Source organism: Heteronotia binoei, chromosome 10, assembly GCF_032191835.1.
Source record: "Heteronotia binoei isolate CCM8104 ecotype False Entrance Well chromosome 10, APGP_CSIRO_Hbin_v1, whole genome shotgun sequence".
NCBI lineage: Eukaryota > Metazoa > Chordata > Lepidosauria > Squamata > Gekkonidae > Heteronotia > Heteronotia binoei.
In genome coordinates, this window is record NC_083232.1 from 58228990 (window position 1) to 58478612 (window position 249623).

General features: G+C 41.7%; 1 protein-coding gene across 1 annotated transcript; it reads left to right on the forward strand.

Moving 5' to 3' along the window:
* The first annotated feature begins 8171 nt into the window (after window positions 1-8171).
* Window positions 8172-221601, forward strand: CHN2 (chimerin 2). The gene is made up of 13 exons (XM_060248726.1): window positions 8172-8565; window positions 98936-98974; window positions 105955-106010; window positions 121540-121571; window positions 123795-123908; window positions 126125-126413; window positions 184723-184800; window positions 199877-199961; window positions 205936-206109; window positions 209897-209974; window positions 217026-217163; window positions 219438-219543; window positions 221124-221601. Exons 1-13 carry the CDS (start codon window positions 8517-8519, stop codon window positions 221293-221295), a joined length of 1410 nt encoding a protein of 469 aa, XP_060104709.1. The 5' UTR covers window positions 8172-8516; the 3' UTR covers window positions 221296-221601.
* The last annotated feature ends 28022 nt before the right edge of the window (window positions 221602-249623 follow it).

The window sequence follows — 249623 nt, forward strand, 5'->3', positions numbered from 1 at the left end:
GGGACCCGCTTGCAAGGTCTTACCTTGCCACACTATTTCCCCCCTCCAGCACAAACAAAGTAAGAGTCTCACATTAAGCATGCATATATTTTTAATACTTATACATATACAGCATTTGTGAGCAACAAGTACATATCTCCCTTCTAGTCTCCCACAGATATCTTCTCTAGCTTATGTTGTTTCTCTTCACCCCTCCTGATTTTGTGACCACCTGTAGGAGAGTCTGGGCCTCCCTAAAAGTCTCTTTGAACACACCATTTAGTCTGCCTTTCAGTGCACAGTTCAAGAATCCCTCCTAAGTGTGTACACCTTGTATCTTCAGTGTAAAGTTGTCTTGAGATCTACTAGCATGGTTTACCCAGTTTTGTTTAATAACAACATACCAAGCTAACAGCTCACCACAAGGATCTTTTATTATTCCACATTCTGGGTCAGCCATTTGAATGACACACAAGGGTAGAATGACGCATGTAGAGCCCACCATGAATATCATAAGCCAGGGTTAAGCCAGAGAGTTCAAGGCTAAAACTGAGGGTTCCGCTATATCCTTTCTACAATCCAGGATGATGAAGTGGAGTGAGCAAGGATTTCCCCTATTGTATGACATTCTTGCAACTGTACTTGTGTCTTATATACCAAAATGATAAATGTGGTACTAGTGGGGAATAATGCATGTGTATTTGTGTTGCTGGAACTTATGCTGTCATCTTCCATTTGAAGAGGCATGACTGTTGCTTTGCTATGACTTTTTAATAAGCTGCCATGGTGGAGGTTACTTTTAAGTCTAACTGCCTTCGGAATGGTTTGTACATCTTTGTGGTTTAGAGCAGTGGACCTCTGATATCTCTGCATCCTGATCTATGTGCTCAAGAATGATAGAAATAAGCCTATTTTCTAAAAAACAAAAATCAATCAACCTTTAAAGAACTTGGGAGTACATTTAAATTAACATAGTATTTAAGGAAAACCTGGCTCCTGATCACTCTTCAGCAGTGTTCCCTGTAAGCTGAGTTAGCGTGAGCTAGCTCACAGATTTTTAGCCTCCAGCTCACACATTTTTTCTTAGCTCAGGAAGGAGGACCCCAGAGCACACTAATTTATGCAATAGCTCACAACTTTAATGCCAGTAGATCACAAAGTAGAATTTTTGCTCAAAAGACTTTGCAGTTTAGAGGGAACATTGCTCTTCAGCAGAACTTTTTTTGAGCAGGAATGAACAGGAACGCAGTTCTGGATGGCTTGGCATCAGGAGGAGTGGCCTAATATGCAAATGAGTTCCTCCTGATTTTTTTCTACAAAAAAAGCCCTGTGTAAAACAATGGTGAAGTCAGGGGGTGTGGGCCAATATACAAATAAGTTCCTGCTGGGCTTTTTCTTCAAAAAAAAAGTCCTTCTCTTCAGCATGTCCAAGCAATGACAGTGTTTTGAAGGACAGCTTTGGCAGCCATGGCCAGTACTTGGATGGGAGACCACCAAAGAAAATTGGGGTTGCCATTTGGAGGAAGGCAAACCACCTCTGCTCATCTGTTGCCATGGCTGGGGTTGCCATAAGTCAGCTGCAACTAGACAACACATTCTAAAAAAAAAAAGTGGGGCTAAGGGGTAGTAAGCTGGTAGGCTCTCTCCCAAGATCCTATCCAGCCATGTATCTATGTCACCAGCCCAGTTGCTAGCACTGCAAGTGAGAGGAAGAAGCAGGCTTATTGCTCTTAACACTTTATTACTTGAGTTGTAGCAATGGAAGTGTGATCCCTGGTCTTGTTGATGTGCATCATTCCGATATCTTCATTCACTATAGTATAAATAATGTCTGTACAACAAAACATAAACTATAAATGCCGCACAATAAAACCACAAAGAACTGATTCCTGCACATCAGTATGAGTCAAGAAATTGTGGTCAACAAAATGGATTCTGATGGACCAAGGAAAATGAATGATGAAGAACCTCATCTCCCATTCAGAATTAGGATTCAGTTAACTATAGTAAAACAGCATGTTGAGAATTAGGATGGATATTGTATGAGGGACCTGAATGCACTGAATTGCTGCAGACTATTGATTTTGGAGCAACTGTAGGGAGGGATGTGTGCAATATGGAGGAAAACCTCTTCAGAGCTTTGTAAGATGCACATCTGTTATGCATACCTGACTTTCTTGTATGATTTTCCTATCCTTTCTGCAGAATCTTTATTTTGCGTGGTGAATAAATGCCTGTTTGTTTCTAACTGTATGCTATGCTTCTCTTCTCTTAAGGCTGTAGTTCTGTTCCAAGGAGATCACATTCTCTCTGTGTTTAAAAAGCATAATATGAACTTTATGAACCTACCTTCTCTCTTGGTCATCCTTGGAGGCCTGCTTCAGCTGCACACATAATCTGCCAATAAGTAGATAGCAACCTGAGAACAAGTTTTTTTGGTCATGGCACCAAATTTTGTAATTCCTTCCCCAGGTATTGTTACGTTTTTATTGAACTATTTTATAATTTACTGGTCATAATTGTTCAAATGTTTTAATGGTTTATGTGTATCACCTTGGGCCCCTGATCAGGTAGAAAGGCAGCATCAAAAATTGTTAAATAAATGCTGGTACATACTCTGTAAATCCCCAAATGCTGAGAAGTTTGATGGGCAGTTGCTAACTGGTTTGCTTTCCTTTAGATGAGAGATCACTGGAGGTCTATGACACTGTTGTAATATTTGGTCTATTTACAATTATGCAAATAGAGCCCAGACAGAAGTAATGAGGTGACATAACTGATATCTGACATCAGATCCCCAGAGAAGCCCCATATCCCAGATTGTTTTAGTCAACTCATGGCTTCTCTTGCTCTGATTTCTATGTTGCAGACTTGAACCTGTGCTTTTCTACAGCTGCTCATAAAATCAGCCCCTCTTTTTGGCTGGGAGGCATCTCCAAGCTCTCATTTAAGAACAAAGGAGACTATCTCATAACAATTAGTTCCCATTGATGACAGAGATGATCTTTGTAAGGAATAAATAAATAAATAGGGAGGACTGTTTTGCTTCTGTTCTTTTATCATCTTTAAACCTTTAAGTTAAAGCTGACTGTATTATGAAACAACTTTTGATAGTTATTTTTATTTGTTTCAATCTAGCAATAGAAACATCTCAGGGTTGGTAGCTTTGGCCCAATGGATCCTTCATCCAAAATTCCAAAAAGATAAAAGAAAAAGCTCCCATTTTTATCAGCAATGATATTCCTCAAATGCAGTGTGGACAAAGGAAAGTGTGAATTGGCAAGTGAGTAATCTTTCTACTCACTCTCAGATTCTTCGATGTGTGAGAGAGGTTATAAAGTCTGTTTTTTAAAATATATATATATAGTGTGAGGGAGAGGAATTAAATCCTTTGTCCCCTTCCCTCCTCCCTTCGCTGTTATCAGTTAGTTTTTTGCAGCATTTTTCTTCCAGCCTTTCTGGTTGGGGTGGGGGAGAAAACCCTCACTTCTTACCATGAAGCACAGTAACATAAGGTGTGACAGGGTTGGCTCACCCATTGCCTCCTCCTACAGATTTACAGCCAGGTAACCATCATAGCCACTGAAGGGTCTGATCCAAATGGCACCTGTGCAACTGCTGGGTTTAGGTGTGATTTCTATAGTCCACAGCAGCTCTCAGAGGCAACAGCCCACCAAGACATTTCTGTTGGATAACCTGTTTGTCTATGCTAATTGGTAGATAGGTTGAGCCTATGGAGCATTGAGTAGAAGTTCCCACCTTAGAAGGGCATAATGAACTGACCTTTAGCCTGGTCAAGTCAGAATTGGGACATATTACTTGAGTTTTGTCAGGTAGACATTTTGGGTTTTCTTCTCCCTTTTTTGTTTAGACTTTTGAATGTGTGTGTGTGTGTGTGTGTAGCCAAATGTCTCCATCTTGGACTAACCAGAAAGATGTAGCTTAGTCAAGTAGACTGTTTTTGTTTTATTTCTCCATGTAACCCTCCCTAATACTTTTTTTTAAAGCTAATTCACATGCATGTGTTGCAGAGCTTTTTTTGAGCAGGAATGCACAGGAATGCAGTTCTAACTGGCTTGGCATCAGGGGCCCTAATATGCAAATGAGTTCCTGCTGGGGGGGGTTCCAGAAAAAAAGCCCTGTGTGGCATTAGGGGTGTGTGGCCTAATATGCCAATGAGTTTGTGCTAGGCTTTTTCTACTAAAAAAGTTATGTAGTTTTATTTTTATGTGTCAACAGTTTCCCTGTAAGGTCAATGGCCAGTCTGCCCCTGCCCAGTTTGTAGGCCAGGTAGACCATCTTCACAAGGCAGCAGCCTGTGTCAAAGCTCATGCCAAGATCCACAGTTAACTAGGAAAGAATCCCGAGACCCCCTTGGGGATTTTAGAGTGCTTTGTGTTGTAAGGAAACAATGAGTAAGGAGCCTCTCTGAGTCTCCTTACAAGCACCTGCAACTGGATCCCATTTTTAGCCTCAGTTATTTGCCACATGGGGCAGCAGAGTTCCAAGTTCAAATCCTAGCAGTTCCTGACAGTCTGGCCATCTGTTCTGGCATCCTTGCCTGCCTGTCAGCATATTCAGGCAAAGCCTTAGCCTCTTCTCTTTGTAGGGCTGGTGGGCAGGCTGCTAACTGTACGGAGGTTAACCCTTCCTTCTGTTTCCTCAATCTGCCCATCTCAAGTGACAAGCCATGCCATCCCCTAAACACGTTTGCAAATTTGCACAACAGGCCTTCCCCTCCCTCTACCTAGCAGGCACCACTCCCAAAGAACAAAACTGCAAATGCAAAATCAGAAGCAGCACTTATGAAGAATCACTTTCCCCAAATCACTGACATAATGTACTAATTGGTGGAGAGTAAGAATACTGTACAAAGCAACTCCTACAAGGATGATCTTGTTTTGTAGGGACACTGGCAAATTGTTATGGCTGGATGACATCACTGTCAGGCTAATTCATTCTCTCACGTCACTGCCTCTCCCACCCCCTGGGAAAATTAAACCACGCAGTGAAGCACAAGAATGGCTGTCAAACACTCCTGAATGCTGGAAATAATTCTATTCCGATTCAGAGCATTTGTACATCCCTGTTCTTCTCCCATCATGGGCAAAAAGTTTATCTCTTTCTGTTCAAGTAAAAACATTATTTTAAAAATATTTTAGATGCTATACACTCCACCTGTTCTGCCATGGAAACTCTTATAGACCAGTGTTTGCTTTGCTATTGCCTTACATGCTGTGTGCATACAAGATATCATGTAGCTGGTCCTGTTGTGTGGACTTCACAGTGCACAGGTGCCAGCCCTTCAAATAAGATGTTGTAACAAATATCTGAAATAAATAATATATAACTAGAAAATGTTTAATAAATTGAAGTGTTTCATTTATCATTAATCGCCTGCAGAACTTGACTCAGTTTGAAGGTTTCTGGTAACTGTTGCATGATCTACAGAGCAACCACTAGAGGGATTATTGGCATATTGTTTGCCAGCAAATTAGGCTACATCTTTTCACCAGTATTCAGCTACCAGGGAGGGCTATCAACAGTAAGTGGTCAAATCTCTTTTGCAACTGGGCTTCTCTTTTCTTGGAAGTCTTGCCAAAGTTGTTTCAGTGAAAAAAAATGACACTCTGCTTGTACTTAAGAGAGAACTTTTCCAGCCTCATGAATACATTGGAAACCAGAGTTTTGTTTTTTCAAGAAAAGATTCCAAGGTTTGACTCCAGCAACTGATTCCAATTAAGCACTAAACTAATCCTTCTGGTCCGTGAGATATACTAGTGTGACCCTGGATAATAGTGTGTATATATGCAAGTGCTTTGATACCTTGCTTTATATTTGATTTCCTGTCTGTTCAAATAATTATTCAACAAATAAACTTCTGTTTTGTGAGAGCGAGTTTGGAGAGATTTAATTACAGTCTAATGTAATTCATACATGTTAAGTTTGAATGTGAAAAAACACACAATGCTCTGAACTATTTAACTTGTATATTTCATATTTGCTCAATATTACTGTGGATCCTTTGTTTTCACAAGATTATGTATTACACACTATGCCTACATATACAGCTATTTCCCCTGGGCATAGTCTTCGCAGCTGAAATAGCAAGACAAGCGAATTTGCAGCCTCTGGTTTACAGTGCTGGTATGGAACTTTTTCTGTCCATTTTGCACATACATTTTTTGATGAACATTCCCTTTGCTTTCAAATTACAGAGTTTACTTCTTTTTTTGCTCACTATTCCTGTGCCTTAAGGAGTCGGGAGGTGGAAATTTTCATTGATGGATTTCTATAGAAAGATTAATCTGCATAGTTAAGAAAAATAAATTATGGAAGTTTTGTATATAACCTTCCTGAGAAAACAATTCACCCTCAAACAGACACACATTTAGGCACTGTTGATCTATATACCTTTCAGGGTTATGTGCAAATCTAATTTTCAAATTGTAACTTTAATAATAATCAAAACATGAAGGCAAGCATTCTGTCAACCAGTCTGGTAAAGCTGGATAATACCATGTTGTGTGAGAGAGAATGGATAAAATATATGACTTTTTATGTCAGCCACACACATGCTCCTAAAACTGCATTAGACTGAGGCAACATGCAGAGGAGGGGCAGAGTCCATAGTGAAGATGACAGACGAAACAACCATGCTGGATTAGACCAAAGGTTCATCTCTTCCACTATTCCACTTCCCAAAATGGCCAACGATATGCCCTAGAAGTTCACAAGCAGAGGCACGAAAGGCAGTTTCCCCAAATTGCTGTTCCTCCTGGCAATTGCCAAAGTTATACTGCCTCCAAATATGGAACTTTTCTTTAGTCATGACTAGTACTCACTGTGGGACCTATACTTTAAAAATCTAGTGTCTAATCCCTCCTGAAACTATCTAACCCTCTTTTAAACAGCTATTGTTTCATCCTGTGGCAAATGTGTTCATTCCACAAGATAACAATGCATTGTGTGTAGCACTTGACTGTGCAATAATCTCGGATAATTGATTAATCTTCCAGAGGTCCTGAGACTCCTGCTTATTTTTGTCTGTACAAGATCTACTGTCCATCAGTTTCACTGGGTATGTTCTCTTACTGAGACAGGCAGGTCTGACCCTAGACTATCTCGCAGGCACCCTAGGCAAGGCTAACTTCTGGCACCTCACACCTGCACTGATAACCAATTTTCAGAAACAGATGAATTGTGGGGGAAATGTGCATCCAATGCAAGCCCTCGAAGGTCAGCGCCCTAGGCAATTGCCTATTTTGCCTAGTGGCAGGGCCATCCCTGGAGGCAGGGAGATAAAGTTCTCTCTACCTTTTTCTCCAGGCTAGCCCAGCCCAAGAAGACCTTTGTGTGGAGGTGGCATAAAAGCTCTAAGCAGTACATTTCTTTTCAGGCCCTTGACTAACAATCCATTGCAAAGGTTGCCTTTTTCAAGGGTGCAACAAAGAGGAGGGGGGGGGTTGTTGGTTTCCTCCCCCCCCCCCCCCCGCTTCCTCACAAGCCCAAGCTCCCGATTCAGTCACCATCGGTTGTGCCACCCAATCAATGTGTCCTCCAAATACCTAGACTTAGCTCGACCCATCACCCCCCTCCCCCCCACACACACACACTCTAGACACACCTGTCCTCTTCCCTCCCTTCCCAGACGTGCCGCCTGTGGTGACCAGTGTGGCTACTGACAGAAGGTGTTACAGACAAGGGGAAAACGCCAGGCGCTTCAGCTCCTCTCCCCCTTCCCATTGCCCCCCAGGTAAGGCGAGAAGTTCAACAGGCCCCAGCGAAGCTCCTCAAGCAGCCGCGCGGGAAACGCCTCCCCGGCTTCGCCTGGCTGGCCCTCCCCTTCCCGCCCGCCCGCCCGCGGGAGGCGGCGCGAGCAGCCTGGGCACATGGAAGGAGCCGCGCTCGCTGGGCCAGCCCCGCCGAGGCCAGCCAGCCAGCCAGCCGAGGGAGCAGCCGCTGTGCAGGGGCAGGCTCGGGCCAGTCGTTCGCCTTCGTGCCCCTCCGCCGCCTGGGGCTGCCGGCTCAGTAGTGAGGCGCGGCAAGTGGCGCTGCTCTCCTTCTGCTCGGCGGCTTCCTTTGTGTGCGTGAGGGGAGCCGAGGCGGAGGAGGAGGTGGAGCCGCGAAGGCGCTGGTGAAGGGAGCGAAGGGCTGGGGGCGGCAGCGAAGGCAGGCGCTGGCGGGGTGGCTCGACTCGACTCCCCGGGAAGCCTCCCTTCCTCAGGCGCGAGGGCAAGGAACTGGAAGCAGCGCGGGCTCCGGCTCTGGACAGCCAGAGCGCCTGCTCTCCCCCGCGGAGGCTGAACGGGGCGCCAGCAAGCCGGCCGCAGGAGCGCGTTCTTTGGCTTGCCAGCCGGCGGAGCCCGGGCGGCGGCGGCGGCAGCGGCTGGTGGTGGTGGTGGTGCTGCTGCTGCTTCGCTCAGCGCCGCTCCCGCACTTTGCCATGGGGTGCGGGCAGCAGCGGCGGCAGCCGGACAGCAGCAGCAGCAGCAGCAGCACCTGGGTTAGTCACTGAGGAAGCAGCAGGAAGGAGGATGGCCACGTCCAGCAACTCCAGCCTGTCTGGCTCATCGGTTTCCTCTGGTAAGTTTACAAGTCTCCTTCCTCCCCTTATCACCCGCTCCTTCCTTTGGCAGCATCCTCGCAGCGCCAGCCTCAGCGGAGCTGCAGCCTCTCAAGGCATTTGGAAGGGGGGAAACTTTGCTTCGGATCTCTCCTTGCACAGGAGGACAGTTGATTTGCTGACCTTTTTTACTTTGCTGGTTGCTGCACGCACAGGTGGGAATCTTAATCTCGAAGCAAAATGCTTGCATTCCCCTTGGCAGCTCAGAGGGGAGGAGTAGAACGAAAAAGTGGGATGTGTGGGGACAGCTGAGGTTAAAAGCAAGCAAATTGCCTCCTTGGTGTGCGTTGAGGGGGAAACATCACATCCTCAGTCTGGTGCCTTTTCCCTCCATTAGCAGTTGGACCCTACGTAGGCAAGAAGTTCTTAAACCCAAATCCTTGCAGTGATATTTGATTTCTGTCAAGGGATGGGAAACATGGCAAAATGTCACTGAGTCACTCCAACACCTTGCAGATCTGGGTGTCAGGTGTAACGCTTGCTAAATTGCAGTTGCTCTTCTTTATTTCTGGGGAAAGAATTTATAAAATAGGAGCACCTAAAGTCTCTAAAATATCTGTGCTTTGCTGAGCAGTTTGTTCCAAGTGCGATGACACCTGTGCAACTGCCAAACCAGATGTAGCAAGGAGTGCAACGTCTGCGAGACCCAATATCACCTTCTGTATTCTCTCTCTGTGTGTGTGCGCGTGAGAGGGATATGATACTTTGGCGTGGGGCAGAGTCAGCTGCTTTGTGGCAATGACTTATCTATATTGTCTTGTGACAATTAGTAGCAATAAGCATAAGAAGCAGCACTTCCTATGAATATTCATACAATGAGAGCAATTCTAATTCCAGTCTTCTCAGAATCCGAATCAGGTCTATTCAGCTGGGTTTCTTCCACCCCCACTGAAACTACTCTTGAGATTATACTGAGTGCCTACCTCATACAATGTTTATGATTCCAGTAGCTTTTTTTTTTTTTGCTGTAACTTCTGAATATCACGAAGAGCACCCAGGAAAAAGTGTAACCACAGTCTCCTTGGCATCAAAAAGCTTGTAAACCTTTTTTCAAAGGTGAACAAAGATTAAGAAACTGATCTTGTACTTATTTATTTTATCCAAGACAAGTAAGTGGAAGGGCTTAGTCAAAAGATGCTTGTTGTAAGGGCTCCATTCTCCTGTCAGTGTGCTGTCACTTATGTTTTTGTATGCTGTTTTTGTATGCTATTTTATAAAAATAGACATAAGCTGCTATTCTATTTACAATGGTTAGTGCTAATCAGAAACCATAATATATATGCAAACTGGTATTTATTCCATTTACTTTAAAATAAGGACTAAAATTAGAACTTGTGGGAGGGGGAAAGATGGAAAATGTAGGAATTATTACCTGAACACAACCTCTATAAAAACAATCTCTTGGGTAGTTTAAAGTTGGGATTTTTTAAAAAAGAACCCCCAATTGTGATGAATCTTGTACATTCAAAATTGTCAGCTGGAAGCTGTGAAATGGGTAATGTGAAATAAACAGAAACTCAGATTCCAGTGGTGAATCCAAAATGCCAGTATCCCAGTCTGGGATACTGAAGGTCATGTGTCACATTTCGGAATGGAAAGTTGTGAGCTGGATACAGGCAACTTTTGCGCCCAGCCTCATTGTAGCACCTGTCCCACATGGCTTTTGTCCATGCAGAAGTCATAATCCCCAGTATAGCCTTTTGGGAAGGGGTCAAAGGAACCAACCTCCTTATTCCTTTTTCCACCAGTGGGAAAAATGTTGGATCCAATCTGGAATCTTGTGCTAGAGGGCAAGGCTTTAAAATCTGACAGTCAAACTTCTTTCTTTTTGATGTGTTACATCATTTGCATTTCAGAATAAAACCCAAACTTTACATGTAGTTCTCACATTCTTAAATATGATAGTGATGGATGCAGTCATTAAAGCATTCCCCCATGCAATTTCTATTCCCTTCCGTAGATGTTGTTCTAGAACAGAGTAAAGAGCCACCACACAGTCATGTCAATGGACACTCATCAGGAACAGAGGCATTTCCGAGTCTTGCTACATTTGATCCTGGCATTTAATTATGGGGAGCGGAGCATGCAAAATATATCCCCCTCAGCCTGAGGAGGAGTTTTATTTATACATCGTTATATCAATAAACAGATACAGACAGTTAATTCACCAGGGGGAAAAAAAGGTGGTGTTCTGGAATTGGTAATAGGATACAATTTTAAGGCCAGTTACAGCATTCCAAGCCAGTGGAGTTAGAAGGATGTGTAACTCCTTTTAAGATTGCATTGTGATTTTGTACATATTTGGCATAAAAAATTAAAGGATATTAGCAATGGAAGATTTGATGAACTCAAAATTTTATGGTGGCAATAGATTTGGGAGATAATAGTCAATGTGAAATATGGGTGGGGGTGAGAAGAGAGAAATCAGAAGTTTGATGTATTTTTAATGTAAAAATAATCTTTGTGTGACATTTACAGAGAAATAGCTCCTATGGAAGCCATTTAATTATAGGCTCAAAGGTTCATACTTGTGTATACTTACACAACTACTGAGTAAAGTTTCAGGTTCAGTAAGGCCACAAGCCATTTTTAAAACAAATACTAAGAAATTGGAAATGTATTTTAAAACATTTGCAAATGGAAAATATTTGTGTTTTTTCTTGTGTTTTTACATGTCAACATCTATGTTATTCCACATTTGTTTGGTTTCCTCATTTGGAGTTTCAAATTGTAATTATTTGTATATCCCTGACTCCGTCAGAAACTGGTCCAAGAAAAGATAGACCCACTGTAATTATTTTGTATTATTTTTCAGTAAAATGCTAGTGTTCTCCCTGTGCAGAGAAGTTTCCACTTTCAGTGGGTCCACTATATCTGACTTAATGCAGCCACATTTTGGCTGTTTGTGGTTTTATTCTCAGCTCAGCGAGTTTTTGAGCTCCTTCTAATGACATCTAACCATACAGTTCAACTGTTTGAATGTACAGCCATAGCATATTTAATGATTAACATATAGAGAAGATGTTTTGCAGATGATATATAATTATTTCTATTTATTTGACTTTTCATCATCATATGATCCACTGCTTACTGAAGGAAAACTGATATTTTGGCAGATGAATGCAGGTTGACCTGTGTATATATGCATAACACTGTCTTATTGCTGCTTTGCTAGATGTGATATTCAGGATGGAGAGAGTTAAGAATCAGTAGTGTAATAATGCAAAATCAAATTATGGTTTATTTTCTGTTTGGAATCATTAGGTATGATTTTAGTGTGGTAGAAAAAAAGCCAGATTTACTGGACATCTTCAGGAAACACAGAATGATACCTGTGAAGTTTTTAATTCACCACATTCCTTTGGGGAAGGAGAAAATCAGAGACTTGTAATTCTGACCAGTTATTGCTGATTGGGCAGAAGCAGCCATCAGGTTCTTCTTCTTTTGCTCTGACTCATGGTAAAGAAGCAAGAACTAGGATCAGTCTCTCTAAGCATGAAGAACTTGGAATTTCAGCAGCACTGCTTTTAAAGTTGCACTCCTGTTTTTGACATAACCCAGCAGAGATCTATGAAGCTGGCATGTATAACTCTCTTCACATATTTGTATATAGGTTGTACCAGGCCCAGTTCCCTTTGAATTTAGTGTAGGCCATACAAGTGTGGGAGCAAGCTGTAGCAGAATGCGAAACAATCCATGATTAACAAATCCATTTCTCATCCTTACAAGCAAATTTGACTTGGAAGGCTTACCTGCTGACCTGTAAAGAGGTCAACTGATGTAGCTGGTTTCCATGGAGTTTCCTTCTTTGACCAGATCTAGAAGGTGGTGCATAGACAGAATGTTTGCCTGATATTCCTCAAGTTGTCAGTTCCATACCTGCTGTGGACCAAGGTAAAGAGGAAGGGGTTGTTGGCCATTTGGATGTTTGTCTGGGATATGTATGGTTCTCTGGCAAGTAGGCTAGTGGCAAAGTACAAGGATGTAATTGACTTTGAGTTTAATTATATTGTTTGGAAAGCATGGTACAGTAGCTACAAAGGTTATCTACAGCTCCATATGTTTAGCAGTGACTTTTTGAAAATGACATTTTATTTAATTTCATTTTTAAAAATGAAAATGACATTTTAGTGGCACCAAAAATAACAATTCTGAATTGGTGTCCCTTGAAGAATCTGATCACAAGAAAGTAATGTTGAGAGACTGCAAACAGTTCAGGGAAGGAGCTGATATCTACCCGGTCTTGTCATTTATATACCAGTTATCATTTTGAGTCTTTCTTCTTTTGTCATTCCAAGAGGCATGAAATTATCTTGTCTTCCACTTGATGTATTTATAGCTACCTGGCATGGTGAAAATGAAAAATCAAAGCAATCAGGTGAAAAATTGTGTGCTGCTTGATATGGTTTGGTTTAGGGTTTTTTTGCTCTGGTAGTGATAGGACAAGCAGTTTGATTTGTAGCCTTATTCTGTAAGCCACAGCACTGAGACACAATGCCTTATGTCAGTGATGTGAGTTGCAATGCAGGGACACAACCTGGCTCCTTTTGTTGGCCACTGGACCCAACTTTACTACACTGCAGTTGCTAGTATCTTTGCTGTTGCACTGGATCTTTGCTCTAGATCTGGGCCAGCCCAGCTGTGTCATGGGGGAAGTTGATGTGGCTCCACACATTTGTTTGGAGGTTAAAAGGTTCACTACACAGTGGGGTTTTTTTACTAGCCATTGTAAAAAGCCATTTGCCTGGCTCCTCAAAATCACCTCCATGACAGCAAAAGGTTCAGGTCACAGTTAATGAGGGTTGTACATGAGCATATTTTTGGTGACTGATATCTTTAGTGACAAAAGACTTTTTATGGCTCAGAGACAGAGCTTGATTTTTCTGCTCTTTTTTTTTGGCCAGGTACAGATGCTATTTTAGCTGTGTTCACATATAGCACCATTTTGTGTAGCCTCGGGAAAATACAAATGAAAGCTGTTAGCTAATTTAGTTGAACAGCACAGTGTAACAGATTGCTACAAGCATATTTGGGTGGAATATGGGGAACAGTTACTAAAATAGCATGATTCCTATGGGGTGTGTAGTACTTCCCATGTACCTATAGACTAATAAACAATTATGTCCGTTATCAATTTTTCCCCTGCCATCAGATATATTTCTTCAGCTAATCCATATACAACATGATAACAGAATGGAATGCAACCACTGTTTAAACCAATGGCCTCCCACCCATAGGTTAGGGCCATCAAGAAATTTCACATGAAACTCCTCTGGCTGCATCATGAACCCTCACAGAAGAGGCTTTATTTGGAAGAACCTCCAGATTGTGCTGCCCCTGCGGTGCAATGCCAGTGCGCTCAGGAGGCCACTTCCAGATTGGCTGTGGTGGCAGCGCAGCACTGGAGAGTTGACTTGGAAGTGGACTGAGTCATCTTCTGGGTCCCCACAGACCTCATGAACCATGAACTGGTTTGTAAACAAGAAAAGTCTGTGGAAGTCAGATTTTGTTGGTTTGTACCTATTCTTAATAAAGACCATACTATACTAGTGGAGGCCTAGAGCTTGTGCTTCAGGGTGCTTGAGGTCAGAGTGGTCTGTTATTCAGGAATGGGCAAGCAGAAACTATTTGGTATCCGTGTGAGTTGCAGCTCTTGACTCCTTGGATTTAGCATTGTGATTGATGAACACACAGCATTTATACAGAGCCTTTGATTGGTAATACATCATTATGGTCCCCTACAGTAACTAGGCAGTGGCAATGGAAGTACGGGAAATAACAGCCTACTGAGTTTATATAATAAGTAGCAATTGAGAGTTTCTGGAAGTTAAATGTGCTTCGTCAACAACATTTCACTTGGATAGTTACTTTTTCTCCAAACTCTTCTGCTTTCTCCTCCAGTAGGTGCCAAACCCTAGTGGTTATATATATTTTCAGTGTTGGAATACTTCTGTGTTATGGAAAATAGAACCAGGTGAAACACTGGTTAAATGTTTTTATAGTTTAATATGTGTACAACTCTGGGAAAAGTATTTCTGTGCATCTATTTCTGTATTGCCTTCTGCATTGTAGACATCCCCCACACCTGTGGTTTCTGTAAAAGATGAGACTTAGAAAGTAATTATTCATGTATTTTGTGCATTAACAATTACCAAAGGAATGTTAATGCTAGATTTTTCAGACACATTCTTATATTTTAAAAGGAAAAGGATGTACTTGGCTTCTGTTGACTTCAGCAGGCACAGTGGGTGACTATGAAAAAATCTGGCACTTCTGTTTGAACAGATTCATTTGCCTAGCTAAACAAACAATGCCGTTTAACTGGGATTAATTTAATTAAGATTATTTTAATAATGTCAACACATAGCATTTCCATAGTCTTTATTTCTAAAAAGCTTTGACAGTATTAAGGAATTAGCTTTCAAATGGCTGTATTAGAAGGCAAATCCATGAAAACAGATCCATACTGATTCCCCACTAGCCTTGTTGCGGTCTTTTCTCTGCAGCGCTTCTGTCCAATTTTGCACAAGCTGCCACGGGGCTGTAGCTTGCCCTGCCTTTTTCCTGTGGCAAGCAGAAACCAATTTTCATAGGATCTTGCTTGTTGTGGGAAAGAGGCGGGGCAAGTCACAACCCCATGGCAGCTTGTGTGAAATCGGGCAGAAGCCTCACGGAAAAGAGAAACATGAGACCAGGACAAGGCTAGTGGTGAATTGGTTCCAGTCTGGACACTGTTAACCAAAGGATGCATATACAAGTAGTGAGTCCACAATGGAAGAGTGAGTGAGTCCACAATGGAAGAATACTCACCACATATTTGACATGTTTACTTGCCTCCTGATAATCCAGCTCGAGGTATTCCAGATAATCCAGCTGTTCTAGTTTAGTGGAGATCTCAGATTTTGCAGTATTGATTGGATGACTTTTGTCTGTTGCAAAGCAACCCACCCAGTTCCTTCTTGGTAGGGTTGTCAGCTCTGGTTGGGAAATACCTGGAGATGGAGGGGGGTCCTCAGCATGGTAAAATGCCATAAAGCCCACCCTCCAAAGCAGCTATTTTCTCCAGGGGAGCTAATCTCTATGGTCTGGAAATCAGTTATAATAGTGGGAGATGGCCAGGCCCTACCTAGTGGTTAGCAACCCTGTTTCCTGGGCTGGTTCATCACCTAAGCAATCCTAGCAGCTTCTTGAGATGATGAGGGCAGCAGGTCATGATGAGTCAACCAACTTGAGAAGTCCTAACAGTACCACTGAGGCTTATTGTCTCTCGGCTAGTGGCAGGAAAGTATGGGAGGTGCCTCTTAGAACTTCCCACTGCCACCTAGCTGCAAGGCAGATTCCAGAGGATTGTAGCAGCATTTGGACTTGCCTTGGCTGGTTAGTTGGGCTGTCGATTCTGGGCTGGGAAATACCTGGAAATTTGGGGTGGAGCTTGAGAAAGGTGGGGTTCAGGAGGGGGTGGGACTTCAGTGGGATATAATTCCAAAGCAGATGTTCTTCTCTGGGGAACTGATCTCTGACACCTGGAGAAGAGTTCTAATTCTGGGAGATCTCCAGACCCTATCTGGATGTTGGCAACCCTACTTGTTATTACTATGGGAGGAAGCAGTGGGCTGGGTTTGTGCTTGTTGTCCCTTCCTAAATTGTACTGCCACAATTCTGCTTGGGATGATATAAAGCAGCAGTCCCCAACCTTTTTGGCACCAGGGACCGTTTTTTTGGAAGACAGTTTTTCCATGGATCTGGTGTGTGTGTGATGGTTTCAGGATGATATGATTGTGCACTTTATTTTGGTGTAGTTAAGTGTGCGGACTCTTTTCTGGGAGAACCGGGTTTGATTTCTCACTCCTCCACTTGCACCTGCTGGAATGGCCTTGGATCAGCCATGGCTCTCGCAAAAGCTGTCCTTGAAAGGGCAGCTTCGGGGAGAGCTCTCTCAGCCCCACCCACCTCACAGGGTGTCTGTTGTGGGGGAGGAAGATAAAGGAGATTGTGAGCCACTCTGAGATTTTGAGTGCAGGGCAGGATATAAATCCAATGTTGCCATTATTATTATTATTATTACATTGTAATATATAATGAAATAATTATACAACTCATGGCCGGTTGCTAACAGGCCACGAACCGGTACTGGTTCACAGACCAGGGGTTGGGGACCCCTGATATAGAGGCTTGAGTGTTGAACAAGGACCTAGGAGAGCCAGATTCAAATCCCCACTTGGCTATAAAAAGTGACCTTAGGCCTGTCACTTTCTCATAGTCTGTATTTGTCTTCTAGAGGATGGGGGGTGGGTGGGAGAGAGAACCATGTATGGCAGCCTGATCTCTTTGAAGGAGGATCAGGATAAAAATGCAGCAGAAATACATTCTAGAAGCCAGTCTTGCATTTTGTTTATATTAGTGTTTCACACGCTTACAAGCCAAAGTGTGGCTAGAGGAAAGTAGTCTTGGTCTGAGTCTACACTGCCTACATTTGTCTTCCAAACAACGTCCTGAAGCCTGGTAGAGAATTCAGCAGCTGAGATTTGTGTGTGGAAGCACTCCATTATTTATTTTGCAATTGCTCCTGCTTATGGGATTGGACAGTTTTCACTTTCAAATCACTGGGAGCTGGAGAGTAAAACATATAGTCCTTTCTGCTTCCTTTAGCAGGGGATAGAAGACACTGGAGTGAGATGTCTTCTAGAAAAACTTGGATTCTAATGGCTTAATGAATTTTGTATTATCCCCATGGAAGCATTCCAGCTCACTCAAGGAACAATGGTGATGGCTCTGAGCCACACTATTATCTTTGTTGGGGTTTTCTTCCTGGGAATCATTAACCAGGCCATTCTTGTTGCACAATAGTTTTATTAAAGTGCAGACTCTGCATTTTTTCTTGCTAGTTTTAGGTAGATAGGATAATAATAGACTTAATTTTTGCTACTGCATTAATGTCATGATGCTACTGCAATCATGTTGTAATAGAATACCTTCCATATTAAAATATGTTCTGTCCAAAGTTAAGATGTTTGCAATGACATCTTAAGCAAAGTTATACCTCTTTAAGCTCATTGGGATCAGTGGACCTCAAAGGGTATAACTGCGTAGGATTGCACTGTGTTTGTTGATTTCAGTGGGTGAGTTAGCCACATGCTTTAGTCTTTCCATTAAGATTAGAGTTAAAATACTTGACTTATATTCTGTTGAAATGGAGAAGGGCTATGGAAGAAGATATATATGTTGTTGTACTGTTCAATTACAACATTCATGGTTATTTATGTCTATTTCTTTTCTAAGGAATATCACCCTGTAGTCCCTTGAAGGAAAATATTTTTAGGAAGTCATTTGCTGTCTTCAATATATTTGTAATATGGATAGCAGTATGTATGTGTATTTGTGAATCTAATGTATCAGAAATTCAGTCTGACTATAAACCTGCAAGTCCAGAGAATGAATGATACATTAATACATTGTTATGTGCATGTCATATTAAGAGTAGTCAAACAGACTCTTTGACTTGCTTCTCATGTAATGACTGGTGATCAGGACCATGCCACCTGCTTGTTCCTTCATCTCCCCCATCTCTCTTCCCTTTGAAGGTTCTAGTTTTCTGTCCGACTTTCTCTCACAGCTCAGTGCATTTTGCCATGTCAAGTGTCCTGGTGTTGATGGCAGGAGAGGGGATAAGTGCACACTTCCTCACATGCCATTCATGTGGACTCCACCTTAGATTATGGCATAGAGTTGCCAACTTCCAGGTGGGGCCTGGAGATGCCCTGATATTACAACTACTGTCTACATGTCCGGACAGTAGAGATCAGTTCCCCTAGAGAACATGGTCGCTTTGGAAGATGGACTCTGTGGCATTGTATCCCTACCCTCCCAAACCCTGCCCCCCAGGCTTCATTCCCCCAAATCTACAGGTATTTCCCAAACTAGAGCTGGCAACCCCTAGTATGGCAGCAGTTTGAAGTATGTATGCATGTGTGTGGGTTAACACTTCGCACTTTGCCTTTGCCAGCTTCAAGGGTGCAGTGAGTGTTAAGCCTAGTTTACACCCAGGTGGTATCAGCACAGATCTGGTGGAAGACAACATCTGGTGCAAGTCACACCAGTCACCTCATTTCACACCATGCCTCCTACCAATTTGACACCAAGCAGTCACTTGGGTTCCTTGAACACTGAACCATCCCTGTATCTAATGGAGAATTTGGATCTATAATGGAGGGGGGAGCAAGCATTTGGAGGGCAAACATTTACTCTAGTTTGTTGATCTGAATGTGACAGCACACTGTAGTTGATTATGAACCAAAGGATTAGGCAGGGAATCTGCAAGGGAAAAATGGAAGAGAATAAGAGGAGTAAAACCTGTGGGCCAGAAGTGTGGCTCTGTTGATTGAACCATGATTTAGTTGTGCATGTGAATCGGGCAATCAGCAGTAGTAGACAATAGTTGGCTTGGTGGGCTAGCTGGCATTCCACCTCAAGAACACAAGAAGAGCCCTATTGGATCAGGAAAGTGGACCATCTACCCCAGCACCCTGTTTCATGCAGTGGCCAACCAGTTTCCTGGAAGACCAACAAATAGGGCATAGAAACCAAGGCATTCCTTTGATGTTGCTTACCTGACAATTAGAGGTTTGCTACCTCTGACTATGGAAGTTCCTTTAGGCACCATGACTTATAGCCGTTGCTGGATTTATCCTTAATAGATCTGTCTAATCTTCTTTTAAAGCTATCTATGCAGGCTGAAGCTGTGAAGGAAGCTGTTGCTTCTTTGTTTCATTCTGAACATAGCAACCAGCAGAATTATATGTCCAATAGGATTATAGTGAGCATTAATTTTAGTAAAGCTTTTTGTTGGTGAAATGTAAAAAGTTTTGTATTAACAAGTATAAATCTGTTCTTCTACATAAATCAGTTTAGATGGATGTATCCTCAACAATGCCTGTGGGAGTTATGTACTGTGTCCTCTATAATGCATAATATTAGTTGCTATGAATCACCATTCTCTACTCCTGGTCTTGTTCCTGATGTTTAATTATGAGTGTAAATTAGAGGTAGTTATTAGTGCATATGAACAAACGGTATCCAAGATCCAAGGTGAATGGTTGAGATATCACCAGTTTTAGCTATTTCGAGGGATGTGTAGCACTAAGTCTAATGCATATGGTAAAGGATTTTCAAATATTATGCCGCTTTATAGAAGTACTTCTCAGCTTTTCCCAAAAGGGGCCGTAATGCTTAAATTGGACTTGAATCGCTTATTTACTTAAGAAGCAAAATTTTCTAGGGACTGTTTCATATGTTATTGGGAAAAAAGGAAAGCACCAGTCATTTCCGACTCTGGGGTGAGGGTGGGATACAAAAATAATTTTTTTTATTATTATTATTATTATTATTATTATTATTATTATTATTATTATTATTATTGCTTTCACGTTTTCACGGCAGACGTTTTACGGGGTGGTTTGCCATTGCCTTCCCCAGTTATCTACACTTTCCCCCCAGCAAGCTGGATACTCATTTTACCGACCTCGGGCATCACTTTCTGGAAGGTACTCCACCACTGTAGGCATTGCCTCAAATCTCTATGGCAAGAGTCATAGAGATTAGAGAAATTCCTGGAACATCACAAAGTTGGTACCCAGAAATTATGTTGCTGTGTTCATGTCTCTCCCCCCTTCCCCGGCCTGTTTTCTCCTGCTGCTCAGTGGGCCAGGGCAAGGGAAACCTATTACCACAGGGCACACCAAGGGAAACCTATCACCACAGGGGAAATTTTGGGAGTAGTTTAGGGCTGTTGTTCAGATGAACACAGCATATGTACCTGAACACTGTATCAGTATAAACTGTATTTGTATAAATAAAGTGAATGTAAGGCCATGATTGTACTACTGATATGCTGATGCCATTTTAGCAATGCATTCTTAAGTTCCTCTAGCTATCAGGATTTGCATTTTTCCAAACATGTCTCATATCTCTCCCTACAGTCATGAATAAGAATTGTATTGATATGATCAGGAGCATTTTGGCTAAGGATGATTACATGCTATATCTTTTTGTTTTAAAACAAGCTGTTTGCCTTGCCTTGTTTCTGCTGAAATGAAAATGGTACAGCTCTGTCATGCCTAACACAGCTTCATAGAACTAGTATGTGACATTTTCTAGTCAAGGAAATAGGTTACTTATCTAAGTTAAAGTGGTCTACTTTTAGACTTTAGCTGCAGTCTGGTGTTCTTTGAGTACCTGTTGTTTGTTATCAGCTATGACAGATGGTGCACTGTGAGTATGTTGCTTCTTTTAGAATCATGACTAGCAATAGTTACAGATTTCAGGCCCAAGGGCAAGCAGGCAGGTATTTTGAAATGGGAAGGCAGGAAATCAGGTGATTGCCTTCAGTGATAGGTTGCCCTGAGTGAGAGTGGGCAGCAAACTGATGAGCTTTTTTTCTGAACTGACATTGAATTGCCATTTTAGTGCCACCTGATTTCCCTGACTAGACTGTTGTGTGTGAATGCGAAGCTGCTTGGAGTACCTTCTGTGTTCAGCAGCTCTGGCAACCCAAAGAAATAATGTCTGACTCACAGGCAGAGCCTTTGGGGAGGGGTTCTACGGAGTTAGAAGTCACCTTGGGGCCCATGGAGCTGGGCAAATCATATGGTTTGTCTTGTATGGTGTTTGAATGGTGTGAAGAAAAGCCCAGAGGGAGCTGTAGTGTAGGTACAATTGGTAGTTCTCAGCAGCCTTGCACATAGGTTCCAAACTTCCCAGGTAGTAGGGTGTATAACAGGTCATTTGTGATGTGATGTGTGTAAATACTGTGTGATGCAACTTCTGCATCAACTAACTACTCTGCCATTGTTTATTAAATGTTTTGATGGTTATTTATATGTTTAACAAATTATGGTTTGGAGTTCTATGTGCCACTTTTGGTGAAATTTTGGCAGAGAATTCATTTTAAAATACTTATTTAAAAATAAATAAGAGAACAATTATGTTGTTAATGGAGTATCAAAAGTGTTAGAAGGGAAATATAGAAAAGTTCTGTACGAAGATTGACGCTGTTCTTGTGCTACGGGAGAGGTGGAGTCGATGACTCATATGTTTTTTCGATGCCCATTCCACCAAGCATATAGGGACAGGTTTGTTTCCCCGTTTGTAGTCAAACCAATAGCAGATGCGGACAGGGCGTGTTTGGAGAAACTTTTGGTGGATGCAAGTCCATCTGTCTCTAGACAGATAGCTAAATTCTTCCATTACCTTGTGAAGTTCCATATTAAGAAACAAGAAATTGTAGGTTTTGTATGATCTGTTTGAATTTTAGGTTATAAATGATTTTATATATTCTGATTTAAAGGATTTTATATTAATTTGAACTGATTCTGGATTTTAAAATTGGTTAAATTATATTTTAGTTATCCCCGACCTGTACAGGTGCGGAATAGTTTTATGTATTTTATTGTATTTTATGTAGTTTAGGAGGGTTTTTACATGATGTGTTATAGTTTTTATATTGGTCTATGACTGTAATAAAAAGTTCATTCATTCAAATGGAGTATCCTATTCAGGTTTATGTTGATGTTTACATTAGCACATTTGTCTGCATAGCCTTTCTAATATTGGGTTGTGTTTTACTATTCTATTCTGCTAAGTGTGGAGCCTTCCCACAAATATAAGGAAACAAAGAAGAAGCTTTTCCATCAAGAGAAGGTCCTGTACTTGGCTGAGTAGAATGCAAGGATATAATCCATTCTGGTTGATGATATGGCTTCCTAAACTCTAGTTTGCTTATGCCATTATTAACAAGAAACACTGGTGTTTTGTAAAATGTACCAAAGTGAATGTAGCTGAGATCCACAAACCAGCTGAACTGGACTTCTTGGCTTTAATAATACATAGGTTTTAATTCTACACAATCAAACAGTTGATAAATAGCCTGACAAATGGAAAGTTCAACTCACATAAATAAATGTTAGGATAACACAAGAAATAATGCCGAAAAGAAAAGTGAAAATTTTAGCAGCATAATGTAGACTGCAGAATACATGAAGTTCCAAAATTTCTTTCCTGATGAGATTTGCCTGCAGTGCAATAACATCAAGTGGCATTAGTTTTCAATAGCAGCTGAATGTGGGTGATGTAAAGGAGATGCAGGTCATGTTTTTGAAATGCGTGTCACAGGAGGTTGCTTAAATGCTAGGACCTTTTGCCCCTGTACTGTCAGATCTTTTGAGTACTTGGCTCTTAAGAATAAAGAAAATGTTAAGGTCAAAAGTCTTCTCCCTTTTTAGCTTGTTCATTATAACCATTTTGATGTGCAAAGTATTGTGCTGTTAGTTTATGATGAAACCCTTGAATGTAATTTTAAAACTATGTTTGTCCTTTGGAGATTGTACAGAAATTTCTATATGTACATCTTCCCCAAGTTTTGGCACTTGTGCAAAGAAGTGGTGAGATTCATGCCTACACTGAGTGCCATACCAGAATTCCTAAAGTTGTGGAAACATAACCAGGCACTAGATACCCACATCATGCCAGTCTGATTAATCAAATTATGGATACCCATAAATGTTCCCACCCAGTTATGTTGAGAGGAATTTAATGGGGGCAAGTATTGGTAACTGTTTAGGTAAGGGCAGGAGACACATATGAAGATTATTTTAGGATGGGAAGAAAGGGAAAGACCTTGTGTCAACAGAACAAGTGAACCTCAGTGAATGTTACCCCCAGAAGCCAATACTTTCCCTTTTTCCTCTTCATGTTGGTTACGCTTCAGACTGTAGCCTCAACTAGGGTTGCCAATCCCCAGTTGGAGCAGGGTAAAGGTGCAAAAACCTCTGCAAGAACCAGCCTCAACAATAAAGAAATTTAAGTATAATGTACAAAAATTCTTATAACAAAAATAAACATATCAAAAGTGAAATAAATCACATTTTAAAGTGACAGAACACTGACCACGCCCGTACCCATAGTACTTAAGTCTCTGAACGTGAAATTTCTTGAACTGAAGATCTGGACTGTGGTGAAAAAGGTTGATATTCAAACGGAGTACAACGCTCCAGTCTTTTTTGGTGAACAGATGAGTAGAATGATGTAATTCAGCAAGGCATCAGAACATGACAGAGTTGTGCTGTTCTCTCTGTTTCACATAGTGCTTCAACAAGAAACCTTCAAGAATACACTAATAAAATTCTTTCCTAGAAGAGCAACGCTTCAATATTCTTAGAGATAAAATTGGAGGTTTTTGTACCTTTACCCTGCTCCATATATCTGCGTTTCTCTGTTGTGTTGCAAAATCCCTAGTTGGAAGCAGCGAATCCCCCCGTTTGGAGCCCCTCCCCATACTTTAGGGTCATCAGAAAGCGGGGAGTGGGGTTTAAATGTATGCTGGGCACTCCATTATACTCCCGCCCCCCAAATCTCCAGATATTTCCAGATTCAGACCTGGCAACCCTAGCCTCAACAGATGCATTTTCTTTTTTAAATTGTCCCTTTAAGGCATCACAGAATTACACATAATTTAATTCTGCTTTCAGAATCAAATAGCACTACAGTATGAATCTGCCAACTAGCCTGGAAAAAAATGTCCTGTCTCTTTAGTAGAGGTTTAGTGAAATGTTATTTACAAGGTGATTTTATCTGTTTACATGTATGAAATTTTTCCACTACTCATTTAACACATTGATCCTCTATCAAATGGATAGGATGTTTTTCTTCAGACATTGGCAACCCTGGTATGTTTTTTTTTTGTCATAGATTCCTCTGTATCCATGGATACAGTGGACCATGTGTTCTTCTTATCCACCTGAATGTATCAGAAGAACACATTTCTTTACTTTCTAGTAAATATGTGTAGGATCATGGTTTAAATAAATGAAGCAATATTAACACAAGCACCTAGCAAGAATGCAGTAAAATCAGAAATAAATTCAAGAGCAAGATTATATTCATAGATAAAGCTTGCTCAATAACTTTTTAATTTTTAACCCAAAGAACTCAGAGTCTGTTTAGCCTAACAACCCTGCAAGGTTGATCTTGCCTTGGCAGTTGAGCCTAACAACCCTGTACGGCTGACAAACTGGTTTGCCCAAAAATACTTAGTGAGCAGACATTTGAATCTGAGTTTCTTAAATCAAAGCACAATAGTCTAGACTCCCTCTCTGCCCCTACAGCGCCTCCAACATGGAAGACACTCAACTGGAACCCTAGAGGGGAACAAATGGTAGGGGGAGGGGTTGCAAGAGGGAAGTGATGGATGGGGGAAAAGTTAAGACATATTTATCTGGGTTGTCATTTATTACTTTTATTAAGAGACTGTTCGTTATTCAGTATTAAACATCCACTGGAGAGATAAAATGAAGAGATAAAAGCAGCTTGATATAATGAAAAAGTGATATTCTAATGAAGTACTGGTAATGAACATATGAACATATGAAGCTGCCTTATACTGAATCAGACCCTTGGTCCATCAAAGTCAGTATTGTCTTCTCAGACTGGCAGCAGCTCTCCAGGGTCTCAAGCTGAGGTTTTTCACACCTATTTGCCTGGACCCTTTTTTGGAGATGCCAGGGATTGAACCTGGGACCTTCTGCTTCCCAAGCAGATGATCTACCACTGAGCCACTGTCCCTCCCCAATGTTCTAATAGTTCCCACTGATTCCCCCCCACGCACACACAGCAGACACACACTGTACTGTTATAGAATCATAATCATACAGTTGGAGGGATCTCCAGGGTTATTTAGTCCACCCCCCTGCACAATGCAAGAAATTCACAAATACCTTCCCGCTACACACACACATAGTGACCCTTGCTCTTGCTCCAAGCCCAGAAGATATTAAAAAAAAAAAAAGCTCTCCAGGTTCCATGTCCAAACTGGCTTAGAGAAAAATTCCTGTCTGGCCCCAAAGTGGTGAACAGCATTCCCTGGGTGTATAAGAAAGGGCCTTGCAAACTAAGCACAAATGCAACCCATCATGCCCTCCTTTTCATGACCTGCCTGAGTTTACAGAATCAGTATTGCTGTCAAATGGCCATCTAGCCTCTGTTTAAAAACCTCCAAAGAATGAGAGCCCACCACCTTCTGAGGAAGCCTATCATGGTAGATAACTCATTGAAAATGTTGAGACAGTATGCAACTACAATAAAAAAGACCAACACTATGCTGGGGATTATTAGGAAGGGAATTGAAAACAAATCAACCAGTATCATAATGCCTCTGTATAAATCGATGGTGTGGCCTCATTTGGAATACTGTGTATAATTCTGATCACCACACCTCAAAAAAGATATTATAGCATTGGGAAAAGTGCAGAAAAAGGCAACTAGAATGATTAAAGGGTTGGAACACTTTCCCTATGAAGAAACGTTAAAGTACTTGGGCCTCTTTAGCTTGGAGAAATGAAGACTCAGGGGTGACATGACAGAGGTTTACAAGATTATGCATGGGATGGAGAAGACAGAGAAAGTACTTTTTTTCCTTTCTCACAATACACAAACTCATGGCCACTCAATGAAATTGCTGAGCAGTCGGGTTAGAATGGATAAAAGGAAGTATTTCTTCACCCCAAGAGTGATTAGCACATGGAATTCTCTGCCACAGGAAGTGATGGCAGCTACAAGCATAGATGGCTTCAAGAGGGGATTGGATAAACATATGGAGCAGAGGTCTATCAGTGGCTATTAGCCACAAGGTATAGATGGAACTCTCTGTCTGCGGCAAGTGATGCTCTGTATTCTTGGTGCTGGGGGAGGAACAGTGGGAGGGCTTCTAGTGTCCTGGCCCCACAGATGGATCTCCTGATGGCACCTGGTTTCTGGCCTCTGTGTGACAGAGTGTTGGAATGGATAAGAACATAAGAGAAGCCATGTTGAATCAGGCCAATGGCCCATCCAGTCCAACACTCTGTGTCACACAGTGGCCCCAAAAAAATTATACACACACACACACACACACACACACACACATATATATATACACACACACTGTGGCTAATAGCCGCTGATGGACCTCTGCTCCATATTTTTATCTAACCCCCTCTTGAAGCTGTCTATACTTGTAGCCGCTGCCACCTCCTATGGCAGTGAATTCCACATGTTAATCACCCTTTGGGTGAAGAAGTACTTCCTTTTATCCGTTTTAACCTGACTGCTCAGCAATTTCATTGAATGCCAATGAGTTCTTGTATTGTGAGAAAGGGAGAAAAGTACTTCTTTCTCTACTTTCTCCATCCCATGCATTATCTTGTAAACCTCTATCATGTCACCCCACAGTCGACGTTTCTCCAAGCTAAAGAGCCCCAAGCCATTGGCTTGATCCAACATAGCTTCTCTTATGTTCTTAAGCCTGTTCCACTGAGGAATCGCTCTGTCAGGAAGTTTAGATAAAAACTAATGTTTAGTCAAAAACTCTTCTGATTTAATTTCAACCCATTGGTTCTTGTCCAATCTTCTGAGAACATAGAAAACAACTCTGCTCCATCCTCTATATGGGAGCCTTTCAAGTAATTGAAGATGGTTATCATATCACCTCTCAGTTGTCTCCTCTCCAGTCTGAATATGCCCATCACCTTCCACCTTTCCTTGTAGGACTTGATTTCCAGACTCCTCACCATCTTTGTTGCCCTCCTTTGGACATGTTCCAGCTTGTCTGTATTCTTACAAAACTGTGGTACCCAAAACTGAACACAATAGTCTAGGTGAGATGTAACCAGAGCAGAGTGAAGTGATACAATCACTATGTGTGATCTGGATCTAGGGAACAAAATTGCAGGGGACTCCTTGAGGGAAAGAATTGCTGGATATTACTGCCTCCACTTAAAAAAATAATTTAAATTTTCATGACTTTGTGGCTGGATACAATTTTGGTAATTATTAATAACAATAATTAGTAAGTTATTAATAATTTTGTTTGTAAATTTTAAATTAAGTTCTGTGTTAGAGTTTTGCAAACTGTAACAAATTAACATGTGCTGAAGCCACTTTATTGTACACAATACACTTTTTTTGCAACGGTACACAGTGGAACCTGAAGTTTGTACAGTAGTTTAAAGGACACAAAGAAGCAAAGTCTAATTCATTGCATCGCCTGTGGGAAAAATCAGGTACTGGGTGTGCCTCAGGTCTATTGTGCTTGCGCCAGAGAAACATGCTGATTGTGTTCGGAGAAGTAGCTCAAAGACGCTGGTTCATAAATGTTTCTAAACGCTTGCTGGTCCATTCTTTTCTGCCTGGGCCTCTTTCAGCACATATGAGATTCAGCTCACATTAGGAGATATGTAGTGAAACACATTTCTTTTAAAGTATTCCATAACCTCTCTTCTGCTGTGCATGTGTGAAAGGCAATGAAGATCCAGTTTCTGAATCAGTTTAGAAGCACACTGAATTTACAGCTGTATTTCAACCTTCTTTCAAGGGATATGTGACTTTGTTCATAATTGACTGATGTTTGACATGCTTTCCTCTTAGTGAAATGCTTGTGAGAAGATGCTTCAATACAGATATCAGGCACTCACTTCTGAAACATGTGACATGACTTGTCTAGGGCCAGGACAATAACTATTCTTTGTTTATAAGCAGTACCATATTGTTTTCACATTCAGCAAGTAACTCAATTGGAACTTGTCTGTAAACCCTGCTGACTATTATTTGCCACGTGCACTATTTTCCCATTGTTATGTGGTGACATTGCTGTAAGCTGTTTTCTGTAAAAAGGGTCCAAGATCTCATTGGCTTAATAACCACTTCACTTTTGGAAGGTATTATATTAAATATAAACATTGCTTTAAGTGTATTATGCATTTCTTTTGCTGCTTCATTTTTCAAATGAGAGGCTGGTGAGCTTTAAAGCCACCTCTAGGATTTATGCCACATTCATTTGAGTAAAGGAGTACACTGGTTACATTTTTTTAAATGTGTAAACTAACTTACATCTAATTCTTTTTTAAAAAAAACTGAAGAAACGCTCCTATGGATACTTTTGAATTCTTTTCTTTCAGTTTAGATCTAAAGAACATTAATTTGTCTGTGTTTTGCCCAACTAAATGATATATTGCATAGCATCCACCAAGAAAGACAGAAGATTTGGATTGCTGTCTTTATGAGCTGGCCACTGAAACATTGTGATAGGAATAAATAGTTGGAAAATTCTTCTCTCCTGTCCAGAATCTTAAGGTCTTCAGCTGGCCAGTTTCTCCATTTCTCTCTGTTGTCCTCTTTGCTTCAACTGACACTCAACTGACATAATTATGAGGATGTGAAGGCACGCTCAACCATAATCAGACCATTGGGGGGCATTTTTTTACATTATGAAGTGGTGGTTTTTTCATAAATGAGCCACCCTTACCCTAGTATGTAGACACTCCTTTCTTGTTTGTGGCTTGTACCATTTCACTGCTCAACTGACTGGCATTCAGCTATGAAGTTTGCATAAAGATGGATGATACTATAAATATGCAATATCTCCATGAGTATTATTAGATATCAGTGACATGTTTTCCATGCTTCATACACTGTGGTTAAAACTTATATTGGCTCATTTACCCACAGAACAGAATACTCAAAGAGTGCAGATCTTCAGCAACTGAAACTGGAAGAGCATCTAGTATCAATTTACTGGTCTTCTTTCATTCCACTACATTGCTTAGTAGGCATTTTACAATAGCTGATTGTGCTAATTTCTGACACACTGAAATACCTTGTGGAGTGACAGCTGTTATGGTAAATGACTTTGGCACTTCTTTCTTCCAAGACAAGCAAAATATCTTACTTATTGCTAATGGTCAATGACACATGAAGGGCATATGTTATCCATGTTCTTTGAAGCATTTATGGCATCAGACTTTCTTTAATTAGGAGTATGTGTCCATGTGCTGTGCTGTAAACTCCAAACACTATCTGTCCTAGCCCTATCCAAACTGAATTTTATATATGGCTGTGGATGCCAAAATCAGCTTCATCATTGTCTCAAGGCCACTGTGCATATGGCCACTAAACACCCTGATGGTGTGTTAAAAGTTCCTGAAAACTGGGTTGCTTTTCATCTGAAATTTGAATTGCATCTCTATAATATTATGGGTAATGTTGCTTAAAGGTAAAGGTAGTCTCCTGTGCAAGGACCAGTCGTTTCCGTTGCTTACAGTAACTCTAATGGTCCTGTATTATCTGAACAAACCTTATGATTGTTTTGGGGCAACTTCACTATCCCTAGGGGGATGCAGATGTAAGAGGTTTCCCCCCCACACCTCAAATTCACGGCTCCTAAAATCTATTATTGTTTATGATATAGCTGGAACTGTTTTGTTTTCTGCAGTTCATTTTAATTTTCTTATGCTGGAATTCTTTTGTATTTTTATTGATATGTGTGGGCAGCTAAATCCCAAGCCTCAAGATTCTAGAGTACTGAAGCCAGTATAGCTAGTCAGTAATTATATGCTTTCCCAACAGACAGAAGAAATCCAAAAAAAACACCTGACCACAAGGAGCTTGCAACATTGCAAATGCATGGAATCCATTTGTGACACTGCCAAACCCACCAGTCTCAAAGCAGCATGCCAAGGATGCACCATGTCAATCTTATACAGAAGCAGCCAGCCAACATGGCAGTGCAATATCTGTAACCCTGCCCCAGAACAGGTCATGAGAAAGAATAAAAGAAACACAGCATCTTCCACTGTTTGGAGGACTGTAAATGCTCAGAAGAAGCTCTGTACAGACCACATTTTTGGGAATTGAACTTTCAAACATGCACATTTTGACAGACTGATACAAAGGACAGAAGCATAGCCATTCCAACAATTTTATCTAGACATCTCCATGGCAGTAAAATACCATGAAAAGGCCATGGCATCTATTATCTAAGCATGCTGGTTTCATGCAGGGGGAATAGAAGCAGCTTTTTGCGAGGCAAAGAAAGACAAATGGAAATAGACCATAAGGCAAGCAATAAGAGAACACACAACTACACATTCACAGAAGGTATTATTTTCATTTCTCAAGAAGTTGCTGAAATAAAACACTCATGTAGTAAACAGGAATGAGGGGTTCAAATCCCACTTAGGGGAAAGCTAGGAATAAGGCAAAGCTTAACGAAGGAGGAAGTGGCAGACCTAGAACTCAGATAATCCCAAATAAATAATAATCACACAAACTATTCTTCTTTCCACACACCGAGTCCACAGGAAAAAGACATTGAGGGGTATTTAGAACTCTCCATTGGCCTGGTGCTAAAACCAGCTGTGTATACAGGCAGAAAATACTGAAAGACTGCAGAGAACGGTGTGGTAAGGTAAGCATTTATGAGTTCTTCAGTTCAAGTCTTATATCTGACTAACACCAAACATCCTTGGAAGAATCCAGGCACAGTTGAAGCTTTGCATTATTAACCCCAATCCTTGAGTTTAGTTGACTGACTGTTCAACATTCAAATATTTTGCTAAGCACCTTCCTGTGTAGCCATCCCTCCGCTGAATTTATTAGACTTACTGCTTCTACCTGCTACTATTTATATCAGCAACCCTTATTATACATACATAAGCCTGTGTAGTTGATCACATCTGCAGTGATCAGAGGAATTCTTGGAGGAGTCTGCCTCTCCCCTTTGCTAGAACAGAATATTGCAAACTGTGAAGGATTCCTCACCCTTCCCAATTGAAGACAGCTGTTAGTAACACACTGAGCATGAGAATTGATTCCTGTGTACCAGACCTCATTAAAACAGAGGCATAGCTGTGAAGCAATCCAAACATTTATTGAACAGCATCAGGAATGGAGTTCTGAATTGAAAGTCAGATTAATAGGGATGACAACTCTCTTGTTCTAGCAAGACTTCTGTGTTTTTGAAAGTTGTAATTTATGGTAGCATTACAAATACTGTTGTCCTGTCACTGCATGCCCATTATAACTGCACCTGTAGAGGCCCAACAGCTGTCTGTTAAATAGCTTGCAGTGGTGTAAGAGCAGGGCTAGAACAAGAGACATGGCAGTCACACAGCAGAACAGATTTATGCACAGTGGCCACTGAAGCTTTTGAGTACTTTAGACATGGCAGGTAATTGGCACTGCAGTGTGAATGAAGTTGATCCTGGCCTCCATCCCCTGTTGGAGAACTGCCTGGAAAGAGGAAAAATAACCCACAGAACACTATGAAGTAATGTTCTGTAGTAGTAAAAAAACAGCAAGTGGACTCGAGTAATCTGCACATGGTACAAGCTACAGATTTGAGGGTGTGGTGCTACCTAGGTATTCTTATATGTCCCATGTTCCCTTTTGGAATCAAACACTTTAGGATTGATCTGATGGTTCCAATGCTTCCATATCCTTTCTATCATTTCATTGGAACACTGAAATTTCTAGGTGGGCAGCCATGTTGGTCTGAAGCAGTAAAACAAATTTTGAGTCCAGTGGAACCTTTAAGACCAACAAAAGTTCATTCAAGGTATGACCAACATCTGCCTATATATATGAAATGTTAACTTCCATTTCTGTGTATCTGAGGAACTGTGCTCCTACATGAAAGCTCATATCTTGAATAAACTTTTATTGGTCTCAAAGGTGCCACTGGACTCAAAATTTGTTCCACTGAAATTTCTGTTAAGGCTGCTCCAAGGCAAAAGATGTTACAAGTATTTGGTTATAAGCAGCAGTGGTTAGAATGGAGTGGCTAGTAGTCCCTGAGAAGTACTCCCTGTTTCCCCTCACTTATGAATAAAGTTGCATTGGCATGGCATTGTGTTGGCATCACAGTGAAATTATGCAAGCACATCTCCAAAGTGTATGTTTATTCTGTGCCCTTTTGTAACTGCTTAGCTAATACACAATAGGTAAATATTCAGTGTGGTTGGGAGTGATTTCCCCAGGTTTTGGGGCTAAAAGTGAAAATAGGTGACTGCAAAATTGTTAGTCATTTTGATGAGATATACATTGTATCCATGGTGAAGTCCTTTATTAGCCCAAGTCTTTGACTCCTGTCAGGTTATGTTTAATTGAAGTTACTTGTGCTTTCTGAATTTGTTATTTGCTGCTCACTAATATTAATGCTAATAAATATTCCCCCTTGCTACTAACCCAGGTACTCTGCATAGTAAAGGAGGGGGGGTGGGAATAGCCGGGGATGAAAGTTGCCAAGGATCTAAAGGCCAGCACGGCCTTTGAAGTGCAAAGTGTTCTGCTAACCAGTCTGACGCCTCCCAAGCAGAGCAAGGACACTACCAGGAGGGAAAGATAAACGGGCGTGTGAAAGTGTTACTTGCAGACACCAACTGTAGTTTTATTATGGGAAATAGTTTAAAGCCCAAATCCTTTGAAGTGTATTCATAAATGCCTATGGTTCAAGCTATCTGTTATCAGTTCCAATGAATCTGTAGACGGAGTAACATTGTAGTTATCAATAAATCAAACTTAGTTTTTAACAAAGACAAGTCTGATCATTTTGAAACTTCAATGAACCCTTTGCTAACATTTGACTCCTATTTTCCTTGAAATCAGATTCTCATTCTACTATTTGTACTTATTACAGATTCCCATTCTACTTTTTGTACTTCATACTTTTTGTTGTCGTCGTTAACCATTCAGCTGTGTCCAACTGTTGACAATTCTGTGGGCCAGCTCTTTCCATTTTTCTGATCTTGTACTGTTTCTTTGAGTTGTTCTGTGTTCAGACTGGTGTTGACTTTTATGGTGTCTAGCCACCATGTTCTTTGGCAACCTGGGTTCCTTTTGCCAGTAACCAATCCAAGCATAATTGCTTTATCTAGTGAGTTGTTCTGCATGACATGATTAAATTAAGTCAGTCGCAGTCTTGTGATTTTTCCTTTCAGTGGCATGTCTGGTTTTATGCACTCCAATATTTGCTTGTTTGTTACCTTTGCTGCCCAAGGAATGCACACGAGCCTTCTCCAGCACCACAGCTCAAATGAGTCAATTTTCCTCCTGTCTTGCTTCTTCGTGGTCCAACTTTTCAGCCATAGGTTGCTATGGGGAACAAAATAGCACAGACTAATCTGTATTTGGTTGCTAGAATGATCTCCTTGCTCTTCCATATTCAGTTCATGCTCATCATTGCTGTCTGACCCAGCGTGATTCAATGTTTTATTTCTGGACTGCATTCGCCACTTTGGTTGATCAGTGATCCTAAGAAAGTGAATTCTTCCACACATTCAGTCTCTTCATTTTGATGTTTCTTTTCTTCTCTGTGATCATAATCTTGGTCTTTTGATATTTAGGAAGAGGCTAAGCTTCTTGGTTTCTTCTTTGATTTTCTTGATCAGATATTCCAGGCCTTTAGTTTCTGAGAGGAGGGTTATGCTCAGCATATCGAAGATTTGTTGATATTTGTTCCTCCAATTTTTATATAAATTTTTGACTCTCCCAATTTTAATATCCTCATGATTGTTTCAGCATACATGTTTAATAGGAAAGGTGAGAGAATGCAACCTTGTTGTAATTCTTTCTCTGTCTTTAACCGATCAGTATCTCCATACAGTGTTTGCACCATGGCTTCTTGGTTTGTATATAATGATTGTATCAACTTGACCAGATGTGCTGGCACCTCCAGATCTTGTAGGGTTCTCCACAGCTTGTCATGATTGACACATTCAAAGGCTTTCTTGTAATCAATGAAGTATAAGTAGATAATCTTTCGACATTCATTAGATTTCTCCATTGGCCTTGGAGGAGAATTAAAATGAGGAGGGAACTTTTGTTCCTAAACTTTGTTCAGGAGAATGTTTCCTGAATAAATTCTACAGTTTCCCAGCAGCATTAAGCCCAGGTTAAATAACCCACGAGGAAAGGGCTTAGTTCCAGAGTTAGAATTGGTTTGATCTCAGGACCAAAGTAGAAGCTATGCAAGTTTAGAGCTGAATTTGGCCGTTTAAAAATTCTTGCAGAGCTCACTTCTGATTGAGCCTACAATGTAGGGAGACTAAGGGACCTTATCCCCACCCTGTGCTGTTTCAGCACTTTAAAAAAATGTGTGTGTATATGTGTGACTGTGTGCGAGAGAGAGAGGAAGGGGGGACAAGATCACAGATCCCCTGTGTTGCAGGCCCTCATGGCATTTTTAAGTGGCCAAGTTCAGGGCTAAAATAGTGTTGGCATCCATTGGGCAAGTAGCGCAAGCTAGACTGATCACATGTGGATGTCATTAAAAAAACCCACCTTCAAGCACTGGTAGAATAACTTAAAGGGCAAGCAGACATCTGGAACTTGTTGCCGAAATTTTTTGCAATCAGAAAAAAACAGATGAAAGCTTGATCAGATTTTTCGTTCTATAAATTGGGTGATATAACTGATGGATATTTTTTTCCAGTTATAGTATATCACCCCCCTAACCATTGGCCTCCCCCCGTGGGGCTCTGGTCAGTTGCTCAGGCTGCCCCTTAGTTCCCTCTTCTGTAGATAAATGACTGCTTAAAGAGCAAGAAACACTAGGTTATGAGTAAATAGGCAGTTTTTGTTACAGTGGGGAAAGAAAGGGACACTTCAAAACATCTGTATTGATCTGGAGCTGTTTAAGTTGCTTATAAATGAATCATGGGTGCACAATGAGGTAGCCAAGTTTGCAGATAACATCAAATTATTTTGGATGGCGAAACCCAGCGTTTCTTTCCCCTCTTCAGAGCTCCTTGGATCAATAGATCTTGAGCAATGATTAAAAGAGTACTCAGTTTCTGAGGTAAAATATGATAGACAAGAATTTAGCAACCAGTAAGATTATATTCAGATTGCTGTCTAGCACCAGATAGGAAATAACATCTGTTTGAGAATTACTGAATGATAAATGTGATAAAAGTTCAGCTCTGAGAGACATATCTGAAACACACTGAGAGATGCCCATTATCCTATGTAATAATGGACAAAGGGGAAGATTACCAAGATCCAGATAGTAACACCATAGAGTAACTGTGAAATTATTTTTAATTAAACATCTGAATTGCACCAGGGAAATTTCTTCCTCCTCTAGAGAAAAAAGAAACTTTAAGATCACTCCGGTAATAGGCTTAAACTTATTCACTGTGAATTTAAACTGAGGAAACCCAGAAAGGTTTGAAGACAAAACAAGAAACAAAACTTCCTAATTTGTTCAATATGAAAGTTTTAAATTGCTATTTTTGAAGAAAACCAGTATTTTAGATTTATTGTAATTTATTTGCAACTCTGTTTCTAAACAGTAATTTGAGAAATGTCTCAGAAGTCACTTCAGACCAATCAGTGCAAAAAATAAGAACAGAATCAGCATAAAGCAGCAGTGTTAATTCTTATGAAGCAAATCTGGGGCATGAAACTCTGGGAATATGACATTCAACATGAGATCATTTAAATATAAATTAAAAAAAAGAGGAGCAATCCCTAATGTATATTTACTTACTTTATTTATACCCGTGTATTTTTCCTGAATGGGGACCTAGAACAGCTTTCATCATTCTCCTCTCTATTTTATCCTCAAAACAACTCTGTGAGCTGAGGTAAGTTAGCTGTCAGACAATAGCTATTAGTAGATCTTAGACTAAGTGACTAGCCCAAGGTCTCCCTGGATCTCCCAAATCCTAGTCTGCACTCCAGCCACTACACTACATTACACCACAATGTTGCCTGTTACACTCCAAAAGGATATTTCCAGCCTGGGAAAATGGCCAATAAGACTGCAAATGAATTTTGCTGGCGCACGGAATATACACACACACAGTACTGCAGTTTGTCAGTGGAATGTGATGATGTTTGTGGATCCATTCTATGTTCTCATCGCAAACAATTTTATTGGTGATCTAATATTGCAGGGTTGTGATTGTGAAGGGAAGAAAAACAGAAATCCACTTTCTCTATAGCACTTAGCATTTTTACAGTCCATTGTCATGTTTCACTTATCTTTTTTCTATATCAGAAAGAAACCAAAAACATTAGCTTTACTTCATAAGAAACCATCTCTGACTATAGCATAAAGTTACCCACAAGAATTGATTGGATGTAGACTCAGAATGAGGCTTTCTGCCTCTTCCTACTACAGACTAAAATGCCATATTGTCCAGCCTGCAAGTTAAAAGATCTGCTTCACAAGCCTTGTTCTCTGTGCCTTCATCTTCAGAGGTGGAGTGGGTAGCAACCACAGACAGGGCTTTTTCAGTAGCAGTACCTTGCTTATGGAATGCCCTTCCTCTTCAGGCTTGCAGGACACCTTTATTTGCTTTATTTTAGGCACGAAGCCAAAATGTTTCTGTTCACTCAGGCTTTTAATTAAGGGATTGTTTTTTAAAAACAATATTTTAGCCTGGGAACTGTTATTTTAAGTTACTGGGCTGGAGCCTTTTAATGCTGTATTTTAATCAATATCTTTTAATGTTTTGTTTTTGTTCATTTTATTTGTTGGGTCACCTTGGGTTGGTCCCTGCAGAGGTGGCATAAAAATGTTCTAAATAAAATGCTGCTCCTGGGATGCAAAGAGCACTCAAGAACAGCATGAGGGAGGAACCAGAGATCTCTTGTGGAAGGAATGTTCTGTACATAAGTGCTATCAAGTCGCAACTGACTAATGGGACCTTCAACAAGGGGCCTTCAATACAAGTGAGAAGCACAGGTGCTTTGCAAGTGCCTTTCTCTGCAGCATCTTCCTTGCCAGGTCCTACCTTGCTGCTGGTGGAGGGATCCTGGAGCTGCTCCAGGAGCTTTCTGCTGCACACGCTTGGAAGTGATGTCATCGTATCAATGATGTTGCACCTGGTGCTCTAGGTTTGGGGCAAAACCTCTGTTTTTTTGGCTACAAAACTATGGCGTTCGCCCCAGAAACAGCATTGTTATGTGACTTCAGCAACATGATAATATCCCTGTTTGGCGGTTGGAGTTATCTCCCGATGACCAGCTGACTGGTGGCAGATTGGAGCCCAGAAGACTGGAGGATCCCCTGACTGGACTGGGGGTCTGGCAGCCCTATCCAAATACCAGCCCTGCTTAGCTCCCAAGATCGGACAAGATTGGGCTATATAACATTCTGCCTTCCCACCCATTCTTTATTGAATGTATGAAAATGATTGGCAGGATCTATCCCAACATATAAATGGTATTCATTGGCACATGATATAGTAATAAACAAAGGTGTTAGACAACTTTAATGAGGATTAGACGAGGGCATGGAGATTAGATCTACTAGTGGCTATTGGCTATGACAGCTAAATAAACTAAAGACCGCACATCTCTAAATACCAGTTTCTAGAAGCCATCCAGGTACGTAGTACTATTAGAAATGGAGTGCTAGACTAAATGGCCCTTGGATTGGTTCAGCAGAGCTGTTCTTTTATTCTTTAGCTAAGAATCCATAGTTGGCACTAGAAGGACATGCTCATTCTTGCTTTGATCTGGCTACTTGATTTTGTACCTTCTATTCATTTATTCCTGTGAAAAAATAATGTCAGCTAATTCTAGCTGGTGGGTGCCAGTCCGAAGCAAAAGGAAAATCTCACATGAGCTTTATGACCTTATAGGGCTGAGAACAAAGCTTGCGAAATACATAAGTTAAATTCAAATGTTTCTTTGCTTTGATTCATTCCCGAACATTACTTAATGTTTGTGTTTAAATGCTTTTTCTTGGCCAACATTTTACTGTAGCAGCAACATAAACTGTCCTATGCTTATTTTCCAGAAGGACAAGAAGGAGAAGCTTTTGATATCTTTTTATATTAAAGTAACTTCTCTTCCATATGGTTTTTGTTACAGACTCAGTTGTCAGATTATTTATTAGCCAGGTGCTATGTACTTATAATGTCATGTTTAAAGCAGACTATTGGAGACAAAACCCAGAAATAAAGCCCAAACATAAATACACTTCACTTGTTTGCACATGCACAACTCTCTTGAACAAGCAGCCATGGTCAGTACCAATCATTTTACCCTTTCTAAGGTCATGACACCTTCTCAGCGGTTCTGCAGGTAGTGAGCTTTAAATAGGTACTTAAATCATACCTCGATGACCACAGCAGGTGCTCAATAAACCATATCCACATGAAAACTACAAGCTCTTATTAACTACTTATAAACACCTTTGTAGGTCTCTTAGGTGAAGGAGAATGAAATCTTTATTTGGGGGCAAAATGAAGAGAGAAGAATTCTGTTTGTGTCTGCACTGAACTTTGCATCACTTGTCTGATTTTACCAATTTTAAATGTGTCTCCTAATACCTGAATTGACATGAAATGATACAAGGCTGCAGGTGCTTTCTGACGTAAGGGCTACGTAGCACTCCTTTCATAATCACCACCTTGCTCAGATTCTGTGAAACATAAGGGTTTTATTTTGGTTTAACTTTGGTTCATTTTGTTTAAAGTTCTGCTTTAGTACTGAGTGTGGATGATGCTACTGTTGGTTTCAATAGAAACTCTTCTGCCTTGATTCACAATCAACTGGAATGAAATTTTCAGTGACTCTACTGTTCACCTAAGTGGTCCCCTCTTTCTTCCAGATACTCTCCTAGTTTAGAGGCAGTGAAAGTCATAACATGATTCTTCCATAATCTACCCCCAATTAAGATGAAATTACCAGAGAGTATTGCCTTGGTGGCTGAATTGGTCTGCTCTGGCCTGCAGGCTATATTCTGCCCTGCTCTCCTAGGGTGCTTCTCCACACCTTGATGGGCTTTTCTTCTACTCTCAGGGTAGCCCACCACCACTGTCTGACCTTTTGATGTAATTACCCACTGGGAAGGTCAGGAGCCCCAGCTTCCCTTCTGTGTTCAGAGGCCTTGTCTCTGTGTCACCCACTGCCCAGTGCCTGCTCACCATGGGGCCAATTTACTGCCTTGCATGCTCCTTGCCATTTGCCAACTGCCTGCCTTCCCCCTGGCATACCTTTTAAAAAAGTGTGTCCAAGATGGTGGAGGTCTATGTGGTCAGAGAACCACAGCCAGCATCAAAATTATGAAGTATTTATTAAAAAGAAAATGTTTCCAAGCATACTTTAGCACCACACCAGATTGAGCAAGGATACAAGGGATACAAAAGAAATAGGTAAAACTGCAAATCCTCATCCCTTTCTCTATACATGCCCTATCATATGTTAAAATAGGACAGGCCCCTTTAGTTTAGGTAGTTACCAATCCCTATGAAGTCACTATTACCTTGAAGCTTGTTCCAGCTCTTGAAGTGAGCACATGGTCAATGGTTGCCATGCCAAAGGACTGGAATTGGACAAAGGTCTGTGTGCGCTCAGGGATGCAGTACCCAAATGGAAAGATGGCTCCTTCCTATGCCAAGGAATTTTTTATCATCTCATTTTTCCTGCCCACAGACCCAGGTCAAATAAGCTTTTCCTGGATGTCTCTAGAATTCTCTTTCCTGAAGACTTTCTAACCTTAATCCCTCCAAGTGTCTGTTCCCTGCTTGGAGAAGGGGAGGGAAGAAAAGGGAAGCTTGACTATCCCACTGTGTAGACCAGGGGTCCCCAACCCCCAGTCTGTGGACTGGTACCGATCCATGGCCTGTTAGCAACCGGGCCGCAGAGTGAGGCAGAGACCTTTGCCTACTCCTCATTGAAAGACCCCCATGGGGGACAGGGTGTGGGCATGGGGACAGCCTGGGGCAACAAAAAAACCAGTACCCAACCCCTACCAGTCCCTGGAAAAATTGTCTTCCACAAAATCAGTCCCTGGTTCCAAAAAGGTTGGGGGCCACTGGACTAGACCTATTAGCATTTGTATGAAGGTAGGTTGAGGTAAGTCTGGAGGCTTCCTTCTCTTCTTGCCTGTTCTCTGCCCAGAGGGGGAGTGGGGGAACTGTTAAAGTACAAAGTGGAGGTTTGGGCTCCTTCTAAACCTCCCAGGCTTCTTAGCTCCTTCCATAGGCATTTCTTTGCACCCTCACTCAAGGAAACTTATCTGCAGTGTTGCAAACAGAGAGGAGGAAGGGTTCTTTTTTTTAAAAAAATCAGCTTAAAATCATCCACCCAATTTGGAGTTCCCAAGGCAGCAAATAATCAAAAGCATTAAAACAAAGCTTTAAAATACATATTATGAAAACAACAAAACACATGCACAATTCAAATGCATACACATGAAGGATGATAAGTAAGGGGCTGCCAGATAAAATAGATTACCGTAAGTCTTCACCTGCTGTCTGAGGACAATGACAGAGGCAGACAGGTGTTATTTCCTGGGGTGGGGGTTCTATAATTTTGTGATAGCCGTTTCTTGGCTAGCTGTTTCTCAGCTAGCTTCTGATGGTGAGGGCATACAAAGAAGGGCCCGTGAAGGATCATATGGTAGGCAGTCCTTAAGGTATATTGGTCCCAAGTCATATGAGGGTTTAGAGGTAAATACCAGCATATTGAATTGGGCCTGGAAGCTAATTGGGAGCCAGTGTAGGAGGAACAAGACCAAAGTGATTACACTATAACCTGTACTAAGAGCCCTGTAAACTCCAGAAGGATTGGCTACATCAGGGGTGTGTGGCCTAATATGCAAAGGAGTTCCTGCTACAAAAAAGCCCTGATTTATAACACACTGCAGTCAGCATTCCCGCTGCAACATTCTGTAACTACTGTAGCTTCTGGTCACTGTTCAAGCACATCCCCACATACTGCACATTATGAAATTATTTCTTGCACAGTAGGCAGACATATGGTGATGAGGTTTTCTCCATCCTTTTTCACACCAGGATCCCAATGAGGGTGGGGAGTGAAGCTGGGGAGCTTGTTTTAAGTTGAGTTGGTGGGCTTGTTTGGCAAAATTAAATGCTTCAAACAGCAGAATGCACCAGGAAACTGAAAGCAGAGTGAAGCCGCAGATAACACATCACTGCCAGAACAACAGACGATTCTGGTAAGCTTGGTTTGGGTCCATCATCCAAAAGCTAGAGGAGATTTTTGAAAGATGTAAGATAATTACAATGGACATCTAATGCATTACTATGTGTTCAAATATGGAACATTAGAATCATCCCTTGAATCTCCCATATTTAGAAATGTAACATAGAAGATAAAGGTGTTTCAATAATTAAAAATATGCACTTTATAAAAATGCAGAAAACCCTATGTGTAACTAGTAAGTTGTGACATTGACCATGTCAGTAATGCTTGGAGGCTAATTAAGTAGAACTGTATTGTCAGGTCATTATTGAAAAAAACTAATTAGTGCTAGGTTGTACTGGCAAATAAATGTGTGAAATTAGTAGTGCATTTTTAATAAAATTTCTTAGAATGTATATAGCTAGTAATGGTCACAGTTCTTTGGATATTTGTTCAAATTATTAATGAGGCTATATACTATGGTTGCCAGCTCTGGGTTGGGAAATACCTGAAGATTTGGGGTGGGTGGAGTTTGAGGTGTGTGGGGTTGGGGGAGGGGAAGGGCTTCAACCAAGTATACTGCCAAAGAGTCCATCTTCCAAAGTGGCCTTTTCCTCCTGGTGCATAGATCTGTGTTGTCTGGAGATCATTTGTAATTGCAGGAAATCTCCAACCACCACTTGGAGGTTGGTAACACTACTGCATATGTATGTGTATATAAGAGAGGAATTGTTTGCATAGTGCTAGAAAATTTCAGAATTTCTTGTTGAAGTGATTCAGGTTTATTTTGGTTTACTGCTAGCAGTGTAGGACCCTAGAACAAAGTACTTGGCCAGCTTTTCAAGGCACTTTTTTTTTTTTTTTGCTATTATGGCACTTCTCTCTTTTAAAAATTGCTGTTATATAATATGAACATATGAAGCTGCCTTATACTGAATCAGACCTTTGGTCCATCAAAGTCAGTATTGTCTTCTCAGACTGGCAGCGGCTCTCCAGGGTCTCAAGCTGAGGTTTTTCACACCTATTTGCCTGGACCCTTTTTTTGGAGATGCCAGGGATTGAACCTGGGACCTTCTGCTTCCCAAGCAGATGCTCTACCACTGAGCCACCGTGGTAATCATGCACCATAGAAGCTGAGGAGCTCTGAGAACTGTTGTAAAAAAACTACTTTTCTCTGGCAGTGTCTGGTGGGTATTGATGATTATTTGCAGTAGAAGAGCAAGATTCAAGTCCAGTAGCACCTTAAAGACCAACAGGATTTCTAGGATATAAACTTCCAAGACTCAAAACATCCTTGTCAGCTACAAGTAGTATCTGGTAAATGGAGCTTTGAATCTTGGAAATTTCCAGGCTCATGTCTTGGAAATCTTGTTGGTTTTTAAGGTACTGGACTCAAATCTTGTCTCTGGCAGGTTCTACGTACACTTAACAATCAAGTCTCTATGTTAGTGTGTCTTCCATTTGAGAGATACCAGATTTTCAGTATTCTGGCTGCCTGCAGAGATACCCGTTTGTTGAATAAACTGGGAAGTTTTTACTAGGTAATCTGAGAATAAAGGAAATAGCTGTTCTCAGTGTTCAGAAAGACACTTCCGCTTGTACCAATTTTATTCAAGTGCCCTTCTACCTGCATTACTGATATTCAATTATATTTCCATTACTAAAATTGGAGGAGAGATTCACTAGATTAAAAGTAGTTTTTTTCCCTGATCCTTGAATGAAGTACTTTGTTTGAATAAATCTGTAATAGAATTAAGTATTTTGCATCTCATTTCCTGAAACATTATAAAGGAAATGATTTTCACTCTAAGAACATATTAAAAGATAATGCATAACCTAGGGAGTATCTGGATTACAAGTAGGATAAGGCTATGTAAGAGCCTCCATGTAATTTAAGCATTATGAACTTACACCTAAATCTTTAATTTATAAGAAATTGATTGAAGTATTAGGCCACAAATAATAGACAAGGTAGCTATGTTGTTCTGTTGCTGCAAAAGCAACAGAGTTTGTAGTTAACAGGCAAATTGCTTATGAAGGAATTGAAGCGTTGACAATGGGACAGTGACACAGACTTAAAACAATGCTGCAGATGTTAGGACATTATTTTAACACTGAAGATAGATATGCTGAGGCAGATATTTATGATGAAGACAAATTGATTAATGGATTTCAGGCATTTGAGATCTACTTTGTTTTTTTTAAATAGAAGCCTAGTGATCTACCAGTCAAAACCAGACATGACATGATAGTTCATTGAATGGAGCTGGACGCAAGATGGTAGATTAAGGAGGCTCATACTTCTGTTCCTTAGTCTTCCAGGAGATCTTTGCAATAATCTACCTTTTTGTAATAGTTCTGATCTTCATACATATGTCTTTTCTTGTGTTATATACATTTAATGGGCAGAATGTTTCTGAGCGCAGGAAATTGCCCAAGACTAGCCACAATATTTATTGTACAAAATTATTTTTTCAGTTTTTTGAGGAAAAGTAAACTCTGTCACCATTTTAAAGCACAGAATCCCAATTCGAGGCAGGGGAACACTGAGGCACACGTAGCTTGTCCATGGATCACTCAAGTCAGTGTTCAGATATGCCAGTTTATGTATGAATACTAGGCTTCCCAATCCCCAGGTCCCAGCGGGGGATCCCCTGGTTTTACAGGCTTCCCCCCTCCCCCAGCCAGCTGGCCGGCGGGGGAAGCTCCACCCCCACAGCCATTATACACCTCCAGGAACAATTCCCATAGGGAATGATGGGGAATTGATCTGCGGGTGTCAGGGGCTCTGGGAACGTTGTTTTTTGAGGTAGAGGTACCAAATTTTCCATATAGCATCTAGTGCCTCTCCCCAAAATACCTCCCAAGTTTCAAAAGGATTGGCCCAGCGGGTCCAATTCTATGAACCCCAAAAGAAGATGCCCCCATCCTTCATTATTTTCTATGGAAGGAAGGCATTCTAAAAGGTGTGCTGTCCCTTTAAATGTGATGGCCAGCACTCCCTTGGAGTTCAATTATGCTAGTCACACCCTTGCTCCTGGCTCCGCCCCAATGTCTCCTGGCTCCACCCCCAAAGTCTCCTGGCTCCACCCCCAAAGTCCCCAGATATTTCTTGAATTGGACTTGGCAACCCTAATGAATACTGAGCATCTTAACCTGCTGCTTCACTAGGAAAATTAGATTAACAGCTAGATTCTATGCATATTTTGTTATAAGTGACTGAGTGTGGCTGATTTCAGTAGGCTTCATGCTCAAGTAAATGTACACAGAAGAACAGTGATGCTTATTAGATCCCAGTAGGCAGCCGTGTTGGTCTGAAGCAATAGAACAAAGCAGTAGACAAGTGTACCTTTAAGACCAACTAAGTTTTATTTAGAATGTAAGCTTTCGTATGCACTTAAGCAGACTTCATCAGACAAAATGCTTAAGAGCATACGAAAGCTTACATTCTAAATAAAATTTAGTTGGTCTTAATGATGCTTATTGTTAATATATTGCTACCAGTGCTGCCCATCATAATGATATTACTTAGCTGAAGTTTGAATGTATTTTGTTTATACTTATTTTTCCTTCCAAGTGGGGACCCAAAATGACTTACAACGCCATTTTCGTCTCCATTTTCTCACACCCAAACCCCTGTGCAGTAGATTAGATTGAGAGTGACTGACTCAAGATCAGGCAATGAGCTTCCATAGGAGAATAGGGACTCAAACCTGGCTCTCCTAGTCTGGCACTCTTCCAGGACATAATCTGGCACTCTGTCCACTGAAGATTTCATAGGAGATCTGACAGAATATGGCAGATTTTTGTTCTTTAGCTAGTAGTAAAACTCTGGTCAGAGCAGTCAGAACAAAAAGTAAACTAAAACCAAAACAATGCCCTAACTGGTGGACAATAGTGTGAGCAGTGTCAGGAAACTGCAGAAGATGGAACAGGAGATTTCCAGAGATGAAAGTACACTTGGAGAGAGTGGAGATGAGAAGTGATGGACAAGGACAGAAACTTGAACTAGCAAAGATACCAGATCCTCCAACGTACACAAATGAAAATGGAATGCCCCCTTACTTGTGTGGGACCAAGCAAGCCAGGCCTAGGATCAGAAATGGATCTGACGAAGGAAAACCAAACTAAAGAGATACACAGACAGCTGAGGGAAAAAGAGGCTGAGCATCTACAACAGAGTGTATTTCCTCATTTTTATTTATTTTATTTTATTTATATCCCGCCCTACCCCACCGAAGCGGGCTCAGGGCGGCTCACAGCATAAGAGTTCTAACAATAAAATTCAGAATTAAAATACAATAATAAATTACATAGTTAAACCATTAGTTAAATGGTTAAACCATTACATAGTTAAACCATTCGTTAAATGGTTTAACCATAGTTAAACCATTTGGAAAAGGCAATCTGTTTTCTCCACACATTGTTAAGGAGCAATGCAGAATTGCTCCACACATTGTTAAGGAGTCTATGCAGAATGCTTTCCATGCAGAATATTAATGGACAACTGTAGTCTGCCCTTTCCACCAAACACTTAGGGGTTTTTTTCCTTTCTGCACACTTAAAATTAAGAAGCAGAACCAAAAGGGTTTCTTCACTCATAACTCTGCCCCAAACACATGTTCTGTACTTTAAACTCCATGAAAAAGATCCCCTCCTTGATTACCCCATAACTCTTCCAGCTTTTCAAACAAAGAACCTTTTTTCACAACTTTCCCTCCCTACGTTTTAGGTTGCAATTAGATCATAATTAAGGAACACTGATGCTTTTGAATAAGTATTAAGAGCAGGAATATTAGTTTTTGGCACCAGAGCTTAGCCTCTGTGGAAGGCTTTTTGTTGTTAAGCAACAAAATTTATCACCTTTGAGGGAGGAGGGAGAGAGAGGGGAAGGGATTGTAGCAAGAGGAGGTGAAGAGGGAAGTATCTACATTTATTGCAGAGGCTGGGCTCCAAGGACAAGGGTGGAGGAGATGAGTAGGGGAGCAAAAGGGACTGCCTGGGGTAAGCAGCTTTGCACATGGGAAAGATAAAGTAAATACAAAACTGAGAACCTGTGTAGGTTGAAAATGGCATTTCCACTCTAAACCCTTTCAGTCAAGTGTACAGCAGTAGTTGAGGGAGAAGGCTGGGATGTTTAGAAAATCTTCCCAATCTACACAAAGCAGGCTCTCATCCACTATTAGATTGCAGTTGATATTCCACCTGCTCTTGATCTAAACATGATGGTTGAGAACCTTTGGTTGAGAAACTTTGCCCTTGCAATTGTGGAGAGGTAGAGATGATGGTGCATGCATTTCTCCCATGTCCTTTTTATAATGAGATTTGTGTTTTATATATTCTTCTGCTACTTGAACACGGCTCAGATACTTCTGATTTATGTATTTTAAATTTGCTTCTGTCTGACGAAGATGCGGAGATTACATGGGAAATAGGTAGGTTCTGTTCTCAAGTGATGAAACTTCATACTGTTTGAATTTCTCAGGGGATCAAAGCTGCAGGTAGAGGGGGATTTACCTCTCAATAGGGTAATTTTTTATATTCCAGTTGGAGTAGTCTATGTTTTACTTATATCCATCTGAGGTTAAAAGGGAGTAGTTTTTTAAATTAATATTAATATTAACATTATAAACCCTGATCAGTTTGGGGGGCTTTTCCCTTGGATAGTATTTGCTGATCTGCAGGACTTTTTTTGAGCAGGAATGCACAAAAAGCCCTATATGAAACAATGGTGATATCAGGGGATTTGACCTAATATAAAAATAAGGATTTTTTTGTAAAAAAAGCCCTGATGATCTGTATTAATGTATATATGTTTATATATTCTTTGTTTTTTAGGATCTGTGTTTTTATCCGTTTTGTATTCTGGTCATGGACTGTAATAAACTATTAGATTTAATGTTTCTGGAAAGGGAACTAAACATAGTAGCTTTGCTGTTTGTATCTACAAAGAAACCCAAAATGGCTGTGTTTGTATATCTTGCAGGAGCAAGATGTTTTATAATGGTCAGTTTATTCCTTGCAAAAATTCTTGAATGTAGTGGGTTTTTTCAATGGCTGAGGCTCAGGAATGATTTGATAGTCTATTTTGTCCATGATTATGTTGAGATTTTAGCCTTGTTTTTTCCCAATCCAAATGACTAACTTTATTCTTTATCTGTACCAAGGAGGCTTTTCCCCCCATTACATTTTGTAGTTTACTAATTATGTTAGGAATGGTGCAGGATGACAGGCTCCTGTGTCACAAGCAAGGTTTCACTGCATTTTTAATTGTTTGTTTCCCTTTAAAACTAATAGAAAACAAAGGAGAAGTTAAATTGTTTATGAATTCTAGGGTTGCCAGCCTCCAGGTTTTGTAAAAAGGTTTTTGAATTTTGGTTATATTATTTTTGTTATTGCATCACGGTTTTTGCCTGCTTTCAACCTTTCTGTGATTCTCCTTTCTGTGATTCTCCTTTCAACCTTTCTGTGATTCTCCTTATTGGAGGCCCCTTATTGGAGCCTCCAAGTGGGGCCTGGAGATCTCCCACTTTTACAACTGATCTCCAGCTGGTAGAGATCAGCTCCCCTGGAAAAAATAAAGTCAAAAAACATTGGACTAACAATAACACTTTTACACAATATAGTGTATATGCAACCTACATGGCATGTATACATACAGCAGACGGTGTGGGGGAGTGAAAAGAACTCTTTTTCTAGCTGTGTTTGTATTATGAGCATTTGTGAATTTAGTATCAGGAGTGGTTCATAAGTTACTAATGATGACTATTGCTGTGCATGTATTTTGATAAATGTAAGTTGCATATACACTATATTGTGTAAAAGTGTTATTGTTATTCCGGTGTTTTTTGACTTTATTATTCACTTACATCGGAACCTGTTAATATTTACCCCTGGGAAAAAATGGCTGCTTTGAAGGGTGGACTCTATAGCATTGTACCTTGCTGAGGCCCCTCCCCTCCCCAAACTCTGCCCTCTCCCAGATCCACCCGCAATGTCTCCAGGTATTTTCCAACACAGACCTGGCAACCTTAAATATAAACATTTTTGATACTTAAATATAAACATTTTCATACTCAGAAAAATTGCTTTCTTTAAAAATGTTGTTACAGGTTGTAGAAGTATGTCCCAGAATATATAGACGTTATTTCAAAGAAATTAAAGTATATTAATTAGTATATTAAAGTATATTAAAAGCAATATGATCATTTGAATTTAGCCATAATAGAATCTGCAGTTAGTACTTTTACACTTCATTCCCTTGAGACAATTGAATTGAACATTTTTTAATAATCCATTTTCTTACATTACCTTTTTCTGGCAAAAGCTTCCCAGCACAGCTGAACAATCTCTATTACTTTTATTAGTACAAATACTTTTAAAGCAATTGCAATGATGACTAGTTCAGCAAATAATGATACTGAACAGATGCTAAGAATTGGTTTTTAAGCTTTAAATATACTTGCTTTAAAACTATTAGAATATATTTGTTGGTGGTAATTAAGGATGGGCATGAACCAGAGGAAATGGTGGTTCATTTTGTGATTCATTTGGTTTCTGACCCAGTTTGTGTTTCATTGGTTTATTTTGTTTGAGAGGTGTAAAACTCTCTGGAAGTCTCCAGCAGGCTCTTTTTCACCTGCCCTCCAAGTTTGGCAAAGATTGATTTGGAATGTGAGTTATAGCCCTCCGAAGTAGGTATCCCCAGGAAAGCTCAGCTTAAGCTCTCACAACAACTCTACATGCTGCAGAATAGGAGCTCCATGATTGGCTCCTGGGCTGCCAATCAAGCTATGGACAACGGCTATGGGTGTTTCTAGGGCTCCCAGCAGCCCACCCCTAGCATCGCCTAGAAATTGATTGAATCAGTGCCAGGCTATATGGGAAAAGGAACTGCAAAAATGAACCAAACGAAGCATTGAGGTCCTGACCAGTTCGGAACAAACAACGAATTGGCCTGATTCATGCACGAATCATTATTTGTGCTTTGGTTCATGCCCATGTCTTGTCATAATTAATAAGTGGAGAGAATGCAAAAACATATGGAGCGGATGGATAAACATATGGAGCAGAGGTCCATCAGTGGCTATTAGCCACAGTGTATTGTTGGAACTCTCTGTCTGGGGCAGTGATGCTTTGTATTCTTAGTGCTTGGGGTGGGGGGTACAGTGAGAGGGCTTCTAGTGTCCTGGCCCCACTGATGGACCTCCTGATGGCACCTGGGTTTTTTGGCCACTGTGTGACAGAGTATTGGACTGGATGGGCCGTTGGCCTGATCCAACATGGCTTCTCTTATGTTCCTATGAAAGAGAGCATTTGATGGATGGACAGTTATTTTTGTTCTAGTCATTTGGTGATTTGACCCTCTGTAATTAATGTAGTATACTATACAAAGAAAGCTTAGAGGAACTGTGCAGCTTTGCCCTGCTTCCTATGCTTAAAAATATTAGAAGCCAAGGGAGATAGAAACTGGAGCACTGCCTACCACTTTAAGGGACTTCACCTTAGGGGGACTTCTAAAAATCAGAATATGTCCTATTATTAAAACAAGAAACTGGATAGAAACTGGAGCACTGCCTACCACTTTAAGGGACTTCACCTTAGGGGGACTTCTAAAAATCAGAATATGTCCTATTATTAAAACAAGTTCCCATTCTTTAAATAGATACTGTGATATCACAATTTTTTAAAAATTTTGTTGGGATAAGTTGGTACTCTTGATGGGGCAGAGAATCCACTGGCCCCAGGTTGACTTCCTCTATGCAATAAATAATAATAAAGGTACTATGGCAGATTGGGCACATGTTGGTCTGAAGCAATAAAACAAATTTGAGTTCAGTGGCACCTTTTAAGACCAATGAGGTTTAATTCTGGGTATAAGCTTTTGTGTGTAGGCACACAAAATAACCTATTTTTATAGAACCTATTTTTCCATGTCCACCAGATCAGACAACTATCTTTCTCCCCATGACCTAGCCACAGTGACCCTTGCAATGGTCACCTCCAGACTGGACTACTGTAATTCGCTCTGTGCAGGGTTGCCCTTGAGACTGATTTGGAAACTTCAGCTGATCCAGAACACAGTGGTGCACGTTCTTACAGGAGCGCCATTAAGAGCACATATACATTCAGTGCTTCTCCAGCTGCACTGGCTGCAAGCTGAATACTGGATCAAGTTCAAGGTTCTGGTTTCCCTTTAAAGTCCTGTGGAGTCTAGGACCAACATACCTTCAGGACCATCTCTCCTGGTATATCCCCCAAACAGCATTGTGCTCAGAATCAAGATCTGTCCCTGGCCTCAATGATGTCTGTCTATCCTCAACCAGAGCCAGAACCAGTCTGATCGAACAGTCTTCCTACTGAAATCCAGACCCTGTGACACTAAAAGCAGTTCCACAGGGCCTGTAAAACAATGATGTTCTGCTGGGCCTATGGTTGAAGTGGAGAAGACCTATTTACATTGACCAGCATTGCTTGGCATTACTTGCTTTGTTCAATCTATATTGTCTTCCGTCTGCCCATCCCCTCTGCATCAGTTGCCTTCCAATTGAGCCGACATGGGAGAGGATGAAGATGGACTGATTAAATAGTGCCATCTATAGTTATTGCTATTATTTACTATGTTTTAATGACTGTTTGTGAGGTTTCAGATACTGCATTATGTACTTATTGCTGTTGTTACCCACCCTGAGCCTGCTTGCAGGGGAGGGCAGGCTAGGAGTCAAATGATTTTGAATGAAATAGTCTTAGATTTACAACCTGTGGGTATATTTCAGGACTACTCCAAAGGTTGTTTGTTCCTATATAGAAGAGGTTAGTTTATACATGATTGTACATGAAACAGGCAGAATAGTTTCCCTGACACATATATGTGAAGTGGCCATTGATACCTGCAGCAACTTCTTCAAGCATTCTCATGCTGCAGACATGACAAGAGATGGCTGTTCTTCCTTCATGGAGATTGTGCAAGTAAAACAATATATGAATTGGTTCTCAGTTACCTCTCACATACTGATGTTCTTGCCTTCTGCCAAACAATAGCCTGCTCCAGTTTGATAGGAATACCTGCATTTTTGTATGTGATGCTTAGTAGAAAGGAGTGTCACTTCTGCTCTTTCATAATTGTACTTATAAAGCTGAGTACCTGGCTTGTAACAACATGCATGTCCACTAAGAACAGGTATAACTGCTTTCAATTGCAATCATTTTGCAGCATTTCTTATTTGTGAATGGAACTACAGTATATCATGCTTCATTTATTAGCATGAATTATTTCTCTGCGCCTTTTTCTTTAACTATAACTGCTATCTGTTCTGTTACATATCACCACTTTATACTATGCCAGGACTCCAGCTACAGAATATACTGGTTGCTGTCTGTTTAAGAAAATATTGGAAGACTCTTTGCATCAGTGTTAATTCATAACATTCAACTTTCTCATAAGCCATGAGATGTAAATCACCCTGGGTTCATAAATTTGAAATATGAGCAGTTCTCAAGGAAGACAAAACATTCTGCCAGATTAACACTTTCACTGGCTGATCTCTCATTAAGAATATCATTTTTATATATTTGATAAGTGAATGTTATTAAAAACAGGAACATTTTGCAAATTGATGATGATTATCCCAGGCCTTTTCAAGGATTTGAGGATGGTATGCATGGTGTCTGTCTACCCCCCCCCCCCCACCATTCTATTCTCAGAATAACGCTGTGTAGTAAGTTAGCCTGAAAGAGAGTGAATGGTCCAAAATAACCCAGTGAGTTTCATTACACATTTGAACCTGGAAGTACTAGTCTGACACCTTAATCTCTATACAATGCTGCCAGTGCTGAGCTGTGAGCAGCCAATACAATGGAACTGGTACAAGCCTTAGCAGGGCTGGGCATATACCATCAGTCCCAAGCTAAAGTCTGCAGCTGTGTTAGCAGTCAACGTAAGGGACCAGCACTATGGAAAAAGAAGGGCCAAGTACATCTTGGGCTTGTAACATCATGTGTGTATTAATTGAGTAAACATGGTGATAGCCAGATAGAGAGCTCAAATGCAGCAGCTGGTACCATTGAGGACTGTAACCAGAGTCAAGGAGAGAACAATGAGGTCAAGAAGTCAAGCAGCAGAAAGTGTGCATGGGGAAAGGGATGGCTGGTACAGACTGGGAAACATGGGACAGGAGTTAAGCTTTAGACCAAGTGGACTTCAGCTGTGGCAGAGGCTCAAACATGACCTGGAGATATACATAGGCAGGCCAGTTTGAGTTAGGACACGTGAAAGGCATACTAATTCCATGGTCCTGCTTGTTGGGCTTATATTTAATTTCCTGTGTACACAGCTGCTTACAGCTCAGTGCTGGCAGGGTATAAATTTGTAAAGCAATTGTGGATGAATTGTAAACATAACTGCTTACTAGTAACTTGCAGAAATCAATGTTATTTTATTCAGTATAGGTCAATGAATATAGTACATCACCTGATGAACACCCAAACTGAATACACCTTATTGAACCAAGTAGAAAGGGGGTGTACAAACATAGTACCCGCTTCGGTGGGGCGGGGCAGGATATAAACCAAATAAATAAATAAATAATATTAGTACAAGTCAACAAGTATAGATTTGTGTGAGCAATAATACCCTTTTCTCCACCCTGTGGAGAAACACCGATACACCGATACAGAGGAGAATCCTAGTTTGAATCTTGATTGATCCTCCTCACATAACCTAACCATCTGTGTCAGCATAGTTGCCTAAAACTGTTGTGTAGTACTACACTGGTATTGCTTTCTTTGTGTTCTGTTCTAAGCATTTCTCTCTTGGTATTATAGGCTTTGGGTTCAGTATGTTAATTTTTAAAATATGTGTATGTAAATTTCTGTCTAGTGAATTTTACTCTTTGATAAATATTAGCATTTCTTATAATGTTTGCTCAAACCTTTCCCTGTATGCCTGACTTCAGTTGTGATTGAAGAAAAAATAATTTGATATGCTATACCTTATTTATTCTTTGCATATGCATGCAGACCTTTGCTGCCTTTTTACATTTGCAAATCACATTGAATATTTGAGACTCTGCTGACTGGATAATTTTGTAATAGGCACATACATTCCTTTCCTTTTTGTTTCATGTTATAAAGGTGACTGTTGACCATGGACAAATTTTCTGTTGTGTTCCGCTTGTGATATGATTATTGAGTAAGAATCAGAAATTCAAGGGTGTGGAACACATAATTCCTCTTATGAACACTGCTGAGCTCTTTTTAAAAGATCAACTATCATCTGCTCAATGAAATTGCCAAATGCGTGGTGCAATATAAACCAGCAGCCAATTTTATAATATTCTAATCCTGTCTACCCACTTATTGTGCAACAGAAAGCAATGAATCATGCTGTGCAGAATCTTTTGATGAAATATTTATACACAATTCTTCTGCGTTTTTGGAATTACCAAGTAAGAATTTTATACTTTTTTTTCCTCCAAAATACTATAATGTAAGAATGTTACAGGTCATAGATCATGGTAGAATTTGTACTAAGGACAACTGATCAGGACAGATTGGTCATTCTGACCACAGGAAAAAATCCCTGAGGGTTAGGGGCCTCAGAAGCTACCCCCCCCCCCATATACACACACACTAGGGCCACATGGTGTGAGGGCCAGTCCTCAACCCACATGTAGTGGAGAAGGAACTACCCAGCCAGTTCTTGCTGGGAAGGAGTTACCTGGTAGAGCCCAGCATGGGGCATGGCTGTCTAGGTAGCATCTTCCTCCCTCCTTTGAGAGGGCTCGGCAGGGCAACAAAGCAGGCTGAAAGTGGTACCTTTTTTCAAGACCATTTCCCCCTGCTAGAGTTGCCAACCTCCAGGTGGTCTCCTAGGATTACAGTTGATCTCCAATTGACAGAGGTCAGTTCAGGTGGAAAAAATGGCCACTTTGGAAAGTGGACTCTATGGATAGTCCCTCCCTTCCCCAAACCCCACCTCCTCAGACTCCACCATTAAATCTCCAGGTATTTTCCGAACTGGAGATGGCAACCCTACAGACTGCCCATGTAACATATATTTATAGTACAACATTCATGGGCTACCTACAGCACACTTAATCAGTGATGCAAGTTTCACTTCATGATTATGACAATGGGGACTCTAGACCACAAAATCTTTTACTCTTTAAAATACCACAATATTCATTTTTGCTTTTGCTCCTACTGACTGACATTGCTATCCTTCAGGAATATTTGAAGTTTTGATTTTAGATGCTTTATATCAGTTGACATTGGGTTATAGATAATGGGAACTATATAATTTGAGTAGAGATTGACCTTGCAATCTATTGGTGGTAGTATGGCTTGTCTCCTGAGAACATATGGAAATATATGTTTAATGGATTTGCACTGATGCCTTATGCAAAATACAGTCTTGCAAGTATTTCTTCTTTTATCAGTGCTTTCTTACTGACTGTTTAGACCCCTGACTGAGTTCTGAACTCAGAGTAACTGAAAGAGTAATGTGCCTTGGGGTTATAGTGGATAGCTGTATGAAAATATTAACTCAGAGTGAGACAGTAGTGAAAAAAACAAATTCTATGCTGTGCATTAGGAAATATATTGAAAATAAAAACAGCTAATATAGTAATTTTCTATATAGATCTTATTTGAAATGCTGTGTACAGTTCAGAACTGGAAAGGTGCAGAAGAGGGCAACCAAAATGGTTAAGAGAAAAAAGGCTAGAGAGTCTAGGGATTTTCAGATTAGAGAAATGATGCCTGAGACATGATAGAAGTTTAGAAAACTATTTATGGGGTGGAGAAAGTGGACACAGAACTTTTTCTGCCTCTTTCATAATACTAGAATTTGGAGGCACCCAGTGAAGTTGATGGACAGCAGATTCAGGATAGTTAAAAGGGAAAAAAAATTTCCTCACAAGATAAATCAGTTGTTGAATTCACTACCAGTGACCTAATGATGGTTATGAGAGGACCAGGCAGATTCATGGAAGATAGGACCATCAATGGCTAGTAGCCATGATGAGTTAAGGGAACCTCCATATACAGAAGCACTAAGCTTATCAATATGAATGCTAGGAACAACATCAGGGGAATGCCTTGGTCACTGTGCACTGTTTACTGCTTGTTTCCACTGTCCTTTAGTCTGCATCCTCCATCACTGCCATTTTTTTAGTTAAAAAGTTAACCTTTTCTATCCCTGGGAAAGAGCACTGGTAGCTATAATGCATCTATAGGATGGTTTCCCTATCAAGTAGCTATGCTCAAATGCTCTTTCTTAGACTTGGACAGATGAATACTCTAGTGGTTTTTCCTAGTTTTTAAGTTCCAGGATATGCAGCTTCAGGTGGCTCTTTCCAGTTGCAAAAGAAATAATTGCAGTAACACTGAAGGAGGTGGTGTAATGGTAAGAGGCAATAGTAGAGGCTCACCTCCAGAAAGCAGGTCAATTGCATTTCAAGTTCCAATAACCCTTTACCTCTATACCTTCTTTTAAATATGGAAATATAAAGAACATCCCAAAGGTTTCCATCCCAAAGGTGTTCTTCTTCCACTAGCAATTTACAAATGAGGCATGTGTGGAGCATACCATATGTATGGAGCAGGAGTATGGAACACACAAAAGAAAGACAGTGCTATTCCCACAGTGAAAATATGTATCCCCTGGTCTGATATTGCTTTCTGTTCTGGTGTGCCTGCCAGCTGTCCTATTTGTTCACTGGGAGGAGAAGAGTGTGAAAAACCCAGATTCCTTCTTGCACTATAATCAGCATTATGTATGTATTTATTTTAAATCTGAAGCATTGCTTAAATCCATACATTTTTTATCTGGCTAATCAAGTTCATCTGGCTAATCAAGTTAAAGAGTTTTTTAAAAGATTTGAGCCTCCAGTTTTTTTCCTACCAGCAGCATTTCACCTTAGAAAAAAGGTCAAGAACAGACAAATACAGGCAAAGATTGACATGTAAAATTCATTTTGGTTCCAAAACAGAAACAGCAGCAACAAAATTTGTAGTTATTAAATCCCAGAGGCCATATGGCATATAAAAGGATGGTGAACTATTGCATTTTAACATTTTAAAATCTAGAGAATTATTTTCCTTACTAATGATGGTTTTTGAATCCATGGATATTTTCACACTGCAGCCCGTAAGAAGGATTAAGGGAATGTATAACAAATGCTTGAGCAATGAATTTGCTCATTTTCATTTTATTTAATGCCTTGTTTATTATTCCTTTCTATCTTTCTAAATCATAACCATTGAGCTGCTTGAGTTCAGTGCACTGGAGAATGTGGTACTAAAAGGAATTCAGGCCTTCTTACTGGTTTAGTATATGATTGTACCTGGCATAATACCACTAGGCACCCTGACTTCAGCATTTGATTCAAAGCAGTCCAAACAAACAAACAGGATCTGGTGGATTCTGACTTCCACTTGCAAATCAAAATCTTTTGCCAAGGATATCCACATTCTGTGCTCTCTGGAGATTAATTTAATGAGTTTATACAGTTTTCTGAGAACCTCATGATGTAGCACTTTCAGTATGTTTTCTGGCATTGGGGTCGTTTCACAAGCACTGCTGTGGAGGAAAATATTGCACTGTCTGTAAGATGCTTTTAAGCAAGCATTTTTGTGCTGCCTCTGTGTTCTAGCTGGACAGAGGGAAGCAGGAAGTTGGGTGGAGTTCCTCCAGCCTTCTTAATCACTGCTCAAGTGAGGTGAATGATACTGACTACTCTCATTAACTTGTATACAGATACCATATGATTACTTTGAATTCATGGCTTTTTTATCCTTTATGTAAAAAAAAAACCTGCTGTCCATTGTACAGTGTTGTTTAATAACAATGAACACTTGCCTGATTCATTAGATTTTTTTCAAACAAAGCCTCGAGGAAGGCTTTGAAATAAACAGTTAATGGAGTAATCGACCTGGAGTGTTTTCATTTAGACTCCCCTGTGCCACTTCTTCCCCAGCAGTCACACTAGAAATTGTATGGCCTTCTTAGCCCATTTCTTTGTTCTTTTTGCTGAAAGAAGTAATATAATTGGTTTGGATTAAATTTAGATGTTCTGTAAATGGGTACAATTAATTTGAGCAGAAGACTAACAAAAGTTCCTCTTTTATTTAATTATGAGAATTGCTTGGATCAGAGCAAGTACAATATAATTTTTTTTTAAATTTCTGTGTGTATTTTAAATCTAAGTTAGAGCAACCCAATGTACCTATAATGATGGAACATCCAAAGTAAAAAGAGTAAACATCTGCTGTTACTGGAAGGGAAATAAACTCTCTTTTTTCCTGTAAAGAACAGACTATATGGACAAATCATCAAAGATTAATTACCGAACACCAAAGGAGGGGAAAAACAGGGTGAAGAGAATGTGAAGAATTCCCTATGCAAAGACTAAAATTAAGTCATGGCAGATTGCTCTGATTTCAGTTCCTAGTTGTTTATACAACTAATGGGAACTAGGCTGTGCTAATCAGAAAATCAGCCTTTGAAGTACAAAGTTCATGCAAATTTAAGAAATGCACTGGAGTAGAATAATTAAACAGAGAAATAGGGAAGCGTTTTGTACAAATTCTGTTTCCTTGCTGGTAGATGTAGCAATTAGAATAGGCTTGAGAATTCTTTTTAAATATTTCATTATTTGAAAAATCTTGCCATTCTACACCCAAATTTATGTGTGGGTGTCTCTTGAATAAGAACTGGCATTCCATTCATCTGAGAATGAAGTTAAAAGCTGACATTAAGACCTCCTTTTGCTGGATGTATGCAGGTTTTACCTGTATGCTTTGTAGATCTTAGATCTTTAGCAAGAACAGTTGGCAAGGGAACAGGTCTCCTTCCAGTTCTTCCTGTCATCATGCATCAGCTCCTCCTCTCCAATAGCACTGAGGATTGTGCTGGATGAGAAGAAAGAGAATGAGATGAAGGTGGGTAAAGAAGTGGGACTACTATCAAATGATTGAGGTTAAAGACATTTGAAAGAAGAGGAAGTGAGAATTAAGGCATTCAAAAGACTGTGCCCCCACTGAAAAAGGAAAAAAAATGGATCTTGAATGTGCTGTCTTCATGCTTATATAAACCCCAAAATACTACATGATGAATATGCTGAGCGCACAGGCATATATTTAGTCAATAACGAGATTAACACAAGCAAACAGCAACCTCACTCTAGGCCCCTTTCACATTTATTGTTCTAAACTGAACATTATCTGTTGTTGGCTCAGTTCTGAGCAAAGTGATACAGGGATGGAGGTTTCATAAATTGAACTGAATTCTGTCTCTGAAGTGACCTGGCCATTTCAAACAGTGCCACTCTTTTCATCCCCTCCACCCTTTTCACCATGTGATCTTCCTTGAACTTTTTTGGGAACATTCTAAGTTGAGTGCCATAGTGCTAGACCAAACTAGTGGTGCCAATGCATCTCAATGGTGCCGTGGAAGCACTGAAGTGCTATGTTGATCTAGCGCAGTAGTGTTCAACTTAGATTTTTAAAAATTTTGAGGAAGATCATGTGGCAGAAAAGGCAGGGAGAAAATGTAGTGCTATTGGAAGCATTGCAGACATTTTAAACAGCACACTACATTGATTCCAAAGTGCAAAGAAGAAGTGAAAATGGAAGAAAGTTTACTTCAAGAATGGCTCAACCACGCTTTGCTAACCAAACTCAAGCAGCTTTGTATGAAAAGGTAAATAAAATTGGTTAGCAGCTGGTCACTGAAACAGTTGTATCTGAAATGAAAGGGAAAAAAGCTATTAGTAACCGGCCACCAAAAGTGATGACAAGGCTGTTTTAAAGGGGCCCTAGTAGGGTTGCCAATCCCCAGGTGGGGGCAGGGGATCCCCCGGTTTGGAGGCCCTCCCTCCGCTTCAGGGTCATCAGAAAGCGGGTGGTGGGGAGGGAAATGTCTGCTGGGAACTCTGTTATTCCCTATGGAGATTTATTCCCATAGAAAATCATGGAGAATTGATCTGCGGGTATCTGGGGCTCCGGGGGGGGCTGTTTTTTGGGGTAGAGGCACCAAATTTTCAGTATAGCATCTAGTGCCTCTCCTCAAGATACCCCCCAAGTTTCAAAAATATTAGACTAGGGGGTCCAATTCTATGAGCCCCAAAAGAAGGTGTCCCTATCCTTCATGATTTCCTATGGAAGGAAGGAAATGAAAAGGTGTGCCGTCCTTTTCAATGTGATGGCCAGAACTCCCTATGGAGTTCAATGATGCTTGTCACAGCCTTGGTCTTGGCTCCACCAATAATGTCTCCTGGCTCCACCCCCAAAGTCTCCTGGCTCCACCCCCAAAGTCCCCAGATATTTCTTGAATTGGACTTGGCAACCCTAGGCCCTAGTGATGCTATCACGTAGCCAAATTGTACAGACTATATATGTACAGACTATCTTAGTTGCTGTGAGATTCTTTATTGGATGAAATATCCCCTGTGAATATTCCCTGGAAGAAAATATTAGGCCAAACCCAAACATTAATTTCATTAAGCAGAGAGGGAGTCATTCTTTGAAAGAAAGGATCTAACCCTCAAGTAGTAATGAGGCAAAAAATGCTACCAAAATAGCATTATTTGTCCAGGAACTGCTAGCAGTAAAGTAATATCTATCTTTGACAGAACAAAGGTTGACGGTGTTCTTGTTGTTGGACAATGTCCTTGTTAGGTATATATCTGGTGAGTCATCCTTCCTCCATTGCCCCTTCTATCTTCTACTGCCTTGGAAACATACCTCAGACAGTGAGTTACCAGAATATCTGTCCTGGCAGATGATTTCTAACTATTACAGATAATTGTATTAATATTTGGAGCATTTACTACATTTATGGATCAGCAAGGTTTAGTCTGGAATTTGATTAAAAAATGTAAAAATGCATGTTCCTAATACATTTCTATCCCCAAGAATCTTGGATTTTCTGGTGCTTTGTAAGCTGTGACAAACATGTGTATCCTAGATGGACATTTTCCCCTCCTAAAATTTATGCTTTTCTCGTTCAAATAGAGTTTCACCTGAAATTTTGATTGAAGTTGAGTTCCAAGAGGCTAGGGAAAGAATCAATAGCAACTTTATAGTGTATTTGGAAAGTGTCATTCACCAGGCAATGACAGTTAATATCTATTCAGTCTTTAAAGGATTGGTGCAGTAATTTAGTATTTGTTCCATGCTAAATGATAAAGATAATAAACTTTAGCAAATGGTGCTATTTCCCATTTACTTTTATATCTTGCATGCACAGTAAGTGCACTATGTCTAAGTGTATTTCCTGTTTCTTAGCAGATGATAATTTTTAAATGCAAATGTTGTATGCAGTTATTTCCAAACCTCAGAGGTTTCCTTTCCATAGTCATGCTTATGATAATTTAATTAGATATACAGCCAGTTTTTGATTCCCAGGAAAGTGAGTAATTCTCAAATTATCATAAATGTATAAGCAAATGTAGACTTAAGTTGTAAAGGAACTAGATTATGTGCACTAAAACAATAAATATTTAATAAAGCTGATATTTTGTTTAGCTAGTACAATTAACTGAATACAATAGTTTGGCTTTTATCAGATGTCTCCTTGAAATTCTAAACAGTTGTGCACACTTAACTGTATGTGCTTTTGTTCTTTTCCTACATTAGCAGCTTTCAGTTAAGGATCAGCAGGAAATGGCAGAGTTCACTCCCACATCACTAGAAGTTCCCTTACGGCACAAAGATTTAGTTTTTCATCCTGTTTTATCAAAGTGGTAATGGATAAACACATTTTCAGAGTGTTTTGGATATTTGTGTAGGCCCTATTGCCCTATGAGGAGTCACTGTTTAGGTTTTACTTTCTTCCTTATATGCTTTTCTGAGTTATACACAGTATTTCTCCTTTCCCCTCAAAGTTCCTGATTGGCAACAGAAATCTCTTGTACTAGGCACTGGCAACACACAAAAGGGAAATATGGTTCCTGCTTCAGAGTTGGATATGGCCCAAGTCCTACAAAAACATATATAAACAAGAGGCTAAAAGGATGGACTTCTAACAGGGCCATCCTAAGAAGAGTTCATTAGGGGTGTACATTTCAAACATTTTTGTAATAATTTTAACACAGATTAGGGGAAGGGAACTGTTTTTGATATCCTGATTTTTGAAAGTGTTACTGGTTCAGGGTTTTTTGTGGATATAAATTTGGGACCATTATGTCCATCATCCACCCCCACCCCCCATCCAAAGCAATAAGAACACGAAAGGGGAAAGAGAGGAAGCTGTCTCTGGGCTTACTCTGTTGGAGTTATCCATGCTGGAGATTTCTCCTTGCTGTTGGCATCAGTGGTAACAAGAGACCACCCCATAGATGGAAAATGGCAGGCAGGATACTGGGTTGTTGGACTGTGGAATGGCTTGGCAGCTGCAGCAGCAGTTTCCTCCCCTGCCAATGGAGGCTTTAAAAAATAGGCAATTGAATAGCTTATCTTGATGTAGCAGTATTAGCAGTATCAGGTTCTCTGAATTCCTAACTTTACTTTAAAAAAAAAGTCTCTAGCTCATTCTCCTGCAGAGATATAAAAAAGGGCATATCTCCAGAATGGAAGGAGATAGAGATTTATTTATTTATTTATTTATTTTAACAAAAGCAGGGAACTCAGAGAACCTGGCAAGCCTATTACAGTGTTAATACAGTGTTACTGAGAAAACATTGTGCAGCTGCACTTCATAGAACTGATCTAGACTGGGCCTGTGTTCACCTGAGAATTGTGTTCCGAGCATAAAGCTCAAGGTGCTTGTCTGATTGACAGGGAATGCAGCTCCCAACTGGAGGCAAGCTGCACAGCGTTGTCTCCAGGGGCCGTTTTGCCCCTTCGTAAGGAGGAGGAGCGGGCAGGGCATTATGGGAGGTGAGGGCGGAGCAGGCACGCCTTACTGGCTGTCTCCGCTTCTGCCTCCCAGTCTTCACCTTGTGCTTGGGGAGCGGAGAGCTTGGATGAGCTCCTCCTGTCCTGCCCGGCACGGGGCCTTTTGGCACATTGGTTGTCATGCTGTTGCAAGCAGAAGCAGCGATCCCTTGGCTGAGCTTCAGAGGAAGGGGCTGTAGCTCAGTGGCGGCAGTTTCCTAGCAGCCGTAGCTGCTTTTGAGCGTTGAGGGATGGTGATCACCCGGTTTTCGGCCACGTGGAGGCAGTGGGAGCGCTTTTTGGTGTGGCGGTTTGCTGCTGGCTGGGTTTTTTTTAGCTCAGCCAGCGTTTTTTCTCTGCCTTTTCCCGGGGGTTGTTCCCCCTTTGTAGCTGGGAATATCGGGGGTGGGTCTGCGGTCGGAGGTGGGCACTGCAGCTTGGGTTCTTCGTCCCCTTGCTCCCCACCAATGTTCTCTTTTTGTGGGCCAACTGTCCTGGCCGTTTAGGGGGTCTAGCTTTGGCGCCCTCTTCATTCCCCCCATCCTGCTTGTTGGGGTGGTCTGCACTGTTGCTCGGCGGGGCGGTGGCCATTTTCTCTGCTTATTACTCCCCTGTTGCTGGGTGAGGCAGCAGCCATTTTCTCTGCTTATTACTTTCCTGTTGCTAGGCAGGGCAGTGGCCATTTTTTGTTAGTCTCTGTTTAGAGCCCCCCCCCCTGTTTTTTACAGGCTAGATATTGAGTTTGCTAGCCATGCCTAAGGGGCAAGGAAAATCAAAGGGCAAAGGAAAATCCTGCACCAAAATCCCAGCCTTGCCGGCCAGTTTCTTATAAGCACCCGGCGCTTCAGCCTATGTTGTCTGATGACGAGGATGATTCCTTTGAGCAGTCTGTATTAGCTAGGTTGGCTGCTTTGGAGGATTCTAGTGGCAAGCCTTATATCACAGAGACTGGGGGTAAGAAGGGCGTTTCATCCAAAGCTGTCAAGGCTGCTGATAGGAAACAGTTGCAAGAAGAGATTCTTAGCTGCTTGTGTTCTCTTGAGAGCAGGTCCGGCCCTGTTGAGACGGATGGAGTGTCACCTCTTCCGGTGGAAGTTCCTGATGTGGATGCCCGGCAAGGTGTGCAGTTTGGTAGGGACGAGTCTGTACAGCTTGGCCGTGGGGGCCGTCAGATACATTTGGGCCTGTGGTCAATAGCCAGTCTGCAATCCTCAGCCTTGGGCTTGGAGTTTTAATTTGGCTAACCCTCTAGCATCTTGGGGTGGCCTGCCTGGCCAGTTTCCTGGACTATCCTCGGCCCCTTGTGGTGGCTGGGGTTTCCCTTATCCCTGGGGCCCATCATATTCTTCCGTGTCTGCTAAGGCCTTACCTTTTGGTGATCTGGCTCTTCCCTTAGGGGATCACTTGTTGCCAGCCACCAAGGATAAAATATTAAAGGGTGAATTTGTGGACCTTTTTTCTCTGCTGTACAGGGAGCTGGAGAAAAAGGATAAGGAGGACCTTGATGATAGGGAAAAGGAGACGATCAAATGGCGTAAAGTTGATAGGACCTGGGCAAATTGGGCGCCTGGTTTCATTATTTACACTGGAATAATTTCCAGGTCTCATCCATGGAGGGCCACTTCCCTTTTCCAGTATTTTGATGTCATATACAAGAGCTACCCCAGCTTTGTGACCCTGCCTGGGTCCAGTATGACAAGAAATTTAGGATGAAGGCCGCCTTAAACCCATCCCTTCAATGGGATCAAATTCAGCCACAGTTGTGGCTGCAAGTTATGTCTCCAGCGAGACCTAATCTCGGAGATAGGTCAGACAGCGGCCATGTTGTGCAGCACATAGCTGCTGCTTCTGGTTCCCATGGTAATGCAGGGCAGGCAGTTCAACCCTGCTTGCTCTGCTGGGAGTTTGGGTCGCAGAGGCTGTGTGGAAGGAAAGACTGCCCATTTAAGCACAAGTGCCCTCTGTGCGGAGGGTCTCACTCATTTACGAATTGTTCCCAGGGTAAACCCAGGAGGGGGTTGCACAGGCAAGGCTCTAGCGGGACAAATAAGCCTTTTGGAAAAGGCCCCAGCCCAATAAGGGTGATAGTGCTTGAGGCCTGGCTCCATAATTATCCTAAGGTTGAGGATAGAGTTTACTTGTTCAACGCTTTTAAGTTCCGTTTCAGAATTCCTTGTCAGGGACCCAGAAGGCCGTTTATGGCCAATAACCTGAAGTCAGTTATAAGTATGGAGCATATAGTTCGACAGAAAATAGGGAAAGAATTGGCTGAGGGCAGGGTGACTGGTCCATTTCCTGCACCTCCTGTGAGTTCTCTGAGGGTCTCTCCTTTGGGCATTGTACCTAAAAAGACCCCAAGGGAGTTTAGATTGATCCACCACTTATCTTACCCTCGTGGGGAGTCGGTGAATGATGCCATACCCGAGGTATTGTGTACCGTGCGGTACACATCTTTTGATGCAGCGGTTCACATGGTAAGGCACCGTGGGGTGGGTGCTGAGTTGGCGAAATGTGATATAAAGTTCCTTTCACCTTCTCCCTGTTCATCCTTTGGATTTTGAATTGCTGGGTTTCCAATTTGACGGGCAGTTTTACATAGATAGGGCCTTGCCCATGGGGTGCTCCGTTTCTTGTGCGGCGTTTGAGCGCTTTAGCTCTTTAGAATGGGGTTTGTGCTGTAGGGCTGGTTTAAGCAATGTGGTGCATTACCTTGATGACTTTTTGTTTGCCGACCCCTTGGGCTCCGACCAGTGTGCCCGCTTGCTGGTGGCTTTTACAGCACAGTCTGAGGAGTTGGGCATCCCCCTAGCCCATGAGTAGACAGAGGGCCCTACTCAGCAGTTGACATTCCTAGGTGTTGAACTAGATTCCTTGCAGCAAACCTCTCACCTCCCAGGGGAAAAAGTTTTGAGGCTCCAGCGGGATGGTTGCCCAGTTTTTGTTGCGGCGGAAGGCAACCTTGAAGGAGCGGCAGCAGTTAGTGGGACACCTAAACTTTGCTTGTAAAGTGGTCGCTCCTGGTCGTCCTTTCTTGAGGAGGCTGTGTGATGCAATGACTGGTCTACACTAGCTGCATCATAGAATTAGGATTTCGGGATGCATACGGAAGGACTTTTTCTTGTGGCAGGAGTTTTTGACCTCTTTTAATGGTGTCTCCTTTTGGAGGGAGGATTTGAAGTTGAAAGCCGAGCTTCAAATTACAACCGATGCTGCAGGGTCCTTGGGGTTTGGCATCTATTTTTGTGGACACTGGTGCATGGAGGACTGGCCTATGGAATGGGTAGATGCTGGGTGGACCAGGGACTTGGCGTTCTTAGAGTTCTTCCCAATCTTGGTGGCCGTTTGGTTGTGGGGAAATGAATTGCTGGACCACACAGTCCACTTTTGGTGTGACAATTTAGCTGTGGTGCATGTCATCAATTCCTTCACTTCTAAATCACCCAGGTTTATGAGGTTAATTCGGGCTTTCACACTGCAATGCCTGCAGCGGAATATTTTATTTTTTGCCAGGCATGTGCCTGGGGTGGATAATGGGATGGCTGACGCTACCTCTCGCAAACAGATGCAGAGGTTTCATCAGCTTGCCCCAGATGCAGATCTTCTTCCTACAAGGATACCCCCGGAGATTTGGACGACTGGCGGGTTGAGGTCGGCAGAGCGATAAGTATCGCTATTGCTCCTAGCACTAGAAAATCATACACAAGGGCAGTGAGCCAGTTTGAGAATTTTAGGAGCACCATAGGTTACAGCATGGAATAGCCTCTTCCAGTGGAGCATTTACTGCACTATTGCGTATCATTGCAGTGCAGGGGCCTGGCAGTTCGATCCATTCGGGGTCAATTGTCTTCTTTGGCTTTTACCAGTAAAGCCATGGGGTTACAGGAACTAACTAGTGATTTCTGCATTCGTAAGAGGCTCAAAGAGTGGGCCAGAGAGGTCGGGGTTAGGTCGGATGCAAGGCAGCTGATTTCACCCGTAATTCTTAGGGGTTTATGGTCAGTCTGGGGCCAGGTGTTTCGGTCGGAGTATGAAACGCTTCTCTTTCATGCTGCCTCCCTGGTGGCATTTTTTGGGGCTCTCCGGGTGAGCGAGCTGGTAGCTCAGTCCAGAGGGGATGTTTCTGGAAGGGCTTTATTGGCCCAAGACATTCGCATTGCTGATGGAGAGGCATATATTACAGTGCATCATTCTAAGATTGACCAGTTGCAGCGGGGGGAACACTATTAGTTTGAGCGCCTGATCTGAGGGGGAACTGTGTCCTATAGTGGCTTTAACGCGCTATCTGGCTGCCCGCGGTTCTGGGGCTGGTCTGTTGTTCTGGCATGGGGACGGTAGTCCCCTGACGAAGCATCAGTTTTGGTCTCTGACTGTCAAAGCTCTCGCCAGGCTTGGCCTGACGGGGGTTAAGTTTGGCACTCATTCTTTCTGCATAGAGGCGACTTCTATGGCAGCGGCTCTGGGGTACTCCCCACCATCCATTCAGAAGCTTGGTAGGTGGCATTCCTCAGCCTATAAAGGCTATGTCCACCTTTTGGCGCGGCAGTGACTGGCATCAGGTTATTGAGGGTGTGATTATTCACTGTTTTCTTCTTTTCTCAGGTGCTGTTGTCCATGGGGAGAGATGACGCGTCCTCATATGCGGGCACAGCTTCATGTTATGGGCTGCCCATCGGGCCAGGAGAACTTCGGCCAGGTCACAGCTGGGGCTCAGCAAATGGGCAACCATAGAGTGGCATGGCTGGCAGGGTCTCCATTAGTCGGGCTTGTTGCCCTTGCTTTTTGAAAACGTTCATGTTTTGTCACCACATGTTGTGGTGATACATTTGGGAGGAAACGATCTAGGCTTGTTCAAGGGTAAAGCCCTTGTGCTGCAGGCCAAGGATGACTTTCGAGTCATTAGGAGTCGTTGGCCTCAGGTTTTTATTGTGTGGTCGACCATGATCCTGTGCCAGATATTGCGTGGGGCATGGGATCCACGGGTGATTGAGCGAGTTTACTACAAAGCCAATTTAGAAATTAAAAAATCCCTTGAGGGAGGATTGGGCCACTTTCTCCCTCATCCTGGGATCCGTGCTGATTGCACGGATTTATACAGGATTGATGGTGTCCATCTTTCCGATAAGGGAAACGACACTTTTTTGGATGACTTAAAACTTGGGTTTTGGGAAGTGCTAGGCGTTTAGTGGGCGCAGCTGCCTAAGCAGAGGCTTGGCCTCGCGGTGGCTGGGTTTTTTGCCTAACTTCTGTTATGCAGCTTGGTGAGCACCAATAGCACCCCAGTTTTGGAGTACAGGGTCTAGCTAAATCATTCCTGGGCTGTGCGGACTAGTTGAGTGATGAAGCAGACTGCCTCGGGTTTGCATGGATTGACCCGCCCTTCAACCGTGCGGATGGGGGTTGGAACTCCAGGGCATAACCTTTGCTAGGCCAGCCGGGTATGAGCCACGCATTTTGGCTATACCTAAGGGCAGGGTGGCTTGCCTGTCATGTAGCAGGTGAAGGGTATTTCATCCCCTGACCCTGCTGTGCTGCCTGTTATATTTATAGCCCTTGTTGTTAATTTAATAATAAAGAAAGTGGCCCTTAGTTACCCAAACCCTTGTGTCCGTCTCTTCCTTCCATCTGTGGGGGCAATCTATGGTGCTTGCATGTGGAATATGGGGATTAAGTGCTCATACTTCTGCATTACTAATTTGTGATTTTGTTTATGCTTTCAGATTGTATATCTATAAGAGAAGAACATTGAGGATTTACTGTTTTTCCCCATATACATCTCTTAAAATAAGATACTGATACGTTCCCTTAATTTTACCAATAGCTAGCATAATACAGCCTTTTCATTTTATTCTACATAGTCCAAAATGACTGTATACTTCTTCCCAGCATTGGTATGTTGGATGCTAATTGACTAGGAGGCAGGTTCATCTGATGTTCAGTCATCTAGTTAATAGCATTTGTGGCGTTAGTACACATTACTGGGAAAGCAGATAAAGGCTGCTGCTGTTTTTTCACCAACATCACAAACTGGGTCAGAATCTGTAAATGTCCTCTCTTCTTTCATGGATGTCTTGATTGGCTGTCTTCAACACTTTTATATCTGTCCTTAATTGTTATGAAAGGGATGAGAACATTGCTTATAAAGGACTGACTCCAGACCTCCTCTGAGTTTTCTGTAAAACCAGCATTTACACTTGAGTCTATTATTTGCTCTTTAATGTCAGCATTAAGGAAGTATATCATTGTACTAATTGCAAGATCAAAAGTGCAGACTTGAGAAGGAGTGAATTGTGAACAAATGTATGCAGCACATGCTACAGAGTAGTAATTAGGTTTCTTTATAATACACAGGCCATGCCTTTTTAATTTACTTTGTATATGAGGATTTTCTTTTATTAGGGAAGCTTTTTCTGAAATAAATGGAGACGCTTATGAGGTTTCAATGCAACATAAATGTTTTAAGAGTGACTGTAAAGTGTGACAATCCCATCCTTTACATGTTTGTTCTAGCTCAGACCTGCTGTGTGGTTCTAAAACTGCTTCAGATGGTTCTCACCATCTTTCATCCTCCCTTTTCTGGTTCTGTTCCTGCTTGAGGCAATCTGTTTCCAGTTCATGCAGGTTTCTTTGTTGCATGTTGCAGCTATATTATACCAGGCACACTTTTTAAAAATAATAATGTGGTGATGCTAAAAAAGATTATGCTTTAGCAAGGAATAACATGAATGATAAGGTTGTAGTGATTTTGTGTGTACCGTTTTTAAAAAAATGTCCGGGTCTAAAGAGGGCAAAGACTTTGACTAGGCATTACATTGAACATTCAGTGACAAGGAAAAGTTGCAAGAAAGCATGCAGTCTTAAGCAAGCTACCTAGGCTTGCCAATCCCCAGGTCCCAGCGGGGGTTCTTCCACTTTTCCAGGCTCCTTCCCGCCCCAGTCAGCTGGCCGGCGGGGGGAAGCCCTGACCCCAGAGGATCATGTGCCTTTCCACCTCCGGAGGCTTTAGTCTCCGATTGAAAGGCTTCCTCTTGGGATGGTGTGTCTATGTTACTTTGGAGAAGTTGGCAGCAACTCGTGAGTAGAGAGGCCAATCCCTTGCTTCAGAGTTGCCAGAAATGGGAGGGGGGCGGGGGGGGGAGGGAAACGTCTGCTGCGCACTTCATTATTCCCCATGTGGAGATCAATTCTCATAGGGTATAATGGGGAATTGATCTGAAGGTTTCAGGGGCTCTGGGGGAGCTGTTTTTTGAGGTAGATGCACCAAATTTTCAGTATAGTATTTAGTGCCTCTCCCCAAAGAACCCCCCAAGCTTCAAAATGATTGGACCAGGGGGTCCAATTCTATGAGCCCCAAAAGAAAGTGTCCCATCCTTCATTATTTCCTATGGAAGGAAGACATTTAAAAAGGTGTGCTGCCCCTTTAAATGTGATGGCCAGAACTCCCTTGGAGTTCAGTTATACTTGTCACACCCTTGTTCCTGGCTCCGCTCCCATTGTCTCCTGGCTGCACCCCCAAAGTCCCCAGATATTTCTTGAATTGGACTAGGCAACCCTAAAGCTACCTGAAAGGAAGTTCAGCTGAATTCTTTAGGACATTGCCAACTAAATGGCTCTTAAATTTGATAGTATTGAACAGTATTGAGCCTTCAGTGCTGAACTTCCCATTGCGACTACTGATCAGGTGCGATCTTACCTTTCTTGTGTAGTTTCTGTTCTTGCATTTTTCTGTGTGAACATGAGATAGAGCCACAGGGAAGCAACAGCCATACCATTTCTCTGAACACAAGAATTTGGACTAAATAACAGGATAAAAAGAGCAGGTTCCTACTGGCATGATATTTAGGCTCTTATAAACCTAGGAGAAGATAAATAGACCTTGGAGACAAGAACTTGGAAGCAAGCAAGCAGAAGCAGGAATTTGGGTTCAAGAAAAAATGCATGGTTCAGGATAATTCCAGACTCTTGATACAATGACCAGGCCTCTGCCTGTCAGGAGTAAGGCAATAATAGGATAATGGATAAGGCATGGCTAAAGACCTTAGTAATAGAAAAGAACTAAAGTCCAGTATCACCTTAAAGACTAACAAAATTTGTGGCAAGGTATGAGTTTTTGTGAGTCACTGCTCACTTCTTCAGATGCCAGAAATTTTTGTTATTTTTAAGGTGTTGCTGTATTCTTGCTCTTTTCTATTTCTACAGACAGGCTAATACAGCTACATATCTTGGTCAATGTCAGTAATTTCAGCTAATTTTCTGTTGTTTCAACCTAAAAAAAATGGCCAGTATGCTATAATTAGATGTGAGATGAGGTAGTTGGTGCTGAAATGCTGAAAGATTTGGCTCTGTTGCATTGATTTTGGGAGGGTATTTTTATATTCCATTGATTGTAGATTATTAATATATAATATTGTTCTTATGTTAGTAAATTAAACAAAACTTAAAATTTGCATTTCATTGTCCATGTGACACGTAAATAGCTTAAAGTTAGCACCTTTAAGACCAAACAAAGTTTTATTCAAGGTATGAGCTTTTGTGAGCAAGCACACTTCTTCAGCTTGTTTGTTTGACTATGTGAAGAAATAGAAGAATGCACTCACCCATATAGCTTTTAGGAAATTATACAAAATGCAAGTGTTCATGAGGTCTTTTGAAGAAGAACAATATGTCTGTCAAAAGATCTTAGTGTTGTAGCAGCTGGTTATTATTTGCAGAAGGCTTTTCTATTCTTCTTGTTGTTTTTATAACTTGGTTGGTTTATAACCTTTTTTAGTAAGCCACCTGTGAGTATTCCTGAAAGGGGAAGGGGAGTGTGGTTCAAGTGCTAGAGAGCATCAGAAGGCAGAAACAGAAATTCTTGAAAGACCACTGTACAAGTAGTGGTGAATGGGTATGGTGAAGATAGTAGAACCCAGTGCTTACAAGAGAACTCATCACTTGCAGCTACACACTGGGTTCTGTCATTCATTCAGTATCCATAAAATGGCACAGTGCTTCAGCCACCACCCTGAAATCTCCATTGTTGCCTCTTGATGCCATCTGGTAAGGGAACCATCTGCCCATTTAGTGGAGCTTAATTCTGAAATTCTGCCTGTGACCCACCATGCCAGGTACTATAGATTAAATGTGTAGAGTATAGCTTAAGTATTTAATAACACACTCGAATTCAATAACTGGGTCGCAAAAACCTGGGCTATAGATCTCAAGCCAACTCTGACATGCAATGACTATCATGGAGACCTCTAGAAACTGCATCCTCTCAGGAGATGGTCCATGCAGTGAGCTGTTTCACATGTGAACCATACAGTTGGTGAGTGGCTTACATTTTGTTGACAGACTTGTGTAACACAGTCCTGTGGTGGTTTGTATGAACAGGGAGAAAAACAGTTTCACAAAGCATAATGGGCATTGTGAGCCACTACCCAGGAATAGCTGATTCCCTAGGTCAGCTGCTGTGCAGAAGCAATTTCAGACAGCTGGACATGACAGTCCTTTCATGTTAAGAGGACATTATGACACGTGCCTGGTAACCTGGGCCTGGGTCTCACTAAAAATATGTACACGCATCAGACTTAAACCATCCTTCTGCTTTGACTGTCCGTATGTTAAGGATGCTGGTCTTGAAGCAAGCAGAAATGGAACTGATCAGATGAATAGAAATGGAGGCTGGTAGATAAATGGACATGAGCAGCCAGAGGGCCAAACCAGACATGCAAGTTTTTAAAGAGTTGCTGCTGCTGCTATGTTGGGGTGGAAGGAAGGACTTCTGTCTCTTTCCCCAGCTGCTTTCCCACACCAAAACAGCCCTGGGTGAGATATTTTCCCATTTTTGCTGCTCCAAATGGAGTAAATATGGGAAAATAACCCCTCCCTGGCAGTGTTTGGCACAGGAAAATAGTAGAGATCCTTCCTCCACCTACAGCACCAATCTAAGCCCAAACAAACTGTCCTTAGCTATAGGGAAACTGAATTGGGTCTTGGGAACTGTCCTGGACCCAATTATTTAAAAAGTCTCGCTCTCGCTCTCATTCTTTCACTCTCTAGGGAAGAAGCTTTTCAGAAGCAGATGGAACTCTACTGACCTCTTAGTTACCAGGCCTTTGTTGAATTGGTGTTCCCTCTGGACATCCTCCACAGTAGTGTACTGACAAGCAGTGGAAAGCAAGCCAGCAGTTCCCTACCCTAGTGAGTCACCGTACTGGTGCAAAAAGTAAGGTCACCTGGTACCTTACACTATCTGTCTGTAGTGACCTAAATAGAAAGGGCCTTGATAAATAACTGTATTCCATCTGATATATTAGAGTTCTTATACTGTCTGTCACAGAAACTCAATTTTCTAAATGAATGCAGGATTTAAGAAATAAGAATAAATAAAATAAATAAATTAAAATAAAACGAGAACAAAATGTTTTCCTTCTCTATTTCTCCATGGTATAACAATGTTTGGAAGAGATACAATCTTTTTTTATATGTACTCCAGTCAGCCACTTCTGTAGAAATATCTTAAATTGTCCTTGAGAAAAATTTCCTTATCATAATCCTTCTGATTGCTATCTACACTATATTCATTTTACTTATCCGCATTAGTGGAAATGGGATAAACTGAGATACTTGATTCACTCCTACATGATTTTAGATTCACCCCACTCTCACATTGACAGTTTAATGAAAACTGTCAACCTGAGAGTGGGGTGAAACTAAAAACTAGAATAAACATGGATAACAGTGATTGTGACTCAAACTTTTTTGTGTGTGCATGTGACCTTTCATTTTGAAAAGGTCGTATTTTATTTGTCATATTTTGATATCTAGAACAAGAGAGGTTAGCATTTAGTATGATTCATAGAAAATATACAATCAAGTTATGTTTAGTAGAAATATTGGTTATAAATAGGAAACATTTCTTCGCATTGCCTGAAAAAGTATTAAAAAAAAATTTTTGTAGAAAGCCCAGGAATTCATGTGCACTTTTTTTGTAGAGAAAGCCCAGCAGCAACTCATGTGCACATTAGCCCACACCCCCTGACATCACTATTGTTTTTTGTAGAAAAAGCCCAGTAGGGGGCTCATTTGCATATTAGGCCACACCCTCTAGCACCAAGCAGGCCAGAACTGCATTCCTATGCATTCCTGCTAAAAAAAAAGTTCTGAATATAACATGTTTTTGAATTTTCCTCACCGCAAATATATTTCATTCTTTGGAAAAATATGGAAATACCTTCTGTAACTTGTGTAGCGAGAACTCACACTCAAGTTCATTCTTTTCTGGTTGGTGAAGGAAGGTATATCTTTTTTTGAACTAATTTTATTACATTAATGGAATTGCGAACACTAACCTTTTAAAATAATGAACAGAGTATGTTGTTAGAATGTAAGGTCTAAAGCACAATCATTTTTCAACATTTTATGTGTCTTTAAAAGGTTATCAGAGACACTTATAAAAAGATTCTCAAGTACAACTCATTTTCAATATACTTACAAAACTATAAATGAATAATAAATAGCCACTGGTAATGTTGCCAACTTCCAGGTGGGGCTATTACACCCACTATTACAGCTGATCTCCAGACAATAGAGTAGGGTTGCCAAGTCCAATTCAAGAAATATCTGGGGACTTTGGGGGTGGAGCCAGGAGACTTTGGAGATGGAGCCAGGAGACATTGGGGGCGGAGCCAGGAACAAGGGTGTGACAAGCATAATTGAACTCCAAGAGAGTTCTGGCCATCACATTTAAAGGGACAGCACCTTTTAAAATTTCTTCCTTCCATAGGAAATAATGAAGGATAGGGGCACCTTCTTTTGGGGCTCATAGAATTGGACCCCCTGGTCCAATGGTTTTGAAACTTGGGGGGTACTTTGGGGAGAGGCACTAGATACTATATTGAAAATTTGGTGCCTCTACCTCAAAATACAGCTCCCCCAGGGCCCCCGAAACCTTCAGAACAATTCCCCATTATACCCTATGAGAATCGATCTCCACATAGGGAATAATGAAGACATTTCCCTCTCCCCGCCCGTTTCTGGTGAGTCTGAAGCAGGGGACTGGCCTCTCTACTCACCAGTTGCTGCCAGCTTCTTCACAGCAACAGACACATCATTGAAGCCTTTCATTGAAGTCAAGCCTCTGGAGGTGCAAAGGTACATGGTCCTTTGCAGGCTGGGCGGGGCTTCCCCTCTCCCCCCCCCACCAGTCAGCTGACTGGGGGCGGGAAGCAGCCTGGGAAAATGGAAGAAAGGCTGCTGCGATCGGGGCTGAGTGGGAAGGTAAGGGCAAGGAGAAGCTGCCGGGATCGGGGCTGTGTGGGAAGGGCCGCCATTCCCCCCCCCTCCCTCCCCCGCTTTCTGGATTTTTGGCGAGATGGGGGGAGGAGGCTCCAAATCAGGGGGCCCCCGCCCAGGTGAGGGATTTTGGAAGCCTACAATAGAGATAAGTTTCCTTATAGAAAATAGCTGCTTTGGAGAGTGGACTCTATGGCATTGTACTCTGCTGAAGACCCTTCTCTCCCCTGGTCTCCCCAGGGTCTGCCCCTCCCCCAATTTCCAGGCATTTCCCAACTCAGCTGGTAACCCTAGCTGCTGTAATGAGTAGACATAGGGTTGATTTGAGAGTGGAGTCTAGAGAGGATGGGTTTTGGGGATGAGAGGTTCCTCATAGAGTCTGTTCTCCAAAGTAGCTGTTTTCTCCAGGGAAATTGATCTTTGTGGCATGAAGATGATTTGCAGGGCTTTTTTTGAGCAGGAACGCAGTTCTGGCTGGCTTTGTGCCAGGGGGTGTGGCCTAATATGCAAATGAGTTCCTGGTGGGCTTTTTCCTACAAAAAGCCCTATGTGTGACTATGGTGACATCAGGGGTGTGGCTTAATATGCAAATGTGTTCCTGCTGGGCTTTTTCTACCAAAAAAGCCCTAATGATTTATAATTCCAGATCTCCAGGCCCCATCCGGAGCTTGGCAACCTTTGCTGACAGTGTTGTTACGCTTGTTTCCCACTGAAGTTCTGTTATATGATTGGGGTCACTGGGGTCCGGAAGGGTCCTCCCATTTTCTTTCTGTAGCTTTGTTCTTTCTTTCCTCTAAGCCGGGGTCCCCAACCCCCAGTCCGTGGAGCAGTACCAGTCCATGTCCTATTAGCAACTGGGCCGTGAGTTGTATAATTATTTCATTATATATTACAATGTAAGAAGAAGAAGAAGACAATATTGGATTTATATCCTGCCCTCCACTCCAAATCTCAGAGTCTCAGAGCAGTCACAATCTCCTTTATCTTCCTCTCCCACAACAAACACCCTGTGGGGAGGGTGGGACTGAAAGAGCTCTCCCAGAAGCTGCCCTTTCAAGGACAACTCTGTGAGAGCTATGGCTAACCCAAGGTCATTCCAGCACCTGCAAGTAGAGGGGTGGGGAATCAAAACCGGTTCTCCCAGATAAGAGTCCACATACTTAACCACTACACTGGTAATTGCTGTGTTCAGCAAATGTCTTCAGCAGTTGCACATCCAGCTTATGGTGCAGCTAAAAATTAGCATGGATGGGCTGAAAAAATAGCACCTGCTATACATAAGTGAAACTATGGAAAAATCAAGACTGTAAATATATGAGTCAGTTTTATGCAGAAAATGTTTTAATTCAGCACACTTTGCTGGATTCTATGCTGTCTCAAAATTAATTCTGTCTTGGCAATTCCAGTTGTCAAAGCAGCTTTAAGCAGCATGGATGTATCTGTTGAAGTGGTATTTTAAATTAGAGCTGTTGGTTTTAATAAAGATTTAAAAGTGGGGAAGAATAGAACACTTTTCCCCCCTGTTGTTCAAAGGGGAAAATTGCAGTTACCATATTGATGGTAAGATGGAGAAAATGAATGAAGTGGATGATAATGCTGTTGTATCTGGGACTTGGATAAATTTAGGTGGTTTCTCAAGCACGTGATAGATTTTCCACCATTTATGTTGATGATGCAGTGCTGCAATATCCAACAAAATCCACCAGCAGCTTGATATAAAGATAGAGCAATATCTTTGCTCTGTGCTGCTGAGATTTTAACAATTACTTATGAAACATCTGATTTGTCTTTTGGAGAGAAAGGTGCTGTACTATCAGGCAATCTGTGAAATAATGTGCATGAATACAACCAGGATTAAACAGATTAAGAAGAAAATAGACATTTATATAGAAGTTATTGAAATTTCTTTTGGATTATGAACATGAAACGTTTTCCTGAAATTATTTGTATATAAATCCTATTATTTATTTATTTATTTAATGACTTCTATCCCGCCCTTCCCAACAAGTGGCTCAGGGCGGCTTACAACACAGGAATCTAACATAAATAGGCGTTAAACATAGAGCATTTAACTTTAAACATTAAACCATTTAAAACATTGAACCATTTAAAACATTTAAAGCATTGGGGGCAGCAGACATCCAGTATAACTACGCTCAGTTTCTTGTACCAGCTAGTCATAGGCCAGCCGGAAGAGGGTTGTCTTACAGGCCCTGCGGAACTGGGCGAAGTCCCGCAGGGCCCTCACCTCTTCCGGCAGCTGGTTCCACCAGGAGGGGGCCATAATAGAGAAGGCCCGGTCCCTTGTCGATTTTAAGCGGGCTTCCTTTGGCCCGGGGATATCTAGGAGATTTTGAGTTCCCGATCTCAGTACTCTCTGGGGAACATGCGGGGAGAGACGGTCCTTCAGGTAGGCAGGTCCTAGGCCCTATAGGGCTTTAAAGGTAATAACCAGCACCTTGTACCGGACTCGGTAAGCTATCAGCAGCCAGTGCAGGTCCCGGAGCCCCGGCCAGATGTGCTCCCTTCTTGGGAGCCCTAACAACAGCCGGGCCGCGGCATTCTGCACTAGCTGCAGCTTTCGGGTTCAGCACAAAGGCAGCCCCATGTAGAGAGCATTGCAGTAGTCCAACCTCGAGGTGACCATGGCATGGATCACTGTTGCTAGATCATCACGTTCCAGGAAGGGGGCCAACTGCCTTGCCCGCCTAAGGTGAAAAAATGCGGACTTGGCAGTGGCTGCTATCTGAGCCTCCATCGTTAAGGAGGGCTCCAATAGTATCCCCAGGCTTTTGACCTTGTCCGCCGCTATCAGCAGCGCACCCTCAAAAGCTGGTAGGGGGATTTCCCTCCCTGGGCCCCGACGACCCAAGCAAAGGACCTCTGTCTTCGCTGGATTTAGCATCAGCCCGCTCAGTCTGAGCCACCCAGCCACTTCCTGTAATGCCCGGTCTAGATTTTCTGGGGCGGAGACTGGTCGGCCGTCCATAAGTAGATAGAGCTGGGTGTCATCAGCATACTGGTGACAACCCAGCCTGTACCTTCGAGCAATCTGGGCAAGGGGACGCATATAGATGTTGAATAACATCGGGGAGAGAACCGCCCCCTGAGGCACTCCGCAATCAAGCGTTCGCCTCTGGGATAGCTCACCCCCAATCGCGACCCTTTGTCCCCGACCTTCGAGGAAAGAGGAAAGCCACTGTAAAGCCAACCCCTGAATCCCTGTGTCGGCGAGGCGGCAGGTCAGTAACCAATGGTCGACCGTGTCGAACGCCGCCGACAGGTCCAACAACATCAGCACCGCCGAGCCGCCCCGATCCAGATGCCGTTGGAGGTCATCCACCAGGGCGACCAACACCGTCTCCGTCCCGTGACCCGGGCAAAAGCCAGACTGGGGTGGGTCGAGGACGGAAGCATCCTCCAGGAAAGTCTGTAACTGCATCGCCACTGCCCTCTCAATAAGCTTGCCCAAAAAGGGCAAGTTTGAGACCGGCCGATTGGGCCGGGTCTAAAGTTGGTTTTTTTAAGAGGGGGCGGACCACTGCCTCTTTGAGCGGCGTTGGAAAATGCCCTTCCATCAGGGATCTATTTATGATATCCCGTATAGGATATCTAAGCTCCTTCTGGCAAGATTTAATAAGCCAGGAGGGGCAAGGGTCCAAATTTCAAGTTGTTGGGCTTGCAGATAAGAGAATCCTGTCAACTTCTTCCAGGCTGAGGGGGCCGAAGCCATCCAGAACACAATCCGAAGACAGGCCCGGAGCCTCAGTTTCACTAACTGTCTCAAATATGGCCGGGGGGTCAGGGCGGAGTGACGCGATCTTGTCTGCAAAGAATTTCGCAAAAGCCTCACAGCCAATCTCCAATTCAATAGAATTAGGTCTGCCTTGTGGTAGTGTCGTAAGGTTCCGAATTATATCAAACAATTGTGCCGGGCGCGAAGTTGCGGACGCAATCTTAGTCGCAAAGTATATTTTCTTTGCGGTTTTGATTGCCATCTCATAGGATTTCAAACTCTCTCTATAGGATGTTCGAGTCGCTTCGTCTCGAGTACGCCGCCATTGTCTCTCTAGTCGTCTGAGCCCGCATTTTTGTTGCCGCAACCCCTGGTTAAACCAGGGTGACGGCTTCGAACGGGGGCGCAGAGGGCGCCTAGGTGCGACCTCAATGGCCCTAAAGAGTCCATCATTCCAGGACTCTACCAGGTCATCCAGGGAGTCGCCAGTGGGCCAGACATCCCGTAGAGCCGTTAGGAACCGTTCCGGGTCCATCAGGCTCCGCGGGCGAGCTAAAATACGCTCTCCGCCTAAACAGGGTTGGGGTGATACATCCACACGAGCCTTAAGAGCATAGTGATCTGGCACTGCTATAGTAGCAATATCGTCCACTAAAACTCCCGCCACAAAGACCAGGTCTAACATGTGTCCCGCCTGATGAGTGGGCGTTGTAACAACCTGGGAGAGTCCCAGTGTCGCCATGGATGACACTAGGTCCAACGCTTGACTGGAAGCCGCATCGTCGGCATGGACGTTGAAGTCACCCAAGACCAATAGCCTAGGGTACTCCAACGCCCAGCCCGCCGCCGCCTCCACCAGGGATGGTAAGGCGCTGGCTGGTGCGTTAGGCGGTCAGTACACCAGCCAGATCGCCAACCCCTCCCCAACGTCCCACATCAGGCCGGCACATTCAATGCCTGGAATCTCTGGGGCCGGGAGTGCCCTGAAGGAGTAAGCCTCTCGTATGAACAATGCCACTCCTCCCCCCCGCCCGCTAGTCCGGGACTGGTGAAAGACCGAGTATCCCGCGGGGGTCATCTGGGAGAGAGTCACAGTCTCCCCATCCCGCACCCAGGTCTCGGTCACGCAAGCCAGGTCCACATCCTGCTCCAGCAGGAAATCCCGAAGGATCATGGTCTTATTATTGATGGACCTGGCGTTACATAACACCAGTGACGGAGACGAGTACATTCGTCTGGCTACACTACCTGTTACCATCGGGATGGGACACAGGCTGGAAGGTGGCCGAGCACCACTATGTCTCAGCCCCCTTCGCCTATAAATCTGCCTGTTCCCACCGTCATACCTTCCCCTCCCTAGGAGTACCGGAATCCCCAGGCCAGTCATCAGCTCTCGGTGGGCACCAGCTCAACAGCTGGTAGTACCAATACCTCTGACTTCTTTTGATTCCTATGTTCTGATCTATCAATGATACCCACTACCAATTAATTCAAATTTAAGTCCCTCAACCAACACCCACTAACTCCTTAGCTAAAATTAATAAATTAATAGATCCCTTGGCTCCTTAATTAAACCTCTACCTCTACCTCTGTCCTCTTCTCTTATTAATTTGCCAGCAATATAACCATATAGCTAATCAAAAATCTAGTTAAAAGACCAATAAATAATAATCATCTCGTTTTACAAAAATTGGTAGTTGAGAACAATAGAATTAAAGGGCAAAGTTATAGTTGTTCACAAAGTGACGGTGCAATAAAATACAAAGTTCTTATCTTATGTTGTTTAAAGTGCAGTCGTGTCCAGAAGGTGCAAGGCAAGCTAAAAGCAGAAAGTTCAGTTCTTGTTCTTAAGCCATATGGGAGCATAGCTCTCATTTGTTGGAGGGTGGCAGAGTAGTGAGGGAGGGGGTCATGCAGTCTGAGAACCCGAGGCAGCCTCCGTTCAGCCCCAGAGGCCCAGGGAGGAATTAACCCCCCCGAGTCCCTCTAGCCTTGCAGCCACCGCCCCAGGGCCCAGAACTGCAGATTGAATTTATAATCAGTCCCACCCTCCCCCTTTCCACCAAATAGCCTCCACGTACACCTCGCCTCACCAGCGGTGTGCCTGCTTCCAGCTCTTGTTCTTCTGCCTATGGTCTCCAGTCGTCAGAGGAGGAGGAGGGGCCATCGTCCCACTGGTAGACCAGCTGCCTTGGTACTTCGCCCCACCCTTCTCACAGTTGCACTGGAGTTTACTGGAGACTCAACGTAAAACTCTTCGGCCCAGACAGCTTCAGCCTCATTCACCAGAGGACTACTGCTCGTCCCGTCACTTTCCTTACTGCCAGTACTTTCCCAATGCCGCCGTAAAGCTCCTCCAAGCCTGAGTACCCTCGGGCAAAGAAACGCCGTCACTCACTCCTCCGAGCGCCGCTCGCACTCCCGGGCCGCAGCCGCTCGCACTTCCAAGTTGCGCCGCCTCTCACTGCCTCAGCCTCGGCGTCGCCGGTCGACCCTCGCTAGTGAGTGCTTTCTCGTTCTTTCACCGGGAGGAGGGGACGGAGTGGAGTCCTGAGGCGCGCACCGTCTATACCATCTTCTATATTCTTCTATACCATCTTCAAGTTCTTTCATCGTCCAACAGGACTAGAGCCTTAACATGCCCTCCCGCTTCTCCTTTTGGCCTTTAACCGTGCAGCCGCTCGACCTTCCGCCAAGCGAGGCCGATTTGCATAAGCAGCGCCCTCCCGATTTGCATACGGCCCCGCCCTCTGAAAATGACAATTATTGAACCACAGTTTTAAAAAGCTGTGCATTACATACAGCTACTTTTTCTAGTTGAGGATTTAATTGATTCCACATCACTTATGAGAAATAGCCAAATGTACAGTTCATTTGGCATTGTTCAACTTTTTCATCTGCAAAATCATTACTGAGGTGATCACTTGCTCTAACAGTATAGTCATGTTTTTGTTTTGCTTATGTATTTCTTTGATTATATGTGTGTTACAAAAATGCAGTATCTTTTTTGTTATTAAAAGTGTATTTTCCAAAAGCAAACACATTTTCGTTCTATTAAATCCTACCATGTCCCCATCCATTTATCCTTATTAAAAAGTAATTTAAGTCAACATGTGGACAAGAAACTAAAAGACATCCAGATAAGTTAGTGCAACTGCTCTCCAAGACTTTCCTTCCAACTTCTAGTTTTACAAGATTAGAGAGACGCTGGCAATTTAAATGTCACAAACCTCAAGTTACTCAACCTTGTCAAGAAAACATCTGTGCAAATTCCAAGTTGCCCCAACCTAGAAGACACTTCCAAATCTCAGCTGTTCACTGGTGATTAATAGGAAGTATTGTGGTAAATGCATAAATATGAAGACTGAACCACACATCATGCTTGGGAAGTTTACTGTTATAGTCTAGAAGCAGGCCCCCTATGGGTTTGCTATGAAACTTATTTTCTTAAAATGTTTTTGAGAAGTGGGAACCAAAAGTTTTCCAGATACATAAATAGGTAAAATTCTGTCACTTATAGAATTGTGGATTAGTTGTCACATTTTTTTCAATGTGTGTTTTTCCCCAGTGGTTTTAAATGAACACAGAAGGCAAATATTTAGAATAATATTAATTATTCCGCAAGAGCACTTCTAAGCAGTTAATTAGCTAAATTCTGGAATTAGGACATGCCTCAGAGAGTTCTATAAAATAATTGTCTGTCTTCACGAAAATGTTCTAGGCTTATGGCTGAACTAAATATCACTATGTTTGCAACTCTGTAAAAAGCAACTCATTGAAAAAAGTAAATGTTACTGCCAACTTGGTTTGCAGTTTGCCAACTAATTTGCCTTGTGGTTTTTCAGACCAATTTGACCTGTTCTTGTACAACCCCGCAATCCAGTTTTTTATTATGATAAAAGGCAAACTGGTGCAAAGTTGTTGCTATCATATTACATGACCACAATTTCATAAACCGTGGCAACAGAACATTTAGCAGAGTATTGTTTTTCTTTAACATTCTGACTTTTTTATCAAATATGAAGAAATACTTAGATGTCTAGTATTTCTTTTTATTATTGTCACTGGATTTGCTCACATATTGCCTTTCAGACTCAAAACCTGTGTATATTTTGTAATGCTTCAACAAATTGGGAACAAACAAGAATACTAGTTACTGTTCAATCTGAATACCTTATTTGCAGGTCCCTTTCAGACCAGGAAGATAAAGCAGGGAAGTTCCGCAAGCTAACAATGACCCCAGCAGAACTAAAAATTGGTAGAAGTCAGGACTTTTTTTTGAGCACTGTTCCAGCTGACTTGGCACCAGAGGGTGTGGCCTAATATGCAAATGAGTTCCTGCTGGGCTTTTTCTACAAAAAAGTCCTGTGTGAAACAATTGTGATGTCAGGGTGGCCTAATATGCAAATGAGTCCCTGCTGGGCTGCTTTTTTTAATTAAAAAAACCCTGGTAGAAGTTAATAAAAGTTCATTAATAGAAATTTATAACAATGGCCAAAATAATTCCAGAGAAACAGCTAAACTATTATCAAAGAGAAAATGAGTAGGCACATTGATGAACACAAGTTATTGAAGAAGACTCAGCATGGGTTCTGTAAGGGAAGATCTTGTCTCACTAACCTGTTAGAGTTCTTTGAGGGGGGGACAAACATGTGGACAAAGGGGACTTCCAGGAAAATGGTGCAGTGATGCGGAGCGCTTGACTGAGGGCTCTTGGCAAGCACCCCGATTACAAGCCTTAGAGGGGGTCTCCTTGAGGAGACACCTCTTAAAAGAGCGACATGAAGACACTCTGCAGCAAAGGGAGCTGGCAGGAACTCTGGAGGGTAAGCAGAGGCTTCCCTACCAACTTCTGCCCTTCCTGTGCCGAGGCATGTAAATGCCTTGGGCGTTTTGAACTGGGTCGGCAGAATATGGAGCACTAAGGATAATAGACTGTTCCATCTATCTATTGCTGACCAATAACTGGAAAAGGGAAGAATTTGAGTAATGGGGGCATAAATTTATAAGGGGGGAAAAGCGGACTTAAAGTTTTTGGAGATGAAGCAGTGTGGAGCAGAGAAGAGAGATGGGTTTTGGCGGAGGATGGAAAATAAACAGCAATGGAGCAGAATATGGACTTTTAAAGATCATGGGTTTGAAAAGTAAGTGAAACGACACCGAGAGGGAGTAAGGAAAAGAGTTAAGAAAGCAAGGGAAGAAGCAAAAGTTAATATAAAGAAAATATCGAGAGAACAACAAAAAAATTTAGATAGTCCTAAAACAACACAAGAGATTGTGGACATGATAAGAATTTAAAAAAATAATAAAACTCCAGGCCCAGATAGGTTTCCAGCGGAATTCTTTAAATGTTTTGAAGAAGTGATATTGCTCCCATATAAGAGAGTTATAGAGGGGATAAAACAAACATCTAAGGTTCCAGATTCATGGAATGAAGCATTGATCTCATTGATACGCAAAGAGGGATCTGACCCAATGGAGATTAAGAATTACAGACCTATATCTCTTCTAAACTCAGATTATAAAATCTTTGCGGCTATACTGGCAAATAGATTGAAGAAAGTCATCCCGGACGTGATACATGAAGATCAAACCGGTTTTATCTCAAGAAAACAGATGAGACAAAATATAAGAACCATTTTAAATATTCTGGAATTTTACCGGGAACACCAGGATAAACAAATGGCGTTTGTCATGCTGGATGCAGAGAAAGCATTCGACCACGTGAATTGGAACTTCATGTTAAAATGTTTAGAAGCTATTGGATGTGGAGAATATTTTGGGAGTTTGGTGAAAGTCATCTATTCTAATCAGAAAGCCAGAGTTAATATTAATGGAGAACCATCAGACTTCATAGTTATCGAACAAGGTACAAGGCAAGGATGTCCACTTTTGCCATTGTTGTTTGTTTTGACATTAGAATATTTGATTGATTCTATCTGAGAAGATCAAGAGATATGAGGAACAAAGATTAAGGGTGAAAGTTTAAAGTTCAGGCATTTGCTGATGATCTGATCTTGAGGAACCGGTTAATTCAATTGAAAAGTTAAAAGAAAGGTTGAAAGAGTTTGGGAACATAGCAGGTTTCAAAGTGAATTACCAAAAAAACAAATTTTTAGCAAAAAATATGACAAAGGAGCAAATTACTAAATTAGAGAATAAATCTGGGTTTGGATATGAAAAGAGGCTAAAATATTTGGAAATTTATTTAACAACTGAATTGAAAACTCTGAAAAATGATAACTACGATAAGATTTTGAAAGAAATAAAAGCAGATTTAGAGAGATGGCAAGATCTACAACTTTCACTGTTAGGAAGAATTGCGACAGTAAAAATGAATGTTTTACCTAGAATGTTATTTCTATTCCAAATGATTCCGATCATGTTACCAATATCTTTCTTCCAACAGTTAAATAAGATAGTAGCCAAATTTATATGGCAAAACAAAAGACCTAGGATTAAATTGAAGATCTTGCAGGACATTAAACAAAGAGGTGGATTTGCGTTGCCGGATTGGGAAATATATTATAAAGCATGTATATTGATGTGGGCAAAGGGCTAGTTGTTGCTAGAGAATAAACAGTTATTGATTTTGGAGGGAGCAGGTCTTACTAGAGGTTGGCAGTCTTACATTTGGTACCAAATACCTACCAAAAACAGTCTTTTTCTTGGACATGAAATTAGAAAATCAATATATATATATATATATATAGAATCTGGATGGGAATAAAATCACAAATCTATAAATATACACCTAAATGGTTATCACCAGTGGAAGCGTCGATACATCCAAATTTATTTCGGTGGGAAGAGAGATATACCTATGAATCTCTACTAGATAATAGAGGTAATTTGAAGATAGAGGAAAATGTACAATTAGATTGGTGGACAAAAATGCAGCTTAAATCTAGATATAAATGTGATAAAGAAGTCGGATATACTAAAAGGATGAATGAATTTGATACTATAATTTTAGGAACTAATGAGAAATTGATTACAAAAATTTATAATTGGTTGTTGGATGTTAAAATGCAGGATGAGATTGTCAAAGAAAGTATGATAAGATGGATGCAAGACATTGGGCACAACATAGAGCTGGTAGAATGGGAGAAAGTATGGAAAGAAAATATAAAGCTAACAAGATCGTCCACATTCAAGGAAAATCTTTATAAAATGGCATACCGATGGTATATTACACCTGAGAAGTTGTCTAAAATATTTCCGAATACTACCAATAAGTGCTGGAAATGTAAAAGGGTAAAAGGATCATTTTACCACATTTGGTGGCAATGTGATAAGGCCAGGAAATATTGGGGACAGATTAATAGCTGGATTCAAAAAATACTAAAAAATGAATATTCAGTATTCACCTGAATTGTATTTGTTGAATATGTGTACAGGCCCTGTGTCCAAAGTAACTAAGAAATTCTTGTTACACGCTGTAACTGCAGCAAGGTTGGTGTATGCCAGATATTGGAAAACCCAACAGATACCAAAAAGGGAGGAATTCCTTCAAAAATTGTATGAGGCTGCTGAAATGGAATTTTTAACGGTTAAGTTGAAAGAAGGTAATTTACAAGAATGTAAAGAAACCTAGAAGACATTATATGAGTGGATGAAGGTCATAAGTTACAATAGGAAAACAGATATTGAATCAAATAATAGGATATAGAAAGAAGTTGAATATATTTGATTTTGAAATGGAAGTACTTGAAACAGCTAAGGATGGAATAAGATATATGTAATTGAATTTGATTCCTAGGCTTAATTGTATGTTGTATGTTGAGTTTGTTTTGTTCTTTGTTTGATGTATATTTTTGAGTTATTTACAATAAAACTTTTAAAATGTTTAAAAAAAAAACATGTGGACAAAGGGAACCCAATAGTTGTTGTTTACCTTTACTTCCAGAAAGCTTTTGATAAAGTTCCTCATCAAAGGCTCCTTAGTAAGCTCGAGAGTCATGGAGTAAAAGGACAAGTCCTCTTGTGGATCAAAAACTGACTAATTAATAGGAAACAGAGAGTGAGTATAAATGGGCAATTTTTGCAGTGGAAGACGGTAAGCAGTGGGGTGCCACAGGGCTCAGTACTGGGTCCTATGCTCTTTAACTTGCTCATTAATGATTTGGAGTTGGGAGTAAGCAGTGAAGTGGCTAAGTTTGCAGATGACGCTAAATTGTTCAGGGTTGTGAGACGCTTCAAAGGCTGAGTGAGTGGGCGTCAACGTGGCAGATGGGGTTCAGTGTGGCCAAGTGCAAAGTAATGGACATTGGGGCCAAAAATCCTAGCTATAAATACATAACTGGCAGAGAGAGAGATCTTGGGGTCATGGTAGATAACTCACTGAAAATGTCAAGACAGTGTGCGATTGCAATAAAAAAAGGCCAATGCCATGCTGGGAATTATTAGGAAAGGAATTGAAAACAAATCAGCCAGTATCATAATGCCTCTGTATAAATCGATAGTGCGGTCTCATTTGGAATGCTGTGTACAATTCTAGTCACCGCACCTCAAAAAAGATGATATAACGTTGGAAAACATCCAGAAAAGGGCAACTAGGATGATTAAAGGTTTGGAACACTTTCCCTATGAAGAAAGGTTAAAACGATTGGGGCTCTTGAGCTTGGAGGAATGTCGACTGAGGGGTGACATGATAGAGGTTTACAAGATTATGCATGGGATAGAGAAGGTAGAGAAAGAAGTACTTTTCTCCCTTTCTCACAATACGAAAACTCATGGACATTCAATGAAATTGCTGAGCAGTCAGGTTAGAACTGTTAAAAGGAAGTACTTCTTCACCCAAAGGGTGATTAACACGTGGAATTCACTGCCACAGGAGGTGGTGGTGGCTACAAGCATAGACCGCTTCAAGAGGGGATTGGCTAAGCATATGGAGCAGAGATCCATCAGTGGCTTATTGTTGGAACTGTCTGTCTGAGGCAGTGATGCTCTGTATTCTTGTGTTTGTGGGGGGCAGTGGAAGGGCTTCTAGCCCCACTGGTGGATCTCTTGATGGCTCTTGGGGGGGGGGGGGTTGGCCACTGTGTGACGCAGAGTCAGTGGCCCATCCAACATGGCTTCTCTTATGTTCTTATGTTAGTGTGATGCAGCAAAATAAAGAGGCCTTTTGGGACTAGTCTGATTTCCAGTAATAGCCTGATGAGAAAGGCAAGTATATCAGTAATTTAAATAAATAAAATAAAATTTAGTACCATTGGTTATCACCTGCGCATGTGTTAAGTGTCATCAAGTCACTTCTGACTTATGGTGACCTTGTGAAATACTGTTCTCCAAAATGTCCTGTCTTTAACAACTTTGCTCAGGTCTTGCAAACTGAAGGCTGTGGCTTCCTTGACTGAGGGTCTTCCTCTTTTCCTGCTGCCTTCAACTTTCCCTAGTTTTATTTTATTTTCCAGTGACTCTTGTCTTCTCATTAATGTGACCAAAGTACGATAGCCTCCATTAAGTCATTTTAGTTTCCAGGGAGAATTCAGGTTTGGTTTGATCTAGAACCCACTTGTCTTTTGGGCTTTCCTTAGTATCCATAAAAGTCTCCTCCAACCAGGGGTGGCTCTAGGGCGAATAGTGCCCTAGGCAGGCGGTTCCCCCCCCCCCCTTCCACTCGCCCACCCCCACTGCTCACTCGCTCACCCCCCCGCCACCACCCTCTGCTCGTTCACCCCCTCCCCACAACTAAAACTAAGCTATGCTGCTTTGCAGCCCACACATGTGTGTTTTGTTAACATATAATTTGGGCATAAATGTGACATTAAAATGTAAATATTCAGAAAGATTGTACAAGATAGGACATTCTCTTTCTGACCTGAAGTCAACGACATTCAAGAAAAGAACTTCAGGGAAGACTCTAGTATCAAACTGCTGAATTCATTCTACCTCCTTTCCCTGGATTGAACTGGGACTTGGGATTTCTATCTCACTACAAGTGTTAACTATTTTAGGATGTCCCACGCATTAGAGGTGTTAACTAGCATATTATAACCGATGAATGGTCCCTCTTTTTAAATTAACTTTTAATTTTACATAGATTCAAGCAGGTAGCTGTGTTGGTCTTAGGGTTGCCAGGTCCGAATAAAAAAATATTTAGGTACTTCATGGGTGGAGCCGGAAGCAAAGTTGTGACAAGTATGATTGAACACCAAAGGGTTTCTGGCCATCACATTTAAAGGGACCACGTTCCTTTAAAATGACTTCCATTGGAAATAGTGGAGGATAGAGGCACCATCTTTTGGGGCTCATAGAATTGGACCCCTTGGTCCAACTTTTTTAAAACTTCAGGGGGGGGGGGTGAGGAGGGGCACCAGATGCTACGGAGAAAATTTGGTGACCTGAAAAAAAAGCAGTCGTCCCAGAGCCGCAGATGCCCATGGGTTGATTCTCCATTATACTCTCTGGGGACTGGTCTTCATAGGGTGCAATTCCCTCCCCACGATTTCTGAAAATCCTGAAGGCAGGGGAGGGCCTCCAAACCAAGGGACCCGCTGCCCCCAACTGGGGATTGGAAAACATAGTTGGTCTGAAGCAATAGTACAAAGTTTAAGTCTAGTGGCATCTTTAAGACCAACAAAGTTTAATTTTGGGTATGAGCTTTCATTTGCATGCACATTTCAATGTATCTGAAGAAGTGTGCATGCACACAAAAGCTTATACCAATAATTAAACTTTGTTGGTCTTAAAGGTGCCACTGGATCCAAACTTTGTTTAATTTTACATAGTTACACTTCTCACTGTGATTCCTGTTTCAAGGCCCCTTGACTCTGCTGTTTGTCTTTTTCATAATGAATAAAAATAAAATGATAGCCGAGTGAGGATCCACTCGTTACTTCTGAAGAAGTGGGCACTAGTCCACAAAACTTTGTCATAATAAAATTTTGTAACTCTTTAAGATGCTACAAGACTTAGTGCCACAAAGAGAGCCATTGTGATACAGTAGCTACAGTGTTGGAATAGGATATAGGAGTCCCAGGTTCAAATCCCCACTCATGCCATGGAAGCTCACTGGGTGACCTTGGACCAGTCATACTTTGACAATCAACCTACCTCACAGGGTTGTTGTGAGGACAAAATTGAAGAGACGAAAATGATGCAAGTCACTTTGGGTTCCCTGGGAAGAAAGGCAGGGAGTAAACGAAGTACCGTATATACTCGAGTATAAGCCGACCCGAATATAACCTGAGGCTTCTAATTTTACCCCAAAAATCTGGGAAAACTTATTGACTCGAGTATAAGCCGAGGGTGGGAAGCGCAGCAGTTACTGGTAAATTACAAAATTAAAATACTGGTAGATACCAATAAAACGACATTAATTGAGGCAGTAAACTATTGTTCTGCAAGTAGAAAAGAGGGTCAACCTAAACAATATGGTATCAACAATAACTAAAAAGTACAAAACCTTAGCTCAGGTAAGGGGTCTGAGCCGGCGGATGGGGTGAGAAGCCTCGGGGCCAGCGTGGGCGAGGCTGGGGGAGGCCTAGGCTCCAATCTGTGTGTCCGGGGAAGCCGCGGGAAACCAGCAGCTGCTTTGTAGGCGGGCGGGCAGGCAGGACGGCTTCCTTTCTGCTCCTCTCGGGCTTCCCAGGGTCTACAAGACGGCGCCTGGAAAGGAGTCCCCTGCCCACTTGCAAGGAAGGAAGCGGGAGGGAAAGAGGGAGGAAGGAAGGGAGCCCCCGGGAGGGAGGGAGGGAGGCAGAACTCTTGGGGCGCAGAAACAAGAAGCTGGGGAGCGGTTTCCCGGCGAGGCCGGCGTGCTGTGGCTGCTTCACCCGGAGGCCTTCGGGGAATGGAGCAAGCGTACTGGCAGGCAGGCCTCCCCAGCCAAGGAGCTGCAGAGAGGGACAGACGGATTGCCAGCCATTGTCCCCCTCAAGCTCAGTCGGCGGAGAACCACCCACGGCCCCCCGCCTGGGATCCCGCCAGCCACGCTTCTGGCCGGGCAGGCGGCTGATTAATCAATAAAATATGCAGGTGTATGGGCAGGCTGGATAGTGACTCGAGTATAAGCCGAGGAGGGGGTTTTTCTGCCCAAAATTTGGGCAGAAAAACTCGGCTTATACTCGAGTATATACGGTAAATAAAATTATGTATGTGTTCCAAGGTGTTCATGTGCCCACTTGTCTATATAGATCAGGGGTCTTCAGCAGAGAGCTTGTGAGCTATCAGTAGGTTGAAGATTGCTGCAGAAGAGTTTATGCATTCCCCAGAAGTAAAAATCACAGATCTGCTTTGTGCTGCTTATCTGATTGTGTCATTTCTGGTGCGTTTCTTAACCCATGTTTTGTTTCTAAGACAGAACAAAAGTTGGCAACGTCATGGAGGAAATGGGAAGTAGCTCTGGATATTTTTTATTATTCAGAAGCAGCTCTCATTAAAGAAAAGATTGGCAAGCCCTGATGTAGATCTTACCTCTCTGAGCACGTGAAAAGATTTCCAGTTGATAGCCTTATAAATATTGTTTTGTAACTCATCTATTAAGACATTCTGATTTGAGGCCTTGATTAAGGCAAAGTATTTAAGAAAAACCTAGTTATTTTTCAAAAAATTCCATTATATTTTCAAATGTCTAAAACTGTTTAAATGTATATTTCTAGAAAAAATACGTGTGCAGGTGCTTCTAAAGAAAAAATACCATGGCTTTGAAATGCCGTGCATTGCTTTCCCTAGTTGACTACAGAAACACATAAAATCTCATTTTTACTTGATTAATTGGAGAAGAGAAAGTTCCCCTCACCTGTGAAAACTGATCTGGATTTTGCTTAAGTCAAATTTAAGTTAAATAATTCTTCAGAATTAAGTTCAATAATTCTTCAGAATATATCTTAGCTTCTCTTTGCCATGCCAAATATATGGTCACTAGGGGAGAAGCCACAGATGGCTCAATGGTAGAGCATCTCTTTTGCATGTAGGGGTGGCCAACGGTAGCTCTCCAGATATTTTTTTGCCTACAACTCCCATCAGCCCCAGCCATTGGCCATGCTGGCTGGGGCTGATGGGAGTTGTAGACAAAAACACATCTGGAGAGCTACCCTTGGCTCAGGTTCAGCCCACAGCATCTCCAGTTTAAAAAGATCAGGTAGTTGGCAATGTGCAAGACTTCTGCCTGAGATACTACCCTGTTTGAGTAGACAAGACTGACCATGATGATCTAATTCAGTACAAGACAGCCATATGTGCTGATGTTTATGTTCATGTTTGTTTATCAGAATGTGACAGGAACAGAAGTTATTCTGAAACAGTGTTACTAACTGAAATAACTGAAAATATCATGTTAATGCTATATATTATGTTAGCATAATTTTTGTGCTGCAGTCATACTGGCTTTTGAGTGACATTTGTACATTTAAATGTAAAGATAATTACTCTCAGAAAGCATAGGCTGATAGTGGCTTGATATTTACAACTGGAAACCTCAATTTCTAGCTACTTAATTGGTTTTTAACTGCAGAGGGTAATTAGAATTACATTTAAATTGGACAATGGCTTGTTAAAACTTTAAAAAACTATATGTGAAAAGCTAAAGTTCTATTTCGATGCATGGGCCAATTTTGTATTATGTCTGCATGTGAAGATATAACTATTTGTGCTCGATCTTGAATTTTTGCAAGACCTTTGAATCCCAACCACAGTCTATATTTTGGTCTTAATTAAATAAGAGTTGTGTTTTCGATGTTACTTAAAAATTTAGCTCTTTTCTTCGAATGCAACATTTTTAAGTTTTGTGAAATCATAATTGCATATCAAGCAGAAATTTATAATAAATACAGAGGCCATTAGGTGGTTGTCTGCAAATTCCTGATATCTTCCAATGGAGTTAGCTAATATGAATCAAAGACTGTATAATTTACTCCAAGATCTTGTGAGATTAAGTTTTTTAAAATTATTAAAAATAAAATAAAAATATGACATATTTTAATTATCCTATATTAAAATAGTTGGTGGAACAAGGTACATTTAGGCTTAGTATAATGATGGCTATAAATAATAAAAAAACCAGCCATTATCTGAATTAGATGCTTGGCAGTCACTGTGAAAACCTTTTCAGGCAACTTTTTCTGCTCAGCAATTAGTCCGTTGCCAGAAGGATATCATTTTAGGCTGCTTCTACATAGGAATTTTTCCACATAGAAAGCTGAAAGGTTCCACATAAAATGGGAAGGTCTACATGACAATGTGCTCATTCCAAGCATGACTTGTGTTCTTGGGGGTTTCCTCTATTAAGCTGTATTTAAAATAATCCTGTTTTGATCTGACTCAAAGGGATGTCCACAGAATAGCTGAAGGTCAGTGAGGACACTGTCTCTTGCCATTGTGGGGAGGGGACAGTGCCAGGGCTGCCAGGGCTTCTGCTACAGTGGGAGATGTCCTACCCCCTCTGCTTCTTGGTAGGGCAGCTAGGGGAAAATATGAGGAATATCACTATTGCTGCAATGACGTCACTTCTAGCACAGCCCCCAAAGTGGCATCATGGTGTCACTTCAATAAGATGTGGCTTGACTTTTCCCCCTTGAGGATATTTCAAGAGTATTCTTCTGGTCTGGTGGTGTTTAACCTTCAGAAGAACTTGAATAAATCATTGACTAATTCTTAGACAATATTCAATATTAGCAATCAAATGAAACTAAACTAACAAACTTAATTGCAATTCTCCCCCACCTCCACTGTTGATCTGAGATAATGTGTGTGCTTATATGGAAGAGCCTAACCAGCTAACGATTATAAACTGTCACATTCTATTGTCTTGGTGTTTCTGCTAATATTAGGATAGTAAACATCAGTAATTGGCAAGTGCTTTAGTGCAGAGGATAAAGCAAGTAATTCAGATGATGTAATGGCTGGGAAAATGCTGCCTTTCAAAGCAACTGTCATTGTTTAATAACGTAAACTGTTTTGAAGTTGATATGAAATAACCAGTGGAGATTTGTGAAAATTAGTAGTCTTTTAAAATACCTTTTCTCAACCATGCATTCTCTGTCTCTCTTTCTCACTGACTAGGACATGTTGTATACAGTTGTTGGGTGTGCCAAACTCCATTAAACATGGAAGAGAGATGCCTGATGGATATGGGCCAGAGAGCTGCAGGCTGATGTTAAATATTAAACAATATTGAAACTACAAACAATGACCTGGGAAGCAGACAATAAACCTCTTTTATTCATACACACAGGGTTTTTTTTCTCCTTTGAGCAGGAATGCACAGGAATGCAAAAAATGGTCTCTGGCAGAGGGAAGGCAGTAGTTAGCCATGCACTCCCAGACTGCATGTTCCATCCTCTCTATCACCCCCAGCCTCTAATGGGCTTGGAAGGAGAGTGAAAAACACAGAGCCACCCACAAGTGCCCCACCCAGGGAGAAGCTGGGCCTTTGCAATGGCAGCCAAGAATCATTTTGTTTTTACATCACGTGCCTTTTTTGGGGGGGGGGATTTGTAACACATCCCCCAGTGTTTTAAATGTGTATGGTTTTTCTGCAACCCTGGGTGTCCTCCCAAGTTTGCAGATATATTTCTCATCTTTTACATGGTCATGTTCTGTGAATTTATAAGTCTGCATCCGGGGCTACATTCAGGTTTACATATACACTCATAAAACATATAAGTCCCAGTGAGAAAGGCAGACTATAAATAAATAAAGAGTAAAGTAATGATATTATGTGGGGACTGCATCTCCCAGTATGTTGTGTGAAAACTCAGTAACATGAACTAACAGTAACATGAACGAACACCAAATGTTAATACTTCTTAAAAACATGTTTATAAATGACTGACTGGTTTGCTTACTATTGAAAGAATTGGTTGTGGAGCAATAAGCAAAGATGACAGATCGGGGGGGGGGGCAGTTTGGGTGGGAGTGAAACAAAGTTTCTCATTGGGCTGTGTGAGAACAGGCATCCATGAAATGCAGCTGGTGGCACTGTACTGTTCTGTGTCAATATGCAGTAAGTAACCTACTAAACAGGTGAGGTCACTTCTAGTGACATCGGGAGTGTGGTCTAATTTGCAAATGAGTTCCTGCTGAGTTCCTGCATATACACATGCCTTTTACATATCACTTACACTTATACCAGTCACTCACACAAACAATATTTATATAGAAGTTGCATTCTGACATCACATTGTGATGTGATGTCTGAATGCATTATGATTAAGGGAAAATATGCACCTACGCAGCCAGGTGCCAGACCCACACAAACCCTTCATTCGTTTCTTCTCTCCCCTTGCTTACACTAAGAAGCATGGTTAAACACTAACTCCAATCACCCATGACACACAAAAGCAGGTGCATGGATGTCCCAGAGTTAGACCCCCAATAATGAGGAATGCAATCTCCTCCTGGGGTTGCCAATTTCAGAAGATTGTGTTATTGGTGGATAGTTTGTTTGGGTTAAATTTCAACTTCATTTTATTTTATTTGCATAATAATAATAGAAAAACACAGTTTTATTTTACTCTAGATGTGAAATGCTTATAACATTTCATTGAACATTTAACTGTTATTGGGATTGTCAAGGCTACCTCCTTCATAATAACACTGCAGCTGGCTCGTTTCCCAAAATTAGCTTGCAAATTACTCTTGAAAGTGTAGGACATACTTTACCTCTAGAATGTGTCTGTGCATTTGTCTTTGCAGATGTATTATGCCAAGCATTATACAATTAATATGATCAAAGACAATGTTAACAAAGTAACTTAATAAGCATCCAGTGTCAAGACCATGGACTTTAGAAATAAACATCAGTTTTAGCCTTCTTTCTTCGATTAGAAAGTAAGATGAAACTAAGCTGCCATAAATCACCTTATTTAAATAAGAAAAATCCATAATAACAAATGTTAGTCTCTATTGATAGAGTCATGTAGAATCTGGACATTGAATTAATGGGAAAGATTTGTGAATGAATTATTGGTACACCAGAAGTAGCTGTATATTCCATTTGTAATCATTAATGAAGTATAGTTAACTTTGCATTTATTTAAAGATAATCTAATTTGCCAATTAATGATATATTCCAGTACTGCAAAAGCAGTATGATAATATGCATTAAATCCCAGAATATGATACCAAAATAAATTACAGCAGCCAACTGTTCAAGTGACTGGTATGAAGTTTCTTTGGAGTAACTAATCAGAGGGTTGTGGAATGGGTGACAACTGTATTTGTACAGTTTATTGCCTTGTACAAAGTCTGGTTTAAAAATAGTACACTGCAGTTAATCATTAACATTTCTAGGAAATAGATCTTACATGCAGGTATATAAAATGTACATGTATATGTGTGAGCTTAAGAAATGTGCTTGAATTTTATTTCCATAAATAATGCAAGAAGTGAGAAAACATAAAATTATTTTAATTAACTTGCATATCTTATGCAGATTGCATCATCAATCTACTTGATTTTATTATTATATTCATCGTAACGTTTGTATATGGTGCCATGACAGGCAGTATAGCAGTAGTAAATGGGGGCTACTGCCACTAGGGGATGGGAGTAGGCTTATTGGGACCAGGAAATTTCATCTCACATGCCCACATGACTTCCAGCGTGACCCAGAAGTGACATAGGCATATCTGGGATTTCCGGGCAAAAGTATGGTTTTTGAGCAAAAATTCTATGGCAGAGTTGGTTTTTACCGGGACTTTTTTTGAGCAGGAATGCACAGGAACGCAGTTCTGGCTGGCTTGATATCAGGGGGTGTGGCCTAGTATGCAAATGAGTTCTGCTGGGCCTTTTCTACCAAAAAAGCCCTGGTTTTTACCATAGAGTTTTTGCCAAAAACCAGAGTGCTGCCCCAACATACCTATGTCATTTCCAGGTTACATTGAAATCACATAAGCACATAGCTGAGAAGGGTGTTCCTCCCTTTTTTTGGGGGGAGGGGTTAATTCCTCACTGCCAGTTCAGCAGCAGAGTGGTGGGGCCTGGCAACAGGAGACTCCCGCTCCTACTGGAGGGTCTGGCATCCCTAAGCAAATCTTCCAACCACCATGCAGTGCTTACTGATAAAGGTGGAAATGGCTTTACTTTCCTCTCTGCTCATCAAAACATTTGCCATTGTCATCCCACTTCACTAGCTGTTACGTGCTCAATATCTTCAGAATGCATGATAGGCTTACAGAAACAGGAAGTTGTTATAGTTCTGTCATGGAGGGGGGCTGCTATGCCAGGGCATAGAGATCCTGTTCACTCAGAGCAACAGAGTCAGGAGCATAACTCCAAAAGTTAGTATACCAGCACAATTAGAGACACTCAAATGGTCTCTGAAAACTTCACTGCCCCCCCACTAATTGCAGTCACTCACAGATAATGAGGGACTAATTATGAGTGGAGGGCACTACACTGAGACCCCCAGTTCCTTGTAGCCTTAGCTGAGGCTGCAAGCCTTATTACCACCATGACCTGGTATATTCATGACATTTCAGAAATAACTTTTTCTTTCCTGGTAATGAGATTATGTGGATGGAAAGGTGGAATGGTGTCAGAGAGAGGGTCCTATTTACAAATTTGGTATCTGGCACAGAGAAATTATGTTTGTACATAATTGAAGGCAACATGGAAGGCAACATTCTGTATGCAATGATGGTCTGTTGACCCCATGATGTCACCCAATGTAGTCTTTACAGTCTCTCCAAGCACAGTCAAGCATCCAGAATAAGACCACTGCATGAGTTTTCATAGATGGAAGATTTGAAAGAAGACGACTCTCCCCATCAAAAAGTTTGACTTAAACTGTGCAACAGGACCTCTAGCCAGGCAATATCATGGCATATGGTATGCTTTCACTGCTGTCCCTGTGAGGACTAGAATTTTGCAGGACAAATACAGAAGAGAGCTAAAATTTTGCAGAGCTGCTTACAAAAGGAATAACAGAAGTTGTAACTGCAATTTCTCAGCAGGCAGAATCCTTAGGTTAGTGGGAAAGCTTATGACAGACCCATACAGATCATCCAGCCAGAAACCAATATAGACATTGTGTGGATTTGAAGCTCTGTGGAAAAAGCACTTGTTTGCTCCACATTTTGTACTGTGATGTAGTCCTTATACCATACATCTTGATATATGAGAACTGTGTTCTTTGGCTAGGATTGTATGTATGTTTGGTGCAACGATTGGCCACAATGTTAGTCAGAATGATATCCTATGTAGTAGCTATTGGATGTAGACAGAAGGGGTGGGAGGAAAGTTGTCAATGCTATTATTGATTTAAACATGAATGTCTTAACTCACACCATATTTTTTTTCAAATATAATTCTATGTTATCATAAAAAATGTAACATTTAATAGAGCATACGATTCCAGCTAACATCTCTCCAATTATAGCCTCAGCACTGCCCTTGTACTGGCAGACCCCCACCAGTACAGGGTGTATACGATGGTGTTGTAAACCCCCCCTCCCCCCAATCTCAAGGAAAGGAGTTTGTTCTTTCCACTGGTGTAGCATGGGACTTTGTGTGCAAGGTGATATTGGAGTGATTCTTTTTCTGTCCACTGGACATAACTTGTAGATATGATCATGCTGCAGAACTGCAGTCCTAGGTGCATTTATACGGGAGCTACTTCCCTAGAAACCAGCAGACCCTGCTTTCAAGATTGACTGTTAGAATGCTAAATGTAGCCCCTCACAGTGAAATAATTTGCAAGCTGGTTAGTGTTGAGCTCTTCTTCAGTTTTCTGTGTCTCTGTTCTCTGATTCCCATAAATTACTCATGACTAATTTGTTTCATTGACTTCGGTGGGATTCAAGTGCAGCAAATTAGGATAACTAACCTGATATGCAACTGCAACTAATCTGCTGGATGTGGTAAGGGAAGTACTTACCCTATTTAGAATGTGGTTCATAGGACACTTAAACAAAAGAGAATTTGGAAGCATGGGTTTGTTCACTGTTTAGTTGATTGACAGTGTTTGTTGCAGTAGCTATTGGGTTTTGCCTGTTACATATTTAGAATATTTCTGTGCTGCCTCTTCAGAGTTCTTCTTGAGGCAGCTTACAGTATTAGCCTTACAGTGTTAGCCTTTTGTATGCCACTGTACTGTACAGGGGAAAATTGGGATATAAATATTTCAAATAAATAACTTTACTGTGTATTGGGGACAGTTTCTTAAACTTAACACAGTGAAACTACTCTGGAGTAGATGCTGTTTTTTGGACTGCAGACTTCGTCCTTTGTTATTGGCTCTTCTTTACTGTGCTTTCCATCCATTTTATGTTCCACAGAAGTCTGTTTTATTGGTTAAATCATACACATATGGAAGGAAAATATTATATTCATAGGTTTTATTATATATCTAGTTTTGTTTGAGGCACCCATCCATCTTGTAATTCTGTAATCAAAATTGACTCAGAAAAACTATTTTCTGTATATATCTATATAGTTTCTGTGTTTTTCAGTCTGTCTTTAGCATCTCTTTTCAACTTCCAGTGGTTATAGTGTACCAAATACAATACAGTTTGAATGCCCTGTGTAGTTATTCTAAACAGTAATACAGCTTCCCAGGTGCTAGTGAGAAATAATCATCTTACCAGTTGGTAACATTAATTCCCCCCTGTCAGGTATAGCAATGTATTGTAAACAGTCATATTCTCTTAGAAAGGCAATAACATTTTTACTGGCAAGTTTTGAAGTTTTTGTCAATGAATTCTTTGAGCTGCTGTTTGATTGATTTTTCTTTATCACTATTCTAGATGCTGAAGAGTATCAGCCTCCAATATGGAAATCATACTGTGAGTATCAGAAACTGGAAATTGGGGGAGGTGGGTGGGGTGCCAGAGTTTGGAGAGATGTTTCCAGACAAGAGAAAGGAATTAAGTTTGGAAGACCTGGATAAGATAAAAAAGCAAATATTAGAAATACAACTGAAGAACAAATCCTGGTATGATTCTCAAATACCCTTTGGGAGTTCTTTTACCAAAAAAACAAAAACAAAAACCTTAACACAACATTTAACATATACATTGAAGTCAGTGGGCTTAGAAGACTGTAACCCTGTTTAGGATTGCACTGTTAGGTCTTTTAAGATCACATCACATACATTTTAAGTCTGTTCAAGAGTGAAAGAGAGAGAAGTGTTTTCTAATCTGATGCCAGTAGCTTAAAATACCTCCTTCTGCATAAGCCAAATTCCTTTTTAAAAAACCATGTTCACTTTTTGCAAGCTAAAACTATGGTTGTTGAAAGCATTGCATTTTTTATAACTGTGGTAGCAGTTCCCAAACAAAACAATTCATTCCAGTCAAGTCCATTGATTCCTGGGAACTTGTTTTTTACATATCTGGAATGTATCCAAGGCTTCCACATGTCAATATTAGAAAGTAGTCTGCCCAGCCCATCAACACTACTGTCCTCCACACTGATGCCTACTTTGACTGGAGACCTGACTGGGTGCCAAGGAGTGGGCAGGGCACCTCACCCCAACCCAGCTGATGCTCCCAATTTACCAAGGCAAGGTGCCCATGATGGGCTGCTACCGGGAGTCTAACTGGCCATCCCTGAGTAGCAAAGATGTGGCCTGACAACATCTGAAGACTAGCTTACTTCCTGCACTCCTGTAGCCCAGCTGGCCAGCAGGAACACACAGGTGGGGTGCATCAAGGGCCCAACCTGGCCAAAGGGTGGAGACACAGCTGAGAAACTGATTGGCCAGGAGGAGACAAGACGAATGAGGTAGAGGAAGGCTCCAAAGGCTGCTGGCCCAAACAATAGGGTGTGGAGTATGTAAAGGCTATGGGGACCTATCAAAACCCTCTCAGCAATTAGGCCAAGGAGGAAGTAGTTGGGGCTGCTTCTGTCCAGCACAAAAGCGACAACCAGGGAGCACCCTAATGAAAGGAAGAGAACCAAATACAATACAAATTAAATATCCTGTGTAGTTTTTTAAAACAGTAATAGAGCTACACAGGTGCTAGTGAGAAATAATCATGTTACCAGTTTGAGGAAATGACTCCAAAGTCATTTCCAAATTTATTAGGGAGCACCCTAATGTAAGGAAGGAGAACCTGGGTGAGCAGCACAACCCCCTCCCCTCCATATCATAATCCCTCATGGAAAGGCAATTTCCAACACCTCTTAAGGAGGCAGTGGTCCGCCCCCTCTTTAAAAAACCAACACTGGATCCGGCCGAATTGGCACACTATCGGCCGGTCTCGAATTTACCCTTTTTGGGTAAACTTATTGAGAGGGCAGTGGCGTTGCAATTACAGAGCTTCCTGGAGGATGCTTCCGTCCTTGATGCCCATCAATCGGGCTTTCGCCCGGGTCATGGGACGGAGACAGTGCTGGTTGCCCTAGTGGATGATCTCCAGCGGCATCTGGACCGAGGCGGCTCGGCGGTACTGATGTTGTTAGACCTATCGGCAGCGTTCGATATGGTCGACCATCGGGTGCTGACTTGCCGCCTCGCCGACGTGGGGATTCAGGGGTTGGCTCTACAATGGCTTACCTCTTTCCTCAAGGGTCGGGGACAAAGAGTGGCGATTGGGGGTGAACTGTCTCAGAGGTACCCGCTGGATTGCGGGGTCCCTCAGGGGGCAGTTCTCTCCCCGATGTTGTTTAACATGTACATGCGCCCTCTTGCCCAGATTGCCCGGAGATATGGGCTGGGTTGTCACCAGTATGCTGATGACACCCAGCTCTATCTACTTATGGACGGCCGGCCTGCCTGTGTCCCAGAAAACCTGGACCTGGCATTGCAGGCCGTATCTAGATGGCTCAGGCTGAGTGGGCTGAAGCTAAATCCGTCAAAGACAGAGGTCCTTTGCCTGGGTCGCCGTGGTCCGGGGAGGGAGATTCCCTTACCGGCCCTCGATGGTGTGCCTCTGTCAGCGGCGCACAGGGTTAGGAGCATGGGGGTGCTATTGGAGCCTACTTTAACTATGGAGGCCCAGATAGCGGCCACTGCCAAGTCCGCATTTTTTCATCTTAGGTGGGCAAGGCAGTTGGCTCCTTTCCTGGAGGATGACGACCTGGCAACAGTGATCCATGCAACGGTCACCTCGAGGTTGGACTACTGCAATGACCTCTACATGGGGCTGCCCCTGTGCCGAACCCGGAGGTTACAGCTAGTGCAGAATGCTGCTGCCCGGCTGTTGTTAAGGCTCCCTAGATGGGAGCACATTCAGCTGGGACTTCGGGGACTGCACTGGCTGCCGATAATATACCGAGTTCGGTACAAGGTGCTGGTTATGACCTTTAAAGCTCTTTATGGCCTGGGACCTGCCTACCTTAGGGACCGTCTCTCCCCACATGTTCCCCAGAGAGTGCTGAGATCGGGGTCCCAAAGCCTTCTTACAATCCCTGGGCCAAAGGAGGCCCGTCTGAAAGTGACCAGAGACAGGGCCTTCTCGATTGCAGCTCCCTGTTGGTGGAATCAGCTCCCGGAGGAGGTGAGGGCCCCGCGGAGCCTTGAACAGTTCCGCAGGGCCTGCAAAACAGCCCTCTTCCGGTTGGCATACAATTAATTGTTATCGGAATGCCTGAACACCCAAATCTCGAACACCAGATTATTTAATACTGGAATAGTGAAGAATTGATCTAAGGAAGGTAGCATAGTACATACTGAAGTGAGTTTTTTGTGTTTTTATGTATTTTATATGTATTTTAGGTATTTTATTGTATAATTATAATTATTAATGTATTATTAATGTATTTAAATTGATTTTGTTGGTTTTTATGTTGTAAGCTGCCCTGAGCCCACCTCGGTGGGGTAGGGCAGGATATAAATTGAATAAAATAAATAAATAAATATTTTATTAGAATTTTTATACAAATAATACAAAACAAGAACAATTTAACATCTACACACACACAAAGAAACAACTACAATTTTAAAAGAAGGGATTAATATCTGATTTTCTCCACTACCGGAATCCATACATTTACTCATTACATCCATAGTCCAAAATCAGACCAAGAGAAATTTATCATCTTTCTGTATAAACTTATTATCTTTGCCTTTAGTCTTAAAAACCATAAATCATGAATTTGTTTTTTTTTTCTTTTTCACACAAGAAGTCCATAAAAGGTTTCCACAGATGTATAAAATTAAGTAGGAGCCCTGTGGCGCAGAGTGGTAAACTGCAGTACAGCAGTCCAAGCTCTGCTCACAACCTGAGTTCGTTCCCAGTGGAAGCTGGGTTCAAGTAGCCAGCTCAAGGATGACTTAGCCTTCCATCCTTTGGTAAAATGTGTACCCAGCTTGCTGGGGGGGGAAGTGTACATGACCAGGGAAGGCAATGGCAAACCACCCCGTAAAAAAAGTCTGCCATGAAAATGTTGTGATGCGACATCACCCCATAGTCAGAAACAACTGGTGCATGCACAGGGGACTGCCTTTACCTTTATATAATTAAGTAGGGACTTATTTTTTTGTCCATCTCTGCAAATTCCATCATCTTGACCACCCATTCCTCTATTGTAGGTATACACACAGTTTTCCAGTTCTGAGCATATAATAATCTTGCTGCTGTTGTCATATAGAGAAACAAAGTTCCATTCATCTTCTCGGGTTATCCATTAGTCCCAACAAAAATGCCTCTGGTTTCATTTGTAAATCAGTCTTTAAAATTTTCTGCATGATGGAATGTATTTGTATGCAATTTTTTTTAGTATTCCTACAAGTCCACCGTATATGTTAAAATGTCCCTTTATGATACTGACATCTAAAGCATTTATTCTTAACATCTTTATGCTTTTTGACTAGTTTATCTGGAGTCATATACCATTGCCATATCATTTTATAAAAGTTTTCTCCCCTCCATATCTGCGGTCTGAAGGACCTGAGGGCCCAGACCCCACCTCCAGCTGGAAACCATGAGAAAACTTCAGTCACCTGGCTCAGTTTGTCTTTTTTCTCCTTCAATATCCTGCTTGACCTCACCAAGCCACAGTTCTATGGCTGTCCTTCTCTATGGTAGTCCTGCCTGACCCAAGCCTATCATATCAGGAAAAGAGTAGCAAAAAGTCTTCAACAGAAGCTCTTGCAGCCGGACTCATGCCTTGCCCCTGTATCATTGCCAATTTCTCTGCCTTCAACACTGATGGCTGTTACAAGCTTAAGGGTAGGGTCACCATCACAATAGAGGGGGCCTTTAAATCACCACTGCCCCCAACAGCTGAGTAGTGGCATTCTAGGCAACCAGGCAAAATGTGGGGCCCAGGCAGGGCCACAACTGCAACTAGAATGACTCCCAACCTGTTATATATCCAATATAAATCCAATATCTTCTTCTTCACAAGAGAAGAAGCTCTTGCAAGATGCTGGGAGCATTGATATGAATAGCACCAGTCGTTTCCGACTCTAGAGTGACGTCAAATCACGACGTTTTCACAGCAGACTTTTTTATGGGGTGGTTTGCTGGGTACTCATTATACTAACCTTGGAAGGCTGAATCAACCTTGAGCCGGCTACCTGAACCCAGCTTCCGCCAGGGTCAAACTCAGGCCCTGAGCAGAACTTGGACTGCAATACTGCAGCTTACCAGTCTGCACCACAGGCTCTGTAATGCTTAAGAAAACAACACTATAAATGCTAAGCATTAACCTGTCTGTGTCATGTGGGAGTCTTTCCCCAAATATTATTTGTGTCTATGAATCAGCTCACGTTTGATCTTTGCTGCATATATGTTATCATGTATACAGTAGAGCTATTTTTAAAATGCTCCCATTTGAAATAAATTCTAACTAAGTTTGGGCTAACCCTTTTATCACTTATATTTTCCCTAAAGACCCGCTTCATGCTGCATAAAAAACCTTGCTGACTAAAGTAATTTTCTAATGTATTTCATTTACTTGTCTTATTACTGGCCAACTCACTTACTGACATGAGATCATTAGAGCAGAAGCTGTAAATAGCTGTGGGAGAAAAAGCAGAAGGGAGCAGAAAAGGGAAATAAGAGCGAACAACAGAGATGGATGGGCTTTAAAAAAATATTAAGCAGTCCTTTTAAGATGTGTTTGTCACCATTATAGGCAATTTTGCATATATGCTTACGTTATTCTCTTTTTTTTCATTCTCTTCCACCTACCTTCTTCAATATTATTTGTGCGTGTGTGTGTTCATAACAGTTATAACAATGGTGAGATTAAGCTGAAAGGAGAGCTTTTGTGCATAATATTTTCATTTTAGTATATTCTGTTTTTTTGCTCCCTCCCACCCATGCTTCATGAGCCATTAACTGCAATAAACAAAGGTTGTGAAGACAATAGCTTTCAAAGACCCCAAAGTAATATTGTAGAGCTGGCTCATATTTTTATTTGCGTTGTCCCATCATGATCTCTGAAGACTGGTTTTGTAGCCCATAGTAGCATTTGAAGCGATATCTTAGAAAAGTCACCAGATCAAATCTTTTGGAACACATGATAGTCAGGGGATTCTGCTGGATACCAGCCAAGACAAGTAACTTTTAAAAAATATTAAAAGGTTGGCTATGTTGCTTTAGAAAGTTTTTTATTATTTGCTTACATTGTCTTCCAGTTCTTCAGTTCTACCCCACTGCAATGTTTTGTTTTATTAGAGATGTGGGTGGTTTGATTTAATTTGTTTTTCATATTGTGTAATCTGCCTTGAGCTTCAGGGCCAAACCAGACATGATGGCATCCTAGTGTCTGCTACAGGAATGCCACCATCATTTTTAAGTGGCTTAAAAATGCCACAGGTGCCTTTAGGTGATCTAAAATATGGACTTTCCTGCCAGCCCATTTTGGCACTTGTAAAGGTCCTGGGAGAGAAACACAACTGCCTCAGCACACACTGTGCAATGGGCCAAATCAGTATTGGACCTTTGTGGCATTTAAAAACAATTTTTAAAAGGCAGCAGCATTCCCATGGTGGACATGAGGATGCCAACATGTCTGCTTTGGTCTTCAATGAGAAAGATGGCATATTGAATGAATGAATGAATGAATGAATGAATGAATGAATGAATGAATGAATGAATGTGTGCTCAATAGTCCCCTTTCAGACAAAAATTGAAACTGAATTTTTACCTGGAAAGTAAATAGATCGGAAGTTGCTTGCAATCTGATGTAGTCTATTTCGCATCTCCTTTGACATCTGTTTAGCTGAGTTCAACATATACCAGGGGTGGCCAAAGGTAGCTCTCCAGCATGGCCAATGGCTGAGGCTGATGGGAGTTGTAGGCAAAAAACATCTGGAGAGCTACCCATTGGCCACCCTGACATATACAGTTAGAAAATTATGCAGACAGGTCTTAACCTTCACCAGGTCTTGACCTTCCCTCTTCAGCCTTCTATTATGTTTGCAGTTATCAAAGCTTGATCAAGGCTAATTAGCAAGGGGCATATCACTCCTCTTGCACCAGGTCAGTGTCTGTACTCGTACAGGCAAATCCATTGCCATAGAATCAAGTGTGCTCAACCCAGTGCCAGCACCTTGCGAGTCTGTCTTCGTAGTAAGCTGAAGCATAAGCAGATAAACCTCCAGAGAAAAGTATTGAAATGAATGGTTCTAATAACAATTACAAATTTAAACTGCACTCCTAAGTAATAAGACAAAAATCAATGTTTAACAGTTTACAATTCATGGGCTAATTTCCATATAAATGACTTGACTAATACCTATTCCAAATATGTCACTTGTGTAATCTTTCCCTCAACCCGCATTCCCCTTCATTTGACGTTTCTTTGAAGCATTTGCCTTATACTGTCTACATAATGTTTGTATATGTTGTGTTTTTATATTTGACAGTATATCAGTTACAACAGGAGGCACCTCGTCCCAAGAGAGTAATTTGCCCTCGAGAGGTCAGTACTACTTTCTCTATATTATGTTAAGTTGAAGGAATTGTTGGGAACTTGTTGACACCGTTGATCCTCACCTTTTCTGTGTACTGCATTCTTTTTTTATGCCCAACAGCTTGTTTTTTATATATTACGAGGTGAATTGTTGAAAAACATCAGTTGTGATATGTGTTATTAATACGTTGTTTTCAGTGTTATCCCAAGAATTTGTGTCTCTACTCATTATATTTTTGTGTTTATCTGTATTTATTATAGATAAAATAGATACAGGTTGGTAGCCCTGTTGGTCTGAACAAAGTTTAAGTGCAGTGGGACCTTTTAAGACCAACAAAGTTTTATTCAAGGTATAAGCTTTTGTGTGCATGCACACTTATTCAGATACCATGGAACAAGTTGTCCTCAGCTGTTCCATATAGGTAGAGAGTGGGTGAGGGGGATAGTTGTCAGGAAGGACTAGTTAGAATCAAGATGCAGAAGTAACTGGGTGATTATAGCTGAGATTGAATTAAAGTGGTTGGTAAAATCTGTGCTTCGCAATAAATTAGCATTCAATGGGGAACCTCGAAGTAACTGTTCTAATGTAAAGGACTTTCAGAAACAGACTGCAATGGGAAGTTGCTGAATTATAAGTTATTACAACACTCAGAACAGTGGAACCTCCAGGACTTAACAGAGATATGGACTTCTTATCTCTACACATGCTGAGTCACTCAGTTCTTGCTTATATCCAGAATTAAACTTCGTTGGTCTTAAAGATGCCACTGGATTCAAACTTAGTTCTCACAACTGTTGTTAACTCTTTTATTAACTATACACCAATTTGCTGCTGTGCATAGATCTTATCAAGTGCATTATTCCAATTTTAGCTGTATTTATTGCTCAGTTATCCTGACTCTAAGTAGCCCTTCCTGGCAACTACCAACCCTCTGCCTATATGTACCATTTGAGGAAAGCTGTTTCAGTGTATCTGAGAAGTGTACATCTACACATGCTAAGTCTCGAGCAGGCCAATCCAGAGAACCGCTGTGTAGCTGCACTCAAGTGCAGAAATAGCGTCGGCGGCCACAGTCGGCTCCCAAAGGGGAGACGGAATGCCATGCTTGGAGGGGGAGAGCAGCCTGATGAGCGAGAGAGAACCCGTCGCCATGGTGATTCTGCCTAGGCGCACCCCATTGGCCCACCGCCGAGGCGGGGGTGGGGGAGGCACAGGTTCGCGTGGGACCACGGGATTGGCCAGCCCGTTGCATGTGACTGGGCGAGGGGGCGGAAAGCCTGCACCTGAGAGGCCATCAATCCCCTCACTTACTCCCACTGTCAGAGACTCTGCCAATGGCAGGCAGGCGGGCAGAGGCATATGCAGACAAGCAGGAAGTCCCAAGTGCAGGAGCTCGCTGTCCTAGACAGGGGCTGGAATGTGTGTCTGGGAGCGGACAGAACAAGTTCAAAAGACACTTCCCCAAACCCCCCCTCCGGTGTTGCCCTGTTGCCACCCCCTGCTATGTGCAAGGAATATATGAATATATATATGAATATATGAAGCTGCCTTATACTGAATCAGACCCTTGGTCCATCAAAGTCAGTATTGTCTTCTCAGACTGGCAGCAGCTCTCCAGGATCTCAAGCTGAGGTTTTTCACACCTATTTGCCTGGACCTTTTTTTGGAGATGCCAGGGATTGACCCTGGGACCTTCTGCTTCCCAAGCAGATGCTCTACCACTGAGCTACCGTCCCTCCCAACACCTACCCTGAGGGCCACAGAACTCAGAGTGCAAGCCACTGGGCATGCACTTCAACAGCCCCCCCCCCCTTAGTGCCCCGCACACAACAGCCCTGTGGGGTCGGGTAGGCTGTCAGCCCGGGCAGGCTGAGGGTTGGCACCTCCCTCCCCTGTCCAGCCACGCAGGGGGCAGCGGGACAGCTCATAGCCTGTTTCCCTCCCCAAGAACCAAGTCTACCAACCCTCCCAGGCATTCCCTCGGAGAGGCCACTGACAGGGAGGGGGGTTGCCCAGGGAATGTGCAGCAGATGCCAAGCAAGAGAGACAACAGAGGTTACAGATCAGACTTTATTTTTCCAGAACAGAGTGCAACAGTCTCCCTGGTGTGCGCTGGGCAGTCTCGCCTTGGGCAGGGCTCCATTCAGAGTGGTGGGCAGAAACAGCTGAGGGGTGGACAGGGGTGTGGAGCAACACACGCGGAAGCCTCTGTGTCGGATTCCCACCTGCAAAATGGAGACAGAGATCAAGAGCACCTTCAGGGGTGGCAGCTGGAGGGGCAGGCTGTGTTTCAGCTGGCCACTCTCTTAAAGGGACAGTCTCTGACCTACCTCCCTGCATCGGGGCAGCTGCCACCCCCCCCCCCACGCCCTGCCAGGGGCTGGGAAAGCGGCAGAGGGAAGACGAAGGGAAGGGAGCAGGCAACAGCACAGGGTAGCAGGGTCAGCAAATGACACCTACTGGAGCCCACTGCCTGGTTCAAGTGCCAGAGACACTCGCACACCAAGCAGTCGAGAGCGAGGGGAGGGGGAGGACAGGGGGGCACAGTGGAACTTAACCAGCCATGGATGACAGTCCTCACATGCAGAGCCTCCGGGAGCCTGGAACCTGTGGAGACCTGGAAACAAGAGCAGTTAGCCCTAGGGGAGAGACCTCTCTGTCCCCCTCGCAAGTCAAAGATACTGTGAAAGCAACTGCGCAGTGCAAAACCTGTCACCAACGTGCCTGCCTGTCTCTCGCTCTAAGTCTGTATGGCTGGGAGCTCGCTGGCATATCTTCCCACCACGCGAAGCTGTCCCTAACAACTGAGTTGTGCGAGGCCACAGTGGAAGTATTTCTAGGATGGGGGAGACTGCGATTGGGTGCTGGGGAGGGGGCTTGTCAGCCCGAGGTATGAGGGGATTGGCGAGGCAATCACACCATTCCCTAAGGGGTTTGCGAGTTTCTGCAGCGGTGGAGCCAACCTTTGTTTTTCAACGAGCGCCTATGGAACATGCCACTGTTTTTGCAGGTGTAAAGTTACGTCTTTTTTGGGGGGCGTATCATGGCCCAAACTGCTCAGGAAGCCGCCTAAGCCTGACCACATCCCCAACTTCACCCCCTCCTCCACCTGAGCGCCGCGCTCCACCTCACTTCCGCCCACGCTCGGGCGCAGCCCTCAGGCACCTCTGCGCTCAGGTGGAGTGGCGCTGTGGCGGCCCCCCGCCCACATAACTTCCCTTCCCTGCAGCGGCCGTACGTCAGCACAAATGCTTTTGGCACCCATGTAGCAGCAAGTCCACTCCCACAGCGCTTTCATCCCCCCGCCTTTGGATTTTGCTCTCAGTTCTTGTTTATACCCAGAATTAAAGTTTGTTGGTTTTGAATGTGCCACTGGACTCAAACTCAGTTCTCACATCTGTTTGTTAACTCTAGTATTTGTATGCTAAGTTACTGCTATTCACAGATCTTACCAACCCTTTTAATCCAATCTCAGCTATAATTGCCAGGTACTTATGCATCTTGACTTTCACTAGCCCTTCCTGACAACTAACCTCCTCACTCTTTCTCTACCTATGTGTAAGAGTTGAGGATGTCTTGTTTCACTGTATTTGAAGAAGTGTGCATGTGCATGAAAGCTTATACCTTGAAAAAAACTTTGTTGGCCTTAAAGATCCCATTGGACTCTCAGATAAATTATGTATTTCTGCAACAAATGTCTTGCTGTTTTCCTAGGGGGGGTATATGTGTGTGTGTATTTTATTTCTGTTAATTTGTATTCCACACTTTCTCGCAAGCGGGCTCAGGGCGGATAGCAACAAAAGTTAAAGCAATTAAAAACTACAAGCTAAAACATAAAATACAATAAAACAAATAGCACATTCCTTCTGTGGAACATTTAATTTTGACAAATATTGCAGAATATTGTTGAATTAATTATGCAGACTCTGTCTGCTGTTTAAAATATGAAGGCAATATAAGAAACTGATAAGACCATTCAGTCATTGGCTGTTTCCCTGTTTGCTTTCCTACAATTTCCACTCTAAAAGCTCTATTTCTTAGAGCATACTGACACCAAATTTATTCCTAAAATGTAATATAGTAATGTCAGGTGCTGTTTGCAACACATCCTGGATTGAGTCACAGATTTAAAAAAAAATGTTGGGAAAATAAACACCTTGTTTAGTAAAAGGTTCCTCCCTTCAAAGATGTTCCAAGTGATGTTTGCAAGAGCTGTTGCAAGGAACTCTAAAACTGTTCACAGTGAAGGGCACAGACCTGCTGCATCTCGTTAAGAATGCAGACATGCTAAAATATGCATTTAACTGGCAGGCTGAAGTCGCACTGCCACTAGGTAAGGTCCCATGGATATCCATCCCAGTCATTTCAGGTACTTCTTGATAAACAGATGTACTTGAAGGAAGATCTCTAATTTCTCATTTAAAACTATTTAAAATCAGTGATCTGTTGCAACTTGTTTGAGAACATTGTTGCCTTTTGCAGAGCAGAGGTTCAAGTCCTGGAAAGGAGACTTTCCCAACCAGCCATTATATTGATGAGTCAGAAATCAAGCAGCAGTGTTTACATAAATAATTCTTCCTTGTTCTTTGCAGACTCACAAAGAGCTAACCACAGATCATTATGAGAGAGGGCAGGACAGTTCATTTCATTTTTGTCTGGCCTTCTCCCAGAAATAAGCTGCATTGTTTAGTTTATCTGTCTCTTCAGTTGGATAATACTCTTGCAGTACTATCCATTTTATTAAAATGGACATAGAAGGATGCAGCTCTGCTTAGGATAATGCTGTTAATTGGTTTTTAGTAGTTCTCGCCTGTTCTTGTTAAGTGAAAACAAAATTAGCTTAGAAACAAAGCATTTCAACCTTTTTAGTTGTCCTGTTAGAAATCTGGAAAAGATTGTCTTAACAGTATTTCAGTCACAAATGGTTATAATTGGGGTGTATGGTGTAGCATGTTTTGTTCTCTCTCTTGTAGCTCATTTGGTGAGCTTTCTCCATTCTCAAAGAATAAAACTGAATACCACTGTAATTCAGAATAATGGAAGGAAACTTTTGTAGCACTACAAACTGTATCTTATCAGTTTCACTTCTCTCTCTGAAGCCACTCTCCATCTAGCTCCTTTCACCAGCAGCATGGTTAAAATAATGTGTATAAGTAGATTTCTAGTTGTGATTGTGTCCACATAGGATAGAGCAACTAGCATGCTCATTCTGTTACACAGAAGTCTTCATATGGTACAATGGGAAGGGTGCCAATTCGCAGTTAACATTTGTAAAAGTATAAATAATAGATGCAATCCTATTTGTTCTAGTTCTATCCCATGAAGAGTGTAGTGTAACTTGAAAGCGCCTTCATCAAGAGGTATTGCTCTAATGAACATGTTTCCCTTTAATTTATTTAGCATATTTTTATCCAACCATTCCTCTACTGAACTCAAGGAAGTACACACTGTTCTCCTCTCCACCACTGTTGCATCTTGACAATAACCTTGTGAGATAGATAGGGCTGAGTGATAGATTGGCTCAAGATCATCATGACCTTCTTAGCAGAGATCCTAATAGAGATCATCTTTCCACTTGAGACCAAAAGCCTGATATTCTTCTATCTTGCCATGCAAATTACAGCAACCTGGAGACAACAGTTTGCTAAAAACATGCCCCTTTATGCAAAGAAACTGGGGAAGAATGACATCATTAACCCAGATGATGTCACATGAGTGTGGTGTGTGGTCTAATATGTAAAGGAGTTCCTGCTACAAAAAAAGCCCTGCCTTTTATTAGAACCAACCTAATGACTCATTAATAGTATACAAGCTTTCAAGTTCTCCAGAATTCTTCATCAGGCCAGATGTTATAAAAGAAAAAGAGGAGGGGGAGCCCAGATTTTTCATGTCATGAATAGGATGAATCTTATCAAGCAAAGATGAATCAGGTTTCAAATTGCTGTGATCTAGGAGCTATAAAAGCAAGAGGTAATAAATCAAACTCCATAGCAACAAGCCACCCTCAGTGCCCCTAATTTCCAGGTGTCGTATGCATAGCAGATATTCAGAAACATTCGGGAAGTGATTGGCCAAATACTTGTGAAGCACATGGCTATATATTACAAAGACACAACCAAGAATTCTCCTGATATTTTTCTTTGTAAAAAGATGGTGTTAGAAGTGTTTCCAAATTACTACTTTTTGAAGGAAGTGGCTCAGTAAGCAATCTAACAAACTAAAATGATTCTAAAATTTCTGTATAAAAGATAGAAAATTACTTTCAATTAAATGACAGCAATTTTCTGAAGTGTCTACTTTAATGATCTCAGCAGCAGTCCTACACTAAGTGAAGTCAAGGAGACTTCCCTGCAACCATGCATAGCATTTCAGCTCCTATACTCATTTGTGACTATGTTGGAGAGACGTATGGTAGGCTGCAGCATAAGTAACATCACATGTGTTAGCAATTTATTTGTAAAATGATCTTAGATTAAAGACTATATAGGAAGTAAAGTTGATGTAATAATGCAAATATCACGTCCGATTAAATTAAAAGGGACTGATGTCAAAGAGAAATGAAAGGTTAAAAAGGGATGGGGGAAGAACAATTATCCAGTGGGCTTTATACCCTGTCTAATTATCTCAGTTTTGTGCACAAAACTATGAATGCTTCAAAAATTCCTTTCTATGACATTTATCCCATTCCACACCCAGACGTTTGGTGCTTTGGTTTACTTCAACTAGTCATGTATGGTTATTTTGTTATCATCATTCATTCAGTTTGGTTTTTAGTTTTTATAGATTCCTGCTCAGATTGGTATTCCAGCAGGTTTCCATTTCTTTCACAGACGGTATTTGTTCTGTGCTACCAGTTAAATTATGCACACAAGTGAAACTCAGTTCAATTATTTTTGAGCTTCCTGATCCATGTGCACAGCCGCATTTTTGCAATGGCTCAAAAGTACACGTGCGCTTAAATTAAATTTTAAACTTATTTATCTTTCATGAAATTTTGTATACATCTTCTCATGAAGATAGTTTCAGAGGGTAGCTGTCTTGGTTTGCAGTAGAACAGTTAAGATTTGAATCCAGTAGCACATTAGCCACCAACAAGAGTTTCAAGGTATAAGCTTTCAAGAGTCAAAGTTCCTGTTATCAGAAACAGATATGGAGATCTCTGAGTCCTTTAATATTAGTCAGGGTATTGAAAACAACAGGATCTAGGCACACTAATAAATTAAATACAGGAAAATAAATAAAAATACAGGTTCTAACTAAAGTACTGACAATCCATGTTGCAGCTGATTTGGATAGTTGCAGGATGCCCTGCTCTGGTACATCCTTAACTGTCTAGTATCAATCCCCTTTGTCATCCTTCGTGGCAAAACACACTCTTCAAAGAGCTCTCTATCAGGAGTCCCCACCCCAACCTGAAAGAGCTCGAACCAAGAAGGAGCACCATACAAAGGAACAGCTCCCATTTCTAAAGTCCACCCCCATATGTACTCTAGGGTCTTCAAGTAATTTGCCAGACCTACACCTTCCATTCAAGAGGTGTTGACACATCAGTGGTCTGGCATGTTATCCCTCCCAGCTGGAAAGGATGCTTTGTATCCAGAAAAGTGCATCTTTCCCCTTTCCTAGCCACAAAGAGGCCTATGTTCCATCACCACACTTCTCAGGCATCTCCTCTTCCTGCCCCCCCCCCCCAATCTCACCACACCCCTTCCCATCTTCTGACTAGGATAAAACAATTCAGAGATCTCCATTTTTACTTATGTCTGATGAAGGGAGCTTTGACTCCTGAAAGCCTATACCCAACTCTTATTGGTCTCTAGGATACTACTGCACTTGAATCTAATTGATTCATGAGAATATGTGTGAGATTTCATATGATACAGAATAGAAGATTATCACTGCAGTAGGCTGATATCTTTAAGAATGGCAGGTTCTCTTGGAAATACACAGAGTTTGAAAGAAAATCAAGGTCTTCTTTTCTATGCCCCCATCTCTTCATCTCTCAAATCTGAAGTCTTCTTCATTCTCTTTTCCACCAAGTTTCTATCATATCTAGTTTTTTAAACAGCCGGTATCATACAAATATCTTTGTAGCCATTCCAGTGTCCAAGGCTTCTTTAGTACAATTGCTGTCTTGCTTTTAGATCATTCATTGTCTGCAATGCAAAAACTTTGGTTTCATTATTCTTTCTCCCCCCCCCTGCCCTTCCCCCCCCCCCCGAATCCCATCCCTCTTGTCTACCATGCTAAAGGGCTTGATGTGTCAATAGTTGTGTTCTGGACTTTGTACAGCTCTCTAATGCACTCCTTAAATATACCTGTAATTACCAGATTAGATGATTAGGCAATATAGATGGGTGTGGATGAAAAAGGATAATTGTGGCAGCAGGGGGGGGAAACTGTTGTGTGGCTGGAAAATGATCACCAGTTACCAGCAACAAGTAAAGAAGACTGCCTATTTCCAGTTACAAAATCCTAGATAAAATCTTTAATGTAATGTTTGATTTCCACCCTTAGTGAAACAGTCTTGAAAACTTCCAGAGGTATGAGCATGTTAGCCTGCTGCAACCAAAGCAATAAAGGCTCCTTGTGGCACTTTGAAGATTAGCGCATTTATTGAAGTTTAAGGTTTTGTGAGCCAGAGACCATGTCATCAGATACATGGTGTGCCACAAGACTCTTTGTTATTTAATCTTGAAAAAGAGTATACTCATTTAAAAATCTGTATTAATTTTTGGACAAGTATTCCATTTTTTGGCACCCACTCTAGCTTGAAAAATATATTACCTTGGAAAAATAATCTTTTTTCCTTCAGTAATATAAGTTTTTCCTTTTTTCCTTAGTCAGCTATTGCATCAACAATTATCTACTAGATTAAGGCTGCAATCCTAAAAACACTCTGCTGGGAGTAAACTCTGAAAATAGGACTTACTTCTGAGCAGAAGTTATACCCTTCTTCATTCTTTAAAGCCAGCTCTGTAGTTGTTAGGATTGTGCTGACAGATGTATTTAATTTATTCTCTCTGATGTTTTTGCTTTCTTCTTCACATCAAACAAAAATGTTTGACCACATTTTGATTCCCATCACCTTTTTCGTTTTGTATTACTTTGATATTCAGACAAATATTTTTGTGTTTAGAAAAAAAGGTCCATTTTTAATCATCAAAACACTTCAGTATTTGATAAATTCTGAGGGTTGCCTTTGGGGGTATGAAGCGCCAATAGAGATATGTGAATTCCTAAAGTGCCATTACATCATTTCAGGTACAAATAGGAAATTACATCATTTCATTTATTCAGTTTATACCCAGCCCTACCCAAAAAATGGGTGCAAGGTGGCTTACATCATAAAAGCAGCAAGATAAAACAGTAAAACAATAAATAGGATCAATGGCTAATAGCAAAAAAGCCCCTTACTTTTGTCAGGAAAATATGTGAGTGTCTGTGTGTAACCCCAGAAATTCCAGTGTCCAAAAAAATATCAAAAGACAGTAAGGCACTGGGAAGAGGCTATAGACAAAGGAGGCCAAAATAATTTGAATGTCCATCACCTCAGCCAAAAGCCTGATGGAACAGCTGTACTTTACAGGTCCTGCAGAACTGTAGTAAGTCCCACAGGGCCCTGATCTCAAGTGGGAGCATGTTCTACTAGGTTTGGGCAGGGGCTGAAAAAGCCTTCACACTGGTTGAGACTAAAAGGATGTCCCTTGGGCCAGGGACCACCAGAAGATGTTGGTCAGAAGAGCATAGAGCTCTCTGGGGCTGATATGGGGAGAGGCAGTCCTTCAGCTATGATGGTTCCAGGTCATATAGGGCTTTAAAGGTCAAAGCCATAGCCTTGAACCGGATCTGGTATTCAATCAGCAGCCAACAAAGTTGGCACAACACCAGCTGAATATGTGTGCCTGCATAGGCATCACTCAGCAGATGTGCTGCCACATTCTGCACTAGCTGCAATTTCTGGATGAAGCTCAAGGGTAGCCCTGGAAGTGACCTTTGCATAGATCACTGTAGCTAAATCCTGGTGAGTGAGATAGGGAGCAGTTGCCTGATCTGCCAAAGATGATAAGAAACTGATCTGACCACTGGGCCTCCATGGAAAATGAGGAATCCAGTGATGGAATCTCATCACCCTGAGATGCCTTACCCTTTGTCCCATCCCGGCGAAGACGGGACTTCGCCGGGAGCCCCCCCCCATGCCCGACATACCTCGCATCCTCCAGGTGAGATCCTGATGGCCAAGGCACCTGCTAGTCCAAAGAGCCGACACGCCCGGGCCCGGGGAAGCTGGCAGCAGAGTGAGTGGGGAAGGCTGAACCCTCAAGCTGCTGCGCCCAAACACAGCACCGACACCCCAGCCACTTCAGCAGACCCAAGAAGGGCATGCCCCTGGAAGCCCCACCTCAGCGTCCTCACTTATGAGTGAAGGCGGAGCCAGCCAGTAGTGGGACCTCAGAGGCGGGGAGAGGGCCAGGGGAAGGATAAAAGGCCAGAGGCTGAGGGGTGCAGGAGGAAGCAGGCTGATGCAGCACAAGGGCGGCCAACAGAAAGAGAGGGAGTGGAGCCGGAGGACAGCCGGGGAGAGGCAAGAGCAAGAGGGGTGAAGTAACCCAGCTCTGCCCTTCCAATTCTGAGACCTCCGGGATGCCTGGGCAGGCCCAGAGCAGAGTCAGGGCACATCCAGAGCAGCGGCCAAAGCGGGGCATGGCAGGGGCCACCGGGGGCATGATACCCTTGGTGCTAGCACCAGTGGTGCCCCACCAAAGGCCAGAAACTTGATTCCCAGTCCCAGATCCCCACATCTCAGGTATAGGATCTCTGGTTTCATCAGATTCAACTTCAGGCAGCTCTGCCACAACCATCCAGCCACAATTCCTAGTGCCCTGCCCAAAACATCTGTGGCAGAGTTCATCATGCAGCATCACTTCCTGCTCCCACTCCTGCTGGAGCAAAGAGGTAGGACCTGGAGCCCATTGGGAGGTGCTTGGCCATTATCCCCAGGTGGATGGTAACCAATGAGATACTGGCATGCAATGATTACTACAAGTAGTGACAAGAGAAAATAGATCGGAAAAGCTATCCACTTATACCAGCTATTTAGAACCATTTTGTTATATTGTATAACAAGACTGGACTCGTACTTGAAGGAACACATTGAGAGAGTGAGAATGAGAGGACTATAAAGAGAAACAAATAGAGAACAGGCAGTCCCAAGGGAAAGGAATAAAGATATAAATATGGGGTAGACCTCTGGTGCTTGTCCTGTTCTCTTTCTGCCCTCTTTCTTAATGTTGACTCCTCTTGAGTATCAGATATTGGAAGGAACAGGAGCCTGGAGAGTGCCATGAATTTCAATAGATCTCCAGACTACAGAGATCAGTTCCCCTTTGAAAAATGGCTGCTTTATGGCATTATACCCTGCTGAGGTCCCTTCCCCATGCTTTACTCCCCAAAATTTCCATTTGTTTTCCAACCTGGAGCTGGCAACCCTGCTTACAAGTAGACTTCTCGCCATGTTTCTGTTTCTGGTGTTGGAGGTTGCTGCTGGGAAATCTCCTGTTATAGCCCTGCCCTTCACCAAATACCCTCTGGGAATAAAACTCACATCCCTTCCAAAAAGCAGTAAGTGAAGGCATCCTCCACACTCAATCTGGTAGGCCATTCCAGAGGAATTAAAAAGCCTGTGACCTATCTGTCACCACACAATGTTAGCGGAGGATATCAATAATTAATGGGCAAGGCCTTTTCTTCATATGATCCATTCAGAACTTCCTACACTTCATGAAACACAGCTTCTGAAATCCTTTTATACTGGAGCTACATTATTTAGCTTCTGAGACTCTTTGTTCTTTAATAATAGGATGCTCGTTTTTATGCTGTTTCCTTTGAGATGCACTTTGGTGTTTGCTTACATTTACATTACAATCTTCCTATTAAGTAAATTGACACTTAACACCTTCCCCCCCCCCATGTTTTCTAAACTTTTTATTCCTTTGGGCTGTATAGGTACAATTTTCAGAACTTCAGAACAAAAGGGTTTTTTAGACTATTTGTTAATGAACAACAGCTAACAAATAAGTAAAATAATCACATGCAACTAGGGTTGTAACTTGCCTGGAAAAAAATGTGTCTCTTTAATAAAGGCTTGGTGAATTTGCATTGTAGAGCCAGTGTGGTGTAGAGGTTGAGTGTCAAAGTCAGACTAGTATCTGGAAGACCTGGGTTTGAATCCCCATGTACCATGGAAGTTCACTGGGTGAGCTTGGCCACACCACACAATCACAGTCTAACCTACCTCAAAGGGTTGCAAGGATAAAATGGAGCAGAGAATGATGTAAGCTGCTTTGAGTCCCCATTGGGAAGAAAGGCAGGGTGTAAATGAATGAATTTATTAAATAAATAAGTTTACCTCCATGCCACAAAAACTGCACATTGGCACACATGAAGGCTCTATTATTGGGGCAGATTTTTACTCCAGGACAATCGGCATTCCTAGATGCAGTTTTCATGTGTAAAGTGACCCTTGCTTGAACATGGCGTGAACAAACTGCTCATTGCACCAGCAAACCACATATGAATGTTATATATTATAATATCTGTCTTAGCGATATCGAACACATGATCTTTGTGTTCAGCTGCCCTGCTTTTCAGGCATAGTTTGTGCCTTTAAAGTTGGCTTTGTGATATGTGGTGTAGTTGTTAGAGTGTTGGGCTAGGGCCCGGGAGACCCCAGCTTGAATCTCCACTCAGTCATAGATGCTTGCTGAGGGATCTTTGACCAGTCACAAGGTTTTAGCCTAATCTACCTCACAGGGTTGTTGAAGGCTACACTGGAGTAAGCTGCTTTGGGCATCCCTCCAATTAGGGAGAAAGTAGATGAACAAACTAAATAAATCATGAGTATCCAAGTCAGTCCATAGTCAGAAAAAGGAGAGATGAATTACACAACGGAGGTACTATGCTAAATAATCCATTGTGCTGCGGCACACAGCAGCCACTCAATGTCTGGAAGATTCGTTTATGCAAAGGAATAGCATCTGGAATGCAAGAAGAAAATGATTTGGTGAAATACTAAATCTGTATGTAAATTTCACTAAACCACCCTTCATGTTTGAGAAAAAGGGGATGTAATTGTAAGGGGGAAAGTCTTTTTTTTCCCCTTAAAGGAAATAGGCCTTGATAGTAAAAAAATAAGTTGCAAAGAATGCACAGTCCTGATTTGGCGAAGTAATTTGGTACAGATAACACTCTGAGAATTCTCAGTCTTAATGGACTGAAATGCTGATAACCAGCAGAGCTCAAGTGAGGATGAGTTCTTATGATATTGATGGTGGGAAGTTTTGCTTGATTTTGCTTCTTCTCTTCTTGCTCCCCAGATAGTAGTCTCAGTTCTCTTTGTTGCCGGCTTTTAGTGCTTTCTGTCTGTAGGCTTTTCAGTGTGGCTTTTTTTGGGGGGGAGGGGGGTAATGCTGATGGATTTTTAATTTTTTTATTATTTAAAAAATTCTAAGCCAGCTTGAGTACCAAATTTGACAGGCAGTTTTTTAAATAAACCAATGACACTTTAAACTCTATATCCCTTACAGAATTGAGGAAGATGAGTTGACATACGATTGTGACGTCTTAGCCCACCACTGGGCTATATCAGAATTGAGAAATAAATAAAAACCTTAGATATTCCTTTCATTTTGGAAAACTGACTGTTTATTAGTATATATCAAGTATATATTTAAGTGTGCTACTTACATAAATATATGAAAAAGCAGGATTGTATTGAAACAAATGCTAGTTTAGTTCTGAAATACCAGAAATAGGAACTTCAGGAAGTCATTATCATATCAATTCACTGTGATCTGGGAACAGATTATTTGCTTCAGATGGGAATTTATGTCTTCAGGACATATATTCTTCCCACATGCATTAGTCACAATAGATTTCTGGGAAGTTTCTGTTGTTCAGTGTCGTAACATTTTCTTGTACTACTTTTTACTTTACCGACAGAAGATGTGTTGTGTGTGTACTATAGCATATTATATAAGAAGAAGTTGCAGTCCAAGGCCACTAAAAGCTTAAATTATATATATATATATTTGTTGAGTCAGCAAATGTTCACATCTTGAGCCCAAAGTCATTGACAAAATGGTTTCAGTGGGACATTCTTCTGTTTAATTCTGATTAGGAAGGGTTACAGTCTCTGGGCACCCTATAACGCTTATGCTGGAGGCTATATTTGTATTTCTTTATTGATCTAACAGTCTTTCCATCCTTCGATACTGTACTGTAAATTCTCCAAAAGTTTGTTACTCAAGATGGGTTTCTGAAACATTTCAAGTATTCTTAACATGTATTACAAGATGCATTATTCTGGTATCAGCTATATCAGGAGCTGCTGTGTCTATAGATGTTGATGTCTTAGAACTAGGCCATGCCAGAATCTCAGCAAAAACAGTATACTTGAGTTACGGAGATGCTAAAATGTTCCTCGGAGATTCTTGAAGGTGAAATAGGATTTTAAAAACATAGCAAAGGAATAGACAGTAGCTGGTTTGTAAGCTTTCTGAGCTATAAATATGATATCAAGCTCTTGCTACGATCCAGATGAAAAGAGCCTTTTGAAACTTTTAAGGTTAAAGCATTCTTCTTTGGTCCCAGCCATAATTTAGTACCAGCTGAACCTTAACACATCAGTAATAAGTAATTGAATAATAAGTATTTGAATAATTGAATTTGAATTGAATCTTAAATACAATAGCCAAATTTATTCTCCAAATATTTGATCAGCATTACAGAGAAAACGTAGGGCATCAAACTTTGTAAGAAGCTGCCCCCTGCTGGCTCGGTATGTGTTTGCTTATAAACACCAAATTAATTTTCAGTGTCATGTGTGGAATTCACACAATTTCTCTATTGAGCTGGCCTGATGAACTATGAAATCCTGCAGGCATTGTTGCTGTGAAAGCACTACTTATTTCTGCAAAATGCATAACAAGTGCTTGATAGTTAGTACACTTACTTTAAAGTTGGTTGCATTGAAGTATATGTCATACATATAAGTGAATGTAGATACAGTCTGAAGGGCCAGTCTGTTACATTCTACATTTTAAGAAGCTGATTTGTAGATCAGAGTATTGTTTTTCTTTATATTAAAGTGTTACTTAAAATGTGTACTTCCCACTTAGATAATTCCAGCAAGAGAATCTAATGCCTATTATATGTAAGTTACTCGACATAGTAAAAAATTCTTTTGTTTCATTTTGTTCCATGAAGCAAAACCTATAATGGTGTACTGAACTGCCCAGGTCCAGAGATTTGTTATAGGCATAAGAATTCCAATGTATACTGAGTTCACCCACTCAAACAGTCTTACACATTTATTTCCACAGGGGGCCCAACTCTGCACCTACATCCCATCCATGTGGGAATAAAAAAATATTACATCTTATGTTCTTCTAACAGCTTCACTGCTACTGATAATTCTCCAGATTTATATTTAACTGTGTAATTCATGATCCTTTTTGTTTCTCTATTTAAATTTAGGTGGAGAACAGACCAAAATACTATGGAAGAGAGTATGTACTGTATAATTTGTAAAAATTATTTTGTAAGCAATCATTTGAAGCATGTTTTAGTGCAATTTAAAATTAATGCAGAATTTTAATGAAGAAATTGTTTGACACAAGATTGCATCTCTATTATTTTGTGCATGCTTGTTAATTTATTTTTGAATGCTCAGAATCTCAGCTTGCATGTGAATGAATTGTCTCCCCAGATGGTATCTTTCTGCAATTAGGGTAAAACCATTAATTTCTTTTTATGAACCAATTTAGCACTCTTTTTTCTTTTAAAATAACAGCAGTTCTAAAGCTGTCTTTGTCTCTCTGTCTGTGTCTCTACATACCCAAATTCACTAAATTTACTAAATTCAGCAACTAGTAAAAATCTGAAATCTAATATGTAGTTAAATTAAGGTCATAGAGGAATTACTCCTTACAGTAAAACATTACAGTCCAATTACTTCATTGCATTACTGAGGTCAAGAACTTCCCAAATGTTGATATCTTTTATATTGAACAAGCGGTAGAAGGAGGGTGAATGAACACATTTTTAAAAAAATCAACAGTAGATTTAAAGTCACTTCACTACTCTTATCCAAACACTATAGATAGGACATTTATTTTAATTAGATGCAGTCTTATGTTACGTTTTCCAGAATTAATTTGTACTCTGATTCACCATAGTTTAGCAAAGAAAGAAAGAAAGAAAGAAAGAAAGAAAGAAAGAAAGAAAGAAATAGATTATATTGCTATCCCACTAGCCAGCCAGAAACCACAAATATATGCATGTACATGATAGCAAAGCCCAGGCATGTTGAGTCAGAGTCTAGACAAATTTGAACTCTTGTCACCTTTATTTTCAACAAATGATCCCTGATTCTTCTTTCTCATTTTTTTCCAGAGGTCAGATCTTTATATCAGCTGAGAATAAGAGCTGCCAATACTTAGGCTTCTTAGATCTAGGGTACCATCTTTGATTTTCCTGAGAGAGTAGCAAAGAAATGACATATAAATCAATTCTGTGGTTAGAGAGGTAAATTGAAGGCAAACTGAGGGAAACGACATTATAAATCAGAAACATGTTACAAATTATGTGCTAAACATTGTTTAGTTTTTCATTTGACTTGGTGCTCTGGCAGTCATTGGTCATGCTACAAGATAATTTGACAGGATTGTTGCTGATTATCCTTTGGAGCTGGTGCCATTGCCAGTAGTAAGATGTCACTTAAAATGGATCCCAACTTCCTTCTTGATTGTACCCGCTTTACCTCATTTGCAGGAGAGTCAATTCTTGATGAATTTTTATTTGACATTTAAAAGTTTGGGTTCAAAATAGACATATTTAAATTATTTGTTTGCAAAAACATGAGCACATATTTGTACATGTTTTACTTTAACATCCTCTCCTCTCTTAATTCTTTATTTCACCCCTCTCTTTTCAGATAACCCTTCTTATGGAGACCTTACTTAAGAAACTTATCTCCATTCATTCAGAGATTCCCCATAGCAAATACTCTTTAATTTCTAAACTTGACTATCTACAGAGAACTTGCATTTAAAACAAAGGAGTTTCTTGGCGACATCATGGAATGAAATGAGATATAGAAGCATAGAGACTTGCAGAGCACAGCCTACCAAGATGATCTCCAGCTTATTTCTGACTGACTTCAGAAGCAGCATTTGGGCATGAGGGATAGATAGATAGACAGACAGACAGACCAACAGACCGACCGACTATGATATGCATATAATATGATTCTAGCTGTATCTGAAGAGATGAACAGGGACTCATGAAAGCTCAGACATTACCACAACTTTTGTTAGTCTTTAATGTGCTACTGGACTCTTACTCATTTCTATATCTACAATAGTTGCTATATATCTGAAGTCCTAGAATCATCTGTTTCATTTGCACTCTGATTACCTTATGCTCAGTGCTTGGTGGGATCTGTAGTTGGGGTCTAAGAGGCCTTACCTTCACATATTTAAATAAATGCTAAAGCAAAAATAACTGTATCTGTATCCCAGTTGGGTACCCTCCCCCATTCACTCTCACCATGTTTGCTGCAGTTTGCATCCATCCACTTGAAAAATAGTCTGTCAGTTTGTGATATATTAATTGTTTTGCTATGATATACATGCTTCGCTCTTAGTTAATTGGTCATAAATTCCTGTGTCCCTTCTCCCCCCCCCCTTTTCTGCAATATTATTTAAATAGCTGACTTTCTTTTCTGTCAGGTTTCATGGGATCATTTCTCGTGAGCAAGCAGATGAATTACTTGGAGGTGTAGAAGGAGCATATATTCTCAGAGAAAGCCAGCGACAGCCTGGATGCTATACCTTAGCTCTCCGGTAAGCTTTTCAGGTTATGGTTGTAAATATTAAGCATTAAAAACCTCAAAAAAATGTGTTTTGGTTATAATAACTGCAAAAAATAGAATTTTTAAAATACTTATCATGTAGAGGGCAGATCCCAAATGCCCCCTCCTCAGTTTCACCCCTCTGTTCATAGGCTGTGATGGTGGTGGAGTGTGGGGTAGTTTTTCAGTAAGCCTTGCTGAGATGAACAGAGAAAGTGCCCAATTTGGTGACATTCTCTTCCTTTTGTTTTCTCTCCATGCAGCCCCGTAGCCAGGATTTGAAGAATTGGGGGGCCCTAATTTTTTTCAGGGGGCACATAGTGGCCCCAACCTCCATGGCCTTCTCTCCTACCACTGCTGAGAAGGAAAGCTACCAGCTCGCTGCCATACAGCCTCCCCCCTCCCCACAGCTGCCCCAAGGTGATCCCTTTCCACCCCTCTTCCAGCAGCTCTGGTGGGGAGCTACTCAGAGGTTTAGATACATGCTGCACGATCTCCTGCCCTTACCTGTAGCATGATCCAGCTAGGCAAGCCCGGCAAGACAAGGGGGGTAAGTGGGTGGAAGGCGCCACCAAGTCGCAACTGACTTCTGGGGTTACAAGACCTCCAATTCAGATTTCTTCTTGTCGGAGGGCGAGCCGAGGCTGCCCAAGCGCAGCTCCTACCCTCTCTCAGGTGGCCAGCGAGACCAGGCCAGAAAACCCCTGCAGGCGAACATCACCTCTCCACTGATCCCTAGCCCAGGACTGCAGCCGGGACCTCCACTTGTGTGCGTCAGCCTACCCTACCCTGCCCTGTCTGCAATAGAGCCATCCGCCCCCTACCCCCTCCGCCCCACTTGAGGGCCAGAACGGCCTCTTCTTGCAGGCGCCCTCTAGCCCAACATCAGTTCAACGTGGAGCTTAACTTTCAGTCCTGGGCACTGAAAGTGCTCTGTTGTTTCTGCTTGCTGAGGGGTCAGAGATTTCTTCCAGCCCCCAAGCAAGCAGAAGCAACTTTGAGCTTAACTTTCAGTCCTGGGCAACTGATAGTGCCCAGTTGTTTCTGCTTGCTGAGGGGTCAGAGATTTCTTCCAGCTCTAAGCAAGCAGAAGCAACAGGGAGCTTAACATTCAGTCCTGGGCGCTGAAAGTGCTCCGTTGTTTCTGCTTGCTGAGGGGTCAGAGATTTCTTCCAATCCCTAAGCAAGCAGAAACAAGTTGGAGCTTAACTTTCAGTCCTAGGCACTGAAAGTGCCCTGTTGTTTCTGCTTGCTGAGGGATCAGAGATTTCTTCCAGCCCCTAAGCAAGCAGAAGCAACAGGGAGCTTAAGTTTCAGTCCTGGGCTCCGAAAGTGCCCTGTTGTTTCTGCTTGCCGAGGGGTCAGAGAATTCTTCCGGCCCCTAAGCAAGCAGAAGCAACTCTGTATGATCACGTCCCCTAAGCAAGCAGAAGCAACAGTGTATGATGATGGCAGAATGGAGAAGGATGCAGCCAAGGCACTGGAGGCTGGTTAGGGGCCCCAAGTCAGGGGGCCCTGCCTAGCAGTCAAGGGGCTGTGCCCCCACAGGCCCCCTCGTAGCTACGGGCCTGTCTCCATGAAACCCTCACCCTGTTTCCTTCCATCATTTTGATTTGGTTTCATGGCAGTGCAACATAATCAGATTTGACCTTTTTGACCTCTCAAAACCAGTTTTAGAGTGAAGGTAGAAAACATGACTAAAAGTCTAACATGAATGGATTACAATGTCATGTAACCAATAAGAGTTAACTATATTATGGCATCAGGAACAAAGAGGCCAGTGCTTCCTATCCTTATGCTGCTGGTATTTGGTCTATAAGGGGGTGTAGGAACGATGCCAAGCAACACTGGAGAACAGAGTTGCAGCCTCATGAACAAATGATGAAGAGGGACAAAAACATTAAGAAAGTTTCATACCATCTCAAGTTCTTTTTTCAAGTTAAAAAAATTCTGTAGAGAACTGACCACATCAAAGCAATCATAAATGAGGTCTACAAGGCCTCATTTAAGTAATTTTACCATTTTAAGGTACCTTCCCAAACCTGTTTTGACTGAATGCAGCCTCTACCACCTGATACTGCCTTCCTTTTTCCTTTACTTTCATAGCTGATAATGAAAAGCATCTTTCTTTGTAATATGCATACTATGAACGGTTGTGTTTTGGAAGTTAAGACACTAATTCAACAACTCCATTGTGTTTCAATACAGATTTGGCAATCAGACCTTAAACTACAGGCTCTTTTATGATGGGAAGCACTTTGTAGGAGAGAAGAGGTTTGAATCAATCCATGACTTGGTTACTGATGGCTTGATAACTCTGTACATAGAAACAAAGGCCTCTGAGTACATTTCAAAAATGACAACAAATCCTATATATGAACACATTGGATATGCCACTTTGCTCAGAGAAAAAGTATCCCGTAGGCTAAGTAAAGCAAAAACAGAATCAAGAAAAGTGAGTGTAACAACATGTGAAGAAAATGCACCTGTTGAAAAGGTAAGAGGTCTAATTTTATGATGGGAAACAGTCCATATTTTTGAATTTTTTGGGGGGGAGGGGGTTAAAGTGCAAATTCAATTATGTAAAAATACTTTATTTTTAGGTTGCATTCAATGTTGCTGGCAGTGGAAATGCTGGTGGCAAGTTCAGTCCAAAGTGGGTAACAGTGCCTGGATTTAAATGATGTTGTTCTGTTTCAGCCACTGGAAACAGACTTCACATACCCTCCCTGCAAGAGCTTCCCATTAATTTCTATGGAAGAGATTTGATCTGTACATAGAAAGGAATATGTGTCTAGGTACAGTCTCAAGAAATAAATGGGCATCCTGCTTGCAAAGGCCTTCATGTAGGCAAATATAAGCACATGCAGTTCTTTAAATCTGAATCAGGATGTGGGATTCTTGCTTTCAATATCCATCTGAAGCCTTGATCTTGGTAGAAGTAATACTGATTTATAGTTCACTGGTTCTCAAGTTTGTGAGTCTTTAATGCAAACCGAGAAATCTCTCTTTTACTATTTTGCCTTTGGTGAATGGGTCTGGACTTCTAAAGGCTTGGCTTTTCTGTCTCTCCATCTTGCTTTTTTGCAGTTATAGTAATAGCAACGTAATAGCAACATAAATTGAGTGAACAAGAAGTTGCTGTCAAATGCAGCTGGCTGACACTCAGCTAAAATCAACTGGAAATGTAAGACAAATTACACCATAAGTAACAGATAAGCGCTCTTATAGGAGTTTATATGAGTGTTTTCTGGTACAGTAGATTTAAAAACATGTCAAAACCACCTTCTGGAGTAAGTGCTTTTGAAGGTTATTTAATACATAATTCACAAAAGTGCTTTGCATCACAGTAAAGATTACTTTGTTGACCCATCATTGGAAAAGACCCCCCCCCCCTGCCGCCGCCCAGCTGCTAGAAATTATGATTTGTAGGTTTTATGATTCTGCTTCATGTCCCATTGCATGGATGTTTGTAGAATTACTGCTTTCTAGTAAAATGGCAAGCATTGTCTCAAGTTAGTCTGCTTCTGAAATTTCTAACTAGTGAAAACTAAACAAGGTAAACCTAATGGAATGAGGGCAGATGAGAAAACTGTAGTTAATATCTGGGAGTGACATTTTTGACCTACAGAATTATTAGTAAAAGAAATTAAGCATAACTAATTACCTATTAATGTTACTTGAAAAGCATGCACCCTAGGAAAGTGAAGCAGTCTACAAGGCTGTGATTAATCACTCATTTATATCAACATAATTTAAACTTTTCAAGCTGAACTTGGGCTATCTTAGGGGGGGGAATTAAATCTGTCACCCTGAATAATCCATTCACTGTGGTGTTACGTCCTGATCCATGGATTCCTGTGCATGCTGCTTCACACAAGAATCATTGCAACTCACAGGTTACTTGGATGTCACCATGAATCTGTAGGGACAGAATGGGGAAAGTGACGGCCTGGTTTCCCCTGCAGCCATCCAAAAAGGTCACTGAGTCTCAAGAAATGTGTTGCACGAACATGATCAGTGAGGCTCACTGTGTGCATACTGATGGATGCTGAATGTAGGGAGAAGGGTTACCATGCACAGTGACATATCGTTTGTTGGAGTCTGTTCCCACACACAGGGTTGGATCCAGCCAGCTTCTCTGCTGATGAAAGAGGTATGAGGCAATCATGTGATGACCTGAAAACTCTATGCTAAGAATCACAGGACCTGTGTATACAGAAGCCACATGTGATGAGGACCATAGTAGAGAGGGGAACTGAGTGACATTGTATGAAAAAGCTGGCTGGATCTGTGCTTTTAAAATAGATGGAAGGCACGTATAATAATATTTATTTATGTATTTGACTTATGACTTGTCCTCCTCTGCAAGTGCAAGGCTCAGGGCAAACAACATCATCTTTATAATAACAAATCATAAATTAAGTATTAAAAATAATTCTTAAAATACTAATCACAACAAACAGATGGCACATAACAATGCAAATAACTGAATCAGGGGGAAATTTGATTACATCGGAACTGGGAACAGGCAGGAGAGAGAAGAGAGCAGAAGGGCCTGATCAGATGGATCTGTCATTCTCATCCCTCAGAAAGTTTCAGCTGTAGGACTGGTGGAACAACTCTGTTTTGCAGGCCCTTCTGCAAAAGCCCGGTGCCATAGGCAAATGCCCAAATTTTGCCTTTCAAGGGCGCATAGCCTCTGTATTGCTCCCTGAGCATCCTTGGACACTCAGAGAGTGATACAGAGGCTGCACGCCAGCCAGGAGCCCTCCCCACCCCTCTCTGATGATTGGAATCATCTGATGATCAGAATCATCAGAGAGGCACAGGGAGGGCTCCTGGCCAGCGCACAGTCTCTGTATTGCTCTCTGAGTATCCTCCACAAGGGGGGCAGCAATGAGGGGCCGGAGCACAAGAGGGGAGGGGGTGGCGCCATGGAGGGGGCTGTGGGTGGCTGGTCTGCCTGGAGAGCCGCACACCCTAGGGCCAGCCCTGGCTACCAGCTCTGTGTTTGGAAATACCTGAAGATTTTGGGGGTGGAGCCTGGGGAAGTGGGATTTGGGAAGGGGAGGGGAGGGGCTTGAACATATAAACATACGAAGCTGCCTTATACTGAATCAGACCCTTGGTCCATCAAAGTCAGTATTTTCTACTCAGATTGGCAGCGGCTCTCCAAAGTCTCAAGCTGAGGTTTTTCATGCCTACTTGCCTATACCCTTTTTAATTGGAGATGCCAGGGATTGAACTTGGGACCTCCTGCTTACCAAGCGGATGCTCTACCATTGAGCCACCATCCCTCCCCATATTTATGTCCTTCAGTGGGGTATTCCAAAAGTGGCTGTTTTCTCCAGCTGAACTATATCTCTGTCACCTGGAGATCAGTTGTAATAGCAGGAGATCTCTATCCACTACCTGGATGTTGGTAACCCTAGAAAGTTGGCTAGTAGCACTAGGCAAGTGAATTTTAAAAGAGATGCCTGGGGCTTCCTCTCACACCACTCTTAATTATGATCACTAATAAATTTGACAAGATTATCTTAAAAACACTTCTGCAAAATGAGGTGCATGTGTTAAGTTTTCCTTGTTTGTAACAAAGCAAAAGAAGAAAATCAGCCAGAGGAAATCAGGTCTTGTTTTTATACCTCTAAATGTGTGTGTGTGTGTTCTACAAATATTATAGAAAAAAATGCTGGAGGAAATTGTGGATTGTGGTTAGTTGTCAAATATATTTTCTGATTAGGGTAGATTGCATGACATTTTAAGTTCAAAGCGTAAAGTCTGATATTTTGGCTACAGACCAAAACTTTGTCCCTTGGCAAAATTACAGATAAACGTTGCAATTCAACCAAAGTTAAGCACTTCTGCTTTCAAATTATTTCAATAATATGAGAGCTAAGCATACTCTTGGAGTCAAGGGATATAAAGGAAGCCAAGGCAGCACAAAATAATATTTGCTAATGTTGTGTATACATTAAGTAAAACTGGTGCATAATTTCATCTGTATGTTGTGTGAAATAAAATATCACCGGCACTTTAGAGTAGGCAAAATGAAATTGGGTTATGGTTGGTACATTTCAGTAATCTACTCAGACTATTTGGAACTTCGGACCTTTTCAGAAAATGGAAATAGAAAAAAGGTTGTATTTAATGAAGGAAACTTCTGAAATATTATTGCTGTGGCCAGATGACAGGCTTGGCATAGTCTGTCTGCAACTCTGGCACACCACCCTAATCCTGCTTCACCCCATGTTATATTGCTAACTGGGGGTGGGGGGCGGGAACAGTCAGGTAGTGGAAACCTTAGACCTCCCAAACCACTTGAGCATGCAATAGGACAGGGGTGGTCAATGGTAGCTCTCCAGATGTTTTTTGCCTACAACTCCCATCAGCCCCAGCCAGCATGGCCAATGGCTGGGGCTGATGGGAGTTGTGGGCAAAAAACACCTGGAGAGCTACCATTTGCCACCCCTGCAATAGAAAGATCAGATGTTTGAAAATGCACAGTGAGAACAATTCAATCCATAAATACTGAACTTTCTCTGGTGTCAGAAAAGTTGGGGTGAGGACAGAGAGGCTGAGAACTCGGGAATGGGGACAGATGTTGCTTTTTGGATACATATGTTAAATTTAGTAGTTAGAAGCAATGTCATTGGATCAGACATCTGATTGTACCCATTGATAGGTTATATTGTTAACATTTCTGAAGCTGTGAAACCACTACAGAAGGCATTAATTTCCCTACTAAATTTGTTAAGCCATTGGGGAGTATATAGTCATCTTTTCCTGCACTAGGTTGACAACAGAGATTATTGGATATCTCAGTCATTCTGCAGACTTCTTCCCCATGGGTAGGTCAATAGAAGGGTGTCACAGAGGCACTAACTAGTAAGAGAATGCTCAGTTGGAATAGAATGACTTTGAATTGCCTGAGGTAGCTGTCTACTCACATAATATAGGTCTTGGAAGTTATAATTAATAGAGATGTGCTAGATCAAGTAAGAAAAATGCAGTATATAGACCAGTTACCTCCTTGTCTCTAGATTTTTTTCATCCCAGTTCTTTATATAATTCAGGACTTTATCCACTCTTAACACCTAAAAATAAAATATATTTAAAATCTCTTAATGCATCCTCCTAGCTAGTTTTTAATGTCCTATATAGTCCTGTTTAACATTGTGTGAATAATTCCAGTTTAAATTCAAGATCTTCTATCTTTAATTCAATGTAAACTGCTTTAGGGAGGGGAAGGGAAAGGAGATTGTAAACCACTCTGAGACTCCTTAGGGTAGAAAAGGTTGGGGTATAAATCCAATCTCTTCTTCTTCATCGTCAGTATTACGTTAGAGAAATGTATTCCAATATGTTGCATTGCGTTACAATCACTATTCCAATATACTATTCCAAAAAAAGTGATACATTAAAATACAGAAGATGTATAGCCCTTCCTGGTGAGAATACATCTCTTTTTCATTCCATTTGGAACTAAAGGCAGCATTCTTAGGGCTTTCAGAAAGTTTCCCATCCATAGATGACTAAACCCAGGCTACCTTCATTCTCCCAAGGATGCTTCATCCTCCCACCATGCCCTGGAGGATTATTTCTACCAATGCACATTCTGTGCCCTTGCAGATTGTTCAAGTTGCAAATGTGAGTTTAGAACCTAGAATGCTCAATGGATCAAGTGTTTCACTTAAATAACAAGTGTTATATAATTAATTAACAGCAATAATTTTGAATCAACAGTAATAATTCTAAATTAATTTTAAGTCAATAGTTAAGGTTGTTAAGTCATTTTAACTTTCCCCCCTTTTCGCTCTCCTTTTAATAGGTTATTAGGACAATACGGTTAAGGTATTGCAGCATGTGGCTGAATCTTTTAAAAGCTGGAGCCATAATTACTTGACTTGTGTTCAGTCATGAGGCATGTCCAGCTTGAACTGATCAAGTGGAGAGCAACCCAAGGACAGCTGTCTGGAGTGAACTAGAATATCTGAAGAATAATGATTGAATGAAGCAAGAGAAAGGCATTTCTCTTGTACGACTTGTGTACAATAATTTCGTGTGACTTTTCTAAATGAGTTGGTATTCTGTAGTTGGCTTTTAAAAGGATTATTTATTGCAATGAATGTGTTTTACTTCATTTTAACTGTAGTATTATCCATGCTGAGCACCTAAGGGTTGCTGGTAATATGTTACTAAAAGCTAACTCTTTAGTGAACAGACAGAGTAAGGAAGAAGATCTTGCCTGATATATAAAGCAGACAGGAAAAATCATGGGGATAATCTAACCTCAGACCAATTGCTTTAACAGGAAGAGTGGTTGACCTCCCAGCCCATTTCATAGGTTTGTTGTTATAATATAGTGGAGTGAGAGGGTGTGGCCCTGTGACTGTTGCTAGCAATTTTAAAAACAGGCAATCCTCTTATGGATCTATAGTTCACATATATGGTTGTCCTCTGTGTGGCCATACAAGGTCCAACTGTTGTGGGTGCTCCATACCATGTTCCCCATAGTGTTAGCCCTGACACTTAACAGTTTCTTATTGATTTGTGCATAACTTGTGATCTTTTTTATTAAATATGCTGATTTGCCTGCTAGAGGGTTTTAAGAAAATGATGTTTATTTTTAATTCAGAAACTTTAGGTTGAGAAAAGTGCAGAAGGAATTGATCACAAAAGTTCTGTTGGCGTTGGCATAGTTTAAACACTAGGTGGCAGTTTTATGTAAGAGTTCTCATGGGTTTTGCTTTCACCTATTTTTGAAAGATGCAGTGGAACTATGCATTTTTTGTTAGCACTGAACAAAAATGTTTTTTTGGTTTACCGTAGGTTCATATTATTCAATGGTTTACAGTGGGTTCATATTATTAAATATAAGCACTTACTAAGGAGGAGGAATACTTTGACCAGTTATAGTTGGCATGCACATATATTGTCATTAGTTTAGTCTCAAATCAGGTTACTAGTTTGTGTTTACATATTTATATTTACATGTGTCTATCTAGTATGATGTGAGATATGGAAGATAACCACCAAAATTTTGGGAAAGCTCTGGTCCGGCAATATAAAGGTTAGCTAAAAAACAGTTATGGAAGTTATCAAGTTTTAAAAGGCCCTCCAGCTGGTCTAAGGGCCACATGCTCCCACTGATCAGCTGGGGGTGCTTTAAATCGTGTAGGAGGAGAGGGAGAGGGGAGTAGCTGCTGTTGGGGGTGGGGCTTCCCTGACAACCAGCTGGCAGGTGGGAGCCAGTGAAATATGGGGATCCCTCATCCCCATCCAGGGACTGGCATGCCTAGTTTAAGATGGGCCTCAGATGTTTCTCCTGTGCCTGAAAGCCACAAAGGAGGTCTGGTTCTTCCACCCTGGCCCACCCTTAGACATCTTTTTAAAAAACAGCCTGGATGTTGGCTGGCCCTGGGTTCAGCCAATCCCAACAGGCCTGGGGCTAGGCTTGCAGGAAGTGCCAATGGCTCCTCCCCCAGGGCTTCTCTGTCTTCTGCTCTGCCTTCCCTCCTGTTTGCTGTGTGCATGGCCCACATGGGCTCCTGCCCCTCCCTCTCTCCCATGACTGACTTCCTCTCTCCACACTGCCCTTGGGGCCTGGCTGCTGCGGCCTCTGCTTCCTCCTGGGGCTGCCTGGAGAAGTCTCCACCTTTGCAAGCCGCTAGGGTGTTTCCTGCAGCTCCTGGCCAGTTTTCTTTGCTGTTGCTCTTGGCTGCCAAGGCACTTGTGCAGTCTGGTACTGCTGGATCTAGATTAGTGCACAAATTAAATTTTTGGTAATAAAGATTTTAGCAAATGAAAGAAAATATACATGCTTTGATAACTTCCACTTGGAATTCAGGTGCTTCCACCCCCCTTGTATAAAAAGCATTTAGAGGGGTGCCGGTCCTCAGTGTGATGACGTCACTTCTGTGTGATGTCGTCATGTTGGGGAATGTTGGAGTTTGCAAGTTCCCTCCCTGAAGTCATGATATAATTAAGTGCTTGTTTATGCATGCTGATGTCTCAGCTAGTTTGGATGTGGAGAGCCGATTGCTGACCCTGCACTTATTTGCCGCCAGAGCTAGGTGACAAAATGCATAATTAGTTAGCATTGGGATACTTCTATTGTGTAATCAATACATTGGGGTTGGGCTGGAGAATAAGGATTGAGTTTCAGTTTATGGCCCTTTGTTCTTGTCTCTCCAGTCTTTCCTCACATGATGTTTAGAAGTCTCAGAGTAAACATGTTGGACAGAGAATAGTCAGATGCTTTCTCCTGTATTATTGTTCATTATTTTCAACTCCCAGTAAACTCTCCCTTATTAGTTAGTAAAGTTTCTGTTTTAAAGCTAATACATTTGCCTTGCTACGTTTTAAAAAACCCTCTGCTATATTTGCATGCCTATAACAGGGAAACCCCGCCTCCTCTGGAAACACCCCCCAAGGTCCCCTGATGGTGATGACCTGGCAACCCTATCCTGTCAACACCAGAAAGTCAACACCAAAAAAACTAGTTTCCTTGTTTACTAGTTCTGTGAAAGAAACAAAAATCCCAGTTTTGATATTGGCTGGAATTTTCACACAGTATAGTATAGCCATTCAATTAACCTTTCTGTAGGTTGCTGTGGTATTATATAGGCACCTTAAATTTCCCGTGATGTATCCAGAGGAGTTAGCTGTGTTAGTTTGTAGCTACAAACTAGTAAAGAGTCCAGTCGCACCTTTAAGACTATTGTGATGTCTTTGTTATATTTGTACTTTGCCCTTCTTCCCGTACACACAGCTGAATAGACATGGTTCTCCCCTCTTCCATTTTATCCTCACACAACAACCCTTAATGGTAGGTTAGACAATTCCAAGGCACATTCCAAGGCACATGCGGTTCAATGTGGCCAAGTGCAAAGTAATGCACATTGGGGCCAAGAATCCCAGCTACAAATACAAGTTGATGGGGTGTGAACTGGCAGAGACAGACCAAGAGAGAGATCTTGGGGTCATGGTAGATAATTCACTGAAAATGTCAAGACAGTGTGCGTTTGCAATAAAAAAGGCCAACGCCATGCTGAGAATTATTAGGAAGGGAATTGAAAACAAATCAGCCAGTATCATAATGCCTCTGTATAAATCGATGGTGCGGTCTCATTTGGAGTACTGTGTGCAGTTCTGGTCGCCGCACCTCAAAAAGGATATTATAGCATTGGAGAAAGTTCAGAAAAGGGCAACTAAAATGATTAAAGGGCTGGAACACCTTCCCTATGAAGAAAGGTTGAAACGCTTAGGGCTCTTTAGCTTGGAGAAACGTCGACTGAGGGGTGACATGATAGAAGTTTACAAGATAATGCATGGGATGGAGAAAGTAGAGAAAGAAGTACTTTTCTCCCTTTCTCACAATACAAGAACTCGTGGGCATTCGATGAAATTGCTGAGCAGACAGGTTAAAACGGATAAAAGGAAGTACTTTTTCACCCAAAGGGTGATTAACATGTGGAATTCACTGCCACAGGAGGTGGTGGCGTCCACAAGCATAGCCACCTTCAAGAAGGGGTTAGATAAAAATATGGAGCAGAGGTCCATCAGTGGCTATTAGCCACAGTGTGTGTGTGTGTGTGTGTGTGTGTGTGTATATATATATATATATATTTGGCCGCTGTGTGACACAGAATGTTGGACTGGATGGGCCATTGGCCTGATCTAACATGGCTTCTCTTATGTTCTTATGTTCATGTGGACTTATGTGTACTCCATCAGTACTGTGGCAGCCCTAATGGGGCAACTAATGCCCTCTGGGGCCATTTCTGGTGGGACAACAACACAGGAAAGACCCTCTCTTTGTGTCTCATGTTCCTGATCCATATTGAACCCACAAACCCACAAGTTCCTAGAAATGCACTTGCAAAACATGTTTGGTTGTATGGACCCAGGAAAAAACAGTGTGTAGCTAAGTGACTGGCGTGTGGTCATACAGCGGGCTTCATGACTGAGGGGAAATCTGAACTTGGGTCTTCCCATTCCTAGTACAACACTCTCACCACTATGTCTACTACACCCCACCCCCCTAGAGTTTTGTATCAAGGCAATTTTCAACTTATTTCTGTCAGCATTCCTCTCAGATAAGTGTCCATATGGTTACAGCTTTAGGATAACTTCCAGTCCACAAGATCTCTTTATGTCTTTTGATATATTTGTTACAGTCCTCAATGTAATATTCCTGGAACACTTTACAAGTTAAAGAACGATTTAAGTAACAAGTTCAATACAAAGCAGAATTAAAAACAGCTGAGTAAAAAAGCAGTTTTAAAAAAGAACTGCTCTAAAATGATCAGTCAAGGTTCAGAGCAGTTATAAAAATCCAAACAGCCACATAATAGCAACCCTAATATCATAAAAACAAAATAGGCAAACCCAGTTTAAAATGTCATCAGAAAGCAGAATAAAAAGCCTGGAACTGGGGAGCATAAAAGTGTCTTAACCCAGCATCTAAGGGTGAGCAAATCTGGCACCAAGCAAACCTTTCAGGGGAGTAAATGCCAAAGCTTTGGTGCCAGAACTAAAAGAGTACTCACCACTCCTCATCCACCCAACATCTGAGTTATGACATGCTAAAGGGCCTCAGGGCCTTAGTAAACGATCCCATTGGATTCCTTGCATCTTGAATGATTTCCTTGCCTGGAAACTTGGTGTCCATGGCACTTGCTGATAGATGAAGGTGATCTAGGGAGCAGGATCCCGGGGAGTCTAAGAGGCCTAGAATTTCTTCTGTGATCTGATTTGGTAGAGTGTCCACTTGGATAGCATATTTAAGTATACCCAGAAATCATTTCTGAAGCCATCCTGAGTGTGCTGAATGTTAGATCAGAACAGGCTCTTAGGCTGGTGGTGCTCACAGTCGCTAACCCAGCCATTAAAATTGCAGCCGGTCTTTAAATATGCAAGCAGGACCTTGTCAGCAAGCCTCCCATCCCCATGTACACCACTGAGCTGCCTTATCTGCTTCAACTGTTGCTGCCAAGTTGGCAGGTCTCCTGCTATGGTGGGAGGCCTCCTGGTACTGGCAACCTGTTCTCACTGCTGCTCCTCTGGGAAGTGGGAGAAACCCCCCCCCCCCCAATTGTATGCAATATAACATCACTTCTGGGTTTACAGTAGGGTTTCTAGTGATTTCCAGAGTTACATGATGTTCATTCCAGTTTCCCCGGAAGTGACATCACATTACGTTCTCCCCTCAAGTTGTCCCCTATTTTCTCTTCCTCCTCTCTCACTGGGTGCCAGACTTGGGCTTGCGACCCTAGTTGCTATCTCTGTCAGTCTCAGAAAGTAGCTGTCAGCTTTCCAGTCCCCTCTGCCAAGGGTATCTGTTGCCAGGATTTTCCCTCAGTTGCCAAGTCCCAGGTTGCTGAATCTGGCCTGTATTTGCTCTCTCTAGAATCATCCATCAGTCTTCCAATTATATTTCCTTCCCAGATAGGTTGATAATTACAGAGTTCTTGAGCTGATTCTGTGCTCTTTCCTTTTTATTTTGCCAGAGACGATGGAATAATGGAACTTCTGCATGAGTCATGATGCTGGTATTTTTATATTAGATCTCCCACTGATTCAGTTCACCTTATAAGACAAGCACATAGACTGTGTGTTACACTCTTGTGTCTACTTAAAAGCAGGGGAATGCATCTTGGCTTCTAGTGGTTTTTAAAAAATCTCAATTGCATCTTCACACAAGGCCCAGTCAGTCTGGGAAATGTACTGTATAGTCAATGTTTCTGATGATAGTTATTTAAAGAGCATTTTAAATGTGTACCTTTTTTGACACTTTATTCAACATGCCAGCTCTATGAGGTGAAATATTATTCTCATTTTATTGACTGGGAACTGAAGCTGAGAGCTGTGATTAGCTACTTCAGTGGACTTAGAAGGGTATAATTCTGTTTGTTGTTGTTCAGTCGCACAGTTGAGTCCAACTCTTTGCAACCTCATGGACAAAGTCACGCCAGGCCCTCCTGTCTTTCACCATCCTCCAAAGTCTGCTCAAATAAGTGTTTGTCACATCAGTAATGCTGTCCAGCCATCTCATCTTTTGCTGTCCCCGCCTTCTTTTGTCTTCTGTCTTTCCCAGCATCAGGATCTTCTCCAGTGAGTGCTTCCTTCTCACTTGGTGGCCAAAGTATTTGAGCTTCAGCATCTGACCTTCCAGGAAACAGTCAGGGTTCGTTTCCCTTAGGACTGACTGATTTGATCTTCTTGCAGTCCAAGGGACTCTCAAGATTCTTCTCCAGCACCACAGCTCAAAAGCATCTATTCTTCTGCGCTCGGCCTTCCTTATAGTCCAGCTTTCACAGCCATACAATACTACTGGGAATACCATCGCTTTGACTATATGGACTTTTGTTGGCAGGGTGATGTCTCTACTTTTTATTATACTGCCCAGGTTCACCATAGCTGTCTCCCAAGGAACAAATGTCTTTTAATTTCATGGCTACAGTCACCATCTACTTCCATGTCTTCCCCTTCTATTTGCCAAGGTGTGAAGGGGCCGAATTCCACTGTAAATTAACTGTCCTATAAACTACTTCAAGTCTTTTAAAAAAAATTATTTGTGGTCCAGTTCTATCTAAATGATTTGTACTGATGACTTGTAGTAGTTGGGTAATAGTTGCCATTCCCAGGGCTTTTTTTGAGCTGGAGCACACCGGAGCATCGCTGCAGCTGGCTTGGCCAGGGTTTCAGCTCAAAAAAAGGTATCCAGCAGAGTGGCCAAGGCATGCTGCGGTGCGGCTTCCTGGGGCTCGGCTCATCAGCTGGGCTTACATCCCAGGCTGCTCTATGGTGTGGTGCGGCTTCTTGGGGACAAGACAGTTGGCTGGGCTCTCAGGGCCAAGCCACACTGCAGTGCGGCTTCCTGGACATCCTGCTGGATTTTTTCTAGAAAGCAGGATCACACAGGAATACAGTTCTGACTGGTTTGGCATCTAGGGGTGTGACCTCATATGCAAATGAATTCCTTGGGCTTTTTCTACCAAAAAAGTCCTGTGTGAAACAATGGTGCCATCAGGGGTGTGGCCTAATATTCAAATAAGTTCCTGCTGGGCTTTTCGTACAAAAAAAGCCCTGCCTTTAAGACCAACAAAGTTTATGTGCAAGTTTTGGTGTGCAAGCACACTTCTTCAAATGCCAAGAAGAAGAAGTGTGCCTGCACATGTAAGCTTATACTTTGAATAGAAGTTTGCTGCTCTTAAAGGTGCCACTGGACTCAAACTTTGTTCAGTTGATATTCCTATCACTTTAAATACCATATAACATAATACCTAGACTGCTTGGGTTCTGGCAGAGTGCTATTTGTATAGAAATGTTGACAACAGTGTCTGTTGGCTCACCTTATAAGCAATTTGGAGATAAAGTTTGAATTCATCCCAAGGTCTTTAAAATGCACTATATTAGTTTAATTACAAACTTTATCAGAGCATTGGTGTCTGCATTTTTAAGGTGGTTCCTTCATGAAGCCTCAGTGCTTGTATCCAGTATCCATGGAGGGCGTTTTGGCCAGTAATGAAATGGAAGGCTTTGCGCGATTTTTTAAAAAAGATGCTAGCTTACTCCTTCATAACATACAACTCAACAAGAAGATGATCCAGGAAGGAAGTGGGGAAGAGGCAGCGGTGGCAGCTCACTCGTCCTTCCCATCACCCCCACACTGATTGCAGGCACACCTGAGGGCCAGCATAGGAGCTGCCGGCCTCTAGCATGGCTTTACTCACCATTCAGCTGATCAGAGGGGTGGCCTTTAAAGAGCCTGGGAGCGTGGTGCTTCACCACCCATTCCCAGGCATTAAAATTGTGAGGAAGGGAGGAGGAAAAGGTGCTGTGGAGTGGCGAGCAGCAGGGTGCAGCACGGTGGGACGGTAGGCACTGAGGCTGCCTGGGGCACCATGCGCCCTAGGGCCAGCCCTGTTTTTTTTAAGACAATCCCATCTATAGCAAGACAATATCAGTCTATTGAGTAATCTCATTAAAAGTATGAGACAATGTGTACACATGTGTATAATGCTAAGTTTTATTATTGTCATTAATAATAATATATACAGTGTGTCGGGTCCTCGGTACCCCTCCCGGTCTCCCGGCGTCGCCGTTGCCCCTCCCAGGCACTCTGGGGCGTTCCCCGGAGGTCTCAGAAGCGGGGGTGGGCGCTGGGTTACTTCACCGCAGGCCCCCGTTCCCCTCTTGGCTGTGCTGTGGCTCCTGTCCCTCTCTCTCGCGAGGCAGCCTCTTTGCGCATCAACCAGTTTCCTCAGCGACCTCCTCCCTCCCTCCTTTTATGCTCCCGGACCCCTCCTTCCCCTTTCCCGGGTCCTGCCCCCCTCTGGCCCCTCCCCCCTTCAAAGCCCCCGACGCCCAGGAGAGGCGTGCCGGGGCTGGGCTGACTGGGCGTGCCTCGGGCGTCCTAGCCCTCGGCTGCATGCTGCGATGGGGCGTCTCGCGCTGCGACGAGACGAACGGGTCTCCCCCTCTGGCGCCGGGCTCAGCTTCTCCCTCTTGCTTCCCGGCGTCTTGCCCTGGCCAGACTTCGCGGACTCGAAGCCGGGCTCGCCGTCTGGGAGGTGTTGCTCGGGCGGCTGCCGTTGCCCCGTCAGTCGAGGTGAGGGGTGGGGCCGCCCCGGGGGCTTGGAGAGGTGGGGAAGGCTCTTGGGGCGATGACGGGGGCTTGGAACGGCTGGCAGGCGCCGGGGGGTCTCCTCCGCGCAGTCCCCGCCCGGGCTGGGCGGGACACAGTGACAGAGAAATATGCAATTTTGGAGGGGCATCCCAATTAGTCTGCTTCAGCTGAAACAACAAAGAGTTTTGTGGCACCTTAGAAGCAGAGAAACTTATAATAGGAAAGGCTTTTGTGAACCACAGACTTCTCCTTCCAATGTCTTGTTTTGTGCTTCAGTGGTCTGGATGTCCATAAAGAAAGCTGGAAAGTTTGCAGACTTTTGTGGGACTTGGAGTCAAAGAATCATCTTTCTTTGATTTTATATTAATTTTGTTTAATTCATGTTCCTAGTAAGAAATCCTGTTTCCTCTTAATAAGAAAACTTAATTCCTGTGTTCCTTCCATTATGGTGATTATAATACATAAGAGATGTATTTCCTCTTGTATCCCTGAAACAGCTTTGCAGCTATTGTTTTAATTTATGGGTTCCAGAAGAGATCCCATTAGAGAGAAAAAGTCAGTATTCCCCCTATTAATCCAGTGTTTTGTTTCAATGGAACCCTTTTTACATTGTATAATGTTGAAAGTGATTATTTTCCCAGCTGGCCTGAAAAGCTTCAACAAAGAAAGAACTGCAGCAGAGAAAGACTTGGATTGTAATAGGGGAGTGACATCTGCTCTCCTTCGTGGCCTCTATACTTTTGAGATCTTAATGCATGCTTAGTTGTATTCACAAGGCTAGCACTTTGATGGTCTAGATGCCTGAAAAGAGATTTGGGAATCTCCAGCTGTTAACAATGTAGCGAGTTTTAAAAACTTTGGGTGGAAGCAAGACAGGCATCTCCCTTTGATTCATATTAATTTGATTTAATCCACTTTTCCTAATTCCATCTGCCCTTTCATGCACTGCATAACTATAAAGCAAGCTGAATGCCTTTAGAACTGAATGTAGAATGGTATTATCAGCACAGAATAACACTGGAAAGAGTGGATCAGAAGCCACGTGAATTGATAATCTACCCTGGTACAGTTTAGTCTACATTCACAACATTCAGTAATAGTTTTAGTATGTCCCATTGTTTTAAGCATTTTTAGCATAGTGTTATAAATTCTGCTTTGTTCATGACACCATAAACTAAAATATTGTAGTAATAATCTTAGTGTTTATGTAGCTCTTTTCTTGCATGTGCCATGTGTTTCACATATATTATGTAACTAAATAAATGATATGAAACAACAGATTACACCTAACCATTATTACTGAGCAATCAGTTGTGACTATAAACTCTTACTATTTTAAGTCTGATTGCAAGGAGTTTTAACAAGAGATTAGTGTTCAATTATATATAGGAAAAAATAGTGGATTAACAGATCTGTTCTCAACCAGAAGACTTTTCCATAATGCCTTATTACAAGTAGCATGTAAGCTCAAGATTCTATGTCGTATTGCATAAGAGTTCATGATAAGCTGCTATTAGCTACTGTGGTGTTTTGTAACAAAAAATCCTGTGCAAAGGTAGTGTCATAAAACTGGCATTAATAAGAGAACTATATGCATGAGGACTAGGGCTTCAATTCAGCATAGAGTTATAAATTCTGTTTTATGTAATTTCCACTGCTTTCAACATAATTTATATATATGCTACAGTGCAATAGTTTCTAGTTTCTTCATTTGAAATTCCTAATTTAAATATGGTAATTAACATTAAATAATATGATTCCAAGTTATGCAACTAAGACTGTGCTCCTGCTTTGTTAAAATCAATGGATTTTTGTTGTTTTCTATAAGGTAACATTTTACCCTCAGTATTTTCACTGTGTGCATCTAATCATCCAGTCATATGCACTTATGTCCTTTTTCTTATTGTGCCAGGAGTCAGGCACAATGTCCATTCAACAAGCAAAATATCACAGCCAGTGGCATTGCTTCAGTGCCAGAACAAGCCCTAAGACAATATTATCATCAACTGGACCCTTTTCAGGGCAACTGTACCAGCCAGAAATTGAGGCAGAAGTTGAGAATACTGGGTGGCTTGTTAACAAGCGACATATAAAATCTAAAGGACTATTGGAAAGCTCAGCTAAATAAGACTAATAGCACATACCTTGGTGCCTTCAGTTAGCATGTTGTACAAGTTCACTATGCTGTGTCTCTTGCAAGTTCTACTTTTTTTATAGAAGTGCAGTCCTCTGCATTGGTGCCACTAATGCTAAAGCAGATTTGTAGAACTGGGATGCAATCACTCCTTTCTCGTTTGCTGTGCTATTAAAATATTGTGTAGTTTATATGCATGTATGCTAAAACATAGTAAATGGCCAAGGCAATTTATACAACTGGATAAAAGAAGCTGCAAGCTGCAGCAATCAAGTGGCAACTGTGCAGATGCAAAAATGTTGAGCACGGAATTGTGCTTGTGGTAAATTGTTCCAGAGAAACAAATTTAGTGCAATCATAAGAAGTCCAGGAGTAGAATGTTGCTGTCACTTTAAAAAATACCTAGAGAGAGATGCTTAGCTGAAGTGATAAAAGACATTTTTAAAGACTTGCTACTCTGTCTCTGCTTATTCATGCTCTAACATCCACAAATTCAGCTCATGTCTGGCTTGCCAATCATGAGCAGGAAGCTGACCATTTGGCAAGTTGTTTGGATGCTTGCATGATTCTGACTGTTTGTATTCATTATTAGTTTTTCTCACCACTCCTAATGCCCCCACTACCCCTCTCCTACTGCCTGCAGTTTTAAAAAGGACATACAGTAAAAGGAGTGGGGGTTCAGATTTTTGAACTGAGACTTACTACTTAGTGTTTCTATGTACTTCTGTAGCTGTCCATTAATATACTTAATCTTGCAATCACATCTTTAGTACATAGCAGTGACAGCATGGGTGTAAAAAGCAATCTCAGTGTTAATATCCATCATTTAAATTATTTTGACTTTGTAGGGACAAAAAAGGGATGAACTACAAGTTGTTCCATGTTTTGTACAAATTCAATAAAGCCAAAGTCCAGCAGCACCTTAAAGACTACCAATATTTATTTCAGTATCAGCTTTTGTGAGTCACTGTTTGCTTCTTCTGATATGTATGGAAATCAAACTGAGAATCCTTCTTATGGGAAGAGATTATGTTAGGATTAAGCTTTCTGCTGTAGTGATACAATCAATATTAGTCCTGTTATTTATTTATGCTAGTGACAACACTTGTGTCGCAATAAACATGAAGAGGCTAGGGTTAGGCTTGGTGGTAGCAAGTTTAAAAAAAAAGAGTCTAGCTCCTAAATTTTGCAGCTTGCTCCGTCAAGTTAAAGGAAAATGGTCAAGGCCTGATTTATACGACTGGATAAAAGCAGCTGTAAACTGCAGCAATCAAGTGACAACTGTACAGATGCAAAAATGTTGAGCATGGAACTCTGCTTGTGATAAGCTTTGCCAGAGAATTTTGAGGCATACAGATCAGGTACTTACTTGTATATAATCAAGGGAAGTCAAACAAGATTTGTTCACCTGGCAATTACATTTGAGTGGAAGTTCAACAGTGCACCTTGAAATTATATATGAAGTTAAAATGCTCAGATGCACCTCTGGATTGTGTGCTTTTTCTCTCTAACATTATAGTTTGGAAACTAATTTATTGAAATCTCCATTGTGTCATGTCACTAGAAAAAGGCAATGAAAATCAATAACACGCATGAAAGTTTTAAATGCAGAGAAAAATGAAGCTGTATTTTTCATGAGCTATTTACATGTCATTAGTTTTGCTTACAGCTATCATTTTGAACTGGAAAACACAAGCTAACAAATATTGAACCTGTTTTACAATAGTCCATGTGGGCCCATAGAACATTTTGGATTAGCTATACATCATGGCTAATCCATATTTGTCTTTTTATTGTGGTGGTGAGTTCACAGTCTATTGCATTTTCAGATGCTATCCATGGCCTTAATTTCATTTTTCTCTTTATATTAATTTAGTTGCTAGAAATAGAGGATAAAAGCTTTTATGGAATTAGGACTGACATGTGAAGAGGGATCTGTCCAAATGGCTGACAGGTCTTTAGGTTCTAATACGTTGGTTTTTTTGTTTTGTTTTTTAATAGCAAGGGATGGATGAACCTGACTGAGAGGATTTGTATCCCAGCATTGGGAAGAAATTTATACAATAACTGCTGCCTGACTCTTAGTTTTATTTTTTTTTCATTCTCACAAGTATTTTATTTTCTTGAAATATAATATAAGGCATTGAATGAAGAGGGCCCTTATTATGTTGATTTACATAACATGTTTTCATCTTGCTGCTAGAGAATGTGTCACACTGATTTTCTCCCTTAATTGTTCCCACAAAAAGCAGTAACTTAATTTAGTCATCCTCTTAATAAGCAGCTGAAAGCTAGACAGCAATATAACCTGGTTCAAAGTCCCTGATTGAAAACAGTTGTGAGGCCTTTGAAAATATAATTTTATGTTATACGTTTAGTTTTGTATATGCTGTGCACCGAGGCAAAAATATTTAAGATTTGACAACTTTTCTTGTGTTATAAAACCATAAGTGAAGATATTTCATTAAATCCTATTGAATGCTTTTGTCTGGCAGCTGCTTATAGTAGTCTGAAGCTTTTTGAAGTGTCCTTTCAACAAATAAATTCAAAGCATGCAAATTAATTAAGGGAAACAAATGTTTGGTTGGCCATAAGGTAATATGTGAATAAAGCTCTGTTTAAAGAAACCCAATGTGAGGAAGAAGCAATGCTGGAGCAAAGTCAGATAGGCAGAGGCTTCTTCACAGAATAGAAAACTACCTTAGATCACTCTTAACACATTTGTGTTAGTGAACTTTCATAGTACTTAATCAAGTGATTTATATGAACTAGTGTTCTTCAAGGACTAATAAAATGTAACTTTTAATTAGTGGTTAAAAACTGCTAATCTATAATATTGTGTGTGTGTATAGGAATAAAAATGCATCACCTTCAATATGTTTGATGTTCCTCAGACTTTCACAGACCAGTACCATTGCACATCAGAATGATGAAATGCCCAAAACAACAACACTGTGGTTGGATCCTACCATTTTGCTTAGCTAAGTGCAAAGTGTTCTTCTGCACAAAGTCATTTCTGTGCATGAAAGGGGAGGCAGTTTATACCAGTTCCTTTCTCCCACTATACATTTTTAACTACCTCGCATTGCTGTTCTTGGGGATCCCCCACCCTCCAGGAGCAACATTGGGGGGCATTTGGGGCTGCAACAGGAGGAGGGAGGAAGTCATGCTCCTTCCTTCCATCCACAGAGCTTTCCAGAAGAATCTGAGTGACAGTCTTCTTCTGGAGAAAGAGCCTCTTACACTGGAAGATGGTTATAATTTATTATTTCATCAGAGGAAGACTTCAGTGGAACTCAACCCAGGATGCTGAGAATTGAGCAAGTCATATAATACATTTCATGGTACAATCCTATGAAGGCTTACTCCAGTCTAAGCTTACTGACTTTATTGGGCTTAAACAGTTTGGTGAAGAGGCAGCAAAGTGTAGCAGTTAGAGGGTTGGACTAGGATTTAGGAGACCCAGGTTTGAATCCCTACTTATGCTGTGGAAGCTTACTGGGTTACCTTGACCCAGTTGCACACTCTCTGTGTAACTTGTGAGGATAAAACGGAAGCGAACAATGTGAACTGCTTTGAGTCCCTATTGGGAAGAAAGATGGCCCATAAGTAAAGTAAAAAAATAAACTGGAGTAACTCCCCAAAAGATTGCCCTGTCAGACATCTTCCTGGTTTCTTTTTTCTAGTTCAGGTCACCTGTGAGACATGTAGATGATACTAATACATTGCTTTATAGACAGCAGTGTTTTGACAGATGGTGACATGCATGAGTTTGGACCCATTTTTATTCTTTTGCTTGCCCGTTATGTAGTGTTACCACAGTAGACTATAACCTTCAGAGCCAAAAGTTCCAATTATGAGTCATTTTGAAACTGACAAACACTAACTGAGCTTGCTATCTGTCTTGTCTTTTTAAGTGCTGGTCTGGGTTTTTTGGCTTTCTTTCCATATGATTTCATAAATCTGCTCCTGAGTGTATCTTCTTGGGATGGTGCTTCCAACTTTTTTCCCTTTTATAGTTCATACTATATACTGCTTCATTCCAGCTTATCTTTACTGTTTATAGTCCTTTTCCCTTTCATATAGAAGCCAAGCTTGAGACATTCTGGTGACATAATGGTTGAATTCAGGAAACAAGTTTGACAAAGAAAACAAAAGACTTTCCAAACCAATGGTTGAACAATGCTATTGTGCCTTGTTTTGCTTTTAAGTATAGCCTATGGGATAAGGATAGGTACTGAGATTTAACCATTGAAAATGTAAAGATTTTAAGAGAATAGCAATCCTAGCATTCCTAAGAATACTTTCCAAGGAGTAAATAAACTAGGCTTATTTTCAAATGGACTTGCTTAGAATTGCTTCTTAAGGTGTCCATATATAGAGGATTTTATGGTTTATGTGAAAACATAATGCGCACACATGTATATTTTATATGTGTGACACATTCAAAAGAATTCCAATACATACAAATCTTGATCATATTAATCATATGCTTGGTTTTGCAAACTTGACCTATTATAGCCTATTATAGTCACTATTCAGTGACTTCTGTTTCTTACTTAAAATACTATATGAAGCTGCCTTACAGAGACTGATTTCACCCAAGGCTTGTTCCACGTAGAGAGCCCATTTGCTCCCAGCACTTCTCTCTGTTTTTGCACAAGCTGCCGCGGAGCTGCAAGTTGGCACGTTACTTTCCCGCAGCAAGCAAGATTCTCTTACAAGCAATTTCTGGAGAGAAGTACCAGGAGCAAAAGGGCTCTCCACCCGGAACAAGTCCTAGTGAGAAATCGGTCACAAAGTCAGACTATTGATCCAACTAGATCAGAGCTGCCTATTCTAACTAGTGGTACTTCTCCAAGATCTCTGCTCCCTGAAATCCTTTCACTAGTAGAGTTTGAAGCTGAACCTTCTGCAAAGCATGTTTTCTACCACTGAGTCATGGCCCCTACAGTTTCCTGCTATCTTTCTGTGGATTACTCCAATGACACTGCTTTATAATGTGAGGAGTTTATCAGTTGTCCATCAACTCCCATTCACTTATCACAACAAAGAATAAAGTTAGGGTGAACCAGTTGCAATCTGTCTATAATTCATAGCATCTGTAACAATGCTGGGCAGAAGGAATTTCACCAACCCTTGTGTGTTGTTATTTCAGTGAGCAGAGACAACCAAGTTCGCCTAAAGATAATCCTGGAAAATTAGCCAGGGTCTTTCTTATTGCTAAAGAAGGCAATAGTTCCTTCATTTGACACCTTCTCACCACTATGAAAGACTGAAGAAAAAGACAGATGAGAAAAAGCAAGAGTGGTCTTATTTGTTTGTTTGATGTAGTGACCTATAATTTGAATGCTAAACCATGTCCTAGATACTTGACAAGACTGCCACTCACTATATCCTGGAAAGTCTCAGTTAATCCATGAAGTAATTAATTATGGTCTTCCAAAGCATTTGTGAAAATGGAAACTTGACGTTCCTCTAAGATCTTTTTTATGCAGTCACTCAAGAGAGGTAGCAAGAAAGAGGTGACTGTCTCTTGTACATAAAAAGCAGGCCCAAATATTCCTAGGCTATGAGACAGAATTCTGCCACTGGACAGTTCCCCTGGAAAGAGTATGATTGCTATGTACTACATATTGCCCACATCATTAAGGCATAAATCAAGGCTATGAGGGTAGATGACACAACTCACAATGGTTCATCTTTAAATCCTTTTGTAGCATGGTAGGATTTTAAATTATACTTCCTAGTTATTAAAAAAAATACTGCATTACTGGAGTAGCTGAAACCTATCTATGAAGGAAAGAAAACAAAATAATGAAAAACTAAACGTATAGCTAACATAAATATTAAAAATCTCAATGAGATTTATGATCTGATTTAATTGATAGTACTGTTTCTTATGTTTGTTCTGGATGCATTCTAAAAACCTAAACTGCACAGTGTCTGTTGCCACAACTGGCCTGTCTTTTAATTATATGAAATACCGTAATGTACTCCACAAGCAAGGAAATCCTCATTTAACTCTGGTTTCCACAGAGTTAATAAACCTGGCATCTGCCAGGTTAATCTGTTATTAATCTTGAATGACCTTCCTAAGAACTTATTACAAGATTTGAAGTGGAGATTTCCCAATCTGAATACAGAATTTTCATGCTTACTCTATAGGCATTGTTGCATTAATAAAAATATTTACTCACAAAAACCTATTATTGTATATTGTGCAATTGTATTCATTCATTTCCTGGATTTTATTTTCTAGACCTAAAGATCCAGATGTTGAATTTATTACAATAGTGCAGTATCCAATGACTGACATCCCTGAGCCAACCAGTAACCCTGGAGGGCCAACAAACAGGGCATAGATTCCAAGGCATTCCCTGATGTTGCCTCTTAACACTGGTGTTCATACAGAATTTTTATCTCAGTATTTTGCAGCAGCGGCCCTGGACCAAATAAAATCTCCATCTGAGTGACTCCTGTGTTGTAGTTTTTGCAAGTAAAACTTTAGATTTTTCCTGATTTAACCAATTGATGTGTTATTTAAGGATTAAGTAAATGTTTCAGTCCTGCTTATTTTGGATACCTGAACAACAAAGAGACCATATAGAATATGCTTCCTTGCCTGAAATACAATATGTTGTTTATATTAGGCATGACAGAACTGTATTACCAATATAGCAAAGAACATTAACTGAAGTCTTTGCAATGTATAAACACCCTTTATTGCAAATCTAGATGAATCAGTTAAATAACTTGACAGCTCATAGTACAATTTTAACAAGAAGTAGTTTTGACATTTAATATCATGCTGAAAAAATATGTCTCTGACCCTTATCTTAAATTCCTGTTTAACAGCTGATACATCAAATACTAGAAAATAATCTAGGAAAAGGACATATAACTGGCCAAGCAGAACATCAAGACCAAATCGATAAGTTTGGATAATCAGAGTCCAAGTCTTAATAATGACAAATCCTTCAAAGTCTGTCTTTTGCTTTATTTTTAAGTTTTAACCAATAATCAGAGTTCTTGGAATAGTATTTTCTCCACTAGAAGTGCCCACATTTCAGTTCATCAAAGGGATGCTAATATATGGGATGTGGTAGTCTTCTTTCCTATTCATCCTATATAGATGCTCTGAAAACATAAAACTGGACTGGAGTGGATGAGGGGGTATAAAACCATGAAATCCAGTAACAGTATGAAATGTACATCAGAGATCAGGAAGGTATGGATTCATACAGAAAACTGGAAAACCAGCTGTTTCTTTACAAGCACCTCTTGAGTTGGTAGCTTTTGGAACTTGAACTTTTCTGGTTTCCTGTTTCCCTTCCTCATTATATCACCTCTTCCCTTCCCAGGACAAGAGAAAGTCTTTCTTTTGGCTTGTACCCAATTTATGCAGCTTCAGAAACTCAGCTTCTGATAATCTGTCTGATACCAACGACACACCACCACCTCAAAGGAAAAACCCTGCTTTCCACTACAGCCCAGAAGATGAAACAAGGAGCCGCACTAAAGGGGTTAATGAGAGTCCCTGGGCTAAAATTTGCAATGCTTTCAGAATGTAAGAGCTAAACTTCAAGTCTGGCAAAGAACAAAAAAAGCAATATTCTTTTTTAGATGAGTATTCTTGGAATTAAATAGGAAAAAAGGTAATATAAATTCTCTTTTATACACAATGTGCAAGAAGTACACATGAAGCTGCCTTATACTGAAACAGACTATTGGACCATCAAAGGCAGTAGCATCTACTCAAATCTGGCCACCCTAAGTAAATATTTTGTTGCCCAAAATGAATGGTAGATCATTTCCAGAACAACAGTTTCTTGTCTAGGAAAGTTCTCTGCAAATTTTAGCATCCATGTAAATTAATTTGATAACAGGTAAAATATTTCACAGCCCTGACCTTGATTGCCCAGAATAGGCTGATCTCACCAGATCTCAAAAGCTAAGCAGGGTCAGCCCTAGCTAGTATTTGGATGAGAGACCACTTCTGAACGTCTCATGCCTTGAAAACCCTATGGGGTTGGGATAAGTCAGCTGTGACTTGACAGCAACAAAAAAGTTCATAGCTCCTGCATTCAGTCGCTTTTGTGCATGAGAGCATACATTGTTTCCCTTCCTACTGGTATGCCTATTCCAGCTGCATGACAACCAAACATCTACTACATGTGGGTGTAACATTTGAATTGGAGTTACATATATTACATATGTGCCTGATCAGTGCAGACCTGGCTGAGTTTGAGCAAGGTCCTCACACTTTGTCCTTTATTCTTATTGATCCTTCAGCAAACTAAGTTAAAAAATTATTAAAATGCTAGAAAAAAAATGATTTTAAAAATTCCTTAATTTATTGAAATTGTCAATTATATGTGTGTGGCACTCCTAGTGTAATCCTAAACAGTTATAGTCCATTGACTTCAGAGGATTGAGAAGGAGCACTGCTTAGGCACAGTTCATTTTCAACAACTGGTGAACCATGATTCAGTAAAACTTTAGTGCTGTTAAGGAGAAATATGGGCAATATTGATCCCTCCCTCTTTTTTTAATTGAGTGATTAGACCTTCATCACAGCAGAGTCATTTCATTCACCTCAGAAGGTCTGTCAGATGTGCTTTGATATACAATGGGAAAATCCACAATCTAGCAGTCTTATTTATTTATTTTTTAAAGGCTCTGAATGAAATAAGTATATGGGAAAAAATTGTATTTGAAACATTAATTATTATAACAACAGGGCTGTGTGTTTCTCAGTTTTAGCACAACACATCTGGAACATTGTATAGGGTACAATAATTGGTATGTCATGTTCCTTAGGTTGTTTTTAAAAAAGAAGCTACAATTCAGCCCAGGTTTCATAGTTTTAAATCCTGTAAGAGATAAAATATGCTTTATAATCACTCCCATTGAATAAATAGAATATGCTTTACCCCAGTCTGAACCAGGGTAATCTAGGGCTAATATTTATCCTTTTAACTGCAGGAAATCCATTTACAGATCTCCCGATATCATCTCTTGTTTGATCCCACAGCATCCAGCAGAAAGAGAATTTTGAGGTTACGAGAAATCATGCCACTTTGTAAGGCTAATTATGTAATGGATAGACTGGGGATTTATGATCAGAAGGTCTCTGCCATGGAGAAAGGTGTCTGTGTTTTGATCTGGCTTAGTATGGAGAATGGGAGTTTGCACACTCATTTGCAGGGGGTGTCCATCTTCCTTTTTAAGCAGGCTGCCTATGTTCTGGCAGCAATGGCATCCGCATTATATATTAGTTTAGAGCCTTTTTTATGGTTTTGGAGGTGGGTCGGGAACAGATAAAAGCACAAAAAGTTATTGGATGGCAGAAGAACCCCTTAAAATACTGCATCTGACAAGGTTCTAGTCTGCAAATCAGCAGAAAGAAGGAAGGAAAATTTAGCTATTTGTTAGCCTGATACTATCACTTACTGTCTCCAAACAAGTAACTTTCAATACAATCCTAAGCAAAGTTACACTTTTCTAAGTTCATTGGAGTCAGTGGACTTAGAAGGGTGTAACTCTGTTTATGATGGTAATAGTGGCAGGATAGTCCATGAACAGGATGCTCTGATGCTGTATTTGTCCCATTTGAACAGACTTTCACACACATTATAATTATATATGATGGAGTTGCCTTTTTGTGATAGCATTTAATCAATGACAATGCAAAATCAGGATATCTTAATTTTTAAAAAGTATATGAATTGAGAGAATTACATGTATTGGGAAATGTTAAACCTTAACACTGTTGGTATATTTCCATGAGCATCTTTCTTCACTTCAATTTTGTAAGTCTTGCTTCTTAAAGTTTTGAAAATAAAATTACTCTCTTTACTAAGTTTTTTTCTAAATATCAATAATAAATAATTTTACCCAATGATTCTAAGAAAAAAAAATGTCTGTGTTGATGGGTAAGATACTGAACTTATCTGTACCTGATGTTTTCTGCTTGAGGCAATAGTAATGTATTCTGCAGAGAAATCAGTGTGCACCAGTGTACTAATTCAGAGGTGTGGACTGTACTCTGCAGTGAACTCTGGCTATGTAAAAGAAACAACTCCTATATCCTGTATTCAGGTCCTATTCAGGGGAATGGATAAGCATATGGAGCAGAGGTCCATCAGTGGCTATTAGCCACAGCTTATCATTGGAACTCTCCGTCTGAGGCAGTGATACTCTGTATTCTAGTGCTTGGGAGGGGCACAGTGGAAGGGCTTCTAGCCCCACTGATGGACCTCTAGATGGCACTTGGGGGTTTTTTGGCCACTGTGTGACACACAGTGTTGGACTGGATGGGCCATTGGCCTGATCCAACATGGCTTCTCTTATGTTCTTATGTTCCTAGTGCAGATAAGGACATAGACGATCAGTCGTTTCTGTTTTGGAGATGCCAGTTGCCTCATGAGGGAATGGGTGGGAGGGGAGAAAAATGAATTCTAGCCCTCCTTTCCCCTCTTAATTAGTGATCAGTTACCTAACCTGATGACACCAAACATCTGTTTGACATCTATAAAGCACATGTAGTGGGTGGTGAACTTTACAGTCTTTCACACCTGATCCTGTAGATAGATCCAGGTGGGCAGCCATGTTGGTATAAAGGAGAAGAACAAAGTAGGAGTCAAGTAGCACCAGGGCTTTTTTTAGCAGGAATGAACAGGAACGCAGTTCTGGCTGGCTTGGTGTCAAGGGTGTGGCCTAATGTGCAAATGAGTTCCCTCTTGGTTTTTTTTTAAAGGCATGCACAAACCAGTGGTGACATCAGGGGGTGTGGCCTAATATGCAAATGAGTTTCAGCTGGTCTTTTTCTACAAAAAAAAGCCCTGAATAGCACCTTTAAGACCAATACATGTCCTTTTGTTTTTCCTAGACTTGCAGCAAGAGCAATTAACAGGCAACTTTTATTACCTTTTATTGGTTTTCCACTCAAATGCTATCCAGACTAAATGGTCTTCTAATTTATTACACTATTTTGCCATTTGATCCTAACTTTGTATTGGTTTACACTCTTAACCCACCAGTTACATGTATTTCAGCTCATTGTACCCCATCCCCTCTTCTGAAGAAGTATGCATGCATAGGAAAGCTTACATTCTAAATAAAACTTTGTTGGTCTTAAAGGTGTACTTGACTCCTACTTTGTTCTACACCTAATCCTGATGATTCACCAGTAGAGCTTTCATGCAGCTAGGGAAATGGAGCTGACAGACATAACAAATTGCAGAGTCCCAAATTAAGAGTGGAAAGCATGCCAGGGTCTATCACTCTTTCCACTGGGCCACATTTGCTAGTAGAGTTTATTTATTCATTTACCCATCCAGTTAAGACATTTCTGTGCCACCTTTCCACTTGTTTGTCCCCACCCCAAATTTTCTCACGGGGTGCCAACACTAGGAAAAATAAGAAACAAATTACTAAGAATTCAAAATAGTTCTAATCCAAGCTTCAATAATATGAAAGATAAGTCCAATCAATATACAATAGTTGCAACTTTAAAAACTGTGATAAGCTTTTCTCCATTGAAGATGATCTCTGCTTGGTATGTTTCATGAAAATATTGAAGTGGTTTGGAACGTGACAATTGTTGACTGCTGTTTTTCCCTCCATGAGGAAGGTACTTAACAGCTACTGATAAGCTAGAGAGCTATGTTGGACTTCAGCTGAGACATCCTGTACAAGATTCCATTTTTGGCACTAATATTTAAACCGTTAAAGAAGACCAGAGACTTTTGCACAAGCACTTTGTTTGATTGTTGTATCACAGCGTTTAAAATAGCAACTATTGTGTATTAATTAGACTTACCTTTCATATTATCGAAGCTTATGAATTCTAAGTAATTTGACCATGGTCTGTTGTTTCTTATTTCACTGGTGCTATGGTTAACACCAGGAGAAAGGCAAAATATAAAGGAAGTAAATAAAATAAATACTGCATTCAAGTCATGTATGAATGATTCAAAACCATTGAGTATGCCAGGAGTCATCAAACTTAAGTCTGCAAGCAATTCTGAGAAAGGGTAGTGTACGCCACCATAAAATGGCTGTCATCACATACTATTTTGGATTTTTAAGCCAAGTATTTTCCTATTATCAGAAGCTATTCCTGCTCTTTGGTATTCCCAAAGGTAATGCTTCCCTGGTTCTTCTGAAAAACTTCCACCTTGCAAAGCTAGGATTGACCCTTTAATTTATGGGGAAGATGCTCTGGGGAAGAACCAATTGGATATTAGGAAACATGTTGTGAGAACCATGGCACCCACAGGCATACTACTGGGGATCAGTGGCCTACACTGTAATGCACATGACACAAAATTACAAGAAAGGAAACAAGAAAACAAAGTAAATGTATATTCTTAGGGCTCTTCCACATTCTCATTTTCCTTGCTTTTGTGTTCCAGATCTCAATGGCAGGTTTTTAATGCCAGATGTACACCAGTGTAATATTGAATTGACCACTAGAGAGAGCAAAACATATAATAATAATAATAATAAAATATGCTGAGGGGGACACACAAGCAATGAAAATTATAATGTGGAAGAGCCCTCTGTTACTTTACATAAAAGTTACATAATCACCAAGAGCTATGATCTTTGTGGAATGATATTTTGGGGCAGATGGAGCCCAATTGTAGTTGTCAACAGTGAGAGTGGTAGAGGGGGACCATGCTGCCTCATAAATGGCTACTGCACAAAATAGCTCAGGGAGGGGTGGAACAGATTATTGTATGATTTGCAGTTCTTTGGGTTTTCAAAAAGTTTTATTGGTTGAAGAAAGAAAGAAAAGAAAGGGATGGGTAGTTGGGAGATATAGAACAAATTACATTCTGGTATTATTTTATCTAGAAAAACTTTCAAAAATTATAGTTCTACAATCATTTCTTATTATAAATTTATCCTCTGATATTATTGTCTCAATTACACTAAGTCCATTACACATTTTATGATATACTCAATTTGTTAAACTTGTCCAATAAATTTGACAGTCCCAATAAAGGCAAATTTAATAATATAAAATTCAGGAATAAAGGAAAAAATAAGTTCACATCAGAGAATCTTAAGAGTCTTGGTTATCTAACCAGGCATAAAGTTTAAAACAACATTTTCTTGCTGCTTCTTTAGATTTCCCAGTTAACAACTGGGATAAGAAATCCATCTCTGCTGTTTCCAAAACTTTTCCCACTAAGTCCATTTTCGTGGTAATTTCCTGAGACTTCCATCTTTGCGTCAGGAGAATCCTAGCAGCTGTATTGAAGTGTGCCAACAAATGTCTCTTCTCTTTAGAATAGTCCTCAGGGAATATATTCAATAAAAATAGTTCTGGTTTAAAATGAATCTGTGTCTTGGTGATCTTCTGTAACATTTCATGAACCATTTTCCAGTATCTTTTCACAGTTTCACATGACCACCACATATGAAAGAAGGAACCAATATGTTTGGTACATTTCCAGCATTTTTGGAGATAATACTATACATCTTCAAAGTTTCTGTGTTATAAAATACCATCTATAAAACATCTTATATAAATTTTCTTTGAAGGCTACTTACCTAGTTAATTTGACGTTAAGTTTCGACAGCCTCTTCCAATCTTCTAATGCAATATTATATACAAAGGTTTTTCCCTTGAACCATACAGTCCTTTACGACTTTGTCTTGTGTCTTCATTTGAAGTAGATAAGCATATAATTTCGAAATTAGCTTTTCTTGTGGTCCCAACAAAATCAAATACATATTGTTCTGTATTAAAACCTGTCATCTTATCTTTAGCATATTTCGATTCAACTTGCATTCTCAACCACCAGCTCATTTTAATATCCACATTTTCCAATTCTTCTTTATTTTTCGATTGGTTATCTTTTCCCAGCAAGTCATCATAATTATAGTTCTGATTTGTTTTTAAAAGATTTGGATGAGTAAATGCTTCTACTGGTGAAACCCATCTTGGAATTTTTTGATAAATTCTCGGTTTCAACCATGTCTAAACGTGATACAGAGATTTTCGAAACCAATGATTTTTGAAATAGGAATGACCATCAAGTCTTTGATACCACAAATATGCATGCCAGCCTATAGCCAGATCATGTCCTTCTAATCATAATTGTCTCTTGTCATTCAGAAGTATCCAGTCTCTCACTCATAGCAGTGCAGATGCTTTATAGTATAACTGCCAATCTGGCAGGCCTAAGCTTGCTCTTAACTTAGAATCCTGCAATGTTTTGAGTTTAATTCTGGGTTTTTTGCCTTGCCAAACATATTTAGCAATCATCCTGTTCAGTTCCTGAAAAAATGCACTGTTTAAAAATATTGGTATAGTTTGAAATAAAAATAATAATCTTGGTAAAATATTCATCTTTATTGAAGCTTATTCTTCCTATTAAAGATAGGTTTAAGTCATGCCATTTTTTCCAAATCTTTTCTGATTTCTTTAAGTAAATTGTCATAGTTATCTTCTTTTAAGCTACTACATTTATTTGAAATAACAATGCCCAAATATTTAATTTTTTTTTTCATGTAAAAATCCTGACTTCTGCTGGGAAGATTGGATTTGTTCTGTTGTCATATTCTTTGTCAAAAATTTTGTTTTGTGATAATTAATCTTTAATCCTGCGTATTGACCAAATTGTTTAATCTTATTTATAAGGCAATCAATTGAGTCCATCGGCTGTTCTAAAATGAAGACTAGATCGTCTGCAAAAGCTCTAAGTTTATATTGTACATTTTTTATAACAGCTCCCTTTATGTTTGGGTCTTTCCTTATTTGATTATTCAGCATATGATTTCCAGCTCTTGTCTATTGTCCTCTCTGGAGCCAAGTGTGATCATGGACCATTTTCCAAAGAGTTAATCGGAAAAGTCTGCCCAGTTCCAATCTGCATCACATGGACCACTCATCATGGATTACTGCATGTGTCACAATTGCAAGGAACTAATATTGATGAAATAAAAATAGCAAGCCTCTGTCCTCATTGATGAAAGTCTTCCTTGACTATAGTACAAACTCCTACATTCATAGAGACAATAACCTTTTTGGAAAGGAAACAGAGTGGATGAGAGAATCCTATGATTCCTATTACATATTCCTGCACTTTGCAAGCTGTCATAGGTGTAAGCAACACTCAGATGTAATACATATTACCGTATATACTCGAGTATAAGCCGAGTTTTTCTGCCCAAATTTTGGGCAGAAAAACCCCCTCCTCGGCTTATACTCGACTCACGCATGAGGCGGGCGGGGAGATGGCGGGCGTGGAGATGGCGGCCGTGAGGCGGGCGGGGAGATGGAGGCCGTGAGGCCATTTCAGCAATCTTTCTTACCCAGTGGCGTAGGGAGGGGGCGGCGGGGGGCGGGTCGCCCCAGGTCTGGGGGGTCCCCGCATTGCCAAGGGGGGTCCCCGCTCACCTGCCGCCAGCTGCAAGTTGGCGCGAAGTTCCCCCGCTTTGATTCTCCCCCTCCCCTCCAAATCTCCAGGAACTTTCCCCACCTGGCGCTGGCAACCCGGCATACAGGCGCGCACACGCCCGTGCAATACGCATGCAGGGCATCACCGGCGTTGCAAAGGAAAGCGGCGGCTGTGACGCCGGCAGCGGCGGGGAGGAGGGGAGGGGGAAGGGAGGCAGGGAGAGGGCTGCAGACGTCATGGGCCCTCCCCCCCCAGTCTCTCTCTTTCCTCCAGCCGAGGGAGGCGAGCGGCAGAAGCTCGCTGCAGCCGGGCCAAGGAGGAGGCAGGCGAGCCTCGACTTGGTGCGCTGGTGCATGCGCCCAGGGCGCACAGCCCGCTTCCCCCAGGCGCGTTTGCAGGTGGGCTACCGCGGGGGTCTTTCCCCCCCTCCGGGCCGCCCAATCCGACCTTCCCCGGCCGCCGGATTCCCGCTTCTCTCGCATCCCGCGTTGAACACATGAGGTTTTTCAGGTTGACCTTCAAGTGCTTCGTCGACTGCTTCTGAGCCTCGGCGCTGCCGATCCCCCCCATCCAAGGAAAAGACACCCCCTTCAGCCCCAGCCAGACTCCCAGCCCCCCATCCCGCCGCTCCGAAGGGGCTTCCCCCCCCCCAACAGCAGCAGTCTCACGCTCTCAGCATAACCTACTTCGTTGTGATAAAATGGAGGATAGAAGAATAATGTAACCCACTTTGGTTCCCTACTGAGGAGAAAGGAGGGATATTAAATAAATAAAATGAACTCTGAGCTTTACTTCTGTTGTCCGTCTGACATTTTCAGAGGATGGATTTAGATAGCATTGACAGGTTCCTAGTCCTCTTTTTTAAAACATTGAGGGAGAGAGATTTATTCCCAGCCTGGTATTTCAGAGACACATGCTACTGGCAGAACAAAGTTTGAATACAGTGGCACCTTTGAAGTTTAATTCTGGGTATAAGCTTTCGTATGCCTGCATACTTCTTCAAATACTGGTTCCTCAGATACTGAAGAAGTTCGCTTCTACCGCCTAAGGCAAGCAGGAGACACCCATGGCAGCTCCGGGGCGAGAGGCCACTTTGGCAGCAGCGGCACTAGTGCGAGAGCGGTGCATGCCTCCTCCCGTGACGCCTTCCCACCCTCGGCTTATACTCGAGTCAATAAGTATATGACTGAAGCCTTGCTACATTTATCAGACTGTAATAACATAGTGCAGGTTTGTATTAGCAAACAGAATTCCAAACTCATGGTAAAAATTTGTATGCATTTGTATAAGACATGAGAGGCAGTACAGTCCCAAGCAATTACACCCTTGTAAACTCAGTTTAGTAAGACACTGATCCATAACTCCTAGAACAAATTTCAGTCTCTTCCATGAACTTAAGCTACCCTGGGCAGGTTTCTTGGAGTAGCAGTAAAAATATCCTCCAAATAAATAAACTTGGACCGATGCTTTGAAGTACACCCAGCTTGTATTTCAGTTGAGTTTTGTTTTGTTTTACTGTTAGACTTAATGCAATAAAAATGGGAGAGATACTTCACCTGATTAAGAAGCAGCTAAAACATAATGTAAATAGCATCTGAGATATAGGGAAGAAAATCAATTCAAAGTTGTTTAGATACAATCAATAAGGTACAACTGGTACAACTGCACCCCCCCCACACCCAATATTCTTGTGTAGCTATAGAATGTATGCAAAAATTGTACTCCTGTGAGATAAGGAACTATAAGATCCACCCCCATTGGTAGCATCAGTGCAGCACTAATCCATGGCAGTCTGCAGAATGGGAGCATAATCCACAATCGTCGCAGAAATCTGTGTTTGTTGTAACGATGATACAATGATGCTGTGTTTCATTCTGACCTGCTTTTATTCATGGAATGCATGTTTTGCATACTTTTAATTTTGTTACTTATGTTATTTATTTCTCACTGAGAGTCAAAGCAGATAACAAAGTGTGTAAGTTAAATAGAATCAGAATGTCTGCAGATATTACCGTTCTCTCAATTTATAATTTAAATAACAGATTTAATTGGCATGCTCTTTCATAAGAAGACTGTGTTTTCTCATGCATTATGTGTACTTGTGCATTATTATTTTTCATTATGGGAATCAGCTAGAGATGCACTCCCATGAACAAACCAACACTATGTTTTCATTACCAACCTTGGAACACAAACTCAGATCTCACTGAACTGTAAAAATGCCAGCATATTCTTTATTTCTTAGGACAAGGAAGTGAAATATTAGTCTTTTAGTTTAAAATATCAAAGTAAGTTCAACTTTTGAAAACAGATACATTTTTAAACAATGTTCCTAATAGATTCTGATTTACATTTCTCTGCTTCACTGACTATGCAAATTTCAGGAATTCTTCAAACCCAAGACATAAATTTCCAGTGCATTGTTTCCTATTAAGTGAGTAGCTGATCACTTTGTTTGTCCTTGTTTGATCTCTAAGGCTCTTTTGAGCTGATTTGCTTTTAAGCCGTTGTTTGACTCTGCAGAACTTGGGCTGTGAGAAGCTGTGTGCCCCTCCATCTGGAAGGCTCTCTCCAAGAGGAACCCCAGTAAAAAATTTACTGCCGTCTTTGGTGTAAAGCTGTCCAGATCTTTTGAAAGTTGGGATGCTGAGTGAGATAAGTGTGCCCAGATATACACATTCTATAAATCAAAATAAATTTGAGCGTGGGAATATGATGAATTTGATACCAATGTCCAGAAATTGAATTCCATCATTTAGCTGCCATAACATGTCAATCTGTCAAACATCTTAATGCAAATCAAATGAATCTCATTTGATTTCACAATTATTAATTTATGGAAGTTACTTTGTTATTGGTCTATGTACAGGATATATAACTCAAGGCCTTTTTATTGCAGTGGTTCAAAGATGCACATTTGTCACAGTAGGAGCAAAATGTTGCTACTGTGTTAAAATCACAGTTAAAATGCTTAAAATGGAGATAAGGTAAGTTTGCACCGGTGAAAACATGCTATTTTAGAAATACTGTATTTAATCTAGTCTGTTGTTGAAATGCATATAATGTTAGTGTCCATCACTTTCTGGAATGTTAATTCATTTGTGCAAACACAATTCACAGTGTTTCCCTGTTGCCTTCGTACTGTGTAAGTTCTCCATTAATGCCTTTGATAGTAAGTATGTTCCCTTCTTGTTAATATGCTATCTCTCCAACAAGTGAAAGTTTTAAGAACTTGCAGCTGGAACCCATATCTTGCAGAGGCTGCAGACAGGGTATGACCCTGATGATTCCCATTTCTAGCAATGTTTGGATTAAATCTGTCTTTCTAAAGCCCTTGGAAAACAAAAATGAAACCACAAAATGGCTGTAATTCTCACAAGACCTCACAAGACATAGCTCTGCTCTTACTTATTCATGGATCAGAGTAAGCATATAATCCTGTTCCAAAATCTGCTTTCAGAGCCAGGACCCTTTTTTTCTAAACAGAACAAATGTATTCTGATGAAGGATATGGCATGTTTAACATTTGAAATTCAAGAGAACTTTATCAAAGAGCTGGTACTTATATGACCTGTGAAAGCTTGGTGTGTGTCGAAACTGGGGTCATATATGGTAGCTAAGTAGGAATAGGAATGGAATCAAGGAAAAGTCCAGAGGTCTTCACCCAGACCATGCTGAATCATCCAGCAGGAAACAGAGTCATATAAAAATCCAACAAGTCAGTATAAAGAAACGGAATATGAGATGCACCAGTTACTAGACAGGAGCCAAGCTCATAGGGAAAAGTAAGGTCAGGAATAAAGACAGCAGGGCAGCTGATCAGCACACTAGGGCAAAGTAATATTGACAGTCCATAGGACAAGAATCAGCCTTGCTGCAGCAGGGAGCCAGTGGGCTGTGTTTGTGTGGGTGGAGTCTTTCAGAGTTCCTTATAGGCCCCAGAAATGAACATGTCTGCAGCTGCTGGGAAAAGTCACCTGGAGATTTGGGCTGAACTGCCACCAATATGCAGATAACACTCAGCTCTCTCTTGCACTGTCAGCAGAGTTCAGGGAGGCTGTGGAAACCATGAAGGAGTGCCTGGAGGATGTTTTGTAATGGATTTGGGCTAACAATCTGAAACTTGACCCCAACAAAATGGAAGTGTTACCAGTGAGAGAAAGTTTGACTCAGGAGATAGGTTATCTCCCATTCTGGATGGGGTTGCACTCCCTTTAAAGCAACAGATCCATAACTTGTGGGTGCTTCTGGGTGTTGGATAAACTGGTAGCAGGTGTGGCCAGGGATGCCTTTCAGCAGCTTTGGCTGATGAGCCAGCTGCCACATTTCCTGGGAGAGAAGATCTTGCCCCTGTGGTGTATTCCCCAGAAACATCTAGATTAGATAACTGTAATGTGTAGTATGCGGGGCTGCCATGAAGACTGTCCAGAAGGTTCAGTTGATACAGAATTCTGCATCCAGAGGGTTGACTGGAATGGGTTGTATGAACCATGCCACTCCAGAGTTGTTCCATCTGCACGAGCTTTAAGTTTGCATCCAGGCTCAGCACAAGGTGCTGGTATTGACCCATAAAACTATGTATGACCTGGGACCAACATACCTTAAAGACGGCCTTCTCCCACATGAACCTACCTGCTCACCACAGTTATCCCTCGAGGCCCTGCTTTGCCCCAACAATTGAAGCTAGGCTGGTGACAACCCAAGAAAGCGTCTTCTCCCTCACAACACTAAAACTGTGGAACTTCCTCCCCAGGGAAATGCATCTGTCTTTCACTATCAATGTCTTTCACCAGCAGGTGAAGACATTTTTGTTTCATCTGCAAGATCCCCACTAACAGTTATTAGCCATTTTTCTGGTGTTATTTATGTGTTTTAATTGAATTTTAAAAATTTAACTGTATTTTAATTGTTTAAATGTTTTTATGCTCACTGCCTCTGGACCCTGATTGGTTGGAAAGGCAGCATAAAAATGTTTTTAATAACACTAATCACAATGAATGCTATATTGGGATACATTCCTGGGTGGAGGGCATTTCTCTACAAGTGGGTTTACTGGGCAATTTGTAAGTGAAAAGGAAAGAAGTCTCAGACAAAACAATACTACAGCTTTTTAAAATAGGAAAAATCTCCTTGTATTTTTCTTTAAATTTCATCTCTTAGTATTATTGTTACATCTGTTGTTCACTGTTGGTGTGTGTTTACATTTAGCTTCATCTCTAGTTTCCACAGTAGCATCCTCATGCTAATTGCTTCTTGCAGTTAATCATATGTTGTATAGAAAGGGGGGGGGAGTAGGTAACAAAATCCCCTATAGCAAAATCCCCCAATCAAAACAAAAAGGGGGTGGGGAGGGTCAGATAATTTTAAGGCCGTCTTGTCTGCATTCTGTGGAGGATGCTTTGCTGGGCATAGAGTATCAGTTGCTATCAGATTTCACCCAGAATATTCCAAGAGAATCCACTATGTAGGAATCTCTGAGGGCATGACCCAGCAGATTGGACCACTTTTGATTTTAAGGGATGCACTAAGGACTTAATACTGAGTACATGCTTAGAATAAATATAAATTGGAAAGTGTCTGTAAAACTGTTCATAAAATGCTTAGATTCATCTTGCTCTGTAAACCAAGCTTTAACTGGATGTGCTAATATTGCCTTTCAGCATTAGAATTAATTCTATAAATCTAGCAAAATAAATTCTAGGCAGGATAGTGATGTCACCCCCTCAGTTCTCCCTGTCGCCTTTAAATCCCCCTCTTTTTTGTATTGAGAGCAGCCATCTGTTCCTCTTTGAACAACCATGGAAGCAGCTGTGCGTGTTGTGCCCTTGATAACAAAAGGCTCCACTTCATTCCAAAGGGTAGCGTGCTGGAGGTTGCTGGGAGTTCTAAGGATGCTCTGGGTCAACTGACACCTGATGCCATGCAGCATAGAAACAGCACTAGGATTAGATGGCATCTGTGTTTCTCTTTGTACACTTCTTTTAGCAGCCAAGAAGATGGGGAGGGGTGTGTGCGCAAACAAACAAACAGCAAACATTTGAATAAAACTAGCGTTTAATTTGAAAGCATAAAACTAACTGTTAAAAGTGCCCCGTAGCTCCTAACCATTCTGAATCCTCCAGCACATACAGTCATGTTGTGGAATCTCAGCACTACAACCGTTTGACTGTGGTGTCGAAAGCAAATATATTATGTAGAGATGTTAAGCAGGGCCACAGCAAATGTAACCCCCTGCACCCAACCTAGGGCACTGTTTTGTTCCACCTTGGAGTTAATTGGAACATTGGATTTTAATGTGTGGCATGGCAATTTCTATTTAAATAATTGGAGGCTGTTTTCAGAATAAGTTGGTTTGTTGATGTTTAGATCCAGGTGGGTAGACATGTTGGTCTAAAGCAGTGTGACAAAGCTAGAGTCCAATAGCACCTTTGTTGGTCTTAAAGGTGCTGTTGGACTCTAACTTTGTCATGTTGATTTTTCAGAACACGCTTTAGCTACTATGATTAAAGACCTTGTAGGGGCTTGAGGAGGGAAAGACATAGAAGTGAAAAAGGCTGGCTGAAGCCCTGAAATTAAGGACTAAGAACATAAGCCATGCTGGATCAGGCCAATAGGTCATCCAGTCCAATACTCTGTGTCACACAGTGGCATAATAAGGTTGCCAGCCTCCAGCTGGGGCCTGGAGATCTCCTGCTTTTACAACTGATCTCCAGCTGACAAAGATCAGTTCCCCTGGAGAAAATGGCTGCTTTGAAAGATGGACTCTATGGGCGATTTCCCACACAGCTTACCGAGGAGCGAAGTCCCTCCTCACCGCGCAGCGTCTGCTTGGATTTCCCACCAACTGCTCCGCAGATTCAGGAAGTGCTGCACCTTTTGCGTTGCTAACGTAAACTAGGGTTTTAGCGATTTCCATTTGAGATGCAAAAGGTACGGCACTTCCTGAATCCGCAGAGCAGTTGGTGGGAAATCCGAGCAGATGCTGCGCGGTGAGGAGGGACTTCGCTCCTCGGTAAGCTGTGTGGGAAATCGCCCTATGGCATTTACATGCTGAGGCCCCTCCCCTCCTCAAACCCTGCCTTCTCCTGGATCCACTCCCAAATTCTCCAGTATTTTCCAACACAGACCTGGCAACCCTAGGTCTCCCAGTAGGGCCATAACTCCAGAAGATCTCCCACAATTCCCCCCCAAGGCACCAAGAATGCAGAGCATCACTGCCCCAGACAGAGTGTTCCCTCTTGCGGCTATTAGCCACTGATTGACCTCTGCTCCATATGTTTATTCAGTTTCCTCTTGAAGCTGTCTGTGCTTGTAGCCACCTTCACTTCCTGCAACAGTGAATCCCACATGTTAATTAGTCATTGGGTGAAGAAGGATTTCCTTTTATTTTTTTATGTGTTCTGGTATAATAGTGCTTTAAACTGTTCTAAAATATATGTACAATTTATACCCATCAATTACAATGCCAGATTCGCATACATAGCCCCTTCACTTACTTGCCTTTCCAGTCTCACGTTTATGTCAGGCCACAGACATCTTTCTTTGGGTTCAAACTGATACCTTCATCTCCTGTACTCCATTCTCAAGAAAATCTGTACAAGCATTCATGTGTTTTTGTTTCTCCTCCTGAAATTTGTATGGGTTACATTATCTTGCTCTTCTATTTGGTTTTAAAAGCTTTCTTCATTTAAGATCTGCTGACAGAAATAAACTGAAATCACAAGATCTGAAAATATAGGACAAGGAGGATTTCAGCCCCAAGGAAGCACAATAATCATGTTTTCTCAGCCTTTTTTCAAGCCATGGGACAAGAAACCATTTTAAAAAACCCTAATTCTCAGGATTAAAAACAGCACCCAGCAAACTACATGGAAAGGACTAATAGGCTGCTGGATCCTATGATATCCTATCCAAGTTTGTCTGTAGCAGAAAGTTATTCATTATATAGCACATTCAGAAGTAGATTACTTTATGTAAATCCCTTTGCTTTGGCTTGTGACCTTAAAAATTCACTCCCCTTAAACTACCTTGCTTGAAGGGGAATTCTCATGGCACTAGAGAATGCCAGAACAGACTTTCCATTCTGACTGTTCTGCCTCAAGTTGCTTATACAATACTTTCAGAGGTCAGCAGATGCCGAAAAGCGGTTGGTGGCTCAGAACTTAACTGCTATTTATGTCTGACTCTGTGATTTCTGGGAAATGTCTCAGAAAATGATCGCCCTCCTCATTTGGTCATAATCCCACAGAGCCTGGATCATATGTGCTCTCAATGGCATTAACTTTGGCACGCCAAGTTTGAAAGGAGTCTGGAGTATTTAGCAGGATAGCTGATTTGAGATTCCCCTTGAAGGAAATTTAACCCTCACTTTACAGTGTACCAAAATAACACAGAACCCTAAAAACGGGCTGGGGAGCCAACATTCAAATTTTCTTCCCCATCCACAGACCTGTGGATGTCTGTTTAATCTGTACCCCACTCTCCTCCCTGAAGTTCAGGGTGATGTACATGGTTCTTCCTTCCATTTTATTTTCACAAGAGCCGTTTGAGGTAGGTTAGGCTAAGAAACGGTGTTACCCAGTGAGGTTCTTGGCAGAGTGGCAATTAGAGCATAGGTCTCCCATTGGCCTGGTAGTCTGACTTACTACACTCACTGGCTCTGCAATACTCCATTGTTACAACTGTCACTTCTGTCACACTCTGTACTACCTTTTGGTTGGCAATTGGGAGAATCACAATTCATCAAGAGATTCAGGGCTGATCTCCAGCATACAGCAAATGATGGTATTAAAGAATAAGAATCTCAGCTGCAGAAGTGCATGTATAACACTGAACTTCAACTGAAGCAGATTGCAGTTTTCAAAGCATGTGTCTTACAGTGTAACAGCACAAATGCCTGGATGTATTATGATCCTTGGGAAACAGAAATGAGAATTAGCTTGTGACCTATAACATTTTTGAGGAGGGGAAGCTTGGCAAATTGTTCTGGTGCCTTTTAGTTTTGGTGCTGAGGATATATTACAAAGGATGGGTTTGATCATCAAGGCCTTGAAACAATTAAGATGACACATTCACTGTGTTCCACTATTTTATTACCAATAAAATCCTAACAAGTTTTAGAATGAGGTTTTCAACAGCAACTGAAAATGCCATCCTAAGCAGATCTACTTAGAATCCTACTCAGTTCTATCCAGTGGCACTAATTCCCAGGAAAGTATTGTCAGGATTGCATGGTCAATTTAAGCCTGCAATGTTAACTGAATTTTGGTTCATGAAATTGTAGAGTTCCCCTCTACCCCATCTCTTTGGGCATAAGAAAGTGCTACTACTAGAACTGGCTTGGTTGGGTTTAGAAAGACTGGACAGTTTTCTCTCTGTGGTGAATCAGGGTCAGTGATCCAAGCTCAAGATCAAACTAGACAAGATGCTGGGAGATCCATGAATGAATTGCTCTCACCATGAATGGACCTTCCTCCCTCATTGTTTGAGAAATAGCTGTTGTAGGAGCCTAATGGAGAAAATGCTCAGGCAACCTTACCTTACATGACCTGCAGATTTTCCCCAGCAGGACTAATAATAACCCTGGGAGGTAGACTAAAATTGTGGAAAAGGCACCAGGTGATTTTTTAAAAGAAGGAAGGAAACCCTTCCCCTGCACTTCTGCCAAATCAGGTAGGCCCATGGCTGGTATTACCTTTCTTTTTATGGCTGTAGGCATTTGCTTGAAGACTATTCATTTTTTAATGCATTAATGCCCCACTTTCCTTGTGCTTCAAGGCAGCTCATTGTAATCCAGTTCAGGGGGTAAGGTTGCTAGGTCTGACTCAGAAAATAGCTGGGGACTTTGGGGTGGAACCAGGAGCAAGGTTTTGACAAGCATGATTAAACTCTGAAGGGAGTTCTGGCCATCGCTTTTAAAGGAACTTCACTCCTCTTAAATGTCTTCCCTTCACTGGAAATAATGGAGGATAGGGGCACCTTCTTTGGGGGCTCATAGAATTGGATCCCCAGTCCAGTCTGTTTGAAACGAGGGGGGGGGAAGGTTGAGGAGAGGCACCAGATGCTATGCTGAAAATTTCTATCTCAAGAAAAAGCCCCCCCAGAGCCCCAGATAACAGCCCCACATGGCCAGATGCATGTTGGGCAGACACCAATTGCTACTGAAAGGGCCAGGTACCCACATGAGCAGGGGCTGGCCCAGTCAGTGTGGGAATTTTGGCTCTGATGTGGTAGCAGTGCTGAGCCTTGCCAAACAGATATAAATGGCACTGCCCTGTGCTTCCCAGTGCGGTTTTTTTTCAACTCATATTCCTAATTTGACATTTTGGGCTTGGAGATGCAGAGAGATGGATGCTGGTGTAGGTGCCATTTGGGGTTCCACACTACTAGACATAACAGGGCTTATTTGAGAAGGAATGTTATCATATACAGCATGCATATAATACATAGTTTATCTGAATATTGTAATAATCACATTGTGTGTGATTCATTCATTGTAGTATTGTACACCTCATGTATTGCTTAATGTGAATTGGTTTGCTTTTAGTATACCTGAACCATTTTATCAAGTAGATTAAAGAGTGGTTAAGTGATGGGATTCCCACCCACCCCATTTCCGCATGCTAGATAAGTAATGTGAATTCTGTCTTAAAAGGTAGTGGTTCGGAAGACAGTAGCATGGTTTAGATCATAGTTTGCTGCTATATGAATGAGTCCGTTTTGACTGTGGTTGGAATCCTGGTTTGAAACTTATGTTTTCAGTAATAATTTTGTCATATGGGGGGAAAGACTATGAGAGACCAAGAATACCCACAAACATTCATATTGCAAGTTGTAATTAACTGTTAAACCAAAATAATGCCAACACAGATCAACCCTATTCTCACCTAGCCAGGATGAGAATAACTTTGCCATCTAGTAGGTTAGATTCATAATGCATTTTTTTAAAAAATCTTTCTAACCTGTGCATATGTCCCAGTAGTTCTAATAACTGTAGTGGATGGAAATGCAGGGTCTCTTTTCTTTTTTGCCATGGTCAAAATAAAAATCCCCAGCTAAAGCAGCTAGAGTGGGGTAGATTTGATGGGAAAGGTCCCTAAAAGGTCCCTAAAACTATACTTCTCGTATTTTATTTATTCATTATTTATTTATTCATGAATTATATTGAAACTCTGCAGCTGCTGCTCTGCTAAAATTCTATAAGAAGATGTCTGCAAAAGAAAGTGCTCTTTCAAAGACATGAAAAATTGCAGATGAGCACTGTGTCTTTAATGATAAATGGACTACTGAGTACTTTGTTTTAAACAAGGATAAAGCAGTTTGATCATGAAAATGTCTCAGTACTAAAGGAGTTCAGTGTTAAAAGACACTTTGAATCCTGACACAAGAGCTACTCAATATATCAAGGAGAGGTGTGACTAAGACTTTGAAAATCAGTGCATTTGCAGCAAAATAGTTTTAGAAAGCACATTGAGGAGAACCTGTCTACTGTGAGGGCCAGCTATGATGTTGCTAAATATATTGCTGAGAGTGGTAGACTGATGGTGAATTTGTTAAAAAGTATGTGGTTAAAGTAATGGAGGAAATGTGCCCTGATAAGGTATCTTGTGTTAAGTTTTGTCAGTTCATTTTATCTGCATCTACAATAACCAGGTGAGGAGAACAGCAAGGCTAGCCTGCCTGTTAGGTGACCTTAGGTCATCTCTTGGGGTGGTGGCCCTTAGGGGGTGCTGAATTGGGCACCCCCCACCTTTTCTCACAAGGGTGCACAGTGCAGCACTGCCCACCCAGTCCAACTGGAGTGCACTGAGCCAGCTGTTCTGCCCACCCAGGGAAGGATCTCACCCCTGCACCTCTCGGAGGCCCTGAGAGGCATAGGTGGTGATGCTTTCTCCCCTCCACCCATGCCTCTCGGAAGGATCTCCCTTCCCCCCATGCCTCCCAGAGACTCCCAGAAGCACAGACAGCAGGACAACCCCATCATTGTGCCCGATTCTTCCATTCTATCCTATGGGCCCATAGGAGAGATGGAATGGATCGAATGGAAGGATCAGGCTGCCGACATGGTGCGATGCTACAGAAGGGGTTTTAAACTTTACAGCCCTTCTCTGGGGTTGCACCACAGTGGTGGCCCAATCCTTCCATTCTATCCTATGGATCCATAGGATAAGGTAAGCATATGTAGCTAGATAAAAGGATTACACAGTAAAATATTGTTCCAAAATGGATTGCATTCAAGTTAATATTTCTTCATTGACCTCCAAATGTTTACTTTTGATGTTAATAAGTAGGTTGATAATTTTGTTGTCTTTTGATTTAAGATGTGGCCCTCTTTAGGTATTGGGAACTCTAATGCGGCCCCCATGTGCCAGAAGGTTGAGGACCCCTGATTTAGAATATCTCTTTATTGAGCAGATCCAGATCTCCCAGGTTGCTCTTAGTGACTGGAATGCAGCCTCTCTACAACCTTGGGAATTCTCTGGGTGGCCTTGGGTTTATCAAGCAGGGTTGCCAGCCTCCAGGTGGAACCTGGAGATCTCTCACTTTTACAGCTGATCTCCAGCTGGCAGAGAACATCTCTCCTGGAGAAAATGGCTGCTTTGAAGGGTGAACTCTGTGGCATTGTACCATGCTGAGGTCCCTCCGCTTTCAAAACCCCACTCTTTCCTGGATCCACCCCCAAAGTCTCCAGTTATTTTCCAGCATAGACCATGCAACCCTATTATCAAATCCTTTATATTTCAGCTAGATACCCATTAATAATTTGGGAATAACAGTGATGCAGTTCTCAAAAGCTCTTATGAGAATGAATGAAGCATAGCTTATAGAGCAATAAAAGTAACATGGTTTTTTAAAAGTACAATACAAAAAAAATAGGATGCCTACAAAGAGGATCCCATGGATTAAGGATAATTGAATAATTAGAAGAACTACAGGGAAAGAGAGAGGGAGAGAGAAGTAATGGGGAAAAGGAGTTACATAAACATACGTAAACAGAATCATGTTGCAATAAATATTCATAGATAGTACATAGAATCATCCTCTTGGTCAGAAAAAGGTCATCATGATCACAGTGGGGCACTTGGGACTGGATTGGAAAGGATCAGAGAGAAAGTAGGAGGAAAGGAGATGAGATAAGGGAAATAAATAAGCTAGGCCCTGCTGTTACTGTGTTAATCTACCAACTGCTCACAACTCACCACATAGGGCAGAGTGACACCATATGTGCCTCCTTCAAATCCATCTTCAAGACCTATTTTGACTGTGATAAATTAGCCAAGATGTTGGATATTGAGATGAGGACCAATACAAGCAGTAATCAGCATACACCAAAATTGCTATGGACAAACATTCATTATTAATTACAACTTATAATCTCTTAGAATCATCAATCAAAGCCCAAAAGATATTACTTCTGAAAGATTGTACAGGCCGTGGTTGCCAACTCCAGGGGGACCCTGGAGATTTTCCAAAATTACAACAGTCTTCCAAACTACAGAGATCAGTTCTCCTGGATCAAACTGCAGCTTTGGAGGACTATGTGGCACTTCAGCTTTCTGAGGTCCCTTACCTCTGCAAACTCATTCTCTTGTTTTTCTGCTATACATTATTTACTTTATGATTTTTTATTATTATTTACATTATTTATTCACCTAATTCATAGCCCGTCTTTCTTTCTCAGAGTCACCTAAAAACAGTTCTGTAAGGACAGTATAATACAGCAGTCTCCAGCTTTTTTGAGATTGTGGACATCTCTGGAGTTTTGAGGGGTGGTAGTGAGTACCACACCAAAATGGCCACCTCAGGAGGTAGAGCCACATGCAATACCTCCCACCTTGATTAGCAAAATAATTGCATGGCAACCATACTGAACACATGCAGGCAGCTGCCTCATTGAGAGTCTGGTCATTGGCCTATCAAGGTTAGTATTATGTGGCTAGAAACATGATCTGGAGGAAAGCAAGCCTAAGGAAGGAGAGGTGATAAACACAACTGGAACCGGTGTACTCAATGGATAATAAAAGGGAATCACCGGAAACAATGTAACTTTCACAAAACAGTGTACAAATATATTTAGTGCAAACTGAATTGAACAAAAAGAACAGAACACTGAGTATACAGTATGAATAATGTCCCCACAAAGTCTTTCCACAGCCTGAAAGTCGGCTTCTTCTAAAAGACACAGAGGTGGACAAATCCTTTGAACTCAGCATTCAACTCCAAATGGCACGGAGGAAGTAAGGAGGAACCGCTTATTGCAGGACTCCTCACAATTTTGACAGAATATACTTCATCAGCCTCCTTCTCTCGACGTTATGCGGAGCCTTAACTAAATGTTCTTTACACATGGATTAATGCATGCTCTTCTACAGGTGCTGCCGGCTCTCCAAGAGAGAAAGTGACATTGTTTCCGGTGATTCCCTTTTATTATCCGTTAAGGAAGGAGAGGAGTTTCTGCTCCTGAATGCTTGTCCCTACTCATGCAACAGCACAGCTCCCTAGATCCTAAGATTAGAACAAAGCTCCCTCTCTAGTCTATTGAAATCAATGGGATCTGTCCAAGCAGGTTGAAGTTAACAATCCTGCACAATACGTGGCTCACCGTGCTGCTTCTCTCCATCCCCTCCCCCAGTCTCTTCTGGCTTTCCCAAGCCTTGAGATTCTCCTCTTTGTGCAGTCTCAATGATGTTGCAAACACCTATTTTGCTCCCACAGGCTGTTTTCATGACTGGTAGGTTATGTCTGTCCTTGGGCCTCACCAGGGCTTTTCTTGTAGAAAAAGCCCAGCAGGAACTCATTTGCATATTAAGCCACAACCCCTGACATCACCATTGTTTCGCACAGAGCTCTTTTGTAGAAAAAGTCCAGCAGGAACTCATTTGCATATTAAGCCACACACCTTGACATCACCATTGTTTTGCACAGGGCTTTTTTGTAGAAAAAGCCCAGCATGAACTCATTTGCATAGTAAGCCACACCCTCTGACACCAAGGCAGCTGGAACTGTGTTCCTGTGCAGTCCTGCTCAAAAAAGTCCTGGGCCTCACAAACAATGCAAGTCTGTTGTAAAGTTTTACAAACAATTCTCTACAGATATAAATTCCACTATTCATATTGGAAATGTATTTCCATATACAGATCATATATTGAGGATCACAGTCCAACAGTGCAGTTCTAAACATAGTTACATCCAGGGGTTGTTTTGTAGAAAAATAGGTGGTGGAACTCATCCAGGGATTGTTATGCAGCTGCACCTACTATTGAATGGACAAGGTGGAAAGGAGGAGGTGGAACTCTCAGAAAGGTTCAGGAGCTGTGCTCCTGTGAGCTCCTGCTGAATCCGAGGCCTGGTTACACCCTTCTAAGTCTACTGAAATCAATGGGCATAGAAGGGTATAAATCAGGTAAGAATTAGCATGGCTAACTCTAGGTTGGGAAATTCTGGAACTTTTGGGATGGAGCCTGAGGAGGGGAGGGTTTGGAATGCAGAAGGACTTCAGCAGAATATAATGACATAAAATGCGCCCTCCAAAACAACCATTTTCTTCAGGGGCCCTGATTTCTGCCATCTGGAAATTAGTTGTAACTCTGAGCGATCTCCAGGTTGGCAACCAAAGTTAGGATTGCACTAATAGTCTTCTTAAACCAGCACATACCATTGTGTCTTTTTTTTTCCTCCTTTCAAAACCACAAATTGGCTTTCACCCTTTTTTGTTTAATATCTGGCTTTGAGTTCTGAGGACTTTTATTTATTGCAAGTAAGCATACACATTTTCTTGCAATTCATGTGGCTCTTTAAAAGTTCATATTGTTATAAACTATGATGAAAGTTGAAATAGAGTAGTCTGGATGATTCTTAGAAGATACATAGAAGATGTTAGGCAGCTACTTCTTCTGCTATCAAATCTCCAAGAGACTGGTTCTTCCAATCCCATATGTACAGTTTATGTAACTTTATCCAATTAATAGATCTGTATCTAATACAGTTGAGGCGCCTTTTAATTTGTTTTCCAATGTAAAATTCAATGTAGACTCCATGGATTGGAAATAAAGCAGTACACCCAGCTCTCATACAGATCTTTTGCAAGCCCTGTAAGATTCCTTTGACAAAGAAAGTCATCATAAAATATAAAATACAAACTCCTTTATTCAGTTATCCAGGATTCCTTATTCATGAGATTTATTGAGTTTCTCCAGCCATTTACCCTCAGACAAATGTAAACATATTATCATTTCTGTTTGTATAAACTTGTAATAATCTTGCTGTTTCGCTGGTCATTCAGATCAATGAGTTTGTACTATAAATAATAGTTTAGTTTAAAAGCCATCACTTTGATATACATTTTTTATTTTAAATTTATTTATATAAAACATTTTAATGTCACGTTTCCACCCAAATAGGTGTCCCAGAGCGATGAACAACAAAGCATTAAACTCTTTAAAACATTAAAAATGTTTAAATCTATATATTATATTTAACAACAATAAAAACAGATAAATATGCAAACACAACTAGGGACAGGTTTACTGCCCATGGAAGAAAATTATGGGAGACAGATCAATCCAATATGACTGCTATTATGAAATAGCTATAGCCTTATATATAGTTTCCAAAATTCATTCAAAGGAATAAAAGGCAGGGTAAGAACATAAGAGAGGCCATGTTGGATCAGGCCAATGGCCCATCTAATCCAATACTCCAACACACAGTGGCCAAAAAACCAGGTACCATCAGGAGGCCCACCAGTGGGACCAGGACACTAGAAGCCCTCCCACTGTTGCCCCCCTCCAAGCACCAAGAATACAGAGCATCATGTGCCCCAGACAGAAAGTTCCATCTATACCTTATGGCTAATAGCCACTGATGGACCTCTGCTCCATATGTTTGTCCAATCTCCTCAGGGCTTAAAAAAAAAAAAAAAAAGCAGGAATGCACAGGAACACATTTCCAGCTGGCTTGGTGTCAGGGTGTATGGCCTAATATGCAAATGAGTTCCTGCTGGGCTTATTCTACAAAAAGTCCTGTGTGAAATAATGGTGGCATCAGGAGGTGTGGCCTAATATGCAAATGAGTTCCTGCTTAGCTTTTTCTGAAGAAGAAGAAGAAGAAGAAGAAGAAGAAGAAGAAGAAGAAGAAGAAGAAGAAGAAGAAGAAGAAGAAGAAGAAGAAGAAGAAGAAGAAGAAGAAAAGCCCTGAATTCCCTCTTGAAGCCATCTATGCTTGTAGCTGCCAACACCTCCTGTGGCAGTAAATTCCATGTGTTAATCACTCTTTGTCTGAAGAAGTACTTCTTTTATCCATTCTAACCTAACTGCTCAGCAATTTCATTGAGTGCCCACGAATTCTTGCATTGTGAGAAAAAGGAGAAAAATACTTCTTTCTCTACCTTCTCTATCCCATGCATAATCTTGTAAACCTCTATCATGTCACCCCTCAGTCATCATTTCTTCAAGCTATAGAGCCCAAAGCGCTTTAACCTTTCTTCACAGGGAAAGTTTCATACACTGGGACAAAGGCAGAATGAAGGGGAGGAGGGAGCTAGTTATCTGAGGTGAGACTTAGCATCACAAAGACAGGATTACTCCTCCAGAGCATCTGTTGGCAGAAAGTGGTGCCAAGTCACAGATGATTTATGGTGACTGCATAGAATTTTCAAAGGAAGAGATAAACAGAGGTGCTTTACCATTGCCTGCCTCTTTGTAGCTGCCCTGAACTTCCTTGGTGGTCTCCCATCCAAGTACTAATTTGGGGCAACTCTGCTTAGCTTCCTAGGCCTAATGAGACTGGGCTAGCCTTCTTCTGTGATCTCTGTTAGCAAAGCCTCATTACATGCTCAGAGGAAGAAACAGACACTTTTATGGTGATACATTGGTGAGGGAATTCCTGTTTGGCACACTGAAACCCAGGAAAGTGGAAGTAGGACAATGTGGATTTACAATATGTTCTGCTCATCATGTGTAAATAAAGGAAGGGAATATTTGGTTTCAAACAAAATGGATTATTGTTTAACCTTCTTTGTAGACTGATCCTTTGTAGAGACTTTGCACTACATCACAGCTTATTCATAACAAAGTAAATAATGATGTGCTTACCTCCACTATACTCATTCTCAACCCCCCCCCCTACCCCCAATAAAACTTTTCTGGCTGTAGTCATAATCATGTGTCATCTTTCTTATAAAGACTCTGAGATTTAAATTAACTTGTGCAGATACAGGACCTGCCTTGAACCAGACTGCTGGTCTACCAGGGTCAGTAATATCTATTCTTGACTGGCTGTGGTTTTCCAGGGTCTCAAGCAGCAGCCTTTTGTGTTACCTACTACCTGATTATTTTAACTGGAGATGCTGGAGATTGAAATGTGATCTTCTGCATGCAAAGTAGGTGGTCTCCCACCAAGCACTCTTGCCAACAAAAGATTCACAGAATCTGCTCCTTAAATTCACAGAACATAATTTACTTACAATTCATATTTAGGTACCCAATCAGAAGGTCTAACTACAATGGAATAGCACTGTTGTTTTGAAAACACTATGGGCGTTTTCGCACTGACCTTAATCGGCAGCGACGCCCCTCTTCAGCGCGCAGGATCTGCCCGGATTTCGCACCAATTGCCGCGGAGCACCCGGAAGAGACGGAAAGTCCCGCGGCTTTTGCAGCGCAAATGGAAACTGGTTTTTGGCGGTTTCCATTTGCGCCGCAAAAGCCGTGGGACTTTCCGGCTCTTCCGGGTGCTCCGCGGCAATTGGTGCGAAATCTGGGCAGATCCTGCGCGCTGAAGAGGGGCGTCGCTGCCGATTAAGGTCAGTGCGAAAACGCCCTAATAGTATTCAGATATATTCAGTTCATATTATTCTACCAAGACCATAAATCTCCCATTGACATTTCACATTGGAGAAAAGTCCCAGAAATTTTATATTAATAAATTGTCACCTTGTTGAATGTTCACAAGATATATAGCAACAAAAAATTATTCTGGACTAAAATGCTCAAGGCACTTCCATAATCTCTCCCATTTTGGCATGCAGTTGTTCCACACTGCTGGGGCAATTGTGCAAACAGTGTTATTGTGTGAAGCTTCCTTATGCCAGTATCGGCAACCAAACCCATGGAGCATTTGCTTTTTTGCCTTAGACAACAACAATAGGAAGACTCCACAAACAACAGTGCTCTAGCATGTTACATGCAATCAAAGTTCCACAATATACACATGCATCCAGAACAGATGTTCCTTTTTGGAGTTGATGTTGCCACTGTTGCTTCTGCCAAACAGTAGCATTGTAGACTGGGAGGGGAAAAACTTTGCAAAAATATTATATTAAGGCTTCCGTTAATATGGGCCAGATCTGCTGCTTGCAGTAGGTTGGGTCCATGGTAAATACTTGCACTATCAGCCCTGACCAAATAGTCATTTAATTAATGTGTGTACACCTACAGAGTGGGACCATAGTTCTCCATGGATGAGCCATCTGGATTGGATCCAGACTAAAGTTTCTATCAGCAAAACAGGACTTTCCTGCCTCCTCCAATGTAATTTACTGATCTGCACAAAATGATGTTTCTGAGATAGGCAGCTTTTATTTATTTCATTCAATTTATTTGAAGAATAGCTTTGAAGAATGACATGAAGGGGGTTTGCAATGGGAAGGGGGCATCAGTGGAAATTGTCAATTTAGACTGCATTCAGCCTTCTGCTTTGCAGGTTCATCTCTGACATCTCCAAAACTAAGAACAAACTAGAAAAAATAGTTAGAAAAAAACCTATTTTATAATGTTGTTATTTGGAATTTATCTTAATAAAAATATTTTTTTTTAAAAAAAAGAACAAGCTAGTAGGTGATGTGGAAGATCTTTATGTCTGATACCCTGAAGAACCACTGCCAATTAGCAGACAATATTGACCTTGATAGACCTATGGTATGATGACTTAATGTGTTTAAATACAGTGTAGGAGTGTGTGCAGGGAGTGTGTGAAGGCCAATGTACCAAAAGAGTAGCTTTGTTAGTATCTGGAAAATAAAAAGACAAAGCACATCGAACACTGCTGGGTGGGAGTTATACTACACATGCCAAGCTCCCACACAAGTGGGATTTCTCATTCACTCAAATGAAAGGAGCAGATTCATCAACAGAAATGAATGTGTGTAAGATGCTTCCCCCGTTGAATTGAACGGTAAAGACCTTACATTGACAGTCTCTCTGTTATGTGCATTGGAGCGTCAGTGTTGGCAGGAATCTCCTGCATGTGGGCAACAGAATGCTCTTGTATTTTAAGAACTAATTAGTTCATTCTGGAATAGCCATTTGTGTACATAATGCTTTACTAAGTAATATAAGCAAAGAAGGCAGTGCCCATTCAAATATAAATTTTTATAGTTAGAGGGGATGATTAAAATGAGGGGAGAGAAGGAAGAAAAGAGTGTAATTATATGCTTCCCTTTATTCTACTCCTTATGTAATAGAATTTATCTAAACTGGAAATTGAGTATTGAATTATCTGGTTGATGGAAGAATTAAGCAAGAGGCATTGATGGCTTGGAGAAACATTCTAAATATAGAGACATTCTATCTTTGGCTTACAGTTTTTAACCTTTTGGACATTTGCTACAAGCTAAAAATCTTCTCAGCTGCTAGAAGCCTAAGCCATTACGTAAGAGACACATTAAACTTTGTGGGAGAATAGTGTGCAGTCCACGATCTACAGTAGGAGCCAATTGACTTACGGCAACCTCAGCAAGGGGCTTGAAAGGCAAGTGAAGTAGCAGAGATGGTTTGCCATTGCCTTCCTTGGTGGTCTCCCATCCAAGTACCAACCTTTTAGCTTCCAGGATCTGGGCATGCTGCCTCCCCTCCATTTTCATGCTAGTGTGACCCAGCATATATTAATGTATAACATTTATTATGTGGTAAATGTGGATTTTCTGTAAAGATATTTTCTTTTAGAAACCTTATGACCCTACTGCTAAAAATGACTGAGTAAGAAATGCAGCTGAGGATTTCAGATGCAGTATAAGTGAAGGATGTCAGTCGCCCATCTATTTATCAGATACACATTTTCTCTTTCTTTGAGGGATGTTTTAATGATACTACAAAAGAGGCTGCAGCTTTGTTTCAGATTTCTCTTCTTGAGGTAATGCCACCAGGGATTCCAGTAAACATTCTAAAATTAATGTACCCTATAATTCCAGAGTTTTCATATATTACATATATTCATATATATTTCATATATTAAAATGTGACTTATGAAATATATTTTTAACAGTCACATGTCATTAACACATGTTCCAGAGAAGTACTAGGAAATTAACATCTTAACAGTTTTGTTTAAAGTTGCTAACATATGAATTACTCAGCAAAAATGTGTTATGTGCCAAGAATCATAACTGCAGATGCTTAGCAAACCATCAGCAATATTGAATTCTACTTCTATTTTTCCAATCTGACATATTTCAAAATCAAATTATACTTATGAAATGTAACAAGATTAACATTTGGAACACAAAGAATTGGGTTGGATCCTACTAGTTTTTCTGTTGGTGCAAGAGTTTAGAACGGCTATTTTTGATGCTTGAAACGATTATGCCAGGTTATCATGGGACCGTCATAGACAAAAGGCTATCCAGTGTGAAAGGGTATGGCCAGAATTGCCCTTCATTTTTCTTGCACCAGTAGAAAATCTGGTAAAATCCAACCCTCCTTTCTTCTTCCAGATGTCTATTTAATGCAGCTATTTGAAATACTAATGAACTGTTTATCCTTGTAAAAGTCAAGAGCAGAATCTGGCTCATATTCTATGCTAACATGATGTTGAAAGACGGTGGAAAGGGTTGGGTTCTTGAAATTTTGAAACTACCACCTCTTCTGATACACTGACCAAATAAAGGCTGATCCAGTAGTGCACAAAAATAAGATTTTTGAGGTTCTGATTCCTGAGCCGGCAAGAAGACCTGATGAATTAATACTCTGATCAGAATTCACAGAATAGCACAAACCATCAGCTTCTGGAGAAATCAATATGTGTATGCCATGTTTAAAATTAATACTAGCAGCTAGCCATTCTGTCATCTGGAAAAAATGTATTTATTCACTAACAATACAGCAGTAGAATTTTTGTTTAAATGATGGGAAGAAAATGTGGGAGAAGCGTAGCATTGTGATATTTACCTGGAGGATTAAATAAAGTCAACAACACATGTTGTTTCTGAAAGCAACTGGTCTTACAATTTACAGAACCTGAGAAATGCTGTTTCTAAATAAGACAGTATATGTAATTGCATGGCCTGGTCTAGGTGAAGTTGGCCATCTGTCCCTGCAGGTTTTTTTCATCAGGGCATGATCATTCATCTGCACCAAGGCAATATTAATGATGTATTTCTTGATAGCTCTCCTATTATAAAATTATAGTAACGAGTTTCTCAAGGATATTAAACCAGTAGGAACAGCAGAATAAATAGCTGGGGAAGGGTTTGTGGTACATTAATGTTTGGGGATGGGCAAAAACAGGAAAATTCAGAACCAGTGCCACTGTGGCAGTTCTAACCCAACAGGACTGAGGTCAAACTAGGAAAGTGCTTTTGAGGAAAATGTCAGGGGCAGGTTCAACAGTGTATAGAATGGTCCCCCCACAAGCTACATGCACCAAATGCACAAAGAACCTCACCCTGCTGCATGCCCCTCTATCATAGATCATAGAGGCTCTACGATCTCTCCAAGTTGGGAGTGGATTACATTCCTGTAGTTCCCGTTATGGACCCCCAAAACAAGTGTACCCCATTTATACCCACCAATCCCTCCTGAGTGTGAACCTCTCTGTGTACCATGAAGGTGAAAGTGGATGCAAAGGGTGGGAAGAAGTCCTCCACCCCCTATTTACTGCAGGCCCCTGTCCGTCGTCACCAAAGGACATCACCATTGGTCTCAGAGCCTCCTTCCCATATCTGTTCCTGGGGCTCTCCATAGAGGCAAAAGAGTTGTTAGCACTGCCCAGAGACATCAGCAGTTGCTAAAACTCTTTGGAAAGAAGGACTCTTACAGCAGTGATTCAGAGAGTGGGGGGGACCCCACAGTTTGGAAACATTTCCAAACTCTCTCCAGTAACCCCTGTGTGGCAGAGTGCCAGGTATGCCATAGCCATGTCCAGAAGGCCACCAGCCCCCAACACTGACCCAACTATGTTGCTGCTGCAGGAAAGAGTGGTCGCCAGTGGGAGGAAGAAGAGACCCACTCCCCTCAGCCGGAAGAAGCAGAGGGGGAGCAAGAGGCCCCTCTGTGAGTGGGACATCAAGGCCATGGGTGAGACATCAATGCAGGCCATTCTCCAAAAGGTTAAAAGGGCTACATGGAGGGCCCAGGAAACAATCACCTCATCAGCAAGATGACTGTTGTGGATGGCCAGCCTTTCTCCTTCATGTAAGACATAGCCTTTCACTGACTGCAGTGGCAATAGATAAGACTCAGCTCTCCAGAGCACAAGCAAAACCATGCCCGAGGAGGGGACAGCGCTGCCACTGGGCTACAAAGTGGTTCTACTCCAAGTACAGGGGATGGATGCAGACCACACAGGACAAAACATCACTGCAGTGTGATACACAGTAGCCTGAGGTGCTGGGTGGGTGGTTGTAGTCAGGCATCACCAAGTTGCGTCCTTTTTCCAAGAAAGGGAATTACCCGCTGGCCTTTATCCATGACCCCTGGTTGAAAGGCAGCATTGCTCTCCCAAATGCAGCCCTCTTGCAAGGGAAGCATGAGCTCTGCAAAGAAGTGCAGAGACTATATGACAACAGATGTCACCAGAGGGAACAGCAGGTGGAAGAGGCTATGGAGGAGGAGCCACAGCCCAGCACCTCTGCCTCAAAGAGCCCAACCTGGGAGAAGCTCCACTACTGATTGTCAGTAGTGAACTGGGAGGAGTGCAGCAGCAAAGATGCCAGGCATGCAATGGGGTGGAAGATTCAGCAGAGATGATGGTGAGGGAGTACCTTGCCAAGACCATGACCCTTCTGATGCCCATCCCCTGGAATACTGGTCACGTAAGGTCTCTTGCCAGACCTCTCTTGCCAGTTTACCTGCCATGAACATCACATCACAAACCATGGACCAGCCAGAATTTGTGACAAACTTTAGTTTGTTTTATTTATTTTAATTTATTTTATTTAAATTTGTATCCCGCCCTCTCCACAAATGGACTCAGGGCAGCTAACAACGACCAAAAGGATTACATATTAAAATCACGAAAACTGTACAGAACTAAAAACCATAAAATACAAGATTATGGTGCTATTCACAATTTCTTATGGTGGTTCACAGCTTGCGAGCTGGTTTGTGCCCATCCTTATTATTACTTTCCATATTATATAGTCAGAGCATACACTGGTTCTGTGTTTCTAACCACTTCTGGATTGGAAACATTTGGTTTGGCTAGGAAACTGACAAATGTGAGAATAGATATTCCAGTCACATAAAGAGCTCCTTTCCACACTAGGGTTGTCAGCTTCCAGGTGGTGGCTGGAGATCTCCCTCTATAACAACTGGTCTCCAGGCAACAGAGATCTGTTCACCTGCAGAAAATGGCTGCTTAGAAAGGCAGATTCTGTGGCATTATACTCTATTGAAGCCCCTCCCCTCTCTCCAAGCCCCACCCTCCTCAGATTCCACTCCCCAAATCTCAAGGTATTTCTAATATCTGTCAGAAATGTTCAGGAACCATAACCAAGGCTATTTTGAGTAGGAATGCAGTTCTGGCTGGCTTGGCATCAGGGGGTGTGGCCTAATATGCAAATGAGTTCCTGCTGGGCTCTTCTACAAAAAGGCCCTTACCATAACTGTTATAACTTCTGTGATGTGCACGAAATTGTTTCTGCACATGAGGATGTGCTTGAATAACAACAGTTTAAGGGATTCTAATATCATACAATCACTGGTAATTGCTTCTGCATCTACAATGGATTTAGCCCTCCCTTTGATTGTACAGAACAACTGTTCTGCAAGTGCTGACATAACCAGCAACCTAAAATTTGCCACAGCACCATTTGCTTGTTGTCAGTAGTATTTGGCCATGCATATGGGGCAGTCTCATAAGGAGGCTGCCAAGAAACATTTGTATACGGCAGGGACTCCTCATAAGCTATAAGGTACCTGTAAGACCCAGATCCTGACACTGTGACACCATAGTACATTGCTGGAAGAAATCCTCACCTGTTTTCTTCCACTCTTCAGTGGTGCCACCACAGATGGTCAGGGGGTGCCACCACAGGTGTGGTACTGCAGTTGCCAGTTCAGTTGAAGTGAGGTGACATGAAGTTTTTTTAAAAGATGCTCCTCTGGCCTGAGCATTGTGAGCCTAGACTGTACACTGGACTGTACATTGACTGCTTCCAACTTCCTAGCATTCCTCCAACTGTTCGTATAAAAATGACAGCGCTCGGATATCACTGTGTTAACATAAGCATTCCTCCAAATGGATCAGCCCAATTGAGTCTCCATGTGCAGTTGGCCAATCTATGTGAAGAACTAGAGAGAGTCCCTACAGGTAGACATCTGGCATGCCACACATAGCTGTTTCTCATTGGTCTCTATATGACTGCCATAACAAACAGGAGAGGGAAATCACTGGTCACTAACCTGCCATATAACGTGTATTGGGCTGGATGAGTCTTTATGCCCCTGCAACTCTCTTAGTATTTCTAGAGGGATTCCATGCAATTTTCCTATGTAGATCAAATTATAGGCAGACCTTACTATTTGCATCTGGTACTGAGATGATGGGATTACTTTTTATATTCTAAACTGGAGCCCTACCAAAAACATCCTTAATTTAATGCATTGCAAAGATCAACTGCTAATCCTTCAAGTGCTACCAGATTTTCACTTGCATGGGATATGAAAAAAAAGAATTTTTTTTAGCCCTGTAAGATTAAACAATCATTGGGATTTAAAAGCTTAATCTGCTTGGTGTTTGTACTGGAACAGCTCACAAGCCCCCGGTTCTGAGTGCAATTGGATGCAACATCAGAGTCATTTGTAAAGGGAGGTGTGGGGGGGGAAGCTCCCAAGTAGAAGTGATCTATCCTTTGAAATTTGTTGTGGCGTGAAGATGTAAAGCTGTGCCGCTGCTGATATTTCTTCAGCGTCTGGCAGGATACCACTGCTGGGGGGTGGGAGGGAGCAAAAGAAGGCAGAGCTGTGCCGTACATGAATCCAGGCTATTGTTTCAGACACACGTCTGCCTTAAAGAAGTACCACAAAGCAGACCATTACTGATTCAGATGCAGAAGCTCCTTCCATCGCACAAGACAGCCCATTCAAGTCACATGCCAGAGGTCTCGGCAGAATGGGCTGCAGCTGCTTCAAATCTGCTGTCTAACATTAGGAGTAGCTGGACAAACCTGACAGCAGCAAGCCTGCCAGGCTCAGAGGAAGACAGCCAAAAGATCTGGGAACCGAGCACTATGTTTGCAGAGGAGCTGTGGCCGGAAAATGAGAAAAGCTGTGCCATGGTTCACAAATCTAAGCGAGGGAGGAAGCGCCAGGAGCTGCTGGCAGTGGCATTGGGGGTGAAGATGGGTGTCAAGGGGGCACTCTTATGGCAACCTCTGAAACTCTTTGCCTATTCACAGATCACCTCCTTGGTTAGGAGAGCAGCATTAACACAAAACGACAACTATTTCAACTATGAGAAAGCACACAATTTTAAGGTAAGAACAAATGTGGACCATGTCTGTTTTTAAAGTTGTCTCCCCCCCACCACCACTTTCCCTTTAGTTTACTGGATTGTTGTTGCTGTTGTGTGTTTTTTTGTATTACTGTCTTAGAGAAGTAACATCCATGGTTATTGTACTTGGGGTGCACTGTTTGTATAAGATTCTGTGATACAAGGGGATAGTGGTGGTGGTGGTGGAAAGCGCTGTTAAGTCACAGCTGATCTATGGTGACTCCATGGGGTTTTCAAGGCAAGAGATGTTCAGAGGTGGTTTGCCATTGCCTGCCTCTGCATAGTGGCTCTGGACTTCCTTGGTGGCCTTCCATCCAAATACTAGTAAACAGAACCAACCCATATTAGCTACCAAAATCTGACAAGACTGGACTAGTCTGAGCCATCCAAGTCAGGGCAACACAAGGCTAGGGCTGTTAGATTGGGAGAAGGAATGAAAAGAAAGCTCAAAAGAAGAGCACCAAGTTGCTAAAGCTTAAATAAAGATAGAGTTTGGAACAAATGGATTGAAACACTAAGCAGTGAGACTTGCAATCCAGACAGAGCATACTTACTTGTAAGTAAGTTTAACTAAAATTAATGAGGCTTACTGAGTAAGCATAGTTGGAATTACATTGTAGAAGTATATGTCACAGACTGCAACCCGAATCTGGTTTCCAGACCAACTCCTTTAATTCACATTTCCTGTATCTTTTGATTCATGTCCTTTTTTTACCACCAGGCACATACTGAGACTAACAGAAATGTCTCTGCCCAGGTCTTCATTTTGCTTATGAAGAGAGATCTCCTTTTAATCACAACTTGCTCCCTTTGTAACTGTGGCATCCCTAAGCCTCTAGTAATGAGAAACAAGAGTGCTGTGATGACATTGTCTAATAGCTTTTGTTTGGCTTCCATGTGCCAAGGAAACACTTCAGGAGTCCCGCTGAGCTCTTGGAGAAAGCCTTTGCCTTCACTTGTCAATAGCTGAAGCTACGACCTTCCATGGGTTTTGTATCTAAAAAGAAGCTTTCTGTCTCCCCCACCCCCACCCCCACCCCAGGCAGTGTTTGGACCAGTATATGTGCATGGAGGAAGTGATTCATTTTTAGCAATTTAGCTTTCAGGCATCTTGCTCTTTTGCGGGAAGAGCTGTCTTTGTCCCAGATTCAGACACTCTGTAGCTATTATTGTTACTATTGCTCAAGCTTCTGTTTGATGTTTATCAGGAACGAATGGAGAACATCCCTCTGCACTCATAAGTTTCTGCACATATTCTCTTGCATTCATCCTCCCCACACACACCAAACTGGCTTTGCCAAAATCTTATAATGGGTTGTGATTTTCACTGTAAAACCAAATCTTTCTAAAGCCAGTTACAAGCGTTACTTACTAAAGAAAAACAGGGATCTAGAGACAGATGGCAGCTACTGCAGAATAAACTATGTTGTATATACACATAAGTTTGGGAATTGTCAAAATTGAATAGTTTGTAATATTGCTCTGTCTTTGCCTAATGTAACAAGGGGGCTAAAATTATAATTCTTTCACTACTGTGCTTTCACTGTTATCATTACTGTGTTTTGAGCTGAATGGGATGAATTTGTATTGGAATGTGGCGGGGAAGGGGGGAGGTTGAACTATATAAAATATTTAAAGTAACCATTGACCAAACCATAAACGCCAAATACTTTTCCAAAGATAAAAGGGATGCTGTCTTGCAAAATGTTTGAAACCTTCTCTGAGCTTGCAGATTTCCCTGTAATCATCATTTTATATTTTTTAAAAAGTTTGACTTCAGCCAGAAAGATATTTTCTCATGACTTAGGGCATATTTTCCACATTGACCTATACATTTTTTCTTTCCTCTTCAAAATTCCCCATGTTTGGTCTTTGATTTAAAACTGGAAGTATGCCCAGAACCTTTATTTGCTCATTCTAGCTGTTCTGCTTGCCCTTTTGCTTCCTGTTCGAAAAAAGCTATAATTTAACTGGTAAATCACCTTATTCTGAGGAGAAAACTGGATTTTATTTAAACAGTACCCAGTACAAGATTCAAGAAGTACTCTGAAAATGTCAAATGACAAACTGTATAATATTTCTTACAAAGCAAATAATTATTATCCCACAATCCAGTATTGTATCTCAAACTCATACCAAAAATCAGTTACTACTTAAAATGAAAATAAATTGGTCATCAGTGGAATTTTTAAAAATCTCTTATTAGAGTTTTATTCCATTTTTCTTCCAGGGATCTCAGGATAGCATATTTTTTCCCTTCTCCATTGTACCTTATTTGTTGAGGTATTTATAGCCTGTCTTTCTCTCCATTGGGGTTCCTCAAGCAACATACAGCATCCATCTCCCCTTCTGCATTTTATCCTCCCAACAGCCACAGCCCTGTGAGATATCTCAGGCTGAGAGAGAGTGATTGGATCAAGATCATCTAGCAAGATTATATTGCAGAGTGGACATTTGAACCTGGGTTTCCAGGTTTTAATTTTATGCTCTATATACAACATCATTTCCTCTCTCACACAGTAACCTTATGAGGTAGATTACGCTGACAGAGAGGTCCTGCTGTTTAGTCTTGCATTCTAACCATTCCATCCCAATGGCTCTTTAGTTTATCTTGATTAAGGTATTGATAGTGTACATTGGATCAAAATTTTGCATACATACCCCAGTCAGATATAGAACTTCTTGCTCATATAGGTTTGACATAAATGATTTCACCTCCAATCTAACTGGTAGGGCTGCCAACTTCCAGGTGGTGGTTGGAGATTTCCTAGGAGTACAACTGATCTCCGGGCAACAGAGAACAGTTCATCTGGAGAAAATGGCCACTTTGGAAGGTGGATTCTATGGCATCATATCTTGTTGAAGTTCTTCTCCTCCCCAAACCCTATCTTCCTCAGGCTCCACCCTCAAAATCTCCAGGTATTTTCCAACCCAGAGCTGGCAACCCTTGTAACAGAGGATGAGGCCATTCAGGAAACTATTTTTTTAAAATGCCACATGTCCATCAGTCACCTTTTCAGAGTGTTTGAAGCTACATCGTTTTTGATGGCAAAGAGTTAATTGTTGAAACTGGAGCAGTTTGAAAATGGTTCCATGGGCACATTCCTGCTACTCCACAGATAAGTCATTTGGGTTAGGCACCCATCATGGAAATGCGAGATTCTAAACTCATGTACCTGTGCCATGGATTCATGAATACAATATGGAATAAGTGATAAAAACAGAACCATAACTAGTTATTATTTAGTATTATATTCAATCCAATTATATTCAGTTCAATTATATCTATTTATCTATCTATCCAATTATTGTGGTTTACTTACAATCATTCTGCTATGAAGGTTAACAATAACATCTTGTTATTTCATAGAAGCCATTTGTTCTGGAAGATGTTAAAAATAGTGTGCTATAGAACTAAAGGCATATGGGGTGGTGAGTGTTCATGACATAGCACTCATCAGAATGTGTGGCATGTGCTATTAACAAGAAATGCACATTTAAAAGAAACATTTGCTTGGAACTTTACCCCCCTTTTGGGATTAAGTGACTCAGAGATCACATTCCTAAAAATAACTAAGTATAAAATTTGATCTTAACTGAAGATAAGAAAATAAGAAAGAGGTCTAGTGCATAAGCCTAGCCAAACCAGTTCTGTCTTCTGCATTCATTTTTTTAGTCCTCAAAAAAAAAATTAGTTTGCTTACAAAATTTTAGTTTGACTGTCTTTAACTTGCTTTGAGTTCAGGTTCTCTCACCAGCAGATCTCGCATAATGAATCCAAAGCATTTTAAAAGATGGTGTAATAATTTATTAGGAACTTTCATCCAAATGAAAATATTAAGTCCATCCATTATATCAAAGTTTAGATATGCTGTGAGATACTCATGACATTCTGGCCTTACAAAAGGAACAGATTCATCACAACAAAAAGTTTGAAACAAAAGAAGATACTGGTGTGATTTTTTAAAAAACGATTTGACGTGGGAAATCAAACCATTGCATGTCAAACCATCCTTTGCCATTACAGGTACAAGCCTTGGAAAGCCTCAGTCATTCATTCCCCCCCTCCCCATTGCCCTAATGAAAGACCTAGAAATTAATCCATTCTGTTTTTTCAATAAATAAATCACCACTATCACCACCCCCTCATTTTATCACATGACAAACTGGTTTGGAATTCTGGTTTGGAAGAGCACACTATGATTTGTTCCTCTCCTTCCAAACCTTCAAACAATTGGTAATCCTGGTTGATAAGGTAGAAAACAGATGAACTGTAGATCAACTGTAACAACAAACTATGGTTTGCCATAAAAGCAGAAATGATTAATATTTGAGATGCAAATGAATCAAGAACAGCAAATTAACTGTACATACTGAGAATTTCCAAGGCTCATTTTCATAACATTATATGGAAACTGTGCTACTATGTTCATTTAGTCTTTCATGTTGGATTTACATTCTTTCAATTAAATAATCACTTCTTTAACTGTTTCAAAGAATACAAATGCATTTGGAAAGACCAGGAAAGGATTATGGATTTACCTTATTACCTTAAGAACACAAGAGTGGAAGAAAAATGGTGGGATATGATCCTGTTTGCTATGAATCCTACTGTTCAAAAGAAGGTTACAGTCACACAGCTGGCCCTTGTTTCACTCCTGTGCTTACTGAAAAGGATAGACAAGCAGGGGATCCAAAGACCTTTCCAGCTAGTACTGCACTTAGGAACTTTGGGATTGTATTCAACCAGCTTTTCTGGTCTTCTTTGACCACCTCAAAAGGCTATGCTGAGAATCATGGGACCTACATGTACAAAAGCCATGTGAGACTGCAGCTGTAGTAGAGATGGAAATTCGGTGCAACTAGTTGAAAAAGCTGGCTGGATCTAACCCTCGGATTTGTCTTTCCTGACTATCAGCCAGCTATGCCCCATCTTTTTTCTTAAAACAGAAGTGACTTTCAACAGTCATATTATTGGGAGGGGGGGGATTTGATAAAAAGATAAAAATATAGCAGGGCATGCCCAAATCTTTGGACCTGTCTAAAGTTTCTCTTTGGATTATTGTACACAACCTTCTATATAATGTATAGGCATTTCCTATAATTAAGGAAATTGGTCTTTACTCAGTGAGCAATTACATCATGGAATTCACTGTTGGTACACATAGTGATGACCATGATCATCGAGCCTTTAAAAGGTGGTTAGACAGATTCATTGACGATAGGTCTATCAGTAGCTACTAGCTACTATGGTGAGGAAGGGGAACTATCATACACAGAGGTAGTAAACCTCTAGGACACCACATGAGAAGCCTTTGTTTCTATGCCATTTTGTCGGCCCTCCAGCAGGGCCGACTCGCCTACTAGGCAAACTAGGTGGTTGCCTAGAGTGCCAGGAGAGTGGGTATACCAAATTTGGCTCCTCCCCTCCCTGTGCCCCAGGCAAGTGCCTAGTTTGCCTGCTTCCTCCAGCTGCCACCTGGCCCTCCTTTCCCTTCCCTTTGCCCCTGCTGCTGCCGCCGCGATCACAGTGCACCGCACGTGGGCCCTGCCAGCCCCAACATGGCATGCATTTTATCTTTAGAAGGATGGCACTGGAAAAGGCTTGGCTCCCCCCCTTCCCCACTTCCAGTTCCAGAAATGGGCTAGAGCTACCCTCCAGGCAATTGGTTGACCACAGTTTGAAACAGGATGCTGGACTAGATGTTGGACTAATCCAGCCAGGCTGTTCTTATGCTGTTATAAAACACATAGCTGCATATTTCTAAGTAAATATGTACAGTTGAATAGTATTCTGTCCCAGTCCACATTGGCTGTAAACTTTAATTCTAACCATTTGGATATTAGTTTAGACCAAACTTTGAAAACTGATTCCAGAAGTGCAGCTTCAGGTAAGGCAGGTAGCCTTAAAACATGAGGTTCCATCCACTCACTGAATAAAATGTTACAGATAAATTCATTTACACATCCATCACTTTAATTTGATCAAAGACTCTGAGCATTTTTTCAAAGTAGCTTCTGCATTTCTGCATTTGTGGAAGGTGATATGTTCAGAACTACTTAAACAAGAGCAGTTGTATCATGTACATTTTCAGAGAATGGGAATTAACTCTACAATTCAAATTCTTAAATTGTAGAGAAATAATTACTGCTTCCTGTTAAGGCAGGAAAAGGGCAGGAATAATCGGCAACAGTTGCATAAATAATCTGCTACAAAATTACTACTTTATATGATGTCACAAACAAACCCAAAATATCCTAGTGATTACTGTTGAACCATTTAAGAAGATTAGGAAATGCAGCAGTTTTAATAGCAAATTCAAATACATTTAATGTCTGTAACCATTTGGCTGGTGAAGCTAAATTCTGAGAACCTAAAGCTTAAAGATGACTACAGGCACACATGTTCCCATCACTTGGTTAATCAAACATCAAGTATTTACTTGTACATATAAAACAAACATCAAAGATCAACCCCTCTGCCACCACCATTATAGCTTACATACAACATGGCACTGCAGATAGCAATAGACATGTTCCCTTATTCAGAGGTAAACTATGAGTAAGTGATATGTCATGGATCAACACATCATATACGGTATGAATCAGCCTTGAATATCAATCAAATATTACAGGTTTGAATTTTCAAGTAAACACATCAAAAATGGATATTGGATATTAACACTGATAGTTTTATTTATTTATTTATATTTGGTTTGATATATATTCTGTTCAATATACAAATTAGAAAAGAGGTTCCTCATTAAAATACGTCCATACACCTCAGTAAATATCAATGGAGGGGACAAGGCATCGAGATACACAAGGCATCCAGATATTCAACTGCCTGTGATTCAGATTCTTCTTCTCAAGCTATCCAAGGTCAACTACACAATTCTCAAATCTGATCTTCCAAGGAATTCTAATACAATTTAATTGAGGGACTGATCACTATCTATATTTCAACAGAAATTCCATTCATTCCCGGAGAGGTGTTACCAATCATTAGAATGAATGGAACTTCTGTGAAAATATAAACAGTGATTGGTACCTTGATTAAATTGTTTACTGACATGTGTGGAAATATTTTGAATGAGGAGTCTCTTTTCTCATTTCTATACTGAACATTTGTGCCCTATGGGGAATGCGCAGAATAGAAATATACTAAAATAAAATAAATAAAATAAATTTGTTATTATAAAATGATGCCATTACCTTTCCTTCAAAAGCAATTCATAATGAACCACAAAATTAGATTATTACAGGTACTAAAGGTAATCCCAAGTGAGTATTTATATACCTGAATGGTTAATAGGGGTCCATAATGCAAACAGTTTATCATAATGTAAATCAGGGGTGTAAAACTCATTTGTTAGGAGAACCAGATGTGACAAAAATGGGACTTCATGAGCCTGGGCCATGTGTGTCATAAAATGTAATGTGAGGTAGTGGATATATAAACTTTACAAAGGACACAAACAAACACAATTAAAGATATTATTTTTAATTTAAAATACAAACATGCTTAAAACACTTGCAATATTTTGTTTAAAATGGAAAGGTGGGGAAATAGTGGGATTTGGTGATACAATTTTTAAAATAAAGCATCAAGAAAAAGCACAAGGATCACAGAAGAAACTAAAAATATAAAATGCTCTGAGCCTGGGAAAACATGAAATGGCTGGGCATTGCAAGCTTCTCCCTTCCCCCTCTACTCAGATTGGCAATGGCTCTCCAGTGTAATATCCCCCTTTGGCTGTGGGTTTCCAGGCTAGAGTACTCACTAAGCATTAGTTCTCAGGTCCATTCAACAGAAGCAACCTGGCTCAAAGCATCAACCCTTTATTTGCAAGGACACAACTCTAGGAAGCATGAGCTTCACCTGGCTATAGGAACGCTGAAAAGTGAAACTGATCTCCAGTCCATTGAAACACATTGCAGAACAGACAAAGTTGCAAGGAAAATGTGGAATGGATTTTCCATTAAGATCTCTGGGCCCAGGGCACAGAGGCTTTAATGGAAAATCCACTTTGCATTTTCTTTGCAGCTTTGCTTCCTGCTGCAGCTGACAAAGGCAAGGCAGAAAGAGCAGAGAACTTTGGCAGCCTCCGAGCTTCAAAGGATGAGGACAGGAGGGGGGAGGACGGGAGATGAAAGAATGCGGACTTAGCAGTAGCTGCTATCTGAGCCTCCATCATTAAGGAAGGCTCCAATAGTACCCCCAGGCTCCTGACCTTTTGCGTCGCTGTCAACGGTGCACCGTCAAAAACTGGGTTGGGGATTTCCCCTCCCGGACCCCGACGACCCAAGCAAAGGACCCCTGTCTTCGCCGGATTTAGCCTCAGCCCGCTCAGCCTGAGCCACCCAGCCACGGCCTGTAACGCCCGGTCCAAATTTTCTGGGGCACAGGCCGGTCAGTCGTCCATAAGCAGATAGAGCTGGGTGTCATCAGCATACTGGTGACAACCCAGCCCATACCTTCGGGCAATCTGGGCAAGGGGGCGCATATAGATGTTAAATAACATCGGGGAGAGGACCACCCCTTGAGACACTCCGCAATCAAGCATGTGTCTCCGGGACAGTTCACCCCCAATTGCGACCCTTTGTCCCCGACCCTCAAGGAAAGAGGAAAGCCATTGTAAGGCCAACTCCTGGATCCCCACGTCGGCGAGGCGGCAGGTCAGTAACCGATGGTCGACCGTATCAAACGCTGCCGATAGGTCCAACAACATCAGCACCGCCGAGCCGCCCTGATCCAGATGCCGTTGAAGGTCATCTACCAGGGCAACCAACACCGTCTCCATCCCGTGGCCCGGGCGAAAGCCAGACTGAAGGGAATCAAGGACAGAAGCATCCTCCAGGAAACTCTGTAGCTGCATCGCCACTGCCCTCTCGATGAGTTTGCCCAAAAAGGGCAAATTCGAGACCCGCCGGCAGACCAGTTCTGGCCTGTGGGCTGGACATTTGACACCCAAATAGTTTCATTTTAGAAAAGATCATTAAGAAATCATAAGTAATTCAACCAATAAACAGGAAAAGAAAATAAAGGAGAGAGAGAAAAGCATAACAGTAAAAAGAAATCACAATTCCAACAAGTGACAAACCTTCCAGACTTGAACCTTTCAAGTCTTGGTAGTCTTCTCTAGTCTTCTCTTGTAGATGATGCAATAATCTGCGGTATTTCACCAAATACATCCACAGCTTACCTCACAGAAAAGATTCCACCTATGATTATTCTTAAGTTTTCCCCCATCACTTTTTAAATGTAGATATTGGGTAGGGATTCATTAGATTACCTCCTCTTTATTTTTAGTTTATGCACAGTTTGAGCCTTAATTGTGACAACAACATGACAAAGATTTATCTGATGGGTTTATTAATATTGGAAAAATCTCACAGGTTTCAGATAGTTCAACAAGGGTAAGTTACTTTTTGAAGGTAGCTGCAGCTGAATGGTTTCAGTCTTGTGACTGATTCAATGCATGCCCAGACCACAGAGAAAACCTCCAAGAGATTCCAGCTTAGTTTTTATATCAGGTTCTGGATCTGAGTTTCTTGCATGAATCCTCATGATGTACAGTGAGATTTAAAAATTTAACAAAATAATGTTAAAGCCAGAGAAGTCATCACATAATTTTTTATTTTATTCCACTAGAAGTCTAACAGTGCAATCCTAAACAGAATTACAACTGTTTGTATCCTTAGACTTCAATTCTGTTTAAGACTGTACTGTAGATTCTCACCTCAGGTAAAGTCTCAAATAGAAGATAAACTGTACTTTGTGCAGTTAAATGCTTGCTTTTAGAAAAATCAGTACAAATTAGGTAATAAAACAACCATATCTCCACATTGCAGAGCAATTTGATTTCCAAACAAAATATAGAATTTATTTTTCAAAAACGAATAGACATGTATTTAATCACTTTCCCTATGGAAAAGAATAATGGCCAAACATTGCTAATTATAACATGATTAACTAGGAAAATGGCTGTTGTCAGTTGATAATGATAATGCTGATACATTTCCAGCTTGAACACTTCACTCTTAAACCATTAGAAGTAGTTATAACTTCATAGTAACTTCACAATATTGTGCCAGATTGGAGACCTCCAAAGCAGCCATTTTCTCCAAGGGAACTGATCTCTGTCACCCAGAGATTAACTGTAATTCCAAGAGATCTCCAGACACCACCTGGAGACTGGCAAGCTACTCATTGACCTAGGTGGACTGGAGTAACTCTGCATGATTGCTCTGTATATTTTTTCACATCCTGCTCATGTTCTAAATTTCAAAAGACTTCCAAATTATTGACCATAAGTGCAGGTATTACACTCTGCAAACAGACACTGCCTTTGTCTTCATCACACTTATCCACTAGCTTTTTTTGTACTGAGATTTGTAGAAAAATGGCACATACTGTGTTTTTTCCCCTCTTGAATAAGGATCTGTTTAAATTTTGTGGTCTGCATAAAACACGTTTACTTATTTAACTTGGTGAGAGTAAGGAGACAGAAATAGTTTTCCCGTATCTGTAGCTGATTCAAACATGCAAAAAACGATACTTGCCCAACCATTGCCTGGAATGCATACACAAGCCTCTCATTATTCCTGTTGAGTCAAGATTACAATAATCTCCTTGACTCTAGTTTAGTGATTGCAATGTGTTTGGTGGTGGGGTAGTCACATAAAAGCTCGTGCAACAGACATGTCATAATTGTGCTTCACTAGAACTAATGCATTATCCAAATTGTGTGTATGATCCATATGGCCAAATATTGTTCTAATGTAATATAGAACACTGATACCAATATTTGAATGTACCCTTTTTAAAAAGGTTATAACTATTATTATGAAATAATTTCAAAGTATTCAAACCTTGAAGGAAATAACACTTATGCTGAGGCATACTTGGTTTCTGGGTCTGTAAACTTTTTAAAAAGAGAGTTATGTTCTTGCACTAGAGTTTCTAGCCTCCAGGTGGGGTTCTTCAAGAGCTACAGCTGATCCTCAGCCTACAGAGATCTGTTACCCTAAAGTAAATGGCAGCTTTGGCAGGTGGATTCTGCCACCAATGAGCTCCCTCCCCTTCTCAGATGCTGTCTCAGATACCACTCCCAAAGCTCCAGAATTACCCAAGCCAGAATTAGCAACCTTAATCTGTACCTGGGGAAGTTATAAGGCTCAAAATTTGTCAACATATGTATTAGTCCATCAATTCAGATTTTCCCCAAACCTTGTGCTTAAACCAAGAAGCCAGCTAAACCAAGAAGCCAGCACCAGATGCTGAGCTTGGCATCAGGGAATAACTCGATTTGAGAGTAATACTCAGAAGTAAGTCCCACTTTATTCAGTGTGGCTTCCTCTCAGGAAAGCGTTTTAAAATTACAGTCTTAGAGACCATGAGGAAATTATCAGATTCTTTTTCTAATCTTCTGATAAAGGTTTCAGGATCACATTCTTTTGTTTTGCCTTTAATGTAACGCATCAAAGTGGTTTTCAGCAATTCAATGAGTTGTTTGTTTTTGTAGCTAAAAGACTTTTCAGTCCTGTCTGTAGCCTGGTACCACAATCCAAAACAGTTAGTGACTGTCATCCAGAGTCCTATGGACAGAGCCCTCCAGTTCTCATCTGTTATTTTATTTATTTATAATTAAAATTTATAGACCTTCCTTCCCTGAATATACAGGGCTCAAGGCAGCAAACAGAAAAAAGCATTCATAAATTAATAAAACAATACCTACAGTTTAAATAAAATATGATTAAAACATTCTCAGATGGCATTAAAACATCAAATTTTAAATTGTTTAATTGTCTTGTGGGGGAGGGGGGAGTGCCAGATAGGATGGTACCCCTTGCTGTCCTCAACCAAAAGCCTAATGGAACTTGAGAATGTACAGCAGGCATTGTCTGGACATTGGCCTCACCAAAAAGATTGGAAGTGCCCATCAAGCAGGAGCATCACAGAGGCTCTGGACCATGACCATTACATGAAAGTAAAGACCAGTATATATTTTAATCAACCACAGTATGAGGGTAGTTGGTTGGATCCAACCATCCAGCAGATTTGTGTAGGACTGAAGCAGTAGAATCCTGGGGTGGTCAAATGCAGCTGATGGATTGCTTGTTGAACACTTGCTACAAAACAAACTCTCCATAGAAAATGTGTGCAGTAGGAAGAGGGAGTACCCTTGCTCAGAAATCGTAGACATTTTTTATCTGGGATGTTATTCTACAGAGAACCACAGTCCCAACACACACTCTGAAATGCTACAGTCCACTCTGCTAGATATTCCCCCATGGCACCCCAGGTATCCAAGACTAGCAGACTACGAAGAAGAAGAAAAAGACCATAGATTTATACTCCACCCTTCTCTCTGAATCAGAGTCTAAGAGTGGCATATTATCTCCTTTATCTTCTTCCCCCACAACAGACACCCTGTGAGGTGAGTGGGGCTGAGAGAGCTCTCCCACAAGCTGCCTTTTCAAGGACAACTCTTGCAAGAGCTATGGCTGACCCAAGGCTATTCCAGCATGTGCAAGTGGAGGAGTGGGGAATCAAACTCAGTTCTCCCAGATAAGAATCTACGCACTTAACCATTACACCAGGGGTGGCCAGCGGTAGCTCTCCAGATGTTTTTTGCTTACACCTCCCATCAGCCCCAGCCATTAGCCATGCTGGCTGGGGCTGATGGGAATTGTAGGCAAAAAACATCTGGAGAGTTACCATTGGCCACCCCTGCCCTACACCAAACTGGCTCTCACACTAAGCCATGTGTGAGCTGATGTACATGAGTGTTAACCACACTCAGGGCTGGCTTCAACATCCCCTAAGGTGGGGCAGCTGCTGAGGCCCAGGACTTCTGGTGGGGCCCACTACCATGGCCTCTCAGCTGCATGCCTGACCAGCTGCCTGCCTGCAAAGTGCTTCTCCATCCACTTGCACCTTATTGCTACCCATGTGCTGCACCTTCTTGTCGCCCATGTTCCCACCTGCACGTGCTCCCTAGTGCCACCAGGGGAATGGTGTGTGGGCAGCATGCAGCTGGGAGCACAGATACTGAAAGTGTTCACAAGCAAGCAGGCAGTTTTGGGCAGTGAGAGAGGGGCACAAGGGCAGGACACAGGAAGGGGATGCAAGGACTGCCTCCTCAGCAAAATCCAGAAACCAGCCCTGACCTCACCACCTTCTAAACCGTTACCATGTACAGATCTTGCCATTTGTGATACGTAAACTGGCTGTTAAGTGTTGGAATATGCAACTATAGTCAGGGCCGGTGCGTGGGAGTAGACAAAGTAGGCAGTCGCCTAGGGCGCCACCTGGCCTAGGGGGCATCACTGGGCACCCCCTCCCTGATGCTTGACTCTGGCTCCTGGCCACTGTCACCTTGTCCTCTCCCATCACCAAGCTGCCCTCAACAAAGCCAAGCCACCCCCCTCTCCCCGATGTGTGACTCGGCCTCCTACCTCATCCTGTCCTGCCACCCTCCTTCCTGACATGGCTGGCAAGCACTTATTCTCACATTTTTTTTTGAAAAAAAAATTAAAAATCAGTAAATTAAAAATGTGAAAAGTTTCAAGTTTGGCACTCTTAAATCTTATATTTTTTTTAATAATGGGGGGGGGGCACTAGTGGATGATTTGCCTAGGGCTCCAGAAAGCCTAGCACTGGCCCTGACTGTAGTGCACCTACTTTGAGATTATCAGAAGAACAGCGTATAAGAGACAGCTGAAGGACTGCTCCTTAGTACAGCTAGATTAGGGACTTCCCACAATTTCAAATTATGGTCTTCCTGTTTCCTGATTGGCTCTTCAAAAACTTCTTGCTCCAACTGATTCTACCTCTCTTCGTTCCTGTCTTTCACAGCAATTAGTTAGCTAAGCCTCTCTCCCTCCCCTCTGTCCTGTCAGAATTTATTTTTCTTTAATAAACCAAGTTATTTTCCTTAAACAGTTGGTTCCCTGCTCCTTTGCATATTTAAACTCTGTCAACACTAAGTCCCACCAAAATTTATTGCAATTATTTCTGCATCCAGGCCCATAGCTACAGTGGGGCCCGGGGGGGCCAGGCCCATCTTTTAACCCCCCTTCTATCTGTATGGCCCCTCCATTGGAAGGCCTCCAATCTGTCGCCTTTACTCACTGCCACTCTGAACAAGTAGTAGCATTGCTGTCAGTCTACTCTCTGATGCATCACTCAAAACAAGCAGCAAGACACCAATGCCACCATGGGGAGGTAGAAGAGGGAAGGCGTCAAGGCAGCCAATGAGAAAAAGGCCCACATGCTGACCTGGCAGTTGCCAGATGGAAGAGCCCCAGACGCCTCTCGGCCTGGGCGCATTGTTGGTGGTGGAGGTGAAAGGAGGGCAGCAGCAGGCAGCACACAAGGCAACCACTGCCAGGCAAGACAGGTACCTCAACAAAATAACAAGGGGGGGGAGGGTTGACAAGCAGGCACATGCCCACTCAGCTGTGCCAGTCACTTCCTCAAAGCCTTCCACTTTTGGTTTTTTCTCTCCCCTTCCCCAACACACCATGCAGAGCAAAGGGGGAGGGGGCAGAGTCTTCTTACAGCCAGCCGTCCAACTTCAGTTCAAGAGGTCTTAGAAAGGGGTGGAGCTGCTGTGACTACCTAGGCAAAGTGGGGGTTAGTTTGTGGAACTCAACACATGAAATCTGGACTATAGCCCTATCTGCATTATGTTTTCAGTATCAGATGAAAGCTAGTGATGCTTTCATTGTACATTTCCCTAGCATATGTGAAACAAGAAGACCATTAAGGATAAAGTTTAATGGATTTATTTCAGTGACTTGGAGTGTAACTTAGTTCTGTTTGATTTGTCCCCTGTGAAATGAAGAGAAGCACAAGTCGCAGTTTAGTTTTCTCTTTTCCCTGGGCTTGCTACCCTCAAGTTTGGGGATTCGACTGGCTGTGCATGAGGAAGACTTTCTGTGAACTGCGTCTTTGTTCTTTATCTCTTTCTTCTTGTTCCATCTGTCAAGCCATCTGCCTCCTGATGATCCTGAAGGGTTTGTTTTTTCCCTTTCCTTCTGTATTGCAGGTCCACACATTCCGAGGCCCACACTGGTGTGAATACTGTGCCAACTTCATGTGGGGACTCATTGCTCAGGGAGTCAGGTGTTCAGGTAATCTTAAATGCCATACTGGCCCAATTCTTTTACTTGAAAAATAGCAATGTAAATCTCTTTGATGAGTGATTTAACCAGACATGATACACTTTAAAGACACTCTAAAAGAAGCAAAAAAAAAAAGTTAATACTTTGTATGTAATAACTGGATAGTATGAGAGGTCCCTGGTTTAAAGTGCCCTCCCAGAAAAACAGGCATTTCACTCCAGTTTTACTTAATTATTTTATTTGTTATGACTGCTTGGACAGATTAGGACTGGGATCAGGTGAAGAATGTGCTGCCTTTTGCTATGGGAAATGGAAGTTTGCAAAGAATGACAAGCATGAAAAGAACATTGAAAAACCAGGACATTTTTTGAGCAGGAATACACAGGAACACAGTTCCAGCTGACTTGGTACCAGGGGGTGTGGCCTAATATGCAGATGAGTCCCTGCTGAAAGCCACCAAATGAATCACTAGCTCAGCAATGCCAGTGCTAATCTGGATCCTATTTATTCTCAGCACTGATTTTCCATTTATGGTCCTTTGTGTACTTTGGGTTTTGGCAATAAACGTAGCATGCCATTTGCTGATAAGCTTGCCAACTGTGCCAATTGTCTTGCCTTTCTTATTACTTTAAGAGACGTTTGATGTGCATTTCATGGCATATCAAACTTCTGTTGGTACAAAAGTTGGCACACCTAATTTCCAAGGACAACACTTGGGTAAGAGCCATGTTTTCTTCTCTCAGCACCCTGGGTATAAAAAGTGGATGGAATCCTGATGCCACAGGAAACAGCCTCAGGGGATTGCAGCAGAATCATAATAAGGTGTTAGAGCTGGGGTTTCATAAGAAGTATCAGTCACAGATTCACATTAGCCCTTGGGAGACTTCCCCTCTAAGACATATGGATGAGATGGAGACAGCGAACATCTTGGAAGACAGCAGTAGGGAACTAGAAAATGTGGGAAACAATGAAGGAGGCTCAGCTGAAATTTAACATGCCACAGGGTTTTTATGACCAGGAATGGTAGGATTAGGGATGGGGTAGACTGGCCAACCTCTGGTTGGGACCTCCAGATCTCCCAGAATTACAACCTATGTCCAGAGCAGTTTCCTTGGAGACAGTTACTGCTTTAGAGGGTAGACTCTAGGGCATTGTACTCTAGTTAGGTCCTTCACCTCCCCAAATCCCATCTTCTCCAGGCTGCAGCTCCAGATCCCCAGGAATTTCCCAACACAAAGTTGGCAACCTCAGATGGGGAATATGATGCCTACATCTTATGGGGTTTTTTCCCCTTGTTCTGTCATATAGCCACCCTGAGCCCTTTTTTAGGAAGGTTGAGATAGAAATTAAAATAAATAAATAATACTCACTAAGATTGCATTCAGACTATTGTTACCAACCTCCAGGTAGTGAATGGAGATCTCTTGCTATTACAGCTGATCTCCAGATGATAGAGAAAATAGCCACTTTGGAAGGTGGACTCTATGGTATTATAACCCACTGGAGTCACTCCCCTCAACAAACCACACCCTCCTCAGGCTCTACCCCCTAAATTTCCAGGTATTTCCCAGCCCAGAACTGGCAACCCTAATTCAGACACAGGACTAGCACGTGGGAGTTGGCAAAGTAGGCAGCCACCTGGGGTGCCACTTCGCTGCAGGAGCAGGGGCAAGTGCCCTCTCGCCATCCCCGCTGACCCAAACGTCCCTCGCCCAGCCCTCTCCCGCTTCAAAGGGAGCTGGCAAAGAGGTCGTGTCCTTCTTTCTTGTGAAGAAAAGAAGGACGTGGCCTCTTTGCCAGCTCCCTTTGAAGTGGGAGAGGGCTGGGCTGAGTGCTTGCGCAAAGCACGCGCAGCCCAATGAAGTCACTTCCCAGAAAGGGGTGGGGTTTGTTTGTTGCCAAACTCAGGTATGTGCCTCACTCTTCCCTTTTCTTTCTTGCACAGTTAAAAATCACTCCAGTTATCCATAATGTGCAAATAGAGATGTGATCAAAGGAAAAATTAACTCTGATTACTCCATGAACCTGTATTCATGTCATGGGTAAACAGAATCAATTTTAACTGAGATTCTTTACACAGGAAAGGAAGGGCTGGACCGATTTCCCACTCATCCTACACCACTCTGACGTTCCTCTTTTCAGTGTGGCATCCTTTTGATTTCCCACTATCTGCCCCGGGGCTTCAGCTTGTGTCAGCATTTTTGCACATCTACAAGAAACTAGTTTTTAGCGGTTTCTGTTTACTACGCAAAAATGTGGATGCGAGCTGAAGCCCCAGGTCAGATAGTGGGAAACCGGAAGGACGCCATGCTAGAAAGAGGAATGTCAGAGTGGCGTGGGGTGAGTGGGAAATCGGTCCTGGATTTGTGCATATTTTTACTTTTGAATGCTGCCTCATAATGTATGTTTTAAAAAACATATTGACTTAAAGCTAAGTATTCTTGCTGCCTTGGAACTTATACAAAATAAGATGTATACTTTCATAAATTAAAGGGGGTGGGGAGATAGAAAACCACATTCGACAAACTTTTCAAATTATTCTCATATTATCACAAAATCAATCCCATTGCTTCAGTAGAACCATTTATTCAAGGTAATGCCTTCTGTTCTAATTTCAAATTAGTACAATAGCAGAGATGTAAAAATGGAATTTATTCAGTGTTAATCGGTAGGGTAAGGAGTTGAGTTTGGGCTCTATAGCGAGGAACAGGAAGCTGTGAAGAAGTGAATCCTTTTATTCTTAATCCTTTTATTCTGATCACCACAATCTCCTATCAACAAGCCACCCCTTCAGAATAATTAGCAAACACTTCCTTATTTCCACAACAAATTGGGCTAAAAGAATGACCTTACTGATGGCAGGGATTCTGACAGATGCACCAGTTGATGCCATTAGTCATGAGATTGTGGCTGTAGATCAGTTTATGCCATTTAAGGTTCTGGAGCTCAAATACAGCTGCCTTTAATATCCTTGTTTTGCGGAATAATATGAGCACTTGTTGTAGATGACACTCAGTATATGCCATATACTCATACTAATATAGTATATGCCATATACTCAAAGGCACTTTTTATTTATATAATGTCATATACTTCAAGGTTGAATTCTAGCACTGCAACAGCTTCCTGGACAAAGTCCACGTGAGCTATAACCTGCAAGCAAGCCCCAAATGTAACAAGAGGTGTCTGCTTATACCATATGTTGTATGTTCTCCCTGCCAGACAGCATGTTGGAAACAAGGCAAAGGAAAACTTTACAAAATGACTAAAGGTTTACTGCATAAGAAATTATGTAACAATTGTGTATGTAAATAGCCTATGTGTCACTGGATTTTTTTCTTATTATTTTAAGTTTTTAGTCTGTGAAAAAGTCTGTTTATTTAGTACAGAGCTTAATCCTCTGCTTCATTAGGTTACCAATATTTAACTCTAAGCAGACAAACAAGTTTTTAACTACACAGGAAATGTTTAGTGAGAACACTAAACAATAAAGGGAGTATCTTAAGTACAGCTGGCTGGGTTTGTCTAGATTTAACTGAACAATAACATATTATGTGGTAGTTTCTGTCTGAGCGAGTCTAGTAAGCCAAACAGATGTAGTTAAAGGCACAGAGGTAATTAACTTGTGGATATCAAATAATTATTTTTAGATTGATGAGGTGGTATCACTTCAGCTTGCAATAATCTTCCCTCAAAGAGTCAAGCAAAACACAATTCCTAAACTTATATTCAAAGTGATCTTCAGATTGTACTATAATATGGTGACATGAAAATTGTGACCGTTACAAGGACAAAAACTGCCTGTGTTCTTCCAACACGGCTTAGTGGCAGGTCAGAGACATCAGATTGGATCCTGCAGATGATTTCCACAGTTGGGGGGGGGGGGTGGCCTGGATTGGAAGTTACTCTGCTGCAGTCTTCCAACTCTCCTCTCATGCTGTTCCTGGGGTCTCCTATTCCTCAGGAGCAGCATTTTTGCAGAGGAGTTGCTGCTGTGGTGGCTGAGGGGAAAGAACAACCACTCCAATGATGGAAATCACTTCAATTAGTGGGAATGTTCTGTAGGTTCCAAGCCATCTTCCACAGACAGATGAAATATTGACCTCTGCTTTAAAGCTGTGAGAGATAAGAGATTAATACTTCAGCCTAGTCAGAAGCAGAACCCTGGAATCTGGGAACCCTGCCATCAAATCTCTGATGGGTGAGGCAATCAGTCATAAGTGCAGCGCGATTTGCTTACAGTCATATAGGTTTTATTGCTACTTCAAATGTTTCAGGACTGAACCACTGACATTAGACTCAAGTTCAAGAGATGGGAAATGAGAAGAAAAGTGGGTTTGGATGTCATCTAGTCCCTCCTTTCCACTACCACTGCAATTGTCATTATTTGACGAAGCAGAATTTAGCATAGACCTACACAGTGTGAACCAAGAGAATGTATCTGTGGCAGCCCACCAAGAACTCAGTACATTCCAGTTTTTGCTATCTGCCGGGGAATAAAAAAAAATAATGCTGATGGGCGATTGTCAGATACTGGAAATAAACCAATTGATTGATGGTGGTTTCATTAGGTTCTACAAATTGTCATACAATTCTGATTCAGCTGCAGGACAGCTCAGGCCTAGCACTTGTGAGCCAAGATAGGTAAAGCATTAATTCTAGAGGTTCTAGTCGTACTCAAGCCCCTGTTTACATTGAACTTGGATGCTATGCCATTTTGGTAGGCTTGATTTCTTGCTGCAGCAGTAGACCCAACTTTGATCATTCAAGCAGCATCCTGAAGAACAGAATTAAAGTTATCTCTCAAGGCATCTGCTTCTGAATTAAAATGACATCTGTATAATTGCTTGCCAATAGCTATTAAATGGTACACAGTAGTGAAATATATGTCATATAAGCTTACTTGAAGCACAATTAATTATATAGCCTTCAGAAAATGAAGAAATAGATATAAAAGGATTTCAGCTGACTCACCATTTCTAAAAGTCATCTCACTGCCATAGCTACAGTATCAATAAAATAATTTTAAAATGATTATAATTATATCAGTAAACAAACGGGTATATGTATGTTACAAATATATACATTTTCCCATTGATATATATTGTTTGTTACCCTACTTAGATTATTTGTATTATTTTCATAATAGAGCTATAACTGGACATGGTGCTTTACAGGGTAGTTTATTTGAAGGGGAGTGTAATTTGGGCCTAGGATGTGTGTGTGTGTGTGTATACAGGGCTTTTTTCATAGAAAAAGCTCAGCAGGAACTCATTTGTATATTAGGCCACATCTCCTGACACCAAATCAGCCGGAACTGTGTTCCTGCTCAAAAAAAAAAAAGCGCTATATATATATATTCATTAGATTTCTATCCTGCCCTCCCCTCCCCTTATGGACTCAGGGCGGCTAACAACATTTTAAAATCAACAATTCAGCTTAAAAACAAGACAATATAATAAAACAATAGTATACTAATTTATAAAACTATAGGCTAGTCATCTGTTTACTGTCGCTGCTATTGTTGTATCGGCGCTCAAATATTGCTGACATTATTACTGTTATGTTGGCACTCAGATGTTGATATCATAGTGCCAGTTGGGCTCTCAGAGCTATGGTATGGATATTATAATGTAGTGGTTGCCTTCCTCAGGTGTTAAATGCAAGTCAAAAGAGTCCAGTCTTTCAGGCCCTGCGGAATTGTATGTATGTATATATATATAATATCAACAAATATATTACAAATGATTGATTTAAAAATGATATATATAATCAGTAAACAAATGGGTATATGTATGTTACAAATATATACATTTTTCCATTTATATATTTTGTTTGTTATCCTACTTAGGTTATTTTATTTTCATTATAGAGCTATCACTGGACATGATGCTTTACAGGGTAGTTTATCTGAAGGGGAGTGTATCTCCTTTTCAACAGTATGTTAAAGCAATTCCAAGTAATATTAATGCTTCTGTTACAGACTGTGGTTTGAATGTACACAAACAGTGCTCAAAATACGTTCCCAATGACTGTCAACCAGACCTCAAGAGAATCAAACGAGTCTACTGCTGTGACCTTACCACACTAGTGAAGGCCCACAATGCACAGAGACCCATGGTAGTGGACATTTGCATTCGTGAAATTGAAGCAAGAGGTATTTATGAGTTTTTAAAGTTTTGATTAAATATCTGTGCACTTATTAAGAAACTTTCTGTGTCACCTCTCCAGGGCTCAACATAGCTAACAAAATAAAATGTAATCATTCATTAATTCAAGGGAGTCTTCATAGCACGTAGGCTTTTAGACAAAATAATATAGCAACATGAGGGGAAAAAAGAACATTCAGCACTGTAGGAAGAAGTAAATATTGAATACATAATTCAAAATATAGAATTAAAATTTAAAAACAGCCACAGAATCACTGCATATTTAACTATTTAACTGCATATTTAATTTAATAGAAGCTCTTAAACTGCTGTAGAATTTGCATGTGAAGAAAAAGTGTGCCAAAGTTCAGGCACCTCAAGACCATAAGAACAAATCCTTTGACCATGTGGCATGTTGTAAAATCTTCCAAAAAGATCAGAAATCAGTCATGCATTATACAGGCCAGGGATAAGAGGGAATTGTAAGAGAATAAATATACTTATTGCTGACAACAGTCTTGAAAGAATAAAACCAAGGTACAATGGAGAGCAAATTTGTTTGGCATCTGATAGAAGGTGATTCCAGTCTATAGTTCAAGTGGTTTTTTAATCAGAGTCCAAGCTCTATCACAAGCCAGAGAGGCAAAATCCTAGTCTTGCTATTTTAGAATCCAGAAATTGGCAGCATGGACTAACAAAGGAATCAGAGCATGAGCAAAGCAAAAAGGGAGGGAGTGACTGAGAAAAGTGTGAGACTGGTCTAATTTTAGGGCAGCAAACCAGACAGAGGTGGCAGTCTGTTTGATGGCAGCTTCAAGGTACAAGACTGATGAAGCCACACATCTGGGAAGACCAAAATAAAACATAATCAAAACATAAAACCGTAAAAGTTGTTAACAATTTAAAAACGAATAAGAGTGAAAAGCAGCATAAAACATTGGCCAGCTTGAAAGTTCTTATAAAACAGTTAAGGTGGGAAGAAAATGATGTTAAAAGATCAATCCCTTAATTAAAAGCCTGATCTAAAAAAAAAATGATTTGGCCTGCAACTAAAAGAGAATAGGGTAGATGCCAGGCAAGCCTCAAGGGGAAGGGCATTCCACAGGCGAGGTGCCACCACTGAAAAGGTTCTGGTTGCCACTCATCTCACCTCTGAAAGAGAGGGCACAAAGAACAGGGATTCTGAGGTGGCAGGCTGGTCAGTATAGGAAGCAGTCAGTTCCTTATCTGGTTCACCAAAACTTTTAATATTATAGCTCCTATTGACAGATGTTATCAGATACATTCAAGTCTCAGTAATTTAACATTAGATGTTTCAAACTGAGAACAACAAGTAAATATATCCAGGCTGGTATCTTGATCCAAACGTTTGATCAATATGATCAAAGGTTTTAAGAGGGAATTTCTTTCAGTACCTGGCACTGACAGGATTCAGCTGAGGACTTTTAGCACTTTTTTGGTACTGCCTTATTGCACAATAAGAGCCCCATGGCGCAGAGTGTTAAAGCTGCAGTACTGCAGTCCTAAGCTCTGCTTACAACCTGAGTTCGATCTTCGGTGGAAGCTGGGTTTTCAGGTAGTCGGCTCAAGGTTGACTCAGCTTTCCATCCTTCCAAGGTCGGTAAAATAAGTACCCAGCTTGCTGGGGGCGAGGAAGCATAGATGACTGGTGAAGGCAATAGCAAACCACCCCATAAAAAAACTCTGCCGTGAAAACGTTAGCAATGTCACCCCAGAATCGGAAACGACTGGTGCTTGCGTAGGGGACCTTTCCTTTCCTATTGCACAAAAGTTTTGAAAGAAGCTCCTATGTGATAGGATATAACTTTTGAAAGCTCCTATAGGATAGGATATAACTTTTGAAAGAAGCTCCTAAATATGTGATAGGATATAACTATCACCTGAAACTTGGCTTGCCATCTTCCCGCACTCCATATCCCTCATCTGAACTCAATTGGGTGGCAGGGTAAAAATGGGAGGGATGAAATGGCATCCATCAACACCACATCATTTCCAGCTGCATAACCAGTTTTTACCATAGAGTTTCAGGTGAATAGTAGAGAATCCCACAATGTGGTGACAGCACTTCTGATTACACAGCCAGAAGTGATGGCAAGGTTCTGATGGCAAGAACTGCCACCTCGTTTGCCAGCTGCCTACTTCTCCCACACCCATCCCAATGATGTTCCTTGAGCTGATAGGCAACTGAAAAATGTTGACCAAAGTTCTCCAATCCTATGATGCAAAATCTTTTTTTCCCCTTTCAGTTGCAAATGTTTGCACAAGCATAAACACAGATTTAATGGTGTTGGGGGTTTTAAAAAATCTTACACTTTTGTTTTCCTTATCAGATTTTTTTCTTCAAATATGGCATAAGCTTATCTCTAGTTGCCCCCCTTCCAGATCTTTTATCTGTACAAGAGAGGCCTATTCTGAATTAGACATAGATGGTATAAGACACTACTTTCAGTTTCAAAGTCATCATCAGTGAGCTGCAAGAGTCATAATCATAGAAACATTTTATATTTACATATAAAATATTCAGAGTTCAATCCTAAGTGTTTCTGATGAGAGCAGCTTAAAGGCGGGGGTCTGAGAGAGATTTTGGCTCATGACCTGGAAAGTCTCTACCTAACAGAATAAATAATACTTGTTTGCCCTGTCTAGGCAAGCCCGATCTCATTAGATCTTGGAAGCTGTACTTGGAAGGGAGATCTCCTTGGAATACCAGGACCAGGAGGCAGAGGCAGGCTGTATCAAGCTACTTCTCTGAATGTCCTCCATGCCTCCAATAGAGGTCGCTAGAAGTCTTCCAGGCATCCACACATGAATACACACACGCGCGTGCGCACACACACACACACTACAAAAAATACCCCCAAAATATAATAATATTTTTAAACACATATATAGGTAACATATTAAAACAACAGAAGGCTATTGTTGGTTGTTGCTGCTTTTTAATTGTCCAGAGAATGCCCTCCCCCCATGCTGATCATGCTCAAGCAGTAGCATTAAATGAAACCATCCACATCATTGAAATACATATGTTATAGGTGTACTTTAAAATGCTACAAAGAAAGCTTCACTCTTCTCAAGAAGGGACAACTTCTCTTTCCACATACAGATTTCAGATTATCTCAAAGTGATCACTGATTTTTATCCCTGCTGACCTGACCAGTGAAAAGTCATACTTTGAAGGCTGTGGTTCTCCATTCACTCATGCTACAGGGCCAAAAGTGTGCAATCTCTCTCTCTCTCTCGTTCTCTCTCTCTGTGAAAGAGAGAGAGATGGTGAGCCATAGTTCCCTCTAAATTGTGCTAAAGGGTGCTGGCACACAACATTTTAACAAGCAGCTCAAAGATTTCTGCTTCAACCCACAAGGCATTTTCCTCCATTGGAAACAACTGAGGATGTAATGGAGGATGGCACTTCCTTGTGGGGCCGATAGAATTGGACTCCTTGGCCCAATTTTTTTAAAACTTGGGGAGGTTTTTGAGGAGAGGCACCAGCAGCTATGCTGCAAATTTGTGCCTCTACCTAAAAAAAACAGGTCTCCCAAGCCCCAGATACCCCCAGATGAATTCTCCATTATAGTCTATGAGGTCCATTGACTATAATGGTCCCCATATGTCACAGATACTGTAGTGTTGTTAAAACATGGCAGTACAGTGAGTAATTGAAGTTCTTCTGTCAGGACAGCAGCTCACTTGTGAAAAAAAGGAAAGTAAGCTTTGAGAGACTAACTGCTGCCTACAGAATAAAATAGAAGTTAATGATATTCTCCCTTGCAGGTTTGAAATCAGAAGGGATTTACAGAGTCTCAGGGTTCACTGAACATATTGAAGATGTCAAAATGGCCTTTGATCGAGGTATGTATATCTTAACTTTACAAATGCCCTATTGCTTTTTCTGTACCCTGAGTTCAGTAGCATAACCAATGGTTTGAGTGTACATCCAGTAAAATAAACATTGATGGTATACACTTCTGATATTTTATTATTTATCAATTAGCATTTATCATCTATATTAAAACATTTGCACATATTGCAATAACAAGGAATAAAGTCAGATAATGGCATAAATCTACACCATGTGCTTTTCATTGTTGCATATTAAATTATCAGAGGAAGTTGACATTTATTTTTAAATAGGTGGGATTCAACAGATACTCTCACTGATGGCTTACAACCTTTCCCATGTTCTCCCTTGCTACAAATAGAGAGCTCTTTATGTATGAAAGCATGTGACCTGTCTACACAGTCTGGAATATACAATGTCAGAAGGGTATTATCATTTGCACACTTCATTCTGACTCACCGTCTGTAAGATAAGTAAGGGTAAAAATGATATTGGATTCTCTGGACTGAAAATCAGGCGAGTTGACTATTAATGTCACTGGTTCACTACGTTAGAGTAAGAATGAGAAGAATAATGTTTGGCTATTTCTATAGTGAATGAATGTAGATGCTGTAGAGCAACAGTTGCTTACTGTGCTATTATTGTTGACCAGTTCTGTTCCTGCTGGGCCTATAAAACATTCATTGTACCACTTTTCAGAGCTTTCATTGTGCTTTTGTTTGTCCTGCTTGGTACTACGCAATTCACATACAACAGTGAGAAGAGGAATTCACACAACCTGTATTTTCTGCTAGGAGGATGCTTTGATTTGTTTTTGTGGTCACCTTAGGGGGGTGATCCATTTACATCCTCATGTTGTAAGTAGTTCATCAGTCATTCTCAGACTGTGCCCCTCTACTCTGTGTTGTTTAGAAATAAGTTCACTCAAGTTACATTGACTTGTTGGCCTGTACAAAAGCCTGAGATGCAATCACGAGGTCAGGAGATCACATACAGCAGCTGTTGATGGTTAAACCCCCTCCCTCATGGCCCATCAGCCCTTTGGAGCAGCTGTTTACCCTGCATGTATGTTTCCCCAATGAAGGAGGGCAAGAAATATAGTATATGGTGCCACTGTTTTGATCCAGAATGAGCTACTGACAACGGGCTACCAGTAACTTGCCGAATACTGAAAAGTAGCTCATGTAGCCCCTACAAGATCCAGGTAAGGATCAAAAGACAGAATGCTCTTGCAGGTGGCAAAGACCCAGCAAGACTGAATCAAGTGACACAACCCCACAATATTTCTTGTTAAAGAAAAAAATTGGCAACTCCTGCACTACAGCTTCTGGACAGTGTGCAGCTTCACACAGAGAGCAGTTTCCACGCAATTGCCTCTCAGCTGTCCTGACCTGAATGGCCCAGGCAAGTCTGATCTAACCAGATCTCAGAAGCTAAGCAGAGTTGGCTGTGGTTAGTTAATACATATATGTATGTATGTATTTGAAATCTTTACCCTGCCCTACCCTGCAAGGGGAGTCAGGGTGGCTTGCGTAATTTCATACAACAATAAATAATTCTATAAAACATTACAGCATTAAAATAACATTAGCCAATTTAATATCAGCTCAGTAATTAGAATCCATTCCAGTGACCACCTCACATATGCCAAGGAGGGTAGCAGATTGTTTGATGAAGTAGATCCACACATGAAGTAGATCCACACATACTGATAACTTAACACTCTTGAAATATGAATTCTACACAATCAGTTGCAGTAAAGTTTAATCATAAAGATAAAATTCTTGAAACCTCAAATATTTCACTTAGTTCTGAAGAGGAACATGTCAGATACCTGTTGAATCCTGTATATTGTCTTCACTCCTAGCTTTTAAAAAACTTACAGGCTTTATGCCTTAATTCTACTCTCAGCTAGACAATTGCGTTTTAACCAAATATCTTTATGCAATTTTTTTTCAGTTTACTACGCTTCTGCTTTCTCCAATTATAATTTCCCCCCTACTCCCCACCTTCTGATTGCTGGCAGAGTACTACTACATAGATGGCTTCCGTCACAATACATGGATGTGAGACCACTAGGGAAGTCCAAATTAGATAAAATACTGGTATGAATGTATCATCAAAGGCAGAGCTACTCTGAAGTTTGGACTGATCACCGCATTCATTTCAGCAGCTTTGTTCTAATCAGTTGCCCCACTAACCCACCTCCCCACCTACATTTTAAGCTTTTTTCTAATTTTACAAAGAAGTGTTCAGTTCAGAATATGGTTCTGAATCAGAAGTTGTGTATTTCCCTGCCCTTCTCATAGCTCAAGACAGTTTACAAATTCAGTTGATAACAATACTCTTGAAATGTCTCCAGCCAGTTAATTCATAGTGATCTCCAGCAATGCCAGTTTTCAGAACAAGCAGTCCTTTTGGTGTATTGAGTTGTATTTCATAACATATTAACTAACAAAGGAGACAGATCAGCAAAAAATTTAAGAGTATTCTTAAGAGGTTTTTTTTTTTTAAAAAAAGAAGAAAATGGGCTTAAAATTCAGACAAATTACACATGTTCTTATCATGATCACAACATATCTTGAACGATACTTTCTATCAAAGTGAACCTCTTGGTGCTGTAATGTAGGATTCACCTTTCTAACTACCTTCTGCATTTTTTTCGTATGTTTTGCTTGGAGCAAGTTACGGGAAAAGAGATATGGATTCGCTTAAAGGTTTCCTCTAATACTGCTTGTTATGCTACCCTGTGAATGTTGTTTTTATTTAATAAACTGGTGACTTTGCCATCAAATGAAGGCCAGGATAATGAATGCAATGCTCTGCTTTACTGTATCTGGATGGATATGGATGCAGCTGCAGTTTCCTCTCCCCCCCTTCCAAAAAAAAAAGCTTTTGCTTTCAGTGTAGCACTTTAGTGCCCATTGTACTGCAATTAAATAGAGCTGTCCAAACAATGTTTCATAATACTAATGCTACCGTGCCAAGTAAGTGAGGATAAATATGAGGCTGGCTGGGGCAGGAATAAACATTGTGATGGGAGAAGTGGTACTGAATTAGAGTAAATTCTAATATATGGGTTCAGATCACTTTGCCATTTCAGATAGGCTTGTTTTAAAGATTCATCTCCAGTCCTAAGAAATAAATTGATTTTGACACAAAACTGTTCTGTGTATGATTGAGATGTTAAATTTCTGTTCATTCATACTTGTAGCTTCTGGTTCAGTTGCAATGTTATGAATATATTGTTGTAGACTATAGACCAGAGGTTCCAAAACTTATTTGGCCTAATACCCCTTTTTAAAAAAAAAATAAAATACTCAGCGCCCTTCTGGAAATCTACCTTCAAGAAATGGACTAAAAGATGCAATGACATATTTGCACACAGGGTAAACAAAGATGTTGTAAAGAAGACACTTTGAAGCTTGAAATTCTAACATTATTTTATAAAATCAACCATAGTAATATTAGCATTCACAGAGAATTTTTGAAATTTCTTCATAATTATTATCCCACCCTCCCTGCAAGTGAGTTCAGGGCAGGTAGCAGCAATTGAAATATAATATACAATGCATCACTTCCATCATACAGAACAATACAACAAAACCAATGAAGATAAAATATGCATGTAGAAGTAAACAGGAAAAGCAACAGGAAGTCTGAGTTCAATTCACCAATTAGTTCTGGCTTGCAAAACGTTGTGGTCAGTTAAGTCCTACTTCTCAGTCTTGCTCATCCACTTCTCTTCCAAATAGATTCAGTTCCAACAAACTGTCAGCCCTGCAGTCTCTAACTTGAAAAAATATACACACAGAAAATGAAGATAACAAAGGATCATATCAAAATAAAAATAGGGTACAATGGAGAAATGATCCATGGGTATCTGGGGCTCTGGGAGGGCTGTTTTTTGAGGTAGAGGCACCAAATGTTCAGCATAGCATCCAGTGCCACTACTCAAAACACCAAGTTTCAAAACATTCGGACCAGGGGGTCCATTTCTATGAGGCCCCAAAGAAGGAGCCCCTATCCTTCATTGTTTCAAATGGAAGGAAGGCATTTAAACAATGTGCAGTCATTTTAAATGTGATTGCCAGAACTCCCTTCAGAGTTCAATTGTGCTTGTCACAACCTTGCTTCTGGCTCCACCCCAAGGTCTCCTGGCTCTACCCCCAAAATCTCTAGATATTTTTTGAGTCAGACTTGGGAACCCTACTCCCACATGAATAGTTGGGGACACGCTACCTTTGCAATTTCTTTCATTTTGAAATCATTACTTACCATCAGCAGTCCAGAGATTAGAGCAGTATTTGAAGCAGCAGCTGTTTATCTCAGTCAGCTCCATGAGAAGTAAGGTCAGAGCATGGGAAACATGAAGTAATGAATGAAGCAGGCAGCCAGCAGTGGGCTCCTGGTTTCAAGCAACTCAGGAAACACTTAACTGCTTCCGGAATGACATGAAAGAATAAGGAAGTTTATTTGAAGAGGCTTTACAACTATGAAGATAGAGAGGGGGGGCTTCTTTGATGTAATGCCATTTGGTCATTGCTTAGTTTTTTGACTGTGTCATAGCTACAGGATTGGATTGGGAGGGCAGATTAGACTGCCATGGTGCCCCATCCACAAATCACAGAAGCCTCCTGTCAAGAAATTGAGTGTTCCATCAACCATGTGAGTAAGTGTTTGTCTGCAGCATTACCTGGAAAATGACAAAACCCAAGTTCTAAGTATTTGTGTGGGTTGCTGTCAGCTTAAGTTAGCCTAGAGACCATGTTCTTAATAGTAAACACTTGTAAAATAGTAAACACCTGTGAGCTGTCAATTCCAACTGACAGGAGGTCATCTAGTTTGACAGGTGTTTGACAGGAGATCTAGATGGCCCAGCTAAATTGGTTGTTTGGTACCAATGACAGGTTGCACAATTCTATCACTTTGACAGCCAGTTGGGATATAAGTGTATTAGTAAAATATCAAAACTCAAGAAAAGGAGCAGAAAATCAGTGCTGGTGCTAGGGGTTCTGCCGCTCTAGGCATGCCCCCCGTGCACTCCTAAGGGGGAGGATATTCTTTGCACATCGGTGATGACATCATCGCACCAGCCAGCAGGCAAGCCGAGAACCCTGGGTGGCGCACACAAGTGCTGCCGCACCTACCACTTTTCTTCACAGGGCAAACTTCTGTGCTTGTCAGAGGCTTCAAAAGAAGCCTCCAAAGAGTGTCCCATTTTACTGCTGCCCGCTGCTTTTGGGTTATCAGCTCTGACTAGTGCAATGAGAAGGTGCTGCCGCCCAGCCACTTTCAACCTAAAAGCAGCAGACAGCGTTAAAATGGGGCTCTCTTTGGAGGCTTCCTTGGAAGCCTCCAACAAGCACAGGCAACATTTGCCCTGCGAAGAAAAGTGGTGGCGCAGCAGTGCCGCCCAGGGCTCTCGGCTTGCCTAATGGCTCGCAAGAATGTGCCATATGGTCGCCTACCCTGCCTACTCCCATGCACTGCTCCTGCAGAAAACACTCTTGTGTCTGGGGCATTGCAGTTGGCTAAAATCAACAGAAGCAACCACCTGCGAACCAGAGAACTGTAAGAAGCTTGATGCTCTGCAGAAAACCTTATGAGGAGAAAGCTGCAGGTTGGAACTCTTCAGAGAAGTTTGTGCAATTGCCTCAGTGCTTCCACTGTCCTGACTTGAACTGTATTGCTGAAAGAGAAACTGTAAGCGACATTGAGAAGATGCTAGCTGTAGCAAGTACTAGCTAGGATAGTAAGGTTTTTTGTTTCGGTGTTTCTTGTTTATCTGTACACCTCTATTTGTTTTATTCTGTCTTGTAAATAAACTGCATCCTTCTTATGTTTTAAGTGGAAAGCGTTCTGGTCCTCATTACTAATCTAATTGGGTGAATTTGAACTAAGTAGCAGACAAAAAGGAACCCACCATTTTTGTTAATGGGAATTTTTCTCTAAATTAGAAATTCTGGATACCTCTCAGAAACGTGATGTTTTGACACCTACCACTATCTTCTCATCTTCCTTTATGCTTCCACCACCCCCTTATTTTTATTCACCACCACCCCAATTGCACCCAAGGCTATTTCCGCCCCCCAGGGGGCAATATCGCCCACTATGGAAAACACTGCTATAGACCTTACAATTTAACCATTGTCATTGGTTTATCTACAGAGATTCTAAAACTCTGTCCTCCTAAATAGAAAAGTTTTTAAAGAATTACAAAACATTTTCTATCATTTCATAAGCAGAATAAAAAAATTCATCATTTACAGGAGGGAGTAACTATACATAATGTTTATCCAAATAGGGAAAAAAGGAGATGGTAAGCTTCTAAGTCAGTAAGGCTTAGCTTGGAGGATATTTTTAAGGGAAATGCTCTGATCCTCTACAAGGCAACAGAGAAGCACCTACTCATTGAATGAGCATTGTCACACTTAAGTTATTGTGGAATAGCCCTAGACTGCTGTGATGTCTATAAAAAGGTAAAGGTACTCCCCTGTGCAAGCACCAGTTGTTTCTGACTCTGGGGTGATGTTGCATCATGACATTTCCATGGCAGACTTTTCTACGGGGTGGTTTGCCATTGCCTTCCCCAGTCATCTGCACTTTCCCCCCACCAAGCTGGATACTCATTTTACCAACCTCGGAAGGATGGAAGGCTGAGTCAACCTGGAGCCAGCTACCTGAACCCAGCTTCCACTGGGATCGAACTCAGGTCGTGACTCGTGAGCAGAGAGTTTGACTGCAGTACTGCAGCTTTACCATTCTGTGCCATGGGGCTCTTTGTGATGTCTAGAGGGGCTGCCAATAACTTAGTTCCTGCCCCAAAACCAATATAGCCCGCAACATAACTGCTGGAGTTTCAGGGCATATAACAGAGGGACAACAAGAGTCTGCTGAACAGACAGGCTGAACCAAAATCAAGAAGGGTAGTGATAGGCTATAGTTACTACACCTTTCATTCTCTAGTTTAAAAACTATGTATAGTTATATTTGAGGAAATACCTTTCATGTCTAACATTACTGAAAACAAGGGCCTTTTAAACTGTTCTCCTTTTCTAGATGGTGACAAAGTAGATGTCTCTGCCAACATCTATCCAGACATAAACATCATTGCTGGAGCCCTAAAGCTGTATTTCAGAGACTTGCCGATTCCTGTAATCACCTACGATACTTATTCCAAGTTTATAGAGGCAGCAAGTAAGTACTGATGCATATAACATTTTTCATTTATTTTTTTGACATGGAAGGTTTTATATCAAATGCCATCTTTATCAAATAAAGACACAAAGCATGTGATGCATATTTATAGAGTGAGTGTGCTAAGAAAACACTTTCTTAGGAGTAAGCCCCATTGAGTAGATTTTAGGGCTCCATTGCGTATCCGTTGTGTTACACCTGCTATGCAGGGAAGTATCAACTGAACTCCATTAGTCTAGTGAAGCAGAAAAACCACATAAGCTTAGCACCAGATGGAGGATACAACTAACAAAGCTGTTTTACCAGTGCAATGAGCATGAAGTAGAGGGATTGGAGACTTGCTCCCCTTGCCAGTCTCCAGTCCCTCTACATCATGCTGTTTCCCTTACCAAACTCACATGCAGTACCTGGACTTCTGTTTTGTTTTATTACAATAGATTAACAAGGCTATGATTCTGCAATTATTACTGGCAGAAACAATCTTAGGAGGAATCTTATGCTCTCTTGAGGGCTCTAACAGTGAAGTATTATGCTTGCACAATCAGATGATTCAGATAACGTATTCCCATTGGCCAATGAACAGCACCAAATGATTATGCCTACCTCTTCCTTCTGAGCCCCTACCACCAAGAATAGGGTCTGAGCAAACCATATGTGCCTGAACGAGGACATTGATCTAATTGGTGTTTCCTATGATTGGCTATGAATAGCACTTGCTAAGGTGGGGATATATACCTCTTCTTGTTTCTTTGCCTTGTGAGAAAATGTGCAGAGTTTGATAAGTCAGATGATGGGCCTTTTGATTTACTGGACACAGGTTGTTTCATTGGGTTATAATCCTATAACGGACCCTTTTAATTTTACTCTAAATAGCTCTGCTCGATGGAGGCATATAACAAAAGGGGAATAGAGGTGAGGCATACAGACTCATGGAAGACTGCAAAGCACCATCACCAAACTGTTTTCTGTCTAGTACTGTGTGGTTAGTGTGCTGCTCTGTGGAACAGAATTCTAGTCAATTTCCTCTGACATCATTATATCCAATGAACTACATGCAAGACAAAGTATGCAGAATGAGACTTTATTGCCTGTTCCCTTTCACTATAGTCTACTGAACCCCTTCCCCAAAATTTTGTTCTTGGAGATCTTTAAGTGAAAGGGAGGACTGGCAAAAACTGCATACTCCCTTCACCAAGGGAAGGGCACTTCCATTACTGGAAAATGATGGTAGGCTACAAGCCATTGTTGTTGGCATAATACCCAAAAGCTTAACATTGCTTTCTAGTGTTTGGGACATTTCTGTGTTGTGGGATTGGAATGTATGCCCACTATTTCTTATTGGAGTGCTAATTTTCACTGAGATACCAGGTGGTTCCTGGTGCTGTGTTTTGCAAGGTTTCCTATCTTTCCACAAATGGTACTCAGGCTGCCTCTAAAAACAGTAAGATATGCCTCATGTAGTGTAGTGGTAAGACTGTCTGACTAGGATCTGGGAGAACCAGGTTTTAATTCACACTTGACAATGAAATCTTATTGGGCAACCTCAAGTCAGTGACTTTCTCTCAGCCTAACCTACTTTGTAGGGTTGTGAGTATAACATGGAGGAACAGAGGCTAATATCCCTTTGAGCCTTTTTATGGAGAAAAGCTGCAAAAGAATGGTTGTCTGCAGGCTGCCTTTGTTTTATCTAGGGATTTCCAGTCTTAATAAGTATATTGTGAATCTTTACTGCTCATTGATCAAAGGATACCAGCGTTCAGACTGCACTCTAGAATGCTATAGAAAGTCTTTCAAGAACTACTGTTAAAATGACATTTTATATATTACTTTACTTATTACATGTTTATCCCACTATTCCTATAAGGAGTTTGGGGTGGTGCATATAGGTCTTTCCTCCCTGCTTCATGTTACCAAGAACCCTGTTTGACAGAATAAATTAAGGAACAATCAGTATTCCAAGCCACCCAGGAAGCATCATTGAGGAGTAGAAATCTCAACCAGATTTGCCAAAATCCTTGTCTGACATGATAGCTACTGTGCCACAATGATCCTTAATATGTGCCATTTTAATTCTAATTCTAGACCTCTAAGTGCAAAGGGGAGTTCACTGCACAAAGATTTAGATTCTTCTGTGAGTATACAAAGCAGAATAAACTTCATCAGAACTAGCTTTTTACAGTTCTAAAACTGCAGATATGGATCTGGATTTCTTTATTTAAAATATTTGTTTTATTTGCCTCAGAGCTCATATAAGTCTTGTGTTGTGTTACATAGAAATCTCCAATCCTGATGAAAGGTTAGAAGCGGTCCATGAAGTGTTGATGTTGCTTCCTGCTGCCCACTATGAGACTCTCAGATATTTGATGATTCATCTCAAAAAGTAAGTTAACTTGCATGTAAAATTATAGTTGGCCATTTTTCTTGCCAGGTACAGAAGTGTGCTACAAAGTGTGTTTAAACTGTTATGAGATTTTTGGAGGTATCTAACTCTACTGTATCACTCCTAGTGGTCATCACTAGTGGGCCTCCTCTCCCTCATACTCAGACAAGCCTCTGTCACACCACAAAACCAGCAGCCTGCTCCAGAACTGCAGGGGCACTTGGGTTCTTCCCTATCTCTTGCAAGACATCTGGGGCCTTCTGCTCTCTGACCAGGCCCCAATCATTCTGGCCACAGCTCTTTGCCTCACCAATTCCCAGTAGTTCAGCTGGCCACTATTTCGTTATTGTGACAACTCGCATCTTCTGGCATTGTGAGCTGGCCAGCTTATACCCCCACACACAACGGCCTTAGAACCCTAGGTAATAAAAACAGAGCCATGGCCCTGTTAGAGAGAATACCCAGGAAGCCTAGTCCAGAGTACTTCTAGTTCAAGTTCTTCCCCCAACACCAACATCATGGAAGAAATTTCTCCTTAGACAACCTTGTGTCTACAAATCTCCTGTGAAAATGGCTGATGTGTTAAAGAAGTTCAGATAAAATTTTATTTCTTAGTCATGAACATATAAACAAACAATAATCGGGTGACAAAGAATGTTAGCAATCAAAGTTAATTCTGATTCAGATTTATAGTAGAGTCACACTATTATTTTTGGAATTAGTTGGTTGCTGTAATTATACTGATAAAATCAGACAGTCAGCTGTCTAAATCCAGTCATTCTCTGAGGCCATGTGGACTTGTCACTTAGAGTTTCTTGCTCTCAAGGGCTTCTCCATTTATTTTATTCTGCATCAAGTCAAGGAGGAGTGTGCACAGAATTACTGTCTTCAGTGAAGCAAATTTGGTAGCCAAATGCTTCATCAGTATATTAAAGCATGCATTTTAATCCATCCTGACCTAAATCTTTGGCACAAGAAACTTTGGAGCACTTAAATAATGGCTAAACTCTCTGACAACATTAACCAACTAGAACATCCTCTCTCTTGTTCCAATTTCTACACTGTCTGGTTCCCTATTCTAGAATATTTCATTTAAGAAACCATTCCAGATATAATTAATGATCGTTCCTTATGGTAGAGCCTTATAATTAGCTACCGTAAGTGGTTAGAGTTCAGGAATTACATGAGCTATCAGTACATTTTCATTTCCACCTCTTATTTATGTGTTTGAGTGTACTTTTGTTCATTACGTTTTAAACTGTTGATTATTTGCCAATATCTGCAGGCTATCTGAAATATATATTATGTAATTTGAAATATGATAGTGCTTAACATCATATCTTTAATCTATATATTTTGTAAAAATGCAATAAAATGTATTTGAAAGAAAAAAAATATTTCAAAATGTTTAGAGTTGATAATTACACTGCCTCATACTTTATAGTAACTTTCCATCACAAACTTTGCTATTACAGTTGTAGAAGCACTATACATTATTATTCACCCATAAAGCAAATTATAACATGGAAATGCTGCAAAAAAAAAAAATCTAATGGAGATATTGTTTTTTTCCAATTTAGAATTACCATGAATGAAAAAGATAATTTTATGAATGCTGAAAATCTGGGAATAGTGTTTGGGCCTACCTTAATGAGACCCCCAGAGGACAGCACCCTTGCCACTCTCAATGACATGCGGTACCAGAAGCTGATTGTGCAAATATTAATAGAAAATGAAGATGTTTTGTTTTAGACAAATGAAGGAATAAATTCAAAGTCATGTGCTATGAAAGTCCAAGTTTAAAGAAAAAACAATTTCCTGGAAGAGCAAGAAAAATGGGTAGCACTTCACTTTCTGCTGTGTTGCAGATGAACGCCAAAACATTTAGTAAAGTGTATGTCTCATAGACATATACCTCTTTTATATTATTATTTAAGAGAGAACAAAGGTCAGAAAAAATCCTCTTGCCTTGTATCCTTTGACTTGTTTCCAGTGTGTAGCTGTGTTGAAAGGTTACAGGCTGTTCTACTATTAACTTATTAAAGGACACAAATTTTATGTGGTTATTTAGATCACTGAAGCAAAAAGGTACTGTTAACCTGATCCTCGAAGAACTGTTGCTGGCATGATTCCTATTTCAAGAACAGGATTGCAAAACAGTTTGTAGGATTGAAGATCCAGGCCTAGCGCTAGGGGTTCTGGCACCCCAAGCCAAGCCCTGTGACCCTCTTGGACTCTTCTCTTGCGCTCAAAGTGCACGTGGCCCAATGACATCACCGTCATGACATCATCAGGCTGCACACGCTTTGTGTGAGCGCTCAGCCTGGCCCTCCCTCACTTCAAAGGGAGTCAGGAAATGGCCATGGTCTCTTGCAAGCTCCCTCTGAAGCGGGAGAGGGCCAGGCAAGGGCTGGTCGGGTCAGCAGGGATGGGAAGTGGGAACCTGCAGCGAAGTGGCGCCTCAGGCAGCTGCCTACTTCTCCAACTCCCACACACCGGCTCTGTGAAGATCTACACCCAAACAAGCAAAGGTAAACCATGCATGGAAATAGGTGTCAACTTACAGCTCATTTGATATTGCCAATTCAAGAGAGCTATGAGGGAGACAGATCTACAGCTCATGAGTTTACTTCCACACTGATTTATCAGCGTAGTCTAGTCTACCATTGCTGATCTAAATCCACAGCTGAAACTTCAGTTACCTGTTTTGTTGGAATCCTTATGCAGATAGAGTTGCAGATACACACCCCACTGCTTCATACAAAGAACTCTATATCATAGCCATTATGTGAAAATAAGTGTTACTCATCACAGTGAGATTTATTTCTCCACGATGGCCCTAGGTAAGAGTTCTAGCCATGCATTCATGTTTTCAGTTTTCCTCTATGCATACTGAATGTTGCCCTTTTATAGAAAATAAAAGTAAATTTGGAGTAGCTGGGTTGCAGCAACTTTTTATGCTCAGACAAAGCTCCATAGAATCAGGGGCTTACCAGTTCTCTTTCTATGAAGTCTAGAATGCTTTGCATGCATAACAGGAAATTCTAACTGCATGGGGGCATTTCCATTCATAAAAGAGAATTAAAAGGCAACACAGGATTTTTGATCTTGTCCATTATATTTAGGGTCAGGATGTTTATCAGTATTCGTTGTATCAGGATATACAATTTCTATTTAAGGCATAATTATATATGTCTAAAGTGAAACAAAACATTTTTAAAAAATATATTTACTTTATTTAGCTGCAAAAACTGTATTTTTTATTTTAGTGAGTATAATCCAATGCGGTGCATTGATGATTTCCCATATATTCCTCTTCAGCATTATCACAATGTCACATCAGAAACATTTACCACTAGTGCAGTATTATCCTGATATAGCTTTTATGTTGCAAATGTTTTTAAGAAAACTTCATTTCTCAAGGGTATCTTTAAAAATTCTTTGGTTTACATTATATTCTAGAAATTAGCATTCTGTACAATTATAGTATTTTGGAACAATTACAATATTATCTCCATCCTCACCTCCAAAAAGAGAGAGAGAGAAGTTTTTTTCAAGTTTAGTATATAATCATCAAAGTCAACTGTCTAAAAAATGTGATGCCAGGGTATTGGATATTTTCTGGCCTTGCTGAAAGTTCGCACTTATTTAAAGTTAATTATTTTTTATTTTTTCGAAAGCCAAGTTGCATTACTTTGCTTTTGTATTTATAAAAGTGAACTTGTTGAAAATTAAGTATTTCTCTTCAGTGTCTTTGGAAAAAAATGTGTTAATAAAGAAGAAAGAGAATTGGTATATTACCAAATCTTCTAGGAGTTTTTTGCCTGTTCTTTCCAGAGGTTGACCTCATTATCTAATCTAATGCAGTTCATTCCTAATATTACACTTTTCTTCATGAGATTTTGTATAAATATTTCAAACACAAGAAGGTAGTATAGTTTATTACAAAAGTGGATTTTCAAAATGAAAAGCTCTAATAAGCTTTCTTCTTGATTTGTACAAATCAGTTTTTAAAACTCAGTTATGCTGTTTTCTGAATTATTTCAGGAAGCATAGGTTTCTGTTCAGATTGGGGGGGAAAGTATGTAACTTTGATAATGAAAACAAATGAAGACAAAAAGGGGCACAAGAAATAATGTATATTAGCCTTTGCATAGGGTCACCAAAGGCTAGACAGCTGGATTCAGGCTGCAGGCCAGGTGTTAATGAGGTCTGATTTGCTGGTACAATACTACTATAGATTCTCTTAAATTGTACAGATTTAATTGTTGTAGGTTATGTACTAAATACTGTCATTTAAAATGGTATGCAAATGGTTTTATTTTGTGAAGTGACATGCTTTGTAATTTATGATAGTGTAAATGGAAAGGAGAAAAATGTCATTAAATGTGTTGAGTCCTTGTCTGTAATTTTCACTGCCGACCCCACCCCAAACCCTCTTGGTTTCTCTAATTTTTCTATAGTTGTTTTTCTAATTGCATATATCTTGTATATAGCAAATTTTCTTATTTTAAAAAAACAGCTTTACATTTTGCAGATACAGCTAAAACTAAGACATAAGCACTTCAGTTCATTGAGATTATTATCAGCAAGTGTTTGGACAGAGGTTCATTGAGTCACTTCCCACATTTGACCAGAGGTCAAGTTTTAACAGGTTGTGTGTGGGTGTACGTGTGAGCATAATTTAGGGGAGGGGGCATTTCTTAGCAGCCAGTTACCTGGTGCTATGAAATGCTACATTCTCCTACTCCTATCATTATCTCCTCCTCACACACCACATTTGTATATAAAACTCATGATGTATGGAAAAAAAAGCAACACGATGTAGTCCACAATATGCAGTCTCTCCTTTTTTATTATTTTCTTTCTTCTTTATATGGCTCTGTGTGTGTGTGTGTGTGTGTGTGTTAAACCACATAATTCAAGATTTCAAGTATCTAAATGACAAGACATGGTATTCCTTTTCCACTATTTTGCAGAAATTTCCTACTGTACAAAACAGGATAGTTTTGAGGGGGAGGGGGGAATAAAGTTCTACATACAGTGAGGTGGCATATTATGCACATCTCAATATGTACTCCAGAAGTCCATACTAGGATGTGGCAGAGATCCCAACAGCCACCATAAGTTTCTGTCTACAGTAAACTCCATAACATCACTCTGTGGCTTTTATCTTCTAAGTATCTAAATGGCTATGGTATTATTTGCCATGAAACTCAGGAGAGGTATTCATCATCTGGCTTACTACAATGGGGCCATGTTGATCATTCTGTTGACTTATTCTAATTCCTATCCTGGCAAAATACACAACAGGTGTGCCTTTCTTGTCTTCTGTGCTGCATCACCAAACTTTAAACCCATGACAATCTACAAGCCAAAGGCAAATGAATCAAGACTTTAAAAAAGAGACATTAATAGGACAGGGCTAAACACTAAATTTCAATGAAGTCTATGTGAAATCTTACATCAAATTTGTTCTGAACTTTCAAGTTCAGAAAGGCATCCAATGTACTTTTAACCTATCATGGGTTAACACACACAAATACACTAACAGTCCAATCCTGAGAACCGTGGCGTAGCACTGGCTGAGTGTAGAACTAATTTGGGCAGTGCTAGTCGGCTTCCAAAGGGAGAAGTTATGCCAGGTGGTGAGGGGGACAGAGCGTAAGCGGGCAGGAGAGACAAGCTGTTGCCATAGTGATTCTCTCCATGCGTATGTTATTGGCTCACTGCCAAGGCACAGTGGGGGGAGGGAAGGGGCAGCACAGAACCACAGGATTGCCCAGTCCATTGCACATATCCGAGAAGGGGGGTGGAAAGCCTGCACCTGAGAGGCTGCCAATCCCCCACACCCTCAGAAACTCTTGCCAATGGTAGGCAGACAGGCAGAGGCATCTGACCCCTGGCTAGCCACAAACAGGAAATGCAAAGTGCAGACATCTGTTTCCAAAGACAGCAGCCAGAATGTATGTATGGGAATGAGCAGACAGAGTCCCAGCCTGGCACCAAGCCCAGCCTGGCAACCACCCTCCAACATGGACTCAGAGACTCCCATGCCGCCCTGACGCATCCTGCTATGTGAACAGAACTTCTCCCCCCAGGGGTTGCAGAACTCAGAGTGCAAGGTGCGGGCATGCATCCACTCCATTACAGGGCCCCCCCCAGGTTGTGCTATAAGCACAACAGCCCTGTGGGGTTGGGCAAGCTGTCAGGCCAGCCAAGCTGAGGGCACTCCCCTCCCCTGTCCAGCCACCCAGGGGCAGTGTGGCTGCGAATTGCCCTCTCCCCACCCCCTGTGTTTCAGCTGGGGGCTCCCTTAAAGGGACAGTCTCTGACCTACCTTCCCACAGGCATTGGATCAGCTGCCAGACCCCCCCCCCCGCTCCGCCAGAGGTGGGAATGTGGCAGAGGACAGACCAAGGGAAGGGGGGTGGCAACCTCCCCCTGCCAGAGCCCACTGCCTGGTTCAAGTGCTGGAGATGCACACCACCCAGCCTCGAGCAAGCAGAGGAGGAGGACAGTGGGGGTGTACAGTCACAGCTACCCAGCTGTGGGCAACTGTCCTCATATGCTGAGCCTCCAGCGGCTGGGTACCTGCTGAAACCTGGAAACAAGAGCAGTTAGTCCCAGGGGTTAACCCTCCTCCTCACAAGTCAAAGATACTGTCTAAGCAACCTCACTGTGCAGTGCCCGTCATCAAAGTGCCCATCCTTTGCTCTAAGTCCACGCGGCAGGGAGCTCCCCAGCAGAGCCCCTCGTCATGCAGCCTTCCCTACCAAATGAGTTGTATGAGGCTGGAGCAGAAGTATTTCTAGGAGGTGGGGAGCTGCGATTGGGTGTTGGGGAGGGGGCGAGGGGATTGGTGAGGCAATGACAAGGCTCCCTAAGGGGTTTGCAAGCTCCTGCGGCAGCGGAGACAATAATTGTTTCCAGTCTCCACGAGTGCCTATGGGATACGCTGCCATTTTCCTGGGCATAACTTTACACCTCTTGGGGGGGGGGGTGTCATGGCCCAAAGTTCTTGGGGAGCCGCCTAAGCCTGGCCATGCCCACAACACCCCTTTCTGCACTGCCATGCCCACAACACCCCCTTCTGTACTGGCATGACATACTCCGCTGGACTACTGCCTCCACTCAGGCGCAGCCCTCAGGCATCGCTGCTCTTGGGTGGGGCGGCGCCCACATAAGTCACCTCCTCCACAGCACAATTGCACTTCTGTTGGCGCAAATGCAACTTGCGTCAACATAGTGGTAAGTTTGCTCCCACAGCACTTTTGCACACACACACACAGAGGATTGCACTGTTAATGACTACAGTTCCTTATCACAAGTGCACAGCTTGTTTTCCTTTGCATACAGTTCTAAAATCCCAGTGGATAGCTGTGGGCTCACATAGAAGAGAGGTTGATGGCAGGTGATAAAACCTCAGTTTGGTTTGGGGCTGTGCAACTATGGGGAAAAAAATTTAACCCTTTTACTCAGTTTCACTACTCAATACCACTCCCACTGATATATTAGCATTTTAAATGGTAAAAATATATCTCTTAAAACTAATAGCAAAGTGGTAGAACACAGTTCAAACAGTGAAACTAAGTTGAAGTCAAAGAATTAAATCCCCTTTTCCTTCAAGGCCCTAATGCAAACTGAGGGTTAATGAGCTTGCAATTTACATTTTGCACATGAATGAACCAGGGAGCTGTGGTCTTTGTCACATCTGCTTTAGCACTAAATCTGCTTATTGTGCAGTGTTTGTGGATAGTGGCTACAGATCATGGACTGGTGCACACTCAGATTGAGGGTGAAGTGGAAGCTGTCACAGTCCTTGTGGAATATCTCCTTCCCATAGGTCCAGATTATTAAAATGTCAGTTAATATCCAGTAAGCTTGGGGACAGATGCTGAAGAACAGTTCTAAATCTGTTATAAATGTGTTAGCATCCATGAGGCCACAGGGTTCTCATGGAAGTGCCACTGGTTTGAAGAAACAGGACTTCCCCAAAGCTGAGACAGTTGTAGGCAAAGACAGTCATAAAACCTGACAGCCAGGGATGACATTCCTAATGGTTTATAATACATCCTTATCTGCAATGCTGATGTCTAGGGATTCTGCAGTATGGTGTTTTCAGCAAGGTCACCAACTGACTGTAGTTTTCTCAGGAAGTCAGTATTATCTTGCAGATAATAACTCAGGGCACTAGTGTGTATGTATCTCCCAGCTGAATATAATTAGAGATAGGCATGAACTCTAGCTTGCACAGAATCCATTCTATGCACTCCTGAACTTGTGCCTGTCAAAATGAACCCCACCTCCATTGCCAATACCAGGAGTGAGAAAAATTGTGCTTCAATCTTGATATTTAACTTTGAATAACTCAACACAGGACACATGAAGAGTTCTTTAAAAAAAAAAAAGTGGAATGAGAAAGCACTCTCTCTCCTAGGCATCTTTTTGCTTCCACTTGCAAACTTTTTTCCAAAAGTACCATGCAATCAAAGCAGTGTTTCCTTGCAGGTTAATCTTGCTGCTACTTGCCAAAAATATATATAATTTAAAAATTCTGCCGATTGTACTGGCTTGGACTAGGTTGTCTCATATATTCATGCTGTTCCCCATGCACGCACACACACATTTTGTGCTCATGCAAAAAGCTGGCATGGTGTTGCCATGATTCCTATCCTGGGTAGAGTTTTAAAAGTAAGCAGAAACACAGCAATAAGGTGAAACCCCTTTGCACAAGCAAATAGAAAGAAAGGTACACTTCTCACTAGAAAGACCAACTTCACATCAATGAGAGGGGGAGAGAAAGGACTTTCTGGACAGTTTCTGCTTATTCTGAATGCGAACCACATGCTATCCAATAACACAGATAGCGTTTCCTGCATGCATTTTTCACATAGATGATAATATATCTATCTGCAATTTCTAGTGATCAGCTATCATCTGCTGTAAATCAACAATTGTACACAGTTTTCTCATTGCAACCTCTTTTCCTCTTGAAAGTCCAAAGAGCATTCAAGAGTTTTTGTGAAAGAGAGAGGCAGGCAGGCAGGCAGGAAGGAAGGAAGGAGAGGTTTTTGCATGTCTTTGGGCTGTTAAGGAGTTGATAAATGTTCAGGTGTTGTTTCCTAGGAAATATTTCCCATTCTTCTGTTGCGAGTTCAGGAATATATAGAACGGATCCTGTGCAAGCTAGAGACACCAAACTTGCAGGGGATTACTGGCTCTTCTACCTGCCCTCCATGTTTAGTGAGGATTGGATTTACAGGATCCAAGTTACACCACCACCACCCCACCCCCCGCCGAAGGTTCCCCGGGAAAGTGCTTTCTGGGAACTGAGAGGCAATCATTTGGGGGGCCTTCTTTGGGGACTGTAACTCAGATCCCATAAATACATAGTCACCAAACATGGAGGGCAGGTAGAGGAGAGCCAGAGGGAGACCCCCTGTGAGTTTGGTGTCTCTAGCATGGGTCTACCACAAACCACAAAAATTCATGAAGGCCCATGGTTTGCAAATGGGACACGTCATGAACCACATTTTCGTGGGTTTTAAAAGTAAGCAGAAATGTAGCAATAAGGTGAAACCCCTTTGCACAAGTAAATGGAAGGAAAGCAGATGGAAATATAATACTTCACATATCTGTCAAAACAGGTATGGCAATTTTTTTAGATGTACATTGGATACTGAAGTACCCCTTGTTCCATCAATACTCCAGTGCCTATGACCTGCTAGCTACAATATGAAAAAGTTTGGCTACTTTTCTCCTTAATTAGGTAAGGACATGGGAAACCATGTCAAATAAACTGATTTGTTTGGAATATTAGCACATATTACATCACATCTAATTTATCACATTTATAAATACTTTATGGTATTTTAATATAACCACCTTGAACCGCAAGGAAAGGCACAGTATGTTTTAATAAATAAAAAGCTCTTAAAGAGATGTTGTAGTGGACTTAGACCAAGTTGAACAGGTTTCAAATCCCTTCTATGCCATGAAACCCACTGGATGGTTTTATATTATCAGTCTACTTCACAAGGTTGTTGGTAGTTAAGCATGTGTACTGCACTGACTCTGAAGACACAGCTGTCCTTTGTGGGGAATGAATACACTGCATCAGCACCAGATAACATCTCCTTCAATCCCTCCCCACCCTGAGGTTATCCAACGGGTAGAATTCAAAGTTAAGTGAGAAGGATCAGACTGAAACACTGAACAACAGAAAGATCTGTAGTCTGCAAAGAGCAAAATAAACCAGGGTATTTATGTAGCCTTGGAGAGCTGCTCTGCCTGGCACTCTCTGGTTCCTTCTGCCAACAGAACAGTCACATGAGCAACAAGACTGGCAGAGGTGGAAAGAACCCATGACAGCATTATAAGGAACTCAGCCCAGCAGAAAGAAGGAGAGCCAAGTTGTGCTGAATGGCCAGCGTCCAAACTGAACTGGCGGAGGCAAAAAAGTTGTACCCCACTGCCTGCATCTCTCCTTGCCTATTGATTTATACCGTGCTGCTACTTCTCCCACTCCCGAGCCAATCCTTGCCAAGCTGCCATTCTATAGGAACCAATCACAATTAGGAAGGAGACGAAAGGGGGGGGGGGTTCGCTCAAGAGCTTACCTACACCTGCTTCCTTGTTTTCCCAGCACCAGGTACACGGGGAGGACTTCGGCAGAAAGTGAGTCGGGCGGGTGACATCTGGACAATAATTTAAAAAGTGGGGGGAACAAAGGCGCTTCCTTTGGGCAGCCGCTGCCTTTGGCCAGCTGCTTCTAGTAGCCCCTGGAAACGGCCAAGGCTGAACCGGCTAGAAGCAGAGGGGCTGCCCAAGTTGCTGGAGCTTGTGTTCACCTGCGAAAAGTTGGAGCGACTCTGCGGAGCGAGCGAGCAAGCGGGCGGGCGCCTGAAAGGTCAAGTGCGGGGCTGGCTGCTGCTGCTGCTTCTACGCCGTGGCAGCCTGTTGCTGCGGCAGCGAGTCGCTCCCCGGAGAAAGCCCAGCAGGTAACGCCGCTTCCCGCGTGGGCGACAGGATGGACTGAGGGCGCTCGGACCGGACTGCAGCCAGCCAACTCCTGCTGCGGCGAACAGGTGGGTAAGAGAGGGCGGCTCTGCTTGCGCCCGGCCGACAGGTGCCCCCCTCCCCGGGGAAGCGGCATAGAAGGCAAGGACTTGATGGCGTTGAGGAGCTGCTTCAAACTGGGATGCGGGTGGGCGCCGAAATCTTTCGGCATCCCTTTACTTACAATTTACGTGGGCTTGGCTAGAGGCGGGCTTCTACCTCGAGTAGTCCCGTGGACAGCGGTGGGATTACTTTGGCAGCGGCTGCCTAAGCGGGACTCGGGTACAATCTTTGAATTACTTTCCAGGGCCACAGGTTGGACGGGGGCCACACACGACGCCTCTGCATTACTCTGCTTTGTGGCAGGTAGAAATTCACCAGGTAAAGCTTTCTCCCACCCTCCTCCAGTTCACGGTGTTTTATTTTCCCAACAGACCACGTGAAATGAATGAGGCTGGAAGATGAGCAGGAGCTTGAGAAAGGAGACTTAACTTTTCTACCCCCATCCCTGTTCCACCTGAGCCCGCCTTGGCAGGGAGGACAGAGTATAAATCAAATTAAACTTAAAACCTGCCTGGTTTGCTTGCACAGCACAGGTGCATGGAAGGCCCTCTAGCTGTCCCTGGCTGCATGCCTAGGGTGCCCAAGGAAGCAAAATGCTGCTCCCATTAGTGAACATTTCACCATCACTATTAAATAACCAGATCTCACTGCTGCTAGTTCCAAAGGCTACTGTCTCTTCTCCTTTTGCCCACCTCTATAAACAAAGCTGCCTCCCTCTGTTCCTCATAAGCAGTCTAATGTGTTCCATCCAGCCCCCGTTCCCATCTGTACGACACAGCAAAGGTCTCTCTGGCTTCACAATCTTAGCAAGGTTTTGTAGTTTGACAACCCTGTAAAAGGCACAAGAATCATTTATTTAATATTCTTAACAAAGCATTACAGCACATTCACCGAACCAATCATAATGTGTGTGACTGTGTGGAGGAGACCAGCTCAACACATTGACTCAACCTCTGTGAGTACAAAACTGCAGGGGATGAGAATCTTAAGAGCCAAACTTGCAGAATAGGGCTAAAAAAGATGATGGTTCCCTGAACCAAGGCAATAGACTTCCAGTAGTTAACTCCTAACAAATTAACTCTCATCATTCATATCACATACCCATGATAGCTAAATAGAGCATTTAGGATCAAAGGCAGGTTACCACTGATTTAATAGTTCAAGGAGACAATCAAGGATGATCACTGCCATCATCCCTGACTTCTGAAGTTGCTGGAGCATTAGCCTATCACTGGAACTAGGCAGATTTCTGATTCAGCATAGCAAATGTAACATGCTATCTGATCTGCATACATATCATCTATAGCATGATATAGCTAGATGTTCGCAGAGAAGTTTGCAGGCTATCAAGCAGCACATTTAAAATGAACACAGAAAGCTCAAGAACGTGAACTATTTCTCTGTGTCACCTGTTACAGCAGACATATTGAAACTAACCCAGAGAATATTTTTTGTTTGAATCAGAATGTGTTCTCCACCGACTGTTTGCTATTACCTGGTTTATAGAGCAGCTCTGTGCCTGTTCACATAAGCAGGCCCCAATAAGATTTAGGATTGCAGCCTTCAGTATATAAAATTGTTCCAACAGTTGTATCCTGGATGACATGCTAATACAAAATTCCCAACCTAGAAAAATTAGCATTTTAACCTCACGTCACTAACTTGGAGACACAATTATGAACTTCTCTGCAAATGTTCAGTTCTAGCTGGGCAGTACTGCTGGGTCAGAAAACCAGTGTGCTGGAAATATCACAAGCCTTTATTTAAATCTCTTAACCAAAGAGGGTTTTCATTAATTGTGCTAAGCAACTGAATTCCTGGTAGCTTAGACATCTTGGCGAGATTTAACTTTTGCTAATGACTTGATTTGATACAAAAGAAGACAATGTAGTGCGGAAAGGTTCTGACTCCCCAAAACAGTCCAGATGATCAAGTTTACATACTTTTTCAAGTGTTGTGATTTTAGGAATGCAAACATGTCTACAAAACTTATTGAGAAGCATCTGCAACTCAGTGAGCAACAGTAGTGGGAATGTGGCTGTGAACTGTCTATGCCTGAGAAAAACTGTGTTCATTAGTGAAGTGCAAGATCAGGAGTGGCCAAACTGTGGCTCTTTCACACATTATTGTGTGACTCTTGACGTTCCCATCACCCTATTGGTCAATCTGGAGAAGGCATTTCTCTCTTTAAATAACTTCTCCAAGCCAAGTCAGCCAGTGGCTTGGAGAATATATTTAAAGTTGCTTTCCCCCCTCTTCCTTCCCCCATCTATTTCATTCCTTCCTTCCTGTCTGACATTCATGTCTTGTGGCTCTCAAACATCTGATGTTTATTCTATGTGGCTCTTATGTTAAGCAAGTTTGGCCACCCCTGAGCAAGACTAACACTTGTAGACCCCTTAGCCTTCAGATGGCTCCATTCAAGCAGCAAGAAATCCAGCTCACCCACGCAGTTAGAAACCAATTTCAGTTTGCAACAGAATTCCTTCCTGTTGGTGTCCGGGTTGCCCTGAGAGATTGAGTTCCTATCAGTCCTAAACAGAGTCAGATTTACACACAAGCTAAAGTAAACAATTTAGGCCTCAGAATAGGGCCTCTAAATTTAAACATAAAAATACTAAATTTCATGTTTGACCTTTTCCTTGTTAATACTATGCACCCACTTGACACAGTTTAGGGCCTTGGAATGTCTTCATCCCTTAGTCTTGACTCCAGCAGCCAGGGCCAACCCTGCCACTAGGCAACTGCCAAGGCCACTGGCCTTCTGGGGGCTCCGAACTGGGTGCTCCCCACATGACTCAGTGATGTTATCAGTGCAGGAGGGGGCACCAAGAGTTAGCCTTGCCTAGGGTGCCAGGCAGTCTATGGCTGGCCAAGAGGGCAGCGTTCCCATCTTCATTGCCTTCTTGTTCCTTCAGGATCCTTCCTTGGGGAATCTTACAGCAACTTCTCAGTTTTCCTTCTTGCTTTCATTGAACAATTTGAGGTAGGCCTAAAACGTTCAACCAAACACTACTGGGCTGCATTTACTAGGGAGGCCTGAAAAGTTGTCCTGACAAAGAATAAGCTTCTGGGGAAAGGAGGCCTGGGAAACTGGATCGTGAGAGGTTGAAAGTGAAAACAGCCACTTCGTATCAATGAGGGAAGAATATGGCCAGAACAGGCCGCTCAGTGAACTGTGCAAAGCGCCTCAAACAGAGGTTTTGTTTTTAAGGAGGCGCCAAGGTCCACTTTGGTCGGCAAGCAGCTCTCTGGGCCAAGGAGGCCTCATCCCCCCGCCTCCGGCTACAGCTTTTCGTGGGCTGCTGGGACCGTCAGTGGGTCCCTGGAGAAGGGGTGGGGAGGGTGGCTGCCAGAACTGCTGGACCGAGGGGGGGGGGGGCTCGTGCTGTGCCTAAGTAGGGCCTGGCCCAGAGACGCCGAAGCCCAATGCGCCTCATTCCTTTCTTTCCCTTCCTACAGGACGCCGGCCCTGGCTGCTGCCCCGACCTCGAGAAAGGCGCGCAAAAGATGGCCGAGAGCGCGGCCGCCGCCGCCGCCCCCTCCAGCGGACCCGGCGGCAAAGGCAGCTCCTCGGGCCCCTGGTGGAAATCGCTGACTTCCCGCAGAAAGCCCAAAGAAGCGCCCTCGGCTGCGCCCGGAGCTTCCCGGCCGCCTCCCGACCCGTCGGAGCCGCCCTTCGCCTCGCCTAGCGCCTCGGACTCGCTGGAGAACCAGCAGCCCTGTGTGGGCACCGCCAGCCGCAGGAACCTCAAGGTCTCCCGCTCGGGCCGCTTCAAAGAGAAGCGGAAGGTCCGCGCCACGTTGCTGGCCCCCGAGAGCCCCCAACAGCTGTTCGAAGGAGCAGGCGGCGGCGGCAGTACCACCGCCACCCTCCCCGCCGAGGAGACTCCGTGCCAGTGACCGCCGCCGCCGCCGGGGGAGGTGCCTCCCGCCTGCTTCGCAGCTAGTTAGGGGGCTGCTGCTGGATTGGAGGAGGAGCCGCCGCCTCCCGCGTCAGCCTCGGGCTTTGGAAACAGTCGCCTTGGCTCCGGCCGCCGGAAAGGGCTGCTATTCCACATGGGAGACCTTCGGGCGGGAGCCCCACCGGCGCTGGGCTGGTCAAGTCAGAGTTCGGAAATCCTCCCCTGCCCGGTCTCACTTCTGGACTGGGAGAAGACGTGGGAGAGGGCGGGAGGAAGAGCGGCACCTTGGCCTGCTCTTTCAGCGGGAAGGGCAGCGAGGACTCTCGGACAGTACGAATGTGTAATGAGAGCTTAGCTGAGGACACAAAGAAGCAAACAAGTCTCCGCTCCAGTCCTCTCCCAGCACGTTCCCATGGCATTAACGTTTGCAGAGGGTTCTGTCCCCGAGAAGAACACCGTCATAGTGAATTCTTTCTTCCCACTTTTGGCGAGGGCGGGAATTGCGCCATAGGGCTTAGAAGTTGATACTCGGAATAATTGTAAAAAAAGGGAATAAGAATTCTAATAAATTTCCACTAACAAGTTTGAATGCTGCATTTCTCCAATCAGGGAGGCAGAGGTAGAAGTTTAAGGTTTCAGTGGGGTAGCTTTGTTAGACCGTTGTAGGAAATGAAAGTTTTGGTCCTGGATCCCTAAGCACTCTGTCTCAAACGTCTCGGATAGAAATAAGTAAGGAGTCCTGCTATTGCTCAAATAACCAAGGTTGTTTAAAAGTGGCCACCTGTGGCATTAAAGTTGGCATTTTAAGTTACAGTGCGAAGGAACCATATATGAGCACAAAGGGGGAGGAGAGAGCAAAGTGTCAAAACGCTTCTCCTGGTAACTCCAAATACAGAACTCTGTAAAAATAGCTTGACTCGGGGAGTAAAATAACTTTGCTGTTCTTATTTGTCTCACTTTTGAAATTTTAGAATACACAGTAAAATGTTATTTCCTGAAAGTGAGCCCACAAGCAGTTTCCTGGAATCGCACAGCTTGATTTAGAATTCCAACCTTCCTTTTCTTAAGGAATTCTTTCCAAAGCAGAAACTTATGTTTCACGTGTCCCAGTTACCAAAAAGGCTAGGTGGTACATTTCTATGAACTGATCACCACAGTACCTGTTTGTTGTTGCTTTTTTAAAAAATTACTGTGATCTCTTCCTTGATGCCAAAGAGACCTTTTGTTGGTCAAATATGCTTTTACTAGAATGCCTCCATTTGAAAGGAAGGGGATTGGAAGAGTTCTGTCCTCTCTTATTTCAGGGCCAAAACCTTCCTGTGGCACCTGTGGATTTTGAACAATCGTGTTCCTGTTGGTAGAAACATCATGCAAGCCAGTAAATGGATCTGTCTGCTATTCAGTGAATTATAAAGGGAGGGGGGTGGGGAGGTGAGACATAGTATAGATTTTGCTCCCAAACCTAATTGCTTCAAAGATAGTTCTTTTTTTAAAAAAAAAATCATATTGTTTTTAATAATTAGAAATTATTAGAAATTTGGGTGCAAAAGGAGTCATGAGTTGTGTTTTGCACCTCTAAGAAATAAACAGGATCTGTTCTAATAGTGTAGTTCCCAAGTAACTGATAGCAGGTCTAGAGAAACAGAACAAAAGGGGCCCAGCCTAAATACCTTTGGGTGAGGTGCTAGCCATTGAAGGTGAACAGAGCTGTTCTGTCAGCTCAGGGCACTGAAAACAGCCCTGCTGCTCTAAATATTTAAATGATTCCTGGAGCAGTGACGTTCATAGCAAGCCTTTACAAATACTGGTTTTAAAAAATCTGATGGTTGGATCCAGCTAGTTTTCCACCAATGAAAAAGGGAGGAAAGTTTTCCATCTGACCACAAAGAGGCTGTTAGGAATCATGGGACCTGGGTAGAAAAAAGCCTTGAGAAATGTGGGCTATAATAAGAAAGGGAAATGGTCAAGGTGGAATGAAAATGCTGGCTGGATCTAACCCATAATCTGGTAATGAAATGGCACACTGGAACCTTTGCCTGAACAGGTAAAATCTTCAAGGTTCATTATTAACTTTCAAATGGGTGATTAAATGTTTATTTTAACAAGGGAGGGTTGTTTGTTGTTAAACTTCTAAATAGTGTCTAGTTAATATAAGCTCTTTGCTATCAATTTAAATTGGCTCAAGAGAAATATGCCCAATCCCCATGGTTCAAGTTAATTTTCCAGCATTTAGCTGCAGCTGTCAAATACTTCTTGGACTCCTGCCACATTCACAAAAATATAAGACTAACAGCTCCACTTCTGAAAGGGAGCTAAAAAGGTAAAGATAGCTTCTTGTGCAAGCACTAGTCGTTTCTGACTCTGGGGTGACAGCCCACCAAATACTTAAATAGGTCCCCAGCAGTGTTCCCTCTAAGCTGAGTTCGTGTGAGCTAGCTCAGTTTTTTAGCCTCTGGCTCACACATTTTTGTCTTTGCTTAGGAAATATGGCCCCATAGCAAACTAATTTATGCAGTAGATCACAACTTTAAATGTCAGTAGCCGACAAAGTAGAATTTTTGCTAACAAGACTCCACAGTTTAGAGGGAGTATTGGTCCCCAGTTTTAAATTTGGATACTTTGGCCTATCCAGATATTGATGGAATAGAGAAAAAGTCCTTTATTACAGTAGAAGTGCATATGTTTCAAAGAGTAAAATTCAGGGACTCCACAACACTACTATAGTTTGTTTGTTATACTGATTGTGTGTGACTATTGCAAAGAAAGTTTCCATACCAGACTTCCTTTCCATTTGTGGTAGGTCTGAGCAGCAACTATGTTATTTTACAAAAGCATGATGCTAGTTCTCATTAGTTACTGTGAAAGGCATTCTGAATGCTTGTGCTTAGGAACCTAAAGGCACAGCTAGCAACTGGCAGATACAGGGACTTGAAATGTACCAATCCTCTCCCTTCAAAAAGTCACAGTCCAAACCCCAGGAACAGCATATATGCTGGAAGGCAGTCCACCAGAGTTGTTGTGCTATAGCTTTGTTAGATTGTAATCATGAACAGCCATACCTGACCCCTCTCTGGCTCCTACAATCTGGGCTAGTCCTTGCAGGATCTAAGCTACAGGTGGTATCTAACCAGCACCAGGTGCTGGGGAGCAACATGTCAACAGGACAGCTGTGATGGGCTACATTCTGGTGAAGCAAGTCCTGAGAACTGTAGTTGCTGCCTTACTAGCCATGTTGTAGAAACAAGAGAAAACTGGAAGCATCAAGGTTGATTGTGTTGGGGCAAATGGCTGGGAGATGCAGAAACTCTTGTTGGCTGTTGCCATTCCTGCTTCCTTATTGGCTGTAGGCCAAACCACATGGCATTGGAAATCCTCCAACATGTGGATTTGTAGCTCAAGAAGTAGCAGGAGGGGGGAGGAAGTTGATATGGCTTGGGGTTAGGGTGCTGGAGAAAGGAGAGAAAGAAAGTGCTCTTTTCCTCTGTGCTATTTTCCTGTTTGAAATAGACCCCCAAGCTGCTTTTAGCCCCAGCAGAAAATAGAAACAACACAGCCCAACTGTCTTTTTAAAAATATTACTAAGGCTAAAAACAGCTGGGTGAAAAATTTTGATTGGGGAAATGAAGGGGGGGGAGTTAAATAGATACTCCCACCATCACATGTAGTTTAGCCCATGTGATAAAGGAAATGTAGATGTAGCTGTCCTTTCCAGCCTACATAGAAAGGAAGGATCATGCATAGGAGGTAGAAGTAGTATACGCTTTGTCTCTTTGAGAGCCAGTTTGGTGTAGTGGTTAAATGTGGAGACTCTTATCTGGGAGAACCAGGTTTGATTCCCCACTCCTTCGCATGCATCTGCTGATGTGACCTTGAGTCGGTCACAAGTTTTTGCAGAGCTGTTCCTCTTGAGAGCAGTTTCTGTTAGAGTTCTCTCAGCTCCACCTGCCTCACAGGGTGTCTGTTGTGGGAAGGGAAAGGAGATTGTAAACCTCTCCGAGATGCTTTCAGGGCATAAATCCTCTTCTTCTCCCTCCTCCTCTTCCTACTTCTCCACCACAACATCACTAAAGCAAATTAACCTTGGTTCTCATGAACTGTACTGTGCAATCAAGAATTATTTACAGCAGCAGACCGATCCTTTACACTTCGTTTTCCCAAATGCAGTTATTGTGGCCTTCATATTTTGCTTTTTTAAAAAGAGACCAGAAGAAATGTGATTTTTCTCTCCCTGCCCACTTGGGGGAGGGGAGTATAAGCAGGAATGAAAAGGGGAAAGTGACAATTCATAGAGGTGTATGCAGTCTACAGAAATAATTCTAATACTTTTTGAAGTGCTTTTTTAAAAAGAAAGGTCCTCTTAAAGGGAAAACACTTTCCCTTTAAGCTTTCATTCTTTCAGAAGGAAAAAAGCCCTAGTGATGAACCACAAAAAATACTTAAATCCTGCTTGCAGTGCTTCTACTAAAAGCCAAAATAGAGGCTGCAAACTGAGTGTCAGGTTGTTGCCTGCTATAATATGATAATAGACAGTGGAAGTGAGCCTAAGTGGTCTATTCAGAAGTAACCCATGTTATGCTAGGCGCTTACTCCCAGGAAAGTATCCTTAAGGTTTTAGGCATTGGCTGCAACCTGCTTCACCTGTACTGTTGGACCCTACCAAACAGCAGCAGCTCTGAAACTATTGCATACAGATTGTCAGACTAACATGAAAACACAGGCAAGCTTATGGAGCTATTTAGCCAGTGCTTCTTAGGTCCGGGGATCCCCTCCTCTCCAGACTACAGGGATCAGCTTACCTGGAGAAAATGGATATTTTGAAGGGTGGACTCTATGGCCTTGTACCCCGCTGAGGTCCCATATCTCCCCAGTTTCCAGCCCCCAAATCTCTAGGGGTGTTTTCGCACTTAGCGTTTGCTCCCCTTATTCCACGGCGCAATTATGTCCGGCTCATTTTCCTTGTTTTCGCACATGGACTCATTTGCGGAGTCGCTTTCCATGAAGCCCCGGCTCAAATCGTTTTCCCACTGGCATCGACTTGAGTTCGATGCCCTGTCAATCATTTTTTTTTTAAGCGCAAGTCTGGTTGCGTAAGGACGTAATAACGTAACATCGAGCAGTCACAGCTGTTCCTTCCCCTTCTTTTCGTGGACAAACCGCATCACGTGTGCTGCTTCTGCTCATGGATTGGCTGCAGCTGTAGTATCCTCCACAGCCCTTTATGTATTAACAGAAGCATTCACAGTGGAGAATCCTAGCACTAGATTCCCCCCCCCCCAAATTCTGAAGTTGCGAAATATCGCAATAACGAAGAGAGAGAAATCGAGGGGTTTGTGTGTGTGTGGCAGTCCTTTCCCAGCCTCGCTCCCTCCCGGGTGGCGAAGCTGGGATTTCCTCTGCGCTCTTTCCCCTCCCTGGCTGGCGCTTGCAACGGGGACCTGACTGATTCCTGCCGCCAGAGTTCCCCCCCCCCCTGCCCCATTCTCTCCTTCCCCTTCTGTGGCGCGTGTGAAGAGCGAGCTCGCGTCTATTTTCTAACCGAGCGGAATGTAGCCAGGGAGAAGAATGCAGGACTCCAACTTCCCATTTTATACATGGCGATTTTGTGCAGGTCCAGAAATCCTGGTGGCACAGCTGAGGGAGGCATTGCCTTTTTAAAACACACACACATGAACGCTTTGGCCCGCGCCGGCACTAGATTTCTCCCCCCCCAAAAAAATGTATAATGTAGTTGCGAGATAACGCAACAGCGAAATAACGCAGGAGGGTTTTTGTTGTTGTTGTTAATTTCGAAATATCGCTATTACGCAAGAAATATGAAGTTTTAAAAAAAATGGCCGTGCGGGCACTTTTGGGAAGCGCCGCGAACGGCTGATGATTGGCCAAGGGGGTGGATGGGGTGGGAGGACGGAAAGGGAGAGGGTGACGCCCACAAAGCAGTCGATCCGGCGTGGATGGATTTCCCACAGCAAACTCCGAGGAGTGGATCCGGTGTGGATCCGGAGGTTTTCAAAAACTCTGGAAGGATGTTGAAAAACATACTCCGGCGTGAAACCCCTGAAGCGCTGGAGCAAACCGCAGCGCCGGAGCAACAGGTGGGAAAACCAGGAAAAGATCCGGAGGTAAATGGGGTGCTACGCCGGAGTAAACGCTAGTGCGAAAACGCTCTAGGAGTCTCCCAACCTGGGTCTGGAAATCCTACTCTCCCCTCCCCCGCCCCAAATCGCCAACTGCTGGCCAGGGGAGACCTGACAGCCCTGGTGCTTTTCCAGCAAACTGAAAGCAGATTATTCTGATTTATTGGTTCTGAAGTGTCAGTTGTATTTCTGGAAGAAGTGGTCCCAAGACTGTAGATTTGGGCCATGCAGATCTCTAAGCAAATCAGAATGGTAAATAAAGTATAGTACAGTACATGGAAATGAGTAGAATTAGAGCAGTTATAAGAAATTGGCAGAATGTGGTTTTAGATCTGAATTCCACATTTGTGGAAGCCAAGTTTTCTCTTTGCCATATGCATACAAAGACCACTCAGGAGTCTTCCATCTGACTGACTCCTAAGTATGCGATGCAGACACTGAAGGCATGAGCCATGGTTTCTGAATGCTTCACTTTCCTTACAGTGACTCATTCCCCTTTGCCATCTGCAAACACACCCTTTCACCAGTCTTGCTCTGTGTTCACTTAACCAGTGAGAACACCTCCCTGTTACCTAAATAAACCACTGTAGCTTCTACTTCACCCTGCTTTACTTAACAATGCATGAAAAGACCAACTTAAATCTTTCCATGAATCTTTTAAAAAGGCACTACGATTTAGTGCAATAAGGTATTCACATGATAGGTCATGTCAACAGCAATGCTGGGAATGGGTAGATTGTTTCTAAGAGGAGCTGGTGAACAGCTGAGCTAGAAGACTAAGGCACAGCAATTGCTCATGTTCCCAGATAAGCACCATAATATTGTGCAAATATATGGAAAGCATGGCCTAGCCTCTGTAACATGTCCAGTTAGAGAACAAGCCAGTGCCTGCCACCCAGGCAATCTCTTTCTTTTGCCCTTTTCAGCTTGGTCAATAGGTGTGCTGTGAAGCTTCCAAGGGTGTGGAATTTGATGCTGTAAAATTGATCCCCAAAATAAAAATTGTGTGGACACTTTTTTAAAAATACAGCAATTCCCCAGTCCTTCATGCCATACTCTCTAACATCCCGTTTAATGTACTGGACAGATAGGAAATCCCAGTTCAAAGCTTTGCCAGCTGTAAAAAACATGCCTGGTGACACTGGCCAAGATGCTATTACTCAGCCTGATCTGTTTTAGATTCCTGAGTACTTGGGGCAGGGGGACTAGCAAACCATCCCAGGTATGACCTTTTACTCTGGATCTACCCTGTAATTCCTTCCCTCCCTTTCTGCTGGTTGAGATTACTTGCTTTTCCTGGGTGGCAGTGCGGATGGGGTGGTGCAGAGCATAGCTGTTGCATATAGAAGAAGTAGGTGAAGACTAAAGGAAAAAGAAGAAGAAGAAGAAGATATTGGATTTATATCCCGCCCTCCACTCCGAAGAGTCTCAGAGTGGCTCACAATCTCCTTTACCTTCCTCCCCCACAACAGTCACCATGTGAGGTGGGTGGGGCTGGAGAGGGCTCTCACAGCAGCTGCCCTTTCAAGGACAAGCTCTGCCAGAGCTATGGCTGACCCAAGGCCATGCTAGCAGGTGCAAGTGGAGGAGTGGGGAATCAAACCCGGTACTCCCAGATAAGAGTCCGCACACTTAACCACTACACCAAACCAGCTCTCCAAAAGGCACTCTGGGAAGCAAAACAGCTTCTAGTCACTAGAGCAGGGGTCCTCAAACTACGGCCCGCGGGCCAGATGTGGCCCGCTGAGGACGTTTATGCGGCCCGCCGGGTTATGGCAAAACCAGACCGGAAGTGACGTTCGACCTAAACTCGCGTTAGCAACGCACACTTCCGGCATTGGGCTGAGGCGGCGGAGACAGAGTGTGAGGTGATACCAAGGTGAGGTGAGTTCCCAGGCCGGGGTGTGTGGTGTGGGGAAGGGAGAGAGATGCAGAAGACGGAGAACTGACGGCCCGCGGCCTTGTACAGTAACGGCAGTCCGGCCCTCCAACAGTCTGAGGGACAGTGAACTGGCCCCCTATTTAAAAAGTTTGAGGACCCCTGCACTAGAGTCTATAGATTCATGCGGGTAGCATGTTGGTATGAAGATAAATGGACACAAATCTGACATCAAGAATCACAATACCGATAAATCTGTAGGAGAACACTTCAGCCTTCCAGGATATTCAGCAGTTGACCTCAAAGTAGCTGATTTATTGCAAAGGAGCTTCAGGAACAAATTGGAAAGGAAAATTGCTGAGTTGCAAGTTCCCCAGAACTTAACAGGGATATTTATCTCACTACATATGCTAACCTCATTCAGGCCTTACATCTGTTTTCTCACCAGTCCCCCAGAAGGGCCATATGTCCTCTTTATTTCTTCTATGAAATAGTAGATTAGAATAGTAGATTGTAATGTAATAAATAGTAGCATGTAATGTAACTTGGAATGGTAGATTGGAATGTATTTCTCTGGTCTGGAGACAGGGGAGATAACTACACAGCCAATTGCCCCACTTCAAAGAAGAAGAGGCTGTAAGGTCATCTCCATGCTTGAGAGGAAATGGATGGAGTGTAATGGCAGGGTTCTCAGTTAATTACTCTCAGCATTCCACAACTAAGGATTCATTTGCCCATCTGTGAAAAGACAACCACGTTGATAATCTCCCCTCTAAAATGGTCACCTTGTCTGTTGCTTCAGTCGTCAAAACTGACCCTTCAGAAAATGGCACGGTAGGCGCTGGTAAAGATTTAAACAAATTTTGGTTTTCAAAGAATTCAGGTTTTCACGGCTGGTAACATCATTAGGGTTTGTAGAATCTTTCGGGATCAAGTGCGTGTTCTACTGGAGAAAGTTTTCCTTCCAGACGTTTCGTTCTCAGCTGCGGAGAACATCCTCAGTGGCGTTGCAGCCGGAGCAGGCGCTCAGACCTTCTTGGCTGCTGTGCATTGAGTGGGGCCAGGGCTGCTGGAGAGCTGCTATTTGTAGGCTGGAGGGGGTGTGATGAAAGGGCAATTGTTTTGTGGATGTGTCCATTGTTTGGTGGGGCTTCCTGGAAGGGTAGTGATAAGGAAACTGGCTGTTGAATGTGACCATTGCAGAAAGTCTCAGAACAACCAGCAAATTCCACAGAACAATCAGCACAGTCAACAACCATCTTCCTTATCTTCAAACCCCTTCCAACCTTCCCAGCAATTAACACAGAACAATGGTCACATTCAACAGCTAGTTTCCTTATCACTACCCTTCCAGGAAGCCCCACCAAACAATGGGCACATCCACAAAACAATTGCCCTTTCATCACACCCCCTCCAGCCTACAAATAGCAGCTCTCCAGCAGCCCTGGCCCCACTCAATGCACAGCAGCCAAGAAGGTCTGAGCGCCTGCTCCAGCTGCAACACCACTGAGGATGTTCTCCGCAGCTGAGAACGAAACGTCTGGAAGGAAAACTTTCTCCAGTAGAACACGGCACTTGATCCCGAAAGATTCTACAAACCCTAAATTTTGGTTTATTTCAACACACGAGCAGGGAAGGGGATCGATATTTACATCGGTTTTCAGGTTTTGGATTATGTAGGCAGAAATTTAAATATAAACACAGAACTGCATTTGAAGATGCTGGCTACCTCTACTGGTATTACAGATGTCAAAAGGTGTTGTCTTAGAGGTTGCTTAATCTAGATATCCTGTTACATTTCACACATTATGATCACAGTCTTGAGTGTACTCCACTTTGTTCCTTTTGTTAAGAGAGGGCTCTTTATTAGACCCCTTTTCCTCTGGCAAGAGCAATAACTCTGGCTTTCAGCTTTTTTAGGGCCTTTCAAGGCTATTTCGAAACCCTTAGCCAAGTCCTTCTAGATGAACAGTCTTTGTACACTGGTCCTTAAGCTTAGAACTGGAAAACTACAATTCCTGGAGATTTGAGTGGTGGAGCCTGCAGAGAGTGCAGTTTGAGGAGGCGTGAGACCTCAGGCAGGTACAATGCCACAGACTCCACCCTCCAAACCATCTCCTCCCGGGGAACACTGTTGCCAATCTCCAGGTGAGAGCTGGAGATCATTCAGAATTACAACTGCTCTCCAAACAGCAGAGATCACTTCCCCTGGAGAAAATGGTGGACTCTGTGTCATTATACCCTGCTGATGTCACTTGCCTCCTGCTTGGATCCCCACTTTGGAGAAAGACTGTAGTTTTCCTAGATAGAGGCTGCAGGGAGGGAGATGGAAAGATGAAGTCAGATCACTTCCCCTACAGAAAACAGCTGCCTTGAAGTGCATACTCTATGGTACGCCATAACACAAATATGCCAAGCCAAAAAAAGACAGATCATACCACAAGCTAAATGCTGTAAAGCAAAATACAACAGGAAAAGGTGGCAACAATGTACTGCAGACAAAATCATGATCATTGGTATGTGTGATGCCACAGCAAATTGATGCTGTGTGCCCAAGTCTCAGGCACTCGCCCAAAGCCTCTTCTGAGCCCATTATATTTATTCTCACAATTGAGCCTTATTCCTAGTACCTTGAATAAAACTTTGTTGGTCTTAAAGGTGCCACTGGACTCAAACTTTGTTCTGCTGCTTCAGACCAACATGGCTACCCACCTGAATCCAGTAAATTGTGTGATGGTATGTTGTGAAGATAGGGTTGTCAAGTCCAATCCAAGAAATATCTGGGGACTTTGGGGTGGAGACAGAAGCAAGGTTGTGACAAGCATAACTGAACTTCCAAGGGAGTTCTGGCCATTACATTTTAAGGGACTGCACACCCTTTTAAATGCCTTCCCTCCATTGGAAATAATGGATAGGGGCACCTTCTTTTGGGGTTCATAGAATTGGACCCCTTGGTCCAATCCATTTGTTTTGAGGAGTGGCATCAGATAATATGCTGCAAATTTGGTGCCTCTAACACAAAAACAACCGCCCCCCCGGAGCCCCAGATACCTGCAGATCAATTCTCCATTATACTATGGGAATCGGTCTCCATAGGGAATAATGGAGTGCCCAGCAGACATTTTCCCCCCCTTCACTTTCTGATGACCCTGAAGTGGGGGGAGAACTTCCAAACCAGGGGATCCCCTGCTCCCACCTGGAGATTTGACAACCAGAGAGAGTAATGTGGAAATTGGAGCAGGTAAGAAGACCTAGGGCATCCATGCCAAGCCAGTGTCAATTATAGAAAATTTTGTAATTTTATGCACAACAAAATTAACTTATAAGAAAATACAATGCAATATGCAAATATGAACCATACCTGATACAAATAGTCCATCTATTTGTAATTGATAGTTTATTCTTTAAAACTAGAAATCCGGGATGCAGTCTGGTGAGCTGTGTGAATAGAGTCCAACGGCAATTATTTGTCTGCAGAATGGTTGGAGCGTTGGTCTCTTGTATGAATTATATTAATGTTTATGAAGCTCGTAGAAGCCTCGTGTGAAACAGGGTATTATGCGCATCCCTGTTGCAATCTTGTGCCCTTCTACTTTCAACTTTTACACTGGCTGTGATTAAAAGAAGACTTGGAGCATTGAACTCTATTTACATGGCTCACCATACCGCATCCCGGATTTCCAGTTTTAAAGGATAAACTATCAATTACAAATAGATGGACTTTGTATTCGGGTGTGGTTCATATTTGCACATTGCATTGTATTTTCTTATAAGTGAATTTTGTTGTGTATAAAATTACAAAATTTTCTATAATTTAGGCTGGTTTGGCATGGATGCCCTAGGGCAGGGGTGGCCAACTCCCATCAGTCCCAGCCAGCATGGCCAATGGCTGGGGCTGATGGGAGTTGTAGGCAAAAAACATCTGGAGAATACCGTTGGCCACCCCTGCCCTAGGGCTTCTTACCTGCCCCACCTGGGGATTGGCAACTCTAATTGGCTTTGGGTATGAGAACTGTAATACTGGTAATGGTGGTGGAAGATTCCATCAAGTCCTCGCTGACCCCATAGGGTTTTCAAGGCAACAGATGTTCAGAGGCAGTTTGCCATTGCCTACCTCTGTGTTATGACCCTGGTATTCCTTGGAGGGCTACATTCTCCCACATGCTTTTTAATATCTATTTTATCAACATCCACCATGTGTCCTTGCTTGCAACTCTGACACTTTGATGTACTACTTGTAGTGTTGACAATATAATTTGGTTATTGAGTCTGGATTTACTACCTGATTTTGAGATAAGGAATAGCCTTGCTGATCTGATGAATGTAATCTGAATTCTTCAACCAATTTTTGATATGGCTTTTCTCTTGACATGCAGCTTAGAAAGCATGCCCAAGATCTTTTACAGTCATCCTTATTATCAGCCTGAAGAGGGAATTCCTGCATGGATTCCAGCATGAGGACTTCTATGGGTAGAGAAGTAGTACAGTCACACTTTTGCTATTAGAATATATTATATTATAAGGAAGTTCATCTGAACCCTTTATTTATAATTGCCATTTTTGTATTTTCTCCAGATCTTAGATATCCTTGCCGAGATAGGATGACCCATGTGGCATTCTAAATGTGGAACACGAAATATATTTCTACAACAGTATTTACTTGCTATCTTAAAATGTCATTCCTTTTATGCTAATAATTACTATTTTGTGTTGGTAACAGCAAGGGCATATAATTAAGTGTTCTTGGTGCCTGTTTCATACAACTAGAGAGTTCCATTACTCAGGAGACTGGTCAAAAGTCAAATCCAACATTTTTCATAATCTTTTTAAAAATCACTCTCAGGATTTGCTGAGATGTAGTTTTAATCTAGTTTTATACATAATCTTTTTTTAAAAAAACATTAAAAAATCTTGCTGGCAATCTCAGTGGCAAGGACTGGGATTAAAATAGACACACAGCTCCTGAGAGAGAGAGAAAAGATCTTAATTGCTTTTTTTTGCATCCCAAAAAGTTGAGAAGAATGAACATTTCAAGAGAGTCCCCTTTAAGCACTTCAGATAATATGAAGACACAGCAAAACAAGAAGCTAAGAATACCGAACCAAACTGAAGCTCAGGGGACCCGGCATAAACCGAATGGTAATTATAACAATTGGAGCTGAAGCAGAACACACCCAAAGTTGTTTATACCTTTCTCAGAAACAGTGACAAGGGACCTTTAATGGCCACCAATTAGCTGATAAATTGGTCCATTTCTCATACTCATGTCAGGATATGACAGAGAAACCAGTTGGTTATAATCTCAACAGAAAAAATACCCTGGAACTGAATTCTATGCCAGGCTGCTAGTGGTCTTATTATGAGCAAAGGCTTAACAGACTTAAATTGCAGAACTTATCTTCAGTGCTGGGCTCAGCCCTATATAAAGCTGTGGTCAAGAGAATCTGTTTAAGCATACACAGAGTTCCTTTCCTCACCAAAGAGCAATCTCTACACAATAAGCATCAAATAAGAAACGTTTGCGTTTCGGCCTCTTTCATTTTAGCGATTAACACAGTGTCACAGGGGTGTTCACTAGATTTGTACCTTTCTTCTTCCCAATAGTTGCAGTTGCAGCTTGACAGCTGATGAGTAAGGATGAAAGATGTGGCTGCAGTGAGGAGAGATGAGGAAAGAAGTCTGAACGTGGCAGTCAAACATTCAGACTTCCAACACTCTGGTTATTGGCCCACATCTCTATGCTAACGTCACCATAAAATGAGTAAGAAGATCCCTCATGGTTCAAATGGCCACTCAGTGAAGACTCTCATCCTGGTTTACAGCCCAGAAGCATGCATTGTGCTCCTCATTCATTTTGACGAAGGGTGAAGCAACACTTCACATACATGGATGCTATTATCCTACAAAGAGCCCTGGAGACATACTTTTGAGCCCCTGTCCATGACCTTTCAGGTCTTACAATGCCTGAGTTGCAGGCTCCATATTTGATATCAAAGGTGAGAAATTATGGTCAGGGTATGGCTAATTGAGATGCTAATGCACAAGGGAGTAACCAGGTTCTCCTGTGAGCTCAGACACACCCTGATGATAGGTCTATTATTTTTGGCTTCCTAAGGACTCATCAAAATTTGGGGGAAGGGACTATGAAAATTAGTTCTGCACAATGCCACAATATTTCTTTTTGTTTTGCACTTGAGTGTCATGGCATCCCACAATACCACAGTATTTCTTCTTGGTTTGCACTTGGATGTCATAGCATCCCACAGTGCTCTAGAAATTCCCCAAAACTCTATGATAAAAACCATAGAAGTCTGGGAAATTCCTAAAGCATAATGCAAAGCTGATTTCCCCCTTCATTTTGCTCCTGCTGCTATGGAGACAGCACCATTCAGCTCAACAGATGAGTTAGCGCTGTGACTCTCATACCATAACCAACTGCATTTTGCAGCTGAAAATACGTACCCTGATTTCACATGGGTTACAAAAGTAAGATATCAAAATGACGACTATTGGGTTGTCTGGCAGGCCAATTTATTAATGAATTTGAAAAGCTAGTTTCAAAGTGTTATTTCCTGTGCTGATTATAAAGTGTTCTCATAGAAATACTTTAAAATAATAAATTTTCCACTTTTTTTCAGAATCAGAGTAGGAAGCAGATAGTTTAGCTGAAATCACAGCTGTATATTTGAAGGATACACTCCTGTGTTAGATACAAAACAAAAGTGCACATTAAACAAAGCTGCAGGCATGGTTAGGAGAATTGCATTCTGATATGTGCCATGGAATTCCTTGAAAGAGCTGTTGCTGCTGTATTTCAGATTCTCTGTGCTAAAGGTTGATGCTATGTATTGGCATCCATGGCTATTTTGTCCTGCGTTAGAATGATTTCTTATTTTTTAACAAAAATATTGCTTTTCTAATTGGTTCTCATGAAATAGCTGATTGTTATTTATGTAACCAATGAGGAGGGAAAATGAACCATTATGTGTACATGACTTTTACGGTTTAGTAGCGGTTTAGTCTGAAATAGACATGATT

Bases quoted from the DNA above. Each gene is read 5' to 3' on its own strand.
- CHN2 (XM_060248726.1), top strand. From the start codon at position 8,517: ATGGCCACGTCCAGCAACTCCAGCCTGTCTGGCTCATCGGTTTCCTCT. The intron at 209,975-217,025 runs GTATGTATATCT...CTCCTTTTCTAG, and splicing joins CAAAATGGCCTTTGATCGAG to ATGGTGACAAAGTAGATGTC. The intron at 217,164-219,437 runs GTAAGTACTGAT...TGTGTTACATAG, and splicing joins CAAGTTTATAGAGGCAGCAA to AAATCTCCAATCCTGATGAA.